At 40.4% G+C, this 288358-nt stretch overlaps 12 protein-coding genes and 1 non-coding gene across 21 annotated transcripts; 7 read left to right on the top strand and 6 right to left on the bottom strand.

Annotated features, from left to right (window-relative positions):
• Positions 1–29347: 29347 nt before the first annotated feature.
• Positions 29348–33940, bottom strand: LOC119736801 (protein kinase C beta type-like). The gene is made up of 3 exons (XM_038210810.1): positions 33592–33940; positions 29725–29819; positions 29348–29400 (listed from the first exon to the last, which is right to left on the bottom strand). The coding sequence occupies exons 1-3, from the start codon at positions 33768–33770 to the stop codon at positions 29348–29350; spliced, it is 327 nt and encodes a 108-aa protein (XP_038066738.1). The 5' UTR covers positions 33771–33940.
• A 3980-nt stretch (positions 33941–37920) lies between these two features.
• On the bottom strand, positions 37921–71925 carry LOC119737333 (von Willebrand factor A domain-containing protein 3A-like). 4 transcript variants are annotated; one of them, XM_038211605.1, is made up of 32 exons: positions 71855–71925; positions 70351–70440; positions 69437–69626; positions 68715–68839; positions 67379–67474; positions 66543–66699; positions 65912–66018; positions 65239–65364; positions 64255–64363; positions 61544–61609; positions 61282–61413; positions 59685–59823; positions 59043–59146; positions 58041–58216; positions 57346–57465; positions 56550–56624; positions 55300–55394; positions 53992–54308; positions 53266–53310; positions 52748–52870; positions 51678–51759; positions 50947–51063; positions 50081–50190; positions 49312–49430; positions 48644–48677; positions 47469–47615; positions 47133–47239; positions 43680–43824; positions 42769–42920; positions 41749–41875; positions 40908–41043; positions 37921–39432 (listed from the first exon to the last, which is right to left on the bottom strand). In XM_038211605.1, the coding sequence occupies exons 1-32, from the start codon at positions 71899–71901 to the stop codon at positions 39368–39370; spliced, it is 3780 nt and encodes a 1259-aa protein (XP_038067533.1). In that variant the 5' UTR covers positions 71902–71925; the 3' UTR covers positions 37921–39367. The 4 variants fall into 4 exon arrangements, with proteins under 4 accessions (XP_038067533.1, XP_038067535.1, XP_038067534.1 ...); XM_038211607.1 differs by having other exon boundaries at positions 71712–71908; XM_038211606.1 differs by having other exon boundaries at positions 70351–70456; positions 71712–71908.
• A 146-nt stretch (positions 71926–72071) lies between these two features.
• Trnar-ucg lies at positions 72072–72144 on the top strand. The gene has a single exon. It is a non-coding gene; the product is annotated as a tRNA-Arg (tRNA).
• Positions 72145–80159: 8015 nt separating this feature from the next.
• LOC119736802 lies at positions 80160–87905 on the top strand. Its single transcript, XM_038210811.1, has 5 exons — positions 80160–80717; positions 84764–85048; positions 86065–86295; positions 87347–87488; positions 87794–87905. The coding sequence occupies exons 1-5, from the start codon at positions 80654–80656 to the stop codon at positions 87903–87905; spliced, it is 834 nt and encodes a 277-aa protein (XP_038066739.1). The 5' UTR covers positions 80160–80653.
• A 3115-nt stretch (positions 87906–91020) lies between these two features.
• Positions 91021–120754, bottom strand: LOC119737540 (fas-binding factor 1 homolog). Its single transcript, XM_038211975.1, has 33 exons — positions 120666–120754; positions 117607–117713; positions 117282–117309; positions 116828–116894; positions 116242–116290; positions 115178–115219; positions 114466–114640; positions 113718–113819; positions 113015–113248; positions 112226–112342; positions 111511–111642; positions 110454–110624; positions 109943–110057; positions 109489–109748; positions 108599–108788; positions 107905–107979; positions 107626–107705; positions 106437–106691; positions 105006–105172; positions 104507–104668; positions 103818–104015; positions 102582–102682; positions 101292–101498; positions 100660–100767; positions 99583–99722; positions 98816–98934; positions 97305–97427; positions 96376–96519; positions 96021–96239; positions 93934–94071; positions 93248–93350; positions 92684–92877; positions 91021–92355 (listed from the first exon to the last, which is right to left on the bottom strand). Exons 2-33 carry the CDS (start codon positions 117607–117609, stop codon positions 92272–92274), a joined length of 4302 nt encoding a protein of 1433 aa, XP_038067903.1. The 5' UTR covers positions 117610–117713; positions 120666–120754; the 3' UTR covers positions 91021–92271.
• Positions 120755–120767: 13 nt separating this feature from the next.
• On the top strand, positions 120768–125252 carry LOC119737539 (mpv17-like protein). 4 transcript variants are annotated; one of them, XM_038211971.1, is made up of 5 exons: positions 120768–120865; positions 122210–122598; positions 123266–123366; positions 123871–123969; positions 124860–125252. In XM_038211971.1, the coding sequence occupies exons 2-5, from the start codon at positions 122262–122264 to the stop codon at positions 124911–124913; spliced, it is 591 nt and encodes a 196-aa protein (XP_038067899.1). In that variant the 5' UTR covers positions 120768–120865; positions 122210–122261; the 3' UTR covers positions 124914–125252. The 4 variants fall into 4 exon arrangements, with proteins under 4 accessions (XP_038067899.1, XP_038067901.1, XP_038067902.1 ...); XM_038211973.1 differs by having other exon boundaries at positions 120845–120875; XM_038211974.1 differs by lacking the exon at positions 120768–120865 and adding an exon at positions 120883–120905.
• A 6196-nt stretch (positions 125253–131448) lies between these two features.
• Positions 131449–134604, bottom strand: LOC119737324 (major facilitator superfamily domain-containing protein 6-like protein A). Of its 2 annotated transcripts, none has more exons than XM_038211586.1 (2): positions 134507–134604; positions 131449–133930 (listed from the first exon to the last, which is right to left on the bottom strand). In XM_038211586.1, exon 2 carries the CDS (start codon positions 133839–133841, stop codon positions 131574–131576), a length of 2268 nt encoding a protein of 755 aa, XP_038067514.1. In that variant the 5' UTR covers positions 133842–133930; positions 134507–134604; the 3' UTR covers positions 131449–131573. The 2 variants fall into 2 exon arrangements, with proteins under 2 accessions (XP_038067514.1, XP_038067516.1); XM_038211588.1 differs by lacking the exon at positions 134507–134604 and adding an exon at positions 134403–134492.
• Positions 134605–135083: 479 nt separating this feature from the next.
• Positions 135084–160723, top strand: LOC119737323 (putative pyridoxal-dependent decarboxylase domain-containing protein 2). 2 transcript variants are annotated; one of them, XM_038211584.1, is made up of 22 exons: positions 135084–135249; positions 137193–137269; positions 141729–141806; positions 142605–142757; positions 143534–143723; positions 145566–145634; positions 146635–146798; positions 148092–148140; positions 148323–148394; positions 148557–148586; positions 149213–149338; positions 150049–150099; positions 150364–150438; positions 150683–150835; positions 154503–154608; positions 154780–154838; positions 155422–155534; positions 156580–156823; positions 156980–157072; positions 157255–157357; positions 157551–157860; positions 158710–160723. In XM_038211584.1, the coding sequence occupies exons 1-22, from the start codon at positions 135121–135123 to the stop codon at positions 158789–158791; spliced, it is 2526 nt and encodes an 841-aa protein (XP_038067512.1). In that variant the 5' UTR covers positions 135084–135120; the 3' UTR covers positions 158792–160723. The 2 variants fall into 2 exon arrangements, with proteins under 2 accessions (XP_038067512.1, XP_038067513.1); XM_038211585.1 differs by having other exon boundaries at positions 158716–160723.
• Positions 160724–162627: 1904 nt separating this feature from the next.
• On the bottom strand, positions 162628–170852 carry LOC119737855 (40S ribosomal protein SA-like). The gene is made up of 7 exons (XM_038212483.1): positions 170723–170852; positions 169683–169854; positions 168443–168561; positions 167358–167603; positions 166324–166452; positions 164550–164702; positions 162628–163459 (listed from the first exon to the last, which is right to left on the bottom strand). Exons 2-7 carry the CDS (start codon positions 169813–169815, stop codon positions 163283–163285), a joined length of 957 nt encoding a protein of 318 aa, XP_038068411.1. The 5' UTR covers positions 169816–169854; positions 170723–170852; the 3' UTR covers positions 162628–163282.
• On the top strand, positions 170846–180874 carry LOC119737856 (tubulin epsilon and delta complex protein 2-like). The gene is made up of 9 exons (XM_038212485.1): positions 170846–170934; positions 173569–173830; positions 173976–174808; positions 175399–175537; positions 175812–175935; positions 176163–176266; positions 177423–177561; positions 178291–178427; positions 178925–180874. Exons 1-9 carry the CDS (start codon positions 170915–170917, stop codon positions 179090–179092), a joined length of 1926 nt encoding a protein of 641 aa, XP_038068413.1. The 5' UTR covers positions 170846–170914; the 3' UTR covers positions 179093–180874.
• Positions 180875–181269: 395 nt separating this feature from the next.
• LOC119737857 (sorting nexin-8-like) lies at positions 181270–199185 on the top strand. The gene is made up of 12 exons (XM_038212486.1): positions 181270–181365; positions 181501–181631; positions 183442–183574; positions 184849–185042; positions 185895–186012; positions 189653–189774; positions 190481–190682; positions 192216–192388; positions 194042–194110; positions 194776–194928; positions 195659–195808; positions 196727–199185. The coding sequence occupies exons 1-12, from the start codon at positions 181344–181346 to the stop codon at positions 196802–196804; spliced, it is 1545 nt and encodes a 514-aa protein (XP_038068414.1). The 5' UTR covers positions 181270–181343; the 3' UTR covers positions 196805–199185.
• An 8637-nt stretch (positions 199186–207822) lies between these two features.
• On the bottom strand, positions 207823–214855 carry LOC119737858 (ankyrin repeat domain-containing protein 54-like). Its single transcript, XM_038212487.1, has 7 exons — positions 214258–214855; positions 213579–213626; positions 213194–213292; positions 211851–211922; positions 209225–209397; positions 208478–208585; positions 207823–208048 (listed from the first exon to the last, which is right to left on the bottom strand). Exons 1-7 carry the CDS (start codon positions 214622–214624, stop codon positions 207989–207991), a joined length of 927 nt encoding a protein of 308 aa, XP_038068415.1. The 5' UTR covers positions 214625–214855; the 3' UTR covers positions 207823–207988.
• A 2209-nt stretch (positions 214856–217064) lies between these two features.
• Positions 217065–225113, top strand: LOC119737859 (RNA demethylase ALKBH5-like). Its single transcript, XM_038212488.1, has 3 exons — positions 217065–218047; positions 223983–224063; positions 224324–225113. The coding sequence occupies exons 1-3, from the start codon at positions 217320–217322 to the stop codon at positions 224742–224744; spliced, it is 1230 nt and encodes a 409-aa protein (XP_038068416.1). The 5' UTR covers positions 217065–217319; the 3' UTR covers positions 224745–225113.
• Positions 225114–288358: the final 63245 nt, after the last annotated feature.

Consider the following 288358-nt stretch of genomic DNA (forward strand, 5'->3'; position numbering starts at 1 on the left):
GGTTCAATTCCTACTCCAATCACTTTCTTTCTTAAATTTTATATATTTTTTTGTTCTTCAAATTGACCACCCAACATGTGCATGTCAAATCACTGGTTTCTATTAAAATTGTTGTTTAGAAAAACCATTTGTCGCACACAACATTTATAGGTCTACTCAATACATCGTATAGATTTCTATTAGAAAAACTGATACAGTAGCTCAGATGGGCTTGCGAAATGTAAGCGCCCTTTATAGCCTTGTCTCCAGGCTAGATAGCCCCCTCTATACTTCCTGCATACATTCATTACATCTACCAAACCATTACAATTCATTACATTTACTCAAAGTGTATACATGTAAAATCTACACATGTACATGTACATGTAAAACAGGCACATGGCTCCGTGCACAAGTACCCCCTCAACGGTAAGAACGGAAGGCTTGGAGAGACATTCGAATGCATCGCCGACAACGCCTAATGTTCACGCGAGGACACTTTGTGCACTATTAGAATAGAATAAGTCGTACTTCATGCTATATGTACATGAAACAGTATCAGGCATGCAATTGGGAATTTAGAAAAAAACGAGGAAACTCCAAACCAAACAAGACTTTGTACAGTATTTTTCAATTTGTAATGGCATTCATGAGTAGTAAAAAACGAGGAAAAATCAGTGGATCCGAGGAAAAGTTGCATGCCTGCAGTATGGACAGGCAGCATGCATCCTGTCCATGGGGCTCTCGAAAGCCGGCAATAAGCTTTCCCGTTTTTGTGGGAGACAAAAACTTATCCAAAGGGACATTTTTTTTTGTAGTCGCATCCATGTACATGTAGGCTGTTCAATTTTGCAGATGAACATCATACACGTACACGTACAGATGTCCATCAACTCCAACCATTTGCCATAGACAGCAAGTCCTAAGCACGCAAGGTTTGACAGATGATGCCCCTTACACTGATGATGGGTGCTCTGAAATCCTCAACCACGTCAACGGGGAGTTCAACGTTAAACCACAAAAACCTCCTTCCTATACGATCTAGTCCAGCGTTGAGTGTTGACTCGGTTTGGACAGAGACAGAGTCAATACACTCGAAGGAACGTGGATGCGCGCCCCGGAAAGGGGAACGTGCACCCGTCATCGCCGCATCAATCTAAATGGAAATTTGGGGGTTTTTTTACGTAGTTGGCATGGGAGGGGGGCTCTGCCTTCAACAATTTCTAGGTTTCAAGTGCTTTGCCCTCAGAATCTCGACCGCTGTTTTCTGGCTTACTTTTGCTGCGTCGAGATATGCGCATAAGATGGAAATTTATGCAAAGAATGACCAACTGTGCTCACACTGGACAGTATTCACTATTGAAGTGTTATGTAATTTAGCGAGTGGGGTCACTGGAATTATCCTAGTGACGGATCATGCCACACACTTGGCAACTGACCCAGCCTTTTGTACGTACTGCACGTGTCCAAATTCCAAACAATTTTACTTTGCTTCGCATACATACATGTACGAAGCAAACTAAAATCGTTAGGAAATTTGGTCAAATAAAGCTACCTCGAGATGGTCAACAAGACTGTGATCATATGAGTTGAAGTCGAACCTGTACAGTTTTGTCTAATTTCCTCATGAAGCAACACAACAAATGCTCAGAAAACACACAAGTCCACAGTGAGCAGCTAGTGGCCATGTACTGGCATCGGCGTGATCCCGTTGGTGTGCCAACGACCGGCCCTGGGCGATTCTTACGTAATCACTTCGACAGTCAAATGGCAGCAGTCTCAGCTGTAACCATGGTAACCATAAAAAGCCAAAGATAGAAAAGCCAACTTTGGGCAAGACCCAGAAACCAACGCTACAAAATACATTCTAATGACCTACATGACCATGATTACCAGTAGGAAGGCAAAAAAAAATGTGTAATACCGGTATGTTCACCATGTCAATATAGGGCAGTTTCACGGGAAAGGTTGCAAAAAAGTCTCACGGGGGGTCAAAAATGAAACTTGTTGTATCGATAAAACATGTTTATTTGTTGAAAGTACATACATAAAGGTACTAGAAAATGTTAAAGTCAAGGCTTAAACATTTTTTCATTTCAATTTTAAGGCACTTTACACTTTGCAGACCATAAAATTTGTTGAATAAAGGTAGGTTTCATAAACTGCTAATTCCACATCTCAAACATGCTTAGAGTTGCTTTAAAATGATTGATAGTCATCACAGTAGTCATGTCTTGAATATTAATGCACTCTAGGCTAGAAAAATACCATGTTATCTCATATACTGACAAAAAAATTCAATTTTATAGCTCTCTTTTCCTTGAAACACAAACTTTCATTTCTGTTTTACAGAAAACCATGTAGCCTGCTGATTATTTGCACTTTTGTTCAAGGGCTGTATACATGGTAGAACAATTGGCAAAGAAATTGTGTTTATAGTGTGCTGCGTTATAGAGTTACCATGGTCTTTATAATTGCTATGAAAAGGGTTTACTTTGTTCAGGAAAGGACAGCAATTTTAACAATTACTACATTCAGTCAAGTTTGATCTTATGAAGCAACATTACAAGAAATATAATCATAAAACTAGAGTTGGGAGGCTATACATTTGTGAGGCAGATCAGTTTGTACCTTATTATTGCTCCACCTAACTAAATTTACGTTCAGGAATTTAGGACAAACTATTTAACAATGTTTAGCATACTGGTACTAGCACCATGCATTTCCTGCATGACAATAAAGTTAGTCTGAAGTAATGTCCATTCAAATGATTAGGCTATAATTAGGCCTACTGCTGGCGAAAACATAACTTTGTATTGAGACACTGATACATGTACCGGTACATGCCCCACAAAGAAATGCCTAGATAATTACACTGTACTATCCAGTGAAAAAAAAATCAGTCAGCATGGCGCTTTTTATAAAATGGGATCTAAGGAATAGGCACATCAAGCCCAAAACAGTTTAAAGAACTTGTCACATACCAGGTACGTAGTACATGTACATGTATGTACATGTATGCACTGAGGAAGGTTCTTGTGTATCTGTACTTGTTCCTTGTTAAATGTTTCAAACATGTTCAGGAAAGGACACACATTTTAACAAGTTGTACATGATCAGTGCATGATAAGCTTGACTGTTCCATTTTTCATAGCAATTAAACTAATGAAATGGCTGCACACAGAAAGAATTGTTAAAACAGTGCGGTACAATGTATAACAGATGTTGTTAAACTTGTTAAAAAAAGGTGTCCTTTCCTGAACACATGAATACACAGAAACTAGACTAAAACAGTAAATTTTGATAACATTTACTCAAACTAATGTATGTATTTTGTGGAAGGGATGGTTTGAAACTGTAAATTAGCCAATTCCTGACAAATATTGGATTTAAGTGTGCCTTGTGAAGATAAATGTATATGCATATGCTTACTCATATTGTGTGTAAACATGAGTGAGTAAATGACCTGTAAGAACAAAACATTAACACTTTCTTGCCATTTAGTTGGTTTTAATTTTAGAACATAAACTTTACAGACAATATAAGCATAAACTTCATCAAATTTCTGCAACCATGGTTTTGCCAAGTACTCTGTTAAACTATATGTTCAGGAAAGGACTATGCAGTTTAACGACAATGTCATGACAGCAAGCAAGGTTCGAGTCTGATTCTTTTTGTAGTCTGTTAAATCTAGTAAGTACACCCCTAGGTACATGTTTATGTCAAAAAAGTTTTATCTCTGACTTCCTGTAGAAAAAGGGGGGCCATGTTCAGGAAAGGACATTTTTAACAAACATTTGCATGGCATATGCGACTGCTGCTGTATCAAATTTACTTGTGATTATCCAATTCCCATCTTTTTATACTTGATTACTGGAGTGTGTAGCGTCATTTTGACAGGCAATAAGTTGTGTATTCTTTCTTTTAATTCTGGGAAAAAATACCATGTTCAGGAAAGGACATTTTGAAAAAACGTTTAACAAACACATCAATGTCTCACCCAAAACGGCATTAAGAAAGAACGAGTTGGCCAATCCTAATGAAATTTGGTGTACATATTTTTGGGACATACTTCAATGTCCTTGCAAGTCTGGGTGGTTCCCATGGCATTCATTTTTATTTCTCATCAATTGCAGTTTCTAGAAAATGTGAATGAGACTCCAAATCTTGTGCTTTAGCACCCATGTGAGCTTATAATTTGAAAACCGTAATGCGTAGAGCTGCAATTTTTTTTCTGGAGACTGCTACAACATGACGGTCCTTGTGAGACAGAAACCAGCAAATTCCAACAAAGTCTTCCTATGAAATAAAGCATCGATTTCCTATTTTTCATTTTGCAACCTTTCCCGTGAAACTGCCCTCTACATGCATGGATACCTTTAAAACAACTGAAAATTTAAAATAATAGTAAATGACTTGCTTTCAGAGAAATGGTGGGATGTTGTTTAAATTGCTATTTATGATTTCTATTTTAAATATGTAATTCATTTCCTTTTATTTTGGCAGTGGAGGCTTGTTCTCATGCGAAGAATATCAAGTATTCCAAATTTACTCCCTGTATCCATGCATGTACCGGTACCTTCTTTCTCGCCATACACCGTACGTGTACCATGGTCGTACTTATTTGTCTTGCACAAAATATTGAAATGTACATGAAAAAAAAACTGTCACACGGAATACGCAATTTAGCAATCAGCTCCTGAAATGGCCAAAAACAAAAATCATCAACGAAGTGGCGAGCAATGTACATGTACATGACCAGCAAATCCACAGAGGAAGCGAGTTGGCACGCGCGACAAACACTTTTAGTCAAGCCTATCTCCAATCCCAAGCCTTATATCGTTTTAATCCTTCTTCACTTACAGTGCGTGCTGTGCATGCTGTGTGTGTGTGTGTGTGTGTGTGTGCAAGCGCTGCGGTAATCACTCAGATGCATGTACCATGCCAGCCGTTGCTGTACAAACAGACCGGCTGACAAATGGAACAGCAACCGACATCATTGCATACATGTATGCGTAGAGTTGGACTGACACCTGTAGTCCAGGTGTGTATGTATTATGTCAGTGGTAAGCAAATCACATGAACTTGAATTGTAACAAGGACCTCGAAACTGCACTTCAGTGCCTCTGCAATACTGTGTGTTGAAACTGGAACTTTTTAATTTCGGGGCGTGGGTTCATTTTGTTTGTTTTGTTAATTTTTTTAATTGTTTATTTATTTCTCATTCTTCATCTTTTTTTCTTTTTTTTCTATTTTTTTTTTCCTTCTTTTTTTGGACGAGGGGATCGTTTTTATTGAAAAATGTATCGCTCTCATTTCTAGACTAGTTCCCCTCTCCATAAATACAGTCCAGAATATGATGAAGAGACCAGAAACTTGGCAAAATCAAACAATCGGTATTGGCACAGTTAGGTAAAAGATTCTGCTATAGCTTCTGTGGTCTGAAAGACCAATCCATTAGGTCACCTCCCCCTCCACTGCACACACAGGCAAACAATACAGGGTGTGTCAAAAAAAAAAAGGAAAACCAAATGTCAGACTGTTTTTTAAATGAAGTTCTGCATGAAGCACTTTCAAAATCTAGGATAAGCCCAATTAATAAGTTTTATTTTAGTACAAGAATTATTCAGACCACTCATATACTTTTCAAGTTACAGTCGACAAAAGAGCGGCACCTGACAATAAAGCACTAAAACTTTATGATTAAATAACGTCACAGTCGTGTATGTGAACAAATTTTCATAGTTGTTTGGGGTTTTTTTTTTAATCAAACCGGCAAAAAGCTATTTGAATATTCAGTTGATGATGGAATATTCTACTACTCGGTACCCGGCACATACATATTCCGGACAGCTCTAACGGTGTGTACCAAATTCCCTGAATATATGCCAACCCAACCCCGCTTTCACTGCACACCTTGCAGAAAAGCGCTACTCCACAAAATATGACAGTCTTCCATCACGATGGCAACGTTTCCTTCAATCTGGCCCGACGACGTCCTTGAGCATATGAACATTCAATTTAACATCATCCCTATTCGCTCATTTCTACGCAATCGATTCAAACAAGAAACGCCCGCTCCCTGAACTAGCAATTAGACTCTATTGAATTATGAGGCCGGAGAACGGCGAACTGAAAGACAGAATGAAGACACGTAAACAAGAATAGAGACTGAAATGCCAGGGACGAGGCATTGACGAGACAGATAAACACTGGCAAGGACAAAGGAATGAACGAGACATTTGCAGGTAATACATGTTCAGAGACTGCACATACATTTTCCATACATGTACATCCTGGTTTATTGCCAATCTTAAGTGACAAATTTGGCCTATTGAGTATTGTGACATTTTCAGTTACCTGTTGGCAGAGTAACATAATTCATTAACATTGAATTTTGATACCACATCAATTTACAGACACAACAGCGGCCGCTGGCCTCAATATTACAGGATTGAACTTGCTACTTTCCATTTACGTTCGCAGTATGTCACAGTACAGCCAGACAGCATTCACTGTATTTTGACTGCCACTGTCTGATCACAAACAATAGAGGGCGCTATATGATGGGGTCATTATCAGGACAAAACGAGGCTTACATATGTATGTGTACAAGAAAGTTCCGTTTGAACACTACACATGGTCATTATCTTTTAAATGCGTACATGTACTGTAGTATGTAAACATGTACTACAAACATGCACATTTACAATGTAAATAACATGAGTATCACACATACATGTACCGTAGAAGCAGAGAAATTTCATCATTCCGGCACTTGTCATTATAATGCAGGGCCTTGGTCCCTGGAACAGCTGTTACGGACAGGTGGTTACGATACATGAATGGAAATTGTATCACTGAATCAAAACAGTAAAGTGAGAACATGGACTTTGGAATATGAAACAGAAAAAATCAATTTTTTTTTAGGAACATTTTGTGTAAAAACATCAGGTTTACCAAACTAAAGGGTATAGGTACATGATGCAACATCAGATCTGCCTTATGTATTTTTATATCAATCATGAATTCTCAGTCATTTTCAGATTATTTTCAATTTCAGATCCACATGTACATGTAAACATTAACATCCAATGTGTGTACGTTAACATCCAATGTTAAAAATATTAACCCTAACCTTCCCAAATCCTCTTTGCAAAATGGAGAATTTTGCAGGATTGAGGCTACTTGGCAAAATGTGTGGCTGATTTTGGACGATGCACTGTGTCAAAGTCTTGGGCCGGACCTTGTGTAGTTTATGCTCAGCAGTGCACAAATTTAGGCCTAGATTATACTTGAAATCCTCCGCACTACTGCAGGATGTCACTGGCTCTGCCTCAACATACTGACAGTGATTGCTGGAGGATTTTGCAGGATTGAGGTTGTGGTCTGCCCTCCAAGGCCCACATGTATGCAATTTTTAGAGGCAGTTGGAGGATTTTGCAGGAAAGAGGTTGCATCCTAGCAAAAATGCCTCGGGAGTAAAGTATTTTTTCATTTATTGAATTTGTCTTACAAAAGTTACAAACAGTCTTCAAAATTAAAAGAAGAAACTACATTAATTTCTGGATTTAGATACGTACCGTACGTGTAGTAAAAGTTCAATCAGGCCAAGTATAAATGAGTGTTCTACTTTAAATTTTAACAGAACAAATGATGTGATTTACTTTCATAAATCAGTCCTAAGAAGACGCAAAATCTCTATTTGAACACTCCTCTGTTTACATTTGGCCAACAAAATCCATTCCCATGATGAACTCAATGAGCGCTGACTGCAAACAGGAGTGCGTATCTCCACACAAGCCCAACTGGTTTCCACTAATGCAAAACATTCATCTGTTGCTAGGATACCGGGTACACCGGTTCCTACGCAACCGTCATTCCAGACCCATAAAATTGAGCACTGGGATTTGATCGTATGCATTTAGGATAAATGATACCATTAATCAGTTGTCTTCCATAAATTTGATAATAGAGACATTAGCATCTTATCATATACAGGGTGAGACAGAAAAAACAAAACCCAAATGTCGGGACCATTATTTTAGTGAAGTTCTGCATGTAGCACTTTCAAAATCTAGGATATGAAAGCCCAATTCATAAGCTTTCTTTTAGTACAATCATTCAAATCACCGATGTAATTTTCAAGTTGCGGAATTTTAAACACAACCACCGTTTTAAAGTTCTGTCAACGGATCACAAAAAGGTAAGTGACATTCCTTCAGCAAAACGAAAACAAATCACATAGGGATGTGTGTGAATTGTTTTCATTTTGCAGAAAGAATGCACACCTTTTTCATGATCCATGGACAGAACTTTAAAACGGTGGTAATTGTGTTTAAAATTCCGTAACTGTTACATTAGTGATTTGAATGATTCTTGTACCAAAAGAGAGCTTATGAATTTGGCTTTCATGTCCTAGATTTTGAAAGTGCTACATGCAGAATTTCACTAAAACAAAAGTCCCAACATTTGTGTTTTGTTTTTTGTGCTCACCCTGTAAAAGTGACAAATGGAAGGATGCAGTGGTCGGTATTTGTACCAGTAAATACTGAATTTGCAGAGCTCTCTCTTCTTTTTTTCACAAATATTTTTTTCTTTTGTAGGGTAGAGCTGGAGAGGACTGTTGAACCCAAATCCAGGCAAAATTTTGGGTCATTTTGTTTATTTTTTCAGATTTATTATTTCCCTTTCTTATCCTCTTTCAACAGGAATTGGATTTGCGTTTTTTTGTGGGGGGGGGGGGTCATTCCAACCTTGTTTCCATGGGTATGATCTTGCTGCGCCATGTTGTTTCCCATCATGCCTTGCGCGATCTTAACCCTGGAATTGTGTAATTTAAATGTGTCAAATAGTGGCACATTTAAATTAGGACTGCAGTCGATGAATCTAACGTGTGACGCAGTGCTTAAAATTTTGAAATTTTCTTTTTTGGTAAAACCAATCCTTTCAAACATGAAATTTCGACATCGTGTTATTTAGCAACGATTTATATTGAATGTGCGTACCTCTGCCGTCCCTTTGCAACACAAGATCTGGGTTTTGGGTGAAAAACAAGGCTTCCAGACTCCATATTGCACAGGCATTGTGCAATCTTGAACAAAAAATATTCGTAGTGACGTAACGTGCAGGAAATAACTCCGAACACATATAGGGCGTGCAGTCTTCGAAATATACGCGCAGTACGCTCTGAATAGTCGGTCAGCGTGGTTTATAAATGTATTTCTCATGGCCAGGAGTTAGTGAAGGAACCCGCACGCATCCATGGAGCCGAGGCTGGGTTCAATTTTCTTTTTAAAAAATACTATATTTTTGTCTTGGCATGACCCTTTTATGATTTTATTTATTTTTGAATACATACACCTAATTTCTAAAAATGGACTTTTGTACAGCCGGCATGCTTTCTGTTTGTTCGTTTGGTCTTGCTTTTTCTCCATTCATAAGCATATGACCAGCACTATCTGTGTTGATATCTGCAGTGAATGACTCCAACTGATAACGCTATAAATAGTTCCATTTATGGTGCCGTGCATATTCATAACCTGAAATTAAAAAAAATATGGCCATGGTTGATTAAGTTTTTTTGTACAGGTACATGTACATGTACATAATGATGTGTGCCCTGTGCAGGAAGCGCCTTCAGTGTAGTAGTACAGGGGATATGTAAAAAAAAAATACAAAAATACGTAAAAATTGTTCAACTTCTCTGAAATGTATCAAATTACAGGAAGCTGTGAACAGGTACCTACAATGTAAAACCAAAATTTCAAGGTGACTGCAACTATTAAAAAAAAACAAGTCAGGTGTGTTTACAAACACAAATGCCCCGCAACGGTGACAGTTCCCATGACATAACACCACTCTTTTAACATCAACTTACATGTACCTTGGTCACATGGAACATTCATTGAAAGCATTAGTGTCTTCTGTAGGTTTTATATGAATTAATCCCTAATCCCTATAATCTCAGAATAAATACATGATTTCTATTGTTTTAGCCACTGTGAACTTGACCTTTGACCTTTTGGCCCCAAATGCAAAAGGCTTCTTAGGATTACCAAGAACAATCCACAAACCAAATTTGAAGTTCATATGTTAAGTATTTCTCAAGTTATCGCGCTGACAAGATTTCTATTGTTTTAGCCACTGTGAACTTGACCCTTGACCTTTTGGCCCCAAATGCAATAGGCTTCTTAGGATTGCCAAGAACAATCCACAAACCAAATTTGAAGTTCACATGTAAAGTATTTCTCAAGTTATCGCGCTGACAAGATTTCTATTGTTTTAGCCACTGTGAACTTGACCTTAGGCCTTTTGGCCCCAAATGCAAAAGGCTTCTTAGGATTGCCAAAAACAATCCACAAACCAAATTTGAAGTTCACATGTAAAGTATTTCTCAAGTTATCGCGCTGACAAGATTTCTGTTGTTTTAGCCACTGTGAACTTGACCTTTGGCCTTTTGGCCCCAAATGCAAAAGGCTTCTTAGGATTACCAAGAACAATCCACAAACCAAATTTGAAGTTCATATGTTAATTATTTCTCAAGTTATCGCGCTGACAAGATTTCTATTGTTTTAGCCACTGTGAACTTGACCTTTGGCCTTTTGGCCCCAAATGCAAAAGGCTTCTTAGGATTACCAAGAACAATCCACAAACCAAATTTGAAGTTCATATGTTAACTGTTTCTCAAGTTATCGCGCTGACAAGATTTCTATTGTTTTAGCCACTGTGAACTTGACCTTTGGCCTTTTGGCCCCAAATGCAAAAGGCTTCTTAGGATTACCAAGAACAATCCACAAACCAAATTTGAAGTTCATATGTTAAGTATTTCTCAAGTTATCGCGCTGACAAGATTTGTCCGGACACACACACACACACCCACCCACACACACACACCCATACTTGTTTCACATGACTAGTGTGGACTTTCCATTGCTTTCGTGTAGTTAAGAAAAACCAGTGAAAAAACTCATTTTTCTCAAACTGTGAAAACTCTTTCAACCCAATTTTTTTTCTATGATTCCCTTTAGTGTTTCTCTTCATTCTGCTACAGATAAACCTAACCCAAAAATGCCTCTAAACCTGTTTTCCAGATATGGGGAAACACTGTGTGGACGTGGGGTAAGTCCACACAACGTCGGTGCTACCTACATTATGTGGACGTGTTTTGTTCGGAAGTCCACACTGCGTATGTAAGACAAGCTCACACCCACCCACACACCCACCCACACATCCACCCACGGAAGGACAAGGCGGAAACAGTATGCCCCTTCGGCTTCGCCGCGGGGCATAAAAAAGATTGGCTTGCTAAGCAGACAAATTTTGTCTACTTGTTGCATCACTGTTTTGTATTAAGCAATCTCTTCCTCTGGGGTAAGCGTGCTATCTGTTGTTCGGTGCTTTAAACATGTTAAAGGTACATGTAATGTACAACATAAATGCTTTTGCTTTAATTTTCAGAAATGGACGGATTTGGGAGTATTTTGTTGAAAATATTGTTAAACTGACCTGTTTTGTGTTCATAGATACTGGAAAAGGCTAGAGAAAATGCTGTTCTTATAAATAGCCTGTTCCCTGACCCTACCGTACCAGTACCTCAGACAAAACGTCTGGTCAGGGAACCAGACTAGCTGGCTTGCACCCGTCCACGGATGTGTAACCGATTGCAAACAAAATGTGGACTAACTAAATTTGGTAAATTGGGGGCAGTATTTGAAAAAGGTATTTTTTTTTTCCAACGATGGTCGGTTGACCATCATTGGAAATTAATACAAACATTCCACTTTACTTGAAAATGACAGCACAGCAAGTGCCATGATTTCACAGGATGCTTGAGACTATTATTCACTTACAACCAAGTAAGGTAATTCATAACAATTTGGTAGTATTGTCTTGATGTTTGCAAATGTATATATTACCTTTCAAATGAAGCAGAAATTAAAAAAATTAAACAAAAAATACAGAAAAATTGTGAGCTTTGTTTCTTTATGCAGTGTGAGTCGTTGATATCAATGATGTTCACATTCCGGAAGGTCCTAATCTAAGTTGGACCAAACAAAACAAACACTTCCTGTATAAATTGGAATTAAAACCGATATGTTCCCTTTTTTTGTGTAAATCTAAACACCGGCATCAATGTTATTAACCAATGCATTTTTTATTATTATTAACTAATGCATGCAATTAATTTTTTACGTATGCATTAGTTATAGGCCTAACCAATCGGATCTTATCTTACGTGTAATATTTAATTTGTTGTAAGCGCCTAGGAGGATTGTTCATTTTATACGGATAGGCACTATATAAGTTCACACTTATTATTAAATTTAAAATGGGCAATTTTTCAGAAATGTTGGGGGAACAAATAAGTTTTTACAATACAACTGACTATTGTTCACTAAAGTGTTGCTAGTAAGTAAAGATGCACATTTATTAAGATGTTTCATAAGTTGGTCTTTCTGTGCATAAATTAGCATAAATTGAACATTAAAGGGTCACACATGTGACCGATCAAAATGTTACAAACGTGACTACAAAACAATTCCCATAACTAAAGCAGAGGGTGTACATTGTTTATAAATTTATGCATTCTGTAAATCATCAAACGCTTACTCCAAACTAATAAGTATGAGTGTGTGTGTCCTTAGAATGTTGGAGAAAAGTGTGAATTTCCGATATGAGCACCACGATCATTTTTACGTCTGATGTCACACACGTGATATTTTTACGTCTGATAACACTTTGATGACCCTTCCTTATATTTTGACACCATCTGTGAAAGTAGAAACTATACTCTGACGTAGGGAGTAAAAAGTACTAACCTGATGAATCAGTGAAAGTAATATGTCAGATGTAGTTAAAGGGAAAATACAACATTTGCAAACATCAAAAAATAAAACTACCAAATCATTTTGAAATACCTTGCTGGACTGTTAGTGAATGACAGTGTAAAGCATCCTGTAAAATCATGGCACCTGGTATACTGTCATTTTCAAGAAAAGTGGTATTTTTGTATCAATTTCCAACGCTGATCGGCTGACCAGCGTTGGAAAAAACTGGGTTTTTTTCAAATACTGGCCCCAGTTGACCATCGCACTTGTTTGCAATCGATTACACACCTATGAACGGGTACAAGCCAGCTAGACTGGTTCCCTGACCTTACAATTCCCCAATATATGTAAACTGCTCTGTTTCTTCTTAAATGGAGTCAGGGAACCAGACTACAGGAAAATGATTGTTTTTCTTGGTTTTTATAGCATTTTCGAACCCAAAACCTCAAAAAAGTTTGTGTAACTATATTTGCTATATATTTCCAACCCCCCAATTCCATCCATTTCTGAAAATTACAGCAAAAGCAAATGATGTGTATTCCCTTTAACAAGGGGTAAAGCTAAAAAATCAGACAAGCCTAATTTTATGTCACACAGTGACCAATGAATGGCCGTAATTATGCATTGGAATTTAGGTTGACTTTCCGTACACACGTGAAAGTAACAACTAATACTAATTAGTTTTCCCATAATTTGCATTTGCTGTCGGCACTGTTTTAGGGCACACTTCATCCTGCCCTCAATACAGATGAAAGGTTACAATCCTAGTATTTATATCACACCTCAGCAGGGATGCATAGGGGCCACAAAGTGCAACCGCACGCCTTTGAATGGTCCACAATATACACTCTTTTTATTTCATGCCTCACTTCTCAATTATGAATGGTTGCCTACAACTTACTCGGTCACTGAGGATTTCCCTGGAATTCTATGAATGAGCAGCGAATGGAAAGGTTAAATTGCTTTTATTGAACAGAGATTCAAGGACAGATACATGTATATAGACTGAGTGAAATACTTTTGTAACGTCACTACTTTTGGTGACCTTGGATTTGATTATTCTACTATGGTACGGTAAATGCCAACATTACATACGGAATATACAACATTTGCTTTTTTTGCAATTTCAGAAATAAATGGATCTGGAGGATAAGTGTGTTACAGAAAATAATGTTAAACTGACTTGCTTCATGTTTTGGGTTTGGAAAATCACTGGTCGGCCGACCAGCGTTGGCAAAAATAGAAGTTTTCTTGAAAATTTCAGCACGCAAGGAGCCACGATTTTACAGGATGCTTTATACAGTCATTCCCTAACAATCCAGTAAAATATTTTGTGATAATTTGATCATTTTGTTTTTTGATGTTTGCAAATGTTGTATCTTCCCTCTAAAGGTAATAAACAATATTTGCTTTTGCTGTAACTCTCAGAAATGGGATGGATTTGGGGATTCGTAATATCAAATATTGCTTACACTGACGTGTTTAAAGTTTTGTGTTCATAGATGCTAGAAAGCCAAAGAAACAAGTGCTGTTATGGTACATGTAGTCTGGTTCCCTGACCCTACTTCAGACGAAACGGAGCAATTTATAGACGTCGGGGAATCGTCAGGTCAGGGAAACAGACTACCGGTTAAAACTGATCAATGTGACAAACATAAGTTTATTGTAAACATACTACCGGTATTTAAAGGTAACATACAACATTTGCAAACATCAAAAAACGAAATGATTAAATTATCACAAAATACCTTACTGGATTGTTAGGGAATGTCAGTCTAAAGCATCCTGTAAAATCGTGGTTCCTGGTGTGCTGACATTTTCAAGAAAAACTGTATTTTTCCAACGCTGGTCGGCTGACCAGCGTTGGAGAAAACTGGCCTATTTTCAAAAACTGCTCCAAATTTTTCAAATTTAGTTATTCCGTATTTTCTTTGCAATTGATTTACACACCTGTTAAGACTACAAGCCTGCCAGACTGATTCTCTGACCTTACAATTCCCCAAAGTCTACAAATTACTCTGTTTCATCTTAAGTGGGTTAGGGAACCAGACTACTACAACATGATTGGTTTTCTTGGTTTTTCCAGCATCTACAAGCCCAAAACGTGACACAAGTCAGTTTAACAATATTTTCTATAGCCTACTAATCCTCCAAATCCATTTATTTCTGAAAATTGCAGCCAAAGCAAATGTTGTACATTGTACATTCCCTTTATTAACTTTAATTAACAGTAAATGACCATGCTCTGAAAGTTTGATTTATTCATGTAAACATGTACCGGTCCGTATGCGACAATGATGCGATTTTCAAGTATGTGACATACAATGTACATTATGTACAATGTATTTGTTAAGATGGTATGGTCATCAAAATGTTGAGGGTAAAAGCACTTCACGACCTTGTACTTCATATCAAATATCCTGCTGGTGAAACGAATAATGGCTTTTGCAAATGCAAATGTGATCTCTGCCTCCACAGCATCTACCGGTATGTAAGGTGGAAGCACATATCATTTATGCAAAAAAAATGGAGATTTACGAAACATGTACCAGTATACTGTGTATCAGTAAACTGCAATCAGAAGGCACATGTACAAATGTTGTTTAAACGTGTAGTTGATGAAATAAAGATATTACTCATATGCTAAATCTTTTTTATTTTATTTTAAGTCTATTAAGTAGTGCGTGGACAGCAGCTGGTTAAATCTGATAGCAAAGTCTGATGCCATGATAATCGTCAGCAGACAGAAACGGTTTGATTGAACACTTTTAAGTGACGGCATAACTTAAAAATTTAGATTAATAAAGATAATGTCAAGTAGAAAACAAGCAAAATTATGCATGCTAAGGCCTTACCATACAAACAATGTATTCACACTAGCCATTGCAACTGGAATACTTGCTTTTCGTAAGCCAATACATTTAATTGCTACCACATTAGCAGATGGGTGTCCACATGATTCACATTTCTGATCGACCCTATTTTTGGCTCCTGACTGAGAATTTAAAACCTCTTTTTTATGCCGCCGATCCTGTCTGGAATTCCAAACCAAGAAAATATACAGGGTGGATAAAAAAAAAAAAAACCAAGATATTATTGCTAATTAGAACAGAAGTAGGGCACATGTGAATCAAAGGGAGATATCCTCTGTTAGGGTTGAATCTCCTCATTAAAATGACACCCTGATCATGTCTTTACATTCACGGTTGACTGAGCAGTGACCAATTTTATGAAAGGGTCTATTTAGAGAATTGCGCCACTTTTCATGGTGAAATCTCTTTTTTTTTCCCCTGCCTTGCTTGGCAACCATAGCCTTTCACTCTGTGACAAATGACAACACAAAAACCACAATTGAAAAGTGGCGCAATTCTCTAAGTAGACCCTTTCATAAAATTGGTCACTGCTCAGTCAAAATGTAATGACATGATGAGTCTGTCATTTAAATTAAAGAGGAGATTCAACCCTAACAGAGCATATTTCCCTTTGATTTACATACATGTGCCCTACTTCTGTTCCAATTAGCAATAATATCTCGGTTTCTTTCTTTTTTTTATCCACGCTGTATATAATTTTTTTTTTTTTAAAGGTACTCGGTTAAATTTTGGAGAGAAATAACGCTGAAAATAGACTCCAATACATTACTTGGATTCAAATCGGCAACAAAATCCAAGCCAATTGAATAATTTTACTTCAAACTTAGGCCAAAAAGTTGCCAAAAGATGGTTTTCTCATGGAAATTAATGTTAAAACAGAACAAGACACCAAACAAAGAATTTAGCCATATGTGCGTTCGACATGGATCGTTTTGTATATGGGGTTTTTACCCACCAACTAAAACCCTCCTTCAAGGCCAAATAAATACGAGAACCATTTAAATAAAAAAGGTGCCCTAATAAAGGGTGAAAACATTTCCAAATGCGTATATCTTGAAATCAAACGTCATTGGAGCCGGGTTGAATGACTTAAAAAAATACATTTGTACTATTTAAATGACAGAAAAACAATCCTTGAACACACTTGGTCGTAGTTTGTCTTGGTATGCATGGAATGTATGCACAATTTTGAACATACGGTATGCAGCTCAATCAAGGATGCTACAAGTTTTGTGTCTGTGAGGTTAACGACCGGACACTGCACCATTACCATTGATCCCCTCATCAAAGTGAAGATTTTGAACGGTCAGTTAAAAAGCGAAAGATCAATGCAAATCACTGTTGTGATTGGTTTAAAAGTTTAGTACCGCACACTACAATCAGGCAATTAGGAACGAAGCATAGTTGCTATAAGAGATATTGATTGGAAGCGATCAATGCTTGAAATTGATATTTTTAATAGCTTTTCGACCGTAGGGATATTCCTACACGTACATGTACGTTAGTCAAGGTCTTTTACATGCCTGAAAGAGCTGCAGTTTTTACCTTTTCTCAGTTGGAATGGGATTCTAATGTACCGGGTTAACTCCTAAGATTTGAGCTACGGGCATATGACAAATTGAAGTCCTAATTACAATGTAGTACATTGGCAAAGTTTTGGCCAAACGGCAAAGTTTAATTCACATGAAGGTATGTGAAGGAGCTTGTCTCTCTAGTAAAAGTAGCATTTAATATCAACCTGCATCCCCCCAAAATTGACATTTTGCAAGAAATCTAAACTTTCTAAAATGGTGTGAACATTTTCACACACAAAAACTCATGAAGGCGTAGGGAAAACAAACCTGGGGGAAATGACAATTTTGCAGTGATAAATTTTGTACCCGAAATTTCTTTACGCAGTAATTACATAAAAACAGCAAATTTCCAAGGTACATGTACTTTGTGAGACCATTCAGATTTGACTTTTAACAATCTGTCCAACTGATGCATTTTTGTGCCCAAATCGGCATTTTGTCTAGAAAGTGTTCATTTAACACACAGCAACCTTGATGAATCTCCCTGGATAAGCTGTCATATGTAACATGCAGAACACCAAACAAAGGATTAAATATTTGTCCTGGCCTTGATTTGAAGATCTGTACCTTGAATTAGCAACAGGCCAGTGGTTCCAGGTAATGGAAAGCGGCAAATGTCTGAATAAAAGGTGTTCAAGAATTTTTCAACAACCACCTCTGTACAGTATGTACTCAGCATACCGGCACATGTACATGTAGGCAAAAAAAAAATGTGTTAACTAATCATTTGGATAGCCTTCTCATCAAAGCATCATTCAAATGTGTCTGTAGCTGCACAGAAACAACACTCTTCAAAATTTGAAGCAAGGTGTACGTGCCAAGTCCTTAGCAGCTTCAACTTTTACATGTAACTTTAGGGCCTACCGGTAGCTTTCACACTGTCTACAATATGTGTGTTGGACCCGGTTCCAACACAAATATTTCAGGAACCCCTTTGACATTTGAGGACCGCGCTTTTACACTGTCTACAATATGTGTGTTTAACCCGGTTCCAACACAAATATCTCAAGAACCCCTTTGACATTAGCAAGAATCCATCAGGGCTTCTACACAGGTCCGGCGCCCTACACAGGAAAAACCCAACCCTGGCCAGGACCAGGGGTGACATGTTCTACTCAGGTAGAAAATCTTAAGTCTACAGCCAACCCGTGAAGACCTCTGTTTTGATGTTTAGTTCAAACACGGGTAACGGGGACGATAGTGTGAAAAGGCCTCAAATGATTACACGGGTAATCTCTGGAATACAGGGTGAGTCAGGATCTAGACCCAAGTTCACCATTTTTGTTTTGTGGCAAATAGAGAACCAGTATATAGAGAAAAAACTGAGTGTTTCACATGAGTGGTAATTACCTTGACTTCCACAGGAATTTTAAATTGTTCAAATTCGTGGCTGTGGCGAGGTGTTATGCCATTTTCATTGAAGTGGCTCATTTTCCAGTCTGCACACGGAACTGGTTTTGCCTTTTTTAAATGTCAGTAACTTCAAGTGAGTCAGTCACCATGACTAGGTTTTTATTTGTTATTACACTGCTTCACAACAGTACGCAATTTCAATAAATTTGTTGAACCATGAAACCGTGGTCAGATTTTTTTAGTGTGTGTTCATTGCTAGCGCTTTTCTTCAAAATGACACAATGGACATGAAATGTCACCAAATATGTCCGAAATACCAGCCTGTAGCATGTCTCATTTGCACTTGTTTAGATAATTGCTACACGTACGTTTAATATTTTCTTTAATTCGAGTCCAGATCATTCTGACTCACCCTGCATAACAATTCAAGCAAACCGGACACAATCTGTATGCCATGGTCCACTTGGCAACGCCCACATTTGTTTGAGAATAAAGTGCCTCAAGTGATAGGCCCGATCCACTGTTCAAAAATACGCAAATGGACAAATTATATTGAATAGTTTTTTTGTGGACATGTCGTACAACAATGTAACTTAATCAACCAATCCATGGATTAATGATGAACATCTCATTACTGTGCCATGTTTGAACAGTTCTCATCGTTTATCAAGCAGAGTAGAAAAAAAAAGCATTGTGTGTATTACTGACCCGCATATTTGCGTATCTAATGTCAGTCACTGAAGGAAAGTCTAAAAAAATGCTTGTATCAAACGAAGAAAAAAAATGAAAACAAAGGAGGTAAAAGCAGTACTTTGCGGCAAAATTCCCCCCTCATGTATGTGGGCGGATCAATCGAACTAGCGCAATCATGTAAAGGCTTGGCAGCGCAGCGTAGCCACTTCACTTCCAGTGATACCGGTACATTTTTTTCTTACTTTCTTTCCTCATCAACTCCAACGCTGCACATTAAATCCCATCGGTCTCGCCTCTCTCTCCCAGACCAAAGCTCTAATTTTATCAGATGAAAGCTCTAATTTTATCCCCCATCTGATTGGTTCCCACACTCCACAGATTTTTAATTTTTTTGATATTAATTTTTTTTTTCCTTTCCCGTAATGAATACGAGTCTGCCCAATAATCGGTTGTGATTCCCTCTTCCAATTTACAGACGTGGAGATTATGTTACCCTATCTTGGCAATAACGCTACGGGTTTCATCACACTAGTTGATATAATGTGTTTGGTGTCTGCTGATACATTGGCCCTCCCGCTTGCTTAAAAACGAAAACATGTAGTAATTCGTAACAGTTAAAGTTTCCTGACAATGAAAAAAAAGGACATGAAAATCAGTGTTCACTTCCTTGAATAAACAAACTAATGTTTCAACATCCTGAAACATACTATCACTATCAATATAGCTTTCTAGATACCAGTAAATATGATAGTCGTTTAAAAAAAGAATTGAGGGGGGGCATTTATGACTGCAGTTCCTGATTGAGTGTGGTGTCAGGGCACTCAAATTCAGGGATTCTCCCTCTCTCTCGCCCAGCCTGAGCACTTTTAGCGTTTTTCTTAAATCCTTTAAAGGGCCCATGTAATTTATTTTTCTTAATGCAATCCTTGAAAATGCAGCTTTGTGTCCCATTTAACCACAGTTTCAATTTGCCATGTTTTTAAGGGCATTTTATTGCTTTTTGTTGTTGTTATGCTAATGTCAATTTTCATATTCATGAACAAAAAGTGTGATGTCATTTCAGGCAGAAACGTCAAAGTTACAGGTACATGTATTTCAACACCAACATTTGCTAGAATTTCGGATATTTTGCTGTGGTAAAATTGTCTTTCTTCGGTGATTCGTAGTTGTTTTGATACATGACAGCAAGCCAACATGAGCATAGTTTTCTCCCAAATGTTTTCAATGAGCAAATTTTGGGTTCACAATTTGAACAGAAAAGCCCTAAAGTGAACAGTGTCTTCCTGAAATGACATCACAGCAACAGCGCCCTCACTTGTCAGGAAAAGCATGGAAAATTTTTAAATGTTTTAAAAATAGTGCAACTTCGATAAAATTTAACCCAAAAAGGGTGTCAATTAGATTTCATACAGTGCCGCACCCAGGATATGGTTGGGGGGGGGGCTCCAATTTTTTTTTTTTACATTTTACACATTTGTTAAAAGTTGGGGGTTTTTTTTTAGGGGTGGCCTATTTTGACGTTGGTGGCACCACTTACACACCTATTATACTACTCGAAAAAAAGGCCACATACATATCACCAAGGTCAAATCGTGGGACTAAAAAAATATAAAAACAAAATTTTTTTTAAAAGGACAACCTCAGGGGGGGGGGGCTCAAGCCCCCCTCCCCCCCCTCCCCCCCCCCCCCCCCCCCCCTTGGGTGCGCCACTGATTTCATACATTTAAGAGGAGTAGAAAGTTGCACAAAATATGTTCACAGGTGAGATTCATGTCATGGGCCCTTTAAAATCCAACAATGTGGAGGTCACTATTAGAGATGTAAGTCCATCACAAGTTGAGTGAGTCACAAGTAAATCACAAGTTCATTCACAATTTCAGTGACAAGTAACGTGAGATGAACAACATTTCACAGTTCATTTCAAAACTTGTGTGATTTGACTTGGGACTGGATGACTTGTAATGGACTGTTTGAGGACTTGTGATACCGGATAACAATACCACTGGGAAGAATTGGCCGATCCGGGCACGGCATCAATTTTATCACGAATGCCCCCTTCAATGGCGAAAGTGTTGCTTTGTACAACAGTGTGCACAATGGTTTCTCCATTGAAGGGGGCCTTGTGCGTGCACAGTGATCACCTGGGCATATCTTTGTACATGTAGCGTCAGGCCCCCTAAAACGACGTGGTCCTATTTCGACGCACTCCCATTCAATTTGCGTTGGACAACGCGCGGGCGTTGCAAGCGTTACCTGTGCCGATTATGGTAACTCGAGGATACATGTAGTAGATATGGGATTGGGAAGTAATGTACACTTGTAACTAATTACATGTGTAACTGAGAACTGAGATGCAGGTACAATTTGTACGTCAATAGGATTCTATTTATAGTTTGAAGTACATGTATAAAAAAAAAAAAGGAAGTTGGCTAGTGCATGGACATGTAAATGTAGACTTCACACCAGAAATCCAGCCAAGCAGACATAACCGTGTTTCTATTTTCAGGTGTGATGCGCCGACGCCGTCTTTCAGTCTTAACGTCCATTCCCCGCAGGCAAAACTACCGGCACCAACTCAATCGATAATTTATGCTCCTTGAGGAAAATCTCTTCCGAGAACCTCCATACCCAAGAGGTGTATGCAGATTTATAAAGCGCCAAGTTGGCATGTTCCAACTTGCTTGAAAACAGAAAAGCACCCCCAAAAATCAAGAATTTTACCTCATTTTTGGTTTTAACCAGCTGAATAGCATTAAAGAGCACTTTGGAAATACACTAAGAAGCACTAAATCATGTAGTCCTATACATACAATGTACACTGTAAACAACCAAACTTTTATGGTTTTTTTGTTTTGCGTGCACAGACATGTACTGACCGGTACAAATATGGATGTGTCTTGATTTTGAAGGCAGGTGGGGGTGGGGATTTTAGGATTCAAATTGATAACAGTTGCCATTACTTTAATACAAAAAGAACACGCAAATTATGATTTTGGTAATGTCCTCTTGACACACAACAGATGCATCACCGATTATCAGCTTGCGTGTGGGAGGATCCCCCATCAATCCCATCCACAAGTCTATGCCGTAATTGACTCTTCACCACCGCGCGCTTTCATCAGAGGCCCTAATCTGGGGACAAGGCCAGCATATTAAGGCCATAAATTACCCTTTTAGAGTCCCGCACGTACAACTTGGTGCTCCAAAAGGCCTATCATGGGCCGCGGTGAAAACAGAACAACCTGCCTCGCAGTCACAATCGGCCTGATCTGTCAACTTTTGCGACGGTGCCCAGGAGCGAGGGAATCGCGCCCCTCAAGCGTTAAAACGTTGCAGAGGGAAAGACTTTCTGACGATCGCCTGAAAATGCCATCAGGCCAAAAGATCCTACATGTAAATACGTCCGCGGGACAACGGCAAATGAATGTGCATCGATTAAATGCCTGTTGGTGTAAACAGGAGTATCGGATGAAATGTGGTACTGCAAACAAAACCTTGCCTGGCTAAAAAAAAAAAAGGAATCTCTTGTAAACAGACTTTTTAAAACAGGCAGCGACATAAAGGTCAGATTAAAAAAAAAAACACTCTTTTTCCTTTAAAATTGCATTATTGAAGCCTTAGTTCTATCTAAGCCTTGCCAGTTCACAGCAGCACTGATATTAATTTTGCAAACAGAAGGGCATTAACACTTGCATGTTATAAATAATAAACTCTTAAGTTCAATTATTTGTAAAAAAAATTGTAATTCTTTATCTGATATCAAAATGGATTATTTCATGTTATCAAAACTTCATTTTTAAACATTGAAATTTTATCTCACACATAATTTTTTTTCTGTGTCCGCTAGGCATGTATGTATACTGCATGGTCTTTTCATTCTTTTTGTTACCATTTGGCCTTATCTGAATTTAAATTTACTATAAATTTGTTATCGATGTATTATACATGTAATTGTTCAAATGGAAATTTTATCGCAACCATCTTAATTCTTCGCCTAGTCAGCTTCGCATGTAGACTGCAAAGTCAACATCTTATTTTTTATCTTTAAATACCTTTCACTTTTCCATTTTTTTTCCGGCTTGTCCTGATGTAAACCCACAAGCAGGGAATTTAATAACAGAACTCTTATGAGGAAATCACTTCAAAATCAACGGCGATATCAGATTGCGACAGTGTTCTGTCTGCACTTGTTGATTGTCTATAATTCCGCCCGTGATGCGGGCTACGAACGGAATGCCCACGATGTATAATGTAAGACGAGCAGCCAAAAGCATGTGGGTGGCGAGTTCATATTTCTGCGTTCCCCAGTTGAATAACATTTTCTCCCCGCCGAGAGGCGCGAAAGGCAAGCAGTGTCAAAGTAGGTCTTACACATTTTCTACTGCCTTGTGTCAACATGCTCATTGTTTTTGGAACCAGATGAAGCGCAGCCAAAGCCGTTATGAGGACAATTTCTGTGTGTATAGTGTAGAAGATTCTTAAACATGGTTTACATGAACAAAAACACGGGTCTGGAGCTTCTGAGAGGGGTTATGTTACCGGCCCTTAAACGTACTTGTAATTGAATCACAGCCAGCAAACTGAAGTTAAATCGATCAACGTCTGTCTTGAATGTTTTGCGTCGGCTTGGCACATCAATTTAAAGCAAATTAAATTACTCCCAGTGCCAACACTTTGGACTTTATTGAGCACTAGCGAGCACTCTGAAAATATGCTTTTAATTATTTGGGTTACTTTTAAATCCACAACGCACAAGAGATATCCCCCTATGGACCACAAATAATTCAAAATTTGTAAAGTAATAATTCCACGACTAAAAGTGGGAGGTGTGGGGTTTTTTTTGGGGGGGGGGGGGGCTGAATGTCTCATTTAACCCTAACCCCTTGAGCACTTTAACTAGGAAGTATCCTATTGTGTCATGCACAAATATGTTGGTGTTGGTGACTGCTCAGTATGGAGGTACGGTATCCTGAATCCATCAAAATCCTGCAGTACCGCTAGGCTTACAATCCTGAATCCATCAAAATCCCCCTGTTTTCAATATGGAGGTATCCTGAATCCGCCAAAATACTCCAAAACAGGGGTATGGATTTTGATGGGTACAGGGTGGTTAGGGTTATAAAGGTGAATAACTAATAGAAGGCAATTAAAAATAGCAGTTAAAAATTAAAAATATCTGGGGTAAACCTCAAAAATAGAAGGTGGAGGGCAACTCAAGTAGAGTACATTATTTGTCATTTGTGAATTTTTTTCGTTCGAAGCAACAATTACAAAACTACTCAAAATCTAAAGAAGGGTGCTTAACAACCTGATGAAGTTGTAGCTCATAGAATGCTGTAGGCCTATATTCCGAGAAAACAATATTCTAGAATCTCAATTTCAATTCAAAAGGTGCCAAGTCATGTTTTGAATTGCGCCCGAAAATCAGCGTCCGGGACACGTTCTCATTCAGCCGATTGCAGAGTCTACGTGATGTCACGCGCCGAATTGACAAATAATATTAACCGCGTGCGCGTGTGCGTCGTGTCAACGCTTGAGCGCACTTATTCACGCTTTGCCGAATTTAAAAAGAACTACTAACGGAAGATTCCAAAAAGCATCTTTAGTCTTATCTTTGGGCCAATTTTGGAAAATGAGCCTTCTTTTATTGCTTTCTTGAAAATGACAGCATGCCAGAAAGAATCATTTCACAGGGAGTTTAGTGCCATCGATATCTTTAAACCAAGTAAGCTTTTCAACAATAATTTAGTCAGTCACTTTTTGGATAGCTGCAAATCATGTACTCTACCTTTAGTTTAATTAAGAGAAATTAACCAACCACAAATAACTTATTTCCGAATTCTTAACCCTGAAGATATGACATTTGCAGGAGCTGGCACCTTCAATGAATGTAGTACAAAAATGCTCTTTAACCTCTATTCTGCTGATAACAACATCCAACAGAGGGCAAATTCTGTTGGGAGCTTATTGCTTTTGACTGTAGGCAAAAGACATCATTCTATGTAGGATTGTGTTGGGTTCTGTTAGGTACAGCACACTTCAACCTGTTGCGGTGTGGGAATTTGTAGAATTTTGCAGGGAATTAAAAAAAGTTGTACATTTATGGTATATGCATCCAAATAAAAGAACTTTTCGGTTCAATATTTCTCAGCCTTGCATAAAGTTGAGCCATGAGTAACCATGCATTTAATTATTACTATACCCTCTAACAGCACACAAAGTTGCAATACGTGTACTTTGTACACATGTCCAATTTGCAATTGTTTTAAATTGACTGGTGGGCATGTTTCAAAAGTCCCCAAATCATGTCGGACGGAATTTGATAGAACAAAATGTAACAATTTTTGTTTTAGAATACATTAAAATGTTATTCTGATTTCAAACAACACCAAAGATTTTAAGTAATGACACCTAACATTATTTCTAAATTCCACACTTTTGTTTGTCTGTTATTACGAAAAATGTGTACATGTCGGACGGAATCGATAGAAATGAGCCTCCTCAGAATTTCAGAAACAAAATCAGATTTTATCAAAACTTGAGGGATCATTTTTTTCTATGTTTTATGTCAAGAAGAATAACAATCACTACTTATGCTGACGTATATATTTTCTCTACAACACTATGTCATATTCAGTTAAGCTCAGCTGAAGCCACACCATGTCGGACGGAACAAATCATGTCGGACGGAATCACTATGTTGACCCAAAAACAAAGTTTGAAGAAACTTAATTTTAATGATAGTGGTCTTTAGGTAGTTGACTGTGCTTACCACCTGGGCACTTATAATGAACAAATAATCAAGCTTCTTACAATTGTGTGAGAAAGATTATTAAAAATCCGTCCGACATGCTTCATTCCGTCCGACATGATTTTCAGTACATCAGTTTACATCCTCTGTACAAACATGAATAATTGCAAACTTCAGACAGGTTTTTTAGCTAACAAATATCATCCACTTCAGGTCCATATACAATGTCTAAATTTTCTGACAAAATGCATTCAGAATATTACTACTGGTGGTTTAAAATATATCTAATTTATACAGGAACAATTGCCAATATTTGCACAATTTTCCGCATTGGGCACTCACAAAAGGCATGCTAAAAAAGGACCCTCATTTATACGAAAAGGACACTCTTTGAAAAATATTGTGGGTGGGGGGCAGATGTGGATTCGGGGGGGGGGGGGTGGTTTGGGGGTAAAAACAAAACCCAGCGCTGTAAAAAAAATTGTTTTCCCCTAGAAATTAATTTTAAAAATGTTAACCCCCCCCCCCCCACCCACATTTTTTTTTACTGGCAATAATGTTCGCCTTTGCACAAAATACGGACAGAGCCAGCTTGGTTAGGAGGCATACCGGTACATGTACCGGTATACATGTACACCATTTCGTGATATATTGTTAATAATTGTCGGATTGAACAGCGCCCCCATTGAAAGTATGGTACAAGGCCCCCCCCCCCCCCCCCCCAAGTGTCCAGAGAACAAAAACCCTGTCTATATTTCAAATCTTTTTGATGATGAAACCCCCCCCCCCCCCTTCCCCCAGGGCGAAAATTCCTGGATCCGCCCTTGGGGGGGGGGGGGGTTAACCGCTAGTGGAAAAAGGCAAATAATAACAATCATTATAAAATATTGGGGGGGGGGCGGCTACACAGCTTCACTTTGGCACACTTTCTTTTTGTGTGTTCTATCCTTAAATTTCACAAGTTCATTTCTCCTTGTGTGTATTTCTCATGTGTAATTGCTCCCTGATCTTGCTATTCCGCTCTCTTTCTTTGGCATGGTACTCTTCTGGATGCATTGATGCTCTGTATATGTATAGCATTTTACAGCTAACAGCATTGTTTCACTGCTCTGACACATTATAACGATAATTTCCAAATTATTAAGTTCATGTAACACAATAGACATGTTTAGTTTATTTAGATAAAAACATATATGCCAGTATAGGTGAGTGTTACACACACATACCGGTACATGTACTTGCCAAATTACCTGGATACAGTTTAAATTCCCTCACCTACGGTACATTGTAATAATGTCTACCAACCTCACTATCTTAACACAAATATGTAAAAGCCATCATCAGTCCAAAAAGAATAAAATGTACATGATTATGATTAATGTACATTGCACAGTTTAATTCCCATGAATATAGAAGGTTGCCTTAATTATTGGAAACACCAAGGTGTGTGACTGGTCAGTAGGCTGCCAAACAAGTCAGCCTGTTCAACTTTGGCTAAATTTGGATTTTCGCATGTCGGACGGAATCTTACTGTCCTGTGTAGGCTTTGCTTTGATGGTACTGAAATGAGCAAAGAACAATATCAACTTGGTAAAAGTTCTTTATCCCCTACTTAATGTTTATTAATTAACAATTATTAATATCAGTTCCCCGAGGCACAACTATCTAGGAATGTAAAGTCCATTTCCGTCCGACATATACCATTCCGTCCGACATGCATGTGGGACGGAAAGCACTTTTATTCACTTTATCTCGAAGGGTGACAAGGTGAAACATAAAACTTTTTGTTGGTGTTAATACTGAGTCTATTCATTGATACTTGACAATATTTGCCTTTTTATTAAAACAAGTAAATTAAAAAAAAAAAACATTTTAACAACCTTAAGCATGTCGGACGGAAATCTTGACAACAAAAATTATCATTTGAAATGAAATACCAAGATTTACGGCAGCAGCAATAATGATGAAATGGATAATGACTGAAGACAATCTAAGTTATTGTTTTTGTGGAAAAGATAGAATTCAAGGCATTTGTACTTAATATGAGAAGGGTTTTCTTTAAATGCAAAAAATTCCATCCGACATGAATTGATTTCACTGGCCACACTATTAAAGCAACTTTTCACTGAGATAAGTATGTAAATTTAATTTTTTTTATTCAAAATAGTAAAATTAGGTTAATCTGCTTTAAAAATAAGGATTTGTAAATCTTGTTTAAGGCTTTTTAATTTTTTACCTCTATGATGACCACTTTTGAAACATGCCCTGCTTTGGTCACAGTGTAGGAAATGTTTATTTTATCAAATTCTTCCTTTGGTTTTTTTTTTCTTTTAGATAAATATTACACAATAGCTGCGCAAACAGATGTTTAAACTTAAGACCACCAAAAATAAAAATGTCAATACTGTCACCGGAAACAATCAAATAACGTCAAAAAAGCACAGATGGCGATAAGTAAACAGTTTGAGGAAATGTTGCAGAAAGCTTGTCAGTGTGTACCGGGTACGTGTATTGGCAATTTGCACTACCAAACGAAATGCTGCCTAAAGCAATTATCACTACGTAGGCTGGTGAAAAATATAATGGTACTGAAAGCGAGTGAATTTATTGTACAAGTAGTGCGTGAAGGAAATAACAAAAAGTCTGCACTAGAAAGCAGGAGGTCGTGGGTTCAAGTCCCACCCAGAGTGATTTTTTTCCCAACTATCACTACGGAGGTAACACACTCAGTACACAGTGTTGTACTGTTTACGTCAGTGAAGGGCAAAAAGCTTAAGATTGATTTACATCACCCCGACGCAAATTCCATCTTATGAAATACCCTGGTAAAAAGAGGGCACGAGGTTGGCTCTCTACGACCATCTTTTTAAAAAATTTAAAAAGAAGAAAGATGATGCCCTTAGCCCCACTAACACCATTTGTTACACACAAAAAATCAACAAGTGTCATGAGCATTATGCACAGCTGAGGAATTTGGTTTGAATGGACAGGCATGCATGTAAACACTTACACTTGTTACGGTACATTGCCTATATCTCTACCTTCTCAGTTCTATTTTATTTCCAAATTGATGGTTCAATGTATACAATGTATTTACTGGCATAATCACTGTTTAACCCGTGAAAATATGACTGCAACTGAACAGATGTTGTCGTCAGCTGCCACAACCCTACCAGCACCTTTGTGTATGAGCAATGAAGAAGAACACCGCTCACACATAATTATGCACAAAATTGATCATTATGCCCATATTATTTTTAATAATCCAGCACCGTTTACACACTGAAATTAATTCTACACTTGTCGACTGAGGTCACGTTGGAAGGTGTTTGGTTCAAAGCCAAGCCCTGTGAGCATAGCGGCCATGACAAAGCCAAGGGTACGATTCTCCCAACAAATGACCTGGCATAAACAGTACAAAAAATCCATGAAAAATGTTTGTATTGCATGGTCGGTCGGCAATACAACTCACATTCCTACATTTCATGCAAGACTCTTTTCAACTGGAACTATTTTAAAAGCAAATAGTTCCAAGGTTTCAGCACAAGTGCAAAAATAAGCTGGCGTCTAGGTACACAGCTCTGTAACACAAAAGATGCAACATACAGTATACCTACACGTGTACGTGTACCTGGTATTTGTGACACATTTTAAGCTACAAATGCTTTTACATAATTTGTCCTTGGACAGTTCTAGGCCAGTGAAATGAAAGTTGTTCAAAATGGTTAACTTACTGCTGCACTGGAATCCCTGCTTGCCAAAGCCCCTGCAACCAAAAAAAAATTGAAAAGGATTATTAAGCTTAAAAAGTTACACATTTTTACATGTTAGGTTCACATTTTTTCTTACGATTATGAAAATGTATCTATTTTTTTTAAATATCATATTGTACAATTGAAACAGTATGATATTTGGCTACAGTTCTTTTCTTTTTCAAAATGAGGTTTAGCACAGACTGGATGTCATCCTGACTGTATATGTTCAAGTGTTGTTCAGTGACAGAGAAATATTGCACATAGTTACAGCCATTGAGATGACAACTCCATAAATTTAGTTTTTTCTTACAATACATGTAGGGCACTGGTGTTCTGGTGAATTCAAAGTGTGCAGTGACACTGCCTATAGACTTACCGGGTATTCCGTGAACAAAATAAGAATCCATTTTTGAGGTGGAAGCAGCTCTTAAAGACGGGGCGCGTGCGCATTTTGGTAACACTGTTGGTCGAAGGAGCCTGGTTCAACCTCAAAATTGGCTTCTAACTTTGTTCGTCAAATCAGTCTATGGGCTTCGTGCGCCAACGAAAGAGGGCGCGTTTTTGCCACTTTTGAGAGCTCCGTGGGCGGGACACACAAAGTGAGCGTACTGTACTGCAATGGTTCGTGCGCGAAGTACGCACGACTTCCTGAATGTGCAAAAGCCCACAGCGTCTTCACGTGAGCGTCAGGCGGCATCGGTGCGCCATTTGAATTTAACTTGCGATGGTCTCCCAGACTAATCCCCGCCCCCGATAACTTTGGGTCATTGAAATACGCAGTGGATTGACCAGGAACCAATCTACCTAGGTCTTCCCCAATTTTCTTTTTATGGCCATTGAAGGAGTCCTTTGCACGGAGCCCATAGTGGATTCCGGCGACCAGAGTTAGAGGCTTTTACTGCGGTGCATGGTGTCACACTCATGTGCATGCTGCACGCGTTCTTAAAGACGAGGCGCGCGCATTTTTGGTATTCCTATTGGTCAGAAGAGCGCAGAGTGCATGTGTACTACCTGAGCGTGACTCGCGCGAGCCTTGCGCCACCGCAGAAAATGGCTGCCACCAGATTTGTCTATAGATGGGTATGACCATGTATGACTAGACGTTTATGTTTAGAAAAACTTAGTCACAAGAATCATTGTGAATTGGGGGAGAGGGAAGTGGCACATTGGTAGAGTGTGTACTTTTCTAGCCTTTCATCGCTGTGACCTTGATTTGTACTATGGGTATATATAATTGGGTTTTCAGGTGGGTTTCCCTGGAATGTCGCACTCATGCGGATCCTGCACGTGTTCTTAAAGACGAGGCGTGCGCATTTTGATATTCCTATTGGCCAGATTTGTCTACAGATACATGTAGGTATGACTAGACATTTATGTTTTAGTCACAAGAATCATTGTGAATTGGGGGAGAGGGAAGTGGCACATTGGTAGGTATTTTTCTAGCCTTTCATCCCTGTGACCGTGATTTGTACTATGGGTATATATGCCCTGGGCAACATTCAGATTGGGTTTTCCGGTGGGTTTTTCCTGGAATGTCATTCTGGGGTCTCCCTCCCACCTCTGAAACCGTAATTTCCTTCCTCTGACAATGGACCCCCTAGACTGGTCCCCGCCCCCCATGAGGACCGGTAGCTAGTTCCCATTTAAAGCCATTGATTGGATCCCCTCTGCGCATGCGCAGCATGAGTTTTGTTGGGTTTTTTTTACGATGTTTAGATCTTTGCGCAAGGATGACACTTGAACACATATATCAAAAAAATTACTCCTACCAGAAACAGTAGGAAAAATCGCCAGTGTCTTCACACAGACAGCGTCCAAACTCCAAGCATTTCAGCTGCATAGGTTTCAAAGACAGCGACAAGTAGTGCCCTTCTCTTTTATTGATAGTTGCCAGAGACACTTTCGAATAAAGTGAAAATCAAATCTCGTCACCAAACAAACTGCACAATTAGTAGGGGTAGCCTTGTTGCCATTTTGCAATACGCTGGTTCCGCGCTAACATTTTCGTTGTGATTTTGTATTCAGGGTGCCAAAATCAGACCTAAGCTAGTCCTGCATATAATTTGCATATACAAAAGTATCAGGAGGAAAACCTAATGTATTCAGGATTCATTGCTAGCTATACTACACTTGAAGTCCGAAGGACAATGGAGGGACTGGGAACCAGTCTAGGGACCCCATTGGAGTTGGAGTGTGAGCCGTCCCCACCAAACACAAAATAATAATAAATTAACCAATTTCAACCATTTTTTAAATAAATTTATCAACAAAAAAATGTCTTTTGCCAATAGGCCCATCCAGATGATAAATGCCTTCGTATCCTCAGAGATGGCATTCCCTTATGCAAGGACCTTGAATTTCCAGGGATGACTTAACCGGTAATCGTATGCGAGGACCAGCCATCCATGACCTAACTTGGCGCTCAGTCGTGACCCGTGCAGTGTGTTGTAAATACGCAATCGACGATCATCATGTAGTGTGAATTGACATGGCAGGGGATGTTTCTGGAGTCAATTTCAGTTGATATACTGTGACGATATTGTTTACCAGACAGTTGTCTGGTTTTAAAGCAGATGTCGAGGCCTGAATTCTTGTACAATGTTTGCCCACGATTCACATGCAACAAATAGCAAGTGTTTGGGAAAAAAAATACGCTGTTGCTGTTTTTACACAAGTTGACTGTTGCGCGCTAATGCTTCACTAATTGACAACCAAATTGTTCTCAGATTTTACTTCCCTTTGAAAAAAAATCCTTTTGAGCCATGAATTGGAAAGATGAATTAGAAAGACAAATTAGTAGATACTTCAATAAAAAGTAGGATATGATTTTAAGCAAAAACATTTTTTAAGAAAAGTTGTCCCCAGGATTCAAGCTCAACACCTGCAAATGCTTTGAAAATGCACATTTACCCTATTGAGCTACCAAACGGCGGTGGATGTTTAACCGTGATCGGGTCCCCCGATTGTTTTTGTTGTTAAACCGGCATTGTAGGCCTACTGAACACTTGGCCACATGTGGTTTTAAAATGGGCAATCGTGAACAATGTAACTTTACGGGCCCGGTACCCTACAGTATAAGAGAACAAATTCAATTATTTTATTTTATTTGACTAACCAAACTAGTTATAATATTAGTGACATTAAGAACAGCCGGTAGGCCTACATTCATATGGCAGAGTTTCAAATTTTTGAGGAAAATTTGGGGTAAAATGACGATGACAAAATGCAACACCAAAATAAAGATGGCGATCACCGCGATGTACAGTGAACACGCAGCTTGGCGCGCTGAATCACACGGCACCAACTGTAAACCGCGTACGAAAATCTTAATTTGTAGGGCCTACCCAAAAAAAAAAATTAAAATTACAAAAAAGTTGTCAGTAGAATTGAGAGGTCTGCTTTCGGTTGAAAAGGTCGTTTTAGAAAGATACAAAAAAACTTGACTCTAAGTCTAATTCGATCGAAACAAAACACAAACAGGGGCCCTTCACTTCACGATCACCAAAATAATACAACTTTAAGGTTACAAATGTATATTTTGGCGATCGTGTAGTGTACGGCTCCTGTTCAGTGTTTTGTTTCGATCAAATTTAGAGTCAACAGGTCAAGGTTTTTTGACGTTAACAATTTTTATTACAAAAGGCTTTTATTAGTAATATTTCTATCTGAACTAGCCTATTCCAGGTATTTAGTGGTAGCACTAAAGCTCAGTACCAGCAAAACTGTTCTGTTTATCAGCACCTCACTAGCAATGCCGTGCGCGCATTGACTACATGCACTCACCATATGAAATCCTTGCAGTGGCTGCAAAATGTCGGCTGCTTGAAAAACCGCGGAATAAACTTGTGACTGCGGACTTCGTGCACGACTTTCTGTCGCACGGCCCCGCGCCTGGCAAAACCCTTGGCCGGCCGGACCCCATCGTCCCCATACCCGCTGCCGCTGGAACTTTTGGATGACATTTCCTCTAAACTTCCCTTTTCCCAGACCACCGAGGAATGCTTCCGTGGAAAGAAAACACGTCCCTACTTCGGCGTATAAATCCTGCACAGTGCATGCACGATATATCCGCAGTTCCGCATGTACTGTGTACTATGTGTACACTACTGCAACAGTCAATACGCCCTCGCAACGCAAATGGCATCTGTAAATATCAGGCTACGGATGTCCTCGCATGACAGATACACGAGAACTTGTGAAAAATCCTTCTTCAATTTGCTAACACTGTGTCGAGATTTGTTTAATGCTTTCTACCACTAGAATTGAAAACACTTAATTTTAAGTGTAATGTTTAAAAATTACGACAATGTTTTAATAATAATAGATGGGTTGTGAAAAGTTAAAATTCTCTCTACTAATGTCACTTATGAAGCTTCGTAGATTTTATCAGTGGAAAAGGGGGCGGGGTGGTCCAAAGGCAAAGTAGTAGTTTTGCAAGGACAAAGCTATGTTGCTTTTGACTTTGGAAGGATGAGATAATTAACATTTATTTGCTAAAATGACAGGAGAATAATCAGCGTTTTTTTCTCATTTTTACCCACTCATCAAACGGGAAAGAAATCTTTGGCCCCTGGGTACAGCGATTTCCTTTCACGGTCAACTAGCGTAGCGCCCTCTATTTATCTTATTCGACTCGTACTCGCGGTCTCGCGCTTTCGCCGCGCTTAGTCTAGTCGAAGTGTGGTTATCAAAATTAAAACGAATTTTAAATAAATTGAGTGAAGTACGATTTGAACCTTGGACCCTTAAAACACCATTACCGCGTCATGCCGAGCTATCCGGCCTTTACTTATAATTTCCCAATCGTTAAAGTGCGGCAAGTGGTCGAACTCGATCTGGGTTCGAAGTACATGTACATTACCAGCACGTTGTAAAAGTTGGTGCATCCATACTCTCATAACTTGTTCTTTAAAATGGAACTTGCGGTCGCTGGCGAAGTTAATTGAGCGTGATGGGGAGCAATAAATAACCGTCTGGTATTTTCTACACAAACCCCCGGTGTAGGGGGGTTTGAGTCGAAATTTTAAGATACCAACTTTTACGACAATGTGTTGGTAATGTATTTTTGGGGGAACAAATATAAAAGTGCTCCTCCTCACGCGAATAAAATGGTTTGCCATCAAAAGCAATAGTGCCCCTCTCGTGAAACTGAAATGTCTCTCTGCATAACTAGTCAAATTCATGGGCGGTCCCAGAGAGGTTACTGCCGGGGCCGGGGCGGTGGGTGTGCGGTGTGCGGTTTGCCGAAGGCCCAAGGGCGGATCCAAGAAGGGGGGGCGGGACGGGAGGGTGCAATGGGGCCATGTCCCCCCCCCCCTAAAAAAACACGTAGTGACGACACAAACAAGGCAGCCACACTACGTACACCGACATCTTTTTCTACAAAAATTGGTCAAAGTGGTCAGAAATTGCCTCAGATCGCACTGCAGAGGATGAAGCTTCCCTTTTTTTGTTTAAATAGGGGCCATTATGGTTGCGAGGGTGAAGCTTGGCTGGTTGTCAAGTAAAGCTAATCCGATTACGTACTTAGACACTGTAGCAAATGGTCCGTGGGTTGACCAATTTCGGCCTGGCACAGCTCAATAACGGAGGGTATATTAGCATATTCATTAACGTCACCTGACGTGACTTGGCGTGGTACTTGGTACTTGGTTGGTGGTCCTCCGAAATATTCCATCTCTAGGGAATTTAAACTGGAGGTGTGGCACCAGGGTTTACAATGTGCTGCGGCCACTGTCAGAAACACCGGGGCCGGAACCCCTTCTCTTAGCGACAAGTGTTTCCGTCTTTAACGTGCATTACACAACACACGGGACCTACGGCTTTACGTCCCATCCGAAGGACGAAGCAATAGCGGTAAAGTGCCTTGCTCAAGAGCACAAGCACCATGTTCCCACGGCCAGGATTCAGTGAACCCGTGTACCACAGCACACGAGTCGAACACCGTAACCATTGGACCACAGCACTCCACAGGGGGTAGGTCTCGGTATCGACCAATGGGAGCCGGCAAAAAGGGTGATATTTATCAATTAATAACTCGTGAAGGAGGATTTTATGCAAATGTTTACTGCACACCATAATGGGTATAGGAACCTCATTAATATTAGGGCTTGAAAACATTAAAAGACACTGCTAACGCCAGCGTTACAGCTTTCAAATATGCACGTAGCCAGTCCTATTTTTCCAATATCAACGAAAAGTAAAGAACATATCGCAACGATTTTTAGCACATAGGCCTTACTTGAATATAAGGGGAAATGTGTACAAGTCGTTTCATTCCAAATAAAGTGTTACCTAACGTTTAGAAATCACATGGCTGCTTAAGCGGGCCCCGAAGGGCCATGCCGTGAATTTGTGGACCCACTTTTTTGCGCCCCCCCCCCAAAAAAAATGTGTTCTGGATCCGCTGATGTAGGCGGAGGCCGAAGGGCTCCCCGACGGAATATGCCCCTTTTCTGGATAAGTGCCCCTTCAAGTTTTTGGTGTTGCCCCCCTCCCCCCACACCCAGTTTGAAAAGCGATCCGCCGCCCCTAGCCGTGTGAATTAAGAGTTACTCTAATTGTCCCACCACCGAGGACTGTTTCGAATATCCACATCAAGCTAAGCTCGGAAAAAGCCGTAGGAGAACGAAGTTACCCCACAAAAAGTATTTGTATGCATCGGTACGAGACAGGACTCGGGATAGCAGTTTGGGGAGAGCACATGGTAGATCATCGGGGTTCTGGAGTGTTTGGTGGAACTTTTCTGTTTTGTATTTTGTTGAATGATGGGAAAGGCAAAGTTCCAGCAGGCGCATTACCAGGGTGTTGTTTGTCCGTTGCAAAATAGAATTTGTCTTTCCGATAATCAACTTTACCCTTCCGATTATGATTCAGCGTCCTGATTTAAAATTTCCCTGCACTCTGTCACTCTGCACCCCCTGGTTACGCCACTGAGTTCCAGCCCTGCCCAAGGACCTGTCGAAATACTTCTGGCGGTATTGAGCATTCCATCCCTTTCCATAAAACAAATCCTCATAGGTTTCCCCCTTTTCAACAGCCTCTATACATCCCGGCAGGCATAACCCCGCCAGACATCATCAGATCTGAGCAGCCAGCGTGAAGGAGCGTCAACGACTAATACAACGGATGCACGACATTCTTTGTTTGATAATTGACTGGACACCAGCTCAGAGTCGCCTGAACCAAGGAATAGCATCCTTAAATGTGCGATTCCTCTTTTGGCTGACACTACAAGTGGTACAAGTCGCCACGTGGGTACTTGGAGACAGAAATAATAGGTTACCACCTTCAGCAACCGTGGAACTGATGGCTAGAGAACAACTACCTCCCGGTGCAGACGTAAGCTGCTGGGCAAAGTGGAAATGCCTCAACCGACCAAGAACTGGAGTTGGCAGGGCCAAGGTGACGCTCAATAAGTGGGGATATAGTTCCTCTAACGACACTATGTGTGATTGTGGCGCAGAGCCACAAACTATGGAGCACCTTTTCAGATGCTCTCTAATATACACGATCCTTGCACAGCTGCCGACCTAGCAATGTTTAATGAAGATGCGGAGAAATGCGTTCGGTTTTGGCAGAATCGAACTTAGCTTGTTGTGAAAGTGGACTCTATGACTGAGAAGACTTCCCCATTTTTTGTCCATCTGATTACCCACTGGGTACTTAGATCACAGAAATGTAGGACCAAGGATCTTTAAGTCAATTGATTTCATTTTTATATTTATTGACTTGTTTTGTAGGGATCACTGCTTGCAGAACAAATCGATAGAATGCTAGTTTTAAGACACTGACAGCATGGGGAACCGCCAGCATAGGTCTGGATAGCTCGGTTGGTAGAGCGTCGGTACGGCAATCCGGAGGTGGCAGGTTCATGTTCCAGTCAATTTCGTTGTCCAACCTTAAGTATTCCAATGCACCTAGTCAGGTTTCCCTTTGTGACTTTCATTTGTAAATTCGTGTGTTTTCAGCCATTACTCTTAGGAGTCAAGTAATCCAATGATACAAATAAACGATGAAGAAGCACATCTTCACACAGAAAATTACATTCATTTGACGATCACTGTTTAATTTGTACGAATTACCGAAATTACAAATTTACCCTTTTTTTTCACAGATAATCTACACATGCAGGCTCTCTTTACAAAATGATTTTGATTCTATAATAGTCCACAAAAAGTGAAAATAATTTGTTGACCCTGATGTAACTTTTGAACAAAGAAGAACGTTTCCAAAATGAAAAGAATTTTTGTCTAAGATCATACTGAATATTTCAGATAAAATAAACAAGAAAAAAAGAAAGAATCTATGCTATTTTACAGCAATGTACAATCTTGGCATCAATGCTAGCAACTGGCAAAACAATTTGTGAAATATGTCCATCACATAAGATTTAGTATCAATTAACTAAATTATCCATTAAGTCTACATACCAATGCCTTAACCAAATTTTGAATGTAATCCTTTGTTTGTTTGTTTATTTTTGGAAAGTTATAAACCTCAACCCCAAAGTCTCATTTTCTAAAAAAGGAAAATAAGTGGCAAAAAAAGAGAGAAAATAGTAGCTGCTTTCAAAACGTGCAAGCCTGTGAATTCAACTTGGGTTGAAAAACAAACAAACAGGGGGTTAATTTGTTTTGACCTGTCGTGGGAATTATAATAAAAAAGTTCTACACACTTTTCTGACAACTTTGTATTGCACCTGAACCAACAAGCATTCACCAATTAGAATAAATCACTGAAACAAAAGCTTTAGACAATCAACTTCTGAGGAATTTCGAAAGCTTGTAGCTAAATTACTTATCACAAAATATTGCTCGTGTGCACATAATATACAGCTAAATTATTTACAAAAATCTACAATAATAGAAATAATACCTGGTCAATCGAATACAGCCTCATGCTCAAACAAACAAACAAACAAATAAACACACTAACAAACAATTTTTGTGTGAGTTTAGCTAATCAGTTGTATGGGCCCAAGAAGTATGAATAAAACAGATTTCACTGAAAAGTCAGGGTATGCTTTAGTTTCGAATTTCGAATCAAGGTTTAATCCTTATTCTCTGAAGGTAGTTTTGAACAAATTGCCACAGCTAGTGATAAATTGTGGCAAAATGTGGCGTTCAAATTCTGTCATTTCTGTTCATTCTGTCACTGGCACTGCAATCTGACTCGACTTAGTGTCGCCACAACATATCTTATACTCTAGCTTGAAAAGGGATAATTTTGAAAAATATACCCACATATGAAACTCATTATTGGATTGACAAATCCAACCTCTTTTTCACTGTGAATTTGAACATTTTCCACAAGCTGTACAGGAAGGGCAATAAATTGTCTCACAAGTCTCTAAATGCAAATCACCAGATTTGGATTTTGTTGCTTTTGTTACTATTGTTCATTTGTTTTTCATACTTTGTGTTCTAAGTTGACCTCAAAAGGAGGAGCCGCTGCTACTACTTTTCTCTGTTTAACAGTTCAGCCTTGTTACAGGTTAAGAACCAGTTCTTTTATATTGCAATACTCTTTGAACTTTGCTGGGGAGTTCCATAGTCCTTCAGGTGGCTGCCGCTGTCATCGATGGCTTGATGTGGTTGGGAGGCATGTGTCTGCTGGACTTATCTGAAGTAAACAAAAATAATCAATACAAACATAAAGAGCAAGTGTTTACAATCCTCTGAAGGCCTTAAAAAAATTATTATGGAAGAACAGCTAAGCAACAGTTAATGTTTTCCCAGCAAATTACTTTCTGAAACAATGAAACTTTTGATTTGTGTTTGGCTTGACTATTACCAAAACGTTTACCACAATATTTAACCTTAAATTTATATTTGGTAACAACTGGTGCCTCTTAGGGCCCGTGACCATTCAGCCCCGGTATGAAAAGGGCCCCCCGGTAAGCTCGTCCCCTCCCAAGAAGTCCTCTCATACCGTCCCAGCTACCGGCCCAGGAGCTGGTCCGGTTGCTAATCAGGAACTCCTCTATCCTGGGGTCTATTGTTTGCAAGTATTGACATATGTAATATATCCCAGAAGAAACCCGCTTGTGGTTTTCATCTCTCAGCGCGAAACAATAGAACACTTTCGTTGGCACAGATTAAATCCCATGCCATGTGGTTTCGCGCACAATGGGACCGTAAATTACCAAGGCGTTATGGATGGATTTTATCTTTAATCCGGTAAGTCTGCTATTGTTCTGCTCTGGATGTTCTCTGAAGGGCAATAAATTAATGCGCCTGACTGACTTCAAAACTTCTGGTCAGACAGGACCATGTACCGGACGAGACTGGGCTGAAGACCGGACTGGTTTTGGACCGGACGGGGTAACGGGGGGCCCCTTTCATACCAGGGCTGAATGGTCACGGTCCCTTAAATGACATCCATGGAAATATGCTTGCTTTCCATCGTAACTGAACTCATGTAGAAATGTGTACTCATGTTGAAATTGAGCCCATCTCGAATTGACGCCCATCTAGATATGGTGCCCATCTAGATACGGCGCCAATCTTGAAATGGGGCCCATCTAGATATGGTGCCCATCTAGAACTGTAGCCCATTTAGATATGGTGCCCATCTAGAAAGGGAGCCCATCTCACAATAGTGCCCATTTAGAACTGATAATCCATCGACTGGTACCCATGAAACGACACCACCCATATAATTCTCATCCATGTCAGGCCTGTCGGGACAGGCCAAACAGTCACCCAAGAATCTTTCTCAATTTTCCCTCATTGTAAAGTCAACGTCAACGCTTTGGACCACCCTTATTTTCAAGTGATAAACACAAAGTGCAGAAAGAGAAAGTTTGCTTAAAGTCTATATCATATGATTACAACATCCCAAACTTGTAATGAGTGTGGCATTTTCTATGAAATGGCAGCCTCGCAATGCCACCCATTTTAATACTGGTGCCAATAAGCCTCTGTACTAATGATGTCACACTTTGTTTACATGTGCACTTTCCTATGGAGCCAGTGGGGGCCCACGGTCCACTGAGCACTTCAGGAAAGCACACACGTAAACAAAGTGTGACGTCATCAGTACAGAGGCTTATAAAATGGTCGTATGTATGGTACACACAAGTTACTTTGTCTTACTTTTCTCGTGTGGTTTTGTAGTTGTGCCAAACAGCTGTCTGAAGGATCTGGACTGAGACAGGAAGTGCCTAGCCTGCTCAATCTCATCAACTAGCTGCTTCAGGTCATCACTGTCAAAGGTCGGCAGTATAGGATGCTGAGGGGTCAAAGGTGAAAGTTCAAAGGTTAAAGGCTGCTGTCAATGGCAATACGGCCGTGCCCGAATTACTTGGCTATGTTTGGAAATTATGGAAGCGGCTATGGAAGCGGCTACTGTTACTTCCCATAGACCTGCGTGTTATATCCAGCCGTAGCCAAGTCATTCGGATGCGGCTTATCTCCCAAATAACAGCCTTTTAAAAACTTTGTTCGCGGATTGGAAATTAAAAGAGTTATTTTAAACTTTAAAACTTTAGTTTCATTACAAAGAAATAGTGGAACCTGTCCAATGGTTGTCTAGATTTAGTGCCAATGAATGGGCACTAATGTATAAATTTCAGGCATTTTGCCGCAATCAAAGTGATTATAGACATTTTGGGACAAAAGTTAATGCTTGGCCAATGTTTGATATGCCATGGAAATGTGCAAAATGACTTAAACTGATGTTCTGAAAAGAACCAGTTTGTAAGAAATGTCAAGGGCTCTAAATAAAGTGTTGAAAATTTTAAACTTTAATTTTACTTTGTATAAAAATATCCTACACCAAATGCAACAGCCAAGGCTCAAAAGTCTTGTAATGTGATTTCAATTTTTTTTTTGCAAAACTAATTATGTCAAATCGAGGCCGCTTTTCGTTTTAAGCCTAAATATCGTTGCTGGTTTTTAGGCCTGTTTCTCGAAGGAATGACAAAACTCTGCTTACATCGATATCTTTGAAGCCTTCGTCCAGCAGTTTATGGGCCATCAGATCTCCATCCATCCCAGCGTAGCAGCGGTGGTAACGACTCCTGCACATGGCTGCCAGCTGACGCAGGAAAATGTTAGCGGTTCTGTATCGAAGAGAAAGCAAACAAGGTTCATACGTGGGCGGATTTCTGATGAAACGGAGTATGCACGTGAAAATGCGCCACCATCTGGCACCACTAGGTGGCGCTGTTCGTGCTGGCATGTTTTTGCATTGACACCTTAAAAAACCTACACCTGACGACCTACGCGTTTGTGTTTCCGACCACAAAATGATGCGTCCTATAACCGCCATGTCATGCGAACACTCACTGTGATCATAAATAACCTGCGTCAAGCAACCGTCCCCTTGACCGTCTGATGTGCCCACGTATTGTGATTAAATTTATAATCACAAAATTCAGGCGAGCGTCACATCTTGTTTTGTTTTTTAAAGATGTGCATGGCTTTTGCCATGACTTTGTTGATGAGACTGATAAATGTCAGGGCGAAGTGTCAAATACAACCCACAAACTCTGCTGTGGAGTCAGCCGTGTCAGGAACACAGTTCACGACGTAACTCCACTAATGCCACATTTTATTGCGGAAGTTGTGCAACATTACACATTTAGCTTTGCCGAATGATTCCGAAGAAATTCAGACAACTTAATTTTCCAAAATTGCGGGCACAGGTGATTAAACGATTTTCTGTAACTGAACAGAAATCGTACACAGAGAGCCATTGTAAAAGTTGTTAGTACCTCGTCCAAGAGTTGAAATATTTAAGACACTGCAGAGCTTCGCCAAAGTTTGTGAAATCGATCTTAAGTTTATTGCGCAGCTGCGTAACAAATCTGTTGTGTAAATCCTAAGCATGGTGTAAGTTACACCTTGTTTCGTGAAATCGACTGTTGGGGTTAGTGATCCTAGGACACTATAACTGAGACTCTCTCATCCCAAAACCGCAACACTCCAGTGAACGTTAGTACATCTGACTTACTCATCTTCGCAGTTGAATGAGATGGTATGAATCTTGACGCCTCTGATGGTGTTCACCTGGGCCACTTCCCTTAAGACTCTCGCTGTGCTGCTGTCCGGTTTGCCATCAGTCAGCAAGTAGATTGACTGCACGTCCTTGTCTTTGAATGCATGCTGTGGGGAAAAAAAAAACCAATACTATTTGTAGTATCATCACAATGAGGTCCCTCAATTTGTGCTAATCATTATTTACCCCCAGGCCCAACTTTCACGGCCCAACTTTCACAGTTAGCAAAAACGTTGTTTTAACTACAGCAGAAAAAATTGTGCTAACCTGAAGCACCATTTCATGGCGTGGATGTGCTACCCGTTGCGCGCGCATGGAGACTTCTATTGTTAGGTCACTGATTTAAGCAACGTTTTCCTCTGAGGTAAGGGGGGGGGGGCACGAACCTGTGTTCACAGGAACGGAGTGCCCATCTCTCTTTCAAAGCGATTGGGACCGATTCGAGTCCATGAAATACTGCTGTGGGGGGATTGCCACACCTCCTCCACAGCGAGTCTGTTACCTTCCCAGCATTGAAAAATGCCGGTACCCATTTAACACCTGGGTTGAGAGGAGTAATTGAGGTAAAGTGCCTTACTCAAGGGCACAAGACGCATGGCCACGGCGGGGCTCGAACCTACAATCTCACGATCATGAATCCTGTGCCCTACTGCTAGACCACACGTGAGGTAAGGGTGTCTTTAGTGTGCTTACTGCCGGCATTCTCCATGATACAGACGAAGGCTCTGTTAGCCCAAAATCATGTGCTTAGCAGCGCAATGAAACGAACCTTGGCTTCTGGTTGAAGTTTTCATATTGGGCAAAGGGGTGTGTAGGGGCGGACAGTTCAGAATAAGAAAAAAAGGGGGGCGTGAATAGTATCTTACCACAAGTGCTTCTAGGGTGCATGTGTTTCCGGCGGGGGCAAAGGTCGACACCCAACGCACGGCGTCATGGCAGTTGATTTCTGTGGGTTCGACAAGGCCGTTCCTCCAGGGTTCAATGTCGCCCGAGAAACGGACGATGTTAAAGCTGCAATCAAAGAACACAAGTGTACAGTGCGTGAAATTACAGTCGGACATCGGACATTTTCCGACTACTTTCATGGTTTGTCCGACCAAATGCAGATGTGCTCGGACAAAATGTCCGAGCGATTTATGTATTCTTTGTGGAGTTGTCTTTTTCAGAAGTATGAAAAAAACGCTTGCACTCAAAAGTATTTTGTTGTTTATTTCCGATGATCCGGTCTGTAATACTTACCGTACGCTGAGCGGCTGCTAACTACATGTACGTGTTGTCTTATATTCACGCAATAGATGCAACGCGTTTACACCCCAATCATTACACAGTCTAGTACAGCGCGGCATGCACAGCGATAGATTGGCATTCGTACGTACGTGCCGTTTGCCAAAAAATAGACGTGAAATCAAGTCGATAAATTGTGTTTCGATCAGCAGTCTTCGTGTTTCTTCTACAAATCAGTTAATACAACTTTTTGTACTTTTCAAGTCATTTTATGGAAATGAGCAGTGGCCGTTTGTGGAATTACCAGTTAATTTCTATTGGGCAAAAGTGTTAAATTGGACCTGATTCAACCTCTATTCCTTGCTATAATGATTCGATCGAGCCTCTTTGGACATTCAGAACTGCAATTTCACCCAGTTTAAGTTATGTGTTCTGCAGACTTGAATCGAGTCTGTATAGTGACGAGTCTAAATATTATAAGGACATTGACGCGCATACATGTAATGAGAATTTAGCAAGATCAAAGTACGTTGTGTTGCGCGGTATGCTTTAAGTGCGTGATTGTTACTAAATTCTCACAACGTGGCTTACTACAGAAACGAGCGCGTGAATGCCCGGCGCTTGTCTTTGCAACTACATAGTGTGTATTATGGATACGTACGTACGTAAACATACATACTGTACATGTACACACGTGTATGTACCGTCCACGTGTTTGAAGTATAGTAAACGCGGCCTTTTGAAAGTTTGTCTCAGATGGCAGATCAAAACTTGACAATGGCAGAACACTTTTGATTGTGCTCGGACATTTTGTCTGACCACTTTTTTTGTCTAATTTCACGCACTGAGTGTACATTTTTATCTGGAGAAAAAGGACAGATCTGTACAAATTGGAAAAGACTAAGAATAGAAAAACTTTGAATGGTGGAGAAGTCAAAAATGTGCAGGAATTCCAGTAACACTGTGATGGACTTGTGATGGACTCAAACAGAACATTACAAGGGGATCAAAACTACAATGTGACTAAATCATTCACTGGACTCTTGAACCCTGGGTAGTGCTGTTTGCTTAGTTGAATGCTTATCACTGATAGCAAGGCCAACGGAATTCAACAGGTAACTGTTAAGTGCTTTACTTAACCACAAACTGAGTAGAGACTAATTAGCACCTTGCTCCAATTAAACACTTCAATTGGTTGAGGACCTGAATGGGGCTTTGTATCACATTCAGCTTAGGTGTGAATAGAAAGACTTGCTTTCTTTGTAAAGAGGGCTTAAGTGGTAAGTCTGGGTGTAACTGTCACTGTGGGTAAACACTGGAATGTCACCAGTGAGGCTGTGTGAATGCAAATAATACAACAATGAGGAATGATTCTGAAGGCAGGTGGGGCACAAATGGTCAGTCTTTATCACTTCAATTGATGAAGGTCTGAAGCAGTGTTGTGGTTGGAAGTCTAGCCAAGTCTGGTAACAAGTCAATTCACAAGTTAACAGGGAATGAACAATGACAAAGGAATGCCCTTGTCACAATAGCTTGTGACTTGAGTCACAGTAGCTTGTGATCTGAGTCACAATAGCTTGTGATGCGAGTCACAATAGCTTGGGACTTGAGTCACAATAGCTTGTGATGCGAGTCACAATAGCTTGTGACTTGAGTCACAGTAGCTTGTGATCTGAGTCACAATAGCTTGTGATGCGAGTCACAATAGCTTGGGACTTGAGTCACAATAGCTTGTGATGCGAGTCACAATAGCTTGTGATGCGAGTCACAATAGCTTGTGACTTGAGTCACAATAGCTTGTGACTTGAGTCACAATAGCTTGGGACTTGAGTCACGATAGCTTGTGACTTGAGTCACAATAGCTTGTGACTTGAGTCACAATAGCTTGTGACTTGAGTCACAATAGCTTGAGACTTGAGTCACAATAGCTTGTGACTTGAGTCACAATAGCTTGTGACTTGAGTCACAATAGCTTGAGACTTGAGTCACAATAGCTTGAGACTTGAGTCACAATAGCTTGAGACTTGAGTCACAATAGCTTGTGACTTGAGTCACAATAGCTTGTGACTTGAGTCACAATAGCTTGTGACTTGAGTCACAATAGCTTGAGACTTGAGTCACAATAGCTTGAGACTTGAGTCACAATAGCTTGTGACTTGAGTCACAATAGCTTGTGACTTGAGTCACAATAGCTTGTGACTTGAGTCACAATAGCTTGAGACTTGAGTCACAATAGCTTGTGACTTGAGTCACAATAGCTTGTGACTTGAGTCACAATAGCTTGAGACTTGAGTCACAATGGCTTGTGACTTGAGTCACAATGGCTTGTGACTTGAGTCACAATAGCTTGTGACTTGAGTCACAATAGCTTGAGACTTGAGTCACAATAGCTTGTGACTTGACTTGGGACTGGATGACTTGTGATGGACTTGCATTGACTTGTGACTGACCAATGACTGACCAATGACTGACCGGACTACAACACTGACTGAGGGGGGCTCTGTATCAGCACAGAGCAAGAAACAGGGGTATCAGGTTCAGTTTAGGTGTGAACTCTAAGACTTAACTGCTTTATCAAAGGGACAGAGTTGGATGTCTGACTGTACAGTAAAAGGCTACTATAGCGAATCTAAACACCGCTACAACAAAATATTTGGCTATAACGAATATCCCCTTCAGCTCCCAAAATAGTAAACTCTGTTGTAATACGCAATCACTATAATCACTATAATGGCGTTCAACTGTAATTGTAAGTGGGTGTTTATATACTAGAATGTCACTAGGGGCTATTATGCGAATGTAAACAATAAACTTTCAGAAGTGGGGGTGGGACTACATCTTTCTGTCAGTTTAAAACTGAGGCTTCTAAACTGAAAATTTGGGAGTACTATTTTTATGGCCAGAGTTGTGGTTTTCGAGGATGGACACTAAGGAATTATACTGAATGGTAAGGAATTGGCTAAAAAAGTGAACTTTTGGAGATGGGGTGGGGGTAGGGGAAAAGGGCAGGTTGGGGGAGGGGTTGGCGAGGGTTTGAGGGAGGGTTTGAGGGATGGACGGTTGGTAGGGTAAGAGTCCTGAATAGGATAGACTACCTGATGTTCTCTCGTTGGAACTGGTCCCAGATGAGGGCTACCAGTTCTCGCTTGAGTTCCTCCATGTGAGATACCATCGATCCTGACGTGTCCACCAGCACTATCACCTAGATCGGATGAGAGTAAGCATGGGTTATTCTTGGTACACAGATAATATTCTTGCCCGACGGTTGAACAGCAGATGATTTGGTGTTAAAATAATAAAGTCACAGTAGATGAAGTGGTATACCAAACGTGCAGGCCTGTGGATCATCCCAACACAAAATTTATTACAGATAATTAACAAAATCCTAATGAGTTTCTTCAGTGAATACAGTTGAGTGCTGTTCGACATACCTTTTTCTCCACCACTGCGCCGAATGTCCGTCGGCTGGCGCCCAGCAGCCACTGCAGTCTGCGTAGGTACCTGCGGAGTACCAGCTCAATCTGTTTCTCGTAGTCTTGCAGTTCGTGGGCTTGCATCTGCAGATGCCTCACAGTGCCCTGTTCAGAGAACATCATTAAGCGTAACAATTGTTAAAATGTATTTTTTTTAATTTTTCATATCATTTCACAGTTTTACATTAACTTAACACTGCTGAAGTAATATTTCATATTTGTTGAGCTCTCCATGACAGTTGTTGACTATAGCTACTGAGACCTACTCAGGTCACATAAAACTGAAAATCAATCAAAAAAACTTGAAGACAATGTATTTTTACACTACCGGTACTCCAGGGGGAGTTGAACGGTGTTGGATGTTTATTTTGGAAAATTAAACAGTGTGCATAATACAACTTTAGTCATTGATAATCCTCCTATACTTATAACTATTACAAACTGTCAAAAATTCTAATCCCCACCGCTCTGTGACAGTTTTTGTACAGGCTGCTCTCCAACTGCCACAAATCCCTATGGATTCAATTGTACAACTGTCAGAGCCTATTGAAGTGGTTTGGCAGATAGTGTGACCACTAATACAGGTACAGCTTGTGTAGCAGCCATTTTCAAATGGTCGATTGCACCAATATGAGGGCAGTTTGCAGATTTGGTCAAATCTGTCACCTGATAGTTTTTGACATGTAGGGTAGCACTCTACAGATTGTCACCGAGCACAGGAGGGTTTTAAAAGTGAAGTTAAAGTCTGACAAAACACATCAGTTAGTTACTACAATGATTTAAAAAAGATATTATCCATCCAATTTTTTGCTGTAGTAGAAATTGGCTTGAAACACCATGGTTTCAGATGTACTCAGACAAATCGATTTTTTGTGTACTTATTAATTTAGTTTTCAGTAAAAGTAAAGGCTGAATAGTTGAACATTGCTAGAAACAAACTATATTTCAATAAAATACAGATAATAAGCTTCAAAATGATATTCATGCTTCATTTGTGGCATTTGGAGATTTCAAAAAAAAGTTTTGGCATTGAAGATTAGAATTTTGTACAATTGCCCCGAAAGCAAAATATAACAATTTTGAAGATGCTGTTCAGCGCACTTAGGTTGAATGTGAGAGAAAAGAATACATACCTTGATGTTGACACTTGGAAATATCGTGCAATATCTAAAAGGAAATTGGAAACGAACAGGAATAAAATGTAAGTGTTTGGAACTCTTAAAGTACACTATTTTTTTGGGTTGAACAAAAAAACTTGATTTCCAACAGATACAATTATGTAACCTGTATCACTTATAATAGTGTGTATAATGGGTGTGTACAACGTATGTGTGAACTGGATCAAGTCAAGATACTTAACCATCTTCAAACTTAAAGGCATATGGGATCATTTACTTTTCATGCAGTTTGTTCGTTTCCAATAATAACACTACTCAAAATCCAAAGAAGTGTGTTCAAAACCCAACCTGCTGAAGTTTCAGCTCAGTGGATTTGAGACTTTTCAAGAAAACAGTGAACAACCACGCACATCATTTTAATCACGAAACACAATTTTGTAAATAGAACTTTTATTTCAAAAATCAGTCGATTGGCCGACTGTTGGAAATCACCTACATTTCTTGATTTCTTCTCAATGACAGCAAGCGCCAGATGAAATTATTTCTGGGGTGTTTACTGTTTAGTACCAGTCCCATCTTTAATCCAAGTGAGATTTTTGGTAATAATTTGGTTGCTCACTGCTTTTTGTCTGTCTAACAATGTTTGTTTTCTAAAACCTAATGATGTCCACGACAGCACATACTTTGCAGTGACCGATTTGTTGAGTGTCCCGATGTGTCTCTTGGCATGGGTGCATTCTGGTCCAGACACCAGCTTGCTCAGATCTAACCTCAGCTTGCTCAATCCGTACAGCTTCAGCCACTGAAAACAGTGCAAATTAGGAAAAAATAAGTTGAATTTCAGATTTTGTTTTCTAGGAGTCTTCCTGAATCCTCCAAAAATACACCAATGTGCTGAAACAAAAACATGAAGTTCTGAAGAGCGCTATTTGTTGAAAGTGAGTATCGGTCAGAGCACTGGCAGCTTAAAATCGCTATACCGAGTGATCGCTATTACGCACAATTTCTGGGGATCCTGCGATATTTGTTATAGCGCCGTTTCACTGTGCTTGGCAGGATTTACACGTACTGCAGCTTTTTACTGATGTTAAATATGTATAAGGTGTAGTAAAACAAACACCAACATCGTTTCCTTCTAGAGTATATTTCCCAGTCGGGCACTATACCCTTTAAATCTTGATTATTTACAATGATCTACTGAGATTATCAAGGCTAATCATAACCAAAAAAACCCCAGCTACTGGATTGTGGCGTGTTGTAGAACACATATTGACTTGCATCATTTGGTCAATACTGCAAGCCTATGCACCCTCAGGCTTGTTAGTGGCCAAATTCCCTCAGGGCCTTTAGCCTCAGGATGTAGGGCCCTACAGTGATCACCCATGGTCTCTTGGGATGCACAGATGTGCACTAGCGACCTCATAGCCAGTCAGTATGTATATATTTACCCACCTCTTTGGTTGTCTTGAGTTCCTCCCTGTCAGGTATGACTGGATGGTTGATGGCCTTCCTGACACTCTTCTTCTTGCTCAGGATGTCCGGGTACTGCTTGTACACAGTCCCTGGAAGAAAAGGAGCAAAATACTCTAAAATTTGAAGACGATCCTCAGAGAACACTTTTTTTCAGAATGGGAGAGAGTTAGGTGGAGAAGCACATCAAAAACAAAGAATGTTCCACTGTTTGGACTTCATTTTTATCAAACTTTTGAAAGTTTTTAGTTGAGTTTTAAAATGGACAACCGAAGTATTTTGATAATTTCCAGGAAAACTAGGAATTTCTTTTGGATTTTCAGAGGACATTTTTGAAAATCTGCAAAGAGTTGGGTATTTTGGAAGAAACAAAATGGCAGAGGTTTGTTTATATACATTCTGCCTGGCTTCACTGTCTCCTATGGGCTTTATTCACGATTCGGCCAGATTAAATTGAAAGCGAGGTAAAATCTTCATATTTTGGCACTTGCGAAGAGAAACGAAAGCAATGACATAAGGTTAATTAAAAATTAATACCAGTCTGCTCTGATGAATAATTTAACATTTGTGATTAAAACATACCCTAATGTTTTAAGCCACATTTAAAAAAAATTAATGTGAGGCTAGAATGCAAAATAGTCTGGCAACATCCGATTCAACAGTTCACAATTTATAAAATACATTCAGGGAACACGACCAAAATGGCTTCCTCTTGAATAAGGTCCATAATATTGCAACTACTTACTGGACATGTGCTTTAAATACGCAAGGAGGTCACATTTTGTATGACACTAGAATTTCTTGAAACAAAAGAAGACAGTTGCAAAAGCGAATTGCTTGTGACTTACCCACTTCATTCTTGAACTCCGTGTAGAAGACCTGCTTGGATGGCTTGCTCTTATGAGCACTGCTGGGCCTTTTGGACTTACGGTCCTTCTCTGAGGCAATCCTGTTGGAGTCCATTTCTACCAGAAAAATGATATTTATTTCATCAATTTTAAATCTAACATACGTAACTAAATGCCATAAAGCACAGAACTTACGATATCAATTTATAGATGCCGGAAAATTGTAAGGTAATGGAACCAATCTAACTGGTCTGCACCCGTTCATGAACATGCAACCAATAGCAAACAAAATCTGGACTGAAAAAAATTATTAAATTTGGAGCAGTAGTTGAAAAATAGTTAGGTTTTTCCAACGGTGGTCGGCCGACCACCGTTGGAAATTTATACAAAATACCACTTTTCTTGAAAATGACTTCACACATGGTGCCATAATTTTACAGGATGCTTTAGACTGTCATTTACCAACGTCCTAGTAAGGTATTTCGAAAAAAATTGGTAGTTTTGTTTTTCGATGTTTGCAAATGTTGTATATTCCCTTTAAGAAACAATAAAAGCCTATACACTGTTTAAAAAGTTGAAACAAACGAACTGCTGAACACATGATTTAACTAGAGTGATACTGAAAATTCATAATTTTTTTAACTCTGCTTCAAGGCCCAGGTGCCATCCTAGGGCCCACCACACAGCTAGAGGCCAATTTCATGCCCAGGGGCTGGTTTCTAAATACTTACTGCTTGGCTCTTTCTTGGCACTAGAGGGCCTGCTCCGAGGGAGGGGTTTGCCATCTTCTTTATCCTTGTTCTCTGTGATTTGCTGAATAACAGATTAACAGAAATATAATTTGTTATAACTGATTAATAAATTGTGACTGAAGCAAGAATGATGAGATTAATTCACAGATACTCAATACAAGAAACTCTACCTTTGTGTTTTCAAAAATACAACTTTTCACCTGACAAAAATAAATCCCATTTTTTTTTTACCGGAAAGTACTTTTAGTGTAGTTTTGGAACCCTGACTTTGTCTATAGACTCAGCTTCATCTCTGGTTCGTGACAATGGCAAGTTCAAATTAACATGTAAGCGGATCTCATGAAATGCCTTTTAAAGTCAACATTTCACTCATTTGTTTCTACATGCAAAAGGAAGCAAATAATTTGCTCTTCAATTTGATCGATCACTGTTGGACACCTCAATATGTACAGATATATAAAGTTGGTTGAAAAGTTGACTGTTCCAATTGATTTTGTTACGTCCCAACTATAGCAATGGTCCCAACTATAGTTGGGACAGTCCAAACTACAGTTGGGACAGTCCAAACCATTTCAAATTAGTTGGGACAGTTCAACTATGGAGTTTAAAATATAGTTGGGACAGTTTCAACTATAGTTGGGACAGTTTCAACAATAGTTGGGACAGTTTAAACTAAAGTTGGGACAGTTTAAACTATAGTTGGGACAGTTTAAACTACAGTTGGGACAGTTTCAGCTATAGTTGGGACAGTTTAAATAACAGTTGGGACAGTTCAACTATAGTTGGGGCAGTTTCAACTATAATAGGGACAGTTTAAACAATAGTTGGGACAGTTTCAACAATAGTTGGGACAGTTCAACTATAGTTGGGACAGTTTCAACTATAGTTGGGACGACGCTATAGTTGGGACGACGCTATAGTTGGGGCGTTACAATTTCAATTGTGTAACATTCTGTTCAAAGGCCAACTACTCAATAGTAGTTCTGGCAACTTGTGCCTCATTTCGTTGGGTTGGGTCACCTAAGGACAACGGCCTAGGCTTTACTTACCAGTCTTGCCAGGCTGAGCTCCGTGTGCTTGGGGGCTGGCAGGGCCTTCCTCTTAGCTGAGCTAGGTCTCATGGGTAGCATCTTGGGCTGGTCGTCTGAGGAACCGTTCATCAACTCAGCTTGCTGTAAAAGGGGTTGAAAAAGGACAGGATGTCAGTTAAGACTGAGGCAAGGTTAAGACCCAATGCCACTAACTATACCAGGGTTTTATAATGCTTTCTTACTTGTTTTCTCATTTGCGTGAATTTGTATGACTACAAAATGTCTCAAACTTCAAAAAAGAAAAAAAAATGTTTAGGTTTTTGCAAGCACAATTCTCTCAGTTGTTCATTTGTACATTTAATGAATATATTAATTTGGAATAAGAATAGGTTTCAAGAAGTGCAATCTGCTGTAAATTAAAATTCCCATAAAGAAGTAAACCAGGTGTCCCTTTTATGAATTGGTATTCAGATATTGGTCTATTTGTGTAGTATGAACCGCAGTGGGCAGGCAAGCGAAATATCTCTGATACTTACATATTTTGGAGATCTTTTCTTCACTGAATCAACAAGCATTGCACACTGAAAAAGGAAAAGAAAATGATGGATAGTTGTGATAGTTAGCAGAAATCTATCTGATGTGCTATGGTTCTGGATGAAAGTGGATTTTTAAAAAAATCTTACTGATTTTAGAATCTCAAACTCCTGAAATATACAGCATTTTGAAATGTTCACTGTCCACATGCTGATCAAAGCCACATAAATTTCGTCTTTTTTTTAACCTTGAACATGGCCCATTGTTCAATGCAAACACTGGTCAATTTAAAATATTTTGGATTTTCTTGTGCAAAATGAACCATTTGAGAAGATCTACAAACAGATGAAGACATTTTCCCACATTGCAATACAGATAAAGCAGAATTTGTGTGGGCAATAATAGGTTTTTGGTACCGTAATTTACTAGTTTTTGTCATGATGGGGATAGGGGGATGGGTGGAGTCTAAGAAATGAGGAGGGGGGAGGGGAGGGGGAGGGGGAGGGGAGGGGGAGGGGGAGGGGGGGAGGGGGAGGGGGAGGGGGAGGGGGGAGGGGGAGGGGGAGGGGGGAGGGGGAGGGGGAGGGGGAGGGGGGAGGGGAGGGGGAGGGGGAGGGGGAGGGGGAGGGGGAGGGGGAGGGGGAGGGGGGAGGGGGAGGGGGAGGGGGAGGGGGGAGGGGGAGGGGGAGAGGGAGGAGGAGGAGGAAACTTCAAAACCATTAACGAACCTTCTGAGAGTAGTTGACAGCCTTGTCCATCTCGCTCAGTATACCCTTGATGTCGTCACTCTCAATGATCCCCGTCTCCCGGAACCAGTGAAACCGGCCCCTCGTCACGTGGGCCAGCGTGCGCAGGCACTCGGCCGTCTGCGTGATGTTGGCGTAGCGGCCCGGGATGGCCCCGTTGCTGTCGTAATCGTCCACGTTGAAGAGGATGGAGTGGAGCCGGGTTGGCTGGGCGATGGTGGCTTCCTCCATGAAGGAGCAGATGACCTCGGGGAGCTGGTCGGGGATGCCGCTGGTGAAGAGGTAGATACCGTCTACAGCTATTGGGCGATAACCACATTAAGGCAGGTTGAAACGCAGAGTTCAATTGTTTGAAATTCTCCCTTTTGGAAGACTGTATCTTCATGCAACTTTCAGGGTTTGTTACCTTTATAATGACGCAACTATGTGCTAAAAATCAATTTGATATGCTCAGTATTTTTCTTTGAAATTGGAAAAATAGGCTTGGGTACATCCATTTTTCAAAGCTGTAACACTGGTGTTTGCAATATTTGTCAATCATTTCAAGCCTTTTCAAGTGTTAAAAAAGCCATGTTTTTTTGGGTGCATTGATTGCACTGCTCTGTTTTTAGCGTCACTGTACGTAATCGGATTAAATTTGCTTAACAACGCTAGACGCAAAGCCTTTGCAACCACAAGGCTGATATTATGGTGGCGTCATGTGACACTCAAATATAAGGTTGTGTGGTTCAGAGAAGTAAATTAAAAGTAAATTCTGTCCCAGGCAAATATGGCTCATCGGGCTAGCATTTACTTCCAGAGTTCATGGCATAAAACATCTGAGAATATAAGTCACCCTGAATGGGATTCTAGTCTATCACAGGCTAATCACTACCTAATGAAGGTTACCGTTATACTTCTAGGGCGAGAGTGGCAAGTTGGGTAAAGTAGTTTCCCCAAGGACATACTGCATGACCACAGCTGGATTCGAACTCCTGACCCTCTGATCATAAGTCACAAATCCTAACCACTAGGCCACACACCTCTCAGAGATAAGCCTGTATAAAGTCGTATTTTGGGGCTATGGGCTCTGCCCATCATCATGAGACTGAGGGGAATCCAAAGTCTACAGGTAGGGCTTTACGTAAGCTGAAGCTGAAAATTGATGAAGCTTTCGCTACCTAGGAATCACAGCAAACTGAGAACAGGCCTAAAATTTCCACTCGGTTTTCCTGGTGGCCTGGACCTCATTCCCCATCAGCAGCAAAGATCAAGTAAGCCTACGACATTCCTAACTTTGCAGTGACTTACTCATATTGCGTTTGCGATCTTCCTCGTTCTCCAGGGCCAGTCTCAGGGCAGCGAGGAAATTGCGACTGCCGCCACACTCCAGACCGAGCGCCCACCTAAAGGGAATCCACAATGAGTAACAACATCAGGAGGGAAAAAAAGCTCATTCCTGGTGAATCTACAGAACTAACTTTGAACAAATAGATTGGTGTAGTTCATCTTGTAATACTTGCCTTTCACTTCTAATGACTATGTGGATAAGGTTTTCCGGTCCCTGATTTTGACGCTTTTACCTAAACTCCAGAACCCCTGAAGTTTCCTTGTTCCCCCCCATCCAAACTCGCTTCGGGAAGGACACCACTTATATGCCGCCAAAGCACATCAATTTTCACCTCACCTTGTGATTCCATTGAAGACAAATCCATTAGGCTTGGCAAAACTGAAAACCTCTCTTGAAAAAGGTGTATTTCGAGCTTATTTTGGTACTTGGACTTCAACTTGGACAATAACCTGTCTTTAACACTTGTGCTCAAAGGGAATATACAACATTTGCAAACATCGAAAAACAAAACTACCACATTTTTACGAAATACCTTACTAGGATGTTGGTAAATGACAGTCTCAAGCATCTTGTAAAATTATGGCACCTGGTTTGAAGTCGTTTTCAAGAAAAATGGTATTTTGTATATATTTCCAACGGTGGTCAGCTGATCACCGTTGGAAAAACCTAACTATATTTCAACTTCTGCTCCAAATTTACCATTTTTCAGTCCAAATTTTGTTTGCTATTGGTTACATGTTCATGAACGGGTGCAGGCCAGCTAGACTGGTTCCCTTACCTAACAATATTCCGGCTTCTATAAATTGATCCATTTCATCTTTAGTGGAGTCAGGGAACCAGACTACTTGAACGTTTTTGGTTTTCTTTGGTTTTTCCAGCATTTTCGAACACAAAATTCAAACATGTCAGTGTAACAATATTTGATCTATTATACTAACCCCTCATATAGTTCATCTCTAAAAAATTACAGCAAAAGCCAATGATGTGCATTCCCTGTAAATAAATAAACAGAAACTCCACCTATCCCCTTAATCTAGTCACCACACATTACAATTTTCTTAACTTATTAAGGCCGTGTCCCAAACAAGTAGCTTTATCTATGGCTATGGCAATTCAGTGTGGTGAATCAGTGTCCAAAGCAAAGGCGTAGACACAAACTGGGCAATTCGGACATGCCTTTCTCTGTGAGCCTAGTGACAGATATACTCACTTCCATGCCATCTGCAGGTTCTGCTCTGTGGGTTCCTGCATAAAGGGCCTCCAGGAACGCGCTGTGCTGCTGAAACTGAAGGGAAAAAAACATACAAAAATTTAAACAGCTGCATGAACAGTACCGAAATGTGCCATAAAGTAACTGTACACTATTTGATGTTTGCAGATACTAGAGAGTTTCCTGAAAAACCGTGCATAAGGGTGCATTATAGAACTGACATACAGATCCTTGTCATTTGATTGGTGGAACTCACATCACGTGATATTCGTTATTGCTCCCATTCACGCCGGGGCTCAAAAAGTCCCATTCGCCCATTGGGAATGGGAAATACTATTCAACAGTTAGGATCATTCTTGTTCCATGACGCGGTATTTGTGTGCAAATGCATGCTGGCGTGCGTGTTCAGCGTTGCGCGTATTATTCCAAAGAGCCAGCGCTACAGAGTTGGGTTCAAACATTTTCGTGAAGGGGTGGTTTGGAAGAGAGAAATATATTTTCCACCAATTTTGTATTGAAATAAAAGTTCAAATATATCAAATGACAAGGATCTATATGTCAGTTACAGAAGACAAATATTGAGTGGCTTTAAATTGTGATTGGGAGGAATATTATTGCTCGGTAAAATCTGGATTTTCCAGTTTACTCGGTCTCGCCTCGTGAACTGGAAAAGTCCAGATTTTATTTGCGATAATATTCCTCCCATTCCACTCTGAGCCACTCAATATTTGTGTAATAAAAACCTGTCTCTTAGAAAAGTAAAGATTCAGGGTCCACTATTGTGACAAAAACCTACCCGATGATGTTGAATGCTTCTTTGTTGAGCATTTGCTGTTGCAGCAGCAAACGCAGGGAGTGCTGGATGTGGACCAGGTAGTTGGCATTGCTCAGCGACAGGTCAATCAGAATCACAATCCTGTGGGACAAGAATGGTACAAGCGTTACCAAACCAATTGATCCTTTTCACTGACAAAAACGAGGTTTGTGGGTAACAATGCTGGGAAATCAGTCTCTCCTTTAAAGAAATGTCGGTTGTGAGAGAAACAGTAATCTGGCAATAAATTTGACGAGGTGTAATGCTTGTTTGCTACTTTCTATCATAACATCATTTTTAGCGAATTAAACAAAGGTTTTTAATTTATAAACGTCTGGTATCAGAATCTAGTCTTGAAGATTTCTGCCAGCAGTGGTGAGAATGTTTTCAGAACATTTCTTCGCCAGATAATTTTTGATCCGACTAAGAAAGTAAAAGAGAAGATTGGAACGCACTCTTTAAGCTGAAGCATGAAACATACTGTAAAACACAATAAAAAGTCCATATTTTGTTTTTCTTTTGTACTTAAATTCCTGTTAGCATCCGATATTATTGTGAGCATGCAAGCAAACTGGTTATCCTGAAAAGAAAACTTGTCAAATCTTGATTTGCGCACAAACGGATATCATGTATTAAATATTGAGCTGGTTCACTGTCTTTCTGTTTGCATGTATTACCTCTTCTCGGTCAGGGTACCAAACAGCCTCCTACTGTCCTTGGACAGCCAGTCTACCCGTCTCTCGTAGAGTTTGACCGTAGCTCCTAGCTGTTTCTGGTAATCAAAGAGAAGCGCCGGGTCTACGTGGACGTTCTTGATGGTTCCGTCGTGCCACTCAAACTGAGTCATGGCTTTCTGCAAATGTTGATAATGATCCAAAAAGAAAAAGTGCATGTAAAGCTTTGGACTCTTTGGGCAATGGCGCCCTATATGGTGAAAACTAGGAAATATTACTATCAGATGAGGGTACATCAGTTTTAGAGTTATAGTCAAGGCATCACAAATCACAAGCTATTCGATTGAATCTGTGACAAAGGCATCCTTTTGGTGATGTCTGTCCTCTTGTTACTTGTTGCCTTATTCGTAACTTGACTTGTGAGTGACTTGTGATTTAACTCATGATTTGATTAGTGGCTGACTTGTGATTAGGCTTTCAACTGTTTTTTAGCACAACTCTGATCAGCGCTATTTTTGTGAGGCACTAAAAAGGTTTAAGAAGGGTATACCGAACACCGCTATACCGAACATTCGGCTATACCGAACATCGTCCTTGGCTCCCGATTTTTGTGTACAAAACCAACTGAACACTGTTGTTGAAATATGTCAACAGAAGAGCGACAAGTGGCTATTATTTCCTCAAGGCATAGAAGGGGAAAGCCACCCATCGATGTAGGTAGTAAGCTCAAAACTGTGAAATTACATAATTCAATAGTCGGCACGTGTTCGAAGTTGTCTTTCAGTAACTACCAGGGCGTGCAGGGTGAAGTTATGAAGGGCGCTATTTATTGGAAAGTGAGTACCAGTGCACCGACAGCTTAAAATTGCTATACCGAACGATCACTATTACGAACATTTTCTGTGGATGCCGCGATGTTCGTTATAGCGGCGTTCCACTGTTTTACTAACATTTTTGAAAAGGGACAGAATATAAACATGTTGCCATGATAACTGCGTCACTCACCTCATGAGTCTGTGACCTGACTGACTTTCTGATGATTGGAATGAACTCCTCAATCTGGTTGAAGGCATTCGGAGCTAAGACCTGGTACAAGGACAATCTTTTCCCTGAAAAAACAAACAAACAAAAAACTCTGGTTTACCATGCTTGAATCATTTGGATCTGGTTTCTAGAAGGTAATGCAGTATAACAATGTTCATTTGTAAGTACAAACATTGATTAACTTTTGATATTAAGAGATAATAATAAAATTATGGGATTTTTCTGTAAAAATTACGAACCTTTAAAAACTGTAGCTTGCTGTCAAAGTTTGTACATTACGGTTGCTTAATGTTAGATTGACATGTTGCTCATGAATATGTAAAATTAAATTAGCATGAAAACAAAGGCCCTGAAAAAACCTTGGCATAGCAAAATGTCTGTAAAATGACTTAAGGTGAAATTTGGCAAACAAAATCACTGTGTGAATTAAATTTCATAATAAAAAAAAAAATCCAGCATATTGGTCTTTTAGGCTTATTTCTAGCTCTTTAAATCTAACTTCAGATGAGTACCAGTCACAGGTATACTAAGCCACATGGCACATTAGCTGGTAACCCTTATCATTTTGCTATGCAACCTCTTTAAACATGGGTGCATCATCACCTTTGAGTCCGTTCTGTTGCAGCCAATCCTCGGATGTCTTGGGTAAGAAAGCTGCCTCTTCTAGGACCAGTGGGCCGGTGTGGTTAGGGGGCCTGGGCAGAAACCGCGACTGCGGTAACTTCTGTACCTCCAAGGATATCTGCGTTTTCAAATACAGGAAGTACTTTTAATGGTAATAGTCCAAGTTGTGTTGTAAACTGAACTCCCCCCTGATCCTTCGAAATTTTTTCGTTTTTTGTTTGCTTGTTTGTTAAATTTGCAGGGTTGAAGATTGTACTGTCTATTACTGTGCCACTACTGCTTTGCAAACGACTTAAATGTTCTCGGAACAATTTTTGCAACCTCACACCGCTTGCACTTTTGTGTACAAAGTCAATTGAGAGTCAAAAAAATTGTCTAGGTATTTCCTAACAAAATTGAAAATGTTTCTCAGTCCCAGATTCATGTCTTATCATCATTTTTTGCAATGAATGACCTTCATTGGGATGATATGTGAAGAAAAAAGTGGCGTCAGGTTGCAACATTTTTTTCTGATGCTCTTTGAGAGGATGGAGAATGTGCAGAGAGTTTTAGCAGAGTGGCAAGTGTTGGGAGGATTTTGGAAGTCTCCTGGCAAAGTACCTGGGTAGATTGTGTTGAAATTTATTACAGAAGATGGAATAAGTAACAGAAACAGTCTTTTGCCTTCGGTAGGCATTTTTTTTTTTTTTTTAATCCACAGTGACTTCCTTTTGGTCAAGCACCATGTGTTGTGAATGCACCACTGACTGTGAAACCATGTTGATGATGTGTAATGCTCAGTCCGTGCTTTAAATCTTACTTTTTCGAACAAAGATTTGTTATAGAGCTATATTAAATTACTAGAGCACTAACTCCTCATTCTTGCGCGCGGGGACGCTTTGAAGCCATCCTGGGCGCAGACATTTTGAATTCATGTGCTTGTTTGTAGAACAGAATGTAATAAGATGGATTGAATTTTGAAAGTGTACTCTACATGCAACGCGCAAGTAGAACATACGCAAACAACTCCAGGGCGTCATGACAGTTCAAAAAATGTCACGGCAAAAAGCATCTGCAGCAAATACGCGCACGCGTTGCACTGTTTGCGCAGAGCAAAATGACACGCTCATTTGCTGATTTTTCGGTTTTGGGCTTATCGGCTTCGATAATGCACCGGTATGGAATACAAACGCAGATATGCAAATAGCCGTACAAAAGCCGTACAATATTTCTAGTTCTCCGTTGGTTTGTGTACAAACATGGATGCGCCTATCAGGCATTACTTTGTACATCGAGTTAGCGCTCTAGTAATTTAATATAGCTCTATGGTTATAACACAGCACACCCTAGGCCGCACCCAAAGCCCAGCTTATTATTTGATTGGGGATTTAAAAAAAAAAAACATACAGAATCTAGATATAAAATATTTAATAATCAAGTGAAAAGGTTATTGGTATGTTGGGCTCAATTCTCGCGTAATATTTTTATGTTTTGGAGAAAAAGATAAACACACAGATACAGATGATTTTGAACTTTTTCTAACACACAATTTTTTTTTCGCTAGAAATTTGAATTTCTGACAACTGATTGGACTGACCTCGTTGAGAATGCTGACCAGGGCATCTCCCATCATGCCTTGCCTCATTTCCTGTATCTTGTTGATGACGTCCTGGGCTATTCGGATCTCTCTCAGCAGCATGGTGATGTCTGTGCCGGTGTAGATTTGCTCCTGGAGAGGGAATAACATTGAACACAAAAATACAAGACTGATTGACTTATCCTTTTGTAAAAACTCAGTGTTTAAGGTAAATTTCTAATATAACTCTATAAACACTTAAATTAGAAGAAAAACAACATACCTCTGAGCCTGATGCGTAGACGTGATACCGGCCACCTGAAATGTCAGCTAGCTTGCGTAGTGTCAGCTAGAGAAAAAGTGACACAAATTAACCAAATTAAATTAAGCACATCAAAGCAAAAATTGTAAGAAGATGTTTCAAGTGTCAATGTATAAAATTACATGAAGTCTGTTACGACTGGGTCTAAAAAAAGAAAAGGGGGGGGGGCCCCAAAAATTTAACAAGCCAAAATTTAACAAGTAAACATCTGTGCCCTCCCCTTATAAAAAAAAGAAGAAGATGAAATGAACTTAAATTTTCCTGTATTTAACAGTTTTAAAAGACAGTTTCTACCGGTCTTTCTGAAAAAAAATAGCTGTGGGGAGAGTGATATGTCATATGAAATAACTCAATTGTAGACCGGAACCAAGCCTAATAGTTCTTATTGAGCAAAATCTTGCTGCCCCAAGTATGTATGTATTGATTCCAAAACATAAATGGACGATAAATATGATAAATATTGATTATTATGATAAATAATAAGCTACAGTGGAATCTCATTAAAGTCAAACTCTGATAACTCAAAACAACTGTTAAGTCAAACAAAGAATCCATTCCCTTCAGTAGTATAACAATGATATACAACCCTGCTTCACTCAAAACTCTGCTTAAGTCAAATTTTGAACCTGTTCCCTTGAGGTTTGACTTATCGAGATTTCACTGTACATAGAAACCGCTTTGACAACATTCTGAGTCCACAGTGAGGCTGTGTTTAAAATTACGCACAGTTGTCTATGGCTACGGCTAGACCACAAGGCTATGCATACAAAACAGCTGACTACTATAGACACAGCCTCATATTCACTACGATGATTTCAATTATAAACCGTATAGCAGCAAAATGCAGTTGCAGTGTACATGCAGCTGGGCAAGCAGGCATAACAAAATAAAAGCTAGCTCAAAGAAGCACATACATTAATAAGACCACTGCGTTTTTCGTTTCCACTAACAAGTCCGCAGGCTCCTAACTGATGACTGTTGTGTTTTTAGACAAGTTAGATGAATAAGCAAATCATGTAGAATGTTTGTTATGTGTATTGCTGGCTTGGAAGATGCCGGCTTGGTAGTCTCCATTAAATGGACACATTTTTGTTAGCAGGAAGTTTGTGTTTAGCATTGCCATGAAGTTTTGCAATAAGCCATCAGCCGATGTAATGTGTAAGCTGAATATAATCGTGAATAATTAATTCTCAATACTGCAGGGATCCCATGGCATCAATATGATTTTTAAAAAAAACATGCACACTGCCCAAACAGAGTTACAATATCTGCGCCACACTGGAAAGCAATGTCAAATAAGAAAAGCAAATGTTGACAGAACAGTAGAAAAATTAAATTGAAACTAATAGACAATGTATAAAATTAAAAAGAACCTATATTTCAAATCATATCATAATTTTCAACTGTCTGCAATAAGACAGGTTTCAGAAATGCTGATCGTGCTCCGTCATGGCTGAAATATTTACAACATAAATACTGAACAGAAAATGGAAGCAAAAGCAGCAATGGAAGCACTGAAGCGTCATGCCTGGCAAAGAATGAAGGGTACAATAAAAAAAAATTTATAAGAACCTGTGTACCTTCATGTTGTGTTTCTTTTTCTTCTGCAGCAAACAATTTAAACATATTTGCAAAAAAAAGTTAGCAAAAAGTTATTCTTGATCAAACAGGGACCACGTGACTAGTCTATGTAATATTTGAACAGATTCGCTGATTAACTATGCAAGACCTCTAGATTTTGACCAATCAGCGGGCACTTTCTATATCGGGTCTTTAAGCATTCAACCGTTGTCACGTCATAGACGTGGATTAAAAAAAACCTAGACACAGCCACAAAGGCTGTGGTCACGTGCTCTGTATTACGTTACGCAATACGCGCCCGGCTGTTGATGTATTACAAAACACTGCATTCGAATTGAACAAACAAACAAATAGTCCTGATTTTGGCAAATGAAATGACATCACGATGACTGGGCTCTGTGAATAACGGGTGATACTCAGACTTCCACATGACAGGAAAAATGGAGAAAAAAATAAAAATAAATAAAAATTGGGAATTTGATGAGCATCATCACTGATAAGAGGATTCCAGTAACTTGATATATCTAAGAGGTATCAGAAAAAATGGGGAATTTCACGGCCTGAACAGCAGTGATTTTTTTTTTAAATGCACAATGTATGATTCATGAGCTATGCGCACAATCACCCCCTCAGTGATGTGAATAATGCAAAACACACGCCTGACAATGAAGGACACTTCCCTGGTATGCAATAAATAACAAGTTATACCAGGGCAAGGAACCAGCTAAGAATGTCCTCTATCTCTAGACTGGTTCCCACCTCCCTCCACTTGAATTCTATAATAATATGGATGGTTACCAGCCAAGCTTTGCTCATGTTGTTAGGTTTGAAACGCTCCCTCCTGCATTTGTGCACCGAGCCAATGGCTGTTTCGCTGCAGTGACTTTTAAGCAAAAGTCTGTCAAACATGAGGGCGCATTAGATGTAATGCAAATGTCACATATTTCAGGCATAATCCCTAGCAACACACATATGGGTTTTATGGTTTCTGCAGAGCAGGATAAGTTTTCCTACTTTTGGTCGCATTTTTCTGCGCAACTGCAAATTGATTTTTCACACAGAAATATGAGATGCTAGTGCAGTATACTTACATTAGTGAGATGATTATTGCAGTCAAATGTCACACAGTGTAAAGGGACCTGCCGGCCTACAGCGGCTTGCTCTATGTACTCAACCAGGGCTTCAGCATTCTGATCAGGACTGCAGAAAAAAAAATGACAATGCAAGATCGTAAGCACATAAACCAGGTTTGCTCAATACTCGAAGAATGGAAAAAAGAGCCGTTTTTTGGTTTTGTTTTTTTAATAAATACACAGTTTTTTTCAACTTGTTTTGAACATTGGTCAAGACATTCTATACTCTTACAGGAAACATCATCAAACCGCACTGTAAAGTTACAAATTCTTTTTAAGAACAAAAAATGTTTTTCCCATTAAACACAGGTTAATACTTGCCGCGAAAGCGAAACGGGAATGCGAATTTGTGTCGTCAGGGCAAGTTTTCGCGTCACGAATTCGCAAAAGTTGAACCAATTTCAACTGCGAGAGATGACTATGACTATGGATATGGATGTATCAGTGTTGTGGTAGTCCTATCCAATCACAAGTCATTCAGTCCCTACGACTAAGGCTATAGTCATAGGGATGATGGCTACGACTAAGGCTATGACTACGGCTATAGTTGTAGGGACGATGGCTATGGCTACGACGTTGGCTTTGACTACGGCTATGACTACGGCTATGACTATGGCTGTGACTATGGCTATGGCTATGACTATGGCTGACGCTATGACTACGGATATAGATGTAGAATGGCTACAATCATTTTGGTACGTTTGACTATAGCTGTGGCTATGACTGGCTCTATAGCTGTGGCTAGGGCTATGACTAGGGCTATGACTATGGCTATGACTTTGGCTGTGGCTATGACTATGGTTATGGCTGTGGCTATGACTATGGTTATGACTGAGGCTATGGCTATGGCTATGACTATGGCTGTGGCTGACACTAGGACTACGGCTATGGATATAATTGTAGAACAGCTACAATCATGTACTCCACCCATGACAGACTTACCAGCTGCCCATGACCAGGACAATGGAGTCAATGTCCTTGACTTTCAGGACCTTCTTGAGAGCAGCTAGCAGGTTGCAGCCCCCGGTGCCTGACAGGCTGTTCACCCAGTACCGGGCTTCGTCCAGGCTGGTGAGAAAACATGTCAATGAAGTTGAAATAAAACAAAAAAATCTTTCAAAATCTTTGCTTTGTCTGTTGGTTTGGCTTCAGGAAATTTTAGTCGCCTGATTTGGAGGACTTTGACTCGACATGGGTCCCTGTTCTGCTTTAGGAACAAGCCAGAGTTTCTATTGGTTTGCAAATAGAAGGCCCCTCAATGGAGCTATTGATGAAGGCAAAAATGAAGATGAAAGGCATCATTCCATTTATTACGGCAGAGGATAGGTGAATTCTTTTCCTTGAGATACTCTGACTTGACTTTCCAAAGCAGAACAACTCCAAATCGACTCGTGGAAAACGTATTAATTAATTTTTTTAAAATTAATATTGTATAAATAAGGCCAAATTTTATGGACTTGATAAGCAGAAAGTACCATTTAGAAAAATTGTGTGCCAAATAAAAATCAGCCAAGAAACGGGCACAAACAATAATTGTTCTGATTTTAAGTGATTTTTCTGAAACACTCCTTGAAATTGGTCCTTAGCCTAACTGTTAATATGCAGCATAACTTACATCCTGATGTTGGTGTATCTGGGAGTGTGCCATAACGTGTCCAGGTCTGTACCAAACGACATCAGGTACAGCATTTCCCGGTTGTGTAGTTGCTCGTCGATCAACTCCTACACGAGGTCCAACAAAAATAAAGCTTCCAAGTTTATCATGACCAAATATCAAGATGCTGACACAAAATCTTGAGCTACTTTAACTAGGAAACATTGTGAATCCTTCCAAATCCACACATTCTTCTACTTTGCATTGAATTTGAGGCTCATTGTTTACACCTCAAAAAAACTGGGGGCGTAGAAAGCACTGTGGGGTAATGTTGGCTGGTGTTTAATTTTTGGCGTTGGTAATCAGCAACCCAAGAACACTGTTCCTGGGTCACACAAGAATGGGGTTTCCAATATACCCATGGATGAAGGAAAAGACTATCACAAACTCTTCGTGATCTTTTAAAATCTGGAAGAGTTTGCAGGATTGAGGAATCTAGATCCCAGCCACCATTACTTTTCATGCGGCCTGATTCCTCTTGATAGTTTAAGTATAAAAATTGTGCCATCAGATTCAAGCACATTGGTGGATTTTGAAGCTTTCATGAAGGCCCTTGCAAAAATGCTCAAGGTTTTTATGTTAAGAGACTGACCATAAGTGACTCTCTGAAGTGGCTGATCCGACCAAAGCCACAGTTGGAGTCGGAGCTGTCGATGACCAGGGCTACCTTGTTCCCTTTGATCATACCAAAGGTCTTCTTGCTGCCCTTGAGCAGCCAGCGGATGCGGTTGTGGTACATCTCGATGCTCCTGGGGTAGAAAAAAAAAATCAAATAAGACGTTTTGCTTTGAAACAGCTTCTTGCGAGTACAGAAAGGTTCATATGCACTGACAATTTTGCAAATGTATCAACGTTTTAAAAGCTTGGGAAGCATGGTGGCAATAGACTTCATGTCAGTCAGGGCTTTTTGTGCTGTTAAAAGTCTAAAATCTGACCATTGGCTCAGAATACCACCTGCTGAAAACAACCAGCCAATATATGATCCTGAAGGTCATTTGTGAATTTTTACAATTCCATCTAAATTTAGGCAACCGATTCTGTACTCGAAGGTTTAATTGCTTATGGTAGTAAAACCAAGGGATGTTCAAAAGGGCACAGGCACTGTAGCTCTAAAGAAAGTTAGAGGTAGAAGATTGTAAAGAATAGTTCACTTTTGGTGTGGGAGGAAAATTACTGAAAACTATTCCAGGGAATATCCATATGAATCCAGGAAATTGAAAACCCAATCCACTTGTCAACTAGGGTGGGAAAAATGGGATTCATATCAAGTCACACAGTATATGGCAAGGAAAAGTGTCATTTCGCCAACCTGACTCTCCAGTTTCGCTATTCAAATGAGGCCTCTAAACTTGACTGGAATGCGGAGGAAAACATATTCCCATGCGAGATTTTGGGTAGTCAGATCATTTTGGAAACTTGACTACTTACTCATAAAGCTTGTACTCAAACTCGTTTACCACGCTGGCCTCAAACTGTAGCTCCCGCGGTGGGCCATCCAAGCGCTTGTTATTGTTGTTCTTTGGTCTGGAAAGGAAAAGACAAAAAATATTATTGTTTAAAATCTTCCACACGAGGTGGACAGAGCAAACAAAAATTTCCTGACATTCAAATTCTGTGCCTCACGGATGCTTTGTTGTAGATAACAACGCTTTCCTAGAAGGCAAAAAGTAATCACTTCCAGGAAAGTTGAAGATGAAGGATGAAGATGAAGGATGAAGATGAAGGATGAAGATGAAGATGAAGATGAAGAATGAAGATGAAGGATGAAGATGAGGATGAAGATGAGGATGAAGGATGAAGATGAAGGATGAAGATGAAGATGAAGGATGAAGATGAAAGATGAAGATGAAGGATGAAGATGAAGGATGAAGATGAAGGATGAAGATGAAGGATGAAGATGAAGATGAGGATGAAGGATGAAGATGAAGGATGAAGATGAAGATGAAGATGAAGATGAAGATGAGGATGAAGGATGAAGGATGAAGATGAAGGATGAAGGATGAAGATGAAGGATGAAGATGAAGGATTAAGATGAAGGATGAAGATGATGGATGAAGATGAAGATGAAGATGAAGGATGAAGGATGAAGATGAAGATGAAGATGAAGGATGAAGGATGAAGATGAACGATGAAGGATGAAGATAAAGATGAAAATGAAGGATGAAGATAAAGATGAAGATGAAGGATGAAGATGAAGGATGAAGATGAAGATAAAGGATGAAGATGAAGATGACGATAAAGGATGAAGATGAAGATGTAGGATGAATATGAAGGATGAATATGAAGGATGAAGATGAATGAAGGATGAAGATGAAAATGAAGGATGAAGATGAAAATGAAGGATGAAGATGAAGGATGAAGATGAAGGATGAAGATGAAGATGAAGGATGAAGATAAAGGATGAAGATGAAGGATGAAGATGAAGGATGAAGATGAAGGATGAAGATAAAGGATGAAGATGAAGGATGAAGATGAAGGATGAAGATAAAGGATGAAGATGATGGATGAAGATGAAGGATGAAGATGAAGATGAAGATGAAGATGAAGGATGCTTATGCAACGACTATCATTCCAGATACATGAACATCCAATACAAGATTGTGCAGTAACTGAATGCACATTCTTTAGATACACATGCAACTGGGGCATCGAGCCACCACATGTAGTAATAGTGACTGGGCAAAACAGTATGCTTCCATCACATCAATGAAGACCAAGTGTAGGTCTTTGATGGATGTTGGGCAGTCGAGATTGAATCACTGACCTGATAATTTGGCCTTTGCTCAGCAGATCCTTGAGGGTCAGGTTGAAGTGCTCAATGCTGTGATTCTTCAGCCAATCGGTGGAGGTCTGGCCCTCGTTAAACATGGCCGCCATGTCGCGTGCCCTCTGTGGGAAGAAAATACAAGGAGTCTTCTATCAGATGTACGACTCGGATAAAATTTCACAATGACTCGGCATCCTTTAACCCCAAAAGTTTTGCGGTATTCGGAATGGATGACAGATAAACACGAAGGGAGCGAGGCCGGAAATATCTGTCAGTGACCAACTTGCAGCGAGTGAGGCCGAAAATATGAGTGTACTGCTTGAGGGTGATGGCTTCAACCCGCCTGGTATGAGGTCGAGTAGAAGTAATCCCGCGCCTTGTTCCGTTCTTGTCAAAATAATCCTGGCATGAACTGGTTAAGTGCTCAGTAGAAAATATCCCTCATTACATGTATCTCTTGACCTGGTTTTTGCTATAAAGTAAATATTTTGTGTACTTTCTTTAAATTCTTGTAAGCAGGTCCATAAAATTGGCTTCATGAATTTCCTCAGCGAAAAATTTCACTTTGTAAATATATTTATTATTGCGCAAGTCAGCGAAGAGCCAGTAGGACTATATACTGCAACACATAATGGTCGGTAACATGTTTTTGTCCGTACTAAGCATCATTTTTGAAACGGCTCTGAGAAATTCTAAGCACCAGGAGAGCCTCAACTCACCACCCTGTCGTGGGTCTGGTTGATGTGTGTCACCGTCATGTCAGGGGTGGGCATGGCCCCACGGACAGACGGCTGGACCCATGGAGGTCTGTCCTCTAAAGACCGGCGGGTTTTCATCTTGGCATTTGCACTCCGCTTCTTTGTCGCCCGGCTTTGGGTCAGAAACGTCTGCTTGGAGGTCTTAGGTCTCCTACAATACAGGTTTGGATATTAGAAAAAAATGTAATGCTGAATGCCTGGGAATTTACCGAGGATGCCTACTTACATGTAATCTAGCAAAATTATTGTTGGGCAGTCAATCGATATTCCAAGCCGTAACTGATTAGGACAATAACTGATAGACCATTTACACTTATGCGACTTATCTATTTATTTTTGTACACATTTAATTATTCAATAGAAATCTGACAGCGGTATTAAAAATTAAAACAATTCACTTTCTTAAGTTTGCCCCTCAGAAATCATCAAATTCACTGTCCAAGCATTGTGAATGTGAATGTATTAACTAAGGTTGAATCTTTGAGAAATGTGTTGACGAAAACTGGTTATGTGCCCTGAAAATGTATCAATCATTGACAATCTGAAAACCTATGGGCTCCGTGCGCAAACAAAAGAGGGCGCTTTTGACCACTTTCGAGAGCCTGTGGACAGGTTCGCGCGCGTAAAATAAGCACGACCTATTTTATTCTGAATGTGCACAAAGCTATAGCGTCTTCGCGTGAGCGTTGGGCGTCGTCGGCGACACGTTCGAATGTCTCTCCCAGTGGTCTCCCCCAACTCTCCCTTTCTTACCATTGAGGGGGTACTTGTGCACGCAGCCCATAGCGTTATGATACCCCGAATATCAAAACACTAATTACTTTCAATCAAACATTTGCACAAATGTTTGATTGATGGTAGTGGAGTCTACTGACCTAATAATTTTCTGGTCTTCTCCACTTGAAGGAAGATTAATGTCTTCTTCATCAGAGTCATCCATTGTGTACGTTGCTGATGTGCCCGGTCTAATACGAAAGACAACTGATTAGAATATGGAAAAATAGAAACTAATTCCAAAATTCAAAAAAAAAATGCTCAGCACAATTCTTCTGGTTGCTTACAAAAAAAAAGTAAACACAATGTTTGATTAAAATTGTTTATTTTATGCGCTACAACTGCAGTACATTTTTAAAGGAACATGGGTTCAAAGAAAGTCAATCATTCAATGACAACTCAGAGTAGCCTACAGACTTTTGTGTAAGAATTCAGAAATTATAGTATTTTAATCCAGTTGAAATGCTTTGAATGGTGGCTCAACATAGCTGTTAAACTTTTGTGTCTTTCTTGCCATGGCCATTTGGGGAAAGAATTTGAGATATGGCCATCACTTATTTTACCCTTCAATGGCCTATCAACCATCGGTAATCCTTACTTTTAGGACCCCTTTCCTATATAAGGTTGAAAGACTCACCAAAACAGCTGACTAAATGACACTCAAAAGTGACATTCTGATATTTATTGACACATTTGAACATTTGGCAATGACACCTCTTGAATATCAGCAGGTTTGATTTTGTAGAAAGAGGGCAGGGTTTTGATTTATGAGGGGTTAAAGACGACGATGAAAAACAGAAAATAAATTTGAAAAGCAAGATGGTGAACTGCAAAAAAAGGTAGGAAAGTCACATTTTCTTCGAAAGTGCTTTCCAAATTATAACTAACATGAGTTTGTCTGAAGCAAAAAGACTTCTTTAGCCTGCAAGAGTCACTTTGGTACTGAACAGTCATCTGCAAAAGTCGGTTTTGAACAGAACTCATACAAAATAGAGGTGTCCTAAAAGTAAGGATTACCCAACCATCAACAAGTGATAACGTGTCCTAAAAAGTAAACAATGAAGAGTTCCATTGAGTCCTACTGTCCTGAGCATGCTGATCATGAGTGAGATTGAGAAAACAATTTTCCACACAACTGACATTGACAAGTCTCATGCCATGGCGATTGTGCAGGTATGGAATTCTTTCCCAGTTTAGGACTGAAAAAGTGAAATATGTGTGTAGGTGACTTTGTTTTTGGTAACAGAAAACAAATTGGAAAGGTGACGTTTTCGTTTTCCAATCCAAATTTAATTTTCCTCCTCAGTTGACGTTCGCACAAGTTGTCGTCCGTCTGTACTGTGACAGTGACTGTGTACATGTACATTGTGTACATGCATGACATGTACGTGTGAGTGCGACTGCGAGTACAGTGCGAGCTGCGCTCGATCGCGGAGACGGGGTCTCAGCTTAAAGTCTATACCTTTCGCTCCGAAAGTCCCCATTCATCATTGCTGTGGGTTCTTGAAAGAAGTCAACTTTTCCTACTCGAAATCCATAGCCACACAGTTATTTTGGGAAGGTAAAATATAGAAAATCTTGGGTAAAAACAGCGCAGAAATTCACTTGCTTATCTTGATTGTCCCGGTTGCCAATAGTATTCCATCGCGCATGCGTACAACACAGCAATCAATCAGAGGAGAAGTAGTACCTAGACGAAATTTGGTTCAAAATCGTTTCTGTGATTGAGAAAGCACCATACTATTCCTTTTGCCGTTGAGGGCGCTATAATTCATGTTTTTGGTTAATACTATATAAAGCAAGAATTCCCATAGCCTGTACCGGCCGCGTGGCCTAACGGATAAGGCGTCCGACTTCGGATCGGAAGATTGAGGGTTCGAGTCCCTTCGTGGTCGTTTTTTTTTTTTTTTATGAAATAATATTATTTATCAGATTTTGCACGAAAGATAAAAGCCGTGGCTCTTGACAGTGGCTGACATTTTTTTTAAACACTTTTCTTTCCCACAAATATAAAGATATTTATGATTATTTTCAATATCATCAATATCATCACATACGGTCCAATTTTGCCTCATGACGCTGTCAGAATAGGAGACAATACCCATTTTAAGAAAGATATATTTTTTTATCTGAACAAAATTGTGCAGATTAGTTTTCTCAATAAGAATCTCCATTTCCTCCCTATAAGATAAACGTTGCCGTCGGGGAGGAGAGGACCATGCAAACCTAGCTCCATCTATTGTAACAATCCTCACGTGGCGCGGCCCGCGTGCGGCGCACTTTGATTTTTCGCCTGTAGCGCCTTTAGCTAGAGCACTTGAAAAGTTCAACTGAAATTTCGCAGAAAGGGAAATTACATCAAGTTCTAAACACTCCCGTTCATAAATCGAGAGTTTGTCGGCTTGCCGTTACAAAGTTGGAAGAACAATTTATTTCGGCGTGAGTTTCCCGGCGATTTTATTTCGAAGTGCAGTGAACCCAGTTTGAAAAGAATGTCCCCAAAAATTAGAACACAATTTTCTGACACACTTCTAGTTGGGTATGTAAGCAGAGTTAATAATGGTTTATCAGAATTAGAACAGTTTCGACCGATTTTGTACCCAATTTCCGCCCGTTTTTGAATTTCGGATGAAATTTCATGACACCGAAATTGTTCACAGAGGTTACATAGCAAGCATTAATAAGGTACAAGTACCACTATTTTACTGAATGAATTTGAAGTTTGTCAACAAAGAAGAAGTTGGCAACACTGATGTGGAAAGTCGGGGTAAACGTGTGCCACGTATTAGGGAACACCACTACGGAGGGTTCCGTTGTTCCATGTTGTTCCAATGCTCTACTGTTAAACCTGCCCGGCACTTTTAGATTAGCGGCCAGACCTGTGTGCCGTGTTGTGTTCCTTCCTCCATGCCACGCATTACAAGCTTCAAATGTATGATAATTATTAAGGCATATAGGATCATATACTTTCCATGCACTTTGCCTTTTTCCCCAATAATACCAGTCTAAATCCAAAGAAGTATGTTCAAAACCTAACTTGTTGAAGTTTCAGCTAGTGGATATCACACCGTTTCGGGAAAACAGTGAAAAATCATGCATAAAAGTATAATGATCACGAAAACGCACTCTGTTTCGTCCAACAATCACTGAGCTGAGTCAGCATGCTGACTGATAGTGGGAAGCACCTAGGCCCTCAATTTCCTGATCTCTTACGACAGCAAGCCAGACGGACTAATTTCAAGGGCTGTTTAGCTTTTAATAATTCGGTTGGTTACTTTTAGGATTAATGAATGATCCCGCATACTGTCTATATAATAATTTTGTCGACTGAAGATGTTCACTCGGGAATTGCTGTGATTTGTTGCAACTCGATTAAGCACCTATAGGCCTTCTGCAGTGTCGAAAATTCAGCGCCAAAAGTTGCGACACTCCAAAATTCGAAGGGAAATTGCACCCGAATAAACCAAACCTATAAATTTAGGATTTATGGAGAGTGAGGTTTAGACCTTTCTAAATTTTCACATTCTGTGAAACTTGAGGTAATGTTTGCTCTCTTGCAAGGCGCTCAGGGGCAAACAAGTTGAACCTTGCATCAGCAACACACACTCGCCGCGGAATGATCGAGCCGAGAACCCTCGAAATTGTGTCTTTCAAGTTAGTGTCGTTTGGGGGTGAGTTCGGCAGAGGGTGGCGCTGTTCTGAGTGTACAAGTGGCGGTTGCCGATTTGGATTATTTGCAGCACTTTATAATTGTTTCTGATTGTATTGGGGAGATTGGTTCGTGCATAATTTGGGAAATTAAAGTCGGGTCATCAGCGGAAAATTAAAGAAGAAAAGAACACCAAGGTACCTTGTGAAAGTAATTCCCTTTTTATGGGGACTTTCATACATGACAACATCTCTCAAGAACTTTTATTATAGCACATGGAGGAATAAATTAGCATACCGGCCGCCAGACTTCTACCTCGATGGACGGTCCAACCATGGAGCTGCGGTCCAACTATTTGTTTAATTATCATGGTCCAACCATGGAGGATGGTCCACCCAACGCCAGCGGTGTGAAGATAATCCACTTAGCACTAGCAAACATGTATTTGGGTTTGAAACGATTGACTTAGGGATTAGGAAAGCGCTGCCAATAACGCTGTTGCTATGGTTCCCATAGTGTCAATTGTGTGGCCCAGACCCATGAACAACTGAACTGTCAACAGCGTGCGCATTACACATGTACGTTACACAATGCAAGGTGTTCATTGTGCATAAATAGCAGTACGAACTACTCTATATACAGTGGCCACGGGTCATGGACAAAACTTTGAAAAACTGTTGAAACTCTTCACAGTAATTAAGGTAAGAACAGAAAATTCCACAATTCTGAATTGTCCAGAACTTATTTTACCTGTAGGCCTAAAACATTAGTAGTGTGGGAAAACGTACTTCTACACGATTCGTGGTGACATTTTCTGATCTTTATACCGTAGTACCGTTGATCTGTTTTGAGTACTACTAGCAGCGTACACGTTGCCGTGGAATCATACCGTGGAATGCCATCGGTTGCCCCGCTAGCGACCCTTTGCTGGTATGGTCGGTGTACATGTGTTTTCCGTTCATGTTTCACCACCAGGTCAGGTTTTTTTCCGGGTTTACGTGCACATTGCCAATCTCCTTACACTTCCACAGTAAATCGGCGTTAGCTTCGAGCTTGTTATACACTTGTATAGTAATTGTAAATCATGTAAATCAATAAATCGATCACCGAACTTTGTTAACGGGAACATCACACAGGTAGGCCATTTCCTTTTGTAATTATTCATCATGGATCCGACTTCCAGACACTGAGAAAATGTTTCTCATTTTTTTGTAACCGTTGTAAGGTGAAATCCTGTTTTATCAAAGATTTAATTGAGGTACTTTTACTTATATAAAATACTGTAACCTATATAGCCGCCGTTGTTTGAAAGAAACCGTTTGAAATGACTTGCAAGTGAATGAGAGAATATGGGGATTTTGGTGTGAAAAAAAACCAGGCCCTAAATAATTTCACGACACCCAATCGACTTTGTTGTCGCTTATATTGGTGTCAGATCATCAGTACACTACATTCTTTCGTGTACGAAATTTAAACTGGAGTTAATATATTTATATACAAAGGTTTAATACTTTTGCAGTCCGTGCGCTAAAACAAATTCTAGGCCTATTCCCCTTCTCATAATTGTTTCTTTTATCGCCAATCCCCGGCCAAATCACATATCTTTTTGTCGATGTATAGACCTATACCGTGATTATAATCTAATTGACTTGTTGATGTATTATGAGAACAAATTAGACTTTGTAATACGAATATCGGTGCGACCTTTGGTACGGACTGAAGTGTGTGGTCTATTCATGGCGGGAGGGATCGAGGCAGTGATCAAACAAAATTACAAATCATCTTAATTATGGCTCATTTGTCATGGTGTCATCGTGTGGGTTTTTTTGTATGGATGATTTGCAAGAAGGCAGGTAAGTGCAATTTAAAGGCTGGCATATAGGATTATTTGCGTTAATTAATCCTTAAGTCTTGAACCTACCGAATTATTGTTAAAAAAAGCTTTACTTAGATTAAAGATCGTAATGGTCTTAAACACCCCGTGATATTATTCCGTCTGGCTTGCTGTCATTTAGAAGAAATCAAGTGAATAGGCGATTTCAAACGATCAGTCAATATTGTTGGAAATATGGAGTGCTATCGACGAAATCGTGTTTCGTGATCATAAAATTGTGAATGGTTTTTCCACTGCCGTCTCGGAAAGTGTAATATCCACTGAGCTGAGACTTCAACAGGTTAGGTTTTGAAAATTATTTTTGGATTTGGAGTGGTGTTATTAGAAACGAACAAAATGCAGGGAAACAAATGATCCTATAAGCCTTTAATATACCTTCCGACTTATGGAAGGAAAATATACTTTAATGGACGGAATATCATACTAAGGTATTTTTTTTACTGTCCATTGGTAAACTGTGTACATGTAGCCTACATTGTACATGTTTGTGCAGTTTGTCCGAGAACACGGATCAGTGAACGCAAAGTTATTAAATCTCATATTCGTTTGAAGAAATACGCTATCTTGTTATGGACATAAGTACGAGAATTTTCCCCAACTTCCACCAAAAAATGGGAAATTTCACAGAAGAATGTACTTAATGGATCAAATTTATACTCTCCACTCCACCCGAGTTGCCAAGCTTTGGTGCTGGGTGGGGTGCACCCAGCACCGAAGCTTGGTGACAGCGCCACCTATTTCAAACGTCGGACATACACCTCCTCATTATTTTCTGCCTCTAGCTCCTCTCATACCTGAAAGCTGGATCCACCCCTGAACTGCACTGTTTGTTGACTTGCACTTTGCATTTTGAGTTCCACGTATAAACTGTGAATATGATGTACAATGTATATTATTATGCTTTGACATTTTCTCAAACGTCAGCTTTCACGTTTTTTGTCGTCATCAGGACCAAAGTATGTCACATATACTCAGCAGTGATTGAATAAAACGATCGGGGCTGTCTTGTTTTCACCCGGCCAATTGGGAACGCCCTTTGAGGGGCAGGACTGCCGGCAGCCACGCCCAGGACCACGCCCCAGCCATGGAGATATACACGACAAACCGTGAGTGGTGATTCTGAATAAAATACATCTCATTTATGGCTATAACTATCATAAGATTTGTCTGAACTTGTGTCCACACAGATTTGCAATCGGCATACGATTTTATTAAAGGTAATATACATTTGTACAACATTTGCAAACATCAAAAAACAACACTACCAAAATTATTATGAAATATTTTATTGACTGTATGTGAATAATGCTACAGTCTCAAGAATCCAGTGAAATCATGGCACCTGGGTATGCTGTCATTTTCAAGAAAAGCGGAATGTTTGTATCAATGTTCAACGATAGTCGGCCGACCTTGGCTTTCTTGGTTTTCCAGCATCTATTTACTTTATAACAGGTCAGTGTAGCAGTATTTTCCATTAAATACTAACCCCAAAATCCATCCATTTCGGAAAATTACAGCAAAAGCAAATGTTGGATAATACATTTAAGTCACTTTTGTCAAGTACACGTGCCATGGTATACGGTACCCGGTACAGAGTACATGTATTAATATTTTTACCTTAAATTTCGTCATAACTTAATGCCGTTCTATTGAAGTGACACTTGGGCCTAAAGCGGCCTGAACAGTTTGAATTATGCAGAAAACCATTAAACAGCACTTGAATTTTTTTTGAGTAATGATTCATAGAACACCATTGCAAAACCGTCAAAATTCGACTTGCTGCAATCAGCACTAAGTTGGTGCGCACGTTACTATACTCGGCGATTGCGAAACATTAATCTCAATTAATCCACGATTACCCTGATTTATCACGCACTTTATCTGAAAAGTGGCCATGAATTAGGAATTAGGCCTACAAATACACAAATTATCAGCTAATCTGCACAGAAGCGTTGAGGTGACTTGCGTTTAACAATACGAACACAGTCATGTTTGCTGGAACGCAGATAACAATTATCATTCGAGAAAAATGTAGGCCTATACTCCTACTAGTTGACTGCATGGTTCTAGATGAACTCCTATAGCACTATTGGAGAAAATGACAGCTGAACTCATCGCATTTCGTAGTGTTTTTGGAGGAAATTCCATAAACGCATTGGGAAATGTTAGCTTTGCCTAATGATTCCTTTAACGTGTAGTGTATTCCGTTGAAGGCAAATTTGCTATAGTAAACGTTCCCCGTGTGAATTGGCTCTGCAATGACCAAATCAGGAAGTTTATCGTTCTCCGTTATGTACTGAAGGGCATTACGGAATAATTTAAAGGAAATTATCAGAGCTAGTAAGTTAAGAAGTTCAGCTGTAAGAGTGTTGAAGTACTTGGTTATGTGAGCAAATCGAGAAACAGATTTCTAGTTTGACGTGTAGGCTATACTCTGACCAACTTAATAGACTCAAGATTATCAGTGTTAATTGTTGATAAAATTGTCTATACACCAAAGGGCATGATTATTCTTTCATCTTTCAAGCAGAAGGGCCTTGTTACTTTCGTAACGATTTTTTTTGGGTGGGTGGGGGGGGGGGGCGGAAAAATGAGCTGTTCCAATTTGTCCGTGTCCTGGAGCTCAACACGGAGTCAAATCCGGGTTGCTCTTGTCAAAGTTGATCGTTCCCGACATGACTCTTGCGTATAAAGCCATGCACAAGTTGAAATGAAACACGACCAGCAGTTGTTGGACTAAAATGTTGTTACGAGAAATATACACAAACACAGAAACCATATCCGGGTGTTTACTGATCCCCCTCGGCCCAAACACGACACGAGGACAACCGAAGTAATGAGGTTCTGTCTCGAATATCACGCGCAAGGGAAACTTGGAAGTTTTCCCACAATGCCGATTGTGATTGTCAACAATTCCCATCTGTGTCCTCTCAATACATCCCGCCAATAACGGACCGTAAGCATTAGTGCGAAACGTACCCTTCAAATTATGGTTTGAATAAAAAGCGATCACAACAAGTTATTTCTAAAGACCCGGATGTGTTTTTTCATTGCGAAAGTTATTCAGCTTATGTTACAGGTTGAGTTCAGAGAAACTTTTTTTTTGTCGTGCTGTTTTGAAAGAAACCTGTAACACATTCAAACGACACTACTTTTTGTATTCGGAACACACCGGCCGCACGCAGCGCAGTCGCACTACAATGTTTGGGCTCATTGTCGCGTAGGCGTACTGATTGCTCATTGCAAGGATGGAGCGGCTAACAAATCCGAAAGTGCACTTGAAAAACAGATTCTGTTGCTTTATTGGTTGCCAAGATACGGCAGAGCTCATCCATGGCTGAAGTGTTTTTTTTGCCATGGCCAAGTTCGGGCAAGGACCATTAGTCGACTAGTGGTTGATTTGTGACGTACCTTACGCCTGCGCACTGATAACAACGTGCGAACGTCTCTAGTCGAACGCTGGTCAAAACGTCATCGCAAAATTCTGGATCCTGGCTCTCTGCTAACGTTATGAATGCGGCTATTGGTTACCAGCTGGTTGCATCAACCAGCCCAGTAGGATTTTTGGTTCCAAATAGTCGACTAGCGTAGTCAACCAACGTCAACTAGACAGAGTTCGGGCAAGCGTTAGTCGATCTATGGTTAACCATTGGTCAACTTGCGCGAACTTGGCCTCAGCCTCTATTTAAATTCAGCAGTTCTAAGAGACGGTAACAAGAACTTAAAAAGGTATTATAAGGCTTTCAAAAACTATAGTAATAAAGCATGCTGTAATGAAGTGGGTGGATGAGCAAGAAAGAATCTATACATTCAAAGGGGCATGTTTGCTTTTCCTGTTCTATTCTTGGTCTCTGGCGAAGACGAGGTAGCGCAAATTCGTCCAAAGCATCAAACGAAAACTGCTCTTTAAAAGAGTCCTTCAAGTCAAGACCTACAAGTGCGCCCTCATTGCCCCCTGCAGCGGTGTAACTATTGGGTTAAACGAGGGGGGCACCTGGGGGTGCACCAATTTTTGAAACGGGCCGGGGGGGCACTGAAAGCAAACGATATATTGTTTTTGTGCAATTCAAGATTTAAAATGGGGGAACCGACCGGGGGAGGGGGGGGGGGGCACGGATCTCCGTTGAGGGGGCACGTGACACCCCCCCGTATAGTTACGCCACTCCCCCCCCCCCCCCGGTGACTATAACGGGTCCTGTCCTCAATCGATTTCCGAAGTGACCTCGAAAAATTGCTTGTGTATTACCACCGACCGGTTTTCACACTGAAATGCCAATCCATCAATCCCATGGATTACAAAGGACCTTATGCAAATAAAGCGCGCGGTTGCCCTGGACTGTGGATTTGCAGACGGCCGGGAGCGACGAAGCGATTCACGGTCTTGCACAGACCCGCCATGGTGTTGGACTATAAACAAGACACTCGTGCAACGTACGGCAACTACTGAAGCACATGCTACTCATCTGGACGGCCATTGGCTGAGACTTTATCCGTCATCGTTACGTCACTTGCATAATTAAACTTTCTTTCGAACATCGCGCTCACTTGTGTGTATAGTTTTAATTTGCCGGAGCTATTTCACGCAGGTATTTCACCGTACGGAGCTTTTGCAAGCGAATCGCTCGCCACCTCGTCTGATTTGAATGGAGCTTGCAATCCTTGCTTTGAATTGTGATTTGGGGAATTCAAAAGTCGCCGCTCTATAGGAAGCATTGAGCCGATCAACAAAATCTAAGCCCCACACTAATCTAAAACTGAAGACTCAAAACAGATACTTGATGTACATGTAGTTAGTGGAACGGCCGAGTGAGACTTGCCTCACGAACTTGTTCGTGTAGTGCGAACATTCAGGAATAAAAACATGAGCGAAACGCCGATGGACACGGACGCTCCGGATGACTTCGAGAAAAAGAAAAAGGAGAAAGGTACGATGACTGAGTATCTTAAACTGGGTATCGGGCATAAGATAGGTCGATCCCGGTCGGTGGCTGCTTGATGAAATTCACAAATATTTTCGTTTGCTCAAATCTTGTCGATTATAGTCAGTTTCATGGAAAGAATTCCATACTGGGCCACCACTCAGACCTCCTGCACTAAGTCTATGGGCCATGACAGCAAAAGTTAAAGTATTTTAAGAATTTTTTGCACTCCTTAAATATAGTGTTTCTTCGTCAGATTTACAAATTTGGGAATTTTCAGGATATATTAGGGAATATAAGTGGTGGCACAGTATGGAACTCTTTTCAGTTTCATTGTGGAATGCATTAGTTAAAATGCCGATTTTGCTGTTACATCTTACATATATGAAGGGGATGACTACATTCGATATAACCACGCTCACGAAATCCACAGCATCTTCTATCCCGGTCGTCCTTAAAAACACTCTACGCATAGTCAGCGAAACGCGGATCAAGAAGTATCATTGACATAATATCGACCGAATTCAATGAATGTGTTTTTCCACTCTATCGCAGACATAATAATTGATTATGTATGAGAGCAACCCGCACGGAACACAATTGATTTATGGCGTTCTGAGCTGCACCATTAGACAGTTTTTATGCTGTTAGTCTCATTGTATCGCCAAGGGCATCAGACTATTCTCAAATGAAAGTAGTTTTCCTTTTTAAAATTGATTTATGAACGGCAGTCACAAATCAATGCGTTACTGTTCGCACACAATAATCGGCCCTGCGACGAATTTTGTCCATTTTTTTATGATACATATTTTTTTTCTTCTGATTTTCGCATATAGGCCTATTGTGAACACTGCCATTTTTTTTTAATCGGGAAAATGGTATTTTGTCAAATATATCGTGCACTGCATGCGATGGACTTAGCTTGTTAATTATGTCCGATGATCCAATCAGCAAAAAAAAACAGGCTATAGATTAACATTTAAATTTTTTTATGACACTTGACAACGATAAAACAAAAATTCCCACAACATCTAATTATAAAATTGTCAATCGGATGCGCTGCAGGCGCGGTTATAAGCGCGGGCGGGAGAAACGCTTTATACTTGGCTCAAAAAAAAATCGTTATATTCCACTCTCCTAAAAGTGCACGTGCACTATTGAAGAACCTCTCAATGTCACTTCAAGTATCTTAATCCAAATACCAATGCACTATTCCGGAATCCGTTGAACACAGCAAAAGAACCAGTGCTATTTACAAGTTGTCATTCTATCATTACAGTACCTAAAACTAATGCCCAAACAATAGTATACAGCAAGACTCTAAACGCGAAAGGGCTCGCACGAATTGAGTTCAGTACTAACACTCGATCAGCTCGAGATGTTCACTTAACAGTGAACAGTAGCCAGCTCGTATGTACATGTACAAGTCCGAAAACAAAAGTAGGCGACAGTGTTATGAGAACCCACACTTGAGGGGCGCAAAGGCGCCTGTATTGATCGTTACCATGTCAACTGACCCAAAGGTCAACGCCATCATGGCGAAGCGGGGGCCGAACCGCCCCAGTGTCTAAATGAGCGATCTCAAAAGTTATGTACCAGACATCTTTGTGCCTCGGTACGGTCACAAACAATCCGCCATTTAAAGGCACGTGTGGGAACATTTGCAATTTGCAAAAGTACCTACCAATTTAACAAGAACATATATCCTTGCTTGTATAGTGAAGATAGGTCTGGTACCAAGTACCCAGTGAAATTGTTCCGTCTGAAATGGTATCATTGAGAAGAAAATAATCATTGAAGGTGGTTTGTAAAACGGTGCGGGCATGCACAGGTTTTTTTTTTTTTTTACGTGCGGGCCTATAATTATGGAATCCAGTTTAGAGACCCCAACATTTTTGCACGCGTTTTTATTGTTGTTTCAAAATTATAGTACACACTGAGCTGAAGTTTCAATATGTTAGTTGTTGTGCACCCTATTTTAGATTTTGAGCAATTTGTTGGTTCAAACGAAAAAGTGCTCACAAACAAATGGTCCTCAAGCAAGGGCGGATCGGGGGGGGGGGAGGGGGGCAACGGGGGCCATGCCAACCCCCCAAAAAACGAACCCAATTTTTTTTAAAGTGACGTCGCAATAAAGGCAGGCACTGCATACATCACCATCTTTTCCTCCAAATTTGTTAAAGAGGTCAGAAATTGCCTCAGATCGTACCACAGAGCATATCTAGAATCCAAAAAAATTCCGGGGCCCTTAAGCGGGCCCCGAACCCCACGCCGTATTTTTTAATTTTTGGGACCCACTTTTTGGGGGACCAAATTTTTTTGGCCCCTAACAAAAAACGTATACAACAAACAAAATTAATGAAACTCAAAGTAATCTTGAAAGTGTTTAATCTCCCTTCACGTATTCGTCAGCGTTGTGGTAATATCAATACAGGAAGAACTGTTCAATATTGAAGAAAGGCCATGTTGTCTCAGCCATGTGTGCGGTAGAGATCGATACTTAATTAATATTTAATGTAGCCACACTTTGAACGCAGTCGATGAAAAATTAAATGCGTTTAAACAGCATTGTGTGAAACGCAATGTGTAAGAATGCTGCATAAATTAATGAAAGCTTTATTCTAGCCTCCCAGGCCAAATACTTAAAACAGTTAGTCAAAAGTCCAACTGAAACAAAATGGCGCCCCGATTACCAACCAACAACATTAATGGAACTCAAATTATTATGACATTATTTCATTCCCTTCATGTATTCGTCAGCTATGTGGTATATATAAACAGAGAAGTTGAGTATTAATTAAACGGCAATATTCAAGCAGAAAGGCTATGTTTGAGCTGGCCATGTGCAGCAGGGATCGCTGCTTATTGAATATTTAATGCAGCCACACTTTGAACGCAGTCGATGCAAAATTAAATGCGTTACAGCATTGTGTGAATCGCAATGTGCAAGTATGTATGCATAAATCGATGCTGGATCTTTGTATTTGCATCCCACGAGTTGACACGTCTGTCTAAAAGACGAGATGAATACGCACCTTTTTTAACATGCAGGTGAAGTTTTCAGTTTCTGAATGCTGCCACTGACGTCTTGCATTATGCTTTATACGAAGTGATTCTCAGTCAATTGACAAAACATACTGTTCAGCAGAATGTACATGCTGATTAAAAAATCACAGAGAACCGGTCATTGACATACATCAAAATGACGTTGGCTTATCATTTTTTTTTTTTAAATTGGCTTAATTTCTGTGCCGGTCTTAACGTAGATATGATTGTATTCTGCGAAAAAAATTCCCTTTTACAAATATTTTCTCGCAAATGAATAATGAAAACCTTTTTACTTTTTTGGGAGGGAAAATCTATAATACACTGTGCACGCAATTTGGTCTTTGAAAAAAAAATTGCTATCGGGGCTCGTGATTCCTTAGTCTATGTGGATTAACGGGTGATACTCAGACTAGTGATTCCTGTGCGCACGCACGAAAACCCCTGCAATGGAGAAACCATTGTGCACGCTATTGTGCCCGCTATTGTGCCAAGTTGCTGCCCCACGCCGGATTATGTGAACTATTGCTTTCGCCATTGAAGAGGGGCTTCGCGATAGAATTGATAGCGTGCCCGAATCGGTCAATAGGCGCAAAGATTGGTAGCACTTGTAATACAGTTGGAATTAAACAGCGGGATACTTATTGACAATTATTTAATCGATACTTTACTTTTTGCCTTTTTGGGGTGTGGTGTCTCATTTGGGAAGCTCATAACTTTGATATCTTGTGGAAGTGGTAACAAATTAGAAATTTGATTTTTAAATTTTTTAAGGTACCACACACACAAATTATAATTTTTTGGGGGGTAAACAGCTTTTAAGTGATTGGGTGGATTTGTTTTTCGTTTTTCAACTGAACTGAGCATTGGAAAGGTTTAAGCTGCAAATACCGCACCAATTCTAACACACAAGTCCATCTGTTATTGGTGTGAAAAACTGGTATAAACGAACCAATTTCCACGGGGAGAAAAACAGTGTCTGTGTTTTTTGTTTCCCGACTACACAGAGGTGGAGGAATGTCGCCAGTTGCTTCAGAGCCACAAACCCTCCCTGATCAGCCAGGTTATGTCCCTTGACATGCTCCTGCACTTGAAGGAACACGTGGTGGTGGACAAGGACAAGGCCAAGGACATACGGCGCCAGGGTAGAGGCCACAACCGAGAGATCAACCAGGCTATCCTTGCCGAGCTGATGACACGGGGCACCAGGGAATTCGAGGTGTACCAGCTGGGGCTGCGCAAGATGAACCTGAACTTGCTGGCGGACTTGCTGGAACAGAAGCACTTCACAAGTAAGTAGTTGAGACAGACTAACCCCCAAAATGTTGGCGTTTTACTTCTTTTGGTAGAAAGGAACGTTGACTAGGATGGTAGTGTGGTTTACGGCCTGTTGGTTTGTGATGTGGCTTGTTATTAGAGGGTCAGGGGTTCAAATCCAGCTGCTGGACTTATGTTGTGTCCTTAGGCAAGGCACTTTACCACTACTTGCCTCTCTTCACCCAGGGGTACATAATGTACTGGCATTAGCTGGAGAGTAATCTGTGATGGACTGGCATCCAATCCAGGGAGTGGAGGTTGGATAGAAATATTCTCAGTTGATTTATATCGAGGAAGCCAGAGATAAACATCTGCCTGCTGAGCCAGATAGACTTGAGACAGACATTACTTCTTTCTGGTATTACAAAAAGGTCCCTCAAAAAGTGAACATAAGTTACTAGTACAACAATGTACGTAGCTCAAGGAAGCCTGAAGCATCCTAAATAGAGAGGATGATGAAAAAAATGTTTGCAAAAGTTTGGGAGGCGAACCCTGGAATAATATTCCAAGGAAGACCCATAAAATCAAGGAAAGAAAGCCGTATTTTTTTTTTAAACACTAGTTATTTTTTATGACATATACATTGTATTTTAAAAACGTGTAAATTGCCTCTCCCAAACAAATTAAAAAGTGAACAACTGTTCTCTTAAATTTCTGACTGACTTGACTGAATGTTTGCCTTTTTTTTTCGATAATGGCCTGAATATTGCTTTTAGCTTCTTATCTCTGTAAATGAAATGAGGGATTCCTCGCAAGCTTGAAGAAATCTGTGGACAGAAGACAATGAAGAAATGCTCACTTTTAGAGGCGGGAGGAAAACCAGATAAACATTTAGGGAAACCCCACAAAATCGTGGAGGGACAGAAAGCCGAATCCACGTCGGCCTGCTGAGGATTCAAACCTGGGTCACAGAGGTGGAAGGTGAGAAAGGTACCAATGGACCAACCTGACTTCCCTCACAGTAATGTAACTTTTGTTTTGCTTTGTTCAGAGATGATGCACGTCTTTGAGCCAGTCTCCAAGGGTCTAGGACACCACTGGAAGCACCTGTCGGTGGAGCTGGGCATGGCCGGCATCGTGCCCAAGATTGAGTCCAAGTACGTGAGGGTCCGAGAGCAGGCCCTGTACTTCCTGTTGGTCTGGGAGGAGACGGCCGGCATAGGGGCAACCATCAACCGGCTGGTGGAAGGGTTGGAGCTGTGCGGGATGAAGCAGATTGTCTGTGAGTAGGTTTTTGCTCATGTGGAAGACGGACAAGTTACTGAAGATGCAGATTTTGTAATCATGTCCTCACAAGACAATCAAAATGCATCCAGTGTCAAGTGCAACAACTGCAACATTGGACTAATGCTTATATGACCTGACTTGTGATTGACTTCTGATTGATGTGAAATTAACTTGTGATAGACGAACAATTGACCAGTGGACGACAAGATGTGACTTGTGATGGACTTGAGATAACCTGAGATTGTCTTGTGATTGCTTTCATATTTCCTTATGATGGACTCCAGAATGACTTGATATCGACTTGTGATTGACTTGTGATTGATGATATGTGACATTAACTTGTGATTGACTTGTGATTGATTTACGATTGCCCTGTGGTCGACAAGATATGACTTGTGATGGACTTGAGATAACCTGAGATTATCTTGTGATTGCATTCATATTGCCTTAAGATTGACTCCAGAATGACTTGAAATCGACTTGTGATTGATGTGACATTAACTTGTGATTGACTCGTGATTGACTTACGATTGACCTGTGGTTGATAAGATATGACTTGTGATGGACTTGAGATAACCTGAGATTGTCTTGTGATTTCCTTAAGATGGACCCCAGATTGACTTGATATCGACTTGAGATTGATTTTTCACGGTCTTGATACTCCACATATTCATCACACCATTTTCTACAGACTTACCTGAATATTGGGGGAAAAATAATATAAATTGTAATGCTTATACAGCGCTTTCCATAGCATCAACAATCTCAAAAGCGCTTTACAATTATTGCCCCATTCATCAGGCCACGAGACCGCGCAGCAGCCGATATCAGCGCACATGTGGTCCTCTACCCTCACAGGTACCCTTTCATACTCCTGGGTGGAGAGAGGCAATTATTGTTAAGTGTCTTGCCCAAGGGCACAAACACCATGTTCCTGGCAGGGTTCGAACCCACGCATCATCATGCAGGAGTCAAACACTGTAACCACTGGACCATGGCATTCTCTTGTTATTTTCTGATTTACCACATTTTGTCTCATATATTAGTGTACGTCAAAAAGGTGATTCAAGGGAAGAATGTCAAGAAAGGAAAGAAGAGAAAGAAGGGCTCAGGTAATAAAAAACATTTCTTATTTTGTTCCAAGACTTGGGGGAAAAAGAAGAATAAGAGGTTTCAAAGAATAAAAAGGTAAACTACAAGTCCAAGTACCTAAGGCAAGCCCAAATCAGGGATACTTTTGAAAATTATAAGTTCACCTTTTCTCAGTCATGAAAGTGGGTTAATCACGATAAAGTCGGCTACCATGTGCAGATCTTGAACAGACCCCATGCTAGAGCTGCACAGAGCAGATATCATGTCCCTGCGAAAAGCCGACTACAACTTTGAGCCAGGTCATGAATATGAATAAATTATAGTTATTCAAATTAGTTAAGCATATTCAGATGACCTATCAAGAAAGTTGAAGCTGTTTTTTCTTTGGGTGTACTTTACAGGGAAAAGTCGAGCATCGACCGGCACCAGGAGGTAACCTATGCTGGGCATCATTCACTAAAAATGAAGCTGGTTCAGATCAACATGGAATGTTTCTACAGTGTGGAACCATAGAGCAAGAACCCATGTCATGGTACTGCCTGTTGTGTCTACTCTTAATTCTGGGAGCATCTTGAAACGTGGAGTGTTTGCCTCCTTTTGGAATTCTCCTTTTGCAGAGCTGTGGCGCAGAGGATGTTACGGCCCAACTTTATTGTCATCCCAACTGGGGCCATTGCTATAGTTGGCGTGTAAACAGGGAAAATGAGTGTTTACTGCCAGTTCCTATTGGAATTGGCTGTTCCTTGTTAAGCCTGTTGTGAATAAGCCAATGTTCTCATACAGAAATGCCTAATGATCACAGTTTCACGGAGCTTCTGAGCACGGAAAGTTTCTTAGCACAAAAATTATTTGCTTAGCGAAAACAGGTTACCGGCCAAACTATCATGTGATGCTCATTGCTTCTGATTGGTTACCAGCTGATTTTTGATGAGTTTGAAAATTTGCTAAGCTAATATTGTCTGCTTAGCTGCTTTTTTTTCTTTGGCTGTTTCAAACGGAAAATGTGGTGTGTTCCTAGGCACTTCGAGTATGAGGCACTCCTGAACCTAAATCTTTATATTTGTGGTTTCTTATGCACATTGGTATGCACGTCAATCTTTAACCTAAAACGTGGATGATGTATTTCACTTGTTTGATTTGGTTTGAATGCATTACAACAACATCATTCACCGTTAACAAGTGTGTTAAGTGTACTACTCAGCACAGTGATTGAGGATAATGATTGCGCAAACAGTTTGAGCACTTCACTCTGTCAAGTTTAGGGATTGAATGAGGTTGATGATAATTGCTTTTCTCTGGTACGCTGCGTGAAGAATGCACATAACAGCACAACATTTGAAATAAAATAAAATATGAAATTGCATTGACAAATCCAATCAAGGCATTACTTTTCAGCAGATATAATTTTTCCTTTTTGAACATTTTAATAGTCAGTTTTAGAAATTGCACTTATGCCGCTATAATGGAAATATCTGATTTTTTTTTTCATGAGCAATTTCTGCAATTATCTACTCGAAGACCTCTGTGCCAATACAATTGATGATTGTATCAATTTTCATATTCATCGTAAGTACCAATAATTTCATTCTGTATGCAATCTTTGCATGTACTTGAAACCCCCAAAACTTGCGCTCGCATATTGCGGTCATCATGATCAATTTCATCAAAATCTTTCAAAAATCTGTTAACATTTCCCAATTATTAAATTTGGAGTGATCGAACTATTGTATGTCTCATTGTTGGGACATTTTCAAGAAAGTCAGTTGTGATAGTTTCACTAAAATATTTCGTCTCCCTCAGAAAACGCTTCAAGTACAAATAGTACACTACAACAGCGAGCACACTTGTACAAGAAATGTAGCACACTAAAAATAAAAATCATGTTGGCAAAACATTGCAAAGTTCGTTTCACTTTATCTTCCCCGAAACGATCTTGTTTGCAAAACGCTCCTTAGGAAGTTAAAAATAGCATTCATTGCATTGTGTACACATGTAGACAAGCAGTTGCAACAAAAAGTACATCAACTAGCATCTAAAAACTAACGAGCAATTTGTTATGTACTTTGCATGTACCTGTACTTTGCATGTGCCTGTACTTTGCATCTCTGCTTCAATAGTGCCACTACTCTTCATCTCTTTGCCAAGTTCAAGTAGTTTCGTGTTTGTGAGATAACCTAATGGGTTTCTGTTATCTGTGATGTTTTTGTTGGAAGGCAAAGGTTTATGGGGACCACACTTGGGGTTTTGTTTGGGAAATCCCCTAACTGGTGGCCCTGGGTATTTTGTTTAAATCATCATAACCCCCTGGAGATTTTTGTCTAGACGCCAAGCTGAATTTGAAAGAATTGGAAAAAAAAAGTTTACAAGGGAATTTGTACACCTCTAAGACATGATACAATGCAGATGTTCAAAGACTTTTCAAAGTTAAAAATAAATATTCCCTACGACTTTTATAATGGCCGCAAAGTTTGTTGTCCTGTTGACTTGTTTCTGTTAAATCTTATTTTCATGTTCTCCCGAGACAAATTAATTCACAACAATTTCCAATAGTTTACAAAAGGACATTTGTGGTTTTTCAACGAACTGGAAGAATGACTGTCTTGAATTAATGTATGAAAAAAAACAATGAATTGTTGTAAGTTTGTATTTTGGGAAAAATATTTATTTAATATTCAGTGGTTCATATGAAAGTTGCCGTGACCCCATACTTTCTAAATGTCTTATTTTTCGATTTTTATTATGAAATGTTGTACTACAGTGTGTTTTGTTTGAAATTCTATTTCTTGTGAAAATATTTTGTAAGATGTAAAGTTCCACCTACCATGTAGCACTGAATGTTGTTTTTTTTACTCCATGTTAAATCTCTACAGCATTGTAAATAACACAGAGCGCAATAAACAATTTTTTTATATAATTACTGGTATCTGGAATTCACTTATTTTGTGTTGAGTATAAAACCACCCTGTCTGGTTGTTAAGGAATAAAAATATACTGCAATGCATTCTGGGAACCAGGTGGGGACTGTACGTGCCGTCATGATGATGCCATGCTTAGTCAAAATGCAAAACAGTGGCATGCATTTGTTAATATCAAATTGACTGTTTTATTTCTGTATCTCTTCAAATATTTGCCTGTACAGGGTGAGTAAAAAAAAAACGAAACCCAAATGGCAGGACCAATTTTTGAATGAAGTTCTGCATGTAGCACTTACAAAATCTAGGATATGAAAGCCCAATCAATGAGCTTTTTTAAGTACAAGAATCATTCAAATCACTCATGTACTTTTCGAGTTGTAGAATTTTGAACACAAACACCGTTTTAAAGTTCTGTCCACGGATCACAAAAAAGTATGTGTTCTTTCAGCAATACGAAAACAAATCACATAGGGATGCATGTGAATTGTTTTTGTTTTGCTGAAAGAACACTTACCCTTTTTTTTTCGCAGCTTGAAAAGTACATGAGTGATTTGAATGATTCTTGTACTAAAAGAAAGCTCATTGATTGGGCTTTCACTACAGGCAAAACATCATCCAAAAATTTGGGTTTCTTTTTTTTTTATTTACCCTGTACAGGTGAGAGCACAGGGGCCTGATCGGGTTCTTGCATGTACTTTGACAAAGTTTGTGACTTAAGTTTTCTAAATTGCAATAAAATTTTCCTTAATTTACAAAATGGAATACATGTACTGTTAAAAGAGGACAAAATCTGCCGTATTTCTTACAGACAAGCAATTTTATAAGTTACAATGTAACACATGTAGAAAGACCATCTACATACAAAAAATGAAAAAAATTAAAGAGAATTTGTTGTTGGTGTCTTGCTCTCTGGAAACTGTAACTATTATCAATATTGAGTACTATTTAAGGCAAGTACTGTTGATAGCACATATAAATTCAAATTCCAATTAATAATTTTATTTTTTTTCAAAGGACGGACTTGTAATATTTCAATATGCAATTATATATCACGGGCAAACAAATTTGATTAATGTAAACAATAAATATTATTAAATTAGGATATGCCAATACATGTACATGAAATATTAAATACATCAATGTGAAAAAAGGGTTAAACGGGAAATTTCAAATTTCATTTCAAATATGCCTCCGTAGCTGCACACTGGCACAAACAAATAAGTAAAAGTTGTATAACATGTGAAATTCCCGATACATACGAAATGTCACACTGTAAAAAAAGCTTGAACTTTTCTCTATATAGTCCTATTTTCAGCAAATCCTAAGCAAACTGTAAAATCTTGTTTACTTCAGCTACACAAAATCTAGACCCTGAGAAAATCACATTGGAAAATTCTAAGCACGTTACTTGGGGAAAATTAATATTTTCCTTGAATACTTTTTCCATAAAAGTAAATTACGAAAAGTCAGTTTAATTTAAAGAAAATTTCACATACCCCTCCCTTTCAAACACACACACAGACACCCCTAGTAAAACTACACTTAAATCGAAAGGTTGGTAGAAAAATGCTAAAAAAGGAGTTTTTATGGACTTTTGGAAAGACGTCTGCACTACTAAGCACGATGTCGTGAGTTTGAGTCCCACCTAGGAAAAGTTGTGAAGTCTTTCGCTTCTCACATGCTCTTAATAGGCACAAAGCATACAGTGCTTGTAGCATTCATCAATAAAGGGCAAAACCGAATACAGGGGCAGAAAGATGAAAGTCGTTGAAGTCATTCTAAATCAACCCCAATGCAATGATATCCTCTTACCTTGGCCATAGAATCTTCTTCGGCAGACCAGCAACTGTGCCAAATTGTACACGTAAATTTTAAGTGTGTTCATCTAATACCTTCTGTTCAGCATTGCCAGGATTTTGGACAACGCACTGCCCAGTTTAGATTGTCCACACAGGAGCTGAACCTCATGCCTTCTGAATATACACGGCCGGTACAGGGGTCTTCAAGGTTTCCAGGAAAATGCTCTCTTCCTCCAAAAACTCCTTGTCCTACAGGGGAAAGAAAAAAAAAACGGTTGATGTCGGGGTGATTTTGGGGTAATCAGTTACCTGGTAATGATAATTACCAAGGTTACTGTTACACAATTACCATGGTTACACAGTTAATCTGGTTACGGTTAACACAGTAACCCTGGTTACAGTAACAGTAAAACCTTTTGTTACCATGGTTACAGCCTATAATTCCCATGGTTACAGTTACAGAATTACCATGGTTACAGTAACAAAGTTAACATGGTCACAGTTACCAAGTGACCAATTTACCATTGTTACAGTTAAACAGTTGCTATGGATTCAGTTACGGGGCTGCCATGGTTACCTTCTCAGCTTCCACTTTCCACACCCTCAGGCTGTGGCCCAGCTCTGCCTGGGACAGGAGGGTGTCAACGTCCTTCAGGCTCAGGGCTCTAGAGGGCGCTGTTTCCCTCTCCGGGTACTGACTGTCGTCACTGGGGAGTTGCATTGACCGATTGAGGTGAGGTGTTTGGCGGAAGTGGTTGTTGGTAGACCAGGCTGGTGGTGATGAAACACCTAAGAGAAAAAAAATTGGAAAAGAAGCATTGAGACCCAGTGCAATGTATTCACGTTGCAGAAAAAACTTCACGGCCAACACACACAGCTTTAGACTAGGCTGTAGGGTATTGATTTCATAGCTCATATACAGTATATTAGTCATACTTCCCTATCCAACTTTAAATATTAACAGGCAAATTGAAGCTCAAAATATAGGAAAATGCACAATTAAGCACCACTTCTTTGAAATTGTGGTTGTGTGGTTGGTTGGCCTGAACAGTTTGCCTTTCTGTAAGAATTTATGGCAAGAAAAACCGGCCACAACTGTCCATTTTGCTCATGGTTATGGTCGATATAAGATATCGCTCACCTGGTGTTTTTGGTGATGGGACTGGGCCTCCACACATCTGGCAGCGTAGGGACCCACGTAGTCTCTCCAGGTTCCTCTGCTCACGAGCCAGATCCAAACGCTCCTGAACGAAACAATGCAAGTCAAAAGGATAGCAGGAGTTTTCAAGGAATCCCGCATCAAATTAGGGTCAATCCACAAGTCAAGAAATTTGTTCTTACACGTACTTCAGATTGTAGCAAGATTCCCAAAGACCCAAAGGTATAATATCTCTCACTTAGGCCAAAAAAAAAATAGTCGGTCTCTGGTCAGACCGAAGTTCCGGAATTGATGCGGCGACGTGTTTTTTTTTTTTTTTTTTTTCCCCAAGCTTGAATTGTACAGACAAGGTGGGTACTATTTTGCTTTCTTGTGTCCTCATTATACATTGGTGTCCTCCATCATTTGCCTTGGTGCCCTTCATCATTTGCCTTGGTGCAATTTCCCCATTCCTTGGTGCTCCTTGGTACAAAAATTTTAGTAGGTGCGGCAATAGAGGGCGCTGTTGTAGCTTCCGTGTTGATTTAAAGAAAAAAAAGGTTGACGCGCATGATTAAAATCGACGGGCACGCTGACCAGAGACCGAGTAATTTTTTTTTTTGGCCTTATCTTATAAAGATTCCAAATCCAGAGTTTTCAACAAAACATATTACGGCTTCCTATCTCACCTGTGCGATTTGTCTCTGTGTCGCCCGTAATGTCTGAGTCTGACTCTGCAAATTCATCTCTCTTGTAGATTGCTCAGCTTCTATCGTCCTGGCTGCCTGTAAGGCCGACTGCCCATCCTCCCTAGCCTGAACACCCTCCTGATGAATGGAATTGAATATTGATATTAAATTGACATGCTTGTCTCCGGTATCTTGCTCAGCTTCTATCGTCCTGGCTGCCTGTAAGGCCGACTGCCCCTCCTCCCTAGCCTGAACACCCTCCTGATAAATGGAATCAATATTGATATGAAATTGATATGCATGGCTCCGGTATCTTGCTCAGCTTCTATCGTCCTGGCTGCCTGTAAGGCCGACTGCCCCTCCTCCCTAGCCTGAACACCCTCCTGATAAATGGAATCAATATTGATATTAAATTGCTATGTTTGTCTCTGGTATCTTGCTCAGCTTCTATCGTCCTGGCTGCCTGTAAGGCCGACTGCCCCTCCTCCCTAGCCTGAACACCCTCCTGATAAATGGAATCAATATTGATATTAAATTGATATGTTTGTCTCTGGTATCTTGCTCAGCTTCTATCGTCCTGGCTGCCTGTAAGGCCGACTGCCCCTCCTCCCCAGCCTGAACACCCTCCTGATAAATGGAATCAATATTGATATTAAATTGACATGCTTGTCTCCGGTATCTTGCTCAGCTTCTATCGTCCTGGCTGCCTGTAAGGCCGACTGCCCCTCCTCCCTAGCCTGAACACCCTCCTGATAAATGGAATCAATATTGATATTAAATTGATATGTTTGTCTCTGGTACTTGCTCAGCTTCTATCGTCCTGGCTGCCTCTAAGGCCGACTGCCCCTCCTCCCTAGCCTGAACACCCTCCTGATAAATGGAATCAATATTGATATTAAATTGATATGTTTGTCTCTGGTATCTTGCTCAGCTTCTATCGTCCTGGCTGCCTGTAAGGCCGACTGCCCCTCCTCCCTAGCCTGAACACCCTCCTGATAAATGGAATCAATATTGATATTAAATTGATATGTTTGTCTCTAGTATCTTGCTCAGCTTCTATCGTCCTGGCTGCCTGTAAGGCCGACTGCCCCTCCTCCCTAGCCTGAACACCCTCCTGATAAATAAAATCAGTATTGATATTAAATTGATATACATGGCTCTGGTGCTATACTCAGCCTCTATTGTCTCAACCCAGGTGTTAAATGGGTACCGGCATTATTCAATGCTGGGAAGGGAACAGACTCACTGTGGAGGAGGTGTGGCGATCCCCCCACAGCAGCAGCATTATATTGAGTCTGGCCCAATCGCTAATGAAAGAGAGATGGGCACTCTGTTCCTGTGAACACAGGTTCGTCCCCTTTACCTTTTTTTCCAAAATATCGATATCAAATTGATATGAATGTCACCGGGCTTGCTCAGCTTCTATTGTCCTGGCTGCCTCTCCTCTCTAGTCTGAACACCCCCTGATAAAGTGAAACTGATATCAATATCAAATTGATATCGGTATCTTCCTCATGTATGTCACTCTTGTAACACTTTATCTGCCTCACAGCAGCAGAACATTAAAGATATAAAGGAGTTTTTTTCTTCGAGCGAATTTACAATTTGTATGTTTTGTTTTAACGGAAAAAAAACAAACTTTCTTCTGATTTTCGGCATCTGCAACTCATCTGAAACAGGGCTTTCAAATGGACCAGGCCTGCAAGAGCCGTATTAATGTCGGGCTGCAAATATTTCGAATTTGGTAAAGAAATAATTCAATAACTATATATGTTGGTAGATTGTTTCATTTGTTTGATTGTTTCATGTCTCGTTCAAAAGTGAGTATTTTTAAATGCTAGGAAACTAGCAAGTGAAGAACAAAGCTATTTTGTTCATTGTGAAATTCAAATAGCTTGGGAGAACATCTTTAAGAAAGTCGCAACTTTCATCTTTTTGACTTTCGGGCCCTAAATAATTTTTAAAAAACCCAGCAACCTGGAGCCTTGAGCATCAGGCATCCATTGTGCGTAACACCAAAAATTTCATTATTCTAGATATTTTTTAAAGAAAACTTGTAAACTTGTTAAGAAAACTTGTATCAATACCGTGACAGTCTCCTGTATCTGCTGCGAGCGTTGTCGCAACGTCTCGGCCAGCTGCTGCAGTCGCCGCTGCTCGCTGTCTAGCTCCTGCCGTCGCTGTGACAGCTGCTCCTTCTCCTGCTGTAAGGCCTGCTGCTGCTGCTGCAGCGACGCAGCCTGGGCGGTCAGCTGGCTGCGCTCGCCGGCTAAGGTCTCTAGCTTGCCTTCCTGCTCCGCGCCCACCTGGATGGGAATGACACGGGCGATCAAGTTCATGAACCTGCTAAGCAGGTAAGATATTTGCTAAGCAAAAACCGGCTAAACTGGATGTATTTGGCATGTGACTAGGCTTTGGAGAATGGAGTGGCTAGAGACCTACCTGCATGGCTTTGTTGGCCTGTTCCTGAAGCGATGTCTCCAGTTGTCTCCTAGCCGCAGCCACTTGGGCTCTCTCGGCTGCCAGGGCCTTGCGTTCCTCCAGACACTGAGACATGATAGTCTTCTGATCATCCAGAATGGCATCCTAAGAAACCAAATTAAGAAACATATTTGCTGAAATGTGGGATTTTTTATCTAGGGATTATTTTGATCTTGGGAATTTTTTGGTTCTTGGGATTTTTTGATATTGGGATTTGTTTGGATCACGAGATAAATGTTTGGATTTTGGGATTTTTTCAAAAGTCTCAGGATTTTTTGGCTTTTGGGAATTTTTTTCATCTTGGGATTTAGGGAAATGGATCTTGGAATTTTGTTTCAATAAAAGTTTTTCCAATTTTTCATCTTGGGATTTTTTTTTCCATTTTGGGATTAGGGGATATGGATCTTGGGAGTTTTCAATCTTGTGGTTTTTCTATCTTGGGAATATTTGAAATCAGAGATTTTTTTACAATTTTGGGATTTTCACTCTTGGGATTTTTGTACTTCTGGGATTCGTTAAATCTTGGCATTTTTTGCTGTTGGGCTTTTTAAATCTTGAGATTTTTTGCTCTTGGTATTTTATAATCTTTGGATTTTTTTGCTCATAAAGTCCTTGGATATTTTTTTCTCCTGGGATTTGGGGATATGGAGTTTTTAATAATCTCAGTTCTTTTCTATCTTGGGAATTTGATCAATCTGATTTTTTTTTCCAATCTTGGAAATTTTCAATGTTAGGATTTTTAGTCTTTGAATTTTTTAAGTCTTGGAAGCGTTTACACTTGGGATTTTTTTTTTCATTTTGTTGTTGGCAAAATTGATTAACCACCACATGATTGATATCTGTGGAACATCCAGTGTAATATTTCTGAACTTCTTTTCATACAAACACACCTTGGCATGTTGGAGTGAGGCCTGTTGGGAGGCCAGCTGCTCTGCCGCTAGCTTACGCTCCTCCTCAGTAGCTCTCTGAAGGCTGCTCAACTTACTCTGCTCCTGACGCAGACGAAATCTCTCCTGGAAGAGCACAACATTTCATTTCAGTAAAGATGCATCCTGAAATTGGTTCCTGTCTCTTCTTGAATATTCCATTAGGAGCAGGTGTTATTGCAGGTGGCAGCGAGCAGCATTCTTAGCTATGACAGGCTGTTCTTGGTCGTCCAATGACAAATTTGATGGAATTTTTGTATGCATGTATGGACATCCATGTACACAAAATCAACGATTTTGGGTAATAGGCCATTTGCGAGTTTAATTTGAATAAAATCTGGAGCGCTGACTGAATCTAATGCTTTGCACGTTCCAACTTTGCATTCTCCCGTCCAAAGAGACTGTTACTATATCACGTGATTCGGGGCAAGCCTTATACTAGCAACCCCCAGCTCTGGCATGGTCTGGTGTCTTTGTGCCATTCTCACCCATTGTGAGCGATGTATTGATGCTGAGCGTCTCTTACGTAACTATCCAAGAGCTTGCCCCGAATCATGTGATTAGCAACAGTGTCTTTGGTCAGGAGAATTCAAAGTTAAAATGTGCCAAGCGTTCTGAGCAAGTCAGTGTACCACATGTTTTTCAAATTCAAATCCCAAAGGGAATAGGTCACTCGCAAATGGCTTATTCCAGCATGATTATGACAGGAAGTGAAATATCTGTGACAAACCACGATATCTAATTCATGATTCAGAGAAAGATCCAAATCTCCTAGTCTGTAATCTGCTTAATCATAACTAGATAATGGATGTAAAATATTTAAAAAAATACATTTTCAAGTTTATTCACTGAACAGCTCTGTCACGGACGTAGCATAAGGCTGGAATTGTCCCAGAGTAAAATTGGTCAACACAAAATCTGCATTTGAAAATATGACATTTGCTGAGAATGGTACGTTCTAATAAAAACAGGTCAAAATGTGCACCAGACATCAGGTGAAAAACTCACAAAGGATCTGCAAAAAAAAAGTAGTGTTAAGGCCACAAAAAAAAAAGTCTCCGGTTTCTGGTATGCGCGCGCGTCGCGTAGCCATGCGCATCGGCAAAATTTAAAAGTTTTTTTTTCACTGTAAGATGATGTCTCAAAACCGTCAAACTCACTGGTTTGACTGGAATCCTGCTGCTGCACAATTGTAACGTGTTTTTTGATGGGGTTACGATCGAGTATAAGCTTTATGTGGCCACTCTGGGCTCCCATACATTTTGCACTAAATTTAGTCGGCCATCATTTGCAGTCATCAGCCGCCATTTGAAGGAAAAAAATAGTCACAAAAAAAAAAAGCCGCGGCGCCGCACCACTTTGGGGGCAAGCTTCATACCAGAAACCGGAGACTTTTTTTGGGCCTAATACCAGAAAAAGTACAGTAGGAGCAGACACCCCTACATCTTAAGGTACTAAGTAGGTGAAGCATTTACCTCATCCAATTGAGTGTTTTGCTGTCGGATGTGGGCCTCCAGTCGGCTGACCAGCGCCTCTAGCCTGGCTCTCTCGTCATTCATCTCCTCTTGTTTATCAGCTAGACGCTTCTCCAAGGCTAGAAAATACAATAAATAAGTAAAGAAATTTGGGGGCTAATTGTCCTTATTCGCAGCAGAAGCTGAATTGTGAAGGATGCAGCTACAACGTGGTCGAGCCGAAGGCATGAAAAGGTGCCTTGGGCAGCTGCAATATGACCCATGTCTGACCACGGAGCACAGCCAGATCGAAAGTGTTACGTTTTTCCAAGGGAGGAAACTGGAGAACCCGGAGAAAAAAAACCCATGCCACAGGAGAGAATCAACGAACAACTTGACTCACATACGACTCGAGCTGGGAATCGAACCCAGGCCACAGCGGTTAGAGGCGTGGGTGCTTTATGCACTGCGCCACCCATGCCACCGTAAATAATCAGGATTTCAGGAATATGAAACTTTGATGCTAAAAATTTGTGAAATCCAGTCTCGTTTTAATTAAACACTGACACCTACATCCACAAGGAATGAAAACACGCATTTCAAGAAGATCATTTAAGAAGCAAACAACAACTTAATAATCTTCGAATGAGATTCAAACGATACAAACACAAATCCGACTTGCCATTAACAAAATGAACAGGCTTTGTACCAACAAGATATAAATAATGTTTTGTACATGTGGCAGTGTAATAAGAATTAAGCATAGAAATGGTTTGCTAGATGCCTACCTTGCAGTTGTTGGTCTTTCTCTCTGAGTTCCACAGACCGTTGTTCCAGCTGGCTGTGATGCTGGCCATGTACCTGACTCTGTAGGCTGCCAAGCTCCTTGCTGGCTGACTGGACCTGGTCAACAACAGCTTGTAGTGACCTGCAAAATAGGACCAATCAATTAAAAATGATCTTGGGGAATTGAACATGTTAATGCTGTTGAAAGAAAAACAGGGAGGCTCCGAAATCAAAAATTTGAAAATTGTTGATGCTTCTTATCATCAGCCATTTTTATGCTTCAGGAGAAAGCTCACAATTTAGATAAGGCTATGAAATCAGCAATTCAATTTGAATATTTCGAGGGGGGGGGGGGGCGGAGAGGTGCTATACCACACCCTTAAAGCACAGCACACTACCTCTAAGGCAAAAAAAAAAAGTCTCCGGTTTCTGGTATGTGCGCGCGTCGCCGTAGCCATGCGCGTCGGCAAAATGAAAAAGTTTTTTTTTTCAATGAAAGATGATGACTCAAAACCGCCAAACTCACTGGTTTGACTGGAATCCTGCTGCTGCACAATTTTAACGTGTTTTTAGATTGGGTTATGGTCGAGAATAAGCTTTATGTGGCCTCTCTGGACTCCCATATATTTGCACTAAGTTTAGTCAGGCACCATTTGCAGTCAACAGCCGACATTTGAAGGAAAAAAATCAGGTAAAAAAAAAAAAAAAAAGCCGCGTCGCCGCACCACTTTTTGGGCAAGCTCCATACCAGAAACCGGAGACTTTTTTTTGGTGGCCTAATGCCATAAGGACTCATTTAATTAAATTTCTGGGATGAGTTGCAGAAACGTTTGAAACGCCATCGTATCAGTTATTTGTTGTAGAATCCTGAACAACTTCCCCAGACTGTCTCTGTGATGAAGTTATAAGCACCATTTACAAACGGATAATTTAATTTCGAGAATTTCCGCACAATTTTTCAGAATTCTGCAACAAATCCCAGATACAATGGGCCTACTACCTTTATTAATTTTTGCCTTTTGAAATGGGAGCCCTGTTTTCTGCTTTATGGCTTGGGGATGCGAATGGGGAGAACTTACTTGCTGTGCGTCTGTGTGTTGTGTAGCGCCTCCATCTCTCGCTGCATGGCTAGCTTGACCTGCTGCAGCTGCTGCTCATGCTGCTGCTGAACAGCATCCATGGCAAGCCTAAGCAGACAAAATGAAATAATTTTCTTCTCGTAACTATTTTAAATTGATTTGAAGGAATGAAACAAGATTAAAATCATTATTATGGAAAATCAAATTAAACAGCACAAGTTATAATTATTAATACAATATTAACAGACAACATTTTGCAAAGTAGAAGACATTATCTTTTCAGTTCATTAATTCTTACTTTTTTCAAACAAAATGCGATATACTCTGACTAAAAAAAGGACTGGACTTCAACATGTCAGCCTTCCCATTAAAAAATACTGGATCCCGACTCTAATCATGGTGTACAACCTTGTTGGTGACAAAATTTTCCAGTTCACTTAAATAGGAAGAAGTATGGCCAATTCACAAAAAAAGTAGAGAAATGTTGCACCAGAAAGATTTATTTGCAAAATGATAATGAGGTCTGGGTTTAACAGTCCTTGGAGTAGGAAACTTAACATTTTCAAATGTCAAGAAAAGTCTTTTGCATTGATGAAACAAGATATTTAATGACACATCCATGTCACTTTTACCTGTGGGTCTGCTGAAGCTGCTGCAGTTGGCTGCTGTGCTCGGCGTTCATCTGCTGCACTCGCTGCTGCTGTTGCTGCTGCTGAGCTGCCTGGTCTTCCTGCAGCTGCTTGAGTCGCTGTTCGTATTGCTGCAGCGCTGACGTGTGTTCCTGACGAAGCCTGGTCTCACGACGGCCAGATGACTCCTCTAGGAGCTGAACGTAGTCTCTGCAGGGAACAAAGTATCGGTCAAATTCAGAGAGAAAAATTGGAAATTGCAGGAATACCACCATACTCATATAAAAAATAACAAACTTGCAGACAATTTCACTTGACTCTTGCTGTGTGACACACAAGAAGTGTTACTGTCGGCACGCTTTGATGACTGTTTTATGTAGTTTGTCAGTAAAGAATGAACATTTAACCTATATACATTGTATTGTGGTAATTCAATATTTTGTAGGAATCCATTTTTTTTTAAGCTTGCAATCAAAAAATATATACGATGACAGATTATACATCGTGATTTTTTAAATTTCAGTTTCAGTGCTAGGCAGAAAAAAACAATTTGAAGCAAATTTATAGTTACCTAAATACAAGCTGCGAACCTATTACAAACAAAATGAATGCCACTGTACAGGGTGAAAAAACACGAAACCCAAATGTCGGGACTATTGTTTTAATGAGGTTCTGCATGTAGCACTTTCAAAGTCTAGGATATGAAAGCCCAATTCATAAGCTTTCTTTTAGAACAGGAATCATTCAAATCACTTATGTACTTTTCAAGTTATGGAATTTTAAACACAACCACCGTTTTAAAGTTCTGTCCACGGATCACACAAAAGGTGTGCGTTCTATCAGCAAAACGAAAACAATTCACACACATCCCTATGTGATTTGTTTTCGTTTTGCTGAAAGAACACTTACCCTTTTTGTGGTCCGTGGACAGAACTTTAAAACGGTTCTTGTGTTTAAAAGTCCATAACTTGAAAAGTACCTGAGTGATTTGAATGATTCTTGTACTAAAAGAAAGCTTACGAATTGAGCTTTCATATCCCAGATTCTAAAAGTGCTACATTCAGAACTTCACTAAAACAATGGTCCCGACATTTCGGTTTCGTTTTTTTTTACTCACCCTGTATAACATGATCGTATGAGATGACTGCACGGTTCTGCTAAGCAGATGTTTTTTATGCATCACAAAATTGTTGTACTTTCCAGCACGATAAAATAGGTCCCTAGTTCTTGGTGAACCATACACCGGTTCAATTGTTATTTTGATATCTGCCAATAGTGGTTTATATTGCATACTTGTGTGCATTTTCCAGGGCGGTTTTCTGCTGATGATGTGCCTGCTGCACAGCCTGCAACTCGGCTTCAAGACGACGCTTCTCTGCTTCAAGCTGGTGAATCTGAACATTTGAATAAAAAAAATAATCTGAGTGTTCATCTAGCATTGTTGAATTTCGCTGAGGGTTTTCTTTAAAAGTTCACAGTCACTGTGGCTCAAAAAGCCTATAGATAGAAACCTAGAGAAAGAAGACAACGCAGAAATGTCCAGTTTTAGATTAGTGACGGAAACCGACAGAACACTCGAGAAAAAACACATGTGGTACAATTTGGTTTACCGCTTGTGACTACAACCCCTTAAAAAAGACAATGACATTTTTTAGGATCCAATTTATTTCTTCATCCTCATACTGGTTAAATATCAGTCAACTTCCCTTTGTAGTTTATTTGGTGATTTCTTATAAAAGCTGTATCCTCTCTGAGTGACTCCCGAGTGTCATTTGCAGGGGCCAATTTTACAGCGCCGCTAAGCACAAAAAGTCTGGCTTATAAAAGCAGGTTACCAGCCAAAACTCCATATTCAGCTGTTGTTTGCAATAGCACGAAAATCACATGGAGTTTTGTCTGGTAAACTGCTTTTATAAGCCAGGCTGTTTTTGTGCTTAGCAAATTATGTTTGCTTAGCAGCGCCATGAACTTTATATTGATTAAATATCAGTCAAGTTCTCTTTTTGTAGTTTATTTGGTGATTTCTTATAAAAGCTGTATCCTCTCCGAGTGACTCCCGAGTGTCATTTGCAGGGGCCAATTTTACAGCGCCGCTAAGCACAAAAAGTCTGGCTTATAAAAGCAGGTTACCAGCCAAAACTCCGTATTCAGCTGTTGTTTGCAATAGCACGAAAATCACATGGAGTTTTGTCTGGTAAACTGCTTTTATAAGCCAGGCTGTTTTTGTGCTTAGCAAATTATGTTTGCTTAGCAGCGCCATGAAATTGGGCCACATTGCTAATGTCGCTAACATGATTTTAGACGTGATCCCTGGCACACATGGTATACATGGAAAAACATGGTTCTATCGTTACCAACATTCACAATCTGGGAGATCGTTCACATAGGGCTGCATAGTTCATTTGGTAGAGCACCAGTATGGTAATTCAGAAGTCACGGGTTCAAATCCAGCTACAGTGAAATTCTTTGGTCAACCCGATATCAATTTTACTCTCTGATTAGTTAAGTTATACATGTTTTACAACTGACCTTTCCTTCCAAACCGTAGCTCGTCAGACCGGGCATCATGAGTGGGCTCGCTCCTGACGTTGGCAGCAGCGTAGACATAGAGGGCGCTGTCTGAGCTTTCAGCAACGCCTCCTGCATCTGCAGCTGCTGCTGCATCGCTTGCTGCTGCTGCTGCTGCAGCTGCTGCTGTAGTGCTTGCTGCTGGCTTGCCCACTCGGCCTGGGAGAAAAATTATGATTAAATGTTAAAAAAAAATAGACGTCATATCCCAACCATGACCATGCAACATAAAATAAACAGAAACTGCAGCACAAAACCGGTTGGAAGTCACAAGGCTGTATTTTCAGATATAGCCTATAATACATCGTACAGGAAAAATTATCAAAAGTTAGATATGGGCGTTAGAAGCAAGAATAATGAACATATTTCACTTTCACTGAAGTTGATTTGTAAATTTCTTAAGAACTTCATCATTTTGGGAAACTTGAACAACAAATTTCTGGATGTTTTAAAAACCTTTTAAGGCCTAAAAATTGGAAACAGAAAAAAGCTATAACTCCGTCAGATTTTGTCAGACTCCAACATTCTATACATCAGCTTATTCAATGTCCTTTCCACTGAGCCCAAAATCCTAGTTTTCAAAACTTGGTCCAAGTGACTGTTTTTGTGCAGGAGGGTCACAGATAAATGCCTGTCGTGGTTCCGCATACCTGCTGCTGTTTCAAGGCTTGGTCCAGTTCTTGCTGGCTTCTCTCTAGCTGCTCCTGCCAGGCCGTGCTGGCTGGCAGGGTCTGCTGTTGAGGCTGGGTTGGCATCGGGGTGTAACCTGGGAGAGAGCTGGGGTGGGTGGCTGACGCGAGAGGGTTGGAAGGCTGAAATAAAAGGAACAGAAACTAATTGAAAAGAATTCCTCAGTCACCTGAGGGCACGTGTGGTCTAGCGGTAGAGCACAGGCCTCATGAACGTGAGATTGTGGGTTCCAGCCCCGCCGTGGCCATGCATGTTGTGCCCTTGAGTAAGGCGTTTTACCTCAATTACTCCTTTCAACCCAGGTGTTAAATGGGTACCGGAATTATTCAATGCTGGGAAGGTAACAGACTCGCTGTGGAGGAGGTGTGGCGATCCCCCCACAGCAGCATATCATGGACTAGTGTCTGGCCCAATCGCTTCATCTTTTCTGGTTTTTGAATCACTGAAGTTGACACCAACCTGCTGCTGCCTGATATCTGCAGACTGCATGGCAGCCTGCTGCTCATCAAAGTTTGAAACACCGGGCCCTGTCCCACCACTGCTGCTGAGTTGCTGTCTGTCTGTCCTGTCTTGCTGCTGCTGTTTTTGTCTCATCTGCTGGCGCCACTGCGGCTCTTTCTTGGCTCCTGCAGGAGGGTACATACAAAACATTCTGATGTTAGTTGTAACTGGTTCACAAATTCACAGAGCAGAAGTAGCAGCAATAATGAATGTGCAGCCAGTTTCACAAAACTGTAGTTTTGCTTCTGTTTCTGTATGCAAGTTTATGACTTATGCAAAAACTATAGGTGTTGGATGTGCAGTCATTAAAAGTGGCCTACACTTGCACTTCTCCTAAACACACAATGTGATTGTCCAAACTAGAGTCATTATTAAATTTAAACGGTTTTTAAGTTGAACAAAGAAATTGACTGAAGCAGGCTAGACCCTGCGACCTTCAGATTACCATCTCAGCGCTCTACCAACTGAGCTATCCGGCCTTATGTCGGCATTTTGTTTCCCATTTTGTCAGAAGCCATAAAATTATGGGGAACCCTCAACACAGGGCTGGATAGTTGGTAGAGCACTGGAATGATAATCTGAAGGTCACAGATTCAACTCCTGCTTAAAGGGAAGATACAACATTTGCAAACATCACAAAACGAAATGATCAAATTATCACGAAATACCTTACTGGATTGTTAGGGAATGACAGTCTAAAGCATCCTGTAAAATCGTGGCTCCTGGTGTACTGACATTTTCAAGAAAATTGTATTTTTCCAATGCTGGTCAGCCGACCAGCATTGGAGAAAACTGGCTTTTTTTCAAAAACTGCTCCTAATTTTTAACAATTAGTTATTCCGCATTTTCTTTGCAATTGATTACACACCTGTGAAGGGGTACAAGCCTGCTAGTCTGATTCTCTGACCTTACATTTCCCCAAAGTCTATAAATTCCTCCGTGTCATTTTAAGTGGGGTCAGGGAACCAGACTACAAGAACATGATTGGTTTTCTTGGTTTTTCCAGCATCTACAACCCCCAAAACGTGAAACAAGTCATTTTAATAATATTTGCTATAACATAGTAATCCTCCATATCCATTTATCTGTGAAAACTGCAGCAAAAGCAAATGTTGTACATTCCCTTTAAGTCATTTTTTTTGTTGAACTGTAAAATTATTGTAATGCACCTACCCAGTTTCCCTTTGTGGCTTATTTGAAAATTTTACAAAATTACAACTTTATCTTATTTAAGGGTAATTAAATGTTGGTTTCCTAGTAACAAACTGTTTGCAGCTTCCACTTGATTTTGTAGAAGACAATTTTTTTTCAAAATGAAAGGCAGGGCGAAATGTTCCAATGATCTTTATGTTGAACAGACACGATATAGAAAAGCTGAGGGAAACTCACCAGTTTGAGCCAGCTTCTGTGACCCTGTGTCTCTGGATGGTTCCTTCGGGATCTGTGCCTGGGTATGCTGAGGGGTAGGGGGCCTGTCAACAGAGAACTGCCTACCGGGTGGTGGTTTCTGCTGCTGTTGCTGTTGCTGTTGCTGTTGCTGCTGCTGCAATTCCTGCATTCTCTGCAGTTGTTGCAGTTGCTGAGCCATCATACTTGTTTGCAGCGGTTCTTGTTCATCCGAGTCATCATCCATATCAAAATCATCTGAATAAAATGAATTGCATAAAATCTTCAGGCATTTGTCCCAGTTACTCTTTTTTGTTTGTGTAAGAGAAAAGAAATTGTCTGTGATTAGTGACATGTGACTTATGACCGATGATTGATTGCAGTTTTGGAATTGAATTACCTAGGTTACACCAGCAAGCTTAGTAGTAGTGCATTTGGCAAAACATCAGCAGCCAATTTCATGAAACAGTGACACCGGTAAGCTTAGTAGAAGTGTGGTAAAGCATAGCTTATGCCAGGCACAGGATTTACTCAACTAATTTGTTGCACAGCTGGGTAATAAACTTACGATTGATTTCAGGAAACTTGGCGTAGCTGTGTAACATTTTAAACTACTTCAAACTCCTTGGAAGAAGATGATAACAGCTTTTACGACGTCTGTTTGTGTATGATTTCTGTCCAATCACAAAACAGTCATTGAATCACCTCCACCCGCCATTTTGGAACTAAAGTTGTCTGACTTTCTTTGGAATCGTGTGGCAACTCTAAAAGTTTTGTCACAGGTAAAAATAGCGATTAATTTACTTAAAAAAAAAAAAAAAAACTGTTTCTTTTATCACGATTAGTCATTAAACCAGTCAATTTTCTGTTTCTATGTCATAACCTACGCCATCTAAAACGACTTCGCAAGTTACGCCATAACTTATTGCGGACTTATGCACTGTGCAACTTTCGTGAAATGTGTTCCAACTTCAATGTTGAGAAACGTGAAATATTGCACAATAAAACATGGCGTAAGTGGAGTTATGCCATTGCGCAAAGTTTCGTGGAAGCGGCTGCTGTACCAATAGGCAGGTCACAGGTTGGAGTCCCACCTTAATAAGCTTTGAGGCTCTGCATGGTGGGGTAATAGAATCGGTTTGCAGAAAAAACATGTGAAATTCTCCAATGAGATACAACGGTTCCCGCATACCTTCGGGTTGAGGTGTGCTCGTCACTGGTTGGGTGTCTGGCCTAGCTCTGCTGCTGGAACTATCCCACGGAAATGGCGATCTTGGAAGCAAGAACGGAAAATATCAGGAAAAAGTTATGAAAAACATCATACGAAGTGATTAGAGTTCAGATTTTCAATCCAGAAGGAGCAGGTTCAAACCCTGCTCAAGTCAATTTTTCTTTGTTCAGCTTTAAAAGTATTAAATAATGCACCTAGTCAGTTTCCCTTTGTGTTTTGCTTTTTGAAAAGATTACTTACATTGTTTCCCTTTTAGCAGGAGGGCTGAATGGGTCATCCAGAGTGGAATCCATGGGTGGAGTCAAAGGCTTGGGTCTGATGAGACAAGACGACGAGGATCAGGAAGATGAAAGTAACAAAAATAGGTAAAGTCCGTCACAAGCTAATATAGCCCATCAGGCCTGCGTTTATCTCCGGTTTCCTAGGCATGAGAAGACTGGAAATATTTTCTATTCTAAATCTACATCTATAACTGTTCTCATCAAAGCCTGTTCAGCATCCCTGGGTGGGATGCCGATCCATTGCAGGTTACTCCCTGCTAATGCCGGTACCCATTTATACTCCTGGGTGGAGAGAGGCAAGTGCCGGTGAAGTGGCTTGCCTAAAGACACAACATAAGGTCACAACACATATTATTTTTTTGAAATCTCATGAGTATTTATGAGCCAAATGCACTTCTTTCATTGGTCAATGTTCTAACTAATTATTCTACACAATTCTACATGGGAGGGATTTCCCAAGCAGTTTTTTTCCTAGATGAACAATAACAAAGAATGGCTTTGACACAATTCATTATTTAAATAACTTGTCCTCCGCTTTAGACTAAACGTGCAATGTAACTTGCGATTGACTTGTAAAGACTTCTTATGTCTTTTGGATGTATTTCCCTAAAAAATTTGCTACAGGAGAAAAAACGTCTGCGATGAATACTTACTGCACTAGGGAGTCCAGGTCTATCTCGGTGTCCGACAGTCCCAGGTAATCAGCGGCAGAGGGCACCTTAGCTGGAGGTTCTTCTTTCTGCTTCGCTTTCACCGGGGAGGATTTCGTCTCGTCTTTTGTTGAGGATTCTGAAGTTCTGGAAGGAGGTTTGTGTTGCGGTGTGTCCATCTGTGGTTCTTTATCTTGAAAGGATGATAACATTTGCTGTAAACTTAAACTAAGGGGATTTTCCAAACCTTAGCTAATATTTTGAACCCTGACTTGGGAGGATTCACATTCTCGACAACGGTTCAGGTACATTCCATAAAGACAAATTTCACTTACGTTTAACACATGATCACAGACAGCAGTTTTACATCCTACTTTTAGGGAACATTTTCACAAATTAGTACCTGAGGATGGTTCACTGCCTTTCAGCAGATTGTCACCACACCAGTTGCAACCACAGTTGTGCTTATTTTTGCTTCAAAGAGGAGAATCTAGCCAATTATGAAACAGATTCACAACAGCCATAGCGAAACCACGGTGTTCACCGGGCCGTTGCAGTGCACGTGAATCATGGTTGCACTGAGCTGAGTCACGACTATTCCAGCGAATTTGATAACAAGACCAAAGCTTTTTCAAAGATTCTGAGGCCAGTGATAAAGCAGGAACTGAGATCAGGTAAAGCTTTGGAAAACCTCTGGGCTAGTTTTCTGGAATGGGTTTTGGGTATTTCTGGAAGCCACATACCCGTGACTGATGTTGACTAATAACAGCAACCGTTGATTTCTCTTTGGCTTTTGTGCAGGACTAACTATAGTGCCCTAGTCAAGCATTTCGAAGAGCGAATACCAAAACCTTACATAGAGGAAATGCTAAGTTATTCACTCAGCTGCCTACCAGTGACTGGAGCATTCTTCTCAGCGACCTTTGACTTCTCCGCGGCCTTTGTGTGGTCAGCTCCGGCGGCCAGCTCCAGCCAATCGTCATCTGGCTTGGTGCTGACCCTAGAGTTCCTACCAGTCCTCCGACTGCTGGTAGTGCCAGGTGTGGCACTCTGGGGCCTCTGCAGAGGCTCGTCCAGGAAGGATGACATGCCGGCACGGGACCGGGGCTTGTCTAGTGACGAGGTGCCGGCCAAGTCGTCTTCATCTGAAAATCTATGCATACAAACAAAACCACCTTATTTGTTGAAACTGGAGCCATCATACTTTTTTTTAATGAACGTAATTCAAACACGAGGCCAAGACCACTCAAGGTGGAGGTTACAAACTAAAAAGAGCTGAAAATAGCACAACCTATCCGTTCACATTTCTTCACATTTCTTCTGTTCACATCTGTTCACAGTTCTTACCTGACTGAGCGCCGAGGCGGTGGGGCAGACTCAGGTCGGGCTGTCACCGACGACGGAGTATAATCTCCAAAACTGAAATCTTCCTCTTTCTCTTCTTTGGCTTTGGCCTTGGGGGCTACAGAGTAGGGAAATAAAATGAATTTAATACAGCAGCATGATGTTATGCTCAAAGTTTATCCAACATGACTTCCAATTTGAGGTTGTTTGCATGTCTTAATTTTGATTTGTAAGTTTTTTTCCAAGTATACATCTTTTTTGCAGCACTTTAAATATCTGTAAATATTAAATTTTCTTTCTAATTTCTGCACTAAGAAGCAGCATGAATGAGCAGCTAATACAAAAATATGCTTAGTACAGAAAATATATGCTTAGCAAAATCAGATTACCAGCCAAAATGTCATGCAATGTATATCACTTGTGACTGGTTCCCAGCTCATTTTTGCTAAGCAAATAAACCTGCTAAGTAGTATTTTCTGCTCAGAAGATGCAAAATATTAGGCCCGACATTTACCGCTAATGTGGTCTTTCTTCTGCAGTATCTTGTCCAGCTGTGACTGCCGCTGCCTGCCTGCCGGTGGCTTGTCCAGCATCTTACTGGTGCCACTTGTCCCAAAGAGTTCGTTGACTTTATTGCGGGCCTGTTCCACTTCACCGCTATCCTCCGGTCGACTGCGACGCCTCTCTGAAATGAGTAAAAAATCAGTTGACAGAATATAAAATTTAGGACAAATCTGACCATTTAACCCTTTAATTCTTGAGTGTATATCTTTAACCAGTTCACGTTGGATGATGTGTATGCACGCAAAGGTTTTGCGGTATTCGGAACGGATGACGGATAAACATGCAACGAGCGAGGCCGGAAATATCCGTCAGCGACCCACTCGCAGCGAGCGAGGCCGGAAATATCAGGGTGTGACAGCATAAACCTGTCTGGCATTGAGGTTTGTGAAAAACAATCCCGCGCCTGGGTCTGGTCACTGTCGAAATAATCCCGGTGCGAACTGGTTAAGCACATTTTCAAAAATTACTACTGTATACATGCATCACCTTGGCCCTAGTCGTTAACTACTGTGGTATGGGACATGACTTTCTTAATACGCCCGAGAGATACGTGAAACCCAAGGGTGTAATATACGCATGTCCCAAATCAATCACTGCAGTGTAAGCAATCTCTTATGACTACATGAACTTTCCTGCTGGATATGAAATACTCCATCAAACATGGGATGTGCCCCACCAATCTCACATGCTACATCATGCTTTATACCTTTGTGATGCAAATAATGTGGCTGGCGGTATTTGAGTAACATTAGAAACAATGTCACAAACGTTTTTTTCAGAAACTTGACACACGACAGGTTAAGATTAATGAAGTTTGGGTATAAAGGATATGAAACCATTTGGCACTTAAATGTCCTGTTCTATTATATGCCAAAACTCTCTTCTTTTTGTGATTATTTCAAGCAGATTCGGGGATAAGTTTGAGTATCTACATGCTTCTCTTTGCTAGGCCAAAGAGTGCCCTCGATTGCAACGCCCAGGGCAAAATAGTGACCGACAGTGCTTACCCCTTGGACTGGCACCCAGACCCAGGCTCCCTAGCAGGTCCGACTCGTCACCAAAGTCTGCCTCCGGTTCACTCCTGCCTCTCGACCTCGCAGGTCTGGTAGACGAAGATACCTCAGGCTTGACATCAGTGCCTGTAAATTTGACAAGGATGTGACATTTACCTACTGAAAGCTTTCAATCCAAACAATTCAAAAACCATTCACGAATCTCTGCAGAAGTCTGAACTCAAATGGGACACTGTAATCACACAACTTGCTTGACAGTTTCATTTATAAAGACCAAAAGCCATTAACCAGCCATTATGAACACTACGCATTATGTGCTCATTTTCAGGGCGCATTGTAAGGGTTTTGGGGCTTGGTTTTCATATTCCTCGTTCATATCAGAACTCTCTATACCAATTTGGGAAATGGTTACTGAAAACAAATTATCCGAAATTTTAGGGCCAGTTTTGTTTTCATCTCGAGGGGGCACATTTATGCTCGAGGGGGCACATTTATGTCCGCAGGAGGGGCACTTGGGTAAATCTGGGGGGCAAGTGCACCCCCCCCCCCCACCCCCCGGCACCACTCCCCGGCTTTAAGGGGTCAAATGAAGGATATTGGATGATTCAAGCTTTCACGACAGTCATGATTCTTTTCAGCAAATTTTTTTTGGAAGAAAAGGTCCCCCCCCCCAAAAAAAACTATGCAACTACACAAAAAAGAAACTTACCTTTGGTGTTTTTCCCCAAACCCAGGCTGCCAAGAATGTCAGAATCATCGTCATCATCGTCGTCAAAATCAATGGTCTTTGCCTTTGATTTTCTAGCAGGTGATGCATCGGACTTTGCTGATCGGAAGAAAATTGAAGAATTACAATGATGAATCACAGGCTCACGAATAATTAATGCACGAATGATATCAACTGTTAAAGTTTTTCAGCCAAAAATCAATTGGCTGAATTGACTCCACCCAAGTTTACACACTCTGTCAATGTATATGAGTGTTATACATTTCAAACTAAATGTTATGTACAGCACATCTCAATGAGACAGAGAATAAATTGTTGTAAAATACCCTGCTTGGGGACACAAAATTTAGGATCTTGTTTTTCACTCGGCATAAGCTCGGAAACTATCCGTTTACGACAGTGACATCCTTAAAATAAAGAAATAAAGTTTTCTATAAAGCGTAATTCAACAAGCCAGGAAAATAATTGTAGAAAAGTTTCTTGCTCAGGGACACAAGAATTACAGTCGACTGACAATTGGCCTATCGCCGTTTGCGAGTTAGCCACGTCCCTTGGACAACCCTATGAGATGTTATACGTTAACTTTTGTTTGTCTCAGATTTCACGCGTTTCACGTGCACTTGTATATCATGTAATTGGACAACATTTCACAAGCTGCCATGACGCGATTCTACCGCGATACGTTAATTAGTAAACCCTGCCTGAATTAAATAAACACTCAGAGTTGATTAAGGCGAGACTCAAAATTTTCAATGCTTCCCTGCTTCTCACTTGTGTTCTTGATGTCATCTTTAGGCAGATCCTTTTTCTTGGATAGGGGTTCCAGATCTGGTTCCAGTTCTGGTTCTGGCTTCAGTTCCGGTTCCGGTTCCCGCGTTGGTTCCATCTTCTCTGGTTCCTCCTTCTTGCTCTCTTTCAGTGGTTTCTTCTTTGTCGGTTTCTTGGTCTTCCCGTCGTCATCGTCATCAGACAACAGCCCGGCCAGTGGATCATCCTCGTCAAACTCTGTCAACAGAAATAAATCACCATTATTCAAGAATGAAAAAAACAACTGTAGAAACAAAATTTACCATAAACACAACCAAACTTTCATAGGGGGCAAGAATTTGCAAAAGACAGTATGGTTGTTACACATTGAAAGCTATTACGGAATCATCCTGCATGTTAAAGTTAAATGTAATCTTTTGCATTCAGTTGCTCTCTCGGGCGCGATTCATTATATACCGTTGCTGATCATTTTGTTTGGAAGAGACCACATTTCAACTTCACAATTCCTAGGAGTATTGTAGCGCGATTGTCGTATTTCCCATCGATTTACGGCGCATAGCGATTCACGGCACATATGGAATGAGCTGATGCGCCGTGATCGCACTCGCACCCGCTACTGCTACGTTGCGTGTCAATTTTGCCCCCTTGACAAAATGGCGTTGATAACTGTGAATGGGTCAATTAAATTTCACACAGACTAGCTTACCACCAAAGTCAAACTTCTTAGTGTTGGCTTTGGGCTTGCTACTCCTCCTGGGACTGGCTGTGGGGCTTTCTTCTAGTTTGGCACTGGTGTCAAGTGCTTTGGCTGAAAATAAAACCATATAACCAATCGACCAGGCTTTATACACAATTTTTGTTTACATAATTAGCAATTGGAAGATTCACAGACTAAAAAAAAAAAGATTATTAATAGTTCTAGCATTAACCACAACTCCCTAGCATGATTTACTAGGAACCATACCCATCCTTGCAAATTCCAACACCATACGGGAAACTGCACACACATATTTCTGACTTTGATTCTGGAGGTGTGCCAACCCAATGTAAAAGACTGTCAGTTTAGGGGTACTGTACCCATCCTGACAGATTCCAACAAAACATGCTGTTGGGGTTCGATGGGTTGAGTTCGGTTAGGGTTAAGCATAAAGTAGCCCTGCAAATGTTCCAAATTCTACCTTCTCAGATCTTCCAATGGACGAAACCCTCAAACTGTAATTTAGGCTAATATGAGTTAGACCCTACATGATATTCTGATGCAAAGGGATTCCATGTGTGGAAAAGAAGGGCGTAAATCAATAGAAAAAAATAGTCTTTTCTTGGGCATCTTCTCACTGTCTGTATGGCAAAGAGTCCAAACTCTGAGCACTTAGGCTTTTCTTCTACACAAGTTCAAAAATGTTTAGGGTAGAGTTGGGACCTTCTTTCTCTCGGGTATTCAAGTTTTAACTTACACAATTCCTCTTCTAGAGTCTTGTCCAATGTCAACGTCTGGCCCACCGCTGGTTTGCCCTTCCCTTGGGGTTTGGCAGGGTCATCCTTTGCCCCTGGCTGCTTGGGCCCAGGGCTGCTTGCTGGACGGGATTTCAGAGAGGAACCGAACAGGGCATCGTCCATGTCATCCATGTCCTGATGTCAAGATAAAAAAAAATCTCTGGCTTTATTTGTGTAGAGCTGTGAATAGACTGTAGCAGAGGCACTGATAAATATATCAATGCCTCAGGGCCAATGGTATCACACTGCAGCTGAAAACAGCTAAGACCGTTGATTGTTGTGATGTGAGACGTGGCCTTTTTCAACATCCTCATGAAATGGCACCCTTGTTTTGTTAACCCTAACTCCCTAGCATGATTTACTAGGAACCATACCCATCCTTGCAAATTCCAACACCATTCTGGGAAACTGCACACACATATTTCTGACTTTGTTTCTGGAGGTGTGCCAACCCAATGTTAAAGACTGCCAGTGAAGGGGTACTGTACCCATCCTGACAGATTCCAACAAAACATGCTGTTGGGGTCCGATGAGTTGAGTTCTGTGAGGGTTAATAATTTTGCAATGTCTTGGATTACTGATAAAACTGCTCTTTACAGCCTCGCAACATTTCCAAGAGTAACTGAAATAGTTTCCCAAATAGTGTTTTGATTATTTAGGAGGCATACCTACCGCCAACATTTTACTAACATCAGCCTCTGATACATCAGATTCCTGAAGAACAAAAAAATATTAGAATGTCAACAGTAGAAGCTCAAACTGATAAAAAAAGAAAGAAGGGATTTCAACTCTAGCCTTTTTGTAAGAGGATTATTAGCTATTAATCATGAAATGTGTAGTTTTTCGGAATGTCACACATAAAGGCTTTTAACCGGTGTGCGTCAGAGGATGTGATGACATGCACTGGTTGTTTTTATACACAGGCACGGCTGACGGGTTACAACATCAAGATTGCCTCGACTCGCCTCCGGGTGACGTCTAAACACGCTAATCCCTCGTGCCTTTTGTACACACACACAAAGTCTGTGAAGTCTGCTGAGGTGGACCACGTGTTGATCTTGAATTGACTGTTGTGCACGGCCTATTGTTGCACAATTTACGCTCCAGTGCACACCCAGAGTATTGAAACACACAAGGTTTCGGCAAGAAATATCGTACAAATACTGTTGAAATGACTCTTGCGAATCAGTATTTGTGGCGTTTGGTTGTACATCAGAAGTTGGCTGGAAAATTTGGCCTTTTGCGAAAATCAAAATTTTCGGCAAAAATAATCCCGGCGCAAAGTGGTTAAAAATATCTGAGAACGTTGATCTGGGAATCTATGATAATCATCCACGTACATATAAATATAATCTGGGTTAACAGAATTAAAAGGTTCAAATGCTTTCTAGATTGGAATGTTTTTGTGAGGACTGAAAAAGTTTTGCACTGGAAAATTTGGGGAGGGCTTAAAAAAATTTGCAATGATTTCTTTTTGACGGCCTGATTCTGTGTTGAAGTTGAGTACATCACAAGTCAATGACAAGTCCATCCAGTCCCAAGTCAAGTCACAAGCTATTCAAGTGAACTCCGAAAAAGTAATGTCTTCGTTATGTTCATCCACTGTTACTCTGAATGGACTTGTGATGGACTTGACTACCTTACTGGCCTGATTAAGAGACGTTTGTGGATTTTGTATGATTTTTATAAAAACTAAATTTAAAAAATGAATTTTGGACACACAAATCTGATCTTACCTCGTCCACCTCTGCCGCAAGACTGCTGTAAAAGTTGTCATCGCTCATCCTGTAGAGGAAGAAAAGGAGAAAAAGTTACTTTTAAAAATATGTAAACAAAAATTGTTATTATTATTATTATCATTTCTGGTAATGAAACCAAGGATTCCTCAAAAGTGCCCCAGGCACTGTAGCTCACAAGCCTGAAGAAACCTGTGGAGAGAAGACAATGAGAAACAATTACAGTTTTAGAGGTGGGAGGAAAACCCCAGAATATTCTGGGGAAAACCCTTGGAGTCAGGTAGGGACTGAAAACCCAATCCACATGTTGGCCCAGGCGGGATTCGAACCTGGGTAACAGTGGTGCAAGGCGAGGAAAGTACCGCTACGCCAACCTGACTCCCCATTGATTCTGTGAATGCACTTAAGATTCAATGCACAAGTGCATAGGGTCTGGGTGAACGAAGATTGAGGTATACTGCACATTGTTGAATCTTGGTAAATTGTAGACGGTTCTGGGTCAATTACACCAAGTGATTTGGGGTGAACAGAAATTGTAAGGGTAAAATGTCTTCACGCATTTTGGAAATTTTCTTTTATGACCTACCCAATGTTGTCCGTGGTTCCCATCCCCGCCTTGGATTTCAGCGGAGAAGACGTTCCTAATCCACCAGCTGCAAATCACCAAAAAACACCCCAAAACAATAATTTTTCTTGACATTTTTAAAGCAATTCTGTGTACAAAATAAAACACTGCATTTTGGAGCAACTAAACTTTAGTCGCATCACAACTGAAAACAATTTTCACTGTGGTACAAAATTGCCGAAATATCTCCTTTTTTACTCCAACCAATAAATGAAGTCACGGTCCAGAAAAGCGCTTGCGCCCAAATCACGACTAAGACAGTAAAGGTGACTCTGGGAGTCAGCTTACGTTCTAGAGACGAAGATGTAGAGATGAAGAAAGGACTCATTTGAAAGTTAGTGTATGAGTTTATTGCAGAACCAAAAATTGGGAACTTAATCCAGTTTGCAAAAAAGCAATTACCAAAAAAACTTACCTCGTCGCCGGCCTGGAAATGTTGAGGCCTGTTGGAGTTAGAAATGAAAAGAACACACCTTCAACTGGAATTTACTGCAACTTTTGTCTCAAGGAAATTCTAGTGAATGACTCTAGTTCTAAGTGCGAAAGGGAAGAATGATTCACTTTGCTATTTTATTTGAAAATTAGGAATGGTGATTTTTCCTCTTTACGTTGGGGACAGTAAAGGAAGAGACAAGATGGGGGGGGGGGGGGGGGGATGAGGAGGAACTCGAGCAGTAATGGGGGGGGGGGTGCCAACCCCTACCCCAGAGCCTCCTCAGTTTCTGACTGTTGGTTATTACCATGTTTGTGCCGTGTTCAATCAGATGTCTTCAGAAGATAACTATTTCACATTGGCTACTGATAGGTCATGTCTGGCCTGTTCTTTCCATGTTTATTCCATTGGCTGCTAAAAAAAAAAGGGAAAATGAAGAAACAAAGAAGAGCCTCAGATCTACAGTAACACTAGTCATGTTTGTTTTAATATTAAACAGAGAAAAATGTAGTTTTCTAACGTTAGCAGACGTTACATTTGGACATAAATAGTTTCTTTTTTTTGATAAAATAGTTTCTCGTCCAGGCTTTATGAAAAAAGGGAAGAGGCGGCCCCTTTTTCCAAGATGACAGATTTTCCAAGAAGGATTTTTTCCATTGTCTTGACTCTTTTGCTGATACTTTTGTGTCCAAAGGAGCTGTAACCCTTTCCACCAGATTCACATAAAAAGACAAAACATATTGCAAATATATGATTTTAAATAACAACAAAAATGAGTGCTGGTGGAAACAAGGAAGTGGGCGGGCACGAGAAACTGGTTTATTTTTTGCCTTATTTAATACTTCTAGTCCAGACTATTATTAACAAGATTGGAAGGAAAGATTCCCATATCTGGCCCTCACTTGTTACCCTGTGCACAAGACTCAAAGACTGGTCCGAAAATTTCTAGTAGTAGTATAGTAAGTGTTTTCTTATTCCGAGTAACTCTACGAATCGCCTTACATTTGGAGATGGTCGCCCGACCATCTCCAAAACGTGAATCGTAGAGTCCTAGTTAACTCGGACTAGCATTTTGTCAGTAAATACTTCAATATTTTCCCTGCTAAATTTGACTTTTTAGGACATATTATTACTCTCTGATGGCTGATACTAGTACTAGGTCACTGAAGCTTAGGGAAAAATTAGCGATGGCCAGATATGGGTATTTTTAAGATTGGAAATTTGTCTCAAGCCAAATTCATCTGTTCGAGTTTCATGTGTTTTATCAACACACTTGCAATGACTGACCATCATCGTGTAACTTTTTTTAGTTTGTTTGTTTGTCTTTATTTGACAATCTCCAGTTTCTCCACGGATCTTTTACAAAGGACAATAATATTAAACATGTTAAACTGATAGTGATAGGCCTTTGATAAGGTATCAGGTCAACTCGGACCCATGCCAAGTCGGACCCATGCCAACTCGGACCCACTACTAACTCGGACCCACTACTAACTCGGACCCACTACCAACTCGGACCCACGACAAACTCGGACCCACTACCAACTCGGACCCACTACCAACTAGGACCCAAGCACGACCAACTCGGACCCAACAAAGACTCAATCATTAGTTTCAGAGATTATATTTATAGGTGATCTTAATGTTAGTGCTTATATAGTGAAGATATTCTGTAATTAGTAATTACATTGGGCAGAATGGGGCTTTTAGTTTTGTTGTTTTCTTGTTTTTTCTTCTTTTTTAAATTACGAATCCGATTAGCTTTTTATACTTTTTTGATTTAACTTTTTTGTTTAATATGGAACCTTCGTTTTTCTTGCAGTGTATGCAATGGTGTTTATGTGGTTTTTTAAAAATAGAGATTAGAATAGACTTCGTTTTTATAACTTATTTATTTTATTTATTGACTTATAATGTTTAGTGAACGATGTCAATTAATATGTTTTAATGAAAATAAATAATTGGTTAAACTTTTAAAGCGCAATATGTTTTAATGGAAACAAATAAAAATAATAAATAATTAATTACACTTTTAAAGCGCATTTCAAAATAGCATTTCAATGCGCTTTACAACGACAAAAATGTTATACTGCTGCAATACAGATATGAGATAATTTACCTTAAGTTACAATTACTTACAGGTACTTACAGGTACTTACAGGTCCTCTTCTGATGAAAGGCCTTGTGTGGCCTCTAGGATCAGATCTTCATAAATACTAGATTTGAGTTCTGTTGACTGCGCAAGCCTAGTGTGGAGGTGGATACTGGGGTGTCTATGTCATATTTAAAGGGGTGTGAAGCCCACATCTTATCCAATCTGCCCTCAAAGGACTTTGTACTAGGAGCTGAAACCACAACTTCTGGTAGGCTATTCCATGTGTCAGTACATCGATGCACAAAGGAGTACTTTCTGACATCCAACCTTGTCCGGACCTTGTTTATCTTATACCGATGGCCTCTGGTCACACTGGAGCTTAGGGGGATGAAATTGGAGACGTCGTTGTCATACTTTCCACTAAGTATTTTGTACATTTCTATCATATCTCCTCGTATGCGCCGATAGGCCAAGGTTGGTAGTTTGAGATGTTTTAGCCTTCCCTCGTATGACATGTCCTTGAGACCTGGGATAAGTTTGGTTGCTCGTCGCTGTACATTCTCCATTTCGGTTATATGTTTCTTGTGACGTGGTGCCCAGACTTGGTTGGCATACTCGAGATGAGGTCTTACCAGAGCTTTATACAACAACAGGAAACTATCCTCATCCAAATGGTCGTACGTTCTTCTAATTAGACCCATGATTGAATTTGCTTTATTTATCTTTGTAGACATGTGACTTCCAAAGGATAGTTTATTGTCGATGATGACCCCAATGTCCTTTTCTTCCTTGACTTGCTTCAGTGAAAACAATGAAAATTTATACTAAACAGCATCACTGTAATAACAGATGAGAAGTGGACAAACTTTACGAAATGAATGATTGAAAACGATGTCGAATGATTGAAAACGATGGGTCCGAGTTGGTCATGCATGGGTCCGAGTTGGTCATGCATGGGTCCGAGTTGGTAGTGGGTCCGAGTTGGTTGTGGGTCCGAGTTGGTAGTGGGTCCGAGTTGGTCGTGGGTCCGAGTTGGTAGTGGGTCCGAGTTGGCATGGGTCCGAGTTGGTAGTGGGTCCGAGTTGGTATGGGTCCGAGTTGGCTTGGGTCCGAGTTGGCTCGGGTCCGAGTTGGATCGAAACAACGAAGCACCATCTGACCATCATCACGTTATGAATTTGTCTAGGCCTAGTTTCTATTTCGCATGTCATTTTCAATTGTGTATTTTGTCTGAACTTAAAGTACAGGTTTCGTTCTGGTCAATTTCTCACCTCAAATGTCAAATATCTCAGTCGCTCCAGCTCCAGCCAAACATTCATCCATTCAAAACATTTTGATTTTGGAATCTCTAAAATGTAATAGCGCCCTCAATATTTAGCATGTCTAAAATCTGAAAATGCGATGAACATCAAAATTCCACCGCTTGGAGGCGCTCTACACAGACAGCTGACAGCCGAGTCTGCCAAAACAGGTGTGTGGTGGTGGGTAATCCGAAACTGAAGCTTTTCTGGGTACTCATGAATGAAATACCTTTTCTTCTTTTTTTTTTTTTTTTGGGGGGGGGGGTGCAAAATGAAAAGTGGCATAAATGTAAACTAGACAGTGATGCCTAGCGCGATATCTGGCATGTTTCTGTTTCTGGGGGTGGGCATAGTTAGTTGGGGGCGGGGGGGGGGGGGGGAGGAAGAGGGGCGGGAGAGATGGGATGGTGGGGGGGGGATAGAGTGAAGGGTATATGGATACTATTAGTATACTGAGACCTTGAGAGGAAACAATCAGGCAAGATATTGGCTTTTATAATTTCCCTATTTGCATTCTTTCCCAAAACTTGACTTGAGTCTCACATCTCACTCGCATGATTATTACGCCCATAGACTAGACATAGTCATAGACAAAGTCGGGCAACCGTACAAACCTGCATCACTTGGCCACTCCAACCGAAAGTAATGAAGTATATCAATTTAGTTATCACCAGATAATGCTTTGTATTAGGTAATGTTAAATATTTTAAACATCTCTTTCAGGGATGGGGTGCTTTAATATCGGCTGATTTATATTTTACCTTTCTTTAAAAGATGCCATACTAAAACCATGGTCATGGAGGATGGTTTTAACCAGTTCACGCCAGGAATATTTTGACAAGAACGGAACGAGGCGCGGGATTACTTTTCACTCGACGTCTAGCCAGGCGGGTTGAAGCCATCACCCTCAGGCAGCACACTCATATTTCTGGCCTTTTTTGCTGTGAGCGAGTCGCTGACAAATATTTCTGGCCTCGCTCCCTCTGTGTTTATCTGTCACTCGTTCCAAATACTGCAAAACTTTTGCGTGTATACACGGCCTCCGGCGCGAACTGGTTAAACCTTATACCATGCAAGTTTAGAGTGATAACATTTTTAAGTAATCCCTTATCCGATTTCAAAAATTAAAATGGCTATGAGCTCAGATTTACTTCTTTCCATTGACACAAGAAGTGGCTTCCCTTTTTTTTTTTTTTAATGGTTAAATACAGCAAAGCGTTCTCCATTTTTAAAAAATCCCCCACCTAAAAAACCTTGTTGTAAGGACTAAAAATCAAGTCCTTTTAATTGATGTTACCATGAAACATGTCAGTGGTTTTAATCATGTAAGATACTTACTTTCTTCATGGTCATATTTTTTTGTACTCGGATATATATGCTTTAATGTTTCTTATTTTCATAAAACACCTTTTCAGTTCTAATTCATTGAAGGATGTGAGTGTAGTCCGCTGCTTAAATTGATAACAACAGCAATATGTAAATCAAATTTTTTTCAATGCTTTTTTTTGGGGCAGTATTTTTATCAGGGAACCAGCCTGCAGCCTTCAAACCCTTAAATAAACCATCATGGCTGCCACATCGGGGAGGCTGGGTGCCAGACTTTTCCTGTCGGTCAAGGCCTTCGCCCAGCGGCGCCCAGCCTTGGCCAACTCAATCACCTACGGTTCCATCCTGAGCGTGGCCGAAGTCATGCAACAGACCATCGCCGGGGAAGAGCGCTACGATTGGGCCAAGGTGGGCCGCATGGCAGTCATCGGGGGCTGTGCCTTCGGCCCCATCGGTTACTACTGGTACAGGTGGCTGGACAAAGTGCTGCCCGGCACGGCCAAGTTAACCGTGGTCAAGAAGGTCATCTCAGATCAGTTAGTCTCGGCGCCACTTTTCATTGCAATCTTTTATGCAGGTGAGATGAATGATTTGATGGAGAATTGCGTTCTTGGTGATGCAAACTTTAAGTTTTGAGTTTTGCACACTGGTGGTTAGGTGGTGGAGTGGTAAGATGTTTCCATCAGTAAGACGTCACTGGCTGTAGTCCGACCCAGGAGCTCTCAGACTTGTGAAAGTTTCAGCATCGTAGACAAGGTAGACAATGGATCGCAACCATATCGCAAATCAGGTCACAAGTAATCCTAAGTCAATTCACAAGTCAAGTTATAAATTACAGGGATGCACAATTACAAAAGGAATGGCTTTGTCGTAGTTTGTTTGAATAGCTTGTGACTTGACCTCCGATCGTGTCTGTCTTTTTGTTCTTGTGATTACGTTGTATAGTTTGTCCTACGGTACAAGCCTTGGCCTATGTGAACAGCCTTGTACTCTCCTATAATACTCTTTTCTTAATTTCGCTTTCTATTAATCTTAATTTAAATGATTAGATTCAGAGCATTATTTTGTTTCTGGTGGTAATTACCTTCATATTTGTATTCGTTCATTTAAATATTACCGTATTATAATTATATTATCCAACTTTGTATCGGTTTATTGGAGAGTTCTAACTAAATGTCAACTGAATTGAATTGAATATACCCAGTAAGAAAAGTTTAAACATTCACTGCATTTTCCCTCCTCAGGATCAAGCGCTATGGAGGGCAAAAAGGACGTCTTTGCTGAACTGAAGGAGAAATTCCCCCAAACCTTCGCTGCAAGCTGTTGCTTCTGGCCAATTGCACAGGTATGAATTGCTACAGCTTTGATAATGAAATTGTTTGATTGTTTTTACTTCAGCTAGTGCTTAGAATAAGTTTGATTCATTCCTTCATACTGTGCCTAAGATTGGCATGCATCAATATTTAGTTACCGGTTCTGCATTGACCATTGCACAAGTATGAAAATGTTCCTGTTTAAACAGGAATTCTTGTTGTTTTTTCTTGCCCAAAGTTCCCCGTTTTTATTTGTTTTGAGCCTGTTTGGGACTTTTTTGGCCAGATTTCACATCTTTTTTCCTGTTTTTGCACAAGTTTCCTGGGTTTTTTTTTCATTGAAATTCATTCTCATGCCTGATTGCAAGACTGCCCACAAATTGGCCTAAGTAGAGTTGAAGATACTCTATAAATGTCGGTGCAGATTTTAAAAATGACAAAATCCAATTTCACATACAGAAACTATATCTGAAATCCTTGTTGTTTGTCTGTGTGTTTGCTTTAAAATGTGTAAAAAATTCCTCTTGTTTCCACAGACGTTCAACTTCTTTTTCCTGCCTAACCACATGCGGGTCGTGTATGTCGCCTCAGTCAGCCTGGTCTGGTCCAACTTCCTCTGCTTCATGAAGAGAATTGTAAGTATGATAAAACAAACACCCTAGTAAATCCTTTCATTAGACTGTTTTTGAACTTGATTATTGTATACCAAGCAATTTTTCTTCAAAATTGTTCTGAAGTCAATCATGTGTCTCTCATCGTTTACTTGCGATACTATACAGACACCGATTAAGAAACCTTACAAACAGTCATTACTTGCAGAAAAAAAAGATTGAAGACCCCCCCCCAAAAAAAACCCCAAAACTGCTGAGTCCAAGCTAAGTGCAAAATAAAAACTGTTTGACAATGTTTTTGTATACTGAAATGTTCACTTCTTTCCATGATGTACAGATGGTACAACATGATTCGCATCACAATAGTTTTTCTCTATTGAAAACGTGTGAAATTATTTTCAATACATGGGATCTCCATTTTCCAAACTTCATTCCACGATGCACTGATGGTACAACAGGATTCGCACCATAAAAACCAGCTTTTTCATATTGTAAAATTGTATAATTTGAAATTGTTTTTGATACATGTGACCTCCATTTTCCAACTTCTTTCCATGATGCACCGATGGTACAGCACGAATCGCAACATAAACAACAGCTTTTTCATATTGTAAAATTGTATTCGAAATTGTTTTCGATACATGCAACCTCCATTTCCAACTTCTTTCCATGATGCACCGATGGTACAGCATGAATCGCAACATAAACAACAGCTTTTTCGTATTGTAAAAGTGTGGATCAAATCATTTTCGATTGTGACCTCCATTTTCCAACTTCTTTCCATGACGCACCCGTGCGATGGTACAAAATGTACAACACGATTCGCACCACAAACAACAGCTTTTTCATATTGTAAAATTGTATTTGAAATTGTTTTCGATACACTTGATTTCCATTTTTCCAACTTTTTGTAGAGTATGCACAAGGAGAAGGACAGCTTGGCTGTGGAGACAGCAGCACAGGGATGAAGGATCTCCTGTCTCAGGCTAAGATTTTACAAGTGCCTTGTCAAGCTACAAGTAGGAAATCACTGCCTTAATTAGCAAAGTTATATTCAGTCCGTCACAAGCTAAATCGCAAGCCGATCACAAGTCAAGTCGCAAGTCAGTCATAAGTCCAGTCACAAGGAACTGGGGATGAACAATAACAAAGGAATGCTTTCGTCACAGTTCATTTGAATAGCTTGTGACTGGAGGACTTTTGAGGACTGGAATGCAACTCTGTGAATTTTTGATTTTTCTTAAAAGGTAAGAATTCGGGAAGAAGTAGCAGGGACTGTTTGGAGCAAATGCTTTTGTGATTTGGGGGGGGGGGGGGAAACCCCACAGTTTTAGGGGTCGGAAAGCTATGTGTTATTTTGTGGTTAAGACCACACTGAGAAAGGGATGGTTTTTATCTGATTTCGTTTTGTCCAAAGTCTTGAGTTAACGAAAGACAACATTTCTCCAAAAGCTTGTTGTCTTACGTATTCATCATTTTTTAAAGAACCGTTTGTGGGTCATTTCATAAATTTGGGGTCCACTTTTTTGTGTCCCTGTTACATCTGACATGTATAAGATTGTGTAAATTCAGGACAAATTCTTTAATGCCTTCTACCTCCAAGAGTGATTATGTAAAGCAAAGTGCCTGCCAAAAAAATGAAAATAGTGTAACGTCAAATTTTAATGATACTTGAATGGCAAATTACACAGGTCAGGTGAAGCAGGGACACACAAAACTAACACGTTTGGGCCTCGAATTTATGCAATGACCCTTGTAGCATTTTACATTTTTCTGTAAACCTGGCATATTTCCACCACTGACGTCTTTTCTTGTGCCTTGATCATGAACAAAATTCATTTCGATTGACTTGCTATTTTTCTTTTAAAAAGAAGAATATTAAAAAAAGCAAAAACAATTTTGAGCCATCGGGATCAAGAGTAGCATTGATAATAATGGATATTATATTGCCTTTGAAGTGCCTTGCTTTCAAGCACTGTTTATGGAGAACACCATATCTTCCGTTTTCTTTTAGTGAAAATTTGCAAAAGATTGTATTTAATCTTTGGAATTGTATTTGATTGTATTTTAAAGATTGTCTTTTAAAAAAATTCCTGAACGCTAAAAGATGGACGTTTTTGGAATAGTTTTCTATATTTTAAGAACTTTTAAGTCATGCCTTTTAAAATTTCAATTCTTCAAAATCATGTATTTTTAAATTATTTCAAATTGTGTGGTTTTTGGTTTGTTTACAAAACCAACCCCTGTTACCCCTGACTGGAGTGCTTATAGTCATTTCCAGCGTCGACACATAGTAAATAATCATGTTGAAGGTTTCGAAACCACATGTGTAGTTTGATTGCTGGAGTTTGAATGGTGTATTAATTTTAATCCATTTTTCTGGTGTATGAGGAGTATTTAAAATGAAAATTCTCTTCTTATGTACCAATCAGGGAATGCTGTCATTTCTATCATGAAGGCCCCCTTCAATGGCTAAAGCATTGTGCTAGCTATTGTTCAGATAATCTGTCATGGGGTAGTTGCTTTGTACAATACTTTGCACAATGCTTTCTCCATTGAAGGGGGCTCACGAGGGTACAGTGTTCATGTGCCCGGATACATCTATATTTCCAACGGCATTTTCCTGTGGTTTTGAGTATTGAGTGTTTCTCAATGTCATTTTCTCACATACTGAAATGCCAAAAAGCACATTGAGTTGTTTTCTTAACCAGTTAACGTCGGATGACGTGTATACAAGCAAAGTTTTTGTGGTATTCGCACAAATGACGGATAAACACGCAACGAGCGAGGCCGGAAATATTTGTCAGCGACCCGCTGGCAGCGAGCGAGGCCGGAAATATCAGGGTGTGCTACCCGCAGATGACGGCCTGAACCCGTCTGGCATCGAGGTTCATATAAAACAATCCCGTGCCTGGGTCCGGTCAATGTCAAAATAATTCCGGCGCGAACTGGTTAAGGCAGTAACAAACGTCCGTTTCAAAATATATTTGCAACATTTCAATTTGAACCTACCCTGTGAAATGTACTGTACCTTTTATTTTATTTTTAAGAGGTTAATCCAGTATTAGATTTTATGAAGAAAATGAATCCATTAATATAAATATATGTACATAAAAAGGCTGCCTTCTGATAATTCCCAATTCAAATAAAAGTATTTAAAATTGTGTGAATTGGGTATTTTTATATAAAACATTTAAAATTCATTGTATGCTGTAATATCTATTTTTGGCGAGTTTGTAGAAGATTATTAAGAAAGTTATAAGTAAATTATATCTTTTATTTAGACTAATTCTGCAGGTATTTTTTGCTAGGAACTTTCTTTGTCCCTCTCATATCATCTGAATTTTTTTGTAGATTTTAGTGAATTTTCGTATGGGTAGGGGGACAAAATGATTTTTTTTACTGCATATTAAATGCATTTTACATCAAAGAAACAACACACATTTACGATGAGAATTCAAATTGGAAGTATATATATATTTGTTTAATTACTCCAATAAAAACAACAGTGTCTTCTTTTTAATGGGAATCACTTAAATTAAGAATCTTGGATGGAAATTTGAAGATATATGCATAAAATAGTTTGCAACTTTGGAAAGTACTGAATATATGAAATATTTTACAATAACATTTTACAACTTCGTCTATTCATGCTTCAAGTTTCTGATTTTTCCTTGGTCACATTACATTTGTGAATCTCTGAGGAGTGAGATGTGCCTCGTTGAACAAATAAATTGATAAATGTATAACTGTCATGCAACGCACATAATGTACCTATATAAATTTCTATTTTAACATATATTTGCTTTTAGTAACTTATCTTTTAACATAATGAAAAAGGAATGCCAAACTAGATTTTAAATTGTACGATTTTGAACATGTACAAGTACAATGAGAAAGCTTTTATCATTAAAGTACTATGCAGTTGCAGTAGAGTTGTTTGCCTTTTTACCTCATAAACTATTTAATACAGGGCGAGTCAAAAAAAGCGAAACCCAAATGTCGGGACTATTGGTTTAGTGAAGTTCTGCATGTAGCACTTAGAAAATATAGGATATGAAAGCCCAATTCATAAGCTTTCTTTTAGTACAAGAATCATTCAAATCACTCATGTACTTTTCAAGTTACAGAATTTTAAACACAACCACCATTTCAAAGTTCTGTCCATAGATCATAAAAAAGGTGTGCGTTGATTTAACAAACCGAAAACCACTGACACACATCTCTATGTGATTTGTTTTCGTTTTGCTGAAAGAACACTAACCTTCTTGTGATCAGTGGACAGAACTTTAAAACGGTGGTTGTGTTTAAAATTCCGTAGCTTGAAAAGTACATGAGTGATTTGAATGATGCTTGTACTAAAAGAAAGCTTATGAATTGGGTTTTTACATCCAAGATTTTGAAAGTGCTACATGCAGGACTTCACTAAAACAATGGTCCCGACATTTGGGTTTCGGTTTTTTTTACTCGCCCTGTATAAAGTAATAATCTTGTAAGAACTGTCATAAAGCAGCTATATAGAAATGACTAATAAGGAAAAAACTCTATATTTTGTATTAGAAAATCAAAGAAATCATACCATATATACAAAAAACAGTCCCTGAATTTGAATAAATTAAGGCAATATGTGCATCAAGTCCATTGAATGGAATTCACAGAAATCAACAAGTAAACGTTTCATTTCATTTATAATTTAAGCAGTTCCACTGCTTTACACAGAAATGGATTTTTTTGTGACCTCTACAGTTAAATTTCAGTACTAATATTTTAAAAGCCAAACTCTCCAAAATTTTAAGAATTATGACTAGCATGTGGGTAATAAACAAAGTATCATGTACAACAATCACTACAGTACAGTATTAAAGTGAATGTATTTATGTACAAATTTATGTGATTGGTTGTCAGAGAAACAGAAAATTTGTTAGGGCTTTCTAGTGTGTTTTAGTTTTTAACAAAATGAGCAAATCAGCTGAACCAACAAAAGGTAACATGCAGGCATGAGATTTTTTCAGACTTTTGTCTGAAATCAGACTTTTTGAATCTGAGAGAAAGGCATTAGTACATGTATCTATAGAAAGATATAACTTTTTATATACATGTATTTCATCTCTACATAAATCTGTACATAAAAACATTTCATTTCTAAACATATTTCATCTATTTTTAGACTCGTTTTAAATTGACAGTCTCTGAACATGGCTGTGCACTATGTTTATACACGTACAGACCGTAATTCCATTCAGTTTTTTTATAGTGTGGGAAAAATCTGTTAAGTGTAATAAACATAATGGAGTGTGGGCACCATTGAACACTGGTAACGGTGCTCTTCATAATGCATTCAGAACATCTGTTGCATATTGCTAATACATGTATACTAGGACAAAAGTCTAGTGATATGTACATATTGAAAGTTATGTACACCGTACACAGTATCATGCTATACAACCTTCAACTGTTCCGTTTCTAAAAATCTTTTCAAACAGTCAAAAATTGAAAGAATTCTACCATGGAACTCTTTCGTATAGCCTTAACAGTCCTGAATCCTCCAATTTCAATATGATTTTGCACACCCCCTAGGGAGTTAGGGTTAATAAACAAAAACACAATGTAGCTTCATGGTTTGAGACATGTTGAATGAGCACGATAACCAAAAACCACTCTAAAGAGTACACTGAAGTTAAAATTGTTGAAACCAAATCTTAACCTTACATGTATGTGTGATCTCTGATGCAAAATTTAGTGTGAAACTGTGAATGGTGCATCAATTTGACCCATATTCCATTCAATCTTAGCTGTTCCACCCCCCCCCCTCCCCAAATACAAATTCATTGTTGGCATTCTGCATTGGGATAGTGACTATTGTGCTGATGAAATGGAGTGCAGACAATGAAGAATGCACTTCAATTTAAAGTGACCGCCGCACTTTAAAAATCTGCTTCAGATCCACTGCGTAATATTGCTAAGGTTGACAATGTACATGTAGATGAAAGACTAAATAATATTGTGCACAGTGCATTTATATTCATAACTTGGCATTCGTTCAAACTGGCCTGCCAAATAAAGACAATGCAAGCTCAATTATGCATGCACATGTAATTTATGGAAATTTACATAAAATGGTAATAGCACTGTTGCTTCATGCTTGATAAAACACGTCACATATGTACATTGCGTCAGGTAGTTCATGTGCATAGTACCATTACCCCCCTCCCACCCCCAAAAAAACAAAAGAAAAGCTTCAGAAGAAATTAAACAAAATAAAACCTACATGTATCTAAGCAAACTTGCACCAATATAGTACTGATATATATTTTGAAACAGAACTTATGCATTTTGCGGTAAAAGACAACAAATGTTGAAACTAACAATAGTTCAATGAAAGAAAAAAAGGGAAAAAAACCTGACTAGTCACCAACTAGTGAAAACAATTGAAATGGCCAACTCATATACTGTACAGGTGTTTTTTATGATTATAAGTTTTTATACCATTTACCATGGTGGTACAGCAACAAAGTAGTACCTGCATATAAAATCAGCTATTGCTTTGCCAAATAATAAGGTAATAACAATTACAAATATTTGACAGTGTGTCAATTGTGAAACGTTTAAATGTTGGGAATATTTCATTAGGCCAAAAAAAAAAGTCTCCGGTTTCTGGTATGGAGCTTGCCCAAAAAGTGGTGCGGCGACGCGGCTTTTTTGTTTTTTTTTACCTGAATTTTTTGCTTTAAATGTCGGCTGATGACTGCAAATGGTGTCCGACTAAACTTAGTGCAAATATATGGGAGTCCAGAGAGGCCACATAAAGCTTATTCTCGATCATAACCCCATCTAAAAACACGTTGAAATTGCGCAGCAGCAGAATTCCAGTCAAACCAGTGAGTTTGGCGGTTTTGAGACATCATCTTTCATTGAAAAAAAACCTTTTTCATTTTGCCGACGCGCATGGCTACGGCGACGCGCGCGCATACCAGAAACGGAGACTTTTTTTTTTTGGCCTTAGAAATGGCTTTTTTTCAATTTGGAAAACACTTCTAAATTGGAAATTCTCGTTTGTTCTACTTTGGAAAATGGAGGTTTTCAACACTATTGGTATCTTTCAAAATCTTTATATTACCATTTTCCCATGAGTACACCATGATGATTTAAAATAAAATTAGATGAGTGAATTTAAGGCAAAACCAAACTATTCTGAGGCAGTAAGATTGTTTATAGAACATGAATTAAAACGCTCCCCCGAGTTAGGCCCCCCCCAAAAAAATATTCGGTCTCTGGTCAGACCAAAGTTCCGGAATTGACGCGGCTTTTTTTTTTTTTTTGCTTTTTTTTTCTTTCTTTAAGCTTGGATTGTACAGACAAGGTGGGGTACTATTTTGCTTTTTTGGTGTCCTCATGTACATTGTTGTCCTCCATAATTTGCCTTGGTGCTCTCGATCATTTGCCTTGGTGCAATTTCCCATTCCTTGGTGCTCTTTGGTCAAAAAAATTGAGGAGGTGCGGCAATAGAGGGCGCTGTTGGAGCTACCGCGGAACATTTTAGAAAAAAAAGAAGATTGACGCACATGATTAAAATCGACGCGCGCGCTGACCAGAGACCGACTTATTTTTTTGGGGGGCCTTACGTTAGATTAGAAATCATCTTTCAGTGCTTTGACAAGCCAATCGTTACCATACACTTCGTCGGAATCCTCATCACTCAGATATCCTTCCTCTTCGTCGTCTTCCCGGCGCAGCAACGACGAATAGTGCAGCTTCCTCTTCTTGGGGACGAACCGCCCCATCAAGGCGATGACCACGCCCCACAGAAAGGCCACGCCCGCCGAGATGCCAAACAGCACCTGCAGCCCGGCCTGGTCGTAGAGGAGTCCGCCCACAACGCTACCGACGGCAAAACCCACTCCGTGGTAGAGGGAGTTCAGGATGGCTTTGACTGATCTGTCCATGGCTGGTGGGGATATCTGCTCGCTGTACGAAGTCACGGTCTCCCACAGCGCTTGCTGACTGAACGCGCACAGTACCTCAATGGGGACCACTGCCCAGGGAGTCCAGAGGAACGTGAAGTACAGCAGGCGTGCGGCAAGGCAGAGCAACGCTACCACCAAGGTGCCCGATTGGGTGATTTTCCGGTTCAGCCAGTTGGTCACAAACAGCATGGGAATGTGTGAGAAGACGGCAACGAGCACTGCGACCCCCATGGCGATTTCGGACCCACCCAGATCTTGGACGCGCCAGAAGAGGAAATTGTGGATGTTGGATGTTAGCGCTCCCGTGATGACCATCGTTAGGGTGACTGCGGCGTTGTGCGGATCGCTGAGGAGGAGTTTGAGTCCCTTGCAGAATCGGAGCTTGCGGTTTGTTTTTTTAGGAGCTGGGATAGGGTAGAAGAACGCAAGCAAGAATGTGAGGCCCAGAAGAGCTGCAAACAGGTAGAAGTGGACCATAAAGTGGCTCGTCTTCAGGAAAATCTGACAGTTTGTGTTGTCTACAATGACTGTGACGATAACAGCAAAGAGGCCGAAGCCAACGATACTTGGCACGTGGTGACGTTTGTACTTGTCCAGTTCGTCGACGGAATCCAAAGTCTCGTTCAAAGAGCTGTCGCAGATTTTGTCCACGGGGCAGGCAATGCTCTCTCCAATAACCACAACGAGGAGAGCGATGACGAAAACCATAGTCTGAGACTCCAAGAAATGGCTGACAGTTTGACTCAGGGTCTCTTGAGCTGACCCCAAGGATCTGGGCAACTGATCTTTTTGGGAGATCGGATCTGGTTCATCTGGCAATGAACGCTTGACTCTATTGGCATAGTAGCTCTTGTCATGGCCAACTGGTAGGCCATAATTCTTAAGGTCAGGTGTTGATGCGGGGATCCTTTGCTGTGCCTTAGCCTCACTGTTTTCCTTGCTTGGGAATTCCTGTCCACGGATATTTTTCCATTTCAGGCCTCCTGTATTTCTCATTCCATTGTTGGCCGATGTTCTGCTGTGATTGTTGGTTTCTGTTACTTGAGATCCTTTCTTTTCTACTTGTGGTTTCCAAAGATTTGGGAAACGTGTACTGTCAGTCCACTCAGGTTTGGACACTTCATTATGGTATAAATTTTCTGGGAACGCTTCATTGTCTTGCTCAGAATTTTCATACCAATCGTCCTCTGTGGGTTCCACTGCATCCTGGGAGTCGGAAATGGGTATAAAATTGATGGGTTTTGATGTTGGCTTAGGAGTTTTGCTAATTTTGTGCATATTTGGTCTCGAGTGTTGCGGGTGTGAGTTAGGCATCTGTCCATGGTTGGAGTTTGGTCGGGGTTTCTTAGAAGGTTTGAAGTGTTGTTTGTTTGGCCTGGAAGACTGGTGCCTTGTCTCGGTGGTAGTGTCTGGATATGGTTTCGTGACCACATGATGCGTGGTTGGGATGTGGATGGAGTTGACTGTTGGCTTATTGCTTGAAGGCGTACTCAGCGTAAGTGACGTCAGTACTAACGGTGTTGCACTCCCAAAGTTATTATCTTTGTCAACTGCAGACTTGTTCGACAGTCCCTCATTGTCTGTGACGGATCTATTTCCAGGGTGACAAAATGCAAGATACAAGTCATTATCAGCCGGTGGCAAAAGTGTCAGGCCCAGATTTGAAGCGATTGTCATGAAGATGGCCACCATCAAGACGATGCGCTGTCTTCCATGCTGCGTGGCACAGCTGCTCCAGAGTGGCGCGGCCCAGAGGGCGACAAACGCCTTCAGGCCGAAGATGACTCCGGTCTGGGTAGCGCTCAGTCCAAGCTGACGGAAATACAGCGTCAGGAACGGGAAGAGGCATGCTTTGCCGGCTGAGTAGGCGAAGTAGAAGAAACTGACGAATGCCAGCGTGCGCTGCAGGTCCACCTGTTCTCCCTTTGGCATGGTTGCAGAGTTTTCAGCTTTTTCTGTGGGTTTCAGGGCAAGAGGCTTTTTGCTGTTGTGATGGCATCATGGAACAATATGTGCCGAAGCTAAAAGAAAACAAAGTAATAATTTGTTGAATGAGGAAAAATAATGCTGTTTAGGGCTCTACATCATACATACATGTAGTTGTACATCATTCAAAAATTAAAGAAAATTTTATTTAATAAAAATAAAATAGGTCCCTAAATTTAACAAACCAGTTCACATTTGTCACATTGGTTAGGTACAAGCAGCATCAGAACTCGGGTACTGTTTTACTTTTACCCCAATTATCAAAAATAAACAGATTTATAATTACAAAATGTATATATTTAGCAGAATAATGAGACCGCGCGCATCTTGCCCCCTTGTCAACGCCGTCCCAATTGCTAGCTCGTCTTTCAGTTGCAATGTTGCATGAGTGCGTGCGGCCGTAAGCATGGTGAAGGCGCAAGCAGAAACAAGTTTAGATTGGTTTGATCACTGGCATACTTGCGTTTTCAACAACACAAAAAGTTTTCAACAACCAAAAAATGCTACCTGGAAGCACTGTCAGCTACTTTGGTACAATCCACGACCCAATCCACTTTGGTGCTACTTTTTGAATATCACCACAAGTATAAATTTCGAGTTAGATTGCTTACCATTTATTTCATCTCTCATTCAACACTGGGCATCTATCTTTAATCTGGGTCAAGTTTCAACGCATTAAAAACCAAAGATACAGAGTGCCGCAAACCCACTGGCAAAGAGGGCGCCTTCACTAATAACCCACAAGTTACTAACATTTAGAAGAAAAACAAATCACACAAGCTAACTCATAAATTTGATGATAGAGCGGTGAAATTGTGATGAAAGCATTACACTAAGTGTGATATTATACTGTAGGTAATAAATGCGATAACTGATGAATAAATGTAAATAATATGACAGTGTCAGTGTGTTGTAGAGAAATGTTCATGGGGTCAAAACTTTTAATGCAGTTCTTTATCATCATGGGCCGGTGGTGCGGACCTACTCACATTTAGCAGAAGATTTAATGCGTTGATCATCTCTGATTTTAAATATGCATGTGTGGAAAAGGAGTAAAACAGATCACACGACATTTTACTTATGGATAAACATCATTTTGAAACCTGATTACGTACACTTTACTGGTCCTCTCCACTCGCGACACCACGCCCCCATTTTCTATCAGCTCTTTTTCCTACTTAGCTAGGGAGTTCATTACTCATGTGCCAGCGTGGAATAATCCAACATGGCAGCCAAGGTGAGTGTTGGTCATTTCGCTGCTGACGAAGTTTCCCCAACTTCAATTCCGAATCACGTCCCAACGGCTAAACCTTCGACTCGAAGATCAGCAAGTGTGGAAAGCGGCACAAAGAAGGTATCAATTCCCGGGTTCAATTTGTGTGTGTGTTTTCGCATATTTTGTTTTCCCCCATGATTATTTGATGGCCAAAAATATCTGACGTGTACACCGTAACGCGTACAGTCGTCCACGTAGAAAAAGTGAAAAACTAGAAGCCCAATCAGTGCACTTCATTTATCGTCAATCGTGCACGCGCTTCTCGTACAAGTACAAAAGTACAGTGAGGGATGATGGCCTATGGAGGGGGGGGGGGGGGGGGGGGAGGGGGGGGGGCCGGGGGGGGGGGGGACATCGGACAAACTTCGGGGGAATGCGAAGCGAAGCAAGGAGTTTGATTGAAGAATTTGTTTTAAAAAATGGTCATCTTAATATTGGTTGGGCGATTTCGTCTGACACCCTAAAGCTATGTGGTCCTATTTCTACGCACTCGCCTTCAATTTGTGTGACAAAGCACGTGCGAAGTGTTACCGGCGCAGAATATGGAGGGTCGAGGATACCTTTTCCAATACCAATTGAGAATGAAAATCCGCTTGAATTTAGTTTTTAACCTTTACTAAACCATGCTTAAGTTTACTAAGTAGGCCTACATGTAAGTGCCTAGGTTAATTTTTTTTATTGGACCACCTAACCAGTTATGTAGTGAGTGTTTTAAACTAAAGCCAACAAGAATGTCATAGATGGCTTTGATATTCGAGGGGGGGGGGTATTTTGTGGTATTACAGCGCATGATGAAGATGACAAGATGTAATTAATCAATGTGGTGCACTATGGAAACTGACTCGCATGGCATCTACTGAAAAAAATGTGTTGTAAAATCACATTTTTCTGCCAAAAACTAGAAAAGATACTGTTCAAAACTACAACAAATTTTAGAATTATATAAATGCTCAAAAGACTAAAAAACAAACAGGTAATTAAACAGGTAAACTGCGCAATTGCTGTTGGTAAATTACAAAAGTCTACAAAGATATTTTGACCAACATCGGCAAGGAAAAAAATTGTCGTACAGTGGCCTCAGCATAATGCTGCATTATTTCTAGAGCTGGGCAAACGTGCTTTGGGTGTATATATGCAGTAACAAATGAAGTATCCTGGCACTACATGCACTTTGTGCAGACTTGGACATTGAGTGCAGAAAAACATGCAAAACAAAATCAAGCCAAGTTTACTCCCTCTTTGGCTGACAAAATTCTCCGAAAATGTTCATGAGGCAAAGACAAGGTCCTCAGTATTTTACCAGCAAGTTGAAGTCTCAATTCATTTTTTAAAGCAGACCTTTTAAGATAAGTCAAGTTGAGGCCAAAGACTAGAGTGGTACATGTCCAACCAAGGTCCAACTGTTTGAAAAGACTGACCGCTTGATTAGTCTGGTGGCTGACTACGGAGAAATGCGTAGAAATAGAGACTAGTACCAGACATGCCAGATGTTTCTTTTGGCACAGTTGATTGATTTAGCACTGAAGCGGTGTTGGACTGGTTGTTTTAGGTGCCGGTCTATTTTCTTGTATTGCACGTTTTCAATGCTTTATTAAGTTTTGGGACTCCCATACACAGTATTGAGAGTTCCAAATTTTCGGACTAAGTTAGAATTGGTATTTGCCTGGTTTTAATGCCCAGCTGGACTAGGATTGAATAATTTTTTTGGCAGCTTTTTTCACCCAGTTAATTTACAAACAAAGTTGCACTCTTAGAGATCTTGAAATTTATCATCCTTTTTTAAATATAAAACCTACATGGTCACATACTTGTAAGATTGCTTGCAGAATAAGTGACGCGTGAACAACGCTTTTATAACAAATTCTGAATTGTGTTATAGACACATGTAGCTTCACAGTGGTCCCATGCCCAGATCATGCACAAAAGCCACATGGTGCCGCCCCAAAAGAAAAGCACAGTCAAAATCAATAACAGGAAATTAATTTATGTGTTGTGTTGTGTGTACACATTATACTGCACAGATGTTCATGGAGCCGTCGCTCAGAGAGATGGCAGTGGGTCTGGCCGAAGTCGTGCAACAGATGGAGGCTCACAGCAGGTAAGTGGAAATGATCTTCTGCTGCTGCTGTTTGGCTTAGCAGAATATAAAGGTTACCAGCCAAACTGGGATGTAACGTTTATTGATTGTAGCTGGTTCCCAGCTGTAACCTGCTTAGCAAGGATTTTGTGAAATTGTGTCTGCTGCTAAGCGACTTCATGAAATTGGTCCTCTTGTTGGCACAGAATATATTAGCATAGCAATATCACTATCAGGTTACCAACCAAAATGCCTTGTGATTTATAATGCTTGTGACCGGTTATCAGCCACTCTTTGCGGAGGAAATTTGAACAGATCGTTTGGAGGGAGCATAATGCAAATTTAACTCTTGAGGTGTGAACTAATCGGATTACTTCCTTAGAGTGAACGGATGAAAAGGTGACGACAATGGGTTTGAAAAACGAAAGCTTCAAAGTAATCCTAAGAATGGAACAATCCATTAGGCCCCGCCCAATTATGTTTTGACCAACCACAGCCGTGATTAATGACCGATATGTGTGCACAAAGTGTTGATATACATGTATGTGCAAGTGCGTATGATGGTTGCATCTGAAACAATGCAGTGTGGCATATGACAGGCGCATGTGTTGTTGCACACGTAGTTGGCGGGGCTTAGTAGATCGGTGTATTGATGTCAGAATATGTGATACGATCAAGCTAAATGAGTCGTTTGTCGACCATGGTCAATTTTTTAATTTTTTTTTACAGATTTGAAATGAGCACAATCTCAGTATTATTGCTGTGAAAACCGCATGCTGGTACCATCTTTAGTTCAAAAATTATGGAAGTCGGAATACCAAGAGATATGGTTAAGTGATTGAAAGTTCCCGACAAACGACTCATTTAGCTTGATCGCATCACATATGTTCTTAACATTTGAGAAGGTACAGGGACAAATATATTAAGATTTTTGGAAAGTGTGGGGTGGGGGGGGGGGAGGGGTGCGGTTGTAACCAAACTTAAGTGCTTCTGCCAGTAGATGCTGAATTGATTTGAATTGGGTTCCCGCTAAGTAGTGCATTTTAGAGGATTGGGTAAACTGTTCATGTGGGGTCAACCAGGACTAAACAGCATTGTTCCAGATTTTTGTTTTGTGTGTGCATGTTCTTTTCAATGCAAAAATAAGTCACATTTTCTTCACGATGTTTATTTTTCTCAATCCTGAGAAGAAATAGTGAAATCAATTTTTAAATGCATCTTGGTGATAATGCTTAAATTTAATTTCATTAGTTTCTTTAGTTTCATTATGTAAATACCTCGACATATGTAACGTTGTCAACATATTTGGGGTCATCATAAGCCCTCACTGGGTTTCCAGATCATTGTCTTTTCCCCAAACTGATTGAAAACAGCGGAAAATAAATTGAACTAAACCCGAATGCCCCCATACCACAGGAATCTGGATAAAGATAGAGAGAAGACAGCGTCATTGTTTAAGACTCCTGAGTTTAGCAGGAGCCTTTCTGAACCAATTACCGACAGGTTGGACTTTTCATCACTTCTGATTTTCCTCTCTCTTTTGTAAATAAAGGCTTTACATTTTTCCAGTTTCTGCATGTGTTGGTTTCAGGGATGTAGAAAAATTGTACGTCTTCCGAAATCTTGAATTTTTGTAGTCTTCCTCGGGATGAGATTCTTATGCTTTTTTGTTTTGCTGAATTGTAGACATTTCGGACCTACAGCGGTGGTGGGATTGATTAGTTTTTTTGAAACGCCTAAAAAATGCCTGTCATCTGATAGGTGGATCGTTGATCACGTGTCATTTAATTGTTCGTCCCAATGCACTGCCTGGCCGCACTGCAAAAATAGAAGTTCTATTCCACGGTAAATAGTACGGTCACACTACTGATAGCGCTATAACACATCTCTGATGGCTCTGATTTCATAGTACCAGATTACAATTTACCAGTTACAAGGATTTATTTAGGCATTGTATAAAACAAATAATGATTTTTTCATAATCGTGCAATGAACGAATAATTTCATGAGGTGAAGGATGGATGTCCCATTCCACATGGCTTCGCCTTGAAGAATGGAACATGCCATCTGTTACCACATGAAATTATGTGACAGATGAAATGTTCCATTCCACTCGGCTTCACCGCGTGGAATGGAACATTCCATCTGTCACCTCATGAAATTATTGATACAATTGCACGCATAAACATTCATTGTTTGTACAATAGCTCACATTGTGAGTAGATAGACATCTCATCTGAGTAGTAAGTACAATGTAGGTGGTAACGACTTTTGGGGTAAATGCTCAACGTTTCATGTCAGTATCCACTGATTTTTTTTAAGGAAAAGTTGAAGGCAAATAGGGTTTGAAAATGCTTGACTGCGGCTTATAGAGAAACACCTTGGCTCAATTTCATGAAGCAAAAAATAGTGCTTGAAAAATGTATGTGCTAAATAAAAATCAGCTGAGTACCAGTTAAAAGCAGTAAACAGTTCATGACACTTTGGTTGGTAACCGATTTTTGCTTAGCAAAAATATCCTGTGCTTAACCCTCCTGCTATTTAAACAGTCACATACTGTCAAAATTCACTTCAACTTCCCCTGCTATACATTGTACTTTTAACAAAGTCTAGTCACCAGCAGTCAGATCATATGTCAAGCAAGCACTGTGTCTAGCCAAACTGGTTCAACAGACAAAGTAGGCAAGTTGTGGTCACAGCTGTTTAATCACTTGCCCGGAGTCAAAGCATAGCTGTATCAAGTAACTTAAGCAGTCCCAGCCAGACAATTCTGCTTTATGTAGGCTGGGAATTCTTACAATGTAACTGTTGAAAACAGTCACTTGTTTGATTTTGACTTAAAGGACTACTTGGCACAGAATGGATGTTTGCATATATAGGAGGGTTAAAGTAGAGAATATCTGTGCTAAGCATGAAATTGGCTCCTGCTAGTACGTTCAAACTCAGTAGTGCAGGCTTTCGGAAGGAGTTGTACCCTGTGTAGATCTGATGCATAACAGCCATCTTAGAGGGCAGTGTTTTGTTCCTCTTGTAGAGGCATGAGCAGACGATCTTGAAGATTTTTACGTTATTAAAATTACATGTGAAGAAAACCTCTATGATTGCTGTTTTGCATAAGGTTAGTTATGGTATGCCTTATTTTAAAACTATTTTCCACTTCTATTAGTTTCAAATTTTTTTATTTTTATGTTTTTTTTGCATCATGGAGGGATTTTGGGCTGTCGGCTTTGTATATTTTTGGTAATACAATGAAGTTCCTGTTGAGTTCCTGGTTGAACCATGAGGCAGCATGTGGATATTTGTTTTTGTTAGTATTCTTTCTATAATATTTCGATTCTTTTAAAGGGAATATACAACATTTGCAAACATCGGAAAATAAAACTACCAAGTTTTTGCGAAATACCTTAATAGGATGTTGGTAAATGACAGTCTAAAGCATCCTGTAAAATTATGGCACCTGGTATACTGTCATTTTCAAGAAAAGTGGTATTTTTGTATCAATTTCCAACGCTGATCGGCCGATCAGCGTTGGAAACAACTGGCTTTTTTTTTTCAAATACTGGCCCCAATTGACCATTGCACTTGTCTGCAATCGATTACAAACCTATGAACGGGTACGAGCCAGCTAGACTGGTTCCCTGACCTTACAATTCCCCAATGTATGTAAACTGCTCTGTTTCTTCTTATATGGAGTCAGGGAACCAGACTACAGGAAAATGATCGTTTTTCTTGGTTTTTATAGCATTTTCGAACCCAAAACCTCCAAAAAGTCAGTGTAACTATATTTGCTTTATATTTCCAACCCCCCAATTCCATCCATTTCTGAAAATTACAGCAAAAGCAAATGATGTATATTCCCTTTAAACTTACATTGCCAGTCAGTTTTGAACATAATTTCAAAAAAAATGTTTGAAAAGATTACTAGTTATTCCTGTAATGTATGGTGTTTTTTTTGGTAATTTCTAATGCCTGGTTTTGAATTATTTTTGATGGAATCAGAATTGTACAACTCTGCCACTGTTACTTTCACATGTTTACGTTTGGCTTGTCCCAAGGTTGCCTCAGAACAAATATCTGTCAGTAGTTTGCGCACGATGTTGACTTTGGACATATGTGATGCGATCAAGCTAAATGAGGCGTTTGTCGGGAAATTTCATTTGGAGATTCAGGCCAAAATAGGGCCACTTCATCACATTACTTCATCACATCTCTTGGTGTTCCGACTACCATAATTTTTGAACTAAAGAGAGTATCAGCATGCGGTTTTCACAGCAGTAATGCTGAGATTGTGCTCTTTTCAAATCTGTAACAAAAAAAAATGACCAGGGTCGACGAACCACTCATTTAGCTTGATCGCATGACATATGTTCATATATATATTTTGACATATTCAGGCAGCTTTCTTGAGAAATGCCCAAAGGGTAAAAGCTTTAGATGTTAAAACTGCAATCTAATGTTTGTCCTTTTTTTTTCATGACAGTGGTCAGAAGATAGATGAAATAGTTCACAAGTTGGAGGCCATCATCATCCAAGCAGACTTGGACAGCAAGTTGGCTGTGTAAGTCAAAAGTACCAAAATGATGTTGTTTTTGTTTTTATTCTAAAGTGACAATTTTTAAAAGTTCACAATTAACATTCCTAAAACTTAGTAAAAGATGTACTAAACAATTGTTGGAATTTCAGGACAGATTATTCAATACTTTTAAAGTACAACAGAAAAAAATACATACTTGAATGAAAATGTGTTTTCAACAAATTTGTTGATTGCAGCAAGAAAACAGAAGAACTGAATGACTTCACAGATTAAATTAACCCTAACCCTGCTGAATCCAACAGGATCCAACTTCATCATATACCCGATGGAGCCTGTTGGATTGAGCAGTAAACCCCTTGTGTACATTACTGATGCAAAATGTTGGATTCAGCAGGCAACTGAACCGTATTATAACGCCAAGATGGACTCCATTGGATTCAGCAGACAACTGAAAATAAGGCACAGTGGATTGAGCAGGAAAGTCCGGTTGGACTCTGTTGGATTAAGCAGGGTAGTCCTGAGGAACTACTAGGGGTTAGGGTAAATACATACCAAAATACAAAATTTTGACAAAATTGTCACAGGTCTGTTGCTCGGCATTAGGAAATCATATTCAGCAACATCTGTCTACTTTCCCATAAGAAAACAAATACGTCAAAAAGCAACCCGGCTTGAATGTATGATATGTAGGAATGACAAAGTGGCCTTTTTTTGGTGGCTTTGCCACGGACTGGGACATCTGGACCAAGATCATTGGGTGGGCTCGAGCTGCCATATGGCCTTGACTTGATTGATTGATTAATTCATTGATTTTTTTTTTAGGACGCCGACCCCAATCTTAGACAAAGCTGCCCAGGTAGCCATGCTGGGCCAGAGCATCGCCGCCTACTGTAACACCATAGACCCCGCCCACCTCCGGAAGCTGACCACCCGGGTCATCTCAGATACCACGCTGTGGCTGTCCAGGATATTTAGGTGAGTACGATGGGCGGAGCCTAGGAAAGCTGAAGGGAGGAAGGAAAACTGTCGCGATCTTTCAAAAAGTTTTATGAAGGAAAACGGACGTTACATTTGAGGTTTCTTTAACCACCGTACTCGGTGTACATACAGTTCATGAGCAAAATCTTTCCAAAGAAATTTGAGTTCATCATGCTCAGCCTTAGATAGGGCAATGGTTGCAAGTACAAGGGAAACAATAGTCATTGTATAAATGGTGATGTAAAGTCGTATAGAACTTTTTGTGAAAATTTTAACATAATTTGTTGACAAATGCTGTAGGTGATTCTGCGTGGAAGTACTATGGTTATGGAGGTTTACCACTATCAAAAAGTGTCCATAAGTTGGCATGAGCTTTGTACACAAGTACCGGTACATGTATGTATCCCACAGTGGGAAAACCGAAAGTAACTGTTAGGTTAAGGCTGGGTCACTTTTTGCGCAAAAGCGGATGCGAACGCAAATGCGAATTTGTGACGTCATGGCAAGTTTTTGTGCTGCTCAAACTTTCATATAATACATCTGTTTCCATCAGTGTCATTCTTTTAATTACCATTGGGAATCCAAATTAGATTGACAAAATTTATGATTTAAAAAAATTATTGTGGGGAGGGGGAGATGTTCTCCTTGCCTCTGGCTTCAGCCAGCTAAGTAGTACGCCAACAACCTTCTCAATATTGTTGTTCATGTCAATATGATGATTAGATTTCCTGAATCATTTCCTCAATTGTTTGCCGTCTTTTCCCCCCTGCTAGGTTTGACGATTCCTCAGCGTTTTTCCACTCCGACAGCCGGGACGGTTTGTTACGAGTCTGTCGCCTGGCTCTCAGCAGCAAGTATGACAAGTATGGCACGGATGGGTTCAACGCACTCTACACTAAGCCACCTATCATCTACATCAGTGCTGGTGCCAGGCCAGGACTGGGACAGTATATATGTACACAGGTGAACAAAATGGATGTTATTATTATTATTTTTGGGGGGGGGGGGGTTGGTTAATGAAGCCATGTGTTCACAAGTACCCCCTCACCGGCAAAGAGAGTACAGATGGGGGTGACCGACCGACGCCATCTTGCCTGACTGCAATTCATTTGCTGCAAAGTGTGTGCATAGTTCAAATCCCCTGGTGTACGTGCGTCACACACAAGGAACAGTGCGCGTCAACCAGCGAAATGTCCCGCCCATGGGACGTCGTTGCTAGGTAAAAGGGCGCCCTCTTTTGTCGGCGCACGGAGCTCAAAGGCCCTGAGGGTTAGAAGCCTGAAGAAAACTGCAGAAAGAAGATTATGGGGATGAATGCCAGTTCACCATTGCCCCATCAGGTTTCCTGCTCAATGTTGGATTTTGTTTGATTCAGATGGGGAACATCTGACATTAACCCTAACCACCCCCGACCCTTCAAAATCCAACTGCATGTTTTTTGTTGGAATCTGTTGGAGTGAGTACTGAACAAGTAAACTGATTATGCTTTACATGGGATTAGGCATACCACCATAATCAGAGTCCAACAGTTTGGGTGTTGAGTTTACCATATGGTGTTGGATTTTGTAATAAAGAGTGAGAAAGGTTCCTAGTATATCACGAAAAGGGGTTAGAGTTAAGTGGTTCTTTTCACTGCGGAATAACTCAGAAGTTGATGTACACATGTTCATTTCCATCTGATTCCATTATTTAATACTTGAACCTACGTTTAGGATCGGAAAAGTGGGACCTCAAAAAAGCTATTTATTACAGGGGGGTATTTGATTGCTCCTTTTTATGCCCCGCGGCGAAGCCGAAGGGGCATACTGTTTCCGCCTTGTCCTTCCGTGGGTGGGTGTGTGGGTGGGTGTGTGGGTGGGTGGGTGGGTGGGTGGGTGTGTGTGTGTGTCCGGACAAATCTTGTCAGCGCGATAACTTGAGAAATACTTAACATATGAACTTCAAATTTGGTTTGTGTATTGCTCTTGGTAATCCTAAGAAGCCTTTTGCATTTGGGGCCGAAAGGTCAAGGGTCAAAGTCACAGTGGCTGAAACAATAGAAATTTTGTCAGCGCGATAACTTGAGAAATACTTTACATAAATCCTAAGAAGCCTTTTGCATTTGGGGCCAAAAGGTCAAGGGTCAAGGTCACAGTGGCTAAAACAAAAGAAATTTTGTCAGCACGATAACTTGAGAAATACTTTACATATGAACTTCAAATTTGGTTTGTGGATTGTTCTTGGCAATCCTAGGAAGCCTATTGCATTTGGGGCCAAAAGGTCAAGGGTCAAGGTCACAGTGGCTAAAACAAAAGAAATTTTGTCAGCGTGATAACTTGAGATATACTTTACATATGAACTTCAAATTTGGTTTGTGGATTGTTCTTGGCAATCCTAAGAAGCCTATTGCATTTGGGGCCAAAAGGTCAAGGGTCAAGGTCACAGTGGCTAAAACAAAAGAAATTTTGTCAGCACGATAACTTGAGAAATACTTTACATGTGAACTTCAAATTTGGTTTGTGGATCGTTCTTGGTAATCCAAATAGGCCTATCGCATTGGGGGTTGAAAGGTCAAGGGTCAAGGTCACAGTGGCTAAAACAATAGAAATCTTGTATTTATCCTGAGATCATAGGGATTAGGGATTAATTCATATAAAACCTACAGAAGACACTAATGCTGTCAATGAACGTTCCATGTGACCAAGGTACATGTACATGTAAATTGATGTTAAAAGAGTGGTGTTACATGTATGTCATAGGAACAGTCACGGTTGCGGGGCATTTGTGTTTGTAAACACACCTGACTTGTTTTTCTCTTTTTCTTAGCTTGGGCTTCCATTGTCGAGCTTATGCACCGTTCCATGCAATACAGTCTTTGGATCACAGCATACAATGGTAAGTGACAATGTCGGGGACAGAAAATTGATTGAAAATAATTTGCTGTCATTTAGGAAAAAAGGAAGTGAACAGACTTGTAAATAGTTCAGCATAAGTCATCCAAAGTCAATTGCAAGTCAGCCAGTCTTAAGTCACGTGACATGTTGGGTGTCCCTTTCTTGTCTGTTTCTGTGCCCCTGTCATTGACAAAGAGATTCTGCTAGAATCAAAGCGTTAGGTTGTCAAATTTTGTTTTGAGTTTTATAAATAAACTACACTGGTCATCTTCTATTGTTTGTGACCTTATCTGCAAAGTGACCATGGTGAAAAAAAAAATCGTATTCGGAAAAATTTATAAAGCATGAGGTATCGACTGGATTGCTTTGTTTGTTCTAGTTTACTTTATGACTTCACCAAAGACGTTCATTTCGAATGTGCAAAAAATAAAAAGGTTGAACCGCTTGAACCTTTTAACCCTTACTCTCTGAGGGTAGTTTACTGCATGTCAGTTGGTTATGCCAATGCCCTCCAGCTGCAGTTTATTGGAGGATACTTTGATGTAGCAGTGAAGGCTCAAATTGGCAGGAGTTGGAGGCCCTGGAGGGTGCCTGATACTGACCAGCTGGGGGCACTCACTTTGTTATCAGAGGACTCTCATTGTTCTCTGTGGCATGTATTGGAGTGCCTGTCCAGTTACCCTTGAAATGACATGGCAGATATTGGAGGGCCATGCAAAAAACATAGGAGATTTTTTTGAGGCACATATTGGCATGCGTTGGAGGGTCTAGTAGGGTAAGGGATAATGACCATGAATTGTACCAGCACTGCCCCTTGAACATCCAAATACCCTTTGCCGATAAAACTGGAGGTATATTGATTGGTTGAAAGTTTAAAGGTCCAAAGTGTAAAGTCTAGATTGCAATGATTAGTAATAGATCAAGGCTCTACATTTTCCGTAAACGTACCAGGAATTTCTCAATCTCCATCAACAATTTTTGGTCTTTTCCCACCCATACAGGACATAGCCACCTTAGAGCGACTGATAAAAGATGACGAGGGTTCCTCCAAGATCCCCCTGATGGTTGTAGCCAACGCCGGCACGCCTCTAGCAGGACACACAGATAACCTGAACCGTCTCAGGACCATCTGTGATGAGTACGGGGTGTGGCTGCATGTCGAAGGGTAGGTGTAAGCCTGTTTTGCAGGGAAGAATTGATGCAAACTGATTCAAGAAAATGTGCCATTAGGCCAAAAAAAAAAGTCTCCGGTTTCTGGTATGCGCGCGCGTCGCCGTATCCATGCGCGTCGGCAAAATGAAAAAGTTTTTTTTTCAATGAAAGATGATGTCTTAAAACCGCCAAACTCACTGGTTTGACTGGAATCCTGCTGCTGCACAATTTTAACGTGTTTTTAGATTGGGTTATGGTCGAGAATAAGCTTTATGTGGCCTCTCTGGGCCGCCATATATTTGCACTAAGTTTAGTCGGGCACCATTTGCAGTCATCAGCCAACATTTGAAGCAAAAAAATCAGGTTAAAAAAAAAAAAAGCCGCGTCGCCGCACCATTTTTTGGGCAAGCTCTATACCAGAAACCGGCCTTAGAGGCAAAAGTTCCAGATTTTTAATCAGTCAATATCAAGTCAATCATGGGTTAAGCACTGGTCAATCCGTGGTCAGTCACAGGTAGATCACAAGGCAAATCACAAGTTATGTCCCAAATGACAACAGAATATTTTCGGTGGTGTTCATTTAACCAGTTGGCGTCGGAGGACGTGATAACATGCACTGGCTGGTTTTGTACACAGGCACGGCTGACTGGTTGACTGCCTTGACTCACCTCCGGTTGACGTCTAAACACGCCAATCCCACGTGTCTTTTGTACACACACTCAAAGTCCATGTAGTCTGTGGAGGCGGACCGTGTGTTGATCTTGAATTGGCCGTTGTGCACGGCCTATCGTTGTACAATTTACGCTCCAGTGCGCATAGTATTGAAACATGACGCTTCGGCAAGAGATATCGTACAAATACTGTTGAAATCACTCTTGCGAATCAGTATTTGTGGCGTTTGGCTGTATATCAGAAGTTGGCCGGGAAATTTGTCCTTTTAAGAAATTTCCAAATTTTCGGCAACAATAAACCTGGCACGAGGTGGTTTACCGATTGACTTGTGATTGACCTGTGATGGACTCTGGCAAGTCCAGCTTCACCTGCAGTGCGTTATTGAGGAAAATAAGCTGACATTCATTCGAAGAAGTTGAGATTTCTGTTTGATTTCAGATGGATTTAATTTGGGCAGTAGAAAAAAAAAATAATTGAGGACCTTTTTGTTTAATAACGAGTCAACAGTTGTCTGTACAGACCTGTCATGCATGTCGAGATCGTCTAAGATCTTGGACGCTCTCTTAACCGTACACAGTAAAAGTTGTGAAAGCCAAACAAAATTGGAAAATTCTTGTTTTTATTTTCTCTGCAGACACAATCTAGCAACCTTGGCTCTGGGGACCGTTCCTACCTCAGTCTTGGTAAGTCTAATCTTTGTTTCACATTTGTTACTCAAAAGAGTTAAACTTGATACATACTTGGACTAAGGATTCTTGAAGGGGGTCTTCTAGCATTTTTTCACATATTGCTGAAACCTCGTTGCCTTCCTTCTGTGACAATTTGCTGATGGTCTGGTTCCTATGTTGTCTGATTATATTCACAGGCAGCCAAGCGAGTCAACAGCTTGACCCTGCAGCCCGGTGTATGGCTAGGCCTACCTGGTGTGACATCAGTTGTATCCTTGTAACATTTGTTATTTAACGTAGAAGTTCTTTAACCGGTTGAAAATGCAAAATATCGCTGTTTAGTCTAGGATACTACGCTGGCATGCATTGCAGTGTTGTAGGACTGGAGTCTGTGTCTGTGATAATATATTCCTTGACTGCTGTTGATGCAGACATTGTACAAGACTGCAGATCCTGCAATGGTGAGTCAAAACTGAAACTCTCAAAAAGTTGTAATTTTTTTTGGCCAGAGTTTTAAAACAAGAAATGGAATTGGTTTAGAATCTGACTCCCAGAGTGAATTATAATATTCTGAGGACTATAACAGTCCTTCTGTTTTGAGGCGTGCGATCACACCCCCACGCCATCACACGCCTAAATGCTTCCTGAGAAGTGCGAATAATCGCACGCCTGAATCCCTCAGTACAGCACACCTCGGCATACATTTACAGCATAATTACACTTCATAATTTGTGAAAAATAAAGTATGTCAGTGAAGAGAAAATGGCCTAATTGTAAACCAAGATGAATATTATGATATAATATCCAAGCTTGGACCATAGAATCACACGCCTAGAAAAATCACTCGCCTAGAAAAACACACGCCTAGAAAAATCACACGCCTAAAAAATCCAGGTGTGCCTTTTTCCACACACCTGTGATTTTCAAATCAGAAGGACTGCTATAAGTTAACCTGTTACTCGTACAAATTTGTTAAAACTATCATTTTATTGGTTACAGTGTATTGGAAATCAAGGGCAATTTGGGGCAGTTTGGGGACGTTGTGATTGCCCAAATAACCCTTTCCCTTGTAATTCGTCTTCTCCAGAGTTTAGCGGCAGGTGTAGGCCCCAGCCAGCTCCACGACCGTCTCAGTGCCTTACCCCTCTGGCTCAGCTTACAGAGTCTGGGCCACAATGGCGTAGTGGCCAAACTCAAGTATGCCGCAGATCTAGTGAGTTCTCTCCATTGATTTCTTTCATAGTAGCGATAAAAAAGATGCATTGTCCCTTAAACCGGCAATGCTACAGGGTGCAAACGGGGCATTTCCCCCCAATTTTTCTTTTGTCTGCTCAACCCCAAATGTGCCCCCATCAAACAGTTTATACAGGAAGATAAATTCTGTATTTTATTTGAAAAGCTTAACCTGATAACCATTGAGAAATTTGAGAGGTTTTGCCATCCGTTTGTTTGGTCTTCAAATACATCATCATTTGTGTGGTCTTGTGATGTCGTACGCAACTCGCTATCTGCTATTTGTGTATACAGCATGGAAATAGTAATCATATATGATTTGACTGGAGAAGCATGAATTGTGTTTCAAAGTAGAATTAGCCATCAAGTTGCCATTTTGGATTAACTGCCTCGCTTGGTAATGGTTCTGTTTACTAAAGCATATGCATAAACTTACACGATGCTGAAAAACGGAATGGTTGTTAACAGTTACGGAAAATGCATGGGAACATGTATCCGTTCAGACATAAAACCTCCCTATTTTTTGTTAATTTGATGATGGAATCTTCCTGGAAGAGCATAAAATAAAGCAATCTTAGTGGAGCTCCAAACAAAAGGCTAAGACATCAATAACAAATCTGATAAGTAAATGAATATCCATTCAATTACTTTGTATTTCTAACAGTGTTGTCTTCTCTTTTTTTGTACTAGAGTCAACACATGCAGCAGAGACTCAACTCGTTAGGATCTATCAATTTATCAGTAAGTAAATACAGAGAGATTCACAAGATTGCCTTTTTGATATAGTCTATTAAAAAAATCCATTAAGTCAAATTCTGTGTGTAAAAATGGATGAATGCCGTTAATTTTTAGGTTCATGTAAGGTTCTTAATTTATGTGTGAACTCAGGAAATTGTTGGACTTACTTGTAGTGATTGCACTAGCTTGCCTCATTTTTCAATACATTTGCACTTGTGTTTTTGAACACACGTAACTCTTTGTTTCTTTGTACATTTCGTCCAAAAGCCAGGAAAAGGCAGCAGCCAAGGCACAATAGAAGGTTCGCTGAAGGAAATATTCACAAAGACGATACAAGTACTGGTGAGTTTAATACAATTTTTTCCCAAAGTTTTTTATTGATTAATTTTTTTTTTGGCCAAGAACACAGTAATGAACCCTTCCTTTCTGTCAATCAATCAAACAGTGCGCATTGACCAATCAAATCGCATCTTTTTCTCACAACATAAACCAAAAGTGGGCGGAGCTAATGATCAAATACAGAACAGTCCATTGGTCATATTTATTTTGTAACAAAGTATCTTGCTCGAATCTTTTTTTTGTCTAGGCCCAAGCTGACGTAGTCTCCACAGTGGTAGTATTCAAGTACGGGGACCGGAGGGAGGGTCCGGATCCAGACGACGGATCGTACACCGAGGCTGCCGAGGACCGGCCAGTCAGCAGTCTACCAGCGCCGCTCCTTGATGCATTCAACTCATGGGTACGTTGGGATATTAATCCTTCCTCTACCACACCCTTCAATATCCACTGGAACAATGACGCCACCACCAGCACCCCTTCAGCTAATGACCGGCGTTTTGGTAACCTCCTCACACAGTTCAACATGCAACAATTGGTAACCACTGGAACTCACACATCTGGTCACACAATAGACTTTGTGATCACGCGACAGTTCGACACCCTCGTACAATCTGTTGACACATCGGACTTTGTGTCTGACCATTGTGCTGTCCATTGCCGGTTGGACTTGCGTAAACCAAGATATGTGAGGCACAAAATCACGTATCGGAAGATCACTGCGATAGACCCCACTAAATTTAAGGATGACATTGCCACATCTCCGCTCATCACATGCCCTGCAGATACGCCAGACACCTTAGTCGACCAGTACAACTCTGTACTCTGTAAACTGCTTGACTCTCACGCTCCCCCCAAAACCTGCAAAATTGTAGATAAACCAAAAATTCCTTGGTACAACAATGACATCGCAGAGGCCAAACGCAAGCGTCGTCAACTTGAACGACGCTGGCGAAAATCCAAGTTACAGATACACCGTGAGATGTTCCAATCGCAGAGAGATCTGGTAAAATCCAAATACAGGTATTACCAGACGAATTACTACTCAGAGAAAATCCAAGGCTGTGATGGTGACCAACGTGCCCTTTTTCAGGTCATAAACCATCTTCTGCACAAGAAAACAACACCCATACTCCCATCATTTTCTTCACCCTATGAGATGGCTACCCATTTTTCTGACTTTTTCGACAGCAAGATCTCCAAGATCAGAAATGACTTAGCAGAAATGGATCCCGGCATTAATCCTGCGCAGGCAGATCTTGAATTTTGCCAATCTCCCCTCTTATCCTTAGCACCTGCATCAGACACGGAAGTGATGAAGATCGTCAAGAGTGCACCGACGAAGACCTGCCCTCTTGACCCAATACCGACATCGTTGGTAAAGGATCACATCAACGTGTTGCTTCACCCTATAACACTGATCATCAACAAGTCACTCGCCACAGGTCACTTCCCGACATGCTTCAAGACAGCTCTCATCACACCCGTCATCAAGAAGAAATCACTGGACTCTAATGATCTAAAGAACTATCGTCCAATTTCAAATTTGCCTTTTATGTCGAAGGTTGTTGAGAGAGTAGTTGCAGCCAGGTTGAATGCACATCTCATTCAACATAACCTGCGGGACAACCTCCAATCAGCGTACACTAAGTTCCATAGTGTTGAGACAGCACTTGTCAAAGTTCACAACGACATAATGCTCGCTGTTGACAACAAAAGGGTTGTTCTCCTGGTTCTGCTAGATCTCTCAGCAGCCTTCGACACCGTTGACCATAAAATCCTGCTACATAGGTTACAGTATCACTTTGGGGTACAGGGATCTGCACTTTCATGGTTCAGATCATACCTCCAAGATCGATCTCAGGCTGTCAACATATCAGGAGAGTTGTCTGATCGGTCAGTTCTCCGACATGGGGTTCCGCAAGGGTCCGTATTAGGACCTCTGCTGTTCACATTATACATATCTCCTTTAGGGCGCATTGCAAGACGTCATGGCCTACACCCTCATTTTTATGCAGATGACACACAACTCTTTGCCACCTTCTGTCCAAGTTCTCCTGGTGATGACACTATTACACACCGTATTCTTGAAACATCCCTGAAAGACATCCAACAGTGGATGACAGCCAATCTCCTCAAATTCAACGCAGTTAAAACACAGTACCTTGTCATATGTTCTCAGCACATCAGACACAAAGTCAACATCTCTGACATACGCATAGGAGATACACATATCGCTCCTTGCTCTGAAGCCCGCAATCTTGGTGTCATTTTTGACAAGTCAATGAACCTTGAACGACATGTCTCTTCTATTTGTCAGTCCTCTTACATACATCTACGACGTATAGCAGCAGTAAGAAACTCACTTACATTCTCTGCCGCAGAACAACTCATCCATGCCTTCATATCATCCAGATTGGATTTTTGCAATAGCCTACTTGTAGGTCTACCACAACATACGATAAAACGTCTCCAACTTGTCCAGAACTCTGCCGCTCGCACACTCACAAGAACGAAATCATCTTCCCACATAACACCCATCTTGCGCAAACTTCATTGGCTACCAATCCAGTACCGCATCCATTACAAAGTTCTCCTTCTTACTTTTAAAGCTCTTCATGGTTTAGCCCCACTGTATCTGAAGGAAATGGTTCAACATCGTCAACTGAGACCAGGTCTGAGGTCGTCGTCATCCAATAAACTGTTTGTCCCGAAGACTCGTTTGGCGACCTACGGAGACCGTGCATTTTCCAGCTCTGCACCGCGTCTCTGGAACTCGTTATCAGACGAGTTAAGGGCAATACACCAATTATCTCTCTTCACACGCCAACTAAAGACCCACCTCTTCAATCAGTTTCTTTCTCACACATGATGACCTCTACCTTCACACACACTGACTTTTCACTGACCGGCGCCTTTGAATGACTATTTTTGTCAGATACTGTGCGCCTTACAAATGCTTTGTTATTATTATTACACCCCCTGAAGGCCAATTCACACTTCACACAAATGTGAATGCAAAGTGACATTTGACGTCATGAAATGTTCGCTGTGAAATTTGCCGGACTTGAAGTGTTTTCATCTTTTGCAAATTGAAGCTCGAATATTTGCTACGACGCCACAAATTTCTGTTCGCGTTTGCTTTCAAGCCGAGTATGAACTGGCCCTTCGCAGCCTTCACTGGAAGAGACTGGCCTAAGTTCACTGCACACCCCAAGAGTGTTGTGTTGTGGAGTCCATCACAAGTTAAAGAGCAAGTTCCGGCGAGAACCATTAGTCGACTAGTGGTTGATTTGTGAATTAACTTACGCCTGCGTACTAATAGCATCGGAAAAATGCCTCTTTAAATGATGGTCAAAAGTCCTGGCTCCCTGTTGTGCTTTATGATGCGCGCAGCTAATGGTAACCAGTGAAGCAACAGTGCCTCAGGCACTGGTTCCATATATTTGGCTAGAGTACTCCAACCATCCTTCGTTCGAGCAAAGTTAGTTGAACTATGGTTTACTATAGCTCCTGCCAAAAATGCTCCTAAATGCACTACGAGTTAATTTAGGGGTCATTTAGTCCCTTGTTATTCAAAGGAACTGTTACAGAGGATTTTCTTTGTTATTGTCAATCCCCCGTTGTCACTAAAAATGTGGATTGGACTTGTGGTTTACTTAGTACCAGGCTTGTGATGGACTTGTGATGGACTCAAATGCAACACTGCACTCCAGTAAATGTTATGCACTTTGCTGACAGGCCAAAAACTATAGTCAGGGAGCTAGGCTCAACCCCTTGCTGTTTTACAGGCAATTGACTTTACGAGCAAAATTTGCAAACATTGAAGTGTTTGGAGAGTGTAGACGTCTGTCCTTGCTTTCACGTGTGGCACCCCGAAAATTAATCCTGGAATTAAATTGTTAATGTTACATTGATACATTAAATAAAAAAACTTGGCTCATGTTTAGCGACAAGTTATTTAAGTTTCAAATCTTGATTTTAGTTTTTTCCACTCATTATTCCAGTGAAAGTATGTTTTTTTTGGTGCAATTAAGTAAGTGCTGAATTTTTGTGTTATGTGTGCACAGCTTGGTAGCGAGCTAAACAGACAGAATCTTGGCGTACCGGTGGACGTGGTCAATTTGGATAAAGACGGCGTGTGTTTGCGGTTCAGCCCCCTCCAGTCAGCATCATGTAAGTCACATGTTCGAGTCTAGTCTGGGGTTGCAGTGCGTGAAGGGGGACAACAGTCGATAGACATGTTACTTGTGTAAAACTAGAGCCTCAAGTGAATCATTCTAACTCTTTTTTAAAGTTTTCAAAGTTTTCAAGTTTTTGACACTGTTTATTGCTTTATCATTGCAGATAGAGGAACAACTGCTGACGACATCGACAATTTCATGGAGTCTCTGAAAATTCTCATTGTGAGTTAACCCTAACTCCCTAGCATGATTTACTAGGAACCATACCCATCCTGGCACATTCCAACACCATATGGGAAACTGCACACACATATTTCTGACTTTGATTCTGGAGGTGTGTCAACCCAATGTAAAAGACTGTCAGTTTAGGGGTACTGTACCCATCCAGACAGATTCCAACAAAACATGCCGTTGGGGATCAATGGGTTGAGTTCTGTTAGGGTACATGTAAGATACTTGTTGAAGTTAGCAGTTTGCTACAATGCTGTTTTGGATTCAGGGTACTTTTGAAATGCATTTTGGAAAAAATAAATTTACTGCTCAGCCCATGGGGTAAACGTCTCTAAACCTCCAAATCCTCTAAACCTGATAGGGTTCATTTTGTTTAGTATGAGTAACTCTCTTAATGTTTTTAATGTAATTTAACCGCAATTCAGCTTTTGGCTGCCATGGTTAAATAAAATGAACCATTTCAAATCAAAAATTTGAAGAATCTAACAATTTGCTGAGAGCTGATTTTTGAAGTTTGAATGTTTGAAGACAAATGAAATCCAACAAGAAGTTCCCCGTTTCAAATTTCATGCAGGAACACTTGAATTTCACCTGCGAGCATCGACTGGAGTTCCAAGAAGCAGTAGAGTCGAGAGAGAATCTTCTCTTTGTGGACATGGTCTCCCACGGTGGTCTGGGTGTTATACAGTAAGTCGTCCTTTCTTTCGAACCGTATCGCCCTTGTACTGCAGCAAGTCAGTGTTGAAATGGCTACGTATGGGCGCTGTTCACGACTATCCTCTTGTGAAAGCAAATTCTAACTCTGAGGCTAGGGTTTTCTTTGCTGTTTCCTTGACAGTGTCATGAAATTCTTTTGCATTTGGTCCAGAACAGGTCACTATGTCTCATCCATACTTTAGCCTTAGAGTTCTAAAGTTTTCTAGTGTGGTCTGAGCAATTGGGCTTTTGACAGGAAGGGAAATCTGAGTATTTGCACTAAACACAAAAAGGTTGCTGAAAATTTCAAGGTTTGTGTGTGTGCCAGGATGTGTGTCTGAACGCTACTGTAGATTGGGACTTCCCATATAACAAACAGGGTGGGGTCCACCAAAAAAAAGTTCGGTATTGCGGTAATTTATTATCCCTTACTCCCCAGGCATTTTTGCCAGGATGTAACCTCAATCCTGCAAAATCCTCCAACTACCTCCATGTAAAAATTGCATACAGCCTCAATCCTGCACAATCCTCCGTTTTTTCTTGAATATGGTTCTTGGAGGGGTGACCACTGCCCCAATCCTGCAAAATCCTCCGGCAGTGCTGTCAATATCTTGAGGCAGAGTCAGTGACATCCTGGGGCAGTGCAGAGGATTTCAAGTGTAATCTAGGCCTAAATGTATGCACGGCTGAGCATAAACAACACAAGTTCCGGCCCAAGACCTTGACACAGTGCATTCTCCGAAATCAGCCACACACTTTTTCCATGTAGCCTCAATCCTGCGAAAGCCTCCGTTTTGGTAAGAGGAATTTGGAGGATTTGGGAAGGTTAGGGTTAGAGTGATTCTCAACGGCCAATGCTTTGTATGATTAAACATAAAATTTGGGAGCCAAAAGTGTGTTACATTTGTGAGTCCGAAAAGGAATCTACTACAAAACACTGGCTAACAGCTCTGGGTCGCAATGCTGTTGCTTTGAATACAAGTCTGACACTTTGTAAGAAATGAAAATTGACTTTTTTTCTTTCCGTTTCTTCCAGATTCATCCCGGAGTACCTGAACGCCAGCAAGAACAAAGAGACCACGGCCAAGGAACTGGACAAGATCAACGCGGAGATCGTCCAGCGGCTTCAGGCCGGCGAGAACGGCAGCAGCATCTGCCAGGTGCAGACCGGCGGCGGCACCAAGGCCATCGGGGTAGGGGTGGTCACGGAGGGGGTCAGCATCGACGACGTGGTGGACTTGGTCTGGTCCACGGGCAAAGAACTGGAAGATTCATCCAAGGTGAGGGTTTATCTCTGTAAAGACATACAATTTTTTAATATTGAAGTTTTGCCATTCTCTGACATAGCTTTGTATGCACTCTGTACTCATCGCTTTGTACGGACCTATGAGAAAAAAAAAATCACAAGCCTGCTTTTTTTTTTTTATTTGGTATAGTTCCTTGACTCCATGGCAGATGTTGTGTTGAAAGGTATTGAAGATGCGCAGAGGGAGCTGGTGAAAGAAAATGAGAACAGACTCATGGAAGAGGTATGGCTATTGTTCCCTTTGTTATCTTTAAAAAAAAATTGAATGGCCTGATGTTTCTACACTAGCAGTGTCTTCCTCAAAAGGTTAAAAAAAATTGAATCACATTTCTCACAGCAGTCAAGAGAAGCCAACTAAATTTCTTTGGCTGAGTTGATCATTGTTTCTCACCGTGTTTTCCACAGGGTGTGTTTCGGCAAGTGCCCATCGTCTCGTCGCTCCTGAACTGGTTCTCCCCGCCCCCCAAGGAGGCAACCATCAAAGGAAGGTCCCTCAATCTCACATCAGGTAGGGTTCCTGGGCAAAAGTAATAATTCCATCTGGAACTAGGTTCTTGAATAGTACATTCCAAGTGATCTCCATATCTTTACCAATTTATAAATACAGACTTGTGTGAGAGTCGAGCATGTCATTGTACAGCATCCTACACAGATAAGGTGCATAGACAATATCTCTTTCACTCTTTTTTCTTTTTCTCCAGGTGCTCTGGAGAGCACAGAGACCACCTACAAGCTCCACATGCAGGTGCAGAAGGAAAGCGGCGTCACCCCGACCCGCAAGACCGCACCCCGCAAGACCCCCTCCACCCCCACCACGCCACTGACGCCCAACTCCACCCCTCAGGGGTCGCACTTTGGCGAGGGGGAACCCGAGGAAGTAGAGGGGGAGGGGGAAGAGGAAGGGGAGGGGGAGACCCAGAGACGGGTGCAGAAGCGGGATCTTGAGGAGCTGCAGCCCCAGGCGGGATTGGAAGGGACGGGGAGCAGTAGTAGTACAGCTACCACCACAAGGTGAGATGGCATAACCTCAAGACAGTAAGGGGTGTGAGAATGGGTGGGGAATAGGGTGTGGCAGGGGATTGGGTGGGGTGGGTAGAGGTCCAGCAATGGGTGCAGAAGTGGGATCTAGGGGAATAGCAGCCCCAAGTGGGAATGGAAGGGACAGGGAGTAGTTGTAGAGCTACTATTTCAAAGTGAGAAGTAGTGACTCCAGACTGTATGGTTGAGGGAAAGGCTGAGGTTTTGGGCTTGAGTTGGGAGGGGATGGGGGCCCAATAATGGGTGCAGAGAGGGAACTGGAGTGGCTGTAACCCCAGTTGGATTCAGAGACGGGTGCAGAAGCGGGATCTAGTAGTACAGCTACTACCACAAGGTTAGTTGGGGGGGGGGGGGGGTTAAAGGTACACGTGTCCCACTCACTGAATATGCACACAAAAGCGGCAAACGTGCACTTGTGTTGGAGTAGAACATACCCAAGGTTTTACGGTAGTTAGATCAACGTGCCCTTTTTTTTCGAGTCCACTCCAAAGTTTTGGTACATCAACCTTTTTTTTTCAAAACTGTTAGTCTGGTTTTGTTCTGTCATCTTTGTGTTAAAAGAATTTCTTTATTTTGTTCTCCCCTTTTTATTTCTCAAAATCTCTCTCTCTTTTCCTGTCTCTTTTTCGCTTTTCAATTTCCCACCGCCTTGCTGTGTTTCTTGATCTCTTGTCTTCCCTTTCCCTTGTCCGTTTGTTTCTGTGTGGCTGTTGCCTGTCTGCGCATGTATTCCGTACCTGCAAATTATTTCTTTCTTTTGTGTACTTTGTTTCTGTCTGTCATGTCCGTCTTTCTCTCCTCTTTGTCTCATGTTGTCCACAGTAACAGTAGTTTCCAAGAGGTCACTCAGGCAGACGTCAGTGAATCGATCGTGGAGAACGAAGACGAGGAGAACCTGAAATAGAAAGCAAAAAAAAATCCCTACCAGGAATTTTTCCAAGCACTGTGAATATCTAATATCAGTTGAAGTACAATCATAATAGGTACACACAGAAATTATTTTCATACTTCAGAGTCATGTTTTGCCTCGATTCTCTTAATTTTAGTACGAAACATATGTCTTAAATTTTGTTTCAAAGATGTAGAAAAGTTGTCTGTCATTCTACTTTAGCAATGAAGGTTGCTGTTTTTTTTGTTTTGTTTTTATTCTGGATGTACTTGTTATTACAGTGCATTAGCATCTTAAGTATTGTAAATGTTAAAGAGTTTATTTTCAATTATCATTCGTTTACTTGTAAGATATTTCTTTTAAAGTATTAGGCAAAGTTTCATGGCACTGCTAAGCAAGTTTACTTAGCCGATTATTGGCTATTTTACTGAGAACCGGTGAGGAGCTGTGTATTTCACAGTAGTTTAGCTGGTTCCCCGTGTTTTTTTGGTAAGCAAAAGATTTACTTACTATAAAGCAGGGCCCAATTTCATGACACAACTTAATGTCGGTGAAAAATCTCCGCTTACTGTAGCTGAGAATTCTGTGCTTATGGTAAGCATATTTCACGGGTTAGCAAGGACGTTAGGCTTGTGAGCATGCATTTATCAGTAACTAAGGATTCTGTGCTTACAGGGTTAGCACAGAATTTCTATGCTAGCGCGGTTAGCACAAAATGGTGATCGTAAGCGCGGAATTCTATGGTGAGCAGAGCCATGAAATTGAGCCCTGCTTTGTTAAATGAGATTCATGTTTTAAATTTTGTTTGGGAGTACTTACTACAAAAATAGCAGAGAGAAGTTATGTTTCCTCACACAGAAGTCTCAAAGTTCAGGACCAACTGTAACATTCCTCAACTTCAAACAGAGAAGTTAAATGAAATTGGATATGTTCAACTGTGGAATTACTAGCACTTGGCTTTCGTTTAACGACCTGGTCCTATAATATACAATTTAAAATTTTTAAAATTAGTTAAGCATTCTGAAAAAGAAGATATTGAAATGAAGATGTGACAAAAATATGGAAGTCTGACAACGTTGTTTTCAATTTTGGTGAGTTCACAAGGGAGTTATTATTTTTTAGAGATGGCACTGTCAGACAGTGGAATATAAAATACAATCATGATTAATTTTTGTTGTTTTGATTTTTTTTTTTTCCAGAATTGATAGATAATTGAATATTAAAACTCATCTTGTACAAAGCCTTTTCGTTCCTTTGTTTGTAGCAATGTACATGAGCTCTTTTTTGTAGAGGTGAAAAACAAGTTACATTGAAATTCATTCAGATAAATTATTTATTCTGTTATTTCTGTAAGCTAAAACGTAAAGTTTGGGTCAAAGGACATTACGCAGTAGAACCTTGAGAGATTGGTTAAATCAGTTGGTGAAGGGTTCTTCTGTGGAAAATGATTGTTTTCAAACGAAGAAAAACATTCAATACGACTTTCTGTTTTATATTGTCTATAAATGAAGAAAATCGCAGGTTAAATAGTCTCACTTGTTCAACAAGACAAAAACATGCTGTAAATTTGTGCAATTGGGCTGTACCTTCAATTTCATTCCAATTTGTTTGTTTCACATCGGTTCAACAGTGAACATTTTCTCAGCCGAAAGCTTTTCTTTTATTTTATATGGCTTTTAGTTGCATGTAAGCTTTCATTCCAGTGTAGAAATGTGTCCATAATGATCTGTGGTAATATTGCCACAAACACGACTTGATTTGGTGTTTTATTTGACAATGTGTAGAGAGATACTGCTTACAAAAAAAAATTCTATAAATTTCACAAAAGTATGCTGCATGTACCGTATAACTGACTCCCGGTACTTGTACATCATTATATAATTAATTACAATATGTAATCCTACAATGAAGAATTAAAATGGGATAAGAAATTTATTTATAACTATATATCTTGAGCCCGAGTCTCTTATTGTGCAAGGTGTCAGAAACATACATTTATTGATTTTCATGTAAAAGAGTTCACTGAAATTTCATTGGAATATTTTCATAATTTTTAATCGGTTTAATATGAATCTGAAGTGATAATAAGGGAATAACAGTGTGAGGAGCCGGTCTTCACTGCGTGATAATGACCGGGTGTGGGGGTGACCGCTGTTAATGGACCGAGACGAAGTCGAGGTCCATTAACAGCGGTCACCCCCACACCCGGGCATTATCACGCAGTGAAGACCGGATCCTCACACTGTTATTCCCATTAATAAATACCTTTATAACGAAATAAACAGTTAAAATGCTCCAATTTTGTGACTTTTTTTCCGGCGATATTTCCAAACTTTTTTGTGTTCATGTTCATGGGCCATATTTTAGCTTAACAGCTATAACGACGTAAACTCAACAGAAACTGCTGCCGTAGCGAAACAAATTACAACAATGTTTTCATATCTTTACCTGATGGAGGAAGCTGAAATCTCGTTTACACATTCCTTGTGTCCGGAATTACAAAGATGCTTGGTTTAGGAAAGGTAAATATGTCGGTGGGTGAAGTGTTTCAAAGAAAATAAATCGTAGATCTACGCTTTCGTCGTAAACATCCTCAGTATATACTGCACTGCTGTACGATGTCGTTTCAAAACTTCCTTACGCGCGCGCACGCACGCATCCCTAGCAACTGTGTTGCGTACGCGCGCGTCAGTCTTACGCGATGGGGGTTGAGCGCATGTGCAGTGCTCAATTGTTAAAAGCTACCGCAGGACTGTTACTATATTTTGACCAATCATTGGCTTGCATGGGGCTGAACGGGGCTTGATCAATGCTGGTTCAGGGGCCATTTATTCGCTTGTTCTTTGAAGCCGGTCCATTATCACCGTTAATGACCGGCCACGTGATCGAGTCTCGACCAATCAGAAACCATCAACTCTCCAAGGTATTTATTAATTGTTAATAAGGGAATAAATATGTGCTTGGCCGGTTTGAAAGACGTACATTTAAAGTCGGCTAGGGCGTTTGGCTTGGGCAATTATCAGCATCCTGGCCCCTAGCTGGTTTTAAACGTACTTGATTAACCCCTTAAGGACGGGGTGTAATGGGGACATTCCTCCACACATAGAGCAAGTGGCCCGCATGACTGCACAGCCTTTGTGTGGTAGCGGGACAGCACAAAAGCAGCAGCTGTGGAACTACCCACTAGCTGTGTGCCACGGCATACCACAGCTGGCAACTGCATTCCAATGAGGATTAGCGGCCGCGGCCATGACCGCTTCCGGTACGCATGGGGTTAATACCGGCAAAGCACATATTTATTCCTATTCATAAATACCTTTCGGTCAAAAAGTCAAAACACGTCAAAACTTGTAAATTTGCAACGATTCTGTTCAACAGTTCTGCTTCGTGCCTTGTGAAACGTATCTCTAGCCATGTTTATGGTATATGCCTCATGTGAGTAGTGCTAAAAGTCTCCTTATATGGCGATTGGCACAGTGCCAGTAAAGTGTTTAAAACCACCCACGTGGCAGGATCTCAGCAAATAGGAATGGGTACCGTCTTAGGTATTGACGAATAAAAGTTTGAGGAAAAAATTGCCGGGGGTTACGCTTGGTTTTGCAAGGGAAAAAGAATGGCCAAAATGCAGTTTATTACATTAAAAAAAAGACTATTATAAAATTCAATATTTTAACACCTCCCCCCCCCAAAAAAAATTAAACAAGGTCTCAAGCCTGCATATTGAATGCAATGTTGAGCACTGCTAGGGGATCAAAAAACCTTAAAATGTATTTTTGGCCAGAAATGTATTTTTTCCTACATCACACGAAATCAACACAAACACACAAAATACAAGACAAGGACACACAATGTTTCTTTGTTTCACTTCAAGTTTATTTGTTTCTTCCAGTAAAGTACATCAAGTACTTGACAAGAGCTTCGAGCCCAACAGGAGAACGTGGCCAAATTCCTGAGGCCTTAAAGCCTAAACAACCCTCCCCAAATGCAATAAAACCAGGTCTTAAAAGTAAGTAAACAGTCTGAGTCAGGTTTCTTAAGGAAATCCTCGTAAGTAATTTCACAATGTTGTTTCTACTTTGTCTTTCGTTATTTTTTTAAGAGCGACTCTAAGTACCAGTGTTGAATGAGGGCTGCTGGGTGATTCCATAAATTTAGGGTCCAATTTTGGTGTCCGAGTTACATCTGACTTGGGTAAGATTTTGTAATCTAGGACACATGTCTCTGATTCTAAGAGTGATTATGTAAAGCAAACTACCTGGTAAACAAATGAAAAAATTTAGTGTGAAGTCATTTTTATTGACACTTGAATGGCAAATTAACAGGTCCGGTGTAACAGGGACACCAAAAATGTCACACTTTTGGACCCCTTATTTATGGACATACCCTGCTGTAAACAAACGCCCTCATCTTTTGCTCCTGAATTTTGTGAATTTTTTTAAGAGTAAATGGGAATTGATGCATTGACAAGGAAAGGGGAAGGTGTTTTTGCTGCTCGATTGTTTCGGCTTAGACGTTCCAATCCTGGGTGGCGGAACCACCCCATTCACCGGTGGCAGGTGCTTGGGGAGCAGGAGCGGCAGACCAGTCCTTGGTGGCGTTGGGGTCCGGTGTAGCCCAGTCGTCGGTTGTTGGGTAGGTAGACTGCATGGCCACGCCGGGCACGGTCATAGACTCAGCTGCCCACTGTTGAGAAAAGAAAGGATTTCAGGGATTAACCATAACTCCCTAGGCCTTTTTGCTAGGATGTAGCCTCAATCCTGCCAAATCCTCCAATTGGCCGCATGGAAAAATGGCACATAGCCTCAATCCTGCAAATTCCTCCCTAGGCCTTTTTGCTAGGATGTAGCCTCAATCCTGCAAAATCCTCCAATTGGCCTCGTGGAAAAATAGCATATTGCCTCAATCCTGCAAATTCCTCCATTATTTCTTGAATATGATCCGTGGGGGGGGGGGGGGGGATCACTGCCTGAATCCTGCAAAATCCTGCGGCAGTGACTCAATATGTTGAGGCTTGGTCAGTGACATCCTGGAGCAGTACGGAGTATTTCAAGCATAATTCAGGCCTATATTTAATGCATGGCTGAGCAAAAACAACACGAGGTCCGGCCCAAGACCTTGACACAGTGCATCCTTCAAAATCAGTAACGCACTTTTGCCGTGTAAACTTCAATCCTCCAAATTCCTCCACTTTGGCAAAGAGGATTTTGAAGGATTCAGGGTGGTTAGGGTTTAACGTATCCTTTCATGGCCAGCTGGCTGTCATATTGGAAATGTGCAGTAAAGGTGTATGTTTATGCTGCACCGTAGGACGGATTGCATTAGACATTTAGGCCCAATTGCATATAACGCTTTATGACAAGAAAGTGTCGGTTGATTTTGGAGGATGCATTGGGTCGAGTTCGTAGGCTGTACCCAGCATTGTTGATGTTCAGCCATGCATAATTGAGCCCTGCATTATGCTCGATATCATCCGCACTGCTTCTGAATGTCATCGGCACTGCCTCAACCCATTAAGACAGTGATTGTTGGAGGATTTTAAAGGATTGAGGCAGTGGTCACCCCTCCACTGAACAAATTCAAGAAATAACTGATGATTTTGGAGGATTGAGGCTGAATCCTATTTTTACATGGTAGTAATTGGAGGATGCTGCAGGATTGAGGATGGTTCCTAACCAAAAGGGCCTAGGGGGTTAGGATAAAATGGCATACATGAAAAGTAAAAACAACAAGGCAATCAGCTGATCCAAGTGAAGGATGAATGGCAGCTACTTACATCAGTAACCTTGACGCCAGCAGGCTGGTCTTGAGGCACGGCGGCCGTTATAGCAGGGACCTCACCCGGTCCTCCCCACTGCTCCTGGTAGGCTGGCTGGGGCTCCTCCTTGGCTTGGGCCTTCTCACGAGCTTCCTGCTCTTCCTTCTCAGCCTTAAGAGAAAAGAGAAACAACAGATATGAAACTGGCATTAGCCAAAAAAATCTGAAATTTCGCCTAACCAAAATCGGTGTTGGAAATGACTGTGTGCCCGACCGCAGTCCCTTCATATATAATTTAACCGATAACGATGTCCACAAGAACGATGTAAAATCTAAAATTAAAAACAACCTCCCTGGTAAATGCAGTTTTCTAATGTACATCGAGAAATAGTCCCCGTTGTTATCTTTTTCCTCCAACCATTGCCACTGGAATTAATCTTTAACGCCCGTTTCTATTTTGGAGAGATTATCCTCGCGTTTGACCATCAGTAACATTTTTGTAGCGGCTATAGCATCGTATGTGTGCATGCACGCACCATGCGCGATGTTTGTGTACCGTGTGCCACAGTGATTTTTCCGTGTCATAGGTGAATGTTTAACCTGTTCTCCAGCCGGAAAAGGATCAGATCAGTGTTGGCCAAGGTGTTTCTTCCGTAGAAACACTCACTTTGCAACTGGTGAAAGAGATTCAAACTACGCTCGCGATTATTTTAATCGCCTTTTTTTCGCTTTTTTTTCCTCGAAATTACAGTTTAAAAAAAAATCACATTTTGTGGAAAAACTTTGTGGGACACATTGAAAGAAAACCGGAAGTTTCGTTGGAAAAGTCCAAAAGTCGGTTTTCTGATTAAAAATCGGAAAAGTTTCATCTCTGAAACAAAATTCAACTTTCATAATCCTCCAATAAAAGCTTCCACTGCATAGAAAACCAATGGCACATTGGCCGCATTTGAATTACTTGGCTATGCCTGGGATTCCCAGCAATTGACCTATCGCGGTAGAATCGCGTTAGAATCGCATCAACGCAGCTTGTGAAATATTGTCCAATTACCTAATATACAAATGGACGCGCAACGCGCAAAATCTGAGTAAGTGTACAAAAACTCCATAGGGTTGTCTAAGGGGCGTGGCTAACTCGCAAACAGCCGATAGGTCTATTACATACATGCCTATGGGGAATGGATCCAGACTCTTTCATTTGACATGCGTGATTTCTGGACATGTGACACATGTGTAATTTCATGGGGCATCAGCTCCCATATGTAGTAATGGTGGCTGAGCTCTACTGGTTTAGGATTAAAGGAGACAATATTATGTCAGATTTTTTTTTTTTAAATTAAGAGAAGGGGGATCCAAAATGCCAGGAGTGTCTCTCATAGCTGTGGAAAACTTGGAGCATTCTCCTGGAAATATTCGAATTGCATGGGAATATCGGGTATTACGATTCTTCTTTAGTGTTTGCCTATACACGAACACGCAAATTCAAAGACAAAAGAGATAATCCCGTACTTATGAAAAACTTCAACAGTGTATAAAAAATGTTTGGTTGTGGTACCCCGGCCCGCTGCTATATCAGATTTGAACCAGCCAGCCGACACCGGCAAGCTCGGTGGTAAAACGTCTGCACTAGTAAGCAGGAGGTCGTAGGTTCCATTCCCGCCCAAGCAGTTTGTGAATCTTTTCGCACAATCACTCGGGACAACACCGAGTATACAGTGTTTAGAAAATATGTCGGTGAAGGGCAAAGACCAATACTGAGTGTATAAATGGTCAGTTTTCCCTGGTTACCTACCTCCTCTGGATCCCTGTAGAAGTACAGATCCACCATGATGTCCCATGGGATGTCACGGCTGATGGTACCCCGCAAACGCAGGACCTCGCGGGCCAGCAGGTACCACATCAGACCAATGGACTGGGCACCCTGTACAGAGAAAACGGAGAAAAGACTCAGACTCTGCCTTCTGCAAATACTCAGGACATCTTTCAGTCTACTGAATGCGTAAAACAATTTTGCTTTGACAAGCCAAAATGCTACTTGATGTATCAATACTGTTAAGTGACATTCTGCCGATATGTATGGAGATATTAAGTTTACCGATGAAGCAATTTTTTTCTCCTCAAAAATTCTGCGAAATTTCAGCTCTGTTTCCAATTTCATGGAACTGCCTAGGCAGAGACTCTGTCCATATCACAGGAACTGTAAGCTGTACGCATACTAAAAAAGACCATGGTAAACTCAGAGAAAGAATTTGCTGAAAATCGTTATACGATATTTGAAATCTCCCTCCATTTAGAACCTTTGGTACATCCACGCCATAAAACACATGAAATATTAGCAACCATGTCTCTGAAATAGTGAGCTCATTTTTTTCCCCGCCTACTGTTCAGCAATGCAATGAAAATTGGACCCTTGTGCCAATTTGATGAAGTTGCGAAGAACAAAAATCTGCTAAGCACGAAAAAATATTTGCTTAGCAAAAACAGGTTATCACACAATGTACATTGCTTTTGACTGGTTCTCAACCAATTTTTGCTTAGCATTTTAATTTGCTAAGCAGAGTAATTTGCAGGATTTGCAGACAGAACTGGGCAGCTTACGGCAGCAGAAAATACCGTGCTTACGGTAAACATACTTCATGGGTTGGCAAGGAATTTTGGCTTATGGGTATGCCTACATCCCGTAACTAAGTTTTCTGTGCTTACAGGGTTAGCCAGAGTTTTGTTTTGCTGGTGCTGTTACCACAAATGGTGATCGTAAGCACGAAATGCTGTAGTTAGCAGAGCCATGATATTGGGCCCAGGTCTAGTCCCCCGACCTCCCCATACCTTGTTGTTGCATGGGATGGCGATGTCGATGAACCGCAGCGGGGAGTCCGTGTTGCACAGGGCGATGACGGGGATGTTGACGTAAGACGCCTCCATGACCGGCTGGTGGTCCGTCCTGGGGTCGGTCACCACCAGCAGGCGGGGCTCACGGAACGCCGCCTGGATCTGATTGGTGAAAGTACCCGGGGTGAAGCGGCCGGCGATGGGCGTGGCTCCGGTGTGGCTGGAGAACTTCAGGATGGCACGCTGTAAATGAAGGAAAGGGTGGGGCGAACAAGAAACAGGGGGACTGTGAGTAAATTACCAAGTAGTTGCCTCAGAGAGGCCACTTTTCAACCGCGCAATCAACTTCCAGCAAAGAGGCTGAAAATTAAGGTAAAACATCCAAGATTAATTGACTCTTGGTGACTGTTCTTGGAAGCACTCCACTAACTACTGAGCATATCTCATCATATTTAATCTGATTTACACTAAGACATTTTAGAGCGAGGGACATGCAGTGATAGGCACCAATACTCTGTGATAGGCACATACGTCATCCCGCAGCTACCCATCTGTTCTTTGATTATGTCTCGCTCCAAACATCCACAAACTCAATCATAAGCCTCCCAAATACAATAATGGATATGTACACAGAAAGTCCCAAGGGGTAAAAGTACGACAAAAGGACATCAACTTTCTGCCATGACAACAGGGGGAGTCCAGGGCAGTGGTACTTTCCTCGCCTTCCACCGCTGTGACCCGGGTTCGATTCCTGCCCGGGCCAATATGTGGATTGCGTTTCCAGTCCCTACTTGATTCTGTGGGTTTCCTCAGAATATTCTTCTGGGGTTTTCCTCCCATGTCTAAAACTGTAACTTCTTCACATTGTCTTCTCTTTACTGGGCCCCATGGGAGACCAGTGGATTCCACTGAATGGGCTACCCGGTTAAAAAATAAGAATTAAATAAACAATTTCTGCCACCAATGCAAGCTTTTCGCTATCGTCATTATGCCTAAAACTGATATACTTCAATAAGCCAGGAGCAGTTGGACACAACTGTGTACATAAGTGCGAGTATGAGAACTAAGACAGTGCTACTGACCTGTCCGTAGGGGCGGGCAGAGATGACGCAGACATCAGCTGGGTTCTCAATGGCCACGATGCAGCGAGCTGCTAGCATCAGCTTCTCCCAAGTCTTACGCACGTTGATGATGTGGCTCCCTAACGGCAGGAGGGAAGGAAGAGGGGATTAATAGGAATTGATTTCAAAATACAAATATTGAAACCTACTCCGCTTGATCAAAAAAAAGAGAGTAATTCGCTATACAGTTCACCAGTAAGGGGTTATTACCACAGAGGGGTCAAGTTTTGGAAGTGCATTTTGGCGAATAAGTTGACATCTGTTTGCAGCCACTGTCCAGGGGTGTGAAATCTCAGCTTTAAAGCCGACACCCCTGATTGTCATTTGTTTGGTACTAGGTGACCGAAGAGAGCAGTTTTCACAATTTCTTTGGTCATTCGACAAATCTAGCTGGACTTTTTTCAGTCAATGAAGATAGTACTGATATTATTCACAAACATTTGTGATTAACTGCAGGACAGTATAATGCATTTAGTTGACCATGAAGTTGAAAAGTAGCTTCTCAGAGGTACAAATTTTGTGGCACATGTTATTGTTAATCACTGCTGTAAAGGCATTATATGTTTCACAACTCACTGATTGGTGCTGCCCATGATAGTGCTGCCCATGAAATTTGGGACTCTCAATACTGTGTATGAGAGTCCCAAAACTTTAGGTATTGAAAACATGCAATACAAGACAATAGACTGGCACCTAAAACAACCAGTCCAACACTGCTTCAGTACTGCATCAACCAACCATGCCTAAAGAATTAAAGAAACAACAGGGAACTAGTCTCAATTTACTACACACTTCGCCATAGTCACCCACCAGACTAATGACACTGAATGAAGAGGTCAGTCTTTTCCAACAGTTGGACCATGGTTGGACATGTACCAGTCTAGTCTTTAGCCTCATTTTGAAATCCCTTGACTTCCCTCTCATGTGCAAAATATTGAAGGAAAGTCTCCTTTAAAAATTGAATTGAGTCTGCAAACTTGGTTGGTGAGATGCCCAATGGAATTTTTGGAGAAATTTGCTGGCTAAACTGTGAGTAAAGTTGGCCTGATTTAGTTTTGCACGTATTACCACACCCATAGTAGAACCACACCCCTGCCTTTCCTACATCCATGCCAGTGCCACACCCATGCCAGTGCCACACCATACTACTGCCACACCCATGCCACACCCGCCCCCAAGCTACCACTCCCGTGCCACTTACCGTCACCCTTGACCTTGTAGACATACTGCTGCATTTGGTAGTCCACATTGTTGCTGCCCAGGTGGGTGCTGCAGGCCAAGAACTTGGTCACGTCCTCCTCCTTCAGGGCAAGTACATCCAAACCTCCCGACATTCTGCTGTTGAATCTTTGAAATCAGTGATGGGAATCAACCTGCGGGGCACCGAGGAAAACAAAATGAAAATCTAACTTCTTGCATCTCATTCCTCTGAGATCTTACTGAACTGTATTGTTTAACCTGCGTCCCTTGATCAAAATGGACCGATCCAGATTTTGTCATAAGCCCCGCCCCCTTTGGTTTGGGGAATGCTCTACCCTTGCAGAAGAATTACGTTTATTAACCCTCCTGCTGTCTGAACAGTCACAGACTGTAAAAAAAACACCTTACTTTTCCTCTTCCCCTGCCATGCCTTTTACACAGGCTAGTCAACAACCGTAATGACATATTCATGCTTAACGAAACTGTTATCTAAAAAGGGATTCCCAAAAACTTCCTTTAATCTGATAATCTTTAAAAAAAAAAAAGAAAAAAAAAAAAAAAGATTTGAATTTTTTTTTTTAATAAACCAATATGAAAAACTATCACTAAATTCTTATGACGTATTTGAGGAATCAAATGAAAGTTTTAACCGACATGACTGCATAGGTTTGTGCACAAATTGCCTGGATTGTTTGTCATCCATACCCAAGATGCACTACCAACATGCCAATATCGATCATGACAGATGATGAGCATTTTTAAGGCATAAACAATGGATATCTACTGTAACCATATTCTCCAAAACTGGCAAAAGATAAGAATGCAGCTGCTAGAGGGCGCCCTAATTCACCTCCATATCTCAACGTGGAAAAACTAGCAATATTTCAACTTAAAAAAAATCACATCAGATACGCTTGATGACCTTTGTGGCATTCACTGATGAATCACTGAATACCCATTCACACAGAAATGTAAAATTTATTTATTAAAATGACGAAAAAATGGGAACAAATTATCGACGAAATACGGAGCAAAACTCACACGTGCAAACGCCACTGGGAGATCGTTGGAAAAGGTCGATTGCGTTTCAGGATTTCAATGGTGTACCAATACGTCAAAGCAATGGACGCCGAGTACCAGTCGAAATGGGGAGCGACTGTTTTTACCCAATAGAGGGCGCTATTTAAGGTTTATGGAGCGCTCGTCAAAATTGAGTGATGGATCGTCACGATCATGGATCATCATTTTGACCGGTAAAACAGAACTATCGAATGATTAACCATTTAGAAATAATTATGTTCAAATAATATGACATGAGCAACAGAAATGTTAAGATAATCTGTCAAATCCGAATATATAGGTAGGAAAAGTAAGAGTTGCAAACGAAATAACCCAACACAATCATATATATTCAATTTTGACATTGAATCACATTCACATTGTATTGCACATTCACCATGTTCACACATTGTCTCAAGTCAGTTTTTGTAAAGGTAGGCCTAGCTGATATATTGCCGGATCCGGCTTGCTTTTAGTAAACGATATTATGCCGGAGAGATGTTACAGAGCCCTTTTTGATGCGTAGGCGACTAGGCCTAGGCCTACATAAAGTATTAAATTACCCACTTCGATCGAGCAGGAAGTGTGACAGAATGGATGGCAAGTTGAGTGATACTGATAGTAGGGAGGTCGGCGTAACGGGGTCGATCTTCATTTGTATCTGTTTGCGTGCGAAAGTGTGTTTCAAACTGGCGCAGTTTAACCCTTTTTTGAAACTGGAACAGTTTCTCTGATGAGATGATTACAGAGAGAAATGATGGATCTTTCCAATGATATATTTTTTTTGGATGATCACCATATGCGATATAGTGAAATCTGCTGTTGAAATCGATGTTTATTTCTGGGAAGTTGTGATCGCAGTTGCCCTGGGAGCGGCCATCTTGTTTTTAGCTCGTGACATTCACTCACGTTTTGTGGCGAGATTTGCTGTGATTTCGTCGGACAAAAATAGAAATGACATCATAGTAAAGCCAAAGCAAATCTCTTTCGACTCATATCAAGAAGAGGTACGCTCGATTTTTTTTTGCCTTCCGATTTTGGAGATTTTTTCCGACGAAAAAAAGGTACAGATTGTCATGATTTTTGGGCCGAAAAATCGTTACAAATCTCACATGAGGAGTTCAAGAAAGACTTAAAAAGGGGTAGTTTCTGAAAGGGTGGAATTTCAGGAGTTTGTGTGACTAGTTTTTTTGTTATGTTTCCCATGACGCTTTTTGACGCTGGGGGGTTTTGTTGTCGGGGTGCCTTCAGCAAGGTGTTTAAAATATGGCGCACGGCGGTGTCACAATGCAATGGCTGCCTATTTCTTCCTCCATGCTTTATGCATGCATGAAGCAATAATATTTCAATGCTGTGATTACTGGGGTAAATTTTGGTGGATTGCTTTATTGGGGAAATTTACATTATACCAATATACCATTCTGCTAAAAAATTAATATATTTCAACTGTTTCTGAATATTTTCCAACTTGAACTAAATTTGCATTAAACATGTTAAAATTAGCTTATTTTTGTCTTTGCTTTTTTGCCCTAGGCTTCTAGTTCCTGAATATGTTTAGTCCAGAGTCTAACCAGACTGTTTTGAGTACAATGTATAATGAAGAACAAGATTCAATGTTTTTTTAAATTATTTTTGAATACATCTCTGCATAACATAAGGCCAAAAAAGGGGACAAAATAAATATAAAGTTAACTCCCACTGGAACCTACATATTGGAGAAATGTTGTCTGTCATCAAATACTTCCATACTTTAAAGATGTACTTTTGCTAAGTTAAAAACCCTTTTTTTGGCTGTATAATACTTTCAACACACAGTTGGGTGAATGTTAATGCAAGGTTTCCATGCATTTCTATTTTAGGTCCCTGGATTGGCCATCCTTGTTCAAATCAACCTCAAATATGACAGCTCCGAGGAAATGTACACATACCAGCTATTAAAGGACTACCATAAAGAGGACCTGAGAATACAAATTTAGGATAATATGATCTCATCTAAATGAACTTGAAAATGTTTTCCAAACCTTTCTCAAATATTTTGAGGCGATTTGGATTTTTCTTTTTAATTTTACACCCCGCACCATGCCGACAGAATAATTAGGGTGGGACATGCCCCTTTAATGGACCATAACTTCACCATACTTTAAGATATAAAATTATAATTGGTACCATTAGATTTCTTTTTGGAAGCTCTTTCCAATGATACCAAGTTTGTAATATTTGGACCAAAAAACCCCAAAAGTGCCGACCACCCTACTGATAGCGAGAGATCTCAGGTTCGAAATCCCTGTCACGCTCTATCGAATGATCGACTTTTTTGTTTGTTTGTAGTTTGTATAATTGCAAAAAATGAGAATATTCTTCTTTTATTAATAATTCTAAATTGACTCCTAAATTTATTTGTAGGGGGGCTAGAGCATTTTCTTTTTCTGATTCCTTCGTTTGGAGGATTTTGTTTTATTAATTGAAATAAAGTCCGAAGTTGTAAATGGTCTGATTCCAATCTCGTGGATATGAAGTCACAACGACAGTGTTGGCGTGTGTCACTGTAAAAACTTTAAGGTCCAAAAAGAAATGTGACTGCGCATGTTCAGTGCCGCTCCGGCTTTATATTGTTTACTAAAAGAAAGCTGGATCTGGCTAAATATCCACTGCCATTATTAAAATCATAAGCTGTGTCAAAAGCGTGCTTTTGTCACTGTTCATTCCCTTCTAATCTACCTCTGATCTTACTTGTCATCCACTTGAGACGACTAGTAGGCCCTAGGCCCTAATAAGGTTTTGGCTAACCCGTGATTCTCTCTTTTATTTTATCCTAAACTTTGATGCAGGATTGAGCAGTTTATCACGGATGTGACCCTGTGCGTTGAAACCAGCAGAGATCTCTGTGAGAGAATCTGTCAAGACTTCCGCCCTCTCCTCAACCGGCCCTGGCCTCCCAAAGCCAAGCCCGCCAAGTCTGGCGGCCCTCTAGCAGGAGATGGTGATGCTGGTAACCATGGCGACGCCGCATCGCTGGAAGAGGCAGAGACCCTGGCTGAGGTGGAGAAGGCCTTGGTTAAGGCTCAGAGGGCTAGGCAACTCCAGAAGAGGGTCAGTCTTGGCATTCAGTGCAAGTTCTGTCTTTGCAAAATTTGTTAATATTGCCTATCAGATGTGACCTGACTTGTGATTGACTTGTGATTTGACTTGTAACTGACTAACTATATCTTGGCCATTTTTTGTTTTCGGTGTGCAGCTCAACCCACTGGAGGAGCTATGTCAAGAGCAAGGAACAGAGGCAACAGCTGCCGATCAAACGACTGGGGGAAATGCTCCATCCGAGCCCACCAGCCAAGTCATCGATGGACAGGACTTTGCCGTCATTTCCCATTCGTCCTTAAAGAAGCTGTTTGCCGACGTGAAACCACGGAATTCGGAGAAGTCTGGTGCAAACTCCGCTCCCAAGCCGAGGCCTGGAACAGCCCAGGCCAGAGCGGCATACAGCGCCAAGGTTCCCCGGCCGAAACCTTTGGCCAAATCCCACTTCAAAACCACTTCCTCGGAAATCGGCAGAAATGTCACTGCCAAGCCTGTGGCTAACTCTGCGGGCAACAAGGCAATGAAGCCAAAAATTGTCGGTGCCCAAAATGCTAGAGAATCTACTGCAACAAGGAATTTCAGTAAGGGAAAAGGGCCTAATACTGCTGTGAACGGAACTAAGAAACCCAACAGCGCAGGGGGCAAAAATGCATTAAATGCAGACAAAAGTACCGCAGGCAATCAAAAGAATGGAAGACCCATGTTGGATAACAAAAAGAATACATCTGCCATCAGAGAAAAACGAAACGGAGATTTCCCTGATGCCGGGAATAAAGGGAGTCAAAAGTCTGTAGGAGTGCCAAAACAGCCTTCAGAAATGGCTGACGAACATAAACATTCGGTGAATGGAATGGCAAAAGTTGTACAGAAGACGGCAGGGTTGAGACTGAGTGAGGGATCCTCAGCTACGCCAAGTTCTTCAGAGACGGGAGATTGTGGAAAGAGTGCTCAGGCAGACGGGGCTAAACCGTTTATGCTGAAGAGGGATGGGTAAGCCAAGCAGACTAAAGTGTGACAATCAGCACTACTTTGCATTCACTCTTGATGTGAACGTTTAGGGTACCAAACACTGATAGTCGAACCATCTTTTTGATCAATGGAAGTTTGCAAGATCGATTGGTCTGAACTCTGAAGTTGGTCAAATGTTCTTTATAAAATTAGTTTTGTTCATTATGTTGTGCACTATTTCCAACATGTTGTAACTGTTCTTGATTCATGTTTTTTCTACTTTAATACCGCTCGTGTAAATTATGATGCCATGGGTATTGTTGCTCTGATTTAAGGGCCCAATACAATGTACATCCTGTATTATTGAAAATTCAACTTACTTTTGGTAAATAAACTGGCACTCTCTGCTATTTGATCCCAGTAAGCTTAACTTGGCAAATATTGAATAGTTGCTGAAACAAATTGCTAAAAAATAATAAAAAAAATTCAGTAATTAGCAGAGTGCAGCTAAAAAAATGACAATGTTGCTGCTTGTTGTAAAATGAACCCATTTGAACTCTTATTAAAGAGAAGACCGGTATTGTTAAGGTTTTTTGTGACTTACATTTTTTGCATCACAAATTTGTCTTCAGGCACACCCTCAAGTTGCCAGGCAAACTCAAGAAACTCCAGTCAGATATCTCCAAGCTCAGACAGAGACTCTCATCTAAGATGGAATCTGAAGAGCAATCACTGCCTTCTCAACACTTCCGGCTGCGATTGGAATCAAAGGTAGGAATTTAAAAGGATTTTGCAATTTTTCGGTAATTTTTAAAAGGTTTTCCTTCATTAACTCGATTTGAGAAAATAGTAACTAAATTTCCGTCATTGCTTGTACTGTTTGATGATTGTGTGAAAAATATACACAAATTTACTGTTTCTTCCTCAGTATTTTACTATTACGTTTTCTCTATTCCACCAAATTTAACAGCATCCCTAAGTTACAAGTGTCCATCTCCCCCTCCCACATTTCCCCCTTAAGCCTGTTAAATGTTGTTGCTTGTAGTTTCAGCAGTCGTCCACATCACCACTATCCAGAGATATCCAGGAGAGAATAGTGGAGCTGACGACAGAGTGCAATCACCTCATACATGTTGCTAAATCTGCCCTGAATGACTTCCCCAAGCATGGTAACTTTACTATTTATGGTAAATTCTTTACTTTTGTACCAAATGCTGGAAAAATTTAAAATATTTCAATTTTTACTGATCAAAGGGCCCACAGACATGAGACTCTGCACAAGTATTCTTTCATGGATGAAAATAGAAAACATCACCCGTGAGTGAAAATTTTGTACAAGTGGTTTCACTTGTCTATCATTTTTTTTCTTCTTTTTTTTTCTTGTTTTGTTTTGTAGGCAATGCATCATGGGACAGTCGATATAGGCTTCACGTCCTGACTAAAGCACTGAGGACAAAACTGGATGAGTTAAAAGGAGAAGTGGAAAATGTTGCTGAAGGTGTGCAAAGTATATTAGTTTTTTTATTGTATGTGCTCCGTTCAACTTCCTTTTTAAACCACTCTTCATTGATGAGCAAATTTGTGAAATACAGCACTATGGAAAGTGTGGCCCACATTTATCTCGGAAGTATCTTAATTGATTTTTTTTAATATTGGGAATTGTTGGATTTTGGTATTTTTTTATATTTTAGGAATTTTTGGATCTTTCGATTTTTTTATTGGGTATTATTATCTTGTTGTTTTTTTACCTTAAATTTTTTTGCCCTTGGGTTTTTAGGATCTTGGGAATTTTTTTTGATCTGAGGATTTTTTATGTTTTTTTTTTATCTTGGAACCTGGGATTGGGTTAGATCTTAAAATAATGTTGAAACTTTAAAGTTTTTGATTTGGGATATTTTTTGGACCTTGTTTGTTTCTTAATCTTGAGATTGTTCTTTTTGTGAAGTTGGAATTTATTTTTTGACGTGGGGATTTTTTTTTTTACTTGGGGATTTGGGTTTTTTTTGACCCAAAATTTTTTTTTTGCAAAAGTCAAAAAAAATCCCCAACTCCAAAAAAACCCCCAAATCACCAAGTAAAAAAAAAAATCCCCACGTCAAAAAATAAATCCCAACTTCACAAAAAGAACAATCTCAAGATTAAAAAAAAACAAGGTCCAAAAAATATCCCAAATCGAAAACTTTTTCTATAATTTAGGAATTTTTGGATCTTTGTATTTTTTTTTATTGGGTATTTTATTTATCTTGTTTTTTTTTACCGTACTTTTTTTGGTCTTGGTTGTTTTTTTAGTATCTTGGGAATTTTTTTGATCTGAGGATTTTTTATGTTGTTTTTTTATCTTGGGGATTTTTTTTTTTTGGAGTTGGGGATTTTTTTTGACTTTTGCATTATTTTTGGGGGGGGGCTTGGAGATTTTTGGGATCTTGATATTTGTTTTATTTGAGGATATTTCTGGATCTTAGGGATTTCGGACCTTTGTTTCCCAAATTGTCAGTGAGTGATAAAGAGTTGGATAAGAGGTTTGATTTCATTTTCTGAAGCAAAGATGTTGAAGTTGGGAAGAAAGACAATTCGATTCTTGTATTAGCTTTCATATCTCTGGGATTTTTTTAAAGTGTTTTTTAATTTTTTAAAACCAATTTCAGCTGACGCTGAGGAAGTTTCTTTCAGTCATGAGAAGCCAGGATTGCCTCATGTGAGCCAGCCTTATTCATCTGATTGCTGTACGCATGAAAATGTTTCCTATCATCCGTCCACCACGTTCTTTCTCCCTGTTCGACATAGAGATTTACAAGGTATGTTTTGTCATTCATGTGATAGTTTACTTTCTTTTGACTAAAAACGTTTCAAAGCTTATATGTTTGAAAAAACGTGTGAAAGTCATTGAAAATCATTCACGTAAAGGAAGACCCTGACAAATCGGGGGACCGCCAACACAGCTGGATAGCTCAGTTGGTAGATCACTGGTACTGCTTTCTGGAGGTCAGAGGTACAAATCCCACGAAATTTGTTTTCCTTGTTCAAACTTTTCTGAGAAGTCAGTGAAGATATGTTTCAGTTTAGGGTTGGGGGAGGGAAACCACCACATGAAAGAATTAGAGAAACCCACAAAAAAACAGTGACTGAAAAATGCGATCACGTGATGCATTCGATAGGATTCGAACCGGGGTCATAGATATGGGAGGCAGAGAAAGTCCTATCATGAGCCTCTCGCACAAGTACCCCCCTCAAGGGTTAGAAAGGGAGAGTTGGGGGAGACAGCTGGGAGAGACGTTTCAAACACATCGCTAATGAAGCCTTGCGCTCACGCGAAGATGCTGTGGCTTTGTGCTCACTCAGAATAAAAAGTCGTGCATACTTGGCTCTATACATGCATGAACCACTTCACGTGCTGTGTGTTCTGTCCACTGAGCTCTTGAAAGAGCGCCCTCACTGGTTTGCGCACGGAGCCTATACCAATCTCACCACTTTTTTTTTTTTTTACTTAATGCATTTGTACATTATTGTTGAACTAATGTTGGTAGGTTGCACGGAGTACCTGGACCCTACAGGCCAACATGACCATAGGAACTATGAGTATAGTCATCTCAGGGAACTGCAAAGGCTAGCTACGCTACAACACGATGTGCAGAGGTTAAGTCTTCAAATCCAGCTCGAAAAGGTATAGATTTCTTCGCCATTTGTAAAAAAGGTTGTAGAATGTTCTACACCATCCTGTAGGCAAATTTGAATGCCTTCTTTAAAATATTACTTGTTTTCTATGTTTTAGCTTCTAATTTTAAAATTTGTGTTGGTGTTTGTAATTTACTCTGTTCATATGTATTTTTGGAAAGAATGTTGCATCCCCATGCCATTGTCATCATATATTATCTCAATGAAGGCCAGTCATTGCGTTAATGTTGAAAAGACATGAATTTGGGACTGAGAAACATTTCCAATTTGTTAGAAAACACTTTGAAAATATTCTTGACTTTCCATAGACTTTGTACACAACCGCTGAAGTGGCATCTGGATACTACATTCTTTCCGTATTTTTTTTAGCTAATGCCGATTGTATATGGAATCCAACCTAATGGTTGCTACTAAATTTAACCTACCTACCTACTAAAACAGATGTCAGACCTTTTGTCAGCAAACTGCCTTTTTGTGTTTATACAGCTGATCGGACAGGAGATATTACCAATGATGGAGAATCTAGATTCGTCAGACAGCAGCTGTACTGCCCTGTACAGATCTCTGTATGGTCTGCTGTGTCACGGCGGACAACTCTACCCAGCAGTTGTCGCAGACAATGTCGGCAGTGCCAGCATGATGGAGACAACTTGACCAAGCCAGAACTCTAGAGGGCTTTGTAGCCTACTCGCAGGAGCCACGTTGTGACCGCGCAAATTTTATATCATAATTTCCACGCGACTTTTTTATTCAATCGAGAGTGAAGAAATATTTTGTATTCAACTATGTAAATAATATTTGACAATTTCAGACTTGCATTCCACTGTCATGCTAAACAAAATTTATCTGAAGATGTGAATTAACTACACTGAAAGTGCGACGTTTGAAACAGTAGAGATTACATTGAACAGATTACTTCCATTCATTTGTAATGACTCTGTAAGCTAGTCAACGGAATATTTTAGTACAAAGGTTCACCTGTTTTGAAACCGGAATTTGTTTGGGTCGACTTGAGTTGCTCTAATACTATTTGGCTTGGCTTGTCATTGGAACGATATTTTAAAACAGGTGTAAAACGGTGCCTCCAAAAAACTTCATGTTTGTAGTCAACTGTGTGATTGTGTTACTAAGATCATTTTGGATAACACTTGGAAAGTCGTTTTGAAGGAACAGCTTTCTGAGGAATTAGTGTTGAATCGACGCCAGGTTTTTGTCAATGAACTGTTTCTCAGATTTATGTATAATTTGTGCATAACGAGATTTTAAATGATGTTGTATTTTGTTATTAAGCAGTGCCTTATTAATTAACCAGTGTCTTTCAGCAAGTTTTCCACATTTTCAAAATAATAATTTGTATCTCTTTTGAGAGAGAGAGAAAAAAAGATGAAAATATAATTTTAAAAATTGGTAGTATAAGGCAGAAATCTGGATGATGTGAACTTTCATAACTTAATCTTAATGACAATTTGCTAGACAACTTTTTAAATTCTTCAAAATCCATAAATGTGAAGGAATCTTATGGCACATTCTTTGTATTTACTTTAGAAGAGCATCAAGCCACACACGTTATGTAATAGTTGCTGGCTGTTAAACCTTCAAAAATTAGTTTTTTAAATTCTGTAAAACTCCATGGAGGATTTAGAATGATTTAGAAGGGTCAGGCAGCATTGTCTTCATGTCAATGACACGCAAGTCACAAGTCAGGTCACGAGTTACAAAAGATAAGCAATAACAAATGAATGTCTTCGTAAATATGAACTACATTTATATTGAATAATTCTTAATTCCACTAATAAAAGGAACAACATTGCAATAAAGTACTGTGATAAATTTGACATATTTGCTCTCAGTATTTTGTGTAATGATTTGTTATCAAGTTTCACCTCGAAATTTTTTTTTTCAATTGCTATTTTCCTAGCTATATAAATGTTATTCACTATTAAATTATATGAAAAATGTTAGTTAGTTATTGAATTATGTCTTCACAAAATAATTCAGATTATTGGCTGACAATAATCCGGCTCTTGCAGAGCAGGTTCATTTGTGCACAAAATGAATGCCCCTTTTATTCAAAAAATTGGGAAAAGTGGGTGTTTTTTTTATTTAAAAAAACCACAAATTGAAAGTTGGCTAGGAGAATTTTTTCTTTGAAGAGCACCTCTTTAACTTGTGTGCTTTTACACATCATAACAATATTGGACAGCCTACTCTGTCAACAATATTTCAGAACAAGCAATCTTGCCATCAAATATTTATCAATATTTCTAGATAGTATACACGAGCCTAATTTGTTTGACCCATTTTTTTACCCATAGGTTATTACTTGTCTTTTTTTGGCAGGCTAAAAAAAAATCTTATACATGTATTGGACTTTGCTCGCCTTGCATATCAGTTCCAACTTCCGGCTGAAATTAAAGTGACACAATGCCCTCGAAACTAGGTAGTTTTTGTCACGTTTTTGGTCTCTTTTGTTTGTTTGCTTGTTATTTTTCTACTTTTGTGTAGTTTTTTGTGCAATTAAAATATATTTGTTTAAAGCTAAATCTATGTTTTATATATATATTTTTTTACCCACCAATGACTCATCGTAAGGCAAATTTCGGGTGTGCTACGTTTAGTTGAACTCTCTTTGATTTGTCCAAAATAATTATGGTGCTGTTCTGATGTTATCAGGTAGCGAGCGCCTCCTAATTTGTAAACAATCTTTCACGAGTTTCTTTGTCAAAACTTTTTGACCTCTCAGTAAAATCGGTCATGTGTGCATTTCCGCCGTAGGCCAAATGTACATATGTGTACGGATACCAGGTAAACATCGCTATTCCAATGTGTACTCAACGATTGGCTCTCCATTACAATTGATGGGGAAATATCGACGCACGTAAACCAGCGAAAAGGGGGAGGCAACATGGCGGACGATTTAGCTTACGGTGAGTCGAAACGCAGGCGTTAATTTGATCCTTCAGTTTTCCACATTTACGGGACCTATTCAGAACAATTATGTGTGCATTTGGTAAGGTTCTGGAAAGTTGTGTTTATTGAGGTTTTTTATTTTTGTGGTGTAGGTACGGTGCCGGCGTTTTACCGTGAGGTTTACGACATCGTCTGCCCGAATCCGTCGGACGGGAAAGTTGATCAAGATGTTTTCGTCAAGATACTCGTGAAGTCCAGTCTGCCGAAACAGACGTTGAGCACGGTAAGTTGAGATTCCTGGTAATTTTAGGATATGATGTTTGGGAGTTATGCTAAACTCTAAGCTAAGGTGTCATGATGTAGGTGCAAGTGATGCCAACAGGTTTTCAAGATTAAATTAAAAAAGAATTAATGTCTTTGTGAATGAGCCATAACACAATCAATGGTTGGGGGTGGGGTGAGGGGGGGGGGGGAGGAGACAACTTAAAAACACAAAATAATTATTTCCCAAAATGTATATCTTTATTGTTCTAAATCAAATCCTACTTTTTTAAATGGAAGCGAAACTAATTTTCTTTCTGATTCATGGCTCTGATGAAGGAATTTAAAGGGAAAGTCCAAAAACCATTCGGTTGACTTGATGCATGCGGGCAATATTCAACTTCTGTAAACTAGCACCAGCATTATTACTAGGCCTATAATAATAACTTCCTTTGGCTTTGCCAAAACAGAATGGCAAAATAATTTACAAATAATTTACCTAGCCCTATTTATTTCTGCATTCTTGCCATTGCATTGGCTGTTCGATAGACATGATAGAGATTGTAATCGAAAATGATCTACAACATCCAACATTAAATAAGGGGAGCTTCAGCAATAAAAAAAAGAGAAGTAAACAAGCTCTGCTAAAAACCAAAATGCACAAGATTTGTCACAATTTGATCAAACCACTCGTATACACCACCCCTTTACACATTTAGGCCACACCCACAAAATGGACGGAAAATAACAGGTGTGGAAATGCTAGAAAGTTTTATCTCATGTCTTTTTAGAAGCTTATGAATAGTTTCGTTGCGGTACCCGCTGCTACAATGTACATCATATTTGAACCAGCTAACCGATCCCACAAGCTTGGTGGTCGAGTGGTAAGACGTCTGCACTAGAAAGCAGGAGGTCGTCGATTTGAGTCCCACCCGAGTGATTTTTTTCTAACTTTCACTTGGGAGGTAAAACAACCGAGTATACAGTGTTTATACGTTGGTGAAGGGCAAAACCTACTATTGATGTCTAAGTTTATTTAAAAGCATGAAAAAAGAAGGAAAATATATAATACAATTCTTCTGAGTTTTTATTCCTTGCACCCCCTATTTTAAAATCAAGCTCCGCCCCCAAATCAGCAAGATTCAAGGTGGGTCCATTAGCTCCATCTCTTAAAATGATTGTTAGCCCATTTCGGGCTTTTACCACGATTTGGGCACAATTTGGGCGAAAATAATGGGCCTAAGCAGCTCCACTATTACCCAGGATATATGAAACATATATAAATATAATCTTTAAATCATTCTTAAGAAACTTTATCCGACTTTTTTTTCATTCTTAAGTAGCTTTTAAGGTATAAGGGGGTCAGTCTCAACAATTTAATCCAAAAGCGCGGCATGTTAATGAAACTCGAAAAATGTGACTTTTGACCTGGGTCCCCTGACCCACACCCGACCGAGAGCAACTTCAGAATGGCCATTCCAGCATTACCTCTGTGGCTGACAATGGCGTGGTTCCATCAAAACTTTTGTGTTCAAAATTAAACACCGCCTAGCTACTGGACTTTTTAAGCAAACAGGCCTTTTGAGTTTACTGCCGTCATTGACGCAATTTTACACTCTGGCTTAGTAGCTTTTATTTTAGCAAAATGGGCCAAGCGGCTTTTTAACTTTTATTTTTTTTTACGGCTGAAACTCCCCTTATTTAATTTTGGATGTTGTAGGTTATTTTGAAATACACATAATCTTCACAATTAGTCAAATTTTGCCACAGTATTGGGAGTTTGGGACTGATCATTAACAGTACACATTCCCCTGCTTGTCGGTTGTATTCAGATATGGGAAGCAGCGGACAGCAAGCAAGGGTATTTAACACGGAGCGGTTTGTACAAAGCCCTGGCTCTTGTAGCCTTGGCACAGCAAGGCAAGCCAGTCAGCGAGAAAATACTGGAGAACTATGGCAAGGAGGGTAAGTAGTACTCACTTCTACATGTTTAAACACTAACTGTTGAAATGTTTTTCACAGTATTTCTTCCATTTCTACATGGAGATAAGTAAAACTCTCTTATCCTTGTTACGCAAACATAACACTGGAGTTTGCAGAGTTATAAAACCCTCCTAATGTTTGATCAGTCACAGACAGTCAAAACATTTCTTCCACTCCCCCTGCCGTGCATTCTTAAACAGTATAATAAAAAAAACTAGTCAGATGACGTTCGTGTAAACACTGTGACTAGTCAAATTCCATCAACAGACAAAAGAGGTAACTAGTAGGTAAAGCTGGCATATCAACCACCTCTGGTCAAAGCATGGCTATAACAAGGGAATGTTATAACTAAATAACATGGGAATTCTTAACTGTAAAAACAGACACTTGATTGATTTTGACTGTAGTGATGGCGTAGCTGAATTTGCCAGCCAGGGAGGGATTTAAATTAATAGATTAACACTCCTACCCATAGAACTGTCGCAGACCTTCAAAAAATCTACCACTTCCTCTTTCACAGCTTTTGTACAGGCTGGTCACCAACTGCCGGAATCCCCATGGATTAATAAACCACATAACTGTCAAAACCTGTTGTAGGGGTTTGATAGATAGGGTGACCTTGAATACTGCTGCAATTAGCTTGCGGCCCATCTCGGAGGACAATGTGTTTGTTTTGCTGGGATATGCATGAGTGAACCCTTTTGTGCCTTCATTGTTACTGAACTAAATCCATCATTGACAGGCACTCACCAACTCTGACCCACCATACCTACCAATGTCAGTCAAGGCATGGTACCCTCAGTTACCAAAACTACCACAGCCTGTCAATTGTACCAATATGAGCCCAACATACAGAACTTTTGAAACCTGTCACCTGGTAGATTTTGATGGATAGGGTATCTCTCTATATTGTCACTGAGAACGGTAGAGCTTAACTTGTATAAAGCTCAGTAATGTCTACAAAAGTATGGAGAATATGACAATGGTTTACTGCACAGCATTTGCATATTGTCAGGGGTAAATAGATATACACTATACATAAATGTAAATTCTCTACAACGTAACACTTATATTACAGGACTTGATGTTCCTGAAGCAATGGACTCTGGAGTCCGCAAGTAAGAGACCTAAACTCTCTAAAAGCTGGAGACAAATCTAAAATTTCAAAACTCCTAAAAATAAAATTTAAATTTCTACACTGCCTACATATGGAAATAGAATGATACTTTTCCTCCTCCCCCCCCCCCCCCCATCAGAGCTACCCAAACCTCACCTGGGCGACCTGGGCGATCTGAGGACCCTGAGTGCCCAGGTGCGCCGGGAGAAGAACCCCAACGTCTTGAGCTACACCTACAAGGACCTGGTGGCCCTGGACTCCATCACCATCGACCTGGTGCCGGAGAAGAAAGGCTTGTTGCTTAAACACGTCGAGTATGAAATCAAAAGTGAGGTAAGCCTAGTCACCAATTTCCTGATAAAGACCCCTCACCAGTTACCACCGCCTTGAAAATTTAACAGAAAGTTTTGGCATGTTTGGTGGATATTGTAGGATTGAGGAAAATCCGCTTTGTGGGCAGACTGGCTCTCCGAAACCAGAAAAAAGCAGTGACTAAAAAAAACCTTTAGTCAACAAAGTGCTGCAAATTTTACCTCAAGATGTGATTAATAAATCACATCTTGAGGTAAAATTTGCAGCACTTTAAAATTCACTGGGAAGTTTTGGCACTGGGAAGTTTTGATGGATATTGTAGGATTGAGGAAAACAGAGTCAGGGTTGACCAATTGATTTTGGAGGATGCATTGTGTCAAGGTCGTAGGCTGTACCCTGCATTGTTTATGTAAAACCATGCATAATTGAGGCCCACGTTATATAGGATTGCTACCATCCGCACTGCTTCTCGATATGGAACTGCCACAACGTATTGACTGATTGTTGTAGGATTTTGAAGGATTGAGGCCGTGGTCGCCCCTCCACTGAACAAATTCAAGAAATAACCCACGATTTTTGGAGGATTGAGGCGCAGTCCAAATTTAAAAGGGTGATGATTTGGAAGGATTGATGATTTGGAAGGATTGAAGATGACTCCTAGCCAAAAGGACCTAGAGGGTTAGGGTTTAGATAGGGTACAGGACTTGTAAGGATTCAGGAAGTTTCTAACAAAAATGCTTGGGGATTTATGGTTTGCCCATTTTTATACACAATTCCTTTCCCTTGGACTGCAAAGTTTTTCCTTTTTTTTGTTGAAAATATTTTGCTTCTAGGTGTATAATATATACATTGTACTTTTGTGGTTCTTTGCAGTGTTTCACGTCTGCAGTGATGCGACGGTACAGCGACTTTGACTCCTTGTACGATATGCTCATATCCCGTTATCCCTACAGAATGGTGCCTAGACTACCCCCCAAGAAAATGATTGGAGGTAATGTCATTTGCCATTAAAAACGAATTGATATGTTCTGAATTACTATAACATTTTTAAGCTTATTCAAAACATACCAACAGTCAGACAAGTTTACATAGCTTTTTATTTGGTATCACACACTTCTCAATTTAATTTTGCTGTAGAAATACAAATCTCACCATATTTCAAAGTATTCCATATCACAACTCTTCACTTTTAACTGAATTTATGTGATTTTATGCATTTATTTAATAATTTGTATATGTATTATGAACTTATTAGATAAAACATGATAAATAATTCTAAATGTCTTAAACCAAATCCAAAACCAACTTTTGCTGCATTGTAGGTGGATTTGGGAATGCATAATCCAGTAAAATTTGTCCAGTCCAAATTTTGACAATTTTGGACTATGAAACAAAAAAAATAACATTCAAGCAGTTCAGTGCATTTTCCCATGCAATCAAATATTTGCGTCAATTTCACTCTCTGTATATGCGGACCCAAGAGAATTATTATAAGCATGCGCATTCCTAAAATGTTTGCTCCAACTTCGAATTGAATTGCGCATTCTAGGATCTCGATTTCCAAAGAAAGTTGCTGAATCATGTTTTGAATTGGGCCTGAATTCAGCGTCCGAGACACGTTCTGACTGAGTCAATTGCAGCTACGCGATGTCGCGCACCGATCCGCAGAATGATAGCAACCGTGCGCGTGTGTGCGTCGTGTCAACGCTTGCGCGTGCTTCGCCGAATAAAAAAAAAACACCAACTACTAACGGAAATTTCCAACGGTGCGTCTAAAGGCCTTCTTTCATTGATTTCTTCAGAATGACAGCGTGCCAGAAAGAATAATTTCACAGGGAGTTTAGTCCCTTTACTATCTTTCAACCAAGTTTGTTTTTCAACAATAATTACATCAGTTACTTTTTGGGTAGCTGCAAATGATGGACTATAGCTTTAATTGAGTTGGGCACCACAGTGCCATGGCGTTTAGAACAGGCCCATTACCATATCTGATACTTCACAAAGTACATTCACTTGCAGTAGACCCATCTTGCATAATGCAATGTAAACGTATATTCAACTCTCATACATGTATGTAATGCTCACCTGACTCAATGTGGAGTACCCTGAAACATGTAAATCGATGAGTAAATTTCCCTTATTGAAATACAGCAGATGTCATCGTAATTTATGACTGCATGGTGCATTCAGTTAATATCCATTTTTATGGTACCCTCAAAACCAATAACCATTATGCTTGGTGCAAGATGGTTCATATATCAGATTGCTGCAACAATATCTTTCTGAACCTGTGCGCGTCCGTGTAGTTATATGTTATAATTGCAAATCTGCAATTTGAAAGAGATCCACAGTATCGCATTTCTGTTGATAGATAATGAGCTGGTAAATTATTAGGGTTTTTTGTTTTAATCATTGCGTCCCTAGAGTGGAGCCTGATAACACAAATTTATTTAAATATTGATGTTATCAGCCAATGTGTTGTCACCCTGAAGTCACCGTTTGTTAGACGGTAGTCTTAGCATTGAAATAATTGGGTTTTTTTGGTTAAAAATCTAATTATAGTGGACAAGAAATGCATTTAACATTTACACATGTTTTTGAGGCAGTGATTTTTTTTGTTTTTTTGGCAGTAATTTTTCACTGATAAGTACTCTTAATAAATCTAAACACATTTTGGTTGTTATTCCTTTTTTTTCACCTCTTGATCCTCTTAATTTGTGCAAAACTTCAGACAGCCCCTCAACAGATTCTCTGTGAGTGTCAGGGGCAGATCTACCTTTCAGGAAACGGGAGGGGGTGGGTTTGATATGAAGGTGGGAGTTGAGTGAAGGCGGCACGCCTTGCTACATGTAGTGGGGTCCAGGGGCTTTCGAAATCTATGATGCTTCTCCTGCATCCTAAGGCAATTTGAGAATAAACTTAGGAAATTTAGCGTTCCATTGATTATTTACTAGTTTCATAACATTAGTCAGTGGCTGAATGGGTGGGGGGTGGGGGGGGGACACCCCCTCTATATCCACTACCGAGTGACATTGAAACACTAGGCCTCACAGCGATACCTATCAATTCTATAAAAACCTACATTTCAACTTCGGAGCCTATTTTTAAATTTTTTTTAAAAACAATCTACGTGTATATAACCTATAAAAACTGACAACACAATTCTCTGTAATTCTGCTACCTCACTCTGAAAATTGCACCCTAAAAACATATAAATGCTTTTTGGCACTTGGAAAACATTTAAAAACCTACATTGTGCTTTTCAAAACCTATTAAATAAAGAAACAAGATACTGATGAAGAGGGGCACTGTGAGACCCAGAATACTCTACAAGGAATGATATTATTGTTGCATGATTGCAGGCTGGTGTCGGGTCATGTGGGGCAAATATCTGTGTGCATTGAAGCATGGTGGAAGGCAGACTAGCTTGCCCACTGTGTATTAGACAATACAAATCTGAGTTTGCAAAGGTCATCTGGAATTCCATGGCAGTGTCACACACTCATCTATATAAACACAATCTGGATAATCCATAGGCTGTTAGAAGTGAAGTCAGAAGTGATCTAATACACCGTGCCCTCTAGAGACATGCACACAGTAGGGAACAAAAGATTGTATTCGTCTCCACAGGGCAATTTCTATAGATGAATACTCCACAAGGTTTTCACGAAATAGATATATGGATTTTACTCAAAAACTATGAATTTCCAAGGTGGGTTGATGTGTCGCTAATGGAAGAGTTTTAGAAAAGGGATATTTAGTCCGAATTTCAGCCAAGGAAATTAATTCTGGTTAAAATAAGAGCATTTTGAAACTACACTTTCAAACTCGAAAACGTTACTACACGACTAGAACCACAAGGATCCACAAGGATACATATTTCAGTATGGGTGGAGTCACCTTCCACCGTATTACCGCTCCCATAACAATGGAACTGTAAACAAATCTATCCTGATGTAACCACAATCTTTACCTGTATTATTAAATGTAAGTTTTAAATAGTAAAATTTAGTTTGTGACTGAACTTGTTTTTGATATTAAATTCTGTTGAGTTAAAAATTATTTAATATATTTCAAGTCCTTTAAAAATTGTATTATATATGTACGATGGAGCAGTTAGGCTAAGCACAGAATAGGTCTGCTTCTGGTTACCCTACCTACCCTACTTTGACAGCCCCTTCCCTAATTTATTTTGGGAAAAATGAGAAAAAAACCCCTTAACCCTTGACCACACGCAGACACCTACATATGATCAACACAAAACAAATTTTAAAAAAAGAAGAAATTCCCTACATACCTACCCTATTTTCAAATGCCGTGTAATCGGAAGCAGACCCTTTTTGGGGGGGGGGGGGCCCTAAATAGTGGTTTCTGTACCGTATTCCAATTGAGAGATTCGGAATCAGCGCCTTAGCTTCAAACGTGCGTGCAGCGTACAAAAACCAATAAGCAATCCAGACTTTGAAGCATGGAGATTAGTAGGGTTACATTGCATTGTGTAGCCATGTGTGTGCTATTATTATGGTGCATTCAGTTTCAGAAAAATCTACAAGGTTCTGATTGTAAGCCAAACAACGAAGGGTGAATATTTTAAATGGAACATTTGTTCTCAATCTGTGTTTCCTTCACAGCCAATCGCGAGTTCATAGAGAGTCGTCGACGGGCCCTGCTACGGTTCCTGACGCTAGTCGTCAGACATCCCGTGTTCCATAAGAGTGATGTCATCAGGTACTTCCTGACATTTCAAGGAGCAGTAAGTATACACCTTTAATTTAAAACCCTCCTTATTGTGTGATCATTCACAGACAGTCAAAAAATTGCTTTCACTTCCCCTGCCATGCATTTGTAGGCCTATACAGGCTAGTGAAAAACAGTCAGATCACACTGGTGTAAGACAAGAAACACAAGAAAGGGGGCCATTTTGCATCCGTCATATTAGCAGTTTTTCCAATGCTGTATTTTTTTTGTTACAGTACCTGAAGCAACCCAAATTTTTTTTCAAATGTGAATGGACATGTAGGCTTATAATACGTGTAATATGTGTTGCTTAATTTCTTTCTTTCTTGTTTGATTTTTAAAATCACCCTCAAATATCCATCAAAAATGGACGGACAAAGTTACCTAAGTTTTCTGTCAACGTTTTGATAGAAATTTGAGGATAATGTCAATAAGCAATATAAATGATCATCTCAAATCATTAAGTAGACTTAGAATTAGAAAAGGCTGCATGTCCATTCATGTGTTGAAATTCCTTTGTGGTGGTTTCGAGGTATTAAACGAAAAATCTCAACCATTGGAAAAACTGCTAACGTGACGGTAGATAAGTGGCCCCATTTAGTGTGTTTCTTGTCGTAAGAACTGTGACTAGTCAAATTCCATCAGGAGACAAAAAGTATTTCACATGGTGTTGATTTTTTCATTGCGACCCCCTCCCCCCCCCCCCCACCCCTGCCAAACAGGACATGCAACACAGGATCAGAGAGCAGTTTCGAGGCACCCCAGACGAGTACGTTACCAGCCCGTTGGCCCTATCGGCCAAGGAGCTTGTCCCCATGGACACTCAGACGCAGTACAGCAATGCCCGGGAGCACATCAAGCGACTGTACAACAGCATTTACCAGCTCAAGCACATCGTGGACCAGATGGCTATCAGGTCGGCAGGTGAGGAACCGTTGATGGATAAAGTATGAGGTCTGTGGAACTAAATGAGAGTCTGTGGGCTTGTTTTAGTCTTGACTTTATCCAGAAGTTAGTTTTGCAAGCCTGCCTGAACTCTGTGGACTCTACAGTCTGTCTAAAAAAAAATGGTACAATCGAAAATGATTTTTTTTTTTTCAATATTAAATCTCAACATAAGTAAGTCGTTTTGAGCATCACATTAAAGAAAAAAGACCAGGCTTTCCAATACTTTTTGTTTCATCTCAGTTGCTTTTGTCAATCCAGAGATAACTCCCGTTTACTGCAGAACACAAAAATCGAGTTTGTTTCTTTTGCCAAGTTGCAATCTTTTGTGAGCTTCAAGACAGCATGGCACAGTACTCGAAACAACTCTGCCCATGCATAAAAGTGGCACAAAATTGATTTTGGTGTATCGCACTCAATTGATTATATCTCTGAATTGACAAAAGCAAATAAGATCAAACAAACACTATTGGAAAGCCCAGTCTTTGTTCTTTAATATTGTGCCAAGTAAGAATGACTTATTTTGAAATTTCATATTTAACCAATTTTTTTTCTTCTGATTGTACCATTTTTTTTGAGACAGGCTGTACAGGGTGGTCTAAAAAAAGTTTACACTTTTTCAGAGGCAAGTTTCTCAAAATTGAAGAGACATGTTAAAATTGTTTTTAAGATATTTCTAAACTACAAGATCTTGGCCATTTCTTAATTGCGGCTTTATTTTCAGTGCCATTTTCACCATACACCACAATGATGCTGTAATTTAGGAATATCTTAAACAATTTTAACGTGTCTCCCCAATTCCACGAAATCTGTATCTGAAATAGTGTAAACGTTTTTTTTAAACCACCCTGTATGTCATTTAATTTGTCATTATTGGAAACAGTTTAAAATTGGACTTTTGGAAATTGGATTGACTTAAATTTGTGTATGAATACTCACATCACTGAGGTTTGCTGAACATCTTTCTTTCGTCCTCGTAACATTAGATACATGAGCAAATAGTTGTATTCCTTTTGTTTTAATGTTTAACTTTTGAGGCACATTATGGCACATTACATGTAATGTGCAAATGATCATTGTTACGAAGCAATATTTATAGTTGTTCAAATTATTGTCCGTATGTCAAAGAAAAAAAAACCTGTGCACTTTAAGTACACTTTAAACATTTTCAAGCACTGCACATTTTACCTCAAGATGTGATTATTATTGTTGACCAAAGACTTTTTTTAGTCACTGTTTTCTGGTTTCGGGGAGCCGGTCAGTCCACAAAGCATATCTGTTGGTGCCCAGAACAAAAGCCTTTAATCAGAGTTTTGCAGACATCCCAAAAAGGAAAAAGGATGATTTTTTCGTTTGGAATAAAACAAACAAGATGATGGAAATTTATTAATAGAAAAAACAAAATTAATTTGTTGAAGTGCATGAGGAACGCAACTTTAAGTAAAAAAAAAATTGTCTTGAAGACTTGTTTCGTGGGATCAAGTCACATTTTTCCCTGTCTTGCCCCCTCAGCCAGTGCCAGCGATATGCTGATGATGGCCAAGGAATGGAACACCCTCGGCAGCGAGAGCCACATCACCTCCACCTGGGCCATGGGAGTCAACGAATCCTGGCCCAAGATCAAGACGGGACTGAAGGCCATCTCGGTGGAGTTTGCCGCGCTGTCCGACAAGCACAACGTGCAGGTAAGGTGTGCCGTGTGGCTATAGTTATACCTTAAAGGTAGGGTAGATCATTTGTAAATTGTGCTTTTTGTTCGTTTGAAGCAACAAAAGTGCTCAAAATCTAAAGACGGGTGCTTAGACCAAAAAAAAAGAATAGTTCTGCTTCCGGTTACCCGACCGACCCTATTTTTAAGCTGCGACCCTAAAAAATTTATCGGCAATTCCACAAAAAAAAATTAAAAATTAAAAAAATTGAATAAATACAAATAAAATCCGTCTTTTCTGTCTTCACAAAATACCTCTCAACAACCCTTTTGCATCCAAAAATGCTTGTATTTATTTGTTTTCTTACTTACATTCGCTTTTTTTTCAAAAGAAACCTCCGTTATTACAAATTCGCTTCGCGATATAACTACTTCGCAATTCGATGTCACGCACGGTGACTATAATCACGTGGCGACGACTGGTTCCCGCCGCGCCGCGCAGGGGCCAATTTAGAAGACATAATGAAAATGCGGTAACCAGTCCATAGCTAGCTATGTGACCGATAGCGCTCTATCAGTACAGTGCAGGCCACTGTCAACTGGTCGGATTCGACATCGTAAAAATGCCAAGAAAACACCGATGGAGAAAGAACATTTTTGCAAGTTAATTTACAGAATTGATCTAGCTTGTCTGTGTATGTATTTTCTGTGTTCAGGAGTTCATTTTGAGATCAAACTACTCGTATTTGGAGTGATACATGCCGCGTGTTTCCCGAAATTGTTGACCGTTAAAACAGGTCTGTCGGCCCATGGTGGGCCGCTCGCCACACACGCACGCATCACACACCTTGGAGTTTTGACCAGCTCCCCGCGTCTTGACTAGCGTTGTGCATATGGTGCGAACGGCCTGAATTTTCCATTATTTTTTTAAATTATCGAACGTAAATAAATTGACAATAATTAAAGGTAGGTTTTACTCACTTTTTGTTGCCATTTCGTGTATAGCTTTCGTAGTGCAATAGAAATAGTTCAGGCTAAAACTTCGCATATAATTGAATACCCCATTCAATCTGCATAAAAAAAATTGGCCAAAAAAAAAAAATTTCCGACCGACCGACCCTATTTTTGAAAGGCATGTAATCGGAAGCAGAAGTATTTTTTGGGGGGGCCTTAACAACTAACCTGATGACGTTTTAGCTCTGTGAATGCTGTATATTCCCAGAAAACAATGTTGTAGGACCTCGATTTCAATTCAAAAGTTGCCAGGTCATGTTTTGAACTGCCCCCGAAATCAGCATCCGGGACATGTTCTCATTCAGCTGATTGCAGCTACACGATGTCACGCACTGAACTGACAAATAATAGCAATCGCGCGTGCATGTGATTCGTGTTAACGCTTGCGCACACCCATTCGCAGATGCGCTGAATTACAAACCAACCACAAACGGAAATTTGCAAAAATACGTCGCTTGACGCATCTTTGGAAATGGCCCTCTTTTATTGTTTTCTTCAAAATGACAGCATGCCAGAAAGAATAATTTCACAGGCAGTTGTGTTGCTATTCCTACCTGATTGCATGGGCTACCAGCTTTACATTAACTAAGTTATCGTGCCTATTTTGTACTTTTGTTGATGATTGTGGTGACCATTTTCTTGACATCGTCCTCTTGTATGGAATTGTACCTGACAGGGCAGGAGAGAAGAGAACAACGTCGCAGAGAGGCTGGCCTTAATACTTGACCTTCTACAAGCTTACAAGGTTAGTATTAGTAACAATATCATTGGGGGGGGGGGGAAGTAAGTATTGCAAAAGTAACAATTGACTTAAAATTATGGATTACATGGGAGTGGATGTTCTAGTGTGAAAACTCTTTCACAGACCATTGAAACAAAACATTGAGAAAAACAGCATTCTAAGATCTCAATTTCAAATCAAAAGTTACTGAATCATGTTTTGAATTGCAGCTATACGCGACGTCGCGCACTGATCCGAGGAATTATAACAACCGCGCGCGCGTGTGCGTCGTTCCAATACTTGCGCGCGCTGCGCTGAATAACAAAACGAACTACTAATTAAAATTTTCCTACGGTGCTTCTTAAGAATCACCGTTGGAAATGCCTTCTTTCGTTGATTACTTCAAAATGACAGCTTCCCAGAAAGAATAATTTCACAGGGAGTTTAGTTCCCTTACTATCTTTCAACTAAGTTTGTTTTTCAACAATAATTACGCCAGTTACTTTTCGGATGGCTGCAAATGATGGACTATAGCTTAAAGGGGGCACTTGTGCACACAGCCCATTGACAAAGGTTGAACCCCGGCCACTATTCGTTTACATGGGACAGGAATAACCAGAGAGTGACAATGAGATCTTGCATTTTGATGGCTTTCCGGAGGTTCATGTAATCTGTATTGCTCCCTGCAGGATCTGGGGGATCGTCTGGAGAAGGGTCTGCTCAAGGACCACCAGAGCGCCCTGGCCAAGATGGGAAGCATCAAGAAGAAGAAGATGACAGCTACGGTCAAAGGATCGGACCACGTGGGGGAGGTTGAACAGCTGGAGTCCAGGATCATTGAGGTCAGAACTTCACTCTTTGACTGCGGAATTTTTTTGCTTAAAACCCTCCCTCTTTTGGTGACAATCTGTAGTGAGTAACCCTATGGGTCAAAATCTATCAGCTTACAATTTTTAACAGGTCTGTAAACTGGCCTCATATTGGTACACGTGACAGGTTAAAATGGCTGCTACACAAGCTGCACCGGTATTAATGGTCAACCTATCTATCAAACCACTTAAACAGGCTTTGCAGTTATATGGTTTAGTCCGTAGGGATTTCTGGTAGTTGGCGACCAGCCTGTACAAAATCTATTGAGAGAGATACAAGGGGTTAGGTTTTCTTGATAGTTTGTGATAGTTAAAAGTATAGGAGGGTTAATCAGAATGAAAACTGCACAATTGATATCAGATGCCGATATTGGCTAGTCATAAAAACAATTGAGGTGCAAAGAGTTGAGCCACGATGTAGCTGACTTGGTTTGGTTTTTTTCCCCCATTCACATCAATGAAAAGGGCCCAAGTTCACGGCAGTGGTGTGCATGATGTTCAGTGGTGAGAAACCAAGAATGTCCATGATGGTTCATGAGGAATTTTTCCCTACATTTTGATCAAACTGGGGGGGGGGGGGGGCAGAAACAGACTTTTGATTTCATTGGTCATGTTGGTCTTAGATTTTTTGTAATGGTTTGTTATGTGTCGTGTACTCACATCACTCAGTGAGTTGTTTTCAATTATTAATTATTGTGTACAGCAAGAGAGTCAGATCATGACGATGGAGAATCGCAACTACTTCTCCCTCCACTGCATCCAGATGGAAACCCAGCTGGTCCACGCTAACATTGACATTCTGGCTGAAGTGGTCCAAGCGCTGTCCAAGACAGAGCTACAGGGGCATAAAGAGGTAAGCTACTCGGTGCTCCTTCTCCCCTGCTGCCTCCCCTTCACTCTCCCACCCCATCCCTCATTCACTCCCCACCCAATCCCACCTAACCCCCATCCCATCACCCATTCCCATTCCATCCCCATCCCATCCCCCACCCCATCCCCACCCATCCCCCACCCCGTCCCACACACCATCCTACACCCCATCCCCTCACCTTATCCCCCACCGAATCCCCCACCCTATCCCGTACAGCATCTCCTACCCACCCCAACCCATCCCCCATCCTATCCCCCACCCCAGGCCGCGAATTTTTTTCTCCCAAACGACATCCGCATACATGGTTGTTTAGCGCCCTCTACGATACTTTTATGATACGCACACAGGGATATAATTATTTGTTTCCCCACGTTTTGGCGGGTAGTGCAACAACTCAGTCAATAGAGGGTAGGATTTTGCATCGCGAGGTTGCGGGTTCGAAATCTCGATTTTGCACCCAAATTTTTTTCCTTTTCTAACCTGAGGCTTTGGAGGATTTTTTTTAAAAGGGAAACAAAGTCCGAATTTCATAACGTTTAAATTCACTTTTTTTTCTTGTTTCATATTTTTTTCTCATGTTTTTACAAAAGTTAAGTCCAAAACGCCATAGCGTACACCCATATACGGATGTTATTTGGGAGAGAAAAATTCGCCCCCACGCCTCACCCCATCCCATCCCATCCCCGTTCAAGGTTTTCAAGCGCTAACCAAAAGAGAGCCCAAGGGGCCATATAATGTAAGAAAATCTGTACCTCTTCCCTTGTGCCCCACCCTCTTCCCCACCCCAACCCCCTTTCTCACCCCCTTTCCCACCCACAACCCCACTTTTGTTTGTTTCTCTGGGCTTACTTTTCTTCTATTTGGCGCACTTCTCCCCCACCCCCCTCCCCTCCACTGCAGCTGACGCAAGTATGGGAGGACACCACCACCAAAGTAGACACTCACATGACAATGGGATTGTTATCATCGTCATCTTGACTGTAAACATCTGACCCCCCACCTAACTGTCATAAAACAAAGCAAAGACACCCAAGCTAAACACCGGTTCCAACCAGTTCCAGCCAGTACCATCCAGTGCCATCCAGTACCATCCAGTTTTCACACACTGATGAAAACTTCACGTACATGTATCCTCTTGTTCCTGTCATGCTTATGTCTCAGTAAAGAAAAGATAAACCTTTATTTCCATACTCATTACTGTTATATTTTTAATGCTTTGTGTAAAATAAGAAGTTAGTATATTTTTAATTTGGTTGTCATTCAAACCTGAAAAGGTTAAAAGAATTTCAGATCTGACGAGCTTGATTGTTCATGAGATGCTGTTGGAATTTGGATTCCTGGATGTTTCTCCACAAATTTTCACTCGAATTTCCATGAGAAAAGTGGAGGGGGAATTTTGTAAGCAAAGAGAATGTACATTAATCAAGTTTTGTTTGTACAGTTCATGTTGTTATTCGTCCAAAAGCCATATCCTGACCATTCGATCACCAAAAGCATGCTTTATATCATTATACTTTTATGATTTTTTTCAGTAAATGCATCTTCATGATTTACACAGTCATACACTGAATTATATTTTTACTGTACATATCTCAAAATGTTGGGTTGGAAATCTATGCACCGTTTCATTTCAGTAAGAGTTGTCTTCGTAAAGTTGCATCGTTTCTGTACATGTACTGATCAATTCTATCGATCCTTATATACTTTTGTTGATTCTGGAATTGTACACAGTGAATATGTGTATTTCATGAAGGATTGCTTTAGTAAGCAATGTGTTGGTTCATAGAACATATGAGCCATAGGAAGCGAATCCAAAGAAATCACGAGAATAATTTAAAAGTGTCCAGAGATTTAAGCTTCCAGTATTATGAAACTGCTGAAGGTTAAAAAACTTGCTCAGGAAAGTATCTCACTAAAAGCAGGGTGCCATTGAGCTGGCATTCATGTCGTTGGATTTTGTTGGCTGGTAACCGGCTTTGGGTAAAACAAACCCCTGCAAGTTGGCGGGCTAAGCAATTTTTCTGTGCTAAGCTGAACTGTGGCACTGGCCCATGTGAGCATGGTGGCAGAATTTCACCATGAGTTTTTGGGAAGCGTCTCATACTTGTTTCTTTTCTGACACAATCGCGCTTGCAGCTGGTCAGCGTGTGGGAGGTCCTACAGCCAAAGTGCAACTCGCTCCGCGGAGGGGAATCGGCCACGCCCACTACACCGGCCACACCCACCACGCCCACCTCTCCAACCTCGCCAGCGATCCTCAGTGCTGCATCGTTCTAAATATAGAAACGACTGCATTTCTAAATATAGAAATACATTTAGTCCTAATTATGGAACTGTAAGACTGTTTGACAACACAGCTACATCATGTCAAAGCTTCATATCGAGTATATTCCAAGTTTTTGGAATTTTTTGACTAATTATGCTAGGGTTTGGGGCAAATGTTTTTGGAAAATTTTGATACTTTTGAATTTTGCGGATATTATTTGAATACCAAAAAGAAATTTTCTGACTGAAACAATTAATGGAGACAACCATCAAATCCTGTACATTACCAATTGCGTTTGCTAATTTTGTTTATATTATGTTGACAGTCCACCTAAATGCCATGTAATTGGAAAAATGTTTATGCTTTAAGTTTGCTTGCCTAATTATCGTTGTCTTTTTCTTTCTAGGATATGTCTACTTATTCATAATGATGATTAACGTCATTGTGTCAAGTCTATTCCGATTTGTTTCCATTGTTAAAATATTACTTTTCATGCATTGTACTGTCACCAAAAATTCTGTTAATATGTGTAAGAGTTTATGGAACTTCTTTGTTAAATTTATGGATGTGCCATAGACCTTGGCTTAAACTATGGAACTTTCCGCAAAACTCTTTGAAAAAAAATATACCACCTGTCGGGTGTAACTTGAATTTCTCATGATAGGAAATTGGCACTATTTTCAGCCTTTTCCTAACTTTTAATGCGGTACATTGAGAACCATATATTATATGGCCTTTGGTGCTTGATGTAGGGCGACTACAAGCTTTGTTTCTCCTTTGTTGGAAACAGTTAAAAAGTACTGGGATATTTGCCCTGCAGAAGAAATTCTCTTTCACCCTGAAGATTTTAACAAAGCCCTTCCCTAAAACTGTCTGAAGTTACAGCTTTTTATACTTTCTTCGTGTAAGCAATGTATTAGTTTCAACATTCGTGTACATAATTTCACTGTGCATCGAGGCCTATTTGAAAATGGTGCGAAGAAAAAGTATATCTTTTAATATTCATTCTGTTTATCAAAAATTTGCTTAAAGGTATATCTAGTTGGTTTAGTTGGTGATTTGAAATATACTTCTATTATTTTCTTCTCTACACCGTGAAAAATAAGTGACCAATGCTAAAATGATCTATATCGCTTGTTCTTGTTTTAAAAGTAATTACATAAAGAACGTTTTTTGGAAAGTTGTGTTTACATGAACTGCCTTAAGAAATAATGTTTATTGTTGAAGACGGATACATTTGCTACAATCAACAATTTGGATCTGCCTAAAAGAAAATTCAAGTTTGCAGATTCGTTATCACACTAATCACATGTAAATTACAAGTCCGGTTGTGTAAGGGGTGAACAGTTACTAATGATATTGTCACAGTTCAAGAGGATAGCTTGGAAGTTGACTGAGATTGGATGAGATTTGATTGACTGAGTAATTTGTTTAGATTTGTGACGACTTGGTTACAAATCTTGGGCTCACGCCAGATTCTGTTGAGGTTTTTGAAACCTCAACTTCAGCTTTGGCTCAGGGAGATTTTGGTTCCCTGACTTGGTGACTTTGGCTCAACATGGGATGGTGTTCTGGGGAAAAACTGTAAGAATCCAGACGCCACTTCTTTGGTTGCATACAAAGTCTATGGAGAGTCAAGTGCATTTTCAAAGTATTTTCTAACAAAATTGGAAATGTGAAAGTGAATAAAACTGCTTTTAATTAATAAGCTTTCTTTTAGTACAAGAATCATTCAAATCAATCATGTACTTTTCAAGTTACGGAATTTTAAACACAATCACCGTTCTGTCCACGGATCACAAAAAAAAGGTGTGCGTTCTTTCAGCAAAACGAAACAGTTCACACACATCCCTGTGTGATTTGTTTTTCGTTTTGCTAAAAGAACACTTTTACCTTCTGTTGATCCGTGGACAGAACTATAAAACGGTGGTTGTGTTTAAAATTCCGTAACTTCAAAAGTACACGAGTGATTTGAATGATTGTTGTACTAAAAGAAAGCTTCTGAATTGGGCTTTCATATCCTAGCTTTTGGAAGTGCTACATGCAGAACTTCACTAAAACAATGGGCCCGACATTTGGGTTTCGTTTTTTTTACTCACCCTGTACATGTACATGTAGTCACGAGCAATATCAATTGCATGACACTTTTGTTGGTTGTCTGTCTTTGCAAAGTAAGCTTTTCAGTTTTATAAAATATATTTTTGTGAAGCAGATTTCTTTGCTCATTTAATGTGTGTACCTACATGTAGCAGTCTATTAAATTTTCCCCACGTCATTCAATCGCTTACTCTTGTGTCTGTGAATATCACCTCCTGTGTGCAAGTAGAAGCATGTCACAGGTGCATATCATTCAGTAAAGTACTTGTGTGTAGTAATCAACACTTTAGAAGCCAAAGGTTTAACTAAGTTGTTTTTTGGTCACACAGAGTGTGCCAAAAAAGGTGCATCATTCAGAACACAAACAATTATAACTGTTTAATGTTATCTTTCTACAGTGAAATTATGTATTACACTAAAGCCTGACTATGTCTCAATCCACTCCTTTTTACCCCGTTCCATTTGGGTCCCTAGATCCAGAAATACAATCATTTAAGTGAAAGGGTGTAAATTTTACTTGGACCACTCTCACCTGGACATAGTACATGCTGAATCTGGATTAAGCATTGAATAGGCATTGAAGTTGATGACATCACAGGTGAGAGTGGCCCAAGTAAAATTTACACCCTTTCATTGATTGTATTTCTGGATCTAGAGACCAGTTTCAATTATTTGTTTCCTGAATGTTGCACTTTTTTTTGGCACTCTGTATGTGTGTATGTGTTTCTGCAGCATTTTACTGTGTGATTTCATAACATCAATGTTAAGTTATATATGTATTATTCTCAAAAAAGGTGATTCTGAAAATTTAGTCTGTGCTTTCTGCTGAAGAGGAAAATCATTGGTGACAGAACTAGTGTGGAATGTGTCTTCTGGGAACCAGACAGGAATGGCTGATTATTGTAATACAGGGGGAAATGTTTGGATTGTTCCACCATGCATGTAGTGTATGGGGTCGGAAAATCTTAAGGAATGTGCCTTGATATTTTATGCGAGGTAGTTGGTGAAAGGGAATTTGATTGGTTCAACCATTGCATGTGACCAGTGTGCTGTTCTTTGATTGGTTGATAATGTCAACTACCAACCAATGGGGTGAGGGTTAGTGTAAAATACTTGGCTGGTGTGGTGGGTATGGCTGTCCCGATTGGGCCATATAACATACAGAAGCCAAATTTGATTGGTTAAGGGTTTGTTGCTATGGTGATGGATACTGGCTAGCCGGCAATCTGCATCTTTTTTTAAAGTAATTTTATTTTCAGAAAGTTTGGTGGCAGTATAGATCATTTGTTGAACTATAGAACATGTTTGTTCTGTTTTTTTTGTTGTTGAAAATATTGACAACAAATCAATTATAATTCCTTTTTTATTATTATTGAAATACAGTTTGCCAGAAAGTTAGATTTTTTGAATTGCAAAGATGAATATTAAGGAGTGACTTGGAAATGGAAATTAAGCATTTATAGGATTGGATTAACAAAATAAGGTGTAAAAATAGCAAAGATTCGTAGACACAGTTCTGTCGTTTGTCAAGCTCTAGTCACTTTTCCTCCATGCTTTAACACAAAGAAGGGAATGGGACCAGATCCTATAAATTGAATCTATTAGTGTTTCATATTGCATTATTAGAAAAAAACAAAACAAATTCAACTCAACTCTTTATACATGTAGTTATATATCACTCAGTTTTACACCTTTTATGAATGTATACATTTTTTGAAACCGGATTAGTTAAATTTATCCCAAAAAGGGGGGTGGTGTGCATCATTTTGTAGGGAAACAAACTCGGGTGCATTATATCGGGTCAGCAAGCTGGGAATGGTCGTTGCCCCAACTGAGATTCTGGCCCAAGTTGGAATACACATTCTGTAGATAGGAATACACATTCTGTAAAGAAAGATTATCGAGGGAAGTAATGTTCTCATATGTTCTCTTCAGTGCATCATACACTGATGTTAAACTTTTTTATTGCAGTATGTCTTGGTCTCCCTCTCAAATTATGTTGCATTGTAACCTTCTGTCAAATTTGAGGGATGCTGAACTGAATTTCTCACTGCAGCTTGTGTTTAAAATAATGCTAAGCAGTAATACTATCTGTCTAAGGCCAGTTTCATGAACCTGCTATTAGCAGGGAAAAAAATCCCAAATTGCTTAGCAACTTTTCTTACTGAGCAAAAGTGAGCTGGGGACCAGTGACAAGCAGTTGTGTCACCATGTAATTTTGGTTGGTAACCTATTTCGGCTAAGCAAAGATGGGCGGCGTCCAAAGACTTGGCTACGGCTGGAAATAACACACTGGTCTATGGGAAGTGGCTGCATATAGCGCAGCCGCTTCCATAGGTGCCTGTGTAATTTCTAGCCGTAGCCAAATAATTAATACGGACATGGCTATCTTCTGTGCTATGCCCTGTGCTTACTGTTTAATAGCAGCATCAAGAAATTCAGGCCATTGAAAGTGGTTGGGCATTTTTCCCCTTTCATGTAAAAAACTGTTGAAAACCAAACCTGTGAATTGTATCTGTATATAGACATTGATCTTGTTTTCAATGTGAATTTGATAACTCACAAAAAAAATATATATGGAATAAAAGTTTATATACTTTTTTTGGCAAGGTGATAATAAAGAAAATTGAAAAAAAGTGAAGACGAAAGATTTCTGGTCAGTTTTGACATGTTTGTTCAATATGTTAATATAGTAAACCGTTGTTGATCTTGAGAATTGAGAATACCTTTTTCCACTGTGTTTTTCTCCAACTCTCGCGCATTGAGCGTGAGACTCGCGCATATATTTCGGGTTATTTTCACGCTCTCACGCCCACACGGGATTTATCATGCAGAGAAAATAATAATAATTGACTCTAAACTTAAAAATGATGTTTAAATGGTGGTCTTTTGGTCACACAAATTGGTGAAAGTGGTCAGAAATTGCCTCAAATCGCACCACAGAGCATCTAGAATCCAAAAGTTTCTGTGCCGGCCCTAACCCCACGCCATCAGGGCTTCGTGTTCACATTCATTCTGATCAAGCTCCATCGCCAAATTCTCACGCTCAGCACTTACTCAAAGTTGGCAGCCCTGTCACTCTATTGTATCAATCAGTTGATTTGGAACTTTCTGTCCCGTGATTCCTAAAAATCACAAAATAGCAAATTTACGACAAAAATTACCTTAGAACGCATGCATCATTAGAATGCATTAACATTGAGGACATCTTGTTTGGTCATTTGGCATAATTTCTTTTTTTCGGGGGGGGGGGGGGGGGGGGGGTTCTACAAATATGTGTGGGTGACTATATATTGATGGAAAAAACATGAAACACGTGTGGCCACTTTAATTTACATGAAATTTATTTTTTCATTTAAGACTAATGTATATTTAAAGAAATTTATACATAACTAAATATGTTATCTGAGTTAAAACAAACAAGAAACAACTCAAATTGAGATCACACCATTTTGCATAATCATGGCTTAAATCAATTACATTAATCGGAAAAAAATATTTACAACTGCATTTATAGTAATAACGCAATTAAAAAAATTAACAAGGCAGAACCATTTCGGTCTGTGTACAGACTTTAAACTCATGGAAGTCATTGTAAAGAATTTGTTTGCAATGATTTTAAGTATCGTTTAACTGAATGAAACTGTTAACTTTCACTTCATGAATACTGCTTTGTGTAATACTTGAGATGTTTTTCAGGTATCATACGGTCATAAGAAGAAAAATGGAACCAGTTCAATACTATAGTTTTCCCGGCCAATTTCCTGAAATGTTCATTCACTTCTGAAAATCGGTCATTCATTTTCGTCTGAATTTGAATATACGTCTCTAATTCCATTTAAATTCAACGAAAAATCAATCGTTTCCATCGTCCGCGCATTCGGCTTTGAGAAACAGGCGGCCAATTACGTTACCCGTGCATTCATTTTAATACGCAAACATACCTTTTCTAAATTGATTTCAGGTACAGCTAATTTGATTGAATGTTAATGAAAAAGAAACCCTTAATTGTATCTGGTGCCGATGGCATTAAATTAAAAGTGAAACAGAATGGTGAATGTTTGAAATCGCCCTCTAATAGCAAAAAAGATGTCTTGTAAATTAATCTGAAATGGACAAAAAAAAAGGTGCTGCTCAATCACTTAATGGAATGAACTGAAATGGATTTGAATGCTCTGGTATCGAAAATGAAACGCGGGTTCAAAGCGATTCTCAAATTCAGACAAAAACGAATGACCGATTTTCAGAAGTGAATGAACATTTAAGGAAATTGGCCGGGAAAACCTATATTAACGTTACTTATACAACGCCTGAATAAATCCCTGTCATCTGATAGGTGGGTCATTGACTTATTCGTCCCAACCCTGACCTGGTCACACCGCAAAAATCGAAGTTTCATTCCACGATAAATAGAAGTTCCATTGCATGGTCACATGATTGGTGGCTCTGACCAATCAGATGGCGAGGATTTATTCAGATGTTACAAGTATAAAACAAATAATGAGTGTTTCACATTGGTGCAATGGAAAGAATAATTTCAATCAGTGACAGGTGGAATTGAATATTCCACCTGCCACCTCATGAAATTATTCTTACCATTGCACTCAAGCACATTCACTATTTGTATACGAGGGACATCACAGCACTCAACAGTTCAATGATGAGGCCCACATCCAGGGAAAATAAATAATCCACGAAAAATATTTGGCCGAGCCCCAAAGCAACGCAGGGTCTATCTACAGTGTAGTCAGCTATTTGCCTAACAAGGCACTTCAAAAAAAACTGCCGATATCAGTTCTTTCACATAAACCTTTGACCCAAAAGAACAAAATGCTGTGATGAAAAAACTCACAATTTAGGCTTTTGACTAATTTGGAAAAATCCAGACAAATACCACCCCTGGACATCCAAATTTGACTGGGAAGTGGATGTAACATCGGCACTATAAAGTGGATGTCTTGGGTTCGAGCCCCTCTGGATCACAATCAATTTCTCAAATTACTGAGTATTAAACCCAAACAGACATACAAGAATTGATTTCCTCAACCAACAGAAGAAAGCTACAATCCTGGCCAAATCTCGCAAGGCCCCCAACCCCCCACTCAATGTTGTCTCTCATTGCGCGGTGTGTGCTCCATCAGCTGGAGAGAACAACATTGACCGGGGGAGCGGGGGAGTGGGTGACCGTGGCAGGCTCAGGAAGTGTCCCAACCGTTTTGGCCGGGATTATAGGTTCCAAATCCCTCCAGAAATCACTCAGTTTCTTAAAATTATAGAGTACAAAGCCGGACACGTCTTTAAAGAGCATTACTTTGTTTTGTTTGTCTCGGCCAAAACTGTGAAGACATACAATGCTTGAACAAGCAGTTGGAAAACTGTGGAATGTTTCACAGCCTCTGTCTATTTAGTTTTTGGCAATGTCGGCTCATATCAATATGAAAAGCCATAGGGTAGTTAATATAAATCTTACACTATATCACTGAGTTGGTTTTTTTTACCGCAGTTTTGGCTTCCTTTCGAGTTTACTTGGACGCAACACTGAAATGATTACTTTGGCAAAAATTATACCGACAGCCCAACCTACTTTGACTTTGGCAGTTTTATAAGCATTACACATGGACAAGGAGGAGCGTGTTAATATATGGAAGCCAAAATCTTTGACTGTAATTTTTTTTCATTTCTGTTGGTATGCTCGTTCCAAGCAACAGCCACATGTTCAGTTGTAACATCGGTCGCACTGCAAACTGACGAACTGCATATTTTAGGGTGTTGAGCGTAGTGATATATCTTGTGTAGCAGACGTACACGAGACTCATCATTTTGTCACGATAGTCATCTGTACTCATCATCATAAGTCCTTCACAAGTCGTCTAGTCTCAAGTCAAGTCGCAAGGTATTTAAATGAACTGTGACAAAGGTATGACAGTACATCACATTACTTGTGATTGATTTCTAATGGACTTGATTTCAAGTCTGTGTGGTGTATGATCAATTTTACACAACGCCTGAATAAATCCCTGTCATCTGATTGGTCAGTCGTTGATCACATGTCATTGACTTATTCATCCCAATCCATGGCCCGGCCCCACCCCCAAAAATAGAAGTTCCATTCCACGGTAAATAGAAATTCCATTGCACGGTCACACCATGGGTGGCTTTGACCAATCAGATGACAAGGATTTATTCAGCTGTTGTATAAAACAAATAATGAATGTTTCACATGCATGCAATGGAAAGAATCATCTCATTCGGTGACAGATGGAATGTTCCATTCCACTCGACGAACAATGGAACATTCCATTTGTCACCTAATGAAATTATTCTTACCATTGCGCTCATAAACATTCATTATTTGTATACTGAATACCTTATCAGAACATTGCTAGCAATGGTAAACACCACACTGAAACTACGTTGTCATGAACTTCATTCACTTTCACATGAAATGACTTTAAATCTACCAAACAACAGAATACATTTTTTGTTCGCTCTCCACACTCATGACAAAATCAAATATCGATAACAGCTACCAAAAAACATAACCACAAAAAATGAAATTCCCAAGTAAAAACGTATATATCTTAAATGCATTGACAATGTATCTATCACAGTTGCCAGTTGGAAGTTTACTTTTTGATCACTTATTCATCTATGGTGCTAAATGGAAGACAGAATTTCAAACCCTCCCTTTGAGTAAATATGTACATATTCTGAGGTTCCTATGCAAGGAAAAAGCGCTTACAATCTAATCTTCTCTAATGATCTCAATTTCAGTAAACCTGTTAATGACCACTGGCATTTGGCGGATAAAAACAGGGTTTTGGCTTAGGGTAGCAGACCAGTAAATAAACTTCCATAGACCCCAATGGTAAATGCTCCCACTTCAAAAATTCGGGAAAAATACTCACAACTCTCCAAGGTGTTCGAGACACACATCAAATTAAAGCTTATTTCATCATCTTTCATTTTCTTTTCAATTTTCGGGGGGTCAACTGATGACTTTTAGGAGAAATTTCAATCTGAAGATGATCACCCCTGAAAATAGTCCTGAAGCCCATCGCCATTTTGAAAAACGATGCCTACACTCCATTGCAAAATAGAGCGCTTTTAGCGGGGTCCAAATTACATCCAAATTACACAGAACTGCAAGCTCACAGTCCTGTGCACGGCTTCCACCCATATTTTTTACAAACCCTCAAGTTCATGGCCCACAGCATGCTCAAATGCTGAAGATTTTGAGGGCATGCAAATCGTGATTTGGCCGGCGTAGGCAATTTCGGACCGATTTACTGGTCTGCACCCTATAAAGAAGCGAGGTTTTGGAACATTTCCCCAAACCACTTGTACGGCACGAGGAAGGATGGATGACTCATATTTCATCAAAAAATTGCGAGAAAAAAAATCTCTGACTGCGATTTCTGGCCTGAAAACAAGCCCTCTGTTTGCGGCTACCTTGCTGTAGGGCGCCCCCAACGGGAGTTAATTGAGTTTTTGCTCCTTCCGACCCCAAATTACCCCCCTTATTACCCCTCGTTCTTATTCCTCCTTGGTTACAGGTACCCGATCCAATAATCTGGAATCGGATTCTGACATCCACAGTCGGATACTCCGGTACCCGCTTCCAATGCCCCCCCCCCCCGGAAAGCAACAATAAACAATTTCATATGGAAGCTGATTTCTTGCTAATCAATAAGTTGACAGCGTCTGAGCAGAAACTTAATGTTACCGACACAACTTGATGTCCTACTTGACAGTGAAGCTATGGTGTTTGTATCCATGTGGCAAAAACTTCAATCTCGTCAGGATTTCTGCAAACTCAGAGTTGTAAAACTGTTCAGGATATCCTCGATCGCATCCACCTGTGTTTTGAATGTACAAACGAATCATTAAGAATTGTTACATTTTGTGTCTGTTTTGCAATGTGATTTATCGGGGGTGTTTAATTCTTTAAAAAACTTACAATGAGCTGCCATCTATAGGTTGGTCATTTTATAGAAGATCTCATCAAAAAGGATAACAAAAAAGTATAAATGAATGACATTCTTCAAGGTCATTTATTTCAAGACATATTTTTCAAGTCATCGCGGACTTACTCAGAGCAATGTACAAAATTATTTGCAACATATATTTCATGTGCTTTGCCATGAAATGTGATTACTCAAAGACTGAACGGCAATGAGTATCCATTCATTCCAAAGATAATGCTTTCCGTTTTATAGCAAAACATATCTTTCTCTTGGCTGTTTGTAATCATAAAATATGAAAATGCAATGAGCAAATGACGATACCTGTTCAGTTGTCGTCGATTGTTGCACCTGTAAGGAGAGTTGGTCCAAACGTCGGATGTGCTCTGACAACCCCATGCTGGTCATGTACACCTTCAACATCGACACCAACTACAAGTGATAAATTCAAACCCATATAAGTTTTTGGTAGGTCAGTTTGGGGATTTTGCATGTAACTCAGGACTACTGCAATTTTTTTTTATACAACAAGATTTCTGGAATATCTTTGGGTCGAAAAGTTTAATAACTTCAAGATCTTTGTCAAGCTTTAAAATGGTTGCTAAGTTTTAAAATGGTTGCTAAGGCCAAAAAAAAAAGTCTCCGGTTTCTGGTATGGAGCTTGCCCAAAAAGTGGTGCGGCGACGCAGCTTTTTTTTTTTTTTTACCTGTTTTTTTTTGCTTCAAATGTCGGCTGATGACTGCAAATGGTGCCCAACTAAACTTAGTGCAAATATATGGGAGTCCAGAGAGGCCACATAAAGCTTATTCTCGATCATAACCCCATCTAAAAACACGTTAAAACTGTGCAGCAGCAGGATTCCAGTCAAACCAGTGAGTTTGGCGGTTTTGAGATATCATCTTTTATTAAAAGAAAAAACTTTTTCATTTTGCCGACGCGCATGGCTACGGCGACGCGCGCGCATACCAGAAACCGGAGAATTTTTTGGGGGGCCTAAAGTAACATACACTACACTCAGTCCTTTGGCAGACTTATCATGCAGATCATCTTTAACGGTTCCATTTTCTAACCTGCATGACTTCGTTCTGCAGCTGCACGGAGGGTATGCCGCAGGAGTCCTTGATGTGACGCAGGCGAGACCGGGCCAGATGGACCGGGGTGTGGCCTTCCCTGTCTAGCTCATGGGTGTTGGCCCCAGACTCGAGGAGTGTTGTGACCACGCCCATGTGGTTGCTGAACACAGCTGGCAATAGGAAAAAAAATGAAGTTGGGGAGGAATGTATCAAACATGTTGTGAGTTTGAGACGAACACTGAAATAATGAATAACTTGTGATATAGATTTTGTTGAATGCATTGAACTTGCAGACCGTGATCATTGCATTATGACTGTAGTATAGGGCAAAAGAGTTTTAGGCATTCAAATACAGGGTGAGTAAAAAAAAACGAAACCCAAATGTCGGGATCATTGTTTTAGTGAAGTTCTGCATGTAGCACTTTCAAAATCTAGGATATGAAAGCCCAATTTACAAGCTTTCTTTTAGTACAAGAATCATTCAGATCACTCATGTACTTTTGGAGTTACGGAATTTTAAATACAACCACCGTTTCAAAGTTCTGTCCACGGATCACAAAAAAAGGTGTGCGTTCTTTCAGCAAAACGAAACAGTTCACACACATGCCTATGTGATTTGTTTTCGTTTTGCTGAAAGAACACTTACCTTTTTTTTGTGATCCGTGGACACAACTTTAAAACGGTGGTTGTGTTTAAAATTCTGTAACTTAAAAAGTGCATGAGTGATTTGAATGATTCTTGTACTAAAAGAAAGCTTATGAATTGGGCTTTCATATCCTAGATTTTGTGCCACATGCGGACCTTCACTAAAACAATGGTCCCGACATTTGGGTTTCGTTTTTTTGACACACTTTATAAGTATTGTATTAGAAAGCATTGCTTGAAGCGTATATAATAATTACCACATACATGTATATTGCAGTATTCTGATGGATTGAGGAATGTATAATCCAACCACTAATTGTCTGCGCCAGGCTTGACGTCAACGTTTTGTTTCCATGCAAAGATTTTGGATCCAGGTGAAATAAGCAATGTGGTCTGGATGAAATTATTTATTTCCTTTTGAGTAATGTATGTTTAAATGCCTTATTTTTTACACGGAACCTTAATATTAACTGTTGATACTGTTGGAGTGTCATGGCCTAGCGGTTAAGAACACCGGACTCATGCCCTGGTGTTTCAGAGGCAACAGTGGCGTGGGTTCGGGCCCGGGCCCAGACACTTGTGCCCTTAAGCAAGGCACTTCACCATTATTGCTTCGTCCTTCGGATGGGACGTTAAGCCAGAGGTCCTGTGTGTTGTATTTAAGGCCTAACGCACGTAAAAGAACCCAGTAACATTTATCGCTAAGAGAAGGGGTTGTCCCGGTGTTTCTGGCCTCCTTGTTATACTCCCTTGTGAAAGTCCTTAGGAGAAGAACCAACCAAGTACCAAGATACTGCAGTTTGGTGGCTGTTAACATGCGAAAGTGACTCAATTTTGTCGAAATTAAACGACCTAAAATGACTACTAAAATCTAGACATAGTCATACACGTCCATGCAAGTCATGAATGCATGTTCAAAAACTCACAATTGTAGCACTTTTTTTCAGCAAGTAGGAACAAGGGTATTTACAAAATTTCCTCATGTAACTCGAATGTCTGAGATCACACATCAAGTTCCATAAGCTTTGACAGATTTTGATGTTAAGTTTTGAGCCGAGCTTATAATGTAATCCAGCGGACATCCTCCCAGACAAGGCATCAATGGGAGGGGGAACAATGGCATAAGTGGGGATCAGTTTTCAGGGGGGTGGGGGGCACTCCGGGGATCTCATTCTCCGCATGGCCATGGATATTAACAATAAAAAGCTCATGTTGCCTTCCGTGAAGGCCTGAACACGCCTCAAGAAGACAGGGGTTGGGCGTAGGGTCACAGACCTCATGATAAGGGGAGGGGACACAGGCTTCATGCTGGGGACGGGCGGCCTCAAGGGGGGGGGGAGAGATACGTACCCCCATGACCCCTCTCCCTTGGTTACGCCGGAGAAGGGCGTGGGGGACACAGGCCTCATGCTGGGGGGACACAAGGCCTCAAGGGGGGGGGGGGGGGGGGGGGGGATGGACATGCCCTGCATGAACCCATCCCCCTTAGTTACATCCTGAGGGAGGGGGGTTGCAAATGGGCTTGGTTCTGGCAATTCCAAATCCGAATTTATTAGAATCAATTTTGAGCTCTTAACCAAAAGTTAACTCCACCTTTTGAAGGAATCAATGCCTTTCATTAATTTGGCCGTCGAAACCAAAAACTGGTTCAGTTGTTTGTCATTTGTTGATAGTTTTGAAAACTTGGTTGTGAAGTAAAAAAAACAAGTGAATTAATGCACCACCAAGTTGTTAAAAATGCTAAACCAACGAGAAACAATCAAACTAGTTTTGGTTTCTTGAGATTAGATCCAAGACTTTATTTTCTTCCGAATCCTTCAAATGAACCACAAGGGGAAACTTTATTTCCATTAGAAAATGATCAAAATATTAAAAATATATTTTACATTTACATAACCTGTTGGATTTGGGCAGATCTAGGAAACTACACAGCAAGTACATTGTAATACCCAGGGAATACAAACGATTGATGTCTTACCCAGATGAAGAGGCGTGTTTCCGAGTCCATCTTTTTGGTTTACATCAGCTCCCTTATCTAAAAGCACCTGAACTGTGTAAAGATACCAGAAAGTTGCAAATATAAATCTGAAACTTCTCCAAACAGTTGCAACTGCCGTTTTGACTAACTTTACGCATAATTTGACAGAAAATGCCACTAACCAACAACCCAACATGTTGCTTTCAAGAGATGTGTGGTCTGACTTTGTGACTTTTTGTTGTTGTTGCTATTGTTAGGAATTAGAGCAATTGGATAAACTGTTGTTAAAAGGTCAAGTTATGTGCTCACTGCACAGGAACTAAGACTTGAGTCAAAATCCTGGTCCTCCTGCAATGTGCTTATTTTTTTGTATAGACAAATCTGGGCAAGTGATCACTGTACACTCAAGGGGCCCCTTCAATAAGGAAACCACTGTACAAAGCAACTGCCCGTGACAGATTATCTGAACAATAGCTTGCACAGTGCTTTCGCCTTTGAAGGGGGCCTGAGTGAGGGGGTCAGACAAGTCGACCGTTGAGACAACTCGACCGTTGAGACAACTCGACCGTATGTGCGATAAATGGAAAGACAAGTCGACTGTTGAGACAAGTCGCCTCGCATGTTTTGGGCCTAGTTTTGGGGAAAGTACCAGGGATTTTGACGGCGGCTGATCGCCGTTTGGGAGTAATGACATATGAGGTTTTTTTTGTTGCATATAACAGAGCCGATATAGCGCAGCGTGATTGTCCGTGCACACCGTACGTTTTTTCCGGGCCACGTGCGCGCATCCCCGGTCAACGTGGCCGTACCGTGCACGGCCGGTGGCATCGTTTTTGCCGGGCCTGTGCACCCACTTGCCGCGCCGGTCGACGTGCCCGCATGCCGGGCCCGGCCCGGTCCTTGCAGCCGGGCGGGGCGCACCGGCCCGACGCGACGGCCACCGGATCGGAGCGCCCTCTGTACATCGAGTATGCCCGCGCCGCGCCCGTGATCGGTCTTGCCACAGATTTGTGCAACTTTTTCTGATCCACGTGTATTCATTTCCATTAAGTCGAGCAGTCTCAACGGTCGAGTTGTCCCGAGTCGAGTTGTCTCAACGGTCGACCTGTCTCAACGGTCGAGTTGTCTCAACGGTCGACTTGTCTGACATTCCTGCGCGATAGAATTGATAGCGTGACCGGATATACCTCCTGCAAGTGTGTGTCTAAAGACATACATGTACATTGTATATTTCTATTCATCAAAAGTGCTAAGTAAAATAGCCTTAGTGTTTTGGCTTGATACCGGTACCTACTACACAACCTCATACATGAGTACACATGGGGACTCGGAAAATAGCTCACCCATATTGAGACATCCTTTGGTGACAGCAAAATGCAACGGTGCCCGTCCTTTGTCATCGGACCTGTTTGGGTTGATGCCATCCTCTAACAGCCTGCGGACTTTAAGAAAAGTTAACAGGTCTGAAACAGGTGCTCCACATGCCATTTACATGGTACAAGTACAAGTTCAAATCAGTATTCCATTGAACCTGACTCAGATCTATAGAGAAAGTCAAACGCTTTCTGATTTTCTACTTCCGCAGAAAGTGGATGGGATCAGTAGAATTGTCCTTTTGAAGGGGAATTCAGCTTTTGAAACAATCAAAATGGGTATGTATTAAAAAAAATCAGATCAAATATATTTTGTTTAAAAATTGTCAATTCTTGAATGTTTGTTTGGCCATACCTTCCTCAACATCCCCTTTGCTTGCAGCATGTCGAAGCTTCCTTTCCCCTGTTTGAAAATAAGAAACAGCTTTTGTAGATCTTAGTTATAAAAAGGGAAGACCACAGCAGTTGCAAATCTCGTTACAGCTGCCGTAACAATATACTGAAAAAAACTTAAAGGGTTAATGCTAACACAAACAGAACTAATTGAAGTAATTAAAGTACTTTAAATTAGGTGTTATGGATGTGCAATGAAAAAAGGGATGTGTTATTTAGATGAATTAAAAATTGCAGAATACCCTGCCACTTGAAATCAACCCCTAAATGTCAATGGATACGCAGTCGAAGGAGCTTGGAAAAAAGTCTAAGTCTCAATGTAGGTGTCCCGGAGTGGCTACGCGGATACACAGATACGGAGTGGGACTCGGAGTGAGGTTTATTATTAAGGGCAATCAACCGTGACTCCGTAGCCGGCTATGAGGTGGCCATAGTAGATAGATCAAGTGGCGGGGATTCTGCAATTGTGCTGAAATAAATTATACTAGCGTTAGATACAGAATGCCAAAACATTCTCAAAGTCAATTTACCCATGGAGGAAGGCAAGGAAAATCACACACATGTGTGCATTTTATGGCAAAAAAATCAAATTAAAAATCATATTTATCATGTTTATGTTGATAATATTTACTCAGACCTACCTTTCAAATCCTTTCCTAACGGATTTTTGGCCAGAACTACTGCGCCACGCCGGCAGTAAAGTCGAGACTTTGGTCGCCGAATTTTACCTACAAAGTCATGCAAAGTATTCTCGGAAGACAGGTTTTCCTGGTCGCCAAATGTTGTTGGTAAATAAGAAAAATTGAGACCGGCTGTACTAGCTAGTTCTGGCGACCAGTTGCCGACACCAAAGTTCAAATCCGAGTTGGATTTGCTGCCCGCGTCCACGACGGGACCAGCGGGGCTGAGCTTACTTTTGCCCGGGCTGGACCCCACGATCCCGCAAGGCGGCCGCGCGAACAAATCATCGCTCTCCGACACCGGGCTTGCAACCCTCGCATCGTTCATTTTTGAAGAGCGCGATCCTGCTCTTCACTCAAGTTCTCTGAAATGCTGAACTACTGGTGGAACAGCGGTGGGGTAAAGCGTTCCAATCCATAACCCGGAAAAGAAAATTAGTGTGTCTGGGCCGAAAATAACGAGTATTTTCCTGTTGAGAAATGCGTTGCCTGGAACCTCGACCCTTCCCCTTTCGTGGACGCGGCCATCTTGTGTTACGGGAATTATTATGGACAGGGTGACCGTAAGGTCCTGGCCAAATTCTGCCAAATGGACTTCAAAAATCTGTCAGATTGATCAAAAATCTGCCAAATTCCCAAGAATTACTCGAAATACACTATAAACACCTGAAATCACATGCAAAAATCTGCCAAATTCCCAAGAATTACTTAAAATACACTATAAACACTTAAAATTACATGCAGATGTTGTATGATTGCCTTAATTAGGGTTCAAATTACATTATGAACAATCTGTAAGACTGTAGTAACATAAAGATGTTATGAAATTGCGTAAATTTCAGTCAAAACGCAGTTGCGTCACGCGGCGGTTCCCAGAGAAGGCTCAGCACCTAGACCCTGGGCGTCGCCAGGATTTTTTTCCGAGGGGGGGGGGGGGGGGGGGTGGCGGTGGGGGAAAGCACATTTTCCCCCAAAAGTCCTTAACTTTTTCACTATATTCTCAATTTATCATTTTCCGAACGGGGGGGGGGAGTGTCCCCCTTGCCCCCCCCCCCCCCCTGCGACACCCATGACCTAGACCAGCCAAACTGTCCCATAAAACCGTTGGTTTCTTAGAAAAGATTGAAGTTTCCTTAAACAAACTAGCCTTGGTCAAGGCGCTAGTTGTTATTCATCCCGGCCGTAGCGCGGTAAACGATATCCTCGCTAGCGCTATGCGTGCGGTCCTTTAAAAATACAGTGCGAACAGCGACCTCACGCGGCCACCATTTCTATGCAAATCAGTTGGACCCAATCTAGCGCCTTGGTTCAATCGTCGGCAAAAGCTTATGTTTTTCTTTATTTTGCGCTGGATTTCTAGCGCACGACCTCGTATGCGAATACAGATAAGTGTAGGCGGGGCTAATATGTGGAGTGTCCAATCACACCTTGGTAAATCCGGACATCATCAAATTATTTGCAGCTATTCGCCTTTTGCGGACGTGACAGGAACCACAGTTTTTGTGCATTACCCGTGTGCGGAGACACACAACGTGTACGTGTATGGATTATGTACGGTGCCACGTTTCACTTGGTCTATGATATGAGAGCAGATTCGCTGATTAATTAGACAAGGCCCCGCCGCTTGACTTCCTAGATTTTGACCAATCAGCAGGCGCTTTCTATAGGTCTATCGGGTCTTCGGTCATTCACCCGTTGCGCGTCATAGACATGGATTTAAAAAAAATGTCACGGCGCGCGGCGCTCGGTATCATGTTACGCGAATGCGCTCCCGGCTGTTGTTGTATTACAAAACGCTGCTTTTGAATTGACCAATCACAGCGTTAGTCCTGATTTTGGGATGAAATGACGTCACGATTTAGTAAAGTCGACTCCGACTGGCTGGCGTGCAGCTTGCATAAATCTGCATGCTTTGACATATCAGACGTTAGACAGTAGATGGCTCCGTGGATAACGGGTGATACTCGGACTACGTTTCACTATGCAAGTTTCCACGCAACGATCGACCAATAAGAAAACGACATTTAAGGTCAGCATTATTATTAACATAATGAGCACCACCCCCAAAACCTCACATGGACGATGGAACCAAGGCGCTAGATTGGGTCCAACTGATTTGCATAAAAATAGTGGCCGCGTGAGGTCGCTGTTCGCGCTGTATTTTTAATGCACTGCATGCATAGACATATGACTGCATATGCATAGCGCAAGCGAAGATATCGTTCACGGCGCTACGGCCGGATGAATAACAACTATCGCCTTGACCAAGGCTATAAACAAACGTACCATTTTTTTCAAATTTGCTATGTTTTTCTGTCAAATAACAATTTTTGCAGAATTCTGCCAGAAATGTGCAAAAAAAATCATTTCTGTCAAAATTATCTGACAAACTCGTTTTTTAACAAACAATCTTTCAAAGTTAGCCGAAAATCGGCTAAAACGGTCACTGCGATTATAAGATTGTCACGACACAATTTGTTTCCCTTTACAAAATCGAGGATTTTTTTTACAATGTCTGTCACCCTTGTTGGATTTTCTTTGACACAATGAATTAATGTTTTTTTGTAGAGTAATTTACATTGTGTTTATAAGATTAATGCGATAATATTAAATGAACCATGGAGAAATTTCTCCATGAATGAACATTGGGTCAACTGCGGTCAACCTTTGGACGTGGAAAAAGTAACCAGACTAATGTACAGATGCGAACGATAACAAATTCTCGACCGCACATTAATAAGTGTATCGCTCGTCTGGGAACCCGTCAGCGACTGCGTTAGATTGTCTGGTTTCAGTCTCGTCCTAGAACGTTCGCCCGCCAGATTCTTACAGAGGTAAATAAGGTACACCAGACTACCTTAATTCATGCGTAACTTGACTGAGGAAATGTGGTGTCTGAGTTGAACTAGTTTAATGCACACATATGGAAACGTGCTCTTCACTTTTAAAGTTTTCTTTGAAAACTTAAGTTTTCACTTGAAAAAAATCTTCCAAAACCCGGGAGGACACAGAGAGAAAAAAAAATGACGGCTAGTTGTTCCGACCTCCGCCAAAAACTTGACCACAACCACCACTCGGATCATGATGATGCAAGCTTCACAAATCACAACAAACGACGGCCGTTTGATGTCAGATATGATCCCTCCAGGAGGCGGAGCCACGATTACGGGAGGAGGCAGGGCAACTATGAGCGCCGCTCTTCCTTCGAAGACGACATGCAAGAAGTCAAGAAAATCCACTCGGGCATCCAGCAGCTTCAGCTTTTCTCGGATGCAGAAAGCAAGGAAATTGAAAAGAAAATTGACGAAGTGGTGAAGAACGGACTGCAAGGCAAATACCGACCGCACACTGTGGACAGGGCGCCACTGCGCAACAAGTATTTCTTTGGTGAAGGCTACACGTACGGTGCGCAGCTGTCCAAGCGAGGACCAGGCCAGGAGCGTTTGTACCCAAAGGGAGAAGTAGACGAAATACCGGATTGGATCCACGAACTCGTCGTGAAAAAACTAGAGGACCACGAACTTGTCCCGAAAGGTTTCATCAATAGTGCAGTGATCAATGACTACCAGCCAGGAGGCTGCATTGTGTCGCACGTTGACCCCTTGCACATCTTCGACAGACCCATCGTTTCAGCGTCCTTTCTGAGTGATGCGGCGCTGTCCTTTGGTTGCAAGTTCTCCTTCAAGCCAATTCGGGTCACCAAGCCCAAAGTCAGCTTACCCATGGCTCGAGGATGCGTCACATTGATCAGGTCTCTGCCAGAACCACTCCTGAAGAGTGTTACATCCCAACTCGAGCATTGTCCCAAACTATAGTTGGGACTAGTCCGAGTAACTTGGACCCAACTTATCGCCCTTTTTTTTTGGACATGATCTGGTGATAGTAGGGTCCAACTCCAAGCAAAATGGCAGCCATTCCGGTCTGACACTGAATTAAAGACCCAACAAAAATATCAGATTTCACCCTCAAAACGGCCTTAAAAATGCTAGATACGCCACCTTAGATACAAGTAGAGATCAATGATTGAGATCGAGGCATGTGTAATATAAGATCCGGATGAAAAGTGAAATTTCCCGTTTAATGCCGAAAGCTCCCCTCACGTTCGTGGACACAATTGAACTTCCGATGCGACATTTGAACGTCAAGACAGTGACGTCGTTGTGGTCCTGCCCGGCGCGCAGTGATGGGAATGGAAAAGTAAATTGACCGCGTTCAAGTTCGAAAATGGCAAAATCGTTGTCACGTGGTGCATATCGTTGTCACGTGACGCATACATATCCAACACTGGATCCCTTCATGATCAGTATGGCCAGAATGTATTTGCGTCAAGTGCCCAAGTTCCTGAATCCCTATTGTCGTTCAAAATGCACTTGTGTTTACAAACGAGATCCAGTCTAACTGATGCATGGCACGCAGTAGTGAAATCGACTTTTATCTCAAAAGACACTCCTTTTTTTCGTGATCATTTAAGGCACTTCGGAACCACGTGAACGCTGAGCATGACCACAATGACGTCACTGCCTTGCTGCTCAAATGTTCAAACAAGTCAGTGGTTAACATGTCCAGGAACACGAGGGGAGTCTAGGAATTGAATGGAAAATTTCATTTTTCATCCAGACGGTATAAAACCTTAGTACCTCGATCTGAGTCATTGATCTCTACTTGTATCTCAGCTCAGGTGGAATGTCCAGTAATTTTGTGGTCATTTTGAGGGTGAAATCTGATGATTCAGTTGGGTCGTTAGTAAAGTGTCAGACCAAGGCTGCCATTTTGCTTGGGCCCTACTATTGCCAGATCAAGTCCAATAAAAAGCCGATCAGTTGGGTCCAAGTTCCTCGGCCTAGGTTGGGACAGTACCAACTCCAGTTTTGATGATCCATACAGTATACTTGGGATTGTCTGAACTAGGCCTGTAGTTGGGACTATGCTTTAGTTGGGGCCTAAGAAGAATGTCCGCCATTTTGCTTGTTACTTGGCAATTGGCCATGTCCTTTCCGAGTGCTTAGCAGCAGTGTTACAGTCAAGCCCATCACAAGTCAATCACAAGTCACAAAGTCACGATTCAAGTCACAAGCTATTCAAAATGAACTCTTGAAAGGCACTCTGCTTGTTATTGTTCGTCCCCAGTTGCTTGTGACTGGACTTGTGATGAACTCGACTACGAATGCTTAGGTGGGATCTTCAGCTCAGCTGTTATTCACTACAAAGCTCACACTGATTTTTTTCTTTTGCAAAACCATGTCTGGAACTTACAGTAGACTTCACTGGTGTTCATTACAGTGGAATTCAGCTGTATGTGATCAAATGCCCAGAGCTTGTTTACACCCGGACTGGGACCATCAGTGCAGAAAAAAATGCAGAACAACATCGGGGCAACTTAACTTGCTCTTTAGCCGACAAAATTCTCCAAACTTTTCAAGAGGCAAAGACAAGGTCCGCAGTATGTCCTCAGTCAAGATTGAGGTCTCAATTCAATAAGCCATTTGCGAGTAACCTATACCCTTTTGATTTACATTTGAAAAACATCTGGTACACTGACTTGTTTAGAATGCTTGGCACCGTTTAACTTTGAATTCTGCAGACCAAAGACACTGTTGCTAATCATGTGATTCGGGGCAAGCACTTGCCATAGTTACGTAAGAGACGCTCAGCACCAATACATTGTTCACAATGGGTGAGAATGGCACAAAGACACCGGACCATGCCAGAGCTGATGGTTGCTAGCATAAGGCTTGCCCCGAATCACGTGATATAGTAACAGTCTCTTTGGTCGGGAGAATGCAAACTTGAAACGTGCAAAGCATCAATTGGATTAAGTCAGCGTTCCAAATGGTATTCAAATTTAACTCGCAAATGGCTTATTTTTAAAGGAGACATTTCTTTAACATTTTGCACCAGAGTGTGAAGTCAAGTGATTTCAATTTGAAACCTAAGACTAGACGAGTAAATTTCCAACTTTTTGCAAAGATTGACCCTTCAGTTGTCTGATGACATGACTATGAGAATGTTAGAAATAGAGAATAGATGTTCCTTTTGACACAGTTGATTGATGATGTTTCATGTGCCAATCTACTTTCTTGTATTGCCTGTTTTACTATCTTAAGTTTTGGGACTCTCATACACTAGTATTAAGAGTCCCAAATTTTTGGACTAGTTTACACCCGAACCTCACTGAGGGCATATTGAGCAAAAAATCAAGAAACTCCCATTGCCAGCCACGCTGAAAAAGTGGTGTTTTGACCTATGCCTTGGGTCCCAGTGCCCTAATGTTAAGCATGTCTTTCATGCATTATTATACAATGTATCAGTTACGTATGTGTCAAGGTTCTGTTATGATAGTAAAAACATGGAATACAAGAAAATAGACTGTCACATGAAACAACCAGTCCAACACCCTTTTAAAGGGAATGTACATCATTGGTTGTTGCTATAATTTTCAGAAATGAACTATTTGAGGGGTTAGTATATAGATCAAATATTGTTACACTGACATGTTTTAAGTTTTGTGTTCGAAAATGTTGGAAAAACCAAGAAAAACAAAAGTGTTCAAGTAGTCTGGTTCCTGACCCCACTAAAGACGAAATGGGTCAACTTATAGATATCGGAAAACTGTAAGGTAATGGAACCAGTCTAGCTGGCCTGCACCTGTTCATGAACATGTAACCTATAGCAAAATTTGGACTGAAAAAAATGGTAAATTTGGAGAAGTAGTTGAAAAATAGTTAGGTTTCTCCAGCGGTGGTCGACCGACCACCGTTGGAAATTTATACAAAATACCATTTTTCTTGAAAATTACTTCACACCAGGTGCCATAATTTTACAGGATGCTTTAGACTGTCATTTACCAATATCCTAGTGAGGTATTTCGTAAAAAAATGGTAGTTTTGTTTTCGATGTTTTCAAATGTTGTATATTCCCTTTAACCCTAACGTACCTAAATCCATCAAAATCCACCCCCCTGTTTCGGGGGATTTCGGCGGATTCAGGATACCTCCATATTGAACAAACTGGGGGATTTTGATGGACTCAGGATTCGAAGCCTAGCGGAACTGGCGGATTTTGATGGATTCAGGATACCTCCATTTTGAGCTATTGGGGGACTTTGATGGATTCAGGATCTCAACAGTTGAACTCTTTTGCAATGTTTGTGGTCAAGTAAATATTGCTGGCACTAGCCCTGCCAAGTCTGTCACATACATGTGTACTGTACAAACATGTACACACATGTACTGGGTGGACTTGCATGGAGGGTCACGTGCTGGAGGAAAGATACAAATAATGTGCGAAAACGTGACGAACGCAATGCCGTTTACGCGCAAAGAACACCATGTGCATCGCTAATAATTATGTGTGCGCATCGCGTAAATACTCGGTGCGCATTTCTTGCTTCGCGCGTGTTGAGCTAGGTCACGTGCTGGAGGAAAGATACATTTAGCTCCATTACTTTACGTTAATTTGTTGCGCGTCTTTGAGAGACAACCAAAATGGCGGAGATTTATCGCACAGTGACTGGGCGCGTGTGGACCCGCTGCCGATCTAGTCTTTTCATTCTATATCTATGGTTTACGGGCTGAAACATGCGCTAATGTCTTTCACACAAATTTTGTGCGCGAGACGTATTCACTTCGGTACTGATCCATGCTGGGGTCGCGATGCATTGGTGTATTTTGATGGATCCTATGCAACAACACACATCACAATTTTCATGCGAGCATGGTATCCTGAATCCGTCAAAATCCACCAGAAATTTAGGTGATGGATTTTGAAGACTCTATGGAAAAACATGCTGTATTTTTTTTTATGCCACCATGGTATCCTGAATCCGCCAGAATCCATCAAGACTTTTGCTGGTGGATTCTGGCGGATTCAGGATACCTCCAGAATCTACACTGGGGGATTCTGATGGATTCAGGATACCAGCAATTTTTGCATGACAAAATTGGTGGATTTTGGCGGATTCAGGATACTTTCTAGTAAAAGAGCCCCAGGAGTTAGGGTTAAGTACCGCATTCATCGATGTGTCAAAAGAAACATCGGGTACCCATTCTCTATTTCTACACATTTTCATAGTTGTGCCATCAGACTGTTGACGGGTCAGTCTTTTAAAAAAGTTGGACGTGTACCAGACTAGTCTTTACCTTCAAATTGAAACCACTTGGCTTCACTCTCAGGTGCAAAATGTCTAAGAAAAGTCTCATTTAAAAATGGAATTGAGTCTTCAAACTTGGCTGGCGAAATACTGAGGACCTTTTCCTTGCCTCCTGACAATTTTGGCAAATTTTGTTGGCTGAAGAGTGAGTATTGAAAGTTGGCCTGATTTTGTTTTGCATGTTTTTTTCTGCACTCAAGGTCCAGCCTGCTCTAAGCCATGGAAAAGCTAAGATAGATTTTGAGGGGAACGTACAATGTATTGGTGTCTATCAGTAAGATTTTATTGTGGAGCTCCTTCAAGAAAATCTGTGTTGCAATTGAATCCTTCACAAGTCCATAACGGGTCCCCCAGTCTCACTTCACGTCACAAGATATTTCAATGAAATGTAGCAAAGGCATTCCTTTCTTATTGTTTACTCCCTGTTACTGGTGACTTGTAAAATGACTTGTGAGTTAAATGAAAAGACTTGTGATGAATTTGTCGTAGACGCACCTACAACGCTGAAAAAGAGGACAGAATGAAATCTGTCCACGGTACTCCAGGATTTGTTGTTTTGGTGGAATAAAAACTTGCATTAACCTAAACCTGCTTGAGTGATTTACAACAAACCTTCCTCGCTCTTGCAAGTTCTAACACCATATGGTAAACTCAACACCCAAACTGTTGGACTCTGATTATGGTGGTATGCCTGACCCCATGTAAAGCATAATCAGTTTACTAGTGCAGTACTCACTCCTACATTGTACAGATTCCAACAAAAAATGCAGTTGGATTTTGAGGGGTTAGGGGTGGTTGGGGTCAAGAGTGAATCATGGTTTCCATCTGAGAAAAAAATCTCCAGACTTTTTTTACCAAGCCACACAAGGATCCGACATCAAAATTATTGCTGTGGGAGTAGGGTAAAGGTTTAAGCCTGAAAATGGCAGGCATGTTTGCCCAGATTAACTGTCCTGAATCCTTCAGCTCCAGGTCAAATAATAGCAGCTGGGCTCTATCGTTGATTTGCGCAAAATCTTCCAAATCTCTTGGTATATTTTGAAGGTAGTTGAACATGCTGAAGGGCTAGAATGAAAGTTACTAGGGGTGTGCATTTACAGGTAGTACGAGAACCGGGTACCCGATTGAAAAAAAACCCACGGGTACCCGTTAAAGAAACCCAACCTCAAAATTCAAATCTCAGAAGTTGCTGTTGAGATTGTTCATAAAGGTCAGCACGATATTACTGCCACCGCATTGGTGCAACAATACAACAAGATACAAGTGTGTACATTGAGCTTTTTAGCTTTATGGTGAAACTGCAACTTTCGCGAGCATCATAAACGTGAAAAATGTTTTGTTTTTCTTGTAGACTGGTTTTCATTTTGAAAAATCCCCACAAATGACATCCACATTTTTATTTTTATGTACTCGATCCTATAATTTGGAACCGGTTCCTGACATCAGCGGTCGGGTGCCCGGTCCCGATGCATAGCCCTAAAAGTTACATGCAGTTATATGCAGTTGAAGTTAAACTCAAGACTTGTTCTTATTGCAGCGGTTATGCAGCTGATGAGGTCACCCATTGCATCCGACCACAAGATGTGAAAGCCAGAAGAGCAGTCATCATTGTACGAAGGTAAGCGTATGATTTGAACTTACAAAATTAAACCACATATATTTCAGAAGGGTTATTGATCAACTGATCATGGATGAATTTGACACATACCCAGCGTAGATACACAAAGTACTAGCAGCCTGACTTGCATTCTGAGCAACTGGTGAACACGCCAAGACAAGATTGGTCAAGTGCCAAGATTGGTCAAGTGCCAAGGGTTCAATTTAGATCTGATTTTGTGTGAAAACTATCCACAAAAAGGTTTCTTTCTCTTGTGGCAGGGTTTTTGAAGACGCACCTCGCCTGCCAGCCCAGCCGTCTCTCAAGAGCCTGCCCGCCCCATCTCAGGACAGATGGCAAGGCTTCCGACACAGTAACCATGACGACAACAACAGGGGTAGCTTTGGCAGCGAGAGGGCTCGTAGCCGGGGATCACCCCCATCCGTGACCAGCAAAGTCCGCTCATCCGTGGCAGTAGTCAACAGCAAGGAAACTGAGACGAAGAAAACTCCGGCAAGGAACGCCGACTCCACTGGGGACAAAGAAGACACGAAGGAGCACAAGCGGGTAGCACTGAAGAGACATTTACTGGGTGGGCGTGGCAAAGGGGAGGAGCCACCGGAACACAATGGCAAAGCAAAGGCGGAGCCTGTGCCCCACAAGAAGGTCAAGATCAACAGGCAGCAGCCATTTACATCGTAAGTTTTTCTGGAAATAGACAGCTCCGCTATGCCCCACCTCATGGTGTTTTTAGCAATCACAGCCGTTATTTATGTCCAACATGCATGGAAAATTAGTAGACATGTGTGCACATGAAGAGGCACATGTTTCCCACTTGTCTTGGTGTAAGGCGTTCTTAGCTGGGTAGTTCACAATAGATGGGAACAGCCTTTGTGCCGCGCAGCAGCATTCATTCATGAACCTGACTTGGACGACAAATTATGTCGACGCAAAGAACGTCTTGGGAATTTCGCATTGCAACAGGGCGTGACTTAACCCTAACCACCCCAACTCCATCAAAATCCACCCCCCCCCCCCCCACCCCCATTTTGGTGGATTGTGGGGGAATTGGTCCAGAAGGCCTGGCGTGACTAAATATTGATGGAGAATGATGGACTTGGGCCTAATGGGCTGAAGCAGTGCTAGGGCCTAGGGGTATCTGATTGATTTTGCCTAGCTTCCTGCACTGCTATTGTGATAAAAGCCATGTGTAGCAAGTCCATGAATGTCAACCAGTGCGTCAGTGGTGGGTTCCATTATATTATGTACAGTTTTGTATTGGAAGCACAGTGATTGATGGATTTTGATGGAATTTGTCCAGTTCCTGGTAAAAGACGCTAGGGAGTTAGGATTAATATGCAAAATAGCAGCATGTGCACATTGGTGGTAACAAAAGAGCTGTTCCGAAAAACCATTAGTCGGGCGATGTACCAGTACACGTGCAGTCGATGGCACTAGTCGCTAGCTGGTTGACCGTACGGTTCAGTCGAATCATGGCCACGTCCAAACTGAAGCTCGAAGTTTCCCCGAGCAGAAATACGAAATTCCCAAGACGTCTTTGTGCACTGTTTATGTAGGCATGTGTGTGTTAAGGGCGCCCGCTTCCGTGAATCGCTGCATAGTCCAATAACCTGTGCGCGCTGAAACATCGCACCGGTTAGGACGTCTTGGCATCAAGACTAGTTGCCCACGTGAACGCATTGGGCAGAGTCTTCTGAATCAGTCTATCTTGCTTGCATTCACCACCAAACAGAAAACAGTGATGACTTACAATATCTTTTACAAAACATTGCCAAAGGAAAAACACGGCACTCAGGGTAACCTAAGGGTAAATTTCAAGTGCAAACATTGTGTTCATACAGTAGTCTTGACCCTGGGTCATCGGATATACAATCTATCCAATGAGAACCCAAAGAAATAGACTAATCCATTAAGCCCCGCCCACTGCATGCGGGGGAAACAACACATGGGCCCCTCCCATGCCACAGTGCATGTTCTAGCTGCACCTATCATGTACTTCAGACATTAACCCTAACCTTCCCAAATCCTCCAAAATCCTCTTTGCAAAATGGAGGATTTTGCAGGATTGAGGCTATATGGCAAAAATGTGTGGCTGATTTTGGAGGATGCACTGTGTCAAGGTCTTGGGCCGGACCTTGTGTTGTTTATGCTCAGCCGTGCATAAATTTAGGCCTAGATTATACTTGAAATCCTCCGCACTGCTCCAGGATGTCACTGGCTCTGCCTCAACATAATGACAGTGATTGCTGGAGGATTTTGCAGGATTGAGGCTGTATGCAAATTTTACATGGAGGCAGTTGGAGGATTTTCCAGGATTGAGATTTGAGATGGCATCCCAGCAAAAAAATGCCCAGGGAGTTAGGGTTAAAAAAAAGGCTGTGATTGGTCAAAGCCTAATGGGGCGGGGCTTGATAGCTCAGTCTTTTAAACATCACCAGTATCCTTTGATTGGGTGTTGGGCTCAAACAAAAATAAGAGTCACAGGGAAATTGTTTGGTTGAACTTAAAGGTAGAGTATATCATTTGTGCATGTTTTTATTCATTTGAAAGCCAAAAAAGTGCTCAAAATCCAAAGAAGGGTGCTTAATAACAACTAACCTGATGAAGTTTCAGCTGAGTGAATGCTGTATATTTCGAGAAAACAATATTCTAGGATCTTGATTTCAATTCAAAAGTTTCAATTCAAAAGTTGAATTGTGCCCGAAATCAGCATCTGGGACACATTCTCTTTCAGCCGATTGCAGCTACGCGATGTCACGCAGTGATACCGACGAATCATAGCAACCGCACGCACGTGTGCGTCATGTCAACAGTTGCGCGCACTCATTCATGGCTTCGCCGAATTAAAAAACGAAGTACTAATGGAAATTCCAAAAATGTGTCTTCAGATGCATCCCAGGAAAGGGCCTCCTTTTATTGTTTTCTTCAAAATGACAGCATGCCAGAAAGAATAATTTCACAGGGAGTTTAGTGCCTCTACCATCTTTAAACCAAATATGCTTTTCAACAATAATTTCGTCAATTACTTTTTGGATAGCTGCAAATGATGTACTCTACCTTTAATGAGATAAGCATCAAATGAAGCCCCCAAAAGAAACTTAATGTAAATATTTCATTGTTATGTAGAAAAAAGCAAAGCATTTTCCAAAAATTTCCATTTAAGTCGTGAATTATTTCCTCCTTTTTACTCCTTTTATTTTTCGTGTATATTCATTCTAAGGAGTAATGAAAAATTGGGAGGAAAATTACAAAAGAGAAAGTCTTGTGCCACCAGAAATTTCCTTTTTTTCTTTCTTCTTTTTTCCCCACTACTCAGTTGCATGTTACGACCAATTTGTAAGCACATTCTAGGATGGAAAAGGCATATAGACGCTGCCTATATTCAACATTAATGCTAAGGATATACAAGAGCAGTATAATTTTATTGTGGTTTAGCCTAATAGTCAGAAAGAAACATTTACAGTTTATGAGATATGCAGAGTGCATAAAGTTATTGGACATGCAGATGGTGTTCCATATAGTTTGTGCGCTTATGAGATGCACCATACTTTAGCCGGCTTGAGTATTAAGCCACAATCACCATCTACATGTACACTGATTGCACAAAGCACCAGTCACATTGGCTGTGCTAGGTCTCCTGTGATGGCGGGAGCATTGTGCCAGCCATTGTAATGAAGTGTTTGTTTCGTTCAAATAGCTGGCTCAGTGGTTCAGCCATCACTGGGGGCCACAGTGAGTGTACTTCGATTCTGTACCCGCATTGGTTGCACACAAAGCAAAACACAAGTTAAAGGTCTCTTCTGCCAGTAGCTGATATTGATCAAAAGAGGGCGCTCTCACAGTGTTGTAGTTGGGGGCCATCACCACAGACATACATGTATAATAAAACCTAGACACGACATTAAAGGGAATATACAACATTTGCAAACATCGAAAAATAAAATTACCAAGTTTTTACGAAATACCTTAATAGGATGTTGGTAAATGACAGTCTAAAGCATCCTGTAAAATTATGGCACCTGGTATACTGTCATTTTCAAGAAAAGTGGTATTTTTGTATCAATTTCCAACGCTGATCGGCCGATCAGCGTTGGAAACAACTGGCTTTTTTTCAAATACTGGCCCCAATTGACCATTGCACTTGTTTGCAATCGATTACAAATCTATGAACGGGTACGAGCCAGCTAGACTGGTTCCCTGACCTTACAATTCCCCAATGTATGTAAACTGCTCTGTTTCTTCTTATATGGAGTCAGGGAACCAGACTACAGGAAAATGATCGTTTTTCTTGGTTTTTATAGCATTTTCGAACCCAAAACCTCCAAAAAGTCAGTGTAACTACATTTCCTTTATATTTCCAACCCCCCAATTCCATCCATTTCTGAAAATTACAGCAAAAGCAAATGATGTATATTCCCTTTAACTCCTTTCACGTTGTAAATTCTGTGAGCAAAACGGGCTGCGTCACGCGGCCTAGCGCTATGCGCAAATTATCATGTGGCTTCAATTTACGTGCATACTTACGTATACTACGTATGCTCAGGCCAGCGCCAATTGATGCACTTGTGCACCGCTTAGTTTTTGGTTTCCCGCATGCATACGGGACCAAAAGATTCCAAATAACGCGCGCAGTGAGACTGCCCTCTTGCGTGTCGCGATGCATTCGCGTAATACGCGTAGCATTTTGCTCACAGGCGCAATAGCAAATGTGGTGTCTAGGTTTTATTGTATGTCTATGGCCATCACAAGTCCATCATAAGCCTTCCTTTGAGTTTGAGATTGGCCATTCCCTGTTGGTTGTGACTAGGGCTGTGCATGCGAACTGGGTACCCAGGTGTCCGAGTACCCGACCGCTAATTTCAGGAACTGGTTCCAGATTATGGAATGGAGTACCCGTAAACAAATTTACATACATACTTAGTAATTTCTCAGACAATGAAAAAGAAAGGTTTTCAATGTCATTTGTAGGGAATTGTCAAAATGAAAGCCAGGCTACATGGCAAAACAAAACAGATTCACATTTGTGACGCATGCGAACATGCAATTTACATCCAAAAACACCATATTGACAAAAAGAAAAGCAAAGGGCAAACTGATACTCGAACCATACGCTTACAAAACTACTGACTGGAAAAATCACAATTTCAAATGTCCCGCGCTGCGAATTTGTGGACCATCTCCCACAATGCACTGGGAAAAATGAACTCTCCGTGGCAACCTCTAGGTAGCGCACTGCATTGTGAATTGCCCGAATTGATTCCTCATTTAGTTTATCAACCAAATACAATTAACTTTGTTTTTGTTTTTGAAGGGAGTGTAATTTGTTTCCTCACATTGTTTCTATGAGAAAAAAATTCAATAAAAATGTAAAAAAGACAAATGTACAGTGTTCCTGGAATCTGAGGGGTTTGAAAGAACCGCCTTTTAAGTAAATCACAAGTTACATGTAGTTATTCTCTATTTTTTATCAGATATCACATAGACTAACAGTTTACACATTGTTCGGATCATTTGTTTAACTTGGATTAAATTTGCATGTTTTGCATTAATTGGACTTTGCATTGTTATAATGTTAATTAATTTATGATTGTAATCACTTGTACATATTTTCCATATTTGCATATAAACCTGTACATTATTCAACTGATTATGAGGATTTTTTTTGTCTTTTTTGGAAATATATACAGTGTACAAGGAAATTACTTAACACATTCTGAACTTCAATATTTTGTTTTCGAAATGTTGACATGAATGTGGGCATTTGGTTGGAGTGTTGTTGCTGTCAGTTTACCCTTCATGGTGTGAATATTTACAGTGTTGGTATCAATTTTGTTGAAGGTTTGTAATTTCATTTCAATGAAAACAAAATTCATGTTTGTAAATCTGTAAGAAAAAGAAGTGGAGATCAAAGTCCGGCCCTCCTTTGAAACTATATTATAGTGTACATGTAAATAGATACATTTCGACAGAAATAGGGATTATTTTTGCATGTCTTGTATTAACTAAGTTTAGGACCTGTTTCAAGGCTGGGTTTTTGTTAAATTGGCACCGAGTTATGCAACTTCTTAACATAATGTGTGTAGTCTGTTGGGCATTGCATATGTTTTTAAGCTTCTAAATGTCAAAACATCTTAACCCTCGTTTTGTTTGATCAGTCAGAGACAGTCAAATATTCAGTCCTGTTCCCCTGCCAAACCTTTTTACACAGGCAAGTCACCAACAGTCAGATCACATTTCAATATGCACTGTGACAGTCAAATTCCATCAACAGAAAAAAAGCAGGTAACTGATAGGCACAGCTGGTTCATCAATCACCTACAGGCAAAGCATATGTCCGGTTTCATAACAATCACAGCCAGTCAATCCTGCTCTATGAAGGCAGGGAGCACTCAACTGTTATAGAAACAGTCACTTGATTTATTTTGACTGCTTGGCTGGCCTTGTTGAAATTGCCAGCCAGAGAGGAAGGGTTAAATGAACCATTGCTGATGTCACAAAATTAGCTTTGATTTCTCATTCATTGTTTAGGGGGGGGGGGGGGTCATGTTCTGGTACCTGTTAGGTGGTATGTTTCTGTTGAGAACTGGACTTGATTTCAAGTCTGTATTTGATGAGGGTTTGTTCATGTTGGCACTGCTTGGCTGTTAGCCAATATGAAAATGACATGTACATGTACATGTAGCACGCATCAGGGGTTTCCAAACACAATAGCCTTGTTGCATGGGAAACCATTGTATAAGTTTGTGGGGGGGGGGGGAAGGTTGCAACCTGACACCACTTCAGCGGTTGTGTACAAAGTCTATGGAGAGTCAAGAAAGTTTTCTCTAAGTATTTCCTGACAAAATTGGAAATGTTTCTCAGTCCCAGATTCATGTCTTATCATTTTTGCAATGACTGACATTCATTCAGATGATATATGAAGAAAAAAGTGGCGTCAGGTTGCAACATTTTGTCCTAAGTTTGTTCTCGACTCTAGATCGAGAATTTTAGCGGCTCCCATACATACATTTTACTATGTATGCATGTATTACATTTACATGTACAGTGTACGTGTTTATGAGCCTTATCACCAGCACTTTTGGGTTGGTGTTAGCTTCAAAACCCACTTTAGTCAATGATTTACGGTTAAGTTTGTCGTTTTGTCCTTCCCTTTGTTAAGGAAATAAAGACTGTCTGTGTTGTTTTACTGACATGAAATAATCACATGTGTAATTGTGAACAACTGGGGTCATAGTACATGTACATGTTTATCATAAATACCATTGGGAAAACATCGTTCTTGGTTGAGTTCTAGAAGCATCTGAAAATGAGTCACATTTTTATTATAATTTATATTCCTGTAATTGTAACAAAGTATGTTGTTTTGTTCACTGTGAGAGTGGAGAATGGGTATTCCACCAATAGAATGCCAGTGTCGAGTGGGTATTTAGTCATTCCTTTCATTAAATACGCTCCCAAATTTTGCACAATTTTGATCAGTTAATTTTCAGCACCGTATAGCCGAGGGGCCATATTCATGAAACCTTACTAACTCAGCAGCCAACTAGGCCTTAGTAGGATACTAAAATGCCTAGTAGTCTACTATGGAGTTGACAACTAGATTGTTATTCGTGAAACCTTACTAAGAACCTTGCTAACTAGTTACATGTACATACTAGGAGAATTTAGTTGCATACCTGAGTAACTAGAATTGGGTACTTTTTGGTTGAATAGGCATGTATGGATGACAACAAATACAATAGTGTGAGGTGCGTTAGGCTTGTCGAGCATTTGCGTGGTTTAGCAAAAAAAATTACCAAGGCCGATAGTTATGTTGTATAGTGTACTGCGTCTGCATGTGAATGAATCAACATCAAATCCTCTAGCATGAATAAGGGAATAAATGTGTGCTCCGGAGGTTTTTATCACTCTGTTTAATACCACTTAGAGTCTGGGTGCTGATAATTACCCGAGCCGGAGGCGAGGGTAATTATCAGCACCCAGACTCTAAGTGGTCTTAAACAGAGTGATAAATACCGACGGAGCACATATTTATTCCCATTCATAAATACCTTTTCGGTAAAAAAAAATCATATAATTTGTTCAAAACATCCCGATTTTGTTCAACAAATTCACTTTATGCTTTTTGAAACATCCCTCCTGCAAAATAATGGAGTGTTCAGCTGGCGATTTAGATGTAGACAACCCTTTTATGGAGATTGACGCGCGCGTATCATGTTCTACGCGATGTCGTGCAGAACGCACCTGGCGCGTTGCGTTTTGAATTTAGAACTATAAAATTCTAACTCCCTGGTAGTGTTGCGCATGCCTACGTGAGGATTGTGAACGTTCAACCAATGAAACGATAAGAGGCACTGGATTTTTAGGAGTCCACATTTTATTGTGACACTGGAAAAGTGTTTAAGACCAGCTAGCCATGTCTTTATCATCCGTTTAAGACTGGCCACGTGATGGGCTCTCGACCAATAGGAATGCGTAAACTGTCTTAGGTATTTATGAATTACATATAAAGCTAGGTTATCAGACATGGGTACAAAAATGGCAAGGAATCATAGGCAAATTATTCTCAAAAAGAGAACTCTTTATGGCAGACAAGTATGAGGAGTTAAAAGATATATTTGATGCTAAGCATAAGGATGCAAACACAAGAAAAAAAGAAAGATGCATGGGCAGCTATTCTCATCTAACACTGTCAAGATTTTCACAGCTTGAAAGATCATTGGATATTTAAAAATTAGATTATCCAAATTAAAAGTTGAGTCAAGAGAATGCCTGTCAAGAATGATAATTAAGTCCAAGAAGGCAACGAGGGGGAAAGCCACCTAAAGAGCCAAGTCTGACACAACAGAAAATGAGACAGTTGCTAACTAGTGACTTAGAGTTGCCCTGGATCAACACTAACTTTAGTAAGAAACTTAGAATTTAACTAACGCTAGTAATGTTTCATGACTATCAATTAGTTACCAACTAGGCTTTGTAAACAACCACATGCCTTTTTAGTAACCAGCTAGGCTTGGTAAGGTTTCATGAATATGGCCCCTGTTCGTTACCCTACCAATCCTACACTGTAATTTATGTTCCAAGTTTGATTTTTTTGACATGTACTAAAAATATTCATTGGATTTTCTCTGGTTTCGGATGGTTTCTAGTCAAAAGAAAATTTCCCATAGAAGAAATGGTTATTGATTTAAATGATTTTAGGAAACCATCACAGTAAATTCATACTTTAGTGTCTAGATGTATTGATTTATGCACTTGGATGTTAATTATGTATGTGTTGTATTGACTCGTGGGGTGTAAGCAAAAAAAAATGGTTCTTGTTATCTGGGACGGAGTTCAGAAAGCTGCTTAGGAGAACATTATTGTTTAGCAAATTGCTAAGCCGGGAACCAGTTACAATCGATGACGTACTTCAATTATATTTCACTTTTGCTGGTAACCAAAACATTTTCCGCATAGCAAAAGGTTGTGCTTTGTAGCCCCCTGAAATCTATCCCCTAGGTTTTATTATTATTATTATTATTATTATTATTATTTATTTATTCTCATCATGTAAAAACAAATAAAAAACACTAAAAACAATTTATACAAAAGAATATGCGTAAAAGAGTTGGCATCTCATACAATTTTGATTATTTCATGCGCATTAAAACAAATAATTGATGATTTTCATTGAAATAACTTTGTGTGAACACAGTTTTGGTAAAGTAAAGCTTTGAATCCCAAAAGTGCCTGGTTATAAGAATATTATTGTATTGTAGATTTGATTTTTTTTTAAAATAAAATTTGACGTTTTAGTTTGAGAGGGGAGAATTTGTGGAACCTGTACCTAGTAAGTATGAACATATGTACGTGTAAATGGTTTCAGGAAACCAGCTGATATTGATAAAAATGGTGTTAGGGGGGGGGGGGGAATGGTGCGTAGACTTCTTAAAGCCCAGTGCAAGACATTTGAAATAGGTTACTCGGAACTACAGTTACCCAGAAAAAAAATCGAAAAGGAAATAAAACTTCATTGCATATTTACATCGAAGACTAAAAAAATGTTTACAAGAAACTAAGAAATACTCAAACAGATGGTTTAAGCATTGAATTCTTTAAGTACATGGTCCTGTAACTGATCATAGTTGGTTGCTTTACTGTGTTATGTGAGCAAAGCACTCTTTATTAAAATACGAAATGTTTTCATGTAGAATCATGTTCATTTTGTCTGCCTTTCTTCGAAATGTTAAAATGCATTTAAATGTTTTATTGGTTCAATTACAGACGTCCTTTATCCCCATTCTAGACATTGTTCTTAAAGTCGGACTTGTGTCGTCATCCACATTGCCATATACTTTTTAACAAGTAGGTTTCGGCGATCGCAAATTAGGGTCGAGGACGAGCCGAAGCCATGGGGACGAGGTGAGTGGGTGACCATTTTAGCCGATTTTCGGCTAACTTTGACAGAATTTATGTAAAAAAAACGAGTTTGACAGAAAATTTAACAGAATGGATTTTTTGGGAAGATTTCTGGCAGAATTCTGCAAAAACGGTTATTTGACAGACAAACAGCAAATTTGAACAAAAAAGTGTACATTTGTTTAAAAAAGCTTTTAACAAACCCTTGCATAATGGGACAGGTTGGCTGGTCTAGGTGCTGAGGTTCACTGGGAAATGGACTTCGTCGTGGCCGGATCCGCGTTTTGTCCAAAATTTACCAATACATGTACATGTAATTTCACAACATCTTTATGTGAATAGATTGTTTATTTTGTAATGTTAATCTTAACTAAGGCAATACTACCAATCTGCATGTGATTTTAAGTGTTTATAGTGTATTTTGAGTAATTCTGGGGCATTTGGCAGATTTTTGATAAATCTGACCGATTTTTGATGTACATTTAGCAGAATTTGGTTCTGACCTTACGGTCACACGTTGGAACATTTACCAGTGTTGATACGTGCATGGCCCGGAGGAAGTTTTATTTCTTCATCATACGTGTACTTGAAAATCCAGGTTTCGACCATGTTGCGACTATAGGCGTTGATTCCAAGTCATTGGGTCGTATGTATAAAAACTAGCAAATGCTAAGTATTTAAGCAAAAAGTAAAAGCATTTACTTTGGTGTACAAGCATTAAGGAAAAGCAAATGCTTGATTTCGTCACATGAATAAAAGTTTCCTTTACTGTTCAGCATTTACTAGACAACAGGTAGCAAATGCTTCTTACTGTTGGATTGTTTACAAGGACGAATGATTGTCAACAATAGGGTGTCTTTTGTGTGTACGAACTGCCACACACTGTCCAATTCAAGCAGCCGTATGGTTGCGAAGGCAAAGCGTCAGTCGTTGTCAAGGAAAGCTAATCCGATTACGTACTTGGACGCTATAACGGAGCAGTGAAATTTATGCACCCCCAAAAAACATGACATTTTGAACGTTGTGTTTCTCAGAAAATATGCTTGGTATGATTGAAATGTTACATTCTAATATTGAAAAAGAAATTCTAAACTTCATGTCGGTGAAAAAAATCGCCGTCATCGATGCCGAAACGTCAATACTGGTTCCTGTCAAAGCTGACCTTCAAGTCTGGAAGAAATCGTTCGATAACTTCCCCAAATGTATGAACATGTATTTATCCCAATTCCTAGGAATTTATACCAGTTGTTATTTCACGAGTAGTTGGACACCTATATCATCTAAGTATATTTCGAATTTCAGCTTAATCTGTTGTTGCAGACGCTAATGTTACTGCTTGAATCACCTCTATGGAAAATTTCGAAGAGGATCAAAAAATTATTTTCCCGACCCAATCCATGTGCATTGTTAGCGAAGCGCCGAAGGCGCTACGGCTGACCGATTTCGGCCAAGCAACACAATAACGGATGGTAGATAAGCATATTCATTTAGCGTCACTCGGCCTGACATGGCGTGGGTCTCGGTATCGACCAATCGAAGCCGGCAAAAAGGGTGATATTTGTTATTAAACAACTCGTGAAGGAGGTTTTTATCCCATTGTTTACTGCACACCGTAATGGATAGGAATCCTCATTAATATTCGTGAGGCTTGAAAAGATATTGGGCACGCCAGTGTTACAAGGATTGAACATACTAGGCTGAAATATCAGGCCATTCTTTTTGAGTACAATCCAGTCAACGAGCAATTTGCAGCAGTTTGATTCATTTTTGAATTCAAAAAGCAAGTGACCCTCTCATGGTCAACTATTGCATTGAGGTTTAAAGTATAGACCCAGAAAACGAGGTTGTATGTTTTGGTGCCGGCGGCGCCGATCCGTAACTGAACAAAACCCCGAGTGCCGACTTATTGACTTGATACCTCCATGCCAAAAGACCCAGAAAACAAGGTTGTATGTTTTGGTGCCGGCGGCGCCGATCCGTAACTGAACAAAACCCCGAGTGCCGACTTATTGACTTGATACCTCCATGCCAAAACCAATAATAGGGGGCCTATTGTAGGGTTTCACAACAGAACGTTTCACAGTTCACGGTTTCTGCACATGTATTGCAAGTGACCGTTCCCAATTTCTAAAGATACTAGAGAGGGAAAGATGGAAGAGTACGCTTAAAAAAGTGAAACAGTTCACGGTTTCTGCACCCAAAGATACTAGAGGGAAAGGTAGGACAGTACGCTTAAAAAGTGAAACAGGAAGTGCTTGCTCGCTACGCGGATCTTTGCCCAAAAGGTCACGAAGGGGAAGGGCGCCTCGTACGGCAGGTAGGTAAAAACTAGATTTTCCCCATGCCCTCAACGTGAAAACTTAAGTTATGCAAAGCCGGCCGCTAAACTATTTTTTTGGTGGTAAAATTATGTCGATATGTAACATTTTAGAGCAGATTATTCTCTGATTAATAGCACCATCCCTGTGCTTCAGGTGAAAATGCCTTGAAGTTTTTTTTTTGTAAGTATTATGCTAAAGAGCTTTTGTAAAGGTTCAGAGATAGGGGAGGTAATGTGAATAATTTATGCACTTTCAATCATTGTGTTATTACTTTAGTGTTTATCGGGATTTTTTCCAAAGGAAACAATACATTTGTTAATTAATTGTTGAATTAATGAAATTAATTAACCCTAACTCCCTAGGGGGTGTGCAAAATCGTATTGAATTTGGAGGATTCAGTACTGTTAGGGCTATTGAAATTATTAATGCATTTATATTTATTTCTTCAGAAATTATGAAATTAAAAAAAATTGTACAACGCTTGAAATGCAATGTAAAGCATTTAAAAAATAATACGAATTATTATATTAATTAATTGTTAAATGAATTAATTAGAATAATTGTTTAAATTGTTAAAGCATTTATTTTTATTTTTTTCAGAAATTATGCATTTTTTAAAAAGTGTACAGCGCTGCTTGTAATGGAATGTTTAGCAGTTTTAAAATAATGTGAATTATTATTTTAACGTCAATGCTTAAAAAATCATTCTATTTACGTTATGAGCAACGGGTATGGGCGTCGCGAGGGGGAGCAAGGGGGGGCACTTGCCCCTCCCTGGAAAAGCAAAAAAAAAAAAAAAAAAAAGGAAGAAAAAAAAGAAAAGAAAAAGAGGCGCGAAGACAAAGTGGTGTAAATTTAATGAGTTGGGGGGGGGGGGGCAAAATGTCCCTGCCCCCCTCTAAAACTGATAAATCGAGAATGTGTTGAGAAATACAAGAATTGTTTGGCAAAATTTTTTTTGCCCCCCTCTAGAAAAAATCCTGGCGACGCCCATGGCAACGGGTTATAAAGGTTATAAACTGGAAATGATTTATTCATATTTAATAATACGCTAATCAAATGCTAATTTGTTTTTCAACTTGATGCAAGTCTCCATATTTGAACAACTTCAGGAAAGTTGTAGACTTTTTAAGCAATCCTTATTGGATAAGAGTCCTTATTGATTGCATTGCTGGGTCTCCCCCCCCCCCCGAAAACCAACTGGATAAGCATTGCTAAATCTCAAAGTAATAATTTCATTGACTACTTTAATTCCCTTTTTATTCATTTATTCGTTCATTCATGCATTTCTTTATTTTTAAATTAATTCTTCGTTGTATTCGTCTTTTTAAAGTTGTTTTTCTTCATAAATGCAAAACCTGTTGGCATTTACACCAGATGTCCTATAATTCACGTGTTAATTCACCTTTCGCTCGTACCCCCCGCCGTTTGCAAGGCGGGGGGTACGAGCGAAAATTTACCTTAGCGTCATGCGTGTTTACCTATCTGCCGTAAGCGGCGCCCTTCCCCGTAGCCCCAATTCGATGACGTCATAGTGTTTCATAGGTCGCCGTACAAATAGAGACCTAGTGTCCTAACCATTGATCTCCATATACACTGTGTATATGGAGATCAATGGTCCTAACTTCCAGACCACCGATGAACACATGCCCCGACGACAGCAGGTGGTTTTGGCAGATGTGTCTGAACTCATGATGTACGTTTTATTGAGAAAAAAACGAAGAGTGCTCTTCATATTAATATTGACGGGATGTTTAGGCTTGATCAATTTATACCGTGCATTGATCGGTGGCCAATACGACAGTCATCAACGACGGATATATCAGGAACGGACCTCTACACTCAGGTAAAATTGCAACGAATATACACTCAACCAAAACAGCCTCCCACTCAACACTTTTTTGTCTAACTCAAAAACTACTGGGCACATCTTGCTCAAAATAATAACGACTGATAGTACAGAAATTCTTTACCAATCCAGCCATATTCTCTATTTGGCCAAAACAGTGATAATGTGTACGAAATTATGCAATTGTAAACAAACGATACCGAAAACAGTTGCACTTTTGTATACGTGCAAGGTAGTGTGAACCACAACTTGCACGTATACAAAAGTGCAACTGTTTTCGGTATCGTTTGTCATAAATTGCATAATTTCGTACACACTCGTCACTGTTTTTGGCCAAATAGAGAATATGGCTGGATTTCTAAGGAAGTTCTGTACTGATTAGTCGTTATTTTGAGCAAGATGTGCCCAGTAGTTTTTGTGTTAGACAAAAAAAGTATTAGAATTTGGGGGCCTTTCTTTTTTGGTTGAGTGTATTACAAAATGTAGTAGTGGGCTATAGTCATCTTGGTGTGTACCCAACTAAAGGTGTCTTATATGTCGCATCAACATGGATTTGTTCCTTGAGATACACTCATTCCTCTTTGTCCAAAATCGGGGGGGGGGGGGGGAAAGTTGCAACCTGACGCCACTGAACAGCGGTCCTGTACAAACTCTATGGAGAGTCAAGAACATTTTCTAAGTATTTCCTAACAAAATTGGAAATGTTTATAAGTCCCAGATTCATGTCTTTTCATCATTTTTGCAATAACTGACCTTCATTGAGATGATTTTATGAAAAAAAAAAGTGGCGTCAGGTTGCAACATTTTCCCCACCAAAATCATGAACGGAGAAAGGGTCGGTTATAGGCAAGTAAACCTTTCTTTCGCTTGTGTGCATGTTTTGGGTCACGGTGGTTTGTCGTGGTGACGACGTATTCTCAACCTAAGTAAACATAATAGAAGAAAATAATTAAAGTACAAGTGAGGTATGTCACTACACGTTTAAAATAATTTCAACGGTTACATACAATACAATACAATAAAACTTTATTATCCCATTGCGGGAAATTCCATGGCCTTTTTACACGTTATTTGGTTTAAAACACATAAAAAGCACGAATGTAAAAACTACACAAATACAAAAATTAAAAAAACAAAATTAACTTATAACATCTGTCCGTAGGCAAGTAAGATATGTCAATTTACTGTGTACCTGTACTGTGAGATTAGAAGGTTTGCATGGTGGAAAGATACCAAGACAAGTTAAGTCCGCGGTAGCACCACGTGAACAAATCTCCCCCACGAGCACGTGTGGCTCCGAAAAAGAACCGGAGGGACCCAACGCCCCGAACAGCATGCTCCGCCCGTCGTCAGAAAAATGTTCATTCTCCCGACGACAGGCAGAGCACACCGCTCGAAACGCTGAGCCCCCGGCCCCCAGAACCACACACACTCACAAAAGAGACCCATCCACACGGTGCCACCGCAAACCCATCCCGTCCTAGTACATGTACTGTGTTATTCCTATTTGTTTAACAAAAGAACACGAACTTCGTCAAACGAACTTCGTCAACGGAGGATATTAAGGCCAAAAAAAAAAAAGTATCCGGTTTCTGGTATGGAGCTTGCCCAAAAAGTGGTGCGGCGACGCGGCTTTTTTTTTTTACCTGATTTTTTTGCTTCAAATGTCGGCTGATGACTGCAAATGGTGCCCGACTAAACTTAGTGCAAATATAATGGGAGTCCAGAGAGGCCACATAAAGCTTATTCTAGACCATAACCCAATCTAAAAACACGTTAAAATTGTGCAGCAGGATTCCAGTCAAACCAGTGAGTTTGGCGGTTTTGAGACATCATCTTTTATTGAAAAAAAAAACCTTTTCATTTTGCCGACGCGCATGGCTACGGCGACGCGCGCGCATACCAGAAACCGGAGACTTTTTTTTTTGCCTAAGGGTTGCAATACAGCAGCTCAGCGTTCCAACTGCTCATTGTACCACCTGATAGCTGCTGGAATTGAGCTGCCATATCGCGTAGTTCTTATCCTCCGTTGTAGAAGATGGTTACTTCGGGAGTTATGGACAAACTTTGTATGCAGCGGATGGCACCTGACATAATTAGTTGTAATTTATTGCACATGTTAGACTTAAATAAGTCAATCAGTGGTTCCTGTTGATGGCCAATAATCCTAGCCCGAAATACATAGGGCTATTTTAGCTCGCACACCCGCAGCGCAGAAACCCGCGGAAAGATGTAAAAATGAAGGAGTCCACTCATAAGTCCGACGCGTCATAGGTCCGACGCCTCATAGCTCCGACGCCTATAGGTCCGACGCCTTGAACGCTTCGTTTTTCCGACGTCGGACTTATGAGGCGTCGGACTTATGAGGTGTCGGACCGAATAAATAAATCGTATGCCTCATAAGTCCGACGCCTCATAAGTCCGAAATTTCGGACTTATGAGGCGTCGGACCTATGAGGCGTCGGACTTATGAGAGAGTCATTTTTTGGGAGGAAACCCCTGTGCGGATCAAGCTGTCAATGTTGTTGTTTCGTCTGGTGCGGGTGTATCCCATAGCGTGCCGTTGTGAAAGGTAATTTTGTATAGCCCCCGCGTTTTTTTATCTGCAGCAGACATCGTCAATGATCAGGATTATTCAGCTAAACGATGTTTATATTCATACGAAAATATCGATAACGTCACACCATTGCTGTCACTCAGTCATGCATGTACATTGAAGCATTTCAAAGAACGGCTTTCGTCGAGCTGCCGCAGTGCACTGGCCTATAGTGGATAGTAGCTGTATCTGTATCTGTATCTGTATCTGTAGTATGCTACTGCACAATCGCCTACGGTGGGGCTATCACGTGCAGGTAACGCTGTCATGGTGCTGGTTGATTACTAAATTTTGAAGTGCGCATGGGTGGAAAGTTGGCCGATATTCATCTTGTCTGGTTGGGTTTTGAAGGCGTTCAGTGTGGGTTGGTTTATAGTAGCGTCAGGTAGGAGGTTCCATTCGGGGATTGTCCATGGGTATAGCGAGTGGAGATAGTTGTTTTTGTTTGACTGGATGCGTTGAAGATTTAAAGTGCTATTGGTTTGTCTGGTAGTACGTCTGGTGGTTGGCTGGTCACTGGGTAGATGAATTTGCAGGTGGGAGATATAACTTGGAATTATACTGTGAATTTCTTTGTGGATGGTGCATAGTCGAGCTCTGTTGCGTCTTTCTTCCAAAGGGTCCCAGCCTAGCTCTTCGAGCATTGCAGTGACGCTCGATGAGTAACTGTAGTCCTTCAGGACGAACCTGGCTGCACGTCTCTGAACTTTTTCAAGCACGCTGATGGTGTTCAATTGGTAGGGGTCCCATATGACTTGACAATATTCCAGAAGTGGTCGAACAAGTGCCTTATATGCTATTTCTTTGGTGTGTTTATCACAGCTGGATAATGTTCTTTTGAGTAGACCAAGGGTTCTGTTTGCTTTGACTGCAATTTGGTTTATGTGTCGATTCCAAGTCATATCAGAAGTAAGTTCAACTCCCAAGTATGTGTGATGATCGACTTCGCTAAGTATATCATCACCCATGGTGTACTGGTTGGAGTTTGGTTTCCGTTTATGTGTCACTCGCATGGAGAAGCATTTGGACCGATTAAAACCCATTTGCCAGATAAACTCCCAAGTACATAGGTGGTCGATGTCCTTTTGCAGGATTTTAGAGTCCTCAGGAGACTTTATTTCCCGATACAGAATGCAGTCATCAGCAAGCAGTCAATCATACAGAAAGCAGTCAATCCAAGTATGAATGTTGTTCCGGATTCCTAAATGATTAAGTTTGGCCAGAAGTCTGTGATGAGGAACAGTATCAAAGGCTTTGCTGAAATCCATGATGATGAGATCCATTTGACTGCGTTTATCTAAGGTTATTTGTAGATCGTTGACCAAAGCTGACAGTTGTGCCTTCACAGGACCTGCCTTTTCTAAAACCATGTTGTTGGTCGGCTAGAATCCCATGCTGTTCAAAGTGACCCTTGATATGTCCATGAATAATGTGTTCAAGGATCTTGCAGATAATCGATGTTAAAGAAACTGGGCGAAAATTTGCAGGATCAGACCGGTCATTTTTTTGGGTAGATAGTCGTGATATTTGCAGTCAACCAGTCGGAAGGCAAAGTTCCTGTCGAGATGGATTTATGGAAAAGTTTCGTGATAGTGGAATGACCGCAAGATCTGTGGTTTGAACTCATGTTTCATCAAATATTTTTGTTGGTTGGGATAAGTTTAATTGAAGTGAAAACACTCCGAGAACCTAAGTGTCTTCCATCCACACAGCGTGATATTCATGTAGGGTGCGTGATGTGATTGGTTAAAATACGATGTATGCTGCAAAAAAAGTACGCGTTCCCCTGGTAAGTTTCCCCCGGACAAAATAATTCACCGGGTCGTGCCGTCCGGGAGGCTAGTTAAATCTGTCCTGCCAATGTCCAACGTTAAATGTGTTCCCCCTGGTAAATGTTGTCCCGTGCAACGTCACAAGTCTAGCACCCAGACAGCAGATTACGCACGCGTACGAGGTCGGAGGGGGCCCTGAGAAGATCGCGAACGATGGTTTGTGTGCCTCTTCCATTCGTAAAAAAAAGGAGTGTGCAAAATGGTGATAATAGAAATATCCCTTTCAAAGTCGTTATTTGTACGCTTTCTTTATTTATACAGTCATAATTCAAGCACTGGCATACCGAATGTTTTTATTAGTCTAGTATTGAAAGGCCAATTATAGAAAAGAATCTGTATTTGCTTCGTTCTATCGTGCAGAGAGTCCTGGGGCCATATTCATGAAACCTTACTAAATTAGCAGCCAACTAGGCCTTAGTAGGATACTTAAATGCTTAGTAGTCTACTATGGAGTTGACAACTAAATTGTTATTCATGAAACCTTACTAAGAACCTTGCTAACTAGTTTCATACTAGGGGAATTTAGTTGCATACCTGAGTAACTGGAATTGGGTGCTTTTGGATGGAGTGGGCATGTATGGGATGTGATGACAACGGATACAATTTTGTGACAGGTGTATAACTATTAGGCTAATCCATGTCCAGCACTTACGTGGATTAGCAACTTACTGTGTATAAGAGGTATGAAGTCATATTTCCTATTAATTCGGGCGATTCATAATGCAAGTTTACCTAATTTGGATTCAAATTTTAATCCGCGGGCAATTTTTTAGTGTACTCGACGCCATGCATGGGAACGATGTGAAATAACGATCGTACATGGCGTCGAGCAGTACACCGTGATTACAATATTATGAGAGAAACGCAAAATAACTGTTTGAAAGGAGGGTTGGACATAATAATTGGCAATGGACGTAAGACATTAATGCAATGAAATCACCAAGTATAGACGTGCATGATACAAATCAATTAGGCCGACATATTGAAAAACTAGCATTTGCTTTTACTACCTATTTTCAAGCATTTACTTACATTTGTAAGAATAAAAATTAAGCAAATGCTTTTACTGGAAAGCATTTCCTGAAAGCTAAAAGTATTTACTTTTTACTTGTTAGCTACTGCTAGACTAGAAGTGTTTACTTCATTTCGTATGAATAAAAAGGAGCAAATGCTTCAGATTTCAAATATTTACTGGTCATTTTTCAAGGCTGGGTTGGGGCAACCTTGAAAATATAAAGCACATACTTCTGCGCAAAAACTGCTGCATTTATTAATATTAATCGCCCCAAAATTAACACAAATCGTTAATAAACTACATATAATACCATACACTGTATTTTTAATAACATCTTTGCGAAATTTAAATATTTTTGTACTATTACTTTCATTACTAGAAGAAACGATAATTTCGCATTTTGTTCACGATATGAGAAGTGTTAGCGTACAGTGCGGCATAGAATGATTACGGATACATTTTATCCAACCGCACCCTGGGGACTGAACAAAATGAAATCTTTTTTTGAAGTTTTTTTAGGTCACCAATCTTTGCAAACTATAATTTTTTTAATATTCCAATGCACAAAACTATTTGTGCATTGAATTGTTGGTATGATTTTACCCGCTTTAACACATGTCTGTGATTTGTATGCAATTGTAACGTCTACAGGACACTGTGGACCTTTACAATTGTCATGAATGATGAAAATATACTTTCTGTTTTCTGCCACTGGCGAAAAGTGCCATAATTTCTGCTGGATTTGAGGATCAAATATACAATGTACTGTATGCATCACCATATGTTTAAACCCTCCGTGTGTGTGGCAGTTTGTACACACAAATAAAGACACCCTATTGACAACCATTCGTCCATGAAAACAATCCAACAGTAAGAAGCATTTGCTACCTGTTGTCTAGTAAATGCTGAACAGTAAAGGAAACATTTATTCATACGGAATCAAGCATTTGCTTTGTACTCCAAAGTAAAGCTTTTACTTTTTGCTTAAACTTCCTAGCAATTGCTAGTTTTTATAACTTCGACCCACTGAATCGGATCCGAGTCCCGTGGCCAACTTCCGTTGTGCCTTGCTGCCTATAGCACGTTTGTTGTTCTGTTTATTGTATTATTTTATATACCAAATACGTAAGGAGGCTATCTGCCAATATTGTTTTCTGTTCGATTATCTGTTTTTCCCGAAATCGCATTCATTTCGATTATTTTGGTTATAATTCCATTGAACTTCGTGTTGTGTGTTAATTACATGTTCTCCCGTTTTCAGTTTTCAGTTACAATAGATCCGTCAGATTTAAGCCTTGACCCCCGTACCGTGCAGCACCTTTAGTTCTAAACGACACCTATATAATGGAAGGATTCCTAATTTATTGCTTTAATTAGCCATGTTAAACAGGAAAAAATGGAACCCATGATGGAAGTACTTATAGAGCATTGTTTGCCGAACTGATTTTTTCCCCTGCAATAACATGGCTAATATTATTCAGTAATAAATTAGGAATCCTTCCATAATTATATTGTAAGTGTCGTTTAGAACTAAAGGGGTTACAAGGGCGTATAAAATCCGATGGATATTTAACACTTATTTCGAAAATCTAAATATGCAATAGGCCTTTTCCACGCTCAGTGTTTTACATGTACATGTACATGTACATCTCGTCGCCGCCAGCACTGGTCATTCACCCATTGTGGAGAATGGTATCGCCCTACAGATACGTACAATGATATGAGGATTGCCATATCAGCCAACCTCCCTGTGCAGCCAGTATGGTAAAGAATATTTTCTGAGACATGAAAAAACTGGCAAACGTTTCCATATACATGTACATGTGCATGACAACGATGATAGCCATGCATGTACAATGTATAAGCATGTTTCCTGGCTCTGTTGGTATAAGGCTTGCACGGAAGCGGCACCGACTGCGCGGCAAAAGGTTTTGGAAGGAGATTCCCTTTCTCTTTGAAAGTCATTTCAAAAGATGTACGTTTTATTGAGGAAAAAAACGAAGAGTGCTCTTCATATTAACATTGACGGGTTGTTTAGGCCAAGGGCGGATCCAGGACACAATTTTTTTTGGGGGGGGCCAAAAAAAAAATTGGTCCCCCAAAAAAGTGGGTCAAAAAAATTACGGCGTGGGGTTCGGGGCCCGCTTAAGGGCCCCGAAATTTTTTTGGATTCTAGATGCTCTGTGGTGCGATTTGAGGCAATTTCTGACCACTTTAACCAATGTTTTTTTGAGGAAAAGATGGTGGTGTACTCATTGCCTGCCTTTATTGCGATGTCACATAAAAAAAAAAAAAAATTGGTTTCGTTTGGGGGGGGGGGGGCCATGGCCCCCTTTGGCCCCCCCTGGATCCGCCCTTGATTTAGGCTTGATGAATTTATACCGTGCATTGTGCTGTGGCCGATACGACGGTCAACAACGACGGATAAATCAGGAACGGACCTCTACATTTAGGTAAATAATACAACAATAACTATAGTATAGAATATAGAGAGTGCCAATTTGTTTTTCTTCGATGAAATTCTATATTACATTAAAGCCTGACTATTTCTCAATTTACCCCGTTCCATTTGGGTCCATAGATCCAGAAATACCATAGCGAAAGGGTGTGTGATTGCCTATTCAATGCCTATTTCTCCGGCATGCTAGCCTAGTTTTAGGGCGGATTTAGCCGGATTAACACCGTGGCAATAGAGCAATGGTTACATACCGCCAGTGCTCATGTATCCGCTGCGCTTACTTTTCCTCAGGCTGCAGGTTCCGAGGTATACTGCTGACACTGAGCACAGTGTTTCACTGAAATCTTTGGCCAAATATAGACCTTCAATCCCGGTACATACCGTTAGTTCGTTTTACCGTTTTGGATTTCCTCAAAAACAAAAACAGTAAACGAACCATTGACTATTTTGTCGTTTTACAAAAGCCAATGAAGGTTGCTGAAAAGACAAGGTTGCTACAGATAACATTCACCCTGCGTAAACACTACAAAATAACTACTCCCAAAGTCCCACGTCCCAATCAGCCAACATTATTCTTCCATGGACGCAACTTGGCTTAAAGTTTACGCCATTTGGATTAAAATGTAACCCGGGCAGTAATGTTCAGTGTGCTCGACCGGGCGCGTGGAGATGCGATAACCTCGTCCCCGTGGTGTCGAGCAGTACGCATTACAATAGAGAAACGGAAAGTACTGTTTGAAAGGAGGATTGGACATAATAATTGGCACTGAAGGTAAGACAAATGAAATAAAAAACACCAAGTATAGGCCTACACGATTCAAATCCCTTAGGCTTACATGATGCGGAATCGAATCGGAATACAAGAAGCAAGTTACCCTACCAGCCTTGATGTATTGAAGTTCAAGAGTATGACCCTGGGAACGAGGTAGCCGTTGCGCTGGGGCCGAGATAAAGCAAACAAACAAATTCCAAATGCCGACTTGAAATCCGGTGTAGCGTGAATATCAGACTCCATGAAATATGGACTCGTTGGTAGTATTGCGCATGCGTAAGTATGATAATAGCCTATAGGCCTATAGGAGACTGGAGACTGACCTGTCACGTGCGAGGGATAAACCAATAATAGGGAAAAGGAGTCCGATTTTCATAGGAATCGGATTTTCATATGATATGATATGACACCGGTCAAAGGGCACTTGAACTCTGTCACGGCTACCGTATCTGTAGTTCAATGCGGAGTTAATGGAGTCAGTGCGATATGCGGTACATGATACGTGCAGAATTCTATATTCATGTATAACTTGCATCATTTTAATAATGAAAATGACCTCTCCGAGACAACGATGATAGCTATACAAGTCATGTATAAGCTTGCACAAAAGCCCCGAAGACGGCAAAACATGTTGGCAGTTGATCCTGTTTCGCTTTGAAAAATTCATGATGCACGTTTTGTTGAGGAAAAAACGAAGGGTGCTCTTAATATTACTATTGACGGGCTGTTTAGGCTTGATGAATTTATACCGTGCATTGTGCTGTTTATACGACGATCATCAAGTTCAACGATGGATATATCAGGAAGGGACCTCTACATCCAGGTAAATACATGTAATACAACAACAGCGGGCCTAGGCTCGCCATCTTGGTATGTAGACCGGCGATCTACAAAGACTGGATAGCGTACAGGAAGCCGCAGATTGAAGCCATATTGGAGAGACCGGCTGATGATCCATAAAGGACAACTTAATAATTGCAGTCTTCATAGGCAGTTGTGATCACGGTGTTCACATTTGTAGCATTGTGGTTCCACCACTTCTGACCATGGTTCACGATTTTTCAAACGTCGTGGTCAGGTGTATAGGGCTACTTTTTGAATGCCGCCGTTCACTTTTTGCGACGTTTGGAAATACTTATATTGTTGATGTACCCTAAGGTGGCGCGGCCCCCAACGTGGCGCACTAGTGATTTTTCGCCTGTAGCGCCTACCTAGAGCAAAAGTTTTAACTGAAATTTCACAGAAAGTGAAATTTCATCAAGTTCTAAACACTCCTGTTCATAAATCGCGAGTTCATTTACCCGTAACAAAGTTAGAAGAAAAATTTATTTTGGCGTGATTTTCCGATTTTATTTTCAAGTGCAAAGTGAACCCTTTGAAAATGCCCCGAAAAATAAGAAAATAATTTTCTGACAAACATCTGGCTGGGTATGTAAGTAGAGATAATAATTATTTATCAGAATTTATCAAGTTTACAGAAATTCTTAAATGTTAATTTGGAATTTTCCGAGATTTATTCAAGTGCGCCACGTTAGGGAACACCCCGCCAATTTGTGCCCAATTTCCGGACGCCACCGTTTTTGAATTTCGGATTAAATTTCATGAAACCGAAATTGTTCACAGAGGTTAAATAGCAAGCATTAATAAGGTACAAGTATTAGTATTTTACTGCATGAATGTGAGGTTTGTAAACAAAGAGGTTAGGCAACACTACACGAGGAAAGTCGGGGAAGCTTCGAAGTGCACCACGTTAGGGAACACGACTATATATTAATCACGACGGAAACTTGTCCTTTTTAGAACATCAGTGGTTATGATTTGGCGATAGAGTCCGAGTCGGAACCATTTATGGGACTCCAAATAAATCATCGCATACTCGGTGCCCTAAAACAGTCAGCCTATTACCCTCAAAACAGACCCATCAAAATTCAGTCAAACTTTCAACATTAACAATCAACTAGAACGGCGAAGCCGCCATGGCTCGCTGTAGAAGGCGGGAAGGGAGGCTGAAGGTAGGGTTGGGGGTGTGCATGATGGGGATCAGGATTCTCGTTGATGTGCCAGGGTGTAGGGGTCAGTTTTTAAATGTCAACATAAAAAGTCAACAGATGACCTAATAAATACATGTGTATATAGGTTAGCCGTCACTGCGTTATGGGGAAGTTTTCCATTGCTAGGGTAATTAGGACCCAGTTGTGGAGCCTATTTGCAGCCCCCACAGTGTCTTCAGGTCCCCATACTTGTATTACCATGGGAGAACTCTTGTGTAGTACCCACAAATGCAGAACAAGAATGGGTATACATGTACATGTAGACACAGCACCATCACCACATGCCCCAAACCTTACCCCATCCCCCACCCGCCCCCCCCCCCCCACCCCAACCCCACCCAAACTCCAATCCTTATCTCCTTCCCCCTACCCCAACCCCATGCACCCACTTACCCTATCCTCCCCATTCCTTCCTTACCCACTCCTACACATCCTCATCCTAACCCCTACTCAAATCCCTATATCCCGCCCACCGGCCCCATTCCCCCTACCCATACCGACCCATACATCCCCACCCGACCCCAACCCCTACTCCGATCCCTATATACTGCCCCCTCCCCTTACCCAGCCCCTACACCCACCTACCCATCCCCAACCACCCCTACACATCCCCACCCAAACCCCTTCTCAAATCCCTATTTCCCTCCCCCTCCCCGACCCCCCCCAACCCTCCCCCTACCTGTCTCCCCCTACCTGTCTCCACCCCACCCCTACATTTGTACACATCCCCACCCCACCCAAACCTAGTATTCCAATCCCTATCCCCCACCCCACCCAACCCACCCCACCCCACCTCCCCTACTCATCCCCCAACCCAAACCCCAACTCCAACCCCTATCCCCCACCCCTATCCCCCACCCCACCCCATCCTCCCCTACCCCATCCCTACTCCAACCCCATAAAACTAAAAGATCAAAGCAGAAGTACATGAATATGGAACGCCAAAGCCGCCTTCTATAGTTCGATTTCATTCCATAATCAATTTCATTATTCCATTCGGCGATTTCATCATTCCATTCGGCAATTTGATCATTCCATTCGGCGATTTCATCATTCCATTCGGCGATTCCATCATTCCATTCGGCGATCCATCATTCCATTCGGCGATTCCATCATTCCATTCGGCGATTCCATCGTTCCATTCGGCAATTTCATCATTCCATTCGGCGATTCCATAATTCCATCCGGCGTTCATCCTTTCATTCGTCTATTTCGCATTTGATTTAGCCATTCCACATTTCATTCAGCAATTTCGCCCCTTTTGCACTTCATGCTATTCTGCATTTCGCTTTTCATGCAGCCATTTCGCATTTCATGCAGCTATTCCGTATTTCATTCGGTCTGGCAGCGTCCATCCGTACGGAAGCGTTAAAGGGACATAAGACAAAGTAAAAAAAAGAGTCTTAATTATGACTTATAATTAAGTCATTGTTATGACATATCTTATAATAATGACTATTAAGTCATAATTATGATATATATCATAATTACGACTTAGTAATTGTTAGATCATAATTATGACTTATATCTCATAATTATGACTTATTATTAAGTCTTATTTATGACTTATATGTTATAATAATGACTTAATATAGGTTTTCCCGGACAATTTTGGAAAATGTGCGTTTGAATGTGTAAAACATAAATTCAATTTGGCGCCGAGTTTGAGAACGACGTACATCCTGGTTTCATTTTCGCAACAACTAGCATTCGATTTCATTTTGCATCAATCAAATGAATGAATATGCATAACGTTTCATTTAAGGAATTACAAATACGTGATTAGGTTTTCGGTTTGACCTATGCGTTGCCGATTATTACGAATGTGCAATCCAATTCGCAGAAAATCGATTGTCTATTGTGACACAGGCTAAATTGAACATTCTTTTTCATTTGTTACAATTTAAATTCGCATTTGCTGCATTCAGTTTAAATAAATTATACAGGCCTATACAAATCATGATACAACTTTGATTCATTAATTAATTATTCATTAATTAATCATTTATAATCAATGTATGCCTTATTGATCATTAATGTGTTTGTTCTTATATACACAAAGGCCTATGTGAAATGTAGGTAAATGAAGTGTGAAAATGATATATGATGTGACCAATATGAAATCACTCAAAATAATCTTGTAGCCATATTATTGAGACGGTAAAGGGACACATCACGTGTCATGTTACATGGGATCTGCATGGGGAATTTCTGAATATATTTAAAAATTCAATCATTCAATCAACCATTCCTTTACTGTTACTTTAACACATAAATGAATTCCAATGCTTGACCAGGCATACGTTAAATAACACTGCGAGGGAAATCAGCTGCACATTTAGCGAAAAAGATTGATGATAAATTAAAAGGAAAACAGGATTGCGGATGTGCCTTCGATTTCGCACTAAAATGAAATGTCAATACACTAAATGCAGTGCACATTCGGGAAATCGTACGCTGACTTTTTACAACTGAATGCACTTTCACGGAAAAAGAATTATCATTTGTTAAATAGAAACAGAGATTTGGAACGTTCATTCTATTTCGCACGAAAACGAATGCTTCTTTTACAAATTCGTGTACACATTTTCCGAAATTGTCCGGGAAAACCTATACTAAGTCGTAATTATAAGATATAAGTCATGACTTAATAATAAGTCAGTAAAGGAAGTGGATATGAGAACCGGGCAGTATACAACAGAGGAAGTGAGACAAAAAAAGGAGAAGAGAAGGGGGGGGGGGTGGGGGGTTGAAAAACCCAAACAAACAAACAGGAAGGGGAGGGTTAAACATTAAAAGAAAAAAGTTTGAATTTTCTACCAATATATTCTATGGTAGGCCTACTCCAGTGTGTCAGAGTTAATGCTTGATTCATTTTGCTTGGGTATTGACAGGTACATCGAGGCATCGACATCTGAGCCAATGACAACGCCATTGGAACACGTCACTAAGGTAGGAACAGTTATTTGCCAACAGAGCTTGCTAGTTGACCTCACAAAGCAACGATATTTGCATTCGGGCACCATGTATATAGGATCTACAACGTCTATATATATATTTTTTGGCATTTATTTTGTGTTCTGACTGCATGGGCCCGCCCAATCAAGGCAATACATTGGTGTTTCGAAAGAAAATAAAGCATTGCAATAATTCACAACATATAAATATCACTGACGCTGGAACAAACTTTTGCCAGGGGGCGCTGGAATTTCTAAAGGACGGACAAAATTAATACGAAAGCGGAGCGCAAAGCCCTTACGTCGTGGCTTAATTTGGAATATGGATGCTCTGTGGTACGGTGCAATCTGAGGCGATTCCTGGCCACTTTCTATTTGACTTTTTTAGCAAACTTTTTTGAGATTATAAAGTCAATTTATTTCAATATTTTGTTTAGAATATACTTTTGCTCCTAAAACGTTTAACTGTACTGAAAAGTGGAGAACCCTGTATTTTTATCTCCATTTTTTGTTCCATTTAATTCTGGAAAAAAATTGTATCATTATGCACAACATCGCATGTAAATAATATTGTTGCAAGGCTGCTTTCTTGCATTTAGTAAATTCCTTCGTGTCTGTTTTGTTTTATTTTCCGAGCCCTTACGGGACCACAGGGCCAGGGGCCCGCTTTAAGGCCCCGGAAAATGTTGGATTCTGGATGCACTGTGATGAAATATACTGAAGCATACTGAAACTTATAAAACCCGAAAGGACGTTTTTTGGTTCAAGTTAAAACAAATGGCTCTATATTGGAAGCGGATGAATTTCTGTTCATAAACATATTCACATAGTTCTAACTCACCAAACGATGTAGCTCTCGATATATTTGTAGTGTTATTTGTTTGTTACAGGGAATGGCAAATATTAAAGTCTAAAAGACCAAATGCATCGTTATGTTTATGATCGGTAGATGGCAATTTGGGGCTCAGGCAATGATTTATCGGTCTACTGAGTTTTTATGAGGAAAAACTTGCAGAGGGTAACATGAATAGCTCTTTTATTAAAACGAAACTGCAATGGAATTGGCATAAGGCATGACTATTAAGCCCGTGGGGATGTGTGTTCACCTTGTACATAATGCTAGCAACGTCAATGAAACTTTTAAATGAAAAGAAAAACCTTCAGGGCAAAGGTATGAATATTTGCCCCTATTGAAAGATCGAATGAAAAAAATCCTGGAAAGCATAAACAACTTTGCCACCATTGTCATGGCCGAGGTTATTGCTTTCGGGTCAAAGTTTGCACCATGGCGGGAATATCATAGACATGTCATGATTTTAGATACCTTGAGAGAAATATCGATTCTGCACTGCCTGAAGATTTAGAAAATACCTCCTCTTGATATTTTACAATGTTCGTGCTAGACGTTCGAAGCGCCGCGCTTAGCCGCGGCAAAACTAGAAACGAACAAAACGAAGGAGATATTTTTGTAGAGCAAGCATAATTTATAGCGTAGCGGCGTAATTTCATCGTCGTAGAACACTGCTGGCTGGAACACATTTTTGCCCGGGAGAAGGGGGTGCTGAAGCATATTCCAACACCCCAATCCAAAAAGTTGGGGGTGCTGCAGCACTCACAGCACCCCCCGTTCCCGCGGGCTTGAACATAATTGAAAATATTGCGAATTTGGTGACTATATTATAACATTAAAATTGTTGACTCAACTTCCGTTCAATCGATCAAGCAGATTGGGTAAATTCAAACACGGAGTCTGGGACTAGACTAGTCAGTGTTTGGTAACTTTGGTCCTAAGACGTAATGCACATAAAAAGAGATCGTGGATAGGCGAGACTTGCATACGGGGTGAGGCAAATAGAAATTGACCTGGATAAACGATTTTTTTCAATTTTTTTATCAACTTTTAAAACCAAATAATAAAGTATATACAGTCGAACCCTGATAAGAAGAGCACTGTTAATACAACATCCTGCTTATAACAAGCAAAACTTGAGGTCCCAAGTCTTACTTTTTCTTTGTTTTCCGTTACTGTTAAAACAGGGTACCTGTTATAACAAGGTAATTTGTAAAGTCCGAAGGACCTTGTTATAAAGGTGTTCGACTGTAAAGAGCATGTTCTTCCACTCATCTGGAAAACGATATAAAATTAATGAATTGATCCATGCTATCAGAAGTTATGCATGTTTTACTAAAATAAGTCATTTGTATAGCTGTCCATGTTATGCCATTGGAAGCTATTGAGCTGAGTGACAGATTATACGCATATATAGGCTTTCTAATACAAACAAGATTTTAATCATTTGAATCGATACTGAAACATTGGTTTTACCGTCAGATTTTGTGTTTTGAACATGAGGAACAACTTGTTTTTTTCCCCTGAAATATTGATGGCGATTTTGTATGTTTTCATTTGCAAGTTTTCGTTCATTCATGGAGGTGGGAAAACGTCCATGTTTCATTGTATTTAATGGGTATTCGTCAGTTCGTAGAACGGTAAATGATCAGTGGCGGACAGCTTGAATATTTTGTGATCTTTAATATTACAATAGACATAACTTGGTAATAGAGTATGCAAATTACGTGCCATTTTCGCAGTCAATGACATGTACTTTACCCCTATGTTATTTTTATGAAATGGAACGAGCCAGATATTAAAAAAAAAAAAAAAAGAGAAAGAGAAAAAAACATTTTTTTTCTAATGCAGTAAATTTCGTTTTGACTCACCCTCACGAAATGTCTTTACCCTAAACAGCTTAAGGGGATGCCGATTGGGATGGGTGTAACAGGGGGGCACTTGTCCCCCCTCACGCCATTTGTCCTTGATCGAACCTATTGAAGCTGCACACAATATTTTGGGGTTAGATTAAAAGATCATTCATTCATTCATTCATTAGTTTGGTCTAAGAACAAGAAACGTACTTAATGGCTTTGAGAAGAGTCTCTATATCAACGTACGTGGAACACCCCCATGAATTAAAACCCCATGATTTACAACCCATCGATTTACTAAAGTCGAAAGTAATTGAAATCAAACGAATATCACCTTGCCCATTCATTGAATTAGACCGTGTTCGAGTAGAACTTACCAACGAGGAAACCATTTTCAATCGTGTTCCCTGAATCTATTTATAAATGTCTAAACTGTTGAATGGGATGGTGCCAGACTATTTTATGATTGGAGTGCGTTCCAAGCCTCATTTTCAATTCTTTTTTAATGTATCTGAAAACATTAGGAAACATTTGATCACAAATTTTAAATTATTCATCAGAGCAGACTGGTATTAATCTCTAATGAGCTCTTATTCGTTGCTTTCATTTCTACTCGCAAGTTCCAAAAAAAAATGAAGACTTAACCTCGCTTTCAATTTAATATGGCCGACTCGTGAATACAGATTGAGAGTAGCAAAGTGGCTTTCAGTTTTGTTGCCGCGACGTCAGCCGTATCCATGGAAACTATAATGCCCGTGTGTCGCAAACGCCCTCAAGAGGCTGCGTCGCTGGATTATTCTTATGTTAAGCTAAACTAATTTCTATATTCCTTTTTTTCCTTCAGAATATCACTGAAAGTCCTCCAATTTATGAAACACAGAACGTCAGCATAACTAAGAGCCCTTCGGTTTCAAAACCAAAGAATACCGAGAAACCCAAGAGCCCTTCGGTTTCACAGAGGAGGAAGATCAAGAAGACCATAAGCCGTTCAGTTTCAAAAACAGCGAAAGTCAGGTAAGATTCATGTAATGAGCTAGCCTATTGTGGAAAAATAATAAAAGATAAAACTTCACTGTCGGAGGAGGAAATTTATGAGATAAAAAAAAAATTTGGAAGGGAAAGAGGAACCACACTAAACCTCGCCAATGCTTCCCCTAGCTATAGGCCTTTCTTTTGTTTGTAAACATTGCGCCATTTAGTATGGGCTGCCGTAAGCGCATAAATTGAAGCCGTGGTTGGCAACATATTTTTCCAAAAAAAGTCCTCATAACGCCATCAACACATAGTAAAAAGGCATATGTAGGAATTATTTTGTAGCTTTGTTGAAAATGTTGCATTTTCAAGTATCAAATAATAGTGATCTGTAATAACTCTTCTTCATTTTTGCAGTGTTGGACTTTCTATAGTTTTGCAGGCCGTGGTTGGCAAAAATGCAGTTTGCCAACCAAGCGCAGAAAGGTCTATATGGCTAAACTATGGGTCTTTCGCAAGTTTGTTATCAGCCGATTTTGTAGCTGGATCGGGAATTTCCTCTTGTTTTTTCCCAAAGGGTTTTCGCAAGGTTTGAGACCATCCCGTATATTCGGCAATAGACCTAGTGACGTCCCACCTGGCTCCATAGGAAAGCGCACATGTAAACAAAGCGTGACGTCATTATAGGTCTTAGGACTAATGACGTCTTATGCACTAGTGTATGCCTATATAGGTGGGCACTGACATCCGGGATCTTTTTGACATTGGCTTATCTAGCTCCCAGACCTATGTTCTTGAAACTCAATGGTTCTTGAGTCTGGATTGCTGGATGGTAACTCATGGCCGATGAAAACTAATGTGCAAATTAATAGATGTTTTAATCGGATGATGTCAGCCCGCCCCATCTTTAAAGCTTTTTTTCTTGCAAATATTTTCAAAGTATCTGTTAAAATGGTCTTATAGTCTTTGCCACCAAAGCACTTTTTTCCCATATGAATTTCTTGCTTTAGCAGCTTGACAACTTTGTTATGTAGGCCTATATAGGGCCCAAATGCATGGAAACCCTTTCTTTGCGGTTAGGGCATTATGGGCATACCTTGGGTAAAGAAATGTAATCAATAAAACAATTATTGTATCTTTCAGCTTATTTCAAGCGAGATATGGGTCTAGATTTACTACTCCTGAGTTAATGGCGGCAGTTGGTAAACTGAATGCAACGCTTTTAAAGTCATGGTCAGGCAATCAACAGGAGCTCGACACATTTAGGTGCGTATTACGGTTAACTTAAAAAAAACACCACATGCATTGAATTTACACTGGAATGTATATTTATGCATATTTCTATTCCCCTGAAATGTATGAAAACTATGAGAAATTCCTGTGCTTTTGGGAGGGAAAAGTGCCCTTTTTTAAACACAAATTTTCTTGGTTTTCCAGACAACAGAGGGCGCTGTTCCCGTGATTTCACTTTAGGCACACACTCTTCAATTGCTTTTCTGTTAAAATTGTGAACTGGAAAATTTGCCCAACGAAAACATTTTGTTAATAACGCTTAATCATTGATCAGTTGGCATGTACTGGAACAACAATGATTCACTACAACAAGCATGAAAATTGCCGCAGCAAAAATTTAAAAATCCTACCCATCTCTGATTCTGTATAGCTGTAAAAGTGAACTTTCTGCTTTGAATGGCATCATGATATTTTTTGCTAAAAAATATATGGAAATTTCATTAGCATAAAAACTAACAAAAGACTCAAAGACACCCTTGAAAATGTCAAAATGAAGATTGAAAATATGTTAAGAGGAACATGTATAAGTGCATTTCAAAAAAATCCACTATGCATGGAACCCTCTGAAACTTTAGTGAAAGGGAAAAATCGAAGTCGGGCAAATTATTTGTCGTCAAATTTCAAGTAAGCTGAGAAGCATTTGTGGAAACAGCAGCCATCCATTTTGAACGGATTACAAACTTTTTGCCCCATTGATAAAAGAACAACTTCAGAAACTTAGTACAGGGCAATACGTTTATCTTACAATTAACTGTCAGAAATTGCCTCAGATCGCACCACAGAGCATCTAGAATCCCAAAAATTTTCGGGGCCCTTAAGCGGGCCCCGAACCCCACGCCGTAATTTTTTCGACCCACTTTTTTGGGGGACCAAAAATTTTTTTGGCCCCCCCCCCAAAAAAATTGTGTTCTGGATACGCCCTTGAGCCAGACGAAATAATTTCACGGGGTGATTAGTACCGTACCAGTATACGATCTTTAATGCAAGTAAGCTCTTCAAGTTAACTTTGGGGATAAATGCAAAGTGATCCTGTTTGCCTTTAAATTCAGTGTTTGTTTTGAATAATTGCAGACAGTACCTAGTATCAGCGCTGTGGAGAGAAGGTACAAGTTATCCCTTTTACCTGACAAAGGCATATATACAAGTTGGAAACCGTCTGCCGTTTTACGGGGGCGGCCGACCACAGAATGTGTCAGAATCACTCTGGAGCAGTCTGCCTGAGGTAAGTGTTGCGACTGTGTGTGAATTACTAGCGATTTAATAAGTATGTGTTGTGATTTTAATTTCAAGTTCAAGTTCAAGTTTGGTTTGTTTCCACTTTGACACAACAATAAGTAAATAAATACATTGAGCGAGAGCAATAATAATATAAGGATACTAAAGACTAAAGAAAGACTCTCTTTTAAAGAAAACTGGTGACATAGCGGAGGGGACCACATTTCGAAGCAGGGCTTGTGAGATATGGGTCCCCTATTGTTACATAATAAAGTTACATAACACACAATACAAGAACGTTTACAATGTGAAACACAGAGAGACAGAACACAAAGACGGAGAAAACAAATCAACATGGAATTAAATACAAAGGGGAGGTAGACACATAATTTTAATTAGATAATAACTAGGCTAAGAATACGTAGAACAAAGGGCATTTTTTTTCTTGACAGCAAAGTTTTGGAACATTTAAGATTCGGAGCTAGGGAGTTCCAGTATTTAGGGCTACAGTATCTGATTGATTTTGGGGCAAAATATGTGCGAGTATCGGGGATATGAAACTGAGAGGCTTGTCTAGTTTGATGGGTGTGGACCTCTAGATATTTGGGGGGGGGGGGGAAAGAATCAAAGGCACTGGTGGGGTTGTAACGGGATTACACACTTATCACCAACTGTATGTTATATTTCCTTTATATTGATGACGTAGGGCTTGAATGGGGCATGCTGGGATATAATCCAAGATGGCTAATGTTATGATGTTTATGTGATTTCCAATCAGTCGAAGATCAGAACCGAATAAACCAGATGATCATTTCCTTGTTAATCCAAAGTCGCCCGATATATCGATGATTTGAACCCTTGATTGTTGTAACTTGGAATCAGGAAGGTTACACTGGCGTAGTCGGCAGGATTATGCCGATATTCGGGTGATTGAAACGGATCGTCTGAACGTCAGAAATTCAACGTGAGCACGCCGTCACAGCGCTGGTGGAGGCGTGAGTAAACAAACGTCGCAAATGATGTAGCGATAGCAATTATAACCTGAACTTGTTATCCTTGACCCCTCGTAGAGTTCTACTTGGACATTGATAAATTTCGTCGCTGTGTGTAAAGTTTTTGCTACACCAAGGACTGGTGAACTTTGAACTTTTGATTTAAAAGTTGGTTCAACTTTTGAGTTTCAACTTTCATCTTGACATCGCAGTTACTAAATTAGTTAGTCTGCTGAGTGCTACTGCTTATATTATGTCAGATTCAGACACCATGAACATGGATCGAGCAGTATACTTACGTCGATTCACATCAGAGTACATTAATCAGCTGTGTACGTTGAATCACATCGACACCGCACAACTGAAAACAAAACAGGACAGGATCGAAACCCTCTGTACACTTCCTCAAATGAAGGAACCAGTGGAGGATCACCCCCCATCGGGTGCAGCTATGCCAGCGCAGTCCGATCTGGGGCAAATTCTTGAGAAACTTGAGTCACTACGCCGAAGTGAGACAGATTCACTTTGCCAGTCACTTGTCAAAGCCATGACAGAAGCAACTAAGACATCGGTTGCGTCCATTCGCGTGGGACCCGAATTACCGGACTTCCACAAATTATCATCAGATGATGACATCACCTGCTACCTGGCCACCTTTGAGAGGATGGCCAAAGCAGCAAAAAAACCCAAGGAAGACTGGCCGCGCCTGATCGAGCCATACCTCACAGGCAAGGCGCAAAAGGCATTCTACGCCCTGAAAGAGGAGGACAAGAAGGACTTTCAAAAGATTGTCGACATCATCCTTCGTCATTACCAGTTGACCCCAGAGGCCTACAGGGTCAAATTCCGAACTGCAACTAAGGATCCTCAAGAAACTTATGAGGAATTCGCAACGCGACTGGAGTTGTATTTCCGTCGGTGGTTGAAACCAAGCGAGGAGACAACTGCGACGGCAGACGTCAAGAGGATTTTTGAACACCTCTTGATCGACCAGTTTCTGAACACCATCAGAAATGACAATTTCCGCCTGAAATTGCGGGAGAAGAAACTTGCGACAGTCCAGGCTGTTGCCAGATGTGCTGACGAACACGCACTAAATCGTCGGATGGAAAGCACCACCAGTACCAGCTTTCCCCCAAGACAATCGTGGACGCCCCAACCAAGTGGCGCAGATCGACGACCGCCCCCTAAACCTGACAACGCCAACCCCAGTACCCCCCACAAAAGCGGTACCCCCACAGCGCCCCCAAGAAGAACGGGAGGATTCGAGTTGATTTGCTTCAAGTGCCGTCAGCTGGGCCATAGAGCAGTCGATTGCCCCCTCCCAACCCCACCCTCGAAAAGTGACACTTAACCACCACGACAGGGAGCAGAGGCTAAGCCAGCCAAGCCTGCGAACACTCCGAAACCTCCGGACAGTACAAGGGTGAGTTTCATCCACCCACCCCCCTCATGCAGTGCACCTGATGGCGACGACGGTGGCCCCTACATCATGGTGACAATTAACAGTAGCGACGAGAGAGCCTTGATAGACACAGGTTCATCGATTTCGCTAGTCAGTCGAGGCTTGTGCCACTCCCTGAGCTTGGACACCACTTCAGAGCCAACCGTCGGCCCATTGGTCACTGTCAATGGAACTGAATTCCACACAACCGGTTCGTACACTGGAATTGTGGAAGTAACAGGCACAGACATCCCCATCGTTCTCCATCGAGTAGATGAGTTACCAGCCCCCCTACTCCTCGGGAGAGACTTTGCAATGCAGTCCAAACTTGCAATGGATTTCAGCAGTAAGTCATACTGGTTGCAGCCTGAGGGTGATGCACCGTGTGTGAAGTGGCCCCTCCTTGGTCTATCATGTGATCAAGAGTCCCCACCATGTGCCCTTGTTGAAGATGATGTCGCCCCTGATGCGGACAATCTCTGCGTCGTTCATCCAGTCTTCAGCACAGATGACAACTTTCGCCTCGAGGCGTTACTCGGCGAATTCCCTGATGTCCTTACGACACAACCGGGTCGAACCGATGTCGCCATACACCACATCAACACTGGTGATTCCCCGCCCGTTCGCAACCCAGTGTATCGTCTGTCTCCTGACCGCCGGCATTCGCTGCAGAAGCAACTTGACGAGATGCTAGCGGATGGCCGGATTGAGCCCTCATGTTCACCATGGTCATCTCCTGTGGTAATGGTCCCGAAGAAGTCCAAAGGCGAGTACCGGCTGTGTATCGATTTCAGGAAATTGAATAACATCACCAAACTGGACGCCTACCCCATGCCGACAGTGGACAGCATCCTCGAGTCCCTTCACGGAGCCACAGTTTTCAGTTCCTTGGACTTGAAAAGTGGTTACCATCAGATGGCCCTCAACGACAACGACAAGGAGAAGACCGCCTTTGTATGTGAGGAGGGACTTTTTCAGTTTACCGTCCTGCCTTTCGGTGTAGTCAATGGACCAGCCAGCTTCCAACGGCTCATGGAGATTGTACTGCGTGGTCTGATAGGCAGAATTTGCTACGTGTACCTTGATGATATTGTCATATATTCCACATCACCCAGCCAACACATGACAGATCTTCGTCGAATCTTGCAGCGACTGCAACAGTCTGGTCTGACAGTCAACAGGCACAAGTGTGTGTTTGGAGTTACTTCCATGAAGTACCTTGGTCATGTCGTCGCTGGTGATGGCTTGCACACAGATCCCGACAAGGTGGAGGCCATAGTTGCCTACCCAGCTCCAGACAACTTGAAGCGCCTGGAGAGATTCCTGGGCATGGTGACATGGTACTCCAAGTTCATCCCAAATCTTACTGACGTGGCTGCACCACTTAATCAACTGCGACATAAGGAAGTTGAGTGGGTCTGGACCGAGGAGTGTGACGCATCGTTCAAGCGGCTGAAATCTATCCTCGCTTCAGAACCAGTGCTAGCCTACCCAGATCTGTCGAGACCCCTGGTCGTCCATACTGATGCCAGCGACTCCGGTCTGGGAGCTGTCCTCCTGCAGGAAAATGGAGGAAACTTAAACGCCATCGCTTACGCGAGCCGGTCTCTGAATGCTCCAGAACGCAATTATAGCACTACGGAGAAAGAATGCTTAGCGGTGATATGGGCACTAGAAAAGTGGCGAGTCTATCTCGAGGGGAGCCATTTCCAAGTTGTCACGGATCATCAGGCCCTCACTTGGCTCTTCAAGAAGGCTCGACTTACTGGCAAGTTTGCACGCTGGGTACTGAGACTGCAGGCATTCTCCTTCGAGGTGACCTACCGTCCTGGCGTTCTCCATCTGGTCCCTGATGCATTGTCTCGATCTCATGAGAGCCCAGTGGTTGGAGTTGTCCGAAGGCGTCAACCACGTGCAGTAGCTGACACATCAGTAGCTGACATATCACAATCTGACCTTACCATGATGATTGACCCCTCCTACAATGACAGTGAGCCCCAAGCTGAGGCATGTGCTGCTCCACGGTGTGAGTACCCACAGACAGAGCCAGTCGACTGGATTCAATGCGACGGATGTGATAAATGGTTCCACATGCTGTGTGTCCATGTCCGAAAGAAGGAAGCAGACAAGATGCCCACTTACGCGTGTCCTCAGTGCAAGAAACAGCGCTGGGAGAACCGACGAGAAATGGAGTGGCAGACTGCATCGCAGACGTCGCTTGCAGAAGCTGACCAGTGTGACCCTGTGCATGACGAGGCACAACTCCGGACGGAACAGGAAAAGGATCCCACCTTGACCAATCTACCTTCTGATTCCCCCGTTTACCGCCATCAGAATGGAGTTCTCCATCACTATCATCAGGAAAAATGGAAAGTGGTAGTCCCCAAATCCCTACAACGAGCTGTACTGCAGGCATGCCACTGCAAACCAATTGCTGGTCACCTGGGACGCAGTAAGACATTGCAACGCATCAACAGTTTGCGGTTGTGGTGGAACGGAGTTGCCAAGGATGTCCGCAGCTTTGTTCGAGCATGCCAGTCTTGTCGGGAAACGAAGCCAGTTTTTCGAAAGCCTGCTGGTTTCATGTTGTCTACCAGCTCGGAGAGTCCTTGGGAAGTTCTTGGTGTTGACTTGATGGGGCCTCTGCCCCGAAGTTATGCCGGACATGAATATGTCCTCGTTGCAGTTGACCACTACACAAAGTGGGTTGAGGCGATCCCCATTCGCAGAGCTACAGGAAAAGAAGTGGCCAGTGTACTTGTGCGACAGCTGTTTTGTCGGTACGGTGCACCGAAGAAGTTGTTGTCAGATAATGGTGCACAGTTCACCTGTCGGGCGATGGAAGCTGTCTGCACTGAGTGGGGAGTCCAGCAGATTTTCATTTCACCCTATCATCCCCAAAGCAACTGGGTAGAGCGGGTAAACCGCAACCTCAAAGGCATGATCCGTGCATTCGTGGGCGATGACCATCGCTCATGGGATGTCCATCTGGCAGAGTTCGCTTTCGCGATGAATTCGGCTCACCACGAGACGATCGGAGTCGAACCGTCCATACTAATGCTAGGCAGGAAGATGACGACTCCACTCAGCAACAAGTGGAACACACCCATCCAGGCTGACGCGGCCACAGATAAAGCAGCGCTCAAGACACACGTCGAAGCGTGCAGACAGCGTGCCCAGGCCAAGCGTAAAAAACACTACGACAAGCGTCGACGACCTCCAGACATCACTGAGGGCAAACATGTGATGGTTCGCACCCACCCAAAATCGAGTGCTCAGGCCAACTTCAATGCAAAACTGGCACCTTTGTGGCGTGGGCCATTCATAGTGAAGGAGTGTCTTACCCCAGTAAACGTCAAATTGACTGACATAGCAAATCCTTCTAAGGAACTTGTGGCCCACGTAGATCAGCTCAAGCTGTGTTGATTTCACGGACTGAAATATTCCATGATCGCCGTGAACTGTTTGGCTGAGACATTGTCATGTTTTTTTCCTTGTTAAACTTTGTTGTTCAACTTTATTGTTACATGTTTGAGAGCAAAAAATGCTCGAGTTGTTTGCATAATGCATGAAAACATGTTTTGGAGACACAGCAAAGCAGAGAAACAAAACAAAAAAACCCAAAAAATTATGTGAAATTCTTAAGATTGCAGAACAGAATCCTTTTAATAATCTGTATAACTTTGATCATTGCAATAATTTTGTACACTTTATTTCTAGATGCAGAAACCTTGCTTAGAAGAACCCAAGCGAAACTTGTTTTATTGTGTCATTTTTAGCCATGAACCATTGTTTGAGCATGTCATTAACTACATGATTATCTTTCTTTTGATAGGAGGAAAACAACTATCAAGATTTCATAATATATTTTCTTTTTACCCACAGTCTCATTTAGCCGGGGGGAGTGTAACGGGATTACACACTTATCACCAACTGTATGTTATATTTCCTTTATATTGATGACGTAGGGCTTGAATGGGGCATGCTGGGATATAATCCAAGATGGCTAATGTTATGATGTTTATGTGATTTCCAATCAGTCGAAGATCAGAACCGAATAAACCAGATGATCATTTCCTTGTTAATCCAAAGTCGCCCGATATATCGATGATTTGAACCCTTGATTGTTGTAACTTGGAATCAGGAAGGTTACAGGGTCCTTACTAATGAATTGAAAAATGAAAGAGCCGGTTTGAAGATTGTAAATATCTTGAATTTTTCAAGTATTGTGTTGCAAGAAAAGAGGGTCGGAATGAGTGCGAAAATCAGCAAAATGAAAAAACAACAGATGAATAAAAGTGGAATACATGATCATATCCATTCATTCAAAATATAACTCGCTCGTGGATCGTATCAAAAAGCTTACTGATATTACTGAAACTAAACAACCTGTGGAATTATTTCGTCTGGCTTGCTGTCATTTAGAAGAAATCGAGAAAAAAAATTAATGTGGGTGATTTCCAATCAGTCAATTGTTTGTTTTTTCTTTTGTGAAATAAAGAGTTCTATCGACGAAATTGTGTTTCGTGATCAAAATGTTGTAGGCACCATGGCATTGTTTTCTCGAAAGGTGTGCAATATCCACTGAGCTGAAACTTCAACAGTTTAGGTTTTTTGAACATTCTTCTTTGGATTTCGAGTGGAGTAATTATTGGGAAAAGAACAAAAGGCATGAAAAGCAAATGATCATATTATGCCCTGAAAACATAAAACCCAGGTAGCTATAGCGTATTTCACAGGTAAACAAGAATTTTGGTGTTTTTTTGCGCACGAGTCAGGATGCCAGAATAAGGATCGAGGCTTACATGGAAAGCGCTGTGATAACGCAGGCACATTATAATAAAGGTGAAATCAAGCACAAAATGTCGTGGTCAGCGAATAGACAAGAAATTGCAAAAAAAGGTCATTATTACCGTACATGCAGTATGCATTATATACATGTATAGCGCTCGTAGCATCAGCGCTATATTTCTTTAATAATGCATTCAGTAGCACGTCTCACCCATACCTTGAATGGATGAGTGTGACCGTGAGCTTGAACAGACCTTGTTGCTTATGGCAACATAATTTGTCAATTCAGTGAAATTCAATTCAAACTCACATTTATTGCCATATACCAACATGAGAAAAACGCTTAAGTACATAAATAAATAAAGAGTTTGTCAAAAAGGTGAAAACGGCGAAATATATAGGTGTGGAGCATCTTATGGAAGGCTAGGCTTGTAGCGAGATGCCTTGGACGGACAAACACAAAACAGAAACAAAAACAAGTACACACGGACAGTTGGACCAAGATGTATTAACATAATGTTCGTGGCTGTGCAAAATATCAATTCCCTAGTCGTTCTCATCAGATTCAGAATAAAAAAAGAAGGGGGAAAAATATGGAAGGGGAAAAAACGCGGTATATTCCTATAATAAGTGATCATTTCTTTCACATAAAACTATCTTCGAAGACAACTTGTTCTTTAAGTCTTTACAGTCGGGATTATCATATTTCTACGCACGGTGTATGCTTATCTGTAGCGTTTATATTGGGGTTAAACTGGTAAAAAAAGACTACGATTGGACAATAATGATCCGATTAAAGATGTGTTTCTGTGCATGCTCTTAGACAAAATAATTTTTTTCCCTGACGAATTTCCAGTTTGTAGGTTATTTTTACAAAAAAAAAACTACTGTATTCCGATTTTGGGCGTCTTCGACCGTGCGCACAAGTAATCCTATACCCTAGGTCCTCAGCTATCACCTTAGACTGATGGGTCTCCTATACCCTAGGTCCTCCCTCTACTGACACTGCAACCCTACTGTTACACTTCAATGGGCACCAAGCTTGCTCTAGGATCCCAGCTACACAAGTATTTGCTTTCTTAGAGTTTAGGCACTCTCCTGAAGACGGTCAGAGCATATTGACCGGAACGTCGAGTTTATACCTCTGGTTCTTTTCAGAACCATTCTCTTAGTTGAGAAATCATTCGCACATGGTGTTTCCGCAAACCTGTCATTATTTAGTATCTCCACCATGCAAAGCCTCAAATCTTACTCACAAGTAAATCCGCTCTGCGAAATCTGATTTATTGTCAGGCAACCGTACAGGGTGACCCCAAAAAGTGCAACCCTGAAAAATTTGCCTTCATTCACAAACGTAATCGGTGAATTTTTATGTTTTGGATATCAGCTTGAAGCTGAGAGCTTTTCCTTTCAAATACTGAAAACAAAAATCATGTAAATACCATATTGGGTTGCTGAAAAAATGCCAATTATGTAAAAGATGATTGTTCATCCTTTCCAACGGTGCTTCAAACAGTGAAACATGTTACTGTAATTGTCTTTCATTTGTGCAATTTCTTTAATATTTTGACATTTTTATGATGCTTTAAAATATAACTCAAAAGGATAAGATACCTGTTCAAGTGAAAAATAAAAAAGTATATTCATCAAATTCATTTGTACTCGTCATAATTAGTGCCGTGTTGTTTGTAAGGATAGGACTTATTGCGCTACATTCATGTATTTTCATTTGTGCGTACTTTTGTTCCCTGCTGTTTTTGCTGTTCATGTTTATTTGTTTGTTTCTCTGCGCCTTGAGCATCTAATCAAGATGGATTTGGCGCATTATAAATGCTCTTTATTATTATTATTATTATTACATGCATTTCATGCACAAATAGGTACAGTGTAAATCCCTTAATGTGGTAATGCCATTGGAACGGACCAAAAAGGAGTTATGTTACATAATTGGCATTTTCTAAGCAACCCAATGTGCTGTTTTCATGATTTTTTTTCGGCATTTGAATGAAAAAGCTCTCAGCTTTAATCTAATATCAAAAGCATAACAATTCACAGATCACGTTTTTGTTTTGCAAAAAGGCACATATTTCAGGGTTGCATTTTTTGGGTCACCCTGTAACTCAAATTTTGCGAAGAAACAATTCAAAGGTTCGATGTCTCATTTAAAAGAGATTATATTGCAAGGGAAAAGGGCAAATTTAATTCATTGTTTTTGTTCTGTGTGTATTGCTGTTTTAGTCACCCATTGTACGGTCTGACAGAAGGTTCCAAACGTGCTCGGTTGTCGGGTCCAGTGGGATTCTACTTGGGTCAGGCTGTGGACACGAGATCGACAAAGCAGAATTTGTCATAAGGTAGGCCTATGTGATCGAAATTATTCTGACCAGAAAAAAAATGTCACAACGCACTATACAGGGTGAGTAAAACAAAACGAAACCCAAATGTCGGGACCATTGTTTCAGTGAAGTTCTGCATGAAGCACTTTCAAAATGTAGGATATGAAAGCCCAATTCATAAGCTTTCTTTTAGTACAAGAATCATTCAAATCACTTATGTACTTTTCAAGTTACGGAATTTTAAAAACAACCACCGTTTTACAATTCTGTCCACGGATCACAAAAAGGTGAAGTGTTCTTTCAGCAAAACGAAAACAAATCACATAGGCCTATGGTTGTGTGAGAATTGTTTTCGTTTTTCTGAAAGAACGCACACCTTTTGTGTGATCCGTGGACGGAACTATAATAAACGGCGGTTGTGTTTAAAATTCCGTAACTTGAAAAGTACATGAGTGATTTGAATGATTCTTGTGCAAAAAGAAAGCTTATGAATTGGGCGTTCATATCCTAGATTTTGAAAGTGCTACATGCAGAACTTCACTAAAACAATTGTCCCGACATTTGGGTTTCGGTTTTATTTTACTCACCCTGTAGATACATTGGTCAACAGACAAGATAAAGTTTACAGTAGCACCATAACAAATCCGTTTTGTGGGGTTCGAGAAAGAGCCGGCTTGGGGAACCCGACCATAGTCTGCCCCTCGTCAGGAGACGTTGAGTTTCCCTGGTTCCTTTCAGAACCTCACAACCTACGTTGCATGATGCAACCGTAAACTTTATCTTGTTGCTGTCTTCATCATGCAAACCTTCAAATCTTATCAGATACTTTATTACGCTAACATCATCTCCCATTTATTACATTATTGCTTTGAATATGATAAGGGATGTCCAATAAAAACAGTAATGTAGTAACCGATGGCAAAAGTATTTTGTGTGCAAGGCCCAGCACCGTCGCCAGCTATGGGTAGGGGGGGGGGGTGCTAGAGGGCACACCACAAAGAAAAAAAACACGATTGTATATATTTTATGGTCTTTGCTGATGGGGGTGGGGGATGGGGGGGGGGCAATTGTTCGCCGGGGGGGGGGGGGTTCGTACCACCATTATTATGGCTACTTGTCTTATGTTAGGCAAGCTTTACATTTTCTACATTTTGAAAACTAGAACAATGTTTCATTGACACTAATTATATTACCGTTGATTATTCAACGGAAAAGAGTGAAACAGTCCTGACAGTGGTTATGTTTGGTTATTTTTTTAAGGTCGGGACGAATTTGATTAGCAATCAGTTTCAAAAGCATTCTTATTTTGTTGCCAGATTCAACGTGGCTACAGTTAGCGGTTTCGAGGCAGACGTTGGTCGCAAGACGAATCTCACCACGCTAAACCCTACTTACGTCCGAAATAGGTACACATTTTGTTCATTTTATACATTCCGTTTACGTTGTAAACACCTCGTAAACAGGCATTTATACAACTTAACGGAATGTACAGGGTGAGTCAAAACAGCGGAACCCAAAGCCCCAAAATTATATTTCATAGCCTATATTTAAAAAATATGTAGCACCAAACATAATAATGACTGCAAAGCCAATTTCATAAGCTACTTTTAGATGAAAAAATTACTGAAATTGCTCAATCCGCTCAAAGGGTGATCACCATTTAAACACAATGACCTTAAAACCTGTTAAATCCAAAAATGCGATTTCAAGAATCGTCGTCACAATTGTCTTCAAACATCACCAGCGATAAAACCTCAGTTTAAAAGTTAAAAATATTCAACAAATGTCTTTTGAAGGCCCGTCTTTAAAAAAGAAGAAGTAGATTTTATAAATCACATTGTTTGCCTAACCATGGTTGTTAATAAAGAAATAGTGCACTACAGTTGTTGACAGTTGTTGGAGCAAGTAGTCTGTGTCATTTTCTTTGTTGTTCAAAACAGTCAGAATACACACTAAACTGAGTTTTTTTGGGGGACGAAACAGGTTTAAGGGTCATTGCGTTTAAATGGTGATATTCTTTGAACGGATTGAGCAATTTCAGTATTATTTTTCATCTAAAAGTAGCTTATGAAATTGGCTTTCCAGTCGTTATTATGTTTGGTGCTACCTATTTTTTTTAAATATGGAATGTAATTTTTAGGGTTTGGGTTCCGCTTTTTTTGACTCACCCTGTATAACCTTTGTTATTCCTCAAAAGTCAAATTTCAGTTAAAAAAAGCTGCAAAACCTTCTACTGGCTTGGTAGGCCTTCATGGATATGTGAACAACGAATCTGACTCAAAAGTTAACCTAGTTTTTTTGTACTGTAGTAAATGGCGTTTATAACTTGTTTAAAATAGGCCTACACCCATTGTGTATGTGAAAAGGCTTTGCAGTGTACTTTTTTTTTGTAAAAGAAACGCCTCAAGATTTATACACATACATCTTGTATGGGTTTAGATCAAGGAGATTAGTAAAGGCCTACTTTATTCTAGAATCTGCCGTCCCCCCCACCCTCAAAAAAAATCCAAAGTTTCATATGAATAACTTGCATTGGTGATTGGTGATTGTCATAGATTATTTTCAGAACTTGTCGTGACCCACTCCAAACATATACAGAGTGATCTTTATGATATGGTGTTCTTATCCCGGTGTATTAAAAAGTATTTCTAATAATAATTTGTTATAGAGAAGTTCATAACGAAAATAACCACGTCAATTGATTCGCCAGGTTTGGGTCCCTGCAATCCAAAGCAAACATCACAGCCTTCAAGGCGAAGATGGAGCAGTTCCGGGGCCAGGGGAGCCTCCTCATGCTCCCTGCGTTCGGGATCAGTGGGTTTCAAAAGATATCGCTGAGGGTAGCCGAGACATTAGCTGGAGGGGATTTGATGACACCGGTCTACGGAGACCCGAGGCACTTCTTGGCTGTCAAGTCGCTATGGCAACCGATTCTGAACACGAAGAAATTACCAACCACAGGTAACATTTCCCGCCGCACGCCTTTCCGAGTTTACCGCGGTTCACCAGATCACCAGAACGTTTTTTTTCATAGTTGCGGAGACCGCAACGTTTACCGCACACACATGCCCGATTCCGTTCTACAGGGTGGATAAGAAAAACCGAAACCGAGATATTATTGCTAATTGGAACAGAAGTAGGGCACGTGTGAATCAAAGGGAGATATCCTCTGTTAGGGTTGAATCTCTTCTTTAAAATGACACCCTGATCATGCACTTACATTCACAGTTGACTGAGCAGTGACCAGTTTTATGAAAGGGTCTATTTAGAGAATTGCGCCACTTTTCATGGTGAATTCTCTTTTCCCCCCACCTGCCTTGATTGGCAACCATAGCCTTTCACTCTGTGACAATTGACACAACAAAATCCACAATTGAAAAGTGGCGCAATTCTCTAAATAGGCCCTTTCATAAAATTGGTCACTGCTCAGTCAACCGTGAATGTAATGACATGACCAGGGTGTCATTTTAAAGAGGAGATTAAACCCTAATAGAAGATATCTCCCTTTGATTCACATGTTCCAATTAGCAATAATATCTCGGTTTCGTTTTTTTTATCCACCTTGTATAATCGGTCACATGATGATCAGTTTTGTTTATTGTTTTTTTAGATGACTCTTTATTTTAATTATGGTGGACAATGGAATGGTTGAGACTGGTTCCCTCCTCACTTTTAAGTGGGGGAATCGGAACCAGTGCGTAGCTTCACCAGTGTGTGGGCGCAGACCAGTAAATATACTGCCTTTGATCTTAGTTTTAAAATACGCGCATTTCCCAAAATTATTAAAAATACTTGCAACTCCCTGAGGTGTTCAAGACACGCATCAAATTAAAGCATTAAGCATATTTCATCATCTGTCTTTTCTGTTCAATCTTTGGTGGGTAATCCGATGACTTTTGGGAGAATTTTCCATCCAAAGATGGTCACCCTAAAAATAGCCCCGAAGCCCATCGCCATTTTGAAAAACAACGCTGTCTACGCTCCACTGCAAAATAAAGCGTTTTTAGGGCCTAATTTCATCAAAATTTCACAAGAATGACAGCTCACAGCTCTGTGCACGGCTTCCACCCTTCTTTTTTTTTTTAACAAACCCTCAAGTTCACGGCCCACAGAATGCTCTAATACCGAAGAATTTGAGGGCATGCAAATCGTGATTTGGCCGGCGAGGGCACTTTTGGACCGATTTTCTGGTCTGCACCCTTGTACGTCTCATTATGACCGACGAGCCATCCAAATTTGGATCAGTGGGCCTATGGGTGCACCAAAATTCCCATAGACACTAGTGCTAAATGCCCATGCTTAACCATTCTTTTTAAAATACTCAGAACTCTCACAGGTATTTAAGCTGCACAGAAAAAAAATGATGATCAACATGTCATCTTTCATTTTCTTTTCATTTTTTGGTGGGTTGACCATTGACTTTTCGAGGGATTCTCACCCAAAGAAGACGACCCTTATTTTTCCCAAAGCGGAAAAGAAGCAATCATGACAAACGATGTCGCCACAACATGGTTAAATAGCACCACTTTCGAGCCCAATTGTATCCAAAGGCCCAGAATTGGAAGCCCCAAGTCCGGGCCAGAGGTTCATTACCACAATCTCCTCAATTCCTCAATATATGGCTCTCAGCACTCTCTAATATAGAATATTTTGAGGGTATAACTTTTATTCATGAGCTCGGCGGATGGGCACCCCTATACACTGTTGATAAGCTGCCATCTTTACTTTGTTTTTTCCGTGCAGGGTTATACTTGTTGACAGCAGCGTTTGAGTTTTGTGAGCACATCAACCTGTTCGGGGCCTGGCCTTTCGAGAAATCTCCGGCAAACAGGGATGTATCGTATCACTATCACGACAACGTCACACAGTCTACAAAACACAACTTCCACGGCGAGTTCTGGTATATGCTCAAAATGCACAATTCGGGCATCATCAAATTGCAATACTCAGACTGTTTATAGAAGATATCCATTATAGGATATCAAAATTTAATATAGAGCTACATATAGCAACTTGGCATTCCCGTTATAATGTCAGTTTTGCTTTTTATCAATGATTTTACTTTACAACTCGTTTTATCTGTAAAAAAAAATAAATATTTTTTAAACATATAAATATTTTTATTAATGTTTTACGGAAGCCAACTTGTGTTAAAGGACCTCTTGTCAAAATCTGTTTCTCTTGGGGTAATTCTTCGAGAGCAGTTGGTTTTGTCATTTTACCTTAATATTTGTGTTTTTTTGCTTTGCTTATGGTTTAGTTACTTTCAGAGGAAATTCTTACTTTGAGGGAAAAATTATAAAGTCAATGTTTTTTTGTTTTTTTTACGTCATCTTTAATGAGAGTAAAGGCACTGCTTTCCCCAAACCCTCAAGGTTATAATGAGAACTATGAGACCCATTATTCTAGCACCTTTATAAGGATTTACAAGGTGCTGCGGTGCATATTGCAGCCACTGCCAGAAACACCGGGGCAAACCTCTTCTCGTAGCGGTAAGTGTTACTGGGTTCTTTAACGTACATTACACACGGCACTACGGCTTTGCATTCCATCCGAAGGACGAAGCAATAATGGTAAAGTGTCTTGCTCAAGAGCACAAGCACCATGTTCCCACGGTCAGGATTCGAACTCGTGTACCACGCCCACGAGTCGAACACCGTAACCATTGGACCACAGCACCTCATCTTCTCTCGTGTAAATATTGGGGGGGGGGGGAAACTGTGGTTTCATCAATTTCATATTCTGGGACTAAAGAACATTGACCATACCTAAAGCCGTCCCCACCAGTCCAGGGACTGTGTGATAGCTTCTAATCTATGGTTTCTTGCCAGATCTTCATGGCTATAGTCTGCTAGCTCCTGTCAGTGAGCTCAGTCCTCGTGATGCGTACACATCTGAGACGATCTTACCTCACAGAGCATTACATGTATATGTTCACGAGATGAACATTACCAGATGTAGTATTTAAGAAAAAGATGGCCGCTTATTTTCTGAATCACCACAATGCATGTGATCATACATTTCAATTCATAAAAAAATTCTGCTTGGGGTAATCTATGATTGATTTTGCGATATATTGTACAGTTCTAAAGCAATAAATTCAGAAGTCAAAGTGCTATTAGGCCTATATATTATCATATATAGTATATAAGTATTAAGATTTAATTTGAAAAAGAAGGTTAATTTAATGTTCCTGACTCTCAGGGTTTTTTTTGCCATATCGGTGCTTGAATTTTTTTCGATAGATTTGCATTCATTCTTTCGATCTTATTGTTCTCTTGGTTCGTTGGTAAATGTTATTTTTTTTTTTAAATAATGTGTGATACAATGAGGATTAGAGGCCAGGTCGCCACTAGAACTGAGCCGTAGAGAATGCCCATTATTTGAAAAAAAATAAGTACATTCATTACAATAATACAAAAATATTGTGGCGCTTATATACGCTTTATACCAAAGGTCTCAAAGCGCTTCACAATTCTTATTACCCCTGTTCATCAGGTCTTGAGACCAGTTTTTGCAGCAGCTTGAGATCAGCGCATTCTGGCCTCTACCTTCACTGGTACCCAGTTATACTGCTGGGTGGAGAGAGGCAATTATTGTAGTAAAGTGTCTTGCCCAAGAACACAAACACCATGTTCCCCGTCGGGGTTCGAACCCACGCACCACGACACGCGAGTCGAACACCGGAACAATACGGTCGTTTCACAATAGTGCGCCTCCACGAGTTTGCAACGCGTTGGCCAATCACAATGCGCAAAATCGGTCGACCCAATGCGCGTTTGGAAAAGGTCGACTGATTTCGCGCATTGTGATTGGTCAACGCGTTGCAAACTCTTGGAGGCGCACTATTGTGAAACGCCCGTATTGGACCGCAGCGCTCCACAAGTAGATCAGGCCTGAGAGGGAAACTGGCTTCCTGTTCAGATTCGATCCCGTAAATGGATTTATATCGCCTATGTATACTTGATTATTTTCATTTCCAACTTGTATTACCTTCTTTAACGTCCATTGTGAAATTTACGTCCAAGCCTTCTCTGAAACCATCTTATACCTTTTCCATTGTGCGTATAATGATATCTATTGTGTAATCCTATTTAATGCTGGATGGGTAAGATTATAAGATAAGATAAGATTGAACTTTATTATCCCTCAGGAGGGCAATTAAAATGGCCTTGACAAAGAACGGGTTATAAAAACATACAATCATTAATTAAAAAGATGTAAAAATGCAATGTAGTTCCCAGAAACTTATAAATCCAGTAATTACATGTAAAAAAACAAACTACTACATATAATATGTAATGTATAACATTACAACATTGAAAAAAATACCACGTGTTTGTCGACGATGTAACCGATTACCTGTGTACACTTGTCAACCAAATACCTTCTAGGCCATCAGCCTGGGGTTTGGTCAGTATCAAATCAGGGCATAAAATTTATGATTATAGTGAGCATGCGCAAGGTATACCGCCCCCAGAGCGGTAACAAGCATTTTGATGGACATTTTGTAAAAAAGGGAGATAACATCCAAAAAGCTGCCAGCACTGGAATGCTATCACATATTTCCAACTCCGGAGGTGTATACCTTGCCAAAAATCGCAATGACGATTATTCCCCTCATTTGATACCGGTGGCCAAAATTTTGAACCGAGGCTGATGGCCTAGTCATGTAAATTCCGTCTCAAAATAAGGTATACCCCTTTTTTTTGACGTAAATTATCAGAAAGGCAACAAGGGAAAATGCCAGGCTGTCCTCTGTCCAATGGTATCAATTTCATTATGTCATTGCCATGGATGACTGAGCAAACAAGGCCACTATGAAAGAGATCTAAATCAGGACCTATGAAGTTTTTACCTGAGTGGGGAAGGGCAGACATGTTATTCTTTTGCTGTTTAAGGTAGGAGAGGCCAGCCTAATGTCTGGATGTGATAATGATGTTATGGTACTATATGAAGTTGATCTTCCCAAGACAGCGATGTGGAGTTTTCAAATTGATGTGGTGGGCCCGGGCACTGCCACACAGACTTGCTGCTGTGGGCTGGGGCATGCATCGTTGGGCAAAGCTTTTGACAGGGTGATTTGCTTTATTCCATCGAGTTGAATTGATGGCCACGAGATCACCAGATCCCTCGTGACTTTTTTTTGACGAGTCACTTGAAAGACAAGGTTTTTTTATCACGCCACTCAGTAGCTATTAAACATTGAGGAGTTGAAAACCGAGAGTAGATTGAGATGAATCAGCGTAAAGACTTAGGAATGGTGAGACGTGCTGTCAGAGCATGAACTAGGCGGTCATGTTGAGGGCACAGGATCATAAATTTATCATGTAACTACCAGACAAATGAAAAGAATTGAGTGATCAGTGACAGTAAGATTGTATCACTTATCAATGAAGCACCTAATCGCATTGATCACTTCTCCATTGTGCACTTACTGGTCACAGAGCTGATTTTGACCTCTTTCATATAGGCCTTCCTTGCTCATTCATCCATATCGTGATGATACCCATTTCTGAAATATTCAGGGCATTTCTGACAATCTACATTTAAAAATTGATATTCTTTATTTTGAGACATCTTTTACAAGAACAAACAGTGACTTTTAAAAGCATGGCTAGGCACCAGACTATTCCACACCTAGCTTAATTGTATAATTTGAGAGATTTCGAACATGCAAATGAGCCAGTACCGGGGCGAGAGAGCATGGTTGTATCGTTCTACTCGACACCATGGGGGAATAGGTTGACAGTTGAAAAGTTCATGCTTTATGACTGTGGCTGATATATAGCGCCCTCTAGTGATACAATTTTCTATCCGTCTTCCCATGAGGGCGCTGTTAAAAACGGACAGAATGGTAGATGATACTCGGACAATAGATGACGCTGTTCCGGCCGTCCACGGGACGTTCAAATAAACAACCAATCGTGAAAAAAAGGGGTTTTCGTGAAATATACAAAGTAAACGTGAAAAAAAGGCATTTTATCTTTTTTAAAACGAGCTAAACATTGTATAAACTTAGAGGATTCTGATATTCTCCGTTTGCCAAATTTAGTTGGAGGGGGGGGGGGCACAAAAATGTTCACGGGGGCCACGCCGCTGGGCCCTATAGACATCATCTGCATCGCGCAGAGAGGGAGAGAGAGCGACCTCTTTTGATACTGTCGGATCTCGTTTGGGAAAAAATAATTGGCCGCCCGGCCAGTGCCTCGTACGTACCAGCAGGGTGGTGGGTACGAGTTTAGGCCAGTGCTTCCACTTTTAAGGAAGTTTTAACGTCCTAAGGAAATTTCTAAGGAAATGATCAATGTAACGACATTTTGAGAAAATCCAAAATCTGAAGAACATTCCAGAGAAATTAAAAAACAACAACAAAAAACAAGAAAATAAATTGCAAAATAATATATTATGTTGTGTCGGTCAAACGAAAACTGAGGCTGGCCATTTTGGAGGCCTCAACGGAACAGGGGTCGAGAAAATGGCTTGAGGAACGCGCCCATTATAGCCACCTTGGTCACTCACTCACATCCCAGTCCAAAAGTATGGCGTGTCAAACGTTGCAATATTCAATATTTTGCAATATATATGTTGGATGTTCAATATGTGTTTGTTATCTTTTACATTTATGTGCGATGTTCAATATAAGTGTGCGATGTTTTTCATTATTTGATGTTTCCCTTTTCATTCGATGTTTCGTTAAGAGTCAAAGTCTGGTTACTAGACCGCGAAAGTCTGACTATTTTGCCTAAAGTCAGTGTATGAGACGTCAGGGGATCGCGTAAAGTGATTAGAGCCAGACATAAACGGTAAGAACCGGAATTGTGGGTAATTCTTTAAGCATACGCAATGCGTTCATCATTGTTTGGGCAGTACCCCCAGCTCAACCTCGTCCCCAGTGCTCACTTTATTTCCAACCTTGTTTCCAATAGTAAACCCTGGATAGCAAACTTTCTTCCTGTATCCTGATTCGATACCGCAATTGGCTAGTAATGGATTTTTATCGTGTACTTGGTGTTATTATTCGCAACGTACAGTACGTGTTTTCGCGATCATTCGTCCACGCCTTCTCGAAAATACTAATTTCCTTTCCAATTTGCTCATATTAATATGAAATATGATACTGCATGTTGTCTCGATATAAGATCGTAACAGTTTAATTTTAAAAATCATGTTTTCGTAACTCACGCCGTGGCTCGCGCTGCGACGAATTGACTCTGTTTTTACCCCAGACACCGCATACAAAAACAAACGCTAATGTAACGCATGTCCAGGCACCAGACTGTTGCTCATCTGCATACGTGTTCAAAAATCTTGCACATGCATATGATCCAATACCAGGGTGAGAGAGCAGGTAGTGATGATGGGCGCGTACTGTTCGACACCCTTGGGACGAGGTTGCCCCCAGCTGTGCCTGTACTACCCATAGTGTTATGTGCATCATCTATGCATTGAGGAGTGCATGACACATGGTCTGAGCTCCAAGGCCGATGTGCACCTGTCCCGTTTAATAATCCAGTTACCTGATAATTTGTTAGCATAAGCTGATGAAAAATTGGGCAAAATTAGATGTTTATGAAAAAAAATCAAATTGTAAGGGGTTAACCTTTCCCTTTTTTAGCAAAATGGGGAAAAATCAGATGTTTCTGGACAATTGCAGATTGTATGGGGTTAGATGTTTATGAAACATTTCAAATTGTAAGGGGTGAACATTGCATATTTTAGCGAAATTGGGCAAAATCAGATGTTTCCGAAAAATTTCAGATGTAAGAGATTAACCTTGCTTTTTTAGTGAAATATTGCAAAGTTAGATGTTACGAAAAATTTCAAATTGAAAGGGGTTAACCTCGCTTTTTTTTAAAGCGAAAATGGGAAAAAAATCAAATGTTTTTGGAAAATTGCAGATTGTAAGGGGTTAACCTTGCTTTTTGAATAGGATTGGGAAAAATTAGATGTTCATGAAAAAAATTCAAATTGTAAGGGGTTAACCTTGCATTTTTTTTTAGCAAAATTGGACACAATCAGATGATTCTGGAAAATTGCAGATTGTTAGGGCTTAACCTTGTATTTCTAGCAAAATTGGGCAAAAAGAAATATTTATGAAAATTTTTTAATTGTAAGAGGTGTACCTTGTATATTTAGTAAAATTTGGCAAAATCAGATTTGTATGAAAAATCTAAAATGGTAAGGGGTTAACCTTGCTTTTTTAGCAAAATTTGGAGCATATTTTACTAAAAAGAAATTTGGGCAAAATCAGATGCTTCTAAAAAATCCAGATGTAATGTTTCCGCAAAAACAGCTGTTGAAAAAGAGCCCAATTTTGAACTTTACTGAGTCTGAGGTCTATCGAGGGGTCGATCCTTATTTCAACTCCCGGAGATTCGCTGACAGTCTCTATTTTTCTTTTTAAGAAAGTCGAAATAGCTGAAGAGGGAGGTGAGAATCTATATGTGCCCAGATACAAAGAGTAGGAATCTACGCGTCTGCCTTTTGAAAATACACAATTGTGGTGTTCATTGTTGCGTAATGATCCGCCTAGCACACGACTGTTTTGCACATTAGGCTGTGTTATGCAGCTTCCTAACAAACCAAACACACTGGGCTCATTATATCGACTTGTTTTTACCCATTAAGGTAAAGCAAATGGACCCAGTAATCTTCCTGGCGCGTTTGCGCACCTATAAAGACAACTTTTCTCAGTTTAAGGAAAATTCTAAGGTAACGAAATGGCCGAGTGGTTACGATTCGTCGTCCACGGTTAGCGGGGTCCCGGGTTCGAATCCCGCTGGTGTCTTTTTGGTTTTTTACGTATGAGTTCAATTGTTCACTATAAGAGATTTAATTTCCCGTCGTAAAGTACCAACAGTACCTTAGCTTAATCGGTAAGCACTGCTGCTGGTACTGTCCGCGAGTTCCAGGTTGGCGCCTTCGTACAGGTTCAGGGCATGTGGTCCACTCGGAGGATCAGGGCTTAGGGGCCGCCCTGTTCCTCTCTTTGCTTTTCCCGGAAGAGATCTAAGGGATCGGCTGGGGCATTGTTATGGCTCAGACCGATCCCTGAAAGCTTGACTAGCACATAACTTTTTGATTTTTTTTACCCTCTATCTTTTATACTTTGGTTTAGTTTGATATCTACAGCTGCTCGGCAGGTCTACGGGTAGTATCAAAATTGAAACAAAGGTGTATGTCATAAATCAATGAATATTTCATAATTGACTATAATCAAAACGGAGTTTCGTTTGATCAATTTGACTATCATTATATAATGACACGATTGCCAATTGACGTAAGAAACGCCATAAATTATACCGGGAAAGAATAAAGATGTACATTGTAATATAAATATTATTTATACATCTTTCAAATAACGTGTCTTTAATTGTGAGCATTCCAAACAATACAGTAATTCGCAATAGTAATAGAATGGTATATGATAGCACGATCAATGCGTCTTTATTAAATTTAAAAATATATAATTTAGGCCCCTATGTGTGAAATATTCATTGATTGACTATGAGCATTCCATACGAATGAGTTAATTCGCAAAATATAGTATTATGATAGCACGATCAATACGTCTCTATTAAATTTAAAAATATATAATTTAGGCCCCTATATGTGAAATATTCTTTGATTGACTATGAGCATTCCATACGAATGAGTTAATTCGCAAAATATAGTGTATGATAGCACGATCAATGCGTCTCTATTAAATTTAAAAATATATAATTTAGGCCCCTATGTGTGAAATATTCTTTGATTGACTATGAGCATTCCATACGAATGAGTTAATTTTCAATCATTGTGTTATTACTTTAGTGTTTATCGGGATTTTTCCCAAAGGAAACAATACATTTTTAAATTAATTGTTGAATTAATGAAATTAATTAACCCTAACTCCCTAGGGGGTGTGCAAAATCGTATTGAATTTGGAGGATTCAGTACTGTTTAATAGGGCTATTGAAATTATTAATGCATTTATATTTATTTCTTCAGAAATTATGAAATTTAAAAAAATTGTACAACGCTTGAAATGCAATGTAAAGCATTTAAAAAATAATACGAATTATTATATTAATTAATTGTTAAATAAATTAATTAGAATAATTGTTTAAATTGTTAAAGCATTTATTTTAATTTTTTTCAGAAATTACGCATTTTTAAAAAAGTGTACAGCGCTTGTAATGGAATGTTTAGCAGTTTTAAAATAATGTGAATTATTATTTTTACGTCAAAGCTTAAAAAATCATTCTATTTACGTTATGAGCAACGGGTTATAAACTAGAAATGATTTATTCATATTTAATAATACGCTGATAAAATGCTATTTTGATTTTCAACTTGAAGCAAGTCTCCATATTTGAACAACTTCAGGAAAGTTGTAGACTTTTTAAGCAATCGCCGCTAGAGTCCTTATTGATTGCATTGCTGGGTCTCCCCCCCCCCAAAAAAAACCAACTGGATAAGCATTGCTAAATCTCAAAGTAATAATTTCATTGACTACTTTAATTCCCTTTTTATTCATTTATTCGTTCATTCATGCATTTCTTTATTTTTAAATTAACTCCTCGGTGTATTCGTCTTTTTAAAGTTGTGTTTCTAAATGCAAAACCCGTTGGCATTTTACACCAGATGTCCTATAATTCACGTGTTAATTCACCTTTCGCTCGTACCCCCCGCCGTTTGCAAGGCGGGGGGTACGAGCGAAAATTCACCTTAGCGTCATGCGTGTTTACCTATCTGCCGTAAGCGGCGCTCTTCCCCATAGCCCCAATCCGATGACGTCATAGTGTTTCATAGGTCGCCGTACAACTAGAGACCTAACCATTGATCTCCATATACACTGTGTATATGGAGATTAATGGTCCTAACTTCCATACCACCGATGAACACATGCCCCGACGACAGCAGGTGGTTTTGGCAGATGTTTCTGAACTCATGATGTACGTTTTATTGAGAAAAAAACGAAGAGTGCTCTTCATATTAATATTGACGGGATGTTTAGGCTTGATCAATTTATACCGTGCATTGATCGGTGGCCAATACGACAGTCGGATATATCAGGAACGGACCTCTATACTCAGGTAAAATTGCAACGAATATACACTCAACCAAAAAAGCCTCCCCCTTAATACTGTGGCGGATTTTACTATTGCCAGGTCGGTTGTCCTCGGCGAACACTCGCGGGTAAGGCGAGTAACCCTAACAGCGTCGAGGTGCAGGTCCGTTTGGTTGGAAATATACCACCACGTATACTCAGTCTACTCACTGATCGCTGACTTCCAGACAGACAATACAGACTGACAAACATGTAAAAATAACTGTGACGCAATGACAAAAGGAAGAAGGTTTCACTGATTTATTTAATTAGATCAATTATTATGATTAGAGTGATTTACTTGTGAATAAGCCCCAATAGCGCCTCAAGTGATTGCTATGGCGCCTCTAGTGAGTGTACAGCGCCTCCAGTGAGTGTATAGCGCCTCCGCCGCCACTAGTTTGCACTCATTCACCACGCAAGTGCCGCATTTATGAACTTCTAAATGTCGCGCACAGTTGTTCCCTCGGCAACGCCTCTCGTCTCCTCGGGCCTCAAAGGGGTAGGCTCCTCGTGAGCCTGGTTTATATGGAGCGTGTAACTCCTCGATGAGTCCTAACGCCTCCTGCGGTACCTACAGCAGCCCTGCGCCTCAGTGCTCGGACCGACGCCTCAGTAGATGTACGCTCGCTAGCGTACGTCGTCCCTCGAGGCGTCCGGCCAACAGTCGCGCCTATGGCTCCGCTATATGCCCCACGCTAAAGGTAGGTAGGCACATATACTTACTGCAGTACGCCCTTTCGCCTCCTTGGATTGACGCTCCGGTAGCTTGGTTGGTCCTTCCCGCACGAGTAGCGTTCACCAACTGACTAGCCCGCTGGCGGCGACAAACTAATTGCGCGTCTATCGCTTTCTATGGCGCGCCATTTCAAAACAAATTATGTCAATTGCTCAAATGTTACAATACTTTTTTGTCTAACTCAAAAACTACTTTGTTCTTTTTTTCATCAAAAACTACTGGGCACATCTTGCTCAAAATTACGACTGATCAGTACAGAAATTCTTTACCAATCCAGCCATATTCTGTATTTGGCCAAAACAGTGATAATGTGTACGAAATCATGCAATTTATGACAAACGATACCGAAAACAGTTGCACTTTTGTATACGTGCAAGGTGAGTGTGAACCACAACTTGCACGTATACAAAAATGCAACTGTTTTCGGTATCGTTTGTCATAAATTGCATAATTTCGTACACACTTGTCACTGTTTTTGGCCAAATAGAGAATATGGCTGGATTTCTAAGGAAGTTCTGTACTGATTAGTCGTTATTTTGAGCAAGATGTGCCCAGTAGTTTTAAGTTAGACCAAAAAAGTATTAGAATTTGGGGGCCTTTCTTTTTTGGTTGAGTGTATTACAAAATGTAGTAGTGGGCTATAGTCATCTTGGTGTGTACCCGACTAAAGGTGTTTTATATGTCGCATCAACATGGATTTGTTCCTTGAGATACACTCATTCTTCTTTGTCCAAAATCAGGGGGGGGGGAAGTTGCAACCTGACGCCACTGAACAGCGGTCGTGTACAAACTCTATGGAGAGTCAAGAACATTTTCTAAGTATTTCCTAACAAAATTGGAAATGTTTATAAATCCCAGATTCATGTCTTTTCATCATTTTTGCAATGACTGACCTTCATTGAGATGATTTTATGAAAAAAAGTGGCGTCAGGTTGCAACATTTTCCCCACCAAAATCATGAACGTGATTAACATGGTGGTTGGAGAAAGGGTCGGTTATAGGCAAGTAACCCTTTCTTTCGCTTGTGTGCATGTTTTGGGTCACGGTGGTTTGTCGTGGTGACGACGTATTCTCAACCTAAGTAAAGATGATAGAAGAAAATAATTAAAGCACAAGTGAGGTATGTCACTACATGTTTGGAATAATTTCAACGGTTACATTACACTAGCCCAAAATACATAGGGCTCAGCTCGCACACCCGCAGCGCAGAAACCCGCGGAAAAATGTAAAAATTAAGGAGTCCACTCATAAGTCCGACGCGTCATAGGTCCGACGCCTCATAAGTCCGACAAAATCGTATCCCGAACCAAATAAAGGCATAATAAGTCCGACGCCTCATAGCTCCGACGCCTATAGGTCCGACGCCTTGAACGCTTCGTTTTTCCGACGTCGGACTTATGAGGCGTTGGACTTATGAGGCGTCGGACCGAATAAATAAATCGTATGCCTCATAAGTCCGACGCCTCATAAGTCCGAAATTTCGGACTTATGAGGCGTCGGACCTATGAGGCGTCGGACTTCATGAGAGAGTCAGTCTCTCGGAAACCCCGTTGCGGATCAAGCTTTCAATGTTGTTGTTTCGTCTGGTGCGGGTGTATCCCATATCGTGCCGTTGTGAAAGGTAATTTTGTATAGCCCCCGCGTTTTTTTTAATCTGCAGCAGATATCGTCAATGATCAGGATTATTCAGCTAAACGATGTTTATATTCATACGAAAATAACAATAACGTCACACCATTGCTCTACATCTACATCTACATCTACATCTACACGGGTACTCAGCAAAGTCCACTTCTGGATGTTAACGCTGTCACTCAGTCATGCATGTACATTGAAGCATTTCAAAGAACGGCTTTCGTCGAGCTGCCACAGTGCACTGGCCTATAGTGAATAGTGGAATGACCGCAAGATCTGTGGTTTGAACTCATGTTTCATCAATTTTTTTGTTGGTTGGGATGAGTTTAATTGAAGGAAAAACACTCCGAGAACCTAAGTGTCTTCCATCCACACAGCGTGATATTCATGTAGGGTGCGTGATGTGATTGGTTAAAATACGATGTATGCTGGAAAAAAAATACGCGTCCCCCTGGTAAGTTTCTCCCGGACAAAATAATTCACCGGGTCGTGCCGTCCGGGAGGACACATATACCTAGTTAAATCTGTCCTCCTGCCAATGCCCAACGTTAAAAGTCTAGCACCCAGACTGCAGATTACGCGCGCGTACGAGCGAAGCGTCGCGTCGGTGCATGCTGCAGTCATAGATAAAGAATAAAAAGACCAGGGAAGACTTTTTTATTCTATATCTATGGCTGCAGTAGATGTGGCAGCGATTATCACACACACACACACACATGTATTTTTGTATAGAACTCTACAATTCTTCAAAAGGGAAATTCATCCAATAGAAAATTTCTTTACGCGCTTTGATATTGGGAACGTTGGCCCATCCAGGGGGGGGGGTGGGTCGGAGGGGGCCGGCCCTGAGAAGATTGCGCACGATGGTTTGTGTGCCTCTTCCATTCGTAAAAAAAAGGAGTGTGCAAAATGGTGATAATAGAAATATCCCTTTCAAAGTCGTTATTTGTACGCTTTCTTTTTTTATACAGTCATAATTCAAGCACTGGCATACCGAATGTGCATATTAGTCTAGCATTGAAAGGCCAATTTATAGAAAAGAATCTGTATTTGCTTCGTTCTATCGTGCAGTGAGTCCTGGGGTCATAATCATGAAACCTTACTAAATTAGCAGCCAACTAGGCCTTAGTAGGATACTTAAATGCTTAGTAGTCTACCATTGGGTAGACAACTAAGGGCCAAGTTCGGGCAAGGACCATTAGTCGACTAGTGGTTGATTTGTGACGTAGCTTACGTCTGCGCACTAATAGCAACGTGCGAACGTCTCTAGTCAAACGCTGGTCAAAATATCGTCGCAAAACTTCTGGGTCCTGGCTCTCTGCTAGCGTTATGAATGCGCGCAGCTATTGGTTACCAGCGAAGCAATCAACCCCAGTAGGCTGGTTCCAAATAGTCGACTAGCATAGTCAACCACCGTCGACTAGACAGAGTTCGGGCAAACGTTAGTAAACCATTGGTCAACTATAGTCCTTGCGCGAACTTGGCCTAAATTGTTATTCATGAAACCTTACTAAAAACCTTGCTAACTATAGTTACATACTTGGGGAATTTAGTTGCATACTAGGAGAATTTACTTGCATACGTGAGTAACTGGAATTGGGTGCTTTTGGATGGAGTGGGCATGTATGGAATGTGATGACAACGGATACAATAGTGTGACAGGTGTATAACTATTAGGCTAATCCATGTCCAGCACTTACGTGGATTAGCAACTTACTGTGTATTGTACAATTTAACCTTCAATGACGCCCCTATAATTAAAAAAAAAAGAGGTGTGAAGTCATATTTCCTATTAATTCTGGCGATTCATAATGCAAGTTTACCTAATTTGGATTCAAATTTTAATCCGCGGGCAATTTTTTTAGTGTACTCGACGCCATGCATGGGAACAATGTGAGATAACGATCGTCCTCATGGCGTCGAGCAGTACACCGTGATTACAATATGTTGAGAGAAACGCAAAATAACTGTTTGAAAGGAGGGTTGGACATAATAATTGGCAATGGACGTAAGACATTAATGAAATGAAAACACCAAGTATAGACGTGCATGATACAAATCAATTAGGCCGACATATTGAAAAACTAGCATTTGCTTTTACTACTATTTTCAAGCATTTACTTACATTTGTAAGAATAAAAATTAAGCAAATGCTTTTACTGGAAAGCATTTCCTGAAAGCTAAAAGTATTTACTTTTTACTTGTTAGCTACTGCTAGACTAGAAGTGTTTACTTCATTCCGTATGAATAAAAAGGAGCAAATGCTTCAGATTTCAAGTATTTACTGGTCATTTTTCAAGGCTGGGTTGGGGCAACCTTGAAAATATAAAGCACATACTTCTGCGCAAAAACTGCTGCATTTATTAATATTAATCGCCCCAAAATTAACACAAATCGTTAACAAACTACATATAATTCCATACACTGTATTTTTAATAACATCTTTGCGAAATTTAAATATTTTTGTACTATTACTTTCATTACTAGAAGAAACGATAATTTCGCATTTTGTTCACGATATGAGAAGTGTTAGCGTACAGTGCGGCATAGAATGATTACGGATACATTTTATCCAACCGCACCCTGGGGACTGAACAAAATGAAATCTTTTTTTAAAAGTTGTTTAGGTCACCAATCTTTGCAAACTATATTTTTTTTTAATATTTCAATGCACAAAACTATTTGTGCATTGAATGTTGGTATGATTTTACCCGCTTTAACACATGTCTGTGATTTGTATGCAATTGTAACGTCTACAGGACACTGTGGACCTTTACAATTGTTATGAATGATGAAAATATACTTTCTGTATTCTGCAACTGGCGAAAAGTGTCATGATTTCTGCTGGATTTGAGGATCAAATGTACAATGTACTGTGCATCACCTTGAATTGGACTATTACCCTACGTTTAAACCCTCCGTGTGTGTGGCAGTTCGTACACACAAAAGACACCCTATTCAACAATTCGTCCATGAAAACAATCCAACAGTAAGAAGCATTTGCTATACCTGTTGTCTAGTAAATGCTGAACAGTAAAGGAAAACATTTATTCATACGGAATCAAGCATTTGCTTTGTACTCCAAAGTAAAGCTTTTACTTTTTGCTGTAAACTTCCTAGCATTTGCTAGTTTTTATAAATTCGACCCACTGAATCGGATCTCCCGTGGCCAACTTCCGTTGTGCCTTGCTGAATGCACGTTTGTTGTTCTGTTTATTGTATTATTTTATATACCAAATACGTAAGGAGGCTATCTGCCGAAATTGTTTTCTGTTCGATTATCTGTTTTTTCCGAAATCGCATTCATTGCGATTATTTTGGTTATAATTCCATTGAACTTCGTGTTGTGTGTTAATTACATGTTCTCCCGTTTTCAGTTTTATGTTACAATAGATCCGTACAATAGATCCGTCAGATTTAAGCCTTGACCCCCGTACCGTGTAGCACCTTTAGTTCTAAACGACACCTATATAATGGAAGGATTCCTAATTTATTGCTTTAATTAGCCATGTTAAACAGGAAAAAATGGAACCCATGATGGAAGTACTTATAGAGCATTGTTTGCCGAACTGATTTTTTCCCTGCAATAACATGGCTAATATTATTAAGTAATAAATTAGGAATCCTTCCATAATTATATTATATGTGTCGTTTAGAACTAAAGGGGTTACAAGGGGGTATAAAATCCGATGGATATGTAACACTTATTTCGAAAATCTAAATATGCAATAGGCCTTTTCCACGCTCAGTGTTTTACATGTACATGTACATGTACATGTACATGTACATCTCGTCGCCGCCAGCACTGGTCATTCACCCATGGTG

This window comes from Patiria miniata, unplaced genomic scaffold, assembly GCF_015706575.1.
Source record: "Patiria miniata isolate m_02_andy unplaced genomic scaffold, ASM1570657v1 HiC_scaffold_3, whole genome shotgun sequence".
Taxonomy (NCBI): Eukaryota; Metazoa; Echinodermata; class Asteroidea; order Valvatida; family Asterinidae; genus Patiria; species Patiria miniata.

Coding starts and splice junctions, on each gene's coding strand:
- LOC119736801 (XM_038210810.1), bottom strand. CDS start 33,770: ATGTCATCCAAAAGTTCCAGCGGCAGCGGGTATGGGGACGATGGGGTC. Junction 29,820..33,591: donor CACTGCAAGGATTTCATATG/GTGAGTGCATGT, acceptor TTTTGGTTGCAG/GGGCTTTGGCAAGCAGGGAT. Junction 29,401..29,724: donor ACTGTCCAAGGACAAATTAT/GTAAAAGCATTT, acceptor CTATGCTCACAG/GGCTTGGCTTTGAACCAAAC.
- LOC119737333 (XM_038211605.1), bottom strand. CDS start 71,901: ATGCGCGATGGAATACTATTGGCAACCGGGACAATCAAGATAAGCAA. Junction 66,019..66,542: donor ACTTCAGAGAGTCACTTATG/GTCAGTCTCTTA, acceptor GACCTCGTGTAG/GAGTTGATCGACGAGCAACT. Junction 64,364..65,238: donor GTCCTGGTCATGGGCAGCTG/GTAAGTCTGTCA, acceptor TTTTTTCTGCAG/TCCTGATCAGAATGCTGAAG.
- LOC119736802 (XM_038210811.1), top strand. CDS start 80,654: ATGAGCGAAACGCCGATGGACACGGACGCTCCGGATGACTTCGAGAAA. Junction 80,718..84,763: donor GAAAAAGAAAAAGGAGAAAG/GTACGATGACTG, acceptor CCGACTACACAG/AGGTGGAGGAATGTCGCCAG. Junction 85,049..86,064: donor GGAACAGAAGCACTTCACAA/GTAAGTAGTTGA, acceptor TGCTTTGTTCAG/AGATGATGCACGTCTTTGAG.
- LOC119737540 (XM_038211975.1), bottom strand. Junction 113,820..114,465: donor GACTCTAGAAGAGGAATTGT/GTAAGTTAAAAC, acceptor TTTTATTTTCAG/CCAAAGCACTTGACACCAGT. Junction 105,173..106,436: donor ACAGAAGCTGGCTCAAACTG/GTGAGTTTCCCT, acceptor ACCCTCCTGCAG/GAGCCAAGAAAGAGCCGCAG.
- LOC119737539 (XM_038211971.1), top strand. CDS start 122,262: ATGGCTGCCACATCGGGGAGGCTGGGTGCCAGACTTTTCCTGTCGGTC. Junction 123,367..123,870: donor GCTTCTGGCCAATTGCACAG/GTATGAATTGCT, acceptor TTGTTTCCACAG/ACGTTCAACTTCTTTTTCCT. Junction 123,970..124,859: donor TCTGCTTCATGAAGAGAATT/GTAAGTATGATA, acceptor AACTTTTTGTAG/AGTATGCACAAGGAGAAGGA.
- LOC119737324 (XM_038211586.1), bottom strand. CDS start 133,841: ATGCCAAAGGGAGAACAGGTGGACCTGCAGCGCACGCTGGCATTCGTC.
- LOC119737323 (XM_038211584.1), top strand. CDS start 135,121: ATGGCAGCCAAGGTGAGTGTTGGTCATTTCGCTGCTGACGAAGTTTCC. Junction 154,609..154,779: donor CCCCCTCCAGTCAGCATCAT/GTAAGTCACATG, acceptor TTATCATTGCAG/ATAGAGGAACAACTGCTGAC. Junction 156,824..156,979: donor AACTGGAAGATTCATCCAAG/GTGAGGGTTTAT, acceptor TATTTGGTATAG/TTCCTTGACTCCATGGCAGA.
- LOC119737855 (XM_038212483.1), bottom strand. CDS start 169,815: ATGTCGGGAGGTTTGGATGTACTTGCCCTGAAGGAGGAGGACGTGACC. Junction 164,703..166,323: donor TCTACAGGGATCCAGAGGAG/GTAGGTAACCAG, acceptor TTTTCTCTTAAG/GCTGAGAAGGAAGAGCAGGA. Junction 163,460..164,549: donor CTGGCGTCAAGGTTACTGAT/GTAAGTAGCTGC, acceptor TTTTCTCAACAG/TGGGCAGCTGAGTCTATGAC.
- LOC119737856 (XM_038212485.1), top strand. CDS start 170,915: ATGGATCATCATTTTGACCG. Junction 170,935..173,568: donor ATGGATCATCATTTTGACCG/GTAAAACAGAAC, acceptor ACTTTGATGCAG/GATTGAGCAGTTTATCACGG. Junction 178,428..178,924: donor TTCAAATCCAGCTCGAAAAG/GTATAGATTTCT, acceptor GTGTTTATACAG/CTGATCGGACAGGAGATATT.
- LOC119737857 (XM_038212486.1), top strand. CDS start 181,344: ATGGCGGACGATTTAGCTTACG. Junction 181,632..183,441: donor CGAAACAGACGTTGAGCACG/GTAAGTTGAGAT, acceptor GGTTGTATTCAG/ATATGGGAAGCAGCGGACAG. Junction 194,929..195,658: donor TGGAGTCCAGGATCATTGAG/GTCAGAACTTCA, acceptor TATTGTGTACAG/CAAGAGAGTCAGATCATGAC.
- LOC119737858 (XM_038212487.1), bottom strand. CDS start 214,624: ATGAACGATGCGAGGGTTGCAAGCCCGGTGTCGGAGAGCGATGATTTG. Junction 213,627..214,257: donor GTTAGGAAAGGATTTGAAAG/GTAGGTCTGAGT, acceptor ATTTTCAAACAG/GGGAAAGGAAGCTTCGACAT. Junction 208,586..209,224: donor TGCAGAACGAAGTCATGCAG/GTTAGAAAATGG, acceptor TATCACTTGTAG/TTGGTGTCGATGTTGAAGGT.
- LOC119737859 (XM_038212488.1), top strand. CDS start 217,320: ATGACGGCTAGTTGTTCCGACCTCCGCCAAAAACTTGACCACAACCAC. Junction 218,048..223,982: donor GGATGCGTCACATTGATCAG/GTCTCTGCCAGA, acceptor TTCTTATTGCAG/CGGTTATGCAGCTGATGAGG. Junction 224,064..224,323: donor GCAGTCATCATTGTACGAAG/GTAAGCGTATGA, acceptor CTCTTGTGGCAG/GGTTTTTGAAGACGCACCTC.